Here is a 287,425-nt window from a genome sequence, read left to right on the forward strand (position 1 = left end):
GAATCCTGCTCTGACACTTTCTTCTCTGATCTTCTCTCCAGCCAAACAAGGTTTTATTTGTTTGTTTAATTTGACGTGCCAAGAGAGAAACGATCCCATTTCCTATGGATTATCAAAGTCACAAATAGCTTTACAACAGAGTAAACAAAGTAAAACTCATGTCTCAAGTCTTTGAACTAGGGGCTTTCTAATCACTTCACTTCTTAATGTGATTCCTTTCCCTCTCTCCCCTGCTGCTGTCAAGATGACTTTCTGGCCACTTCTAATAGAGGCCGCTCCCCTCAGCCCAGCCCTGTCCTCTGGATGAAATAATCATAGCCTCTTTGTTCTTCTCTTCACCAATATAACCAGCAATCCAGCTTGACAGCTTTGTACCCCTGCAAAAGGGTTTTTTCCCCTTCTGTCTAGTTTTTGGCTCTGTGGCCCAATCCCCTCCCAGCAAACTCCCATTTTCACTAAGATCAAGAACTGAAAGCACTTCCTCACTGAGGATTTTTCCATTGACTTTACTAGGAGTTTTGCCTGAACAAGGAATTGGTGTTAGGACTGAAATACACTCTAATTGCGCAGCCATCGGTGTATATTTTAATTCTGATTTGAGATGGGCTTGAGTCACAGAGTTTATAATCAGGATTCAAATTTTCACAGAAGTCAGAGGCATTTTGAATTCCTGGTTTTGGATGGGTTCAGTGCAGAGATAGTTGTCAGCCACAAAATTCAGATTGAAAACTTCTCCAAAGTTTTGCGGGTGCTTGGATCTGGAATTTTGAGCTCCCCCTACCCCTGTTCTGTTTATTACTTCTACAGTAATTGGATGGCCAGTGTGGATGAATTCAGCCTAGCAGGATGTATGAGAAAACTCGCTTTCTTCCCTGGCTGAATGAGCAAATTTAACTGAGCCTGTTACCCACTGAGTGTCTTATCGAAACTCCACTGTCCAGTTTCCTTTGAGTTCTCTCTTTCATCTGGAGTCCTCTTATGCTCCCCTGTCTTCCTCAGCACAATGTCAAACAGCTGGAGTTTCTGCAGCTTGGAGGAGGTGGGGTTTTAATCTAACTGGGGCAGCAGTGAGACCAGAAAAAGCTGGGCTTTATTCAGACTAGCTGGTAGCCTAGGACAACAAAGACACTGTGGCACGTACTGCTTATGAAACGTTGCTCGCTGGGGCTCAAGCCTCATAAACAGTTCATGTTAAGAAGTTTCCTCTGAGGGACTGGATGACTTAGGGGATGGGGCTAAAGAGGCTTTTTCAGCTTTGTTGCTGGTTCAAATCTGGTCCATGTCAACAGTAACCAAAAGTCATTGCTGTCTAATGGCTGTTCGATGGCCAGTGTGAAAGAAGTTGGTGCCAGTTGAGTGCCCAGGGGGCAGATCTCCCTGTCACAAAAAACACCACCACTGGTAGCACTCTGGCATTCTCAGGAGAGGTGCCCAGGTCTGAAGTGCCAAAGAAACTGAAACACCCTCTCAGTTTAGAGGTGGTTGCCCTGGGTTTAGGGATGAGGCATACAAGGAGGACAATGCATGTGAAAAACTTGCACTGCACTCACATGTACTCTTCCCTGCCGGGGAATAAACAAAGAACTAAAAACTCCAGAGCTGTCCTTTTGGTGCCTTGTACTAACACTAATCTCTCTTTACAAACCCTGGGCCAGATTTTTGGATAAGGTAAGTTAACTCTAAGGCACCTTTCTCTCCTCTTTCTTCCTTCCCACCCCCAATCCTAAAACTGCTCAAGGGCCAGTTCAGCTCCTGTTTAATTTAGAGCATCTTAAAACGGCTTTAAATTATGCAGGAACTAATGGTCAGACAAGTTATTTCACTTCAGTGGGAACTGCTGGGTTATCAGCACTTTTAAAAACCAGGTCATTTATTTAGGTGCCTACATGTGGATTTAGGAGCTAAACATAAGGACCCATATTTGAGCAGAAAATCTTTGGGTTGTTTTTGTTTTGGTTCATTAGACATGAAAGTTAACCTTCTGGAGAAAGAAAATCTTTGTTAAAGATTCAGTAAACCTGCCCATTCAATACACGTGTAAGATCCAGTGATACACACCCTTCAAGATCTCTAGTATATCCTCCAGTGCAGACCAGATTTGACATGCGTGGTATGTCTAAATATAAAAAAACAGCAGAAAAAACTTTTAAAAATAACTTCCAGGTTGACTTTATACATCATAAAGAAGCACACAACTCCCCACCCCAAATCATCACCCAGATGAATCAATCTGATTCCTCTTAATGGTGATGTTAACTCTGAAACCTAATGACAATGTAAATGTCAACATTAACTGCTGATCACCTCAGCAGAAATGTTCTCTTCCACTGTTGCTGTGACTGAATGTAGGGGCAGCTATTGGATCAGAGAGTCACGGGAGCAGCTGGTTTGCTGGGATGAAGAGGGAGGGAGGGCAGAGATGAATTCCTTCCTCAATATAAAAGCCTCAGTTGTCTTCTCATTAACAGAAACCTAAACTGCTTCCCACGTGTAGTTACCGAAAGCGCCAACTGCCCCTTTCTCGGATATCAGAACTTTGAGCATCCCTTCCGACAACTTCTACAGTGCAGTTATACATTGCAGTTCATAAACAGTGGCACACTACACATTTGGGAGCAAAGTAATACCAATGGAATTGAATATCAAATTATATAAATAATGCCTGGAAGGTGTACTGATTGGCTTGGATGTGGGGACAGTGAGGTGAAGAAGGCATGTGGGGGACACACATTGCTTCATAATTCGGGGGTCCATCTTGCATAACTTAGGTCTGATGTGTTGCAAAGGCCATGTACTCTTGCATAAGACCGCTTGGATGCCTAAGTTAGTGCAGAATGTGGCTGGTTGATTGTTAAACAGTGCTGCCTGTAGAAAGCACATTGTACAGACACTCTGAGCTCTGCACTGAATGATGATTTCCAGATGTAACTTAAGATGTTGGTTTTGACCTCAGTAGCTTGGGAGGAATCATCCTACCTGATAAGACTGCCCCTCTTCTCTCCCCTGAGGTAGTCATGCAGCCCTGGCCTGCAGAAGGGTTCAAGCTAACAAGCCCTGTTGCAAAACAGAGGGATATTCAAAAGTGGAACTCAAGCCTTTTATTTGGTCAAACAGAGCCCAAATCTGTTGGCCTATGGGGCACCCTGCATGGCTCGGCTCTTCTCCTGCACCTTTGCTGAGTGGGGTGGTTGAAGGACTTCACAGAGATTTTGAAGTCCACCATTAGATCATCTAGTCTGACTTCCTGCATAACGCAGGCCATAGAATTTCACCCTGTCATTCCCCTATCTCAGTGGTTCTCAAGCTTTTTACATTTGCAGACCTCTACAAATTTCAAATGGAGGTGTGGACCCCTTTGGAAATCTTAGATATAGTCTGTGGCCCCCTAGGGTCCGTGGACCACAGATTGAAAACCACTGATCTATGGTAACGACAACCTTTTGTGGACCCCTTAGACATAGTCTGTGGACCCCCAGGTGTCTGCAGACCATGGGTTGAAAACCACTGCCCTATATCAAGCCTGGAAGGAGTCTTGGGTATGCTACAGCATATATTTCAGAAATACATCCAGTCTTGATTTTAAAGACTTCAAGTGATGGAATCTATCACAGCACTAGGTGAGTCGTTCCAATGGTTTTAATTCCCACTGCGTGACTGGATGTGCGAGTTACTGTATATATACTGCTGGATTTGGGGGGTGAGTATTAATTTCTGCTTGCAGGGGCTGTTTTTGACGATTGTATTTGGCTGGGTGACTTATGATTTTGGGCTAGAGATAAACATCATTTGTCCTGAAATGTCATGCAGTTTTGATAAACGTCTGCAGTCCCCTTACCCTGCCAAGTCAGCCAGGGTGGATCTTGGTGAAGACTAGACAACAGCAATGCACCATGGTGGATCTAGTGAAGATCACAGTCCCGGGGCTATGGGGAGTCCTTCTGGTCTCCAGTGATGACAGCGTTTGATGAAGGAGATCTGTCTGCTGCCCTTCTATCATCAGGCTTTTCTGCCTGTTGAGTGTCAGGGGAAAGCTGATGATTTATATCCCAAAGCTTCTGCAGGGACAAGTTCCTCCAAATCCCTGGCCACCTGCTCGAAGAGGGGATCTGCTGGGGCAGGGGTTGCCAACCTGAGCCTGAGAAGGAGCCAGAATTTACCAATGTACATTGCCAAAGAGCCACAGTAATATGTCAGCAGCCCCCCATCAGCTCCCCCCCGCCGCTCCCAGCGCCTCCCACCCACTGGCAGCCCCGCTGATCAGCACCTCCCCCCTCCCTCCCTCCCTGCACCTCCAGATCAGCTATTTCGTGGTGTGCAGGAGGCTCAGGGGAGTGGGAGGAGCAAGGGCATGGCAGGCTCAGGGGAGGGGGTGGGAAGGGGTGGAGTGGGAAAGCCAGGGGCAGAGCCAGGGGTTGAGCTCTGAGCACCCCCCGGCACATTGGAAAGTTGGCTCCTGTCGCTCCAGCCCTGCAGTTGGTGTCTATACAAGGAGCCGCATATTAACTTCTGAAGAGCTGCATGTGACTCCGGAGCCACTGGTTGGCCACTCCTGTGCTGGGGGTAGGAAGGCTCAGAAGAAATGGAGAGGGGGGGTTGGAGGTGTAACCGCAGACCCCAAGAAAAGGGACTGAACCTGGGAATGGAGCCTTGCCAGGCCCTGCTGCTGAGGGAAAGAGGCTTGGCTAACTGGTGGCATTGCCAGCATTCCCCTGCTCCACCCTCTTGTTCCCTGGCCAGGCCATACGTTCTGTTCTCTCTGCACAGCGGTTTGCAGTCTTTTTTCTCTTGCCTTGGAATTGCTGGGGCTGCTCTTATTTTCCCTGAATCTTTCACTAGGTTTCATTTCTTTCCCTGCCACTCCTCTTTCTCATTCTTCTTTCTTTTGCTCCCCTTCACCCCATTCCCCTTTTAGTGTATGTTTTCTCCTGCCCTCTCTCCTTTGGGATACTTCACAGCATCCGAGGGTAAATCCTCTGCTCACTGCCCAGCCTCGTTAATGGTACTACATCGGTGGAAAGGGGGACCTTCACTTAGAGGAACCACTACCTGGGTAATGCTGGCTAGACAGAATGCTTCAAAGCACTTTATAGACATTAATTACCCCTGTGAGACAGACAAGTCATCTGCCTCACAGGGGTATCCTTGTTTTACAGCTGGGGAAACCGAGGCACACAGAGAGGAAGGGACTTACCCAAGATCACACAGTGAGTCATCATCAGAGCCAGGGTGCTGGATCTAATTTTCATGAGGGCCCTGAAGGACAGCAGGTAAATGTGCTAATGTTACATGTAGAAGTGTATTTAATACAAACGTTTGGTCTGGCTCTTTACTGGTGCAATTTCTAGATGGAATAGTGGGAAAGAAGTTACACTAAGATCTTGAAGCTGCAGAAAAGGGTGGGCCATGATGTTGTGGTTATATTACATATTCCCTTATGGGACAGTCCTACAGATTTTAATAGAAAATGTCAATTTTCCTCTTGAACCTTTGAACCACCCGAAGAGTTTCATAGAGATTTATGTCCCTGCTAGAGGTCCGTTAGCATGGTTAAAAAAACACCTATAGAAAAGACATCCTCTCTATTTAATTCTATAGACAAAGTAATTTCTACAGACCCCTATAAGTTTCATCCATATTAAAATCGACTGGATTTTTCCATAAAGATTCTGTTCATGTTTATTAGTAGCTCATTTTATTGTTATTTCTCTCTCTCTCCAAGGTCCAGTCATGATAATCACTGGAGTCTGGTTTTATAGGCTGAGGGATATGAAAAATAATCCCAGTAAAATGTTTTAAAAGCTCTCTAAAGTGACTTTTCTGCTAAATCTGTAGCACATGCAGAATCCATCAAGCAGTGATGTACTATCTAGGTTTTGTCAGCACTTGCTTGCGATGTCCCACGTTCTGTTCTGGCCATGTTGCTCTCAGTGAATGATGGCTCTCTCTGAGCCCAGTAGGTGCTAAGCACCCACAACTCTCTCTGAAATCAGTGGGATTTGTGGGTGCTCAGTTCCTAGGATCAGGCCATGTAGACTGCATTGCACAATGTATCACCAATCATTTGATAGTTACACATCTCTTTCACTATGATGCATATGGGGGCTGATCCTGCACCTTTCTAAGGGCATGTCTACAGTACCGACCTGATCGACAAGCAGCGATCGATCCAGCAGGGGTCCATTTATCGTGTCTAGTCTAGCATCGACTCTGGTACTGTATGTCAACGAGACATGCAAGGGGAATCGACGGGAGATGCTTTCCCGTCGACACTGTGCAGTGTTATCACCGCAGTAAGTAGTTCTAAGTAAGTCGACTTCAGCTACATTATTCACGTAGCTGAAGTTGCGTAACTTAGATCGATCTTATCGATCTGGTAGTGTAGACCAGCCCTAAGTCAATGGGAATTGTAATGTCAGTGGGGGCAGGATTGGGCCCATGGTGAAAAGAACATCCAGAGGCCTCAATGACAGCGGGAGATCTATTGTGCTATCTGTTGGCCAAACATGGGGGAGATAGGGCTCCTGCTCCAAAGAACTGACAATTTAAAGATTTAAAGCTCAAGCTTGTTAACGCTTAAGGACGTGTGTGACGGTCTACACTACCGTGGTAAATCGATCTTACTTATGCCGCTTCAGTTACATGAATAACATAACTGAAGTCGACACAGTTAGATCCCTTACCACGGTGGCGACACTGTGCTGTGTCAACAGGAAAGTGTCTCCCGTCAATTCCCCTTGTGCTTCTCGTTGAGGTGGAGTACCAGAGTCGACGCTAGAGAGATCGGCAGTTGATTTATCGTGTCTATACTAGACACGATAAATTGACCCCCGCTGGCTCGATCATGGTCCATCCATTGGTAGGTAGTGTACACAAGCCTGGAGGTGGAGTACACAAATCAATGGAAGAGTGCTCTCCCATTGATTTAGTGTGTCTTCACCAGACTCCCTAACTCAACACTCGCTGCATCGATTGCAGCAGTAAGTGTAGACAAGCCCTTTTCACCAGCAGTCCTGTGGATTTAGACGGGACTATACACATGAGTAAAGTTATGCACATGCTTAAGTGTTTGCAAGCGAGGGGCTTACAAAGGTGAGCAAAATCCAAAAGGCTGGGACAGGGGAAGACAATTAAACATCTATCCTTTAGAGCTGATATATCTTAGTTTTGTAATGACACGAATTTTCCCCAACTGCCCTTCAGCCTAGCCATCATACAGTATAGGATACAATACCATTGCATGTGCAATATGGAGCACACACACACACACTTTTTCCATCAGCAAGGCTGTTAAGTTCCAAGAGAGAGGTTCTTTCCTGCCTAAAGGTTCAGTGTTGTGTGTAAAGAAAAAATCACTTTGCTGCAGCAGCTCCAGCCTCTAACTCCCCCACCCTCCCATGATGAATAGGGGATCACTAAGGACCGCCACATACCAAATCCACAAGACAAGGGGTGGTGGAGGGACCCTCCTTCTTTTGCCAAACTTTTCAGCTCAACTTTCCCAGCTTCCGCTTCTCTGGGGACAGAGGAGGGGGGGCGGGGTGGGGAAGAGAGCACCAGGGCTGCTGCTCTGTGCGTGTGATTCTTTAAACTCACCCCAAGTGCTGGGAGATGGGACAGAGAGAATTCATCTGATGACCATTATTAGTATTTGGGGAGACTATTGTTTGCTCCCTTCCTTTGCGGAGTTATTTTCCCCCCTCTCACGTCTTGCTCCTCCTCCTTTCCCTCCTCCTACTAAGGGGGAGGGGGGAATGGGAGGCTCCAGAAGAGCCGCAGGACTGGTAGCAAAAGGGAATTGTTTGAGAGTTCAGTCATCCAAAAAACCTTCTTCCATGTGGCTGCCCTGATTCCAATGTCCCTTTCTTCCTCTTGCAACAACTTCCTTCTCCTCCTCCTCCCCTGAGCCCTGCAGAATCTCTCCGCCCCTAAAATTATCCCTAAAATCAACCACCACGAAAAGAAAGTAAGTCCAAAAATCAAAAACCCCAGACTCTTTTGCTGAGTTCCAGATCCGGCCTGGAACTTCCCAGCCCCTGGACATTAGCCTCTTTGTTGCTTCTTCTCATTTTGTGTATCTTTGTGTTTCTCCTTCCTGCTCCATCAGAGATCTCCGGTGAGTGAAACAGCTGGGGGTGGGGTGGGGAGGTTAAAAAAAGTTTGCTTTGGAGCGAGAGAGAGAGAGACGTTCTGGTGGGTTGTGGTTCCCCCCCCCCCCCCCCCCCCTTAAGCTCCTACGTGTAGGAGCCGCAAATCTTTTGGAGTTTGGGAGGGTTGTTTGCTGGATGCTTTTAGGGGAAATCTCTGTGGTTTGTGTTTTTTAATGCAATAAAAATAGCAAGAGAAGAACAGTTTCCCCAGCGATTGCCTCGCCCCCCTTCCATGGTGAGTTTTGTTTTTGACCGGGCAGGTGGGATTTGGGGGCTTGTTTATTTCACTCTGTCTGTTTCTCGGCATTAATGGAGGGCCCTGCACGCACTCTGTGGGTACTGCAGCTCCAGTGCCCAAAACTTCCCCAAAGATCAACTCGGCTCCCTTCCCCAGGCAACAAGAGACAGGAGATGGATAACGACGATTTAAGAAATAGATTTCTTTACCTCCCCCTCACCCCATCTTTCATAAAAAAAATAGTGGATTTGTTTTTTAAAATGATGGGAGTTTGCAGAAAAGACAACTAATGCAAAGGCATCTTGGCTTGTGATTATGTGGAGGGGTTCCTGTTGCACAGAGAAGCGTGGGTGGGTTTTCTGTGAGTAAAATGTTTGTTCGCTGCCTGCATTTTCTTGTGCAATTGTATATTTTAGTCCTTATGCGAAGGTGATCGGTGAAATAGATGGAGGGGGTGTTAAAGGAGAGTTGGGGGGAATCGTCTTCTGCTGTGATGATGTGGGACTTGAGAGGCTGTTATGTGTATGTATCTTGGTATTTGGACTGTAACTTTGGCAGGTCCTTGTAACATCGCCTTTAAATAGAAAATGTACTGATTATTTAGGGGAGGGAAGGGCTCAGGATTTATACCAGCATTCAAATTACTTTTTTAATTAAGAATTTTGAAGAACTTGCTAATAATATAACATAATAATAATAGACTAAGCAAGCACCTTTCTTGATAGCCCCCCAAAGGGCAAAACTGATTTAACACAAACATTTTATTTTTGACTAAAATTTTTGCCTGTAGAGGGGCCACAGTTTCCCAAGTATATTTCAGTGAAGTTGTGGAAGAGGTATTTCAGGATCTAGTCCAGTTGGTGTTTTGTTTTTTTTAACGAAACTCTATTGCTTCTACACATACTCTGTTTTATGTGAACAGGAGAGTGTGCTTCTATATATACAGACTGTGTGTGTGTCTGTGTTCACATACAATTTCTTGCATGTCTTAAATTGTCTGATGTACTTGGTGACCAATTCTCTTAATTTCTGCACAGCTACCAAGCAGCACTGTGCGATGTTGTTTTGATATATCCGTCTGCAGCCTAACTGTCAACCTCCATTTCCCATGGTTTAAAAAACTTCATCATGGAAAATTATTAAGAGTCTGAGGGTTTTTTGTGTTGGTGGTGGGTTTTTTTGTTTGCAAGTAGGGTTTTATTTTGGTTTTCCTATCCTTTTGGGAGTGCGCTTTCTCAGGCTGCCTGGATTTGGAAGAGAGAAAATTGTTGGCTTTGCAAATGCGCACGTGCACACACACACACACACACAACACCTTTATGGTGGGTTAGATATTGAGGTTTATGGCTCTGGGAAAGGTTTCAGGAGAAACACTGTGAGGGTTGCAAATGACAGGTGTTTTGTTTTTTAAAGGACCTAAATAACTGAATGTAAATAGCTCCCCTTCCTAATAGGAAGCACCCTGGAGTCTCTTGGGGAAAATATAATTTAGGGAGAATTATGATTTTCCCATAGAATGGGTGGATTTATGTGTGGCGAGAAATCAATGGAGTTTTGCTTCCCTCACAATCAAAAGGTCTAATCCTCCAGGTCTAAAGCAGGCTAAACTCTCAATGGGTGTTTTCTGTTAGGGCTGAAATCAGACCTAGTGCTACCCTCCTTGCTGAAGGAGTTCTACTTAGGAAAAATAGGGTATGTTCCCATGAGCGAAGCACAAAATGCTAATGTACAAAATTGAGGACCAAGTTCATTTCACCCTCTCAAAAATAACTCACCTTTTGAGAGAGATCTCAGTGAAAACTGTAAAGGTGGCAGCATCCACACACTGCCCTCTCTTCTGCACGAGGGGTAAAGAGGATACATTACAGGTGGCTGTGGCTGCTCCATTCTAGGATTTACATTCTCATGGTCCCTCTCTACTTCCTTAGGGATTGGAAAGCACCGCTTTTCCTCATCTGTTTGTTACTGTGTTGCACCGGGTCATCCACCTGACACAAAACAGCACGTGGGCTGTTTGGTTTCACCTCACTAAATGGGACACTTAAGTATTCACAGAGTCTTTCTAGCCCCTGGGGTGTCAGACCCTCTCAGCGTTTCCTTTCCTGGGGGTTGTTGGGCAATTATTCAGCTGTTCTTTGGCCAAACTCCCCTTCCCTCCTGAAATTCCTTGCACTCCCTCCCCACTCCCATTCAAAACCCTCCAAGCTTCACTATATTAACCATGGAGCTCAGATCCAGGGGTGCAACTCCCATTCACCTATGTTACTGAGTGTGGCAAAATTCAACCTTAAGGATCTAACTTAAGTCCTCCAAAACAAGGAAAGCTGCAGCTAAGGTTGTAAACCCATGGAATCCTCTGAGCCCACTGCAGAGACTGGTGCAAAGAAGTAAAGCTCTTTCCCAGCCTACGAGGGAGTGAGATCAGTCTGACAGCAGTCAGAAAACTCACTTTGTGGAGCTCCTTGTTTTTATCAGTGATACTGGATCAAATGTGCGTGGTTTCCAAGTCAACAGATTACTTTTCTAACTGCCAGTGCCACCTGGGTTCTTCCTGCATCTCACACCCTGAAGAGTGAGGAAGGCTGACAGTTGGATTACATGCTCACAGAAGAGATTCCTGCTCACACTGTTGTGGCTGTCTTAGGGAGGAGTAAAACTAGGGGCTGAAGGATAGTCTTCAGGTTAAAGCACAGGGCTGGGAGTCAGGAGACTTGGGTTCTATTCCTGGCTGACCGAGACTTCGGGTGTGATTTTGAGGTAAGATCCTTCCTCCCTCTTTGCCTCAATTTCCCCATTATTAAAATTGGTCTATTACTGACCTAACTCACGAATGGAAAGCACTATAGAATTGCAAATTTGATTAATAATATTGACACTTCAGGGCCAACAAATATAAACCCTTGTTTCTCTTGGTAAAGCGAGGCTAGACGTTGGATGTATATGGTGATATCCTCACCCCAGTTCTGCCCCCTATATGGTGGGTAAAAGAGCTGAAGCAGCATAAAGGGGATCTAAAAGGATTCCCTTGTCACAGGATCTGAGGAAGACAGCCGCAGAGTGCTCTTTGCGGCCCCCTGGCAAGCCTTGAGGGGCATGTGTACCCGGGGCATGTTTGGGGACGGCTATAGGCAGCAAGAATAGGGTGCTGTAACTTAGACAGGCCTGCAGGTGTGCCCAGGTTACAGTGGGGGCCATGGGATGGCAGAGGACTGGGAGGAAGCCACGTTAGCTTCCTGTCCTCCAGGGCAGTGAGTGCTGCGCTGCACCGCTAAGAGGCGTAGCGCAGAATCTCACCCCTAGGAGGAGTAGTTGTGTTGAAAAGGCTGAGCTAGTTTCCTGACTACAACCATAGTCAAGGCACATGAACCTCGAGGGTGACTTCAAGGTGACTAATAACAAAGCATTTAGTTTAACCTTGGGGGCCAAAGGAAAAAGGCAAAGCAGCTAAACCATATGTTTAAAGCCACCCTCCCGTCACTGCACACTGATGACCAGATTGTAATGCATAACTGAGCAGCTGAAGGCCGAGGAATGTCTCTGGATTTAGGCTGGTGTAACAGATAGCCCCAAGACATTGGCACTACTGCAGACCATGTGGGTTCATGGTTGGCCTTGCTCTGCTGCCATGAGAGTCAGTGGGAATTTTGACTTGAGTGAAAGAAGAGAGAGGCCAACTCTGAGTGGTTTTGAAAATACCACCTTAGACATGTTCTAGGGGAGGTTTGCGAGATAGAGCTTGTTGAGGTCATTTGTTCAGATCCATCATGTTAAATGCCTGATTTTGCTGGCTTATAAATTTGCTAGCTTATAGTTATAGCGTTATGGTCAGGGGATTGCCAATCTTTTGGCTCAGGTGATCCCCATCCTGGGTGGAGCCTGTTCAGATTTAAAGCTCCTTCAGAAACGTTAGCTGGAAATCCTGTTGCATGTGCGTGTTGCAGTAACCAGCCATTGTGCTTTGATGATTATAGTGCTGAGTCAGCCCATTGCTTGTGGAATCGCCGTTCTGAAGATGTAGCAGTTTGGCATGGTTATAAATAGGCTCGGAAAGATCAGATTTTTTTATCTGTAAATGTCGATTTTCCCATGCACACCAAAACTGCTGAAAACACATTTCCGACAACGATGATCAAAATTTACGGATAAGCAAAGTAACAAAAATGTGGCTTGAGAACTGGTTCAAATTTGATTTAAAGGATATTGACTTTGTATTTTGACATGGGGTGTTTTAACGAGTTAAAGCTTTAACTTTATGAACCTCAACGTCCACTATTGTTAAATAATTATCCGACTCTTCCCCCAGCCCAAATTCCCTCAACTGTGAACTTTTAAACAGATAAAAATAGAAAAAAAAATGCATAAAAATAAACATCAATGTCATCTGTCAAAATTGTAAAGAAGTAAAATTCAGCTTCTGCCAAGTTTAGTTTTAATGAAGCCCGACTTAAAGGCGACTGTTTCTCTTAGTCTGAACAAACCCTCAAAGAGGTTGCAGGTGTTTTAACACCTGTTTGTTTCTGTCCTAAGGAGTCTGGTTGGGACGTTCTCTTCAGTTACCCTGGTGGAGTCTCGTGGCCACAATGAGGCAGCAAACGCGGTGCTAGTATTCACCAGAGCAACAGTGCAGCACAGAGGTCAGTGAGGGTGCCTAGCAGCCTGTGACTGGCAGTGCGGGTGTGGAGTTCTGGTGGACACTAGGAAGGTGCCAAGCAGAGCTGTCCCTTGGGGAGGGCAAATCGGGGCGACCGCTCCAGGCCCCGCGCTTTGGGGGCCCCCGTGGACCGGTGTGGTCGGTCCCGGAAGAAACGAATCCGTCACTTCTGCCTTGGGCCCCACACCCCTAGGGATGGCCCTGGTGCCAAGGCTCGTTAGGATGGGGTGAAGCATTCTCCTAGTCTCTTTGCTTCTCAGCATCCCTAGGCGGGGAGATGATGGTCAGAGCCATGCTGATCACCTGCAAGTACCCCCTACATTAGTGCTCCTTGACATTGAGCAACTGTTTGATTGGGAATGGTGAGGTGGAGCTGTGTTGAGCACACAGAGCTCTTCTGTACTCACAGTGCCTATTGCCCCCTCCACAGGGGCAGAGTTTAAGGTTGGGTGGGAGTGCGGTGTGGAAGACATTAACTTACCCTTGCATTTCCTAGTTCTCAGAGATTGACAGTTAGTCGCCCCCCGGGTTCCGGAAGCAAATGAAGTGGTGGTAGGCAACCTTCATTCTGCATTCACTGTGGGGTTTTGGCAGATGGATGTAAAATGACCCAATCCCAGGTCCCAGTGAAGTTGATGGCAAGATCGCTGTTGACTTCAGTAGGCTCATATAAGGTTTGGATAAACATTCTGAAATTTCGGTGGCTATTCAGGCCTTCTGGATCTGTAACAATGGGCTGGGGGACTTTCACTGAGCTATGTATATAGCAGGATCCATGCAGCAAGTTACTGTGTGGGAATCTGGGGTGCTGTGATATTGTGTGGCAAGCCAGGGTGTGAAACTCGCCATGTAGACAAGCCCAAAGTTGAATATTTGTGTTTTAAAGGCTTTTCAGTACTTGCCTACTTTTATACATGCCGTGGGCATGCAGAGCTCTACGGATAACTAAGAAATGACACATCCCTGCTCAGAGGGTCTTAGTTACTAACTCAGCTGGAACCAGGAAGCAAAGAAGGACAAAAATGTAAAAACAAGTTTTAACAACGACAAATGTAGCCATGTTTATTTTTAAACACCACCCCTCAAAATAAAGTGAGCGTCAGATGGCGTTTTGGAGGATGGGTTGGATCACTTTTAGTTGACTTCTTAATTTTATTTTTATTCACATTATTGACCGTGCAAATTGTTGTTTTTCCCATAAAAGAGGTGGCATCCCATACGCAGTTTAAAGGCTTAGTTGTCCTTGAGAGTCACATCTGTAAGCTCTTTGGGGGAAGAACTGTCAGTCCTGCGTTTGTACCGCACCTAGCACAGTGGGGTCCTGTCTTATGTCTGGAGCTCCTAGGTGCTACCATAATAGACTATAACAGTCCTGAGTAAGAGGTGTTGCAGAACTGCTTGCCCACAGCGGGAACTAAGGGATCTTGTTTCAGGGAGTCAGATCAGTCCCTGAGCTCCTCTCAGATGTGAGGATTGTGATTGTGCCTGGTCGTTGTGTAGTGACCACAGGCTTCTTGGGCTTAATCCAAACCTCGCTGTATCCTCCTAGTGCCTGACTTCTGTGGAGTCGAGGCAATATGGGCTGCTGTGGGTATATGCAGACTGTTGTAAAAGTTCAGTCAGGGATTGAAAGTAAATCACTTTCCTCCCACTTGGTCTGTGTTCCCTCCAGAAGTTCAGCTATTTGCCTATAACAGCCAGTAAGTCTGTCACCCAAAGCTCACTGGTGGGAATTCCATTTTGGCAACCAAAGGTCCCATCCAGCAAAGGGATCCGCAGGGTCAGGGTCTTGGTGCGTGTGGATCCTTTTGCCGGGTGCTGAAATATATTTATTAGATTCAATGCCAAGGATTCTAAACTGATTTTAGGCACGGGTCTGCATGTCAGGGCAGTCCCCAGTCACTCTAATGACACAAATGTGGGGGAGTGAGACGGCTATCCCTTTAAGAACTCTAGCATTAACTTTCTAACATCAGACCAGAAGCCTTTAGGTTATTTTTATTTCTCCAAACCACTTCAAATTGCCTGAAATTAGAGGCTTTCCGCAATGGAGGGTTGGTGCCATCTGAAAGCTGGCAGGCCAAACTAGCAGGTGAGATGGAGCCCTCTGAGCCATTGCATAATGGTAATCAAGGCCCCATATACATTAAGGAAATTTACGCAGGTGTAACTCCAGCAATGTGGTCACACTGGTATGACCCCCTGACCTAGATGCATTGCACTGGCCCAAAGCGGGGCTTACCCTGGTACAGCTTAATCCAGTGAGACACTAAAATAAACTGCACCAGCATAGCCCCTGCTTTTTGTTGCTGCAGTGTGTCTAATTGCAGGTCCACACTGACGTAGCTACCTTGATGCTTATTTCCTTAATGTAGACAGGGTCTAAAGCTGATTCAAAACAACGTAGGCACTGCCCACCTGCCCTGCACTGAGGAGTGCTGAGATGAAGGGTGGCCCGGGGGAGACCCAGGATTAATCCTCTGTTCTACCAGACATCCGGTGAGACCTTGGGCAAGTCAGTTAGCCTCTCGGTGCCTCGGTTCCCCATCTGTAAGAATGCACTTGCCTACCTCACAGGGGCATGGTAAGGATAAATTCAGTACAGATTGTGAGGTGCTGTGATTCTGGAGGCCACAGATAGGAACCGCGATTGGTTTAGGATGGAAATGTAGCGTGCCTCTTCAAGCATGGCAATGTGGCGAAAGGCTTGTCCTGGGTGGATGGGATGCTTTGTGGGGGCTCTGTGCAGTGCTTTGAGATTTGGAGAACAGGCTGGCGACCTGCTATAGAAGACCTGTTAGCTGAGTGTGACCGTCAGGGAGTCTAGTGTCTGCAACAGATTTATGGCTCCAGCCAGTGGTGGTACAGAGAGACCACTGTAATCTTTTATGGTCCAGGCAGCGTGCATCTCCACAAGCAAAGTGACTCCCACCTTTTCCCTCCTCTCCCCACTTCTAGTTTTATGAAGACACGCCCCACCCCGCCCGCAATTGAAAATTTGACCTTATCTTCAAAGAAGCCCTTTGATGTCAGACTTTGAAAGAGGAGGCAAGAGAGAGACCATCCCATCCACTAGGAGCCCAGTTGCCAGCGAAAATGTCTGAGAACAGTCTGAGCTGTTCATGTTTAAAATCCAAAGCCTAGATTAAGTCCATGTAGAGGCCTTCTCCCCAGAGAGCACACTGGCAATACTCCATGTAGCAAGGGTTTTCTCTCGCACACAAGTGGACAGTTATTTGGAAGCCAGGAGCATTTTGAATGATGACTAATATTTTTACGTTCATCTGGGGCCTTTCATCCTGGAGAGCGCCAAACTATAGATAATGCATAGAGGGTTCTCTTCACTCCACCCCTTCCAATCAAAGCCTCTCAGCTCTGGGGTGGGAGGATGGCACTCAATCAGTGCTTGGCATGGCTGCATGGCTGTGGGTGGTATAGGCGCATTTTGGCCAGCTGCTATCTGAGCCTGCCATCACCAGCAAGCACTTCCTTTGGGCCCCAGGGCCCCAGGCAACTGGCACAGGAGTTTAAGGAAAGCTGTTAGGTCAACAAGCCTGAGCTGTGTCAGGCCAAGAGGGTGGGACTGAGTTCCAAAGCTGAAGCATTCTCTTGGAAATCGCTCTGGGTGGGATTTTCTGAAGCAACAAAGTGATTTAATGTAAGGCCTGTTGAAAGTCAGTGGGCCATATGCTCCTAAGTCACTAAGGTGCTTTTCAAAATCCAAATAACTCCCCTTCCTTCTAAAATCAGGGCCTTGTTTTCTTGAGTGCCCTCACTGATCCAGTGTGGTGGTGTCACCCAGGGAGCAGGGTGGTTTCTCACCCTGTTAAGGTTCAAACTGTCTAGCTCCAAACCACCACCTTAAGCCCTACCTGGAAACTACTTGGAAACGGACTACGAAGCATCAATGTGATGTGATCTCTGTGTGAGGCCTGGCTTACTACGTAGGGTGTACCAATCTGCATGATCCCATGGTGTAGTTCCAAGGAGAGAGTGTTGTATTAGTCTAAACCTGAGAGGTCAAAGGCCTGGATTTCTGTGGTGAAGACGACGATCTCTGAGAAGAACAGTTGCACCCTTCTCAACAACAAGCACAGATGAAAGAAAGCAATCTTGGCCATCTGTGTGTACATATGTGGCCCACATCACCCTAATAACTAAGTTCCTCACAAACATTGAGCTATGATGTCTTGCATTTCTAAGGATCTCTCCATCTAAGAATCACACTGTGCTTTACTAACTAATGAATTTAGCCTCACAACATCCCTTTTTCCTCTCTACCTTATCTTGTAGTACTGGGGACTACTCATGTGCATGCCAAACAGAGGCCAGAAGTCCTCTATAGACAGTATTTACACAACATACTACAGATTGTGTTGGCTCTGGCTTCCACTTAAATCAATGTCAAAACTCACAGTTATTTCATTAGGAGCAGGTACAAGCCTTAAGTATACAACAGAGAGTAGTAATGAAAACGTGCTGGCCTCACTTAAATTGGCAGTTGATGTGCATTTAAGGAAGGCAATGCTGCTTGCTGGAGGGGTGGGGGATGGCTGGAGGGTAAACAGAATGGCATTTATACACATACCATGTTTGAGATTGCAGAACTAAGCGGTAAGTCATATTTATTATGCACTTTTGGCCACCTCACCTGCACTCTGCCCACCAATCCATTTCTGCTGGGACTGCTTTCGATATCCCAATCCCCCGAGATATTTCAAAGAGCCACTGTTTAAAAACAATACTAACCTAACAAGCACACACACATTTTACCAGACCAAAAAAATGTGAGCGTAACCCGGTTTGATAGTAAAAGGGTTAAGCTAAGAGGAGGTTTGTTAATGTGACTCTCTAGGTGAGAGCCTGTGAAGAGCCTCTTGCTCCCCTTTTACTCTAAATCCTAAATTATTATTTGTATTACTGTAGCACCTAGAGGAATCAGCCAAGTTAAACTGGAAAAGATGGGGATCAATATGAAAATTGAAAGGTGCATAAGGAAATGGTTAACAGGGAGACTACAGCGGGTCCTACTGAAAGGTGAACTATCAGGCTGGAGGGAGGTTACCAGTGGAGTTCCTCAGGGATCAGTTTTGGGACCAATCTTATTTAATCATTTTATTACTGACCTCGGCACAAAAAGTGGGAGTGTGCTAATAAAGTTTGCGGATGATACAAAGCTGGGAGGTATTGCCAATTTAGAGAAGGACAGGGATATCATACAGGAAGATTTGGATGACCTTGTAAACTGGAGTAATAGTAATAGAATGAAATTTAATAGTGAGAAGTGTAGGGTTATGCATTTAGGAATTAATAACAAGAATTTTAGTTATAAGTTGGGGACGCATTAATTAGAAGTAACAGAGGAGGAGAAGGACCTTGGAGTATTGGTTGATCATAGGATGACTATGAGCCGCCAATGTGATATGGCCGTGAAAAAAGCTAATGCGGTCTTGGGATGCATCAGGCGAGGTATTTCCAGTAGAGATAAGGGGGGTTTTAGTACTGTTATACAAGGCACTGGTGAGACCTCACCTGGAATACTGTGTGCAGTTCTGGTCTCCCATGTTTAAGAAGGATGAATTCAAACTGGAACAGGTACAGAGAAGGGCTACTAGGATGATCGGAGGAATGGAAAACGTGCCTTATAAAAGCAGACTCAAGGAGCTTGGCTTGTTTAGCCTAACTAAAAGAAGGTGGAGGGGAGACATGATTGCTCTCTATAAATATATCAGAGGGATAAATACTGGAGAGGGAGAGGAATTATTTAAGCTCAGTACCAATGTGGACACAAGAACAAATGGATATAAACTGGCTACCAGGAAGTTTAGACTTGAAATTAGATGAAGGTTTCTAACCATCAGAGGAGTGAAGTTTTGGAATAACCTTCCAAGGGAAGCAGTGGCTGCAAAAGACCTATCTGGCTTTAAGATTAAACTCGATAAGTTTATGGAGGAGATGGTATGATAGGATAACATGATTTTGGCAATTAATTGATCTTTAACTATTCATGGTAAATAGGCCCAATGGCCTGTGATGGGATGTTAGATGGGGTGGGATCTGAGTTACTACAGAGAATTCTTTCCTGGGTATCTGGCTGGTGAATCTTGCCCATATGCTCAGGGTTCAGCTGATCGCCATATTTGGGGTCAGGAAGGAATCTTCCTCCAGGGCAGATTGGAAGAGGCCCTGGAGGTTTTTCGTCTTCCTCTGTAGCATGGGGCACGGGTCACTTTCTGGAGGATTCTCTGCTCCTTGAAGTCTTTAAACCACGATTTGAGGACTTCAATAGCTCAGACATATGTGAGAGGTTTTTCGCAGGAGTGAGTGGGTGAGATTCTGTGTCCTGCATTGTGCAGGAGGTCAAACTAGATGATCATAATGGTCCCTTCAGACCTTAATATCTATGAATCTACGTATCTAAGTTCTGGGCCCCATTGTTCTAGGTGCTGTACATACACATAGTGAGAGAGAATCCCGGCTTCAAAGAGCTTGCATTCTAAATGGAGAAGACAGGCAAAGGATGGGAGGGAAAACCAAGCAAAGTGACTGCCCCAAAGTTACCCAGCAGGTCAGTGCCAAAGCGCAGAGTAGAACCCACATCTCCTGACTCCCAGCCCAGTGCTCTATCCATTGGCCCACACTATCTTTCTGAGGAGGATGTCACAGCTGAACACTTGGGTTTTATTTTAACTAGAGAGGTAGAGAAGAAAAAGGGGTGTTGTGAGGCTAAATTCAGCAGATGCAGGCATACCTCACTAGTTTGGATTGAGCTAGCTCGCTAAAAATGGCAGTGTAGCCGTGGTGGGATGGGCTGATTATCGCGTATGTGCCTTTGGAGCCAGACAGGATTCTACTTGGGCAGCTAGCCCATGCCGCCATAGGTACACTGCTATTTTTAGTGAGCTAGCTTGATCGAAGCTAGCTTGGGTACGTCTACACGAGCTGCACCCGCCCCGCCCAATTGCTACGTAGACGCATCCGTAGAGTTGTCTATGGTACCTACCACTGCAGTGTCGAAGCGCCTATCAGCCTGAAGAAAGTTGAAGGGAGCTCCACTGTGATCCTGGGGAAAGGGCAGGTGAAAGGAAAAGTGCAAGGCCAGCCTAGGGGAAGGGAAAGAACCAGTTCTATATAAGGGAACAAGCTAACAGGAGAGAATTAGCTGAGGTATGGTGACTTGCAAGCTGGAGAGTAGTTGCCAGAGAGTAAGGGAACTAATGTGACTAATTAGTGTACTCCGGACAAGGCACAGTTATTATATAAATATCACACCCATTCTGTCTTGGGGTGGGGGGGCTGGGACTAGGCTCCTGATCCAAAACCACAAACCTTTACTACATGAGCTAAAGGCAAACGGCTATAGCTGCTGCTAGTCGTGGGCCCCTTAGCTGTGCTGTGGACTCAGCCAATAGAGGGCAGCATCACTTGCATGTATCCATATAGTCAGTACAGGAGTATTTGGTGTTGCAGGGAAGTGAGGGAGGGGTCAGGAAGATGGTGGTTTGAGGTGCATCATGGGAGGAATGGAGTGATAAAGGGTAACTCATCATTCTGAGCGCTCTGAGGGATAGAGTTATGAAGGGACCTCACAAAACTGGGTGAGTGGGCAACAAAATGGCAGATGAAATTCAGTATTGATAAATGTGAAGTAATGCACATTGGAAAACATAATCCCAATTGCATATAAAATGATGGAGTCTAAATTAGCTGTTACTGCTCAAGAAAGAGATCTTTGAATCATTGTGGATAGTTCCCTGAAAACATCCGCTCAGTGTGGAGTGGCAGTCAAAAAAGTGAACAGACTGCTAGGAACCATTAGGAAAGGGACAGATAATAAGACAGAAAATATTATAAAGCTGCCATATAAATCCATGATAAGCCTACACTTTGAATACTGCACGCAGTTCTGGTAGCTCTATTGCAAAAAAGATATATTAGAATTGGAAAAAGTACAGAGAAGGGCAACAAAAATGATGAGGGGTATGGAACAAGTTCCATATGAGGAGAGATTTAAAAAGACTGCAACTGATCAGCTTGGAAAAGAGACGACTAAGGGGGGATATGATGAACATCTATAAAATCATGAATGGTGTGGAGAAAGTGAATACGGAAGTGTTCTTTACCTCTTCACGTAACACAAGAACCGGGGGTCACACAATGAAATTAGGTTTCAGAGTAACAGCCGTGTTAGTCTGTATTCGCAAAAAGAAAAGGAGTACTTGTGGCACCTTAGAGACTAACCAATTTATTTGAGCATGAGCTTTCGTGAGCTACAGCTCACTTCATCAGATGCAGTAGGTTTAAAACAAGCATAAGGAAGTATTTCTTCACCCAATGCAGTCAGCCGATGGACTTGTTGTCAGAGGATGTTGTGAAGGCCAAAAATATAACTGGGATCAAAAAAGAAGTAGATACATGTGCATAGAGGATAGGCCCATCAATGGCTATTAGCGAGGAGGGTCAGGGATGCAACCCATGATCTGGTTGCACCTAATCCTCTGACTACCAGAAAGTGGGACTGGATGACAGCATGGATCACTTGATGATTACCCTGTTCTGTTCATGCCCTCTGAAGCATCTGGCAACGGCCATTGTCAGAGACCGGACAGTGGGGTAGATGGGCCATTAGTCTGACCCAGTATGGCCATTCTTACTTACCTTAGCACCATCCTTTATGCCCTTCTACTTTTCCACTTTCCAAACCCAGGTTGCATTCAGTGTACCAAACAGATTGCTGAAACACCAACCTCGCTGGACCAAAACAAAGTGGAAATGTTGACTCGGTTGCTGGGGTGGGATGTAAGGAGAGGTCATATATGGAGATGTTTAGAAAATTGGGTCCCCCTTATTCATCAAGAAAATAACTTACCTCTCTCCCAACACAGGTGTGTGTGCGTGCACACACACAGACACCCCTATCCCTCTCAGTTTACCAGCAAAACTTGACTCAGGCTCATTGATGAAAAAGATTGTGGAGGGGGGAGAACTAGATTAGAGGTGGATCACAATTAAGATGTTATACTCAAGGAGTATGTGTGCTTTCTCCCTGAGGGCTGAGGGGCTTGTGATCAGAACCAGTTGGGTTTTCTCCCTGCCAAATTTTTTTATCTGAACTCCCCACGTTAGGGCCTCATGCCATAATTACTGTCGCCAGAGCTAAGAGGGACTCGTAGTGGCTCGTTCCTTGTTCTCCTGTTAACAGTGCTGAATACTCGGAGGGAGTCAGTCAAGAACAACCCAAGAACAACGCAAGGTGTTTCCTCCCAGGACTAAACATGCTACCTCAAAAGTGCTCCCAGCCATGCTTGGCCTGGGGACAAGAGACCAATCCTGACATGCAAAGGCTGGTTCCATTGTACAGTAGGTGACAGGGGATTGCCTATATTCCCTGGAATTGAAAGCAGAGGGTAATTCTGGTGAATGGTTATTCTTAGGAGATTTTGGCCCCATCCAGACATGAAGATAAGCCCCTTCCAGATTTGATTCAAAGGTGTGTGGAGGGGGTGAGGAGGTGTCAATTTGAATCTTGGGATTTGAATCCAAGCCTTTGGTTATGGTTTTTGACCCATCACTAAAATTAAACGTAGGCAGAGAAATGACTCACCAGGAGGCAAATTCACACATGGCATAAGCAAATGCAGCTCCGCTGAAGTCCGTGCATGCACATGGTCTGGGTTTGGCCCAAGAAGTTTATCTGTCAGTCTAATCAGTTGGCTGCTACATGTCAATGCTGCCATTGCTTTAGTGAAGAAGTTGGTGTAATAGCACCAGAAGGGGCGAGGGGATCCTAGGGAACATGACAAGGACTGTATCGGTCAGAGAAGGGACTAGGGACTGTGGCTACAGCATGGCAAGTCTACTGAAACTCTTGGATCAGCCCTATAGTTTTTGGAGGCTCCTACGAAAAATAAGTGATAGTGAGAAGCAGGGAAGGGAAGATGGTGGAGTATGTGTGGAAGTCTTATGCTCTGGATGCTATAGGAAAAAAGAGACAGACTTCACCTGGGCGGAAGGTGGGGAGCGAGGGAAATTATTACGGTTTCATTATTGGATTTGTTGCAGAAATGTTGTAAGCTGTGTTTTGCACCTCTGTCATATCTTATATTTGTGTAGCTTGTCTTTTTCATTATTGGGCACTAAAGCACTTTAAAAATCATAATGTATAGGAAGAGTTCACTGCAGCTGTTTAACTACCCAGAGCAATGCCATAATGCCATTTCCTCCCATTTTAATATTGCATTGACTTACATTGTAAGCTTTTTCGGGCAGGTACTGTCATTTTGTTCTGTGCTGGTACAGTGCCTGGCATAATGGGGTCTTGGTCCATGACTGGGGCTCCTAGGTGCTATGCTAATACAAATAATGTGTAATAATTTTGTTGCAAAGTTCTCTAGCATTTTACAAACTATTAGATAGGCAAGAGCTTCTCCATAGTTAAGAGTGAGACTGGATTTACATCCCTCCCTGCTTAAAATCCTCAAAACACTCCTTTCCTTTTTGCTTCAAATTTTGCAAGGATGGTCTGTGACAAGTGGACACTGTTTGGTGTAAATTGGAGGTGATGTGATTCTAAGAGTCTTGGCCTGAAACGTGACTGGAAGGGGGTCTGAGATAGTGGCAGCCGCTAAGTAAGTGGAGTGGGGGCAAGTTTTGGGTTAGCTGGCATAGAAATAAGAGAGTAGAACTGGATGGGACTTTGCATAGATTGTTTGCATACACTGATAGTTTATTTTTCTACTGGTAATTGGGGCTACTGAATATGTGACAGGTGTCCCTCCTCAAAGAAGTTATTGACATCCTCTATAAGTATTTAAATTGTAAGCTCCTTGGAGCAGAGACTGTCTTTTATTGTATGTTGGTACAGCACCTAACACTGTGAGGCCTTGGCCCTTGTTGGGGTCTCTGTATTACTCTAGGAGGTACCTAGGAGTACCAGATGCTCTTGACTCTCCTTCATGAGCCAGATAGAGTAAGAAGAGCTCCGTGTAAGCCTGAAAGCTTGTCTCTTTCACCGACAGAAGTTGGTACAACAAAAGATACTGCCTCACCCACCTTGTACCTCAGAGAGCGTAAGGATCAGTCGGATAGGTGGGGGTTTCCCGTAGTGTTCCTCAGAGTTTCTCATATGTGAGTGAGAGAATATCTGAGAGGGATCCTATTTTCTCAGGCCTCTGCTTGGCCAGTGGTTCTGGAGATGCCATCCTGGATGGGGACGCACTTATCCATCAAGTAGGCTTGATGGTATCCTGCAGTAAGAGCTGCCCTGTGGCATCATAGGAAGGCATTCTATGTTGAGAAAAGAATGCATGATCCTAAAGGGTTCACGCTCCTTCTCTGATGTAGGAGAAGTAGAACCTCTGTGCATATTCTATGGCCAGGACGTAGGGTGTAAGAATTTCTTGTGTCAGAGGATATATGTGTGTCTTCAGACACTGGTATTTTATTCTTTCCTGCTTCACTGTTGCAGGTCATCCAAGAGCCAGTGGTCAGTGTTTGATAGTATGCCACTGAGGGCTTGTCTTCACATACAGTGCTACAGTGGTGCAATTTAAATGAAGATGCTACTAAACCAATAGGAGAGCTTCTCCTGTTGGCATAGATAATCCACCTCCTCAAGAGGCAGTAGCTATGTCGACAGGAGAAGCTCTCCCACTGACATAGCGTTATCTACACACGGGGATAAGTCAATATAAATACGTCACTCAGGGGGTGTGGATTTTTCACACCCCCGAGTAATATAGTTATACCAATATAGGTCTGTAGTAAAGAGCTGGTCTGAGTCTTCTGTTCTTTGGCCTCTTGGTTGGGGAGAGTTTTCTTTAAGGATTTCTTAGTATTTAATTGTTCAGTGACTTTCCACCCAGGCACTAGAGCTGGACACCTCTTGCATTTGTCCAAAGGGGCAAAACAATCACCTCCCTGTATCCTGAATACGAATTCCTATGGATGGATTTACAAGACAAGAGGGGCGTACTCCCTGAGAATTGTGGGCCAGCTGATGAATTTGGGGATAGGTGAGATTACTCTTATCTGAAGTAACTTGGTCATGAGTTTTGTTCCCTTTTTGGTTGATTTGTGGGGGATGGGTGAGCATGAAGGAGAGGGAAGCCCAAAGTTATTAATGATGGGCTCTTAGGGGTGGGTGAGGTAAAAGGGGGCCCCATCCTGGTAAAATGAGAAGGCCTCATGGAAGCAGGCACTGACTGTTGCTCTATGGTTTTGCAGTGCGGCCCTGTTCTCAACAGACCCTGAGGCATTACTGTAATATAAATGATAAAAAGCTAGGTAGCAACACCTTGCTGAATGGATTTCCTTCTTATCCACCACTGGGCAAAGAGCAGGCCAGATGAGCTGTGGGACCACCTTCCATATCAGACCCTGGCATGAGGCAGATGGTGTCCTTGCAGCATCGACATCTGAAACACTACATTAAAAAAAGTGGGGGTATGGTGGGTGAGGGGCACTGAGTTGTAAACCCTTTCCTGCTGCCTGGAAACTAGTCATTAAAATCTATAGGGGACCTTGTGGTGGGTGAGGGGCTTCCTAAGGGGAGAGGGGGAAGATTGTGGGATGAGGAAGGGGAGTGGTGTTTTGGAGATGGGATTGAGGGATCAGTTTTGGGGTAGGGAAGGAAGGCCCGGTTAGGCTTTGGATCAGGGAGGAAGGTGTAGTCTGTGTTGGAGAGGGAGAAGGGAAGGTCTTTGGGTGGAGACCAGGATGGCTCTGGAGCTGTCATAAGGGTTTGGGGAGAGGCAGAGCTGTTGACCACGTCTTAGGCTGCCCAAGCAGCACTGGCGCTAGATTCTCTTCCTTCCTCAGCTGGCCCCAGTCTTCTGGAAGAGAGAGAATTTGGTGCCTATACACTGGAGAGATGTGATGGGTGCCTTTATAAATACCTCAGATAGAGAGAGTGACAGAATGTGGGGTGGTCTTCCCTCTCTCCAGTTACACCAGAGTGAGGGGCATGCTGGTGTAGGAGGAGAAAAATCAAGTTCCTGTCATGGAGGGAACAAAAGAACACCATTCCCGCCCCCCGCTCAGATTTCTCTGGATTCAGCATTGACAAACATTCTTAATTAGACTGTTTTTGTTCTTTGAGAGTTTTCTGTGACTCCTCTGGGAGACAGAAGAGCCAGTCTGTACGCTGACTGCCACGTGCAGCTTCTCCACAGGCTGTGTATGTTCCTCCTGCCTCATGGTGTATCTGCACCAGGACTCTTTGCACCATTGCTTTTAGCAGTGGTGCAGTTCCTCCATTGGTAGCAATGGCAGACGCACTAGCGTAGGCAGGGCACTTGTGTTTGATCAGTATGTCATCCAACCGTGTGTAGACAAGGACTTGGAGAACAGCCATTAGTTTGGTGCCACAGCAGTGAGAGGGACTGTAGTATCCCAGGATATTGAGGTTGTGGCATCCTAGGACACTGGGATTAAATGGGGATCTGGCATCTTGGGCCACAAGGGCTAAGCCAAGGGGGAGGGGCATCATTAGGACACACACAGATGGGGGCTGCACACCCCCATATCACAGATTCCTAAAGCCTTGCAAGACGATGAGACAGACTCCAAATTGAGTGTGATAGAAAGGAATCTGGAAAATGGCTGCTCCAGCTGGCTGGCCAAGAGTTAGCCATGCCTGTGAACTGCATGCTTTGCTGGTGCATCACTGCAATGCCACAAATTGTTTTTGCTAGTGGTAGCAGAAAGGGCTAGGGGAGGGAAGCACAGGGAGAGCTGGCTTCTTAATACTCCTAACTCATCCTTGGTCTGTGGGGAAACTCAGCCATCTTATTTTCAGCCTCAGGAATGATCAGCAGAGACAGTGGTCTGTGTTCCTAGGAGTGGGGGGTCAGCCCAAAGTGGGGGTGCTGATGTGGTCATCTTCTTGCATTATAGAATCTAGAGGTATCAATTAAACAGAGAGAGAGACGGAACTCAAAGCAATAAGATGCTGCTGTTGTTGGTGGGGTGACCCAGCATGGACCTGGGAGTGAAAGCAGCTGGGTTCTTGCTGTGGGAAGAGGAGGATCGTCTGGATAATGTACAGTCTCCTGTGGCCCATTTGATCCAGGCTTCAAGATAACATGAGATACTCAGAAAATCTCCTCTCCCTACCATTTCCTCCCATGGCTAGTGGATAATCAAGACACAGTTTTAATACCCTTCTTCTCCCCTTGCCCCATACGTGCATGTATTTTTTGTGTGTATCCTCTTGGCAGGAGCTAAAAAACACAAGAGGAGTTTGGACCAAGATGAAACCAGTGGAGGAATATGTTGGGCAGCAAGAGGCTTTGTTCTGAGCCCTGAAGAGAATGGGGGAGGGTGGATGTCACTTCCCCGATAGGGACCTTGCCAAAGTTGTTCTTGCTTGGAAAGGCAATGTATGATTTTGAGGTTGTCTCGGAGTTAACACTTGGTCATCCAAAGTAAGAGTCACTTCCTTTGGGACTGGGAGACTCAAAGTCCCAAATGGCCCTCAGAGTCCTAAATGTGGCTGCCTTGTGTTTCATGCTGTATTGGTACAGATATGTGGCTTAGGTATTGGAACACGTCAGAGGCAAAGCTGGCTATTCCCCTTGGATAACAACTGTGCAATGTCTTAGAGTCTTCCTTAACCAGCAAACAATCTAGGTTGGCCTGTCAATGAAGATACAAGTATGATGGTTGCCATCAAAAAGTCAACATTTACCTAGTGGGAGTCAGGACTTCTGGGTACCATTCCCAACTCTGCCACAAACTACTTGTCTCATCAAGTCAGTTCACCTCTATGTGCCTCAGCTTCTCCATCTCTACAAATAGCAATAATGCTACTTCCCTACAGTTTTATAAAATGCCTGTAAAGAACCCTTATATACCCCCTGCCCTCCAAGCATCTCAAAATAATAATATTTTGAATAACTAGACAGAGCCACATAAAGCACTGCACAGTCCCCAGCTGATTAGGACAGCAGTTCCCATACTGTGGTCAGCAGAGCACTAGCTGGTGGCCTGGGGAGGGCTGGCTGGTCAGATGGTGCTGACAAGGACTGTCTGTTTTCAGCTGCTGCTATGAGCCCCCAGGCTCTTCATTGCAAAACAATGTCAAAACAAGGCAAAACGCTTAGGGAAGTTTGGATATATTGTTAACGGTCTCGAGTCAGATGTACCACCTGGCACATAAGTCACTGCTGTAGCTGCTACAGGGATGTTGCACAATCACAGGCTTTAGGGGGGAGTTGTCCATGAGGTGCTCTCTCTATTAAGATGTGTTCTATGCCATGAAGAGTTGGAGTATCCTGTCTGTGTTAGGAAGTCATAGGAGCTCATGCACTTCCTAATTTAAAAAGAGTGATTGAGCTCTGGTGTTGGGCTATTTGTTTATATGGGGAACCCCGTCCTTGATCTGGATGGGATTCTCCCTAGGAAAACCACCCCATCTCCCTTAGAACTCAGATCTTTGGGGGACCCATGCTGCATACATAAAATGTGTTAAAGTCCTTTTGTGTAAACTCAGGCAGAGTCTCCATTCACTGTGACAAACCTGGGGAGCCCCCTTTACAGAGACCAGCAGCTTCTCGGACTGCAGAGCCTGCCAGCTCTCAAAACTCCCACAATCCCTTTGTTCTCTTACAGGGAAAACAGCTTCCTTAATCCCCTGCACGTACATCCAGAACATAAACACAATCCCCAGCCCCAAAGAAGGTGTCACTGACCTCAAGCTGGAGACTGTAAACTCCTTCCCCTCCCCTCTGATTTCTACTGCAGCGGGTGAAATTTAACCTCTTGTGCTGAAGGAAACCTGTCGCACACAAGCCAAGGCAATGAGCTGTGACTGCTGCAGCGTGATGGACAGTGATTAATATAGGAAGGTCGCCTTGAATGCTGGCATTGACATGCACCTTGTGTTCTGAACACTTCTTTCTAATCAGCTGGAGGTAGGATTTACTAAACTTGGGTCCAGGTGGATCAAAAATGCAGCGCTCCAAAACTCATTCTTTGGGAAGGAAGGGGAAGGTAGAGGCATGATCCAGTGGGCAAGGCACTGAACTGGGAGTCAGTTCTTGTCCTGCCTCTGCCACTCACCTGCTATGTGACCTTGGGCAAATCACTTCATCTGTTAGTATCTGGTTCCTCACCTGTCCTTTGTCTGCTGCTTACTTAGATTGAAAGCTCATTGGAGCAGGGACTGTCTCTCTCTGTGTTTGTATAATTCTAATACAATGGGGCCCTGATCTCATTTGGGGCCTTTGGGCACTACTGGACTACAGCTAATTAATAGGTAACACCCATAGTTAAAGGCGGTATGTTGCAAAAGCTATTTATTGTGGAGGTGTCCCAGCAGAGCATTTCAAGCATGAAGCCTAGATCAGATTATTCATGCCACCTCCCTAGTTTTAGAGCACACTGGCTGTGGGAAATTCCCACTGCACCCGCAAGTGGACAGACACCCCCTTTCCTGTCTGAGCTGTTTATATGTTTGGTTGTAGAGATTCTATACTTGCTGAAAAGACCTTGCAGGCACAGGTTGCCACCTGGGCAGGTAGTTGTGGCTGTGTCACCCATTCCTTAGTATATAAGCACAGATGTGATACGACTGGCTGGGGGAGCTGATCACGTGACATTTGCAAATGGTACCATGTTGCCATTACAGCTCCACTGTTTGCTTCACTCTTGGCAGCTGGATGTCCCTCTGTTTGTTTGACAAACACTTTCTCTGGAGTCTGTGATTACCAGCGGTTTAGTCTGACAAACCCTTGTTAAATTGTCTCCTCCTTCGTTGTCTATAATTCTCCCCCCATTCTGTCCCTGTTAACCAAAATATTTTGAGTGCTCAGAAAAATAATTTCTCTCCATTGTAATCAGCCTGCCCCTCCTTGCTTGATTCATTCAGTGAGGCTGCAACCCCAGAATGCTGACAGTTGGGATTCTTCAGATTTACTAATCCAGAAATCCTGGGGCTTCAGGGAACCAGTAAATACAATAATGCTGAGAATCTGAGAATCTCAAAGCGCTTGACTGACGTTCAGTCTCGCAGAACTCATTAGGTTGTTCTTTATTATTATCCCCATTTTACAGAAGCGGAAGCTGAGGCAGAGGGAGGAAAAGTAATTTGCATAAAATCACACAAGAAATCTGAGAGAACCAGGAATAAAATCCAGCCATCCTGACTCCCAGTCCCCTGCTCTGATCACTAGGAAACATTTCCTCCTCTTCTTGAGAGAGAAATAAAATACCTTAGAAAGAAGGGGTGCCAGATGCAGTTTTTAAAATGCCATCTCATTAGTAATTTTAATGGCATTTTGGCATTACTGTAAACTCAATCCTGAAAACTGGGGTTGTGGAATTACTCCAATTACTCCATTCCCCAGTCATGATCCAGTGTTCATAACTATCATCCTTCCCGTGAATCATGTTAAGTGACCTCTTGTTTGCAGCCCTGCAGTATTCGGAGCAGTGCTGGGGGAGAAGAGGCCGAGAGGAAAAAGCACATGGCACATGTCATGGATATTAACTAGCAAGGAACAAAATTCTCTCCTGGGGCGGGCCCGGATAGATTCTGGCATTCTGCTCCCCCTCTACGAGGATGGTGGGAACATTTTGTACCAAGACCAAATAGAACATATCTGGCTTTGCTACCATCCCCAAACACAGCTGAGAACCTTTTGAGGTATCTTGGGGCCGAGTTATGGTTTGGGGTGGAAACCACATGGAATTTAGCCATTTCACGTGGTTTCTGCTCCAAACTAGGCAAACTACAAGGGTTTCAGTTCAGTTTCACTGCAAAATTGTTCGCGGGGAGAGGGGGAAATATGGAAGAGAGACCATGCAAATCCTTTGTGGAGCCAAAACTGATGCAAAGTGACTTGAAACTGCCACAGCTCTGCTCTCTATACATGCTCACAGTTCCTTGATGCAGATGGGCACATGTAGGGACACCAGAATATCAGAGCTGAAATCCACAGTGGGTTTAGGTTGCTACTATCTACAGTTTGGGATACAAGGAGAGAGAGGTCCTGCAGCTGTTACAAACGGGACAGTAAAAAAGTTGGGGTTGGGTGGGGACATGTCCCCAGCATCTCCCCTCCACCGGTGGTTCTCCCTACAACAGTGGGGATCTGCGAGAGGGGAATTTTGTCTTACAGCTGGGGCATGAATCACAAAGTTGAGGATTACTCTGAACTGGGAGTGCGAAGGTGAGCATAGGCTAGAGCAGGGGTTCTCAAATTTCCTTGCATCTTGACCCCCTTCTGACAAGAAAAATTACTACATGACCCCAGGAGAGGCAGGGGTGAAAGTAAGGCGGTACAGGCCGGTACGGCGTACTGGGTTACAAAGTAGCCGCCAGTACTGGCCCCTACCGCTGACTTTAAAGCGCTGCCCTTTTTGAACCCCCCCATCGGCTGCCCAGGTCCCTACCAGCACAGCCGCCAAGGGGGAGGTGTAAAAGGGGCAGCAACGTTAAAGCCCTGCAATGGCAGTGCTTTAAGCAGGGTCCTTAAAGCACTGCCGCAGCAAAGGACCCTACTTAAAGCGCTGCCATGGCAGCGCAGCAGCCAGAGCCCCGGGCCCTTTAAATCATCGCTGGAGTCACAGGTCCAGGCAGCGCAGATGGACGCTGAACCCAGCCCCGCCCCTTCCGCCCAAGGCCCCGCCCCTTCCGGGGGAAGTGGGGAGCAGAGCAGCCCCATACCAATAAGAGCTCAATTTTACTTTCACCCCTGAGAAGAGGGGACCGAAACCTAAGCCTGCCTGAACCCCTCCACCTGGATGGGGGGCCCAAGCCAAAGCCTCACCACCCCAGGCGGGGAGAGGGGGTGGGGACAAAGTCAAAGCCCAAGGGCTTCAGCCCCAGGCGGGGGGCCTGTAACCTGAGCCCCGCCACCCAGGCCTGAAGCCACGGGCTTTGGCCCCGGGTGGTGGGGCTCAGGCTTCAGCCCCAGACCCGAGCAAGGCATGGGGACCCACAGTTTGAGAACCGCTGGGCTAGGATTACCACCTTTTGAAATGCAAAAAAACCGGCAGCCAACCCCCAACCACAGAGCAACCCACTCCCCCTTCAACAGCCACTAGGGAGAGAACGCATAGAGATAACATGGATAACATCACATATCTCTTCACCCTGCGTGACTCAAACCCTCTTTCACACAGATGCCTGGTGTGCTTGCGTGTCGGTGGGCAGACAGCTGCTACATTTTCAACAGTTTTGATCTGCTATCGTTTAAACTGTGAAACTGGGAATGTTGCAGCATCTTTAGCTGGACCCAGAAACTTTTACCATTAGATGTCCCAGTGTATTGTGATGATAATGCAAATCTTTAGACCCACGTAAAAAAACCCCGGCAGATTACATTATTTTTCTGGCAACTGGCAAATCCATAAAAAAAACAGCCAGGTTGGTCAAATAGAGGGTTGCCAGGTGTCTGGCAGGTGTCTGATCGGTGGCGCAGCAGGGCTAAGGCTAGGTTCAGGCTAGGCAGTGCCTAGATTCAAGTGCGATCAGGGAAGCTCCGGCCAATGGGAGCTGCAGGGGCGGTGCCTGCGGGTGCAGGCAGCACGCACCACGGAGAGCCACCTGGCGAGCCACCCTGTGCCTAGAAGCTGAACATGACGGCCGCTTCCGGGAGCCGCGTGGAGCCAGGGCAGGCAGGGAGCCTGCCTTAGTCCCACTGCGTCGCTGACTGGGAGCTGGCTGAGGTAAGCGCTGCCTGGCTGGAGCCTGAATCCCCACCCTGGCCCCAGGTCAAAACCCCCTCCCACACCATAACTCCCTCCCAGAGCCCATACCCTAACTCCCTGCCCCAGCCCTGAGCCCCCTCCCAGAGCCCACGCCCTCTCCCGCACCCCTACCCCAGCCCTGAATCCACTCCCGGACTCCAGACCCCTCATCCCCAGCCCGGAGCCCTTCAAACACCTCATATCCCTCATCTCCATCCCAGAGCCCGCCCCCGCAGATACAACCTGCCCCCCCATTCCCCTGCCCCAGCCCAAAGCCCCCTCCCGCACCCTGAACCCCTCATTTCTGGCCCCACCCCAGAGCCTGCACTCGCAGCCGGAGCCCTCACCCCTCCCACACTCCAATCCCCTGCCCCAGCCCAGTGAAAATGAGTGAGGGTGGGGAAGAGCGAGCGATGGAGGGAGGGAGAACGGAGTGAGTGGGGGACGGGGTCTTGGGGAAGGGGCAGGGAAAGGGTGTTTGGTTTTGTGCAATTAGAAAGTTGGCAACCCCTAGTCAAATACAGCCAAGTGGTAACCCTAGCAGAGGCCCATCTCTGCTGGAGGCATAGATCTAGCCATTTGTGTCCATATGTACATGTCCCTGCATGTGCTGGGGCTCTAGCATACAGTAAAACCCTTCCAAGTCCCCCCTTCCTCACTCTTCTCCTCTCCCGCTTGCTTCATTCCTTTTGTAAAGAGCTCTGCCAAACCAGGTGTTTGTTTTCTGTGCACGTGCCGCTCTTGCCAGCTCCATTGCACTGGGGAGGGGGAAAAAAGCAGGGGCTGGTGGGGAGAGAAACTGAGAGCAGGCTGCTGCTTTCCAAACTCTTATTTGTTTAAAGCTTAAGATTGTTTGTGAGAGCTTTTGGAGCGAAGGGGAAGTGGCAGGGGAGGCAGGGAATGAAGAAAGTAAACTGGCTGTCAAGGAAAGCAAACTTTCCAGCTGGAACTGTTGCCTGATGCTTATTGTGTGAAGAGTGGGGAGAAGCAGCGCATTTACAGTCTTGCTCCTTGGGTCTGTCCAGACGGCACGCAAGTGTAAAGAGAGAAGAGGGGGAAAGCAAGGAGCCAGGGACTGAGTCATGTGGGACGTCCTGTTCCTGTCATTCTCTGTAAGCTGTCTGAGGCAGGAACTGTGTGTGTGTGCGTGCGGTTGGCCAGCCCTGGCATCCTGATGCTAGTTAGAAACCCTGGATGATACAGTAATGGTGAATATTAAAGAATAGTATTGTCCGGGGGTGCTTTTATGACCACTAATGTTTAGTAGCTGTGCTTGTTAAGACAAGGGCAAATCTCATGTTCTGGGGCCCTTGCCCAAAGTCACACAGCAAGTCAATGGCAGAAGAGGGAGTAGGTTTCCTGACTTCTATTCTGGTGTCCCAGTCCTGGCCCGGACCATCTCCCAGACGTTATGAAGGTATTTGCCATGTGGGTGCAGCACTACAGAATTGGTTAGCGTTATTTGTGGGAGGGAAGATTTAACTTCAGGTATCGTAATATTTACTTGAGGAATCAGTGACTGGCAACGAGACACTGAACTTGGTTTGAATGTATATGGCAGGAAAGGATGTTGGATTTGACTGTCTGTAAGATACTTACATGGCCCCCACACCCTTAATACCTCCCAGTTTTAATGTGTCTATCCTCACAACACCACTGTGAGGAGGACAATGTTGCTATTTCCATTTCTCAGATCAGGAACTGAGACACGGAGAGACTAAGTTACTGGGCCAAGGTCACACAGGCAGTCTGTGGCAGAGCAGGGAATTGAACCCAGGTCTCTGGAGCTCCAGGCTACCACCCTAACGACTGGATCATGCTTCTTCTCAGATGAGTGGTTGGATCTAGTATGTCAAATCCTATAGTATGTTTCTCAAAGTTACCATCCCTTCAGGCCTGTATCTGAACAGGTAAAAGTGGAAGGGCCTGTGAACTATAGCTATTTACAGATGTCCCCTTGACTGAATTGGTAAAGGCAAACTGTGTCAGGAAATAACATGTGGGTGTGGCCCACATTGGACTCCAGAACTCCATAAAGCAGCACAGGGGTCATCAATAGAAGGAAACATCATAGTTTGCGCCCGTGTGCCACCACTCGCTATCGGCCCCCATCCCTCACTGGCAACAGAAGAGGAGGTGGCTGCTTGTGGCCTGATGGCACACACAACCCCCTAGCAGCTTCAGACCCAGGTCTTGTGGAGGGATAAAGCCCAAAGTCAGGGAGCAGCCTTGCTAGTGTTTGTGAGCAGATGTGGAGACAATGGTCCCTGTGAAACTGGACAGCTGCTCTCCTAGTCAGTCTGTTGACGTGCACTTCCAATGTGACCATCACTAAGGTTCTCACCCTGCCCTTGTTTCAGCTGCTATCCTGAGTGGGTGATTGTCTTCAGGGGAGCCTGAGCTGAGCTAATAGTTCTGCGACTAAGGAAAAGGCTGCCCACATTTGAGTCAGTCCTCACCTGATCGTTGGCGAGAGGGAAATCTATCACCCCCTTCTGAGAACTCCCTGTCACCTCCAGCCCCTGGAGCTTCACCTTGGGACCATCACTCACAGTACCCTTGTGGAGCAGGCTACCATGGCAGGTCATGATTTTTAAGGCCAGAAGTGTCTATTATATCACCAGGACTGACCTGCTGCATAAGACAGACTATAGAACTTTCTCCAGTTACTCCTGTATTGAGCCTACTAGTCTATGGGTTAGCTTGGTCCTAGCCCATTCAGGGGGTTAGAGCACAGGGATAGCATTCTGCAGGTAAGCCAGAATTGGATCAGGAGCCAGCGAAGAGGCCAAAGCACTGTCTTCAGGCAATAATTTTTCTCTTCTCTGTTGGTCTCTGGCACTGACATAGAGCTACATCCCATAGGGCTCTTTCCTTTGAATGTTACTGATGTTCCATATCAGTGGGAAACTGAGCATAGTAGAGAGTCAGACGAGCTCCGTTTCTGCCCACAATTTTTTCAGGTTTTCTCAATTTAAAAAAAAAAAAAAAAGTGATTTAGTGCTGCTGAAAAGCATTTGCCTGATAGCCTTTGGAGACCGAAATCCTCTATTTATTCCCAAACAAAAACCATCACTAAAAGTGATCTGCAAAGGAAAATAAATTTTGAGGTTATGCTCTTCTTTTGCTTCTTTATGATATATACAGAAGGGTTTATTTTTCTCCCCACAGAAAGTTGTGCTTCATATTCAAAATTCTTGTCTTACTCTTACCCTGGAAGACTCAATACACGACGAGTAGGTTTATGACTAGAGCTGTGTGAATAACCAGTTTTTTTTTCAGTTTCGTGGCTGAACCAAAAGAATAAAATATTTCACTTTGGCTCAGCCCAAAATGAAAAATGTTCATTTTTTGGTGGTGGGCAAAATGAAATGGTAAAAATATTTATTTTCAATTTCAAGGGTTTCTTTTAAAATGTTTGTTTTTAAATAAAATTAGTCAAACTCGAAAACAACAAATATCTTTCTAAAACAAAAAGTCAAAATGTTTAGATCTTTCCAACTGTTTTTCTAACAGAAACAGTTCGCCAAAATAGACCTGAATTCGCAAATTGCAGATTTGTGTAAACCCAAACATTTTTTTGTGGAAAAAGGTTTTGCACAGGTCTATTTATAACATCACAAATACTAAGAAAAGGAAAACTAAGCAACTAAACAGGGACGGATTTCTGGTCAGAATGTTCATATTTTGACAATATCTGTTTAACTCAAATGCCTGATAAACCGCTGTGAGGAAAGATCTCATTGTTAAAGATTCAATATTGCTGCACCTTCCAGTAAGAGCAGAGAGAGCTCCCAGTCCACATCTCTGGTCCCCCAGGAGAAAACGGGGAAGACTAGAAATATCAGGAATGTCAAATCTCATGTTTTTAAAAAAACAATACAAACAAAACCCCACCACCATCAATCAAACTAAACCCCATGCGTGTCTCTATGAGAGCATGTACATGCATGCTTGCGCGTGCACACAGAGTTTATTTGGAACAAACCTTCCAGGCTTCCTCTAATACATCATAAAGAAGCAAAAAAGACACTTCCTCTCTCCCTCCCCCCTCCCTTTGCCCTTCACCTTAAAAACTTAACAGCAGACCACTTTTGGGACTGACCTCACTCTGCACAGGTTGAATAAAATAGCATCGGAGCTACAGGTCAATGATGGAGAGAGTGCAAACTCACTGGCAGTTTTCCCTGTACAGTATGTGATGAGAGACGCCTCCAAAGCCAGTCAGCAGGTGATTAAACTTTGTATTGATTGTACTGGCAAGTCTTTTGTCCTGTCTGCATTGTACACCCTTTTGGATTTGATGTTAACTGGGTTAAACTAGCCTCAGACTCGTTGACTGGAATTTCTGGGCCTGCTTCTACTGAAGCCAAGGCAAAGGTCACCTTGACTTCAGTGGCAGCAAGATCAAACCCTTTTTATGATCTCCTAGAAAAGTTACTGCAGGAAACCTCTGGTGGGCCATTGGATTACAAAAGTTTGGTCAATTCTCTCTAGATCAAATGACTAACTCTAGAAGGGACTCCTATGCTGACTGTGTGACATACTTGGCAAGATTGTATATTTAAAAAAAAGCTGAATATTTAAAAACATCTGTCCAAGTTTTATTTTTTGCTTTGTGGAACAACCTATTTCCTCACTGAGACAAGAAAGACACTGGTTTATCACTTGCAAATTCTTTGTTTTGCCTGTAGCTATTTCCTGCTGTGACCTTTGTTTTCATTATATTCTAGCTGCCAACTCTATGTTGTCTCAGAACTACAGTTAAAAAAATACCACCAAGACTGTCAAAAATAGGACTCTAAAGTTAGGCTCCTTAATCCATATTTTGGCATCTGAAAAAGTGGCCTGATTTTCAAAAGCGTGAAGAAGTGAGCTGTAGCTCACGAAAGCTTATGCTCAAATAAATTGGTTAGTCTCTAAGGTGCCACAAGTACTCCTTTTCTTTTTGTCATCTCTGTGTAAGCGGGGGAAAAGTCCCTCTATTGTGGGGAACTTTCCTGGCTTCTGCACTACCCCGGTGAAGTGAAAGGATCTGAGTCCTCACTCCCACTTACTTTACCCAGAGGCCTCCCTGCCCTTGAGAACTCCCTTTCTACTCTCCTGTCTGGCAGAGTCCTCCTAACCCCAACAAGACTGGGCCCAGGATTCCTAGGGGGCTCGACCCCCAACCCTGCTGTGGTCACCTAGGACGGGCTAGGGTGTCCCCACTCCGGGGTGCTCTCTCTGCACTGGGCACTTCTCTGACCCACTGATCATTACATATAATTTAAAGCAAATGCAAGTTATTTAATAAACAATTAATTTAAAAAAGAGTAAGGAAAAATGGGAAAGGTTAAAGGAAACACATCACCCCGCTCTGTGGCAGGGAACATCACAAACAGTGTCTCTGGAATGTTAGGGCAATTCACAGTCTGTTCCTTGTAAGTCCCGGGCCTTCTTCTCAGGCCCTGGCTGTGCTGCAGGGATGCTGTGAGTTGGACACTCGCTCTGGTAGTGGCCACATGCTCTCAGGCTCTAGGTGGCAGGGCCCTTCTTCCCAGTGTTGCCCCCCACCCTGTCAGGGTTACCAATCCCACTCCGAGTCTGGCCTGCAGAGTCTCCTGGCTGAGGCGTCTCCCTGTGCTGGGCCCACTGCCCAGGGTGCCCCCCGCTCTACTCAGCTGCTCACGACACTGGGCCCCGGACTGCTCCAGCTCCACTCTGCCTCAGCACGGCTGCTGCTCTGCCTCCAGCTCCCTGGGCTACTTCTCTGGCCCCTCTGGCTCTGGTTGCTGCAGCTCTGCTCCCAGGACAGGTCTGCTCTGCAGGCTGCTTCTGTGACTCTACTTCCAGCACTGACCTGCTTCGTGAGCTGCTTTTCTGGCCCCTCTGGCTCTGTTTGCTGTAGCTGTCCTCCCAGGGCAAGTCTGCTCTCTCTGGGCTGTGCTTCTGGCTTTGGGGCTGCAGCTCTGCTCCCAGGACAGGATCTGCTCTCTCTGGGCTGCTTTTCTGGCCCCTCTGGATCTGGCACAGCTCTGCTCCCCAGCTCAGCTTGAGCTCCTGCTTTCTCCTTAGCTCGGCCCCTCTCTGTCTGACTCAGACAATTCCAGCTCACACCCCCTTGGCCTCCTGACTCCCTGATTAGCCTGCCCGCCCTGTCATGCATGCTGACCTGGAGTTTTGGCCTCCTCCCCATTGTTCCTGGGGACTGTCAGTCTCAGGGTCCTGATTTCCCATCGACCCCCCTTTTAGTACTGGGAGCTAGCAACTAAAACACCCACGCTGAATGTTAGTAAGGGGGCAACAGTCCCCTTACATTTGAATCTGAGTGCACTGCACAATAAACTGTTTTGAGAACAAGCAGTTCTGTAATCAGAGTCAGAGATGGTAGTTATTGACAGCTGTCCAGTACTCCGACCTCCATGTTCGACATTTCTAAAGTATTTCCTTGTGTTTATTAACTGGCTGTATTAGTTTGTGGCAGTGGAGTCTTTGGTTTTGTGGTTAATAAGATTTATTTGCATTTGTATTTTTGTTTGTTTTTTAAAGAGAGGAAATTGTATCAGTAGCTATTGGAGTGAGTGGATACTGTGAAATTATTGTCAATGGTACTGTAATCCTGACCCATATAACATGACTGAGACGTGGAAGAAAAGATCAATCTCTTCCCAGCTTTCTGTCACATCCTTATTACGCTATGCAGTCCTCCTTGTTTGGAAGACTGTAAAGCAGTCAGCAGCCCATTCCATGACTATTGAATCCAGACCAGGTTTTAGGGAAGGCTGGTGTGGTGACACTAGGTATCTGTCAGTCTGGGACAGCTTCAAAAAAGAATCACCTTTTCAGTCAGCACAATGGGGTCCTGCCTCTTTATTGCCTCACACCCTAGTGACTGGTGTGAGGCCTTGCTGGGCAGGAGGGTTTTCTTGGGGCTCTTTTGGGGATATGCATCAGATGGGGAAGGCAATGAGAAAACAGCACTGTCTGATCATTGCTGCTTGAACCTCTCTAGCAGTTAGGGCAAAACACAACATAGTGGGACCTGCCAAACACCAACTCCAACGTCCAGTCATCTCCCTTTCCCTCCTCAAACCCCCTTCTCTGTTTTTCTCCCTTTCTGCCTCCCCAGCTCCCACCCCCTCTGACACCCTTGGTCTTTTGCCCAGCATTGTTTCCTTTGCATCTGCCTAGCCTGTCTCCTTTCAGACCTTCCTCCTGCCCAACAGGCAATTACAGCCCCAGCCCCAGACTTCAAGTGTTTTTTTTGTTGGGAAAGGATGAGAATGAAAAACAAACTCAGCGCCTGGAGTAAAGTACCCAAGCCACAGGCACATCGCTGCCGGGAGTCCCCAAGACACAGGAGTATCAGCTCTTCCTCTGCTCCTCTCTGGCTGATATTCTGTCAGTTGGTTTGGCTCAGTAAGAAAACCCCGGGGTTCAGGGCTGGGTTAAACCTAATTGGGACCGAGACTCAAACAAGCCAAAGCTCCTTCCACCCCCTCCTCCTGACCAATTGTGGAACTGTTGGCTCCCTGGCTTGCCAACACTACAGACTCTTCCCCGGTCCTCCTGATGAATTCCAACATGCTGGCAGTGCCCCGTCTGTTCAGTGGATCTTTTGGTTCAAACTGTGTGGATCCATAGGTCCCCCTTCCAGGCCAAGACCCCAATTCTGCCATATTCCACACTGCTTGTCTGGGATACAATTACTTTTGCCTTCTCTTTTAAACCAGTTGAGGGTTGTTGCTTTTTTGTGTATGATTTGATTACTTGTTCTTCTTCCTACAGTAGAAGGCTGTGATTGTGTGCTACTGCTCCAGGAGGTGCCTAGCCGTTCACCTAGCCACAGCCCAGAGGGATAGGGGACAAAGATGGCTTTAAAGTTACCTTTACGCTCTTCTGATTCTGGGCTGGTGGGGGACCAAAATGGCCACTGGCATAACTTGGATAGCCCAGGAAGCTTCTCTGAATTACAGCAGCCCTGCATAAGCTGTTTGTGGGTAGCTGTGCCACCCAGGATCTCCATTGTGCTACATGTTCTGGGCTTGCCCCGGTATGCCCCCTACCCCAGCATGCTTGAGGCTGGAGAGCGGCCTGTGCAGGCCGGCCTTGGGCTGACCATGCAATGCCTACACGGAGGAAATCCTCCTTTAGTGGGTTAGGAGGCCAGAGCAGAAGAAAAAATCCCTCCTGAAATTGTTTACCATTGTTGCAGTCTGTCACTCTCCTTTGCATTTCTTCTCACTAAGTGTGTCTGCCTCACCTGCCCATGCTCCCCCCCCCCCCCCCCCCCCCCCGTCCCTCTCTCTCTCCCTTTTCTCCCTTTGACTACCACGTCCCCCTGTGGAGATAGAGCAGCAGAACTGAATAGTGGAGAGAGAATGAGAGATGTAGAATGCAGTGAATTGAGGGTGTTTAAGTTAAACAAAAACAAAGACACATGTCACTGATTAGTTGTGGCCTGTCATCTAGGAGTAGGGTGCCACTTGTTTGCCCTGCAGGTCAAGAAATACTGCAGCGGGATTTGAAAGGAGGAGATGGGTGAGTAACTTCATGAGTCCAATAATGTAACACATCCTAAAGTGAGAATAATCCCTGTAAATTACACTATAAATGCTTTGGGGGCAGGGATCGGCTTTTACTATGTGTTTGTACAGCACCTAGCACAACCGGGCCCCGACCCTGACTGTGGCCTCTGAGTAATACTATAATGCAAATAGCAGATCAACTAGTATTCTGGGGTGGCAGAAGGTAGGATGCTGGACTAGATGGGCCAATGTTCTGATCCAATACAGTAAATCCCTTGCTTCTAAAATCAATGTGGTATTAACCCATGGTATTCTGACACTGTGTTTTTTGCATCTCCACATCATGCTGTTGTCCATGTGCAACTCTGTCCCCTGCATGTCTCACATCTCAATACTCTGTGCAGATGCAATATTTTGTTGCAGAGTCCAAAATAAGTTGAACGATGTAACTGTTCAGTGAGCTGAGTTTGCAGCATCCGTGGGACAAACCCACAAAAAACAGGCTGGGGGGAAGAGGATATCTGGTGGTCTGCCAAATAGGCAGCAAATCTCCATGAGCAGAGCAATGACATCGCTGTTGGTTTTACAGGCTGATCCTTCTCTGTTCTCTGAAAGCTTGTTTGGGATGCAGGGCAGGTTGAGTTGCAAAGCTGTGGACTGCTGCTTGGAATCTCACAGGGTGATACTATTAAGAGGTGTGAAAGGGTCATTGGCTTATTGAGATTTTCCCTTATGCAACTGCTGGAGATGTCCTGTCTCTCTGGGGACTGTCAGGTATTAAAGTGACACGAGAGTGGCTGTTAACCAAAAGGCTGGAATTTCTGCAGATAGATCAAGGAGAAAAGGGCTAGAGAAGATGGTGAGGGAAGTCATCTAAAGCCTGTTGGCAGCTTTCCCTGGTGGGAGTTGAATTTAGGGGGGTTGTTTGGTTAGGTGTTTCCACCCCTGCCTGTGTGGCTCAGAGAAGGAGCAGGAAAGGGCAGCAGTTCTGAGCTTGACGCCGGCACAGCTTCTGCTTTCTTGGAGCATTTTATTTCTGAAGAGGTTTCGTAGCTCAGTCTGCCTAGGCCTTTTCAGCAATCAGGGCTGCGCTCGGCAGACAAGGGCCGAGCCACTTGGGGAAAGATGGCTCCACCGGAAGGACCCAAAAGCCACCTCTATGCCAACTGGGGCTGGATGTTTGCCCGAAGAGCGGGCTTGGGAACATCTTGACAGCTGGCCCACTTTATGCTTATTCGTTGCTTCCTTCTCCTTCGTCTTCAACCACCTCTCTTCTCCCCCACCCCAACTCAAAACTCCAGCCCTTCTCCGAGCCCCCAGCCTCTCCAGATTAGAGCTCTCCAGGGACTTCGGCCTTTTGAAAGGAAAAAAGAAAGAAAAAAAGGAGGGGGGGAGGAAGAAAGAGGGGGAACAGAAGAATGAAAACCGACCCAAGGGGCAATAGTCCCTCGAGCCATCTCACTGCATTACAATGAATGTGGACTCTATTAAGCTCCGTTCTGCCTGTTAGTGTTTCCCAGGGCAACACAGCTCCCATATGGCAAGCATGCAGCAGATTAGGGTAGGCCTCTAGGCCTCATTGAAGGCCTGAGGCTTGACTGGCAGTTGAACCCCCTCCTCGCTTCTCCTCACACTTGACACTGCCTGTGTTTATCTAAAGCAAAAGGGTTGGGTGGGGGGGAAGGGGCATTTGGAAGGTTATTGTCCCGGGCAATGAGAGATAGGAAAGGAGAAGGGCTGAGGCAGGCAGGGATGGAGAAAGGGATGTTGGTGGGGGGTGGGAGATGAGGTGCAGTAGAAGGGGGCTAGGAAAGCGAGAGGGTGGCGGGGGGGGGGGGGAGGAGGAAGGCCTCATAAATATTCAGGAGGGGTGTTGAATGGGGAGAGGAGAAATAAAGCAGATGGAATTCGTGTTAAAGAACAGCCACAATCACCCTCCAAAAACAAGAAAAGAAAAGCGCATGGCCTTAAAGGAGCGTAGGGAGCGGCGTTTATCCAATTAGCAGGGTTGTCAAATTGAATTTATACAGAATGGAAGGGGGAGTTGGGGGGGGGAAATTAAGTGTGTGGGATGCGGGGAGGAGGGTGAGATATCGAAGAAAAGATGTGAGTTTTCTTTTTTCTTTACACTTTGACAAGGAGGTTTTATCCTTTAAAGGGCTGAAGCCATTGTCAGGGTGGGCAGAGGGTAGAGAAACTCGGACGATTAGCGTTTGGTGCAAGACTCCTTTTTGGGGAAGGGCAATAGAATAAGGAAGGTTACAGAACAAGGCACAAGTCTGGGATGTGACAGGAAAATGCAGACATCCCTTTTGCTTGCCTTGTATATTTGTAATGAATTTAGGGCTGGTTAAAGGTGTTGGGTTTTGGCAGCACGGGGAACCGAAGTCCTCTGTGCACAGGACAGATACACCACATGGCAAGCTTCCCTCACATAGTGCCCCCTATCCATCCATCCCAGCTCAGAAGGACCACTTCTCAGTTGAGCGGGAGTCCAGATTCCATAGCCAATTCAGCCCTTGCTGTGCTGCTGAAACTGCCTAGGAGGGGGCTTACTGGCATTGCTGACAGCTGCTCACTAGAAAACGATACTCATTTCACATAGGCCACCAAAGAGCTGTCAGATATGACTGATATTCTCTCACTAGTGACCTGAGCCAGACTAGCAATGGAATGCTTTCTATCCCATTCCTATCTTTGAGCCATCCAATCTCTCTATAGTGGTACCATGGGCTCTAGTAGAATAGAGTTCTGAGGAGCAATAGCCTCATATTCGAGGAAGATGAAATGGCTTATAACAGTGGTTATGTATTTGGTTTGGTTTTGTTTGTGTGAACAGTTCTGCTCCAAGTGTTTGGGTTATTTTCCATCATGGGCCTACTTAATTCTTTCTGGTGGGTACTTCTGCCTCTATACTCAAAGCCACTTTAAGCAAATTTCTGGTCTCTCCCTGCAAAGTCCTCTGATACACCCCCTCCCAAGTACGATCTACCACTTCCAAGGCAGACTTGCTGCTTTGCAAAACCGTGATGCTGTGCTCACCCCAAATTATGTTCAGGATGCTTTAACCATCTCAACACCGAGGATGAGTTTAATCTGATATTTCTGTGCTTCCACTCTTCCTCCTTGACTAAGATCACTGGGCCAGATTCTGATCTCAGGAACAGCCAGCAAGAGCCATATAGTTTTAGAGACTGAGTGTCCCTCTTTTCATTTTTTCCTTCCCGCCCTCCCTCCAAAAAAAATAATTTAAAATTTTTTAGGAGAAAGGAAAAACACAACAAAACTTGGATATTCAGTACAAAAAATGGCATTAATTGAAAGTCACAGAGTTAATCATTCCAAAGTCAGAGAATGCAATGTTAAGGTGAAAGCACAGTCTTAATTCTGTCTCTATATGCATATGCATTATGATGCAGTATTTGAGAATTAGTAAGGACTGTAATACAAATATCACACAAATATTTGTCTACTACTTTAGATACACCAGTCAGTTTTCCCCCCGACCCAGGTTCTCCCTAAATAGAGTCCTCTGAGTGTGCAACTACTGTTAAATCTTTTCTCACCGCTACAGCTATCCCACGCTTGAAACTTCTCCAGGAGAGTGAGCTGGAGAACACTGTGACTTCCCCAATAATGTCAAGCTCTAAAATTAACCCTGTTTAGACTCTCTGCTGTGGGGGCGGGTGGTAGCTTACCTCCTAATGTTACTTAATATTTCAGTTTCAAACTAGCATGGCCTAGTATAGAGTGGTTTGAGATCTACAGAAGAAAAGTACTATATAAATGCTGCATGTTTGTTTATTAAGTGTGTAATAGTAGTGACTAGTGGGGTCCCAACTGAAATCAGGGCCCCATTGTGCTAGGCACTGTACATTGTAAGAGACAATCCCTGCCGGATAGAGCTTACAGTCTAAATAGACAAAACGGACAACAGATTAGAGAGAAAATAGCCCTATTTTACAGATGGGGAATGGAGGTAGAGAGAGATTCAGTGACTTGCCCAAGGCCCCGAAGGTGTCTGTGGGAGTGCCTGGAATTGAACCAGATCTCTGGAGGTGCCCAGTTCAGTGCCTTAACCACAAAACAGTCCTTCTCTTCAAGATACAATTATTTCTCCTCTCCCCTGTATCCAACTGTCTAGCAGCCTGGAACAACCAAAAATTTAGTCCTTAGTACAGCAGCTGTGCCGCTGTCACGTTTTAAGTGTAGACAAGCCCTAAGTTTGTATCTGGATCAAGAGCCAAATGTCCCCACTGTTTGAAGCCTGGGTATTCGATAGGGATGGTCTCTCAGAAATCCAGTGTGCAGACTGATACATCTGACCTGATGCTGACAATGCAAACTGGCCTCCTGCCTCAACTTCCTTTAAATGTCACCAAATAACAGAAGAAATGGATGGTTTACTCTCTTGGACTGAGTGTGTCGTTAACTCCTCTGGCTTCTCTCAGCCAGTGGTGGCCCCTACTATGTGGGACAAGAGCACATGGCTAATTTATGTGTGCGTCCCTACTAAAGTGTGGTCTGGGGCACAGCTGTTCTGAGGTGGTAGATACGAGGATCCTGGGGCAGGAGTCCTGGTTTTCATATTCAGCTTCAGCTCTGATGTGCTGGGCGGTCAGTGCAGCTAGGATTTTTAAAGGCAGCTCAGCACAGCAGCTTGTCGCCAAGGGGAGACAGCTGGGACCTTCAACACACACACAAAATAGTTCTTTTATTTTTATTTTTTTAGATGATTCCATCTAACTACCGATCACAGTGGGACATCCATGTTTTCTTATCTGACAGCTGCCCTGAGATCCAGATTATTCTTAGAGAAGTCCCCTTAATACTCTTTCCTTGGCCTGCCCATTCCTCCCTCTGTTTTAGTATATCTGGTGCCCAGAGCACTGTAGGCCAATGGGAGATGGCTTAGCATTGTGCTAGCCCTGTGTTCAGCTCAGGTTGTGCTGGAGGATATAGGGAGAGCAGGAAATAATTTAAAAAATAACAGTAATACTTGGCACTGCTGTTGCACTTTTTCTCCTCAGAACTAAAAGCACTTTAAGAAGGTGGTGGTATCCCTATTTTACAGATGTGGAAACTGAGGCATAGACAGGCACAGTCACTTGACTAAGGTCACTGAATGAGGCAATGGCAGGGGAACAGAACCAAAGCAACTTCATTCCCAATCCTGTGCTCTAGTCACTGAGTCGCAAGGCCAGCCCATGCTAATCCAGTCCATAGTCCAAGAGATGTGGGGGAAAGAGGGTTGCCAGAGACAGGGTACACTCTCCTGGGCTTCAGCATTTTTCCTCCTGGTCTGTTCTGGCTTTTCATTTTTCCTTCCTCGCAGGCCATTCCCCCTCCCCTGGAGCTGTAAAGGGCATGTTGATGCCCAAGGGTAGAAAGGGGCTGTTTTCCATTTGGGACCCTCATAAATTACAGGCAGTGTGGTAGTAACAGGAATTGTTTGGCTGGCCCTCGTTAAGCAGGAGGGGGCCTAGGTCTGTGGGCAGCATTTCCTCAGTAAAACCTTCAGCTTCTAATCAGCAAACACTTCTGTTGCGGCCTGTGTTTAATGCAAAGTGTGCTGGCTCTTGCTCCATCTCCTCCTCACATCTCTCTTCTGTCTCCTGCTCTCTTCCCTCCCCTCCCAACCTCATTCTCTCTTGCCCGCCTGCCCCCATCCACTCCACTCCCTAGTGCAGTGTGTGTGGCAGGGAACTAGGCTGACAGCTTTTTCACCCCACACATCTGATGCAGCCCTTGTTAATCTCACTATGCTAATGGCCCAGTTCTTTGATTTACTGGGCTGTCTGAAAGGGACTTGGTACCTTCACTGCACTGACAGGAAATTGTTATTTTAACCTGACAGGAAATAATTAAAGAAAGAAAGAAAGAAAAAGGTCTTTCTTTCTTTTTCTTTTTTTCTTTTTTTTCTGTCAACCCCCCCCCCCCGACTTTAACCGTTTCTTTCCCAGAACAGTTGGTGAGTGTGAGGTTTTGATAGTGTAGGGCTCACATCTTGATGAAAGGAAAAGGGGTGCTTCTCGATGTAGCTGCCTTCAGGGGAGGAGAAGAGGAAGTTAGGGACATTTTGAATAAGGTTCCACTACACATTTGGGTAGAAAGGTGGAAATCGTTCCCATGGGACTGCAGTCCTATCAGCACCTAAGGCTAGGGGAAACATGTACTGGGCATGCAACCTCTGGGCATGCAACAGAAATCTAGCTGGGAGACGGGGACATTTCGGGGATTGAGCTGCTCCATTCTGCATCTTTCCCCTTCCCAGATACAAAGAAAGCCAGGCTGGTTTCAGGAACGTTACTGAGATAGAAGTCAATCTACTTTCTTAAAATTCTTGACTGTGTTACTGCCACCACCTTAGGACCAGAATTTTCATTTGATATGTTGGGAACTGAGCGCTTTCGACAATCTGGCTCTGATTGTGGGTACGACTGAACATATGAAAATCTGGCCCTGGATATTAACTATTCTTTCCGTTTTAATTATTTCTTTCATTTCCCCCCATTTATGCTGGCTGTTTACTTTCTACACTTGGCTCCCAGCTATGAAAGGAAAGGTTGTTATTTAGTGCCATGACTCTGACTGGGGCCTTGGGGGAGTACCACACCCTTACTGTGTTAAATGTCCTGCTCTTCTCATTCCACCAACAGCACCGTTTAATCCATCAAGTGCCAAATGAATGGATCAGTCTCAATTTTCTGCCACCTGTTGACTTCATCTTTCTGCCAATGTTGGCCATCAGTTTTGTAATTGTGTGCGCAAGGATGGCCCTAGCTGGGAAGGGTGCATTGCACATCTCTGCTTTTTGCCTCAGTGAAAAGCCTCTGGCAAGGGGGTTATGGAGGCCTGCAGGGAGGTCCTTCCCCCCAGCACATACTCCAAGAAGCACCTCTTTTTTCCTTCCAGTATTCATTCCTCTCTCTGCCAAAGCCATCCACATGGGCAGTGAAACTGAGCTAGTCCGTTTCACTCGGTGTAGGCTTCCCGCACTGCAGGGGAAAACTTAAATCCAACCCCCCAAAATTGTATTGATTGTTTTGTTTTAATTTTCTGAAAACGTTTCTGTTCTTGTTAGATCTTCTAAAACACCAACCCACATTTTAGGCCTAAGCTATCTGACAGATCTTGTCTACACTAGTATAATTAGTACCTGTACTTTAGCAACTGCCAGCAATAGCACAGCTGCATCGTTGATGACAGAGGCATAAGCACTTGTCTAGAAGGGGCTCAGGCATTTGTATTGCCATGCTCTGAGCAGGTTTGGAGATAGCACCGCCTTAGTCCTGTCTACACTAGGGGGTTGGCGTCAGTACAGCAGCAATGTTGTTTGCATTTATTGACATAAGGATATTAATGTTGCGAGTGTAGACACACCTTAAGGAAATAATTAAAGGTTTACAGTGCAGCCGTTGCATGGGTGAGTAGGTGATACTCTTGGCAGGATACACTTTCTGGGCCAGCTGTTAATCCTTGGCTGTGGGGGCATGGGAGGATAAGGAGGATGGTAAATAAAGTCAGTATCCTTTTCTAACTAGTATCCTATGGAAGCTTCCCATGTGTAATGTATTGGGTCTTCTATCCTCTGTATGATGCAGTCACTAAAGAGTGACTTTACCTCATCTCTCTGTGGTATCTGCAAAGCACCTATCACTGTGGTATCCTAGTGTACATATCAATTTATTATGCATGTCTTAATTAGATCCTTTTGGTCTCTCTCACCAATCTGAGGCTGGCTTTTGCTTTTTCCCTACCTTCTCTCATTCCTCTTCCCTCTTGCCATTTTCATCTGCCTCAATTACTTATTCTGTGTAGGTTCTTATGTGGCCCCCACTGCTGTAGTAGCTGAGCATCTCACAGTCTGTATTGCATTTATCTTGACAACGCCCCTCTGAGGTAGGGAGTACCATTACCTCCATTGTACAGATGGTGAAATGGGGCTGAGAGAAACTAAGTGACTTGCCCAAGGCCACTTAGGAAATCTGGGACAGAACAGGGAATTGAATCTGTGGGTACTAGCTACTGGATGCCCTTGCTACTGGATCATCCTTCCTTTCTCAGCTTCATTGTACGCTGATCATGGTATAGAAGTGAGATTTACATCTTGGTGTAAATATGGTCCAGCTTGTCTCTGTCTGCACTCCTCTGGGAAGGGCCTGCACAGCTGGCATGGAGAATCCATAGCTCATAGAGAATCCCCACACTGCTAGGGACTGAACCTGGCCTCTTTTGCTGCATTGTCACTGTGGAGTGCAGCTGTCTTTGAGAGCCTCAGCTATAGTGAGGTAGTCCCTGAGGCAGGCAGGCCGTAGCTCATGTATGGCTTTGTAGATTAGGACCAGGGCTTTCAATTCAACCTGGAAGTGAAGAGGGTGCCAACAGAGCGAGTGGAGCACTGAAATGATATGCTCACAATGATCGTGCTAAATGGGTTGTAGCTTCTGTGTGACGCTTATGCTCACACCCGGGTAAAGAAAGATGTAGTTGTCTTTCCTGGAGGTAACAAAGGCCTGGATCATAGAGGTATGGTCCTTGTTAGACAGAGAGGGGCACAATCTCCTGATCAGCCTGGCGTACCCTCCCCACCACTGCAATCTGCGGGTGATCACACATGTTCAATAGATCTCAGAACTGTAAGTGAGCTGTAGCTCACGAAAGCTCATGCTCAAATAAATTGGTTAGTCTCTAAGGTGCCACAAGTACTCCTTTTCTTTTTGCATATTCCTGAAGTTACAGATAATGGAGTCTTTTGATAAAATAAAAGTGAGTGGGAATTTGTGTAATAGTCGAAGGGCTTAAATCTGCCTTGAGCCACTTGAGGGCAATGTGAACACACTCACTTGGGCTGGTCCGGCAGTGTGTCCTGTGCAGAGCAGTTCTTCTTCACCTTTTTGATACCAGGGACTGGTTTGCTGCCTTTCTAAACTGTCAGAAAGATCTGAGGGAGTGGTGCCAGACCACAGACAGGTCATTGAGAAACACTGCTGTAGACAGTTTAGAGGACATTGTGGGACAGACAAAGTGAGCATGTTATTATATAGATACTGATAAATAAGGGGGCTGATTCTCATTTATGCTAAGCCCTCTTCATACAAATCTGGTAATGTAAACAAGCCTGAAAGTGGGTGTAAATTATTTTTAATATAAATGTTATTATATTTACATTTACTTTAAGGACTCTTTGTATTGCGGGAGTGACAAAAAGGAACCACAGCAAAAATGAGAATCTGGCCTGATATATTTATACACCAAATTAATTCAGAGTGATCCCATAGCATGCAACACACTATCACTTCACCCACTTCTGAAAAGCAGCCACTCTGAGGTGGAATTTGGCAGCTGTTTAACAACATACCTCAACACTGCACAATAGTTTAAGATAGGAATTGAAAAAGAATGTCCTCTACCCATGGAACTCATCCAGTTGGAAGGCATCCATATATTCCATTTGCTAGGTATTTATTTATGATATGTGAACAGGAGGGAGGAAGCCTGAATTGGCTTGTAGAGGTTGAATTCATCAATGGCAAGATCTGCAGAAAAGCCCTTTCTTTTGAATTGCCTGAAGGATACCTTCTACCTCAGCCCTTACCCACTTCCCAACCCCCTCCCACCAAGCATGGCATATACAAATACACACCCAGCATTTCTTGGCCTGTAAGCACCCTGGAGTGTGAAATCTCCAGGCCTCCCTAGGAACCCCCTTTGTTAGAGATCTGATATTGCCAGGCCTCATGCCTGAAGCATTTGTGGTATAATTTTCTTTTCTTTTCCCTTTAATTGAAATGGACATGGAAAGGTACTGTACCAGCTGTGTGTTGCTAAGCTCAGCATAGGCGGCAGGAGTGATGACTGTGGTGTAAAAGCCTAGGGAGATAGCACTGCTTTGCAGAATCCAGACACCAGGAGGATGCCAGCTGATAATGCGGCTCTTCCGATGGCCAAAAAATGTGGATTTCTTTGGTACTAATTGTCTCCTTTGTTGGCCTCCATGGTCTAGTCCGTCTTTGGCTTCTCCTCTGACATCTCAAACAAGGGGACCAGCCAGCCAGCTAGTGCCAGTAATTAACCCTTCTAAGCAGCACAGTCCAGCTGGCCATTTCCTGAGCTAAGAAATGCTACAATTAGTACTCAAACCCCTTGCATGTATCCCCACATAATACAGGAGGAATGTCTCCTTTCATTAAATCCTTTGCCTTTGGTTGCAGGTGATCCTGATTTGACATGCAAGGTTTCCCTGAGCAGAGCTGGGTGGAATGCTGTTGGCAACAAAACCTGAAGCCACCCTACACTGCTTATCAGGGGCTCATTCCAAATTCAGATTAGGTTCATCACAAGGGTGTCTGAAGTTTGTGACTCTTGCAAGCAGTGCTGCGATGTTCTGGATCCAAATTGCATGACGTTTACTGGGATGCAAACCTAGCCAGCACTCCGAGCTGTTGGGTCCAACTTTTCTCCTTTCAGCGTTGGATTCCTTCAAACCTAAAACGTGCATCAAGTGGGGAAATCTCTGTGAATTGGAGCTGGAGACATAGATCCAGGAATGACATAACGATTTCTCTACGTAGCCTGTGATAAATGCCATTTCCTAGGAGAGTGTGTGGGCCCCTTCGCTGATTTTTCCCAGCATTTAAACCAGAATGCTGTCTTATAACCACAGCCAAGGAGGGAGGCAATAGCATCTGGCAAACAAACTTCTTAAGCAGCACTTAACTGGAAATGTTTGCTTTGCTCCTGAAAGAGGTATCTTATACACTGATAGCCTAGCACATGTTGGGTGGGTGTAATTTGACCTGGGGAGTGTGTAGTGTGTAGCCGTATACAGAGAGCTGAGGATGTCCTCCCTTGGGAGATTTTGTATATACCTGAGACTCGATGCAATGGCTGACCGGCTGGGTGACTTTGGACAGGTCACTTAGGGCCAGGCTTACAGAAGTGCTGAACATGCACTTTTGCAATTGAAGTCAATGGGAGCTGCTGATCAGTATACCCCTGAAAACTATACCCTTAATCTTCCTGTGCCAGAGTTTCTCTCTCTAGGAAACAAGGGTGATAATACCCAGGACTTTTGTGAAGCTTCATTAACGGTTGTATAGCGCTTTGAGTGACTCCTCTGGTGGAAAGTGCTAGAGAAGTATGATTATTCATTGGCCCCTTATGCCACTACTGCTCCTGTAAGGAGGGTAGTTTGTTCTGGAGCAGCGCAGGGCATTGGCTTGCACCCTTCTTCCTGTAAAGAGTCCCTGTAGGGAGGCAGTGAAACCAGAGGTGCCTACAATATCCTCCACTTCCCAGGGTGGGGAGTTGGAAAAGGAGGCACCACACCTATCCCTACCTCTGTCCACCCGCTCGGGCCTTCAGTCTCAGCCATCCCTGGGCTTTGTGGGCTCTTCTGTTGAAACTGGGGAAGGCTGGTTGAGGAAAGAGCATCTGAGAATCATGTTTGATCATCTCCCTCCTGTCATCCGCAGGAAGTCACAGGCCCTGAGGCGGCTTATGGGAACCCCGCCTGGGTCCTTCTGCTCCAGGCTGCGCTGCACAGGATGACAATGACCCTGGGACGGAAGAGACCAACGGCTGCCGTCGCCTGCCTCATCCTAGCAGCTGCTGGTTGCTTTGCTAATTTGGGTGAGTTTACTCCTTACCCATTTTTCTACTCTGCCTTGAAATAACTGCAGGCCCTTAAGGTCTCGAAGGAATGGACCCTGCTTCCATCTCAAAGAGATCAGCCCCACCCTATCCTAAAGGGACATTCTCCCCACCCCACCCCCACCCCACACACAGGCTGCAGAGGGTGTTATTGACCCCACTGCTTCATTAATGCGATGAACAACGCCCACCCCTGAAGGGGATCCCCCTTCCGCTCACCTGGTCCAACAATCCATCCCCCTTTTTCGGGTGATTATAGTATCCACAGTCCAGATAGCCACTCCCACACAACCTGCTCCTTCTTGCCATTCCCTGATGGTCAGTGGCAGTGGAGAAGCATGTCATGGGGCTGGGGAGGGTCTCTAGCACTCAAGAAGTTGTGTGATAACTGAGAGCTCCAGGCTGCCTTTCCTTCTGGAAGCCTGCCCCAATGCAGGGGAGGGTTAAGAAAGGACCCTTGAGATCAGCGGGCTCCAGTTCTGCACTTGCCGAATGCACAGTGCGCAGCGGATTCCTGCTGCCTGACCACTTACTGCCAGCATAGGATCCAGCAAAAAGGAGATAAACCGTGAGGTTCAGTGTACTGCCCACAGCTCAAGCCACATCAAAATGAGAGGAGAGGGATCAGGAGTTTCATGTCTGTAGCTGAGCCAGGGTGAGTGGCTGTCCGCAAGGGACAGCATGTTTCATGAGCAGGCAAAATTTTGGTGGTTCTGGCCCCAGTGTAGTCTTTAATCTACCTTTGCTCCAATGCCTGGACAAGCCTAGCCTGCCTCCTGCATGCTTTGAACACCCAGTTCCTCTGTGTCCTTCTCCTAGAAGCTAAGCAGCTCTCTAGGAGCTCAGGCTTTTCAAGTGGTCTGTTATCCCTAAGCAGAAGAGCTTTTCCGTCTCATTTTTAGGCTGCTGCAGCAGCCTCCCAGTAGTGACTAGAGTTGAGGGTCTGAACCAGAACTGTGAATAACCCAGAGGCTTTCAGAGCAGAATTATAGCCCCAGCTTTATGATGGACCAAACCAAATCCCTGGATCCAAACACACACTTAAGCTTTGGGGTGTCCAAAATCCAGAGCTGGACTTTCCAGCTTGGACCTCTCTCTACTTGAGACTGAGTCATTGTACAGTTCCAAGAATTGCTCTGCGTGAGGAGAGTGGCATGGGGTATGTAGTGTGACAGTGGAGGAGATCTCCCTCTGCTCTTCTGTATGCTGATGCTCATCTGGAGATCTTGTCCTTGCCTCCACCATGCAGGTGAATCTCTTCAGGTCACTGTCCAACCTGCTTCCGCCGTCCAAAAGTATGGTGGCTTGGTGAGCCTGGGGTGTGTGGTACAGCCCCTGAAAGTCAACGTTACCTGGAGGCTGAATGGGAAGGAGCTGGTGGGGTCGGATGAGGCGCTGGGGATCCGCATTGAGCTGGGGAAGCTCATCATTATGGCTCTCAACAATCACACCGTGGGCCGGTACCAGTGCATCGCCCGCATGCCGGAGGGAGTTGTTGCCAGCGTCCCAGCCACAGTGACTTTAGCCAGTGAGTAGCTTTTGTCTTCTCCCACCCCACTACTCTGCATTTGATCCCTCTCAATGGTTGGGCCTCCATTTGGGGGCTTGACAGCCTCTGAGACACAGTGGGGCAGGCTGATCCCATGCTCATGGGATCCCCAGTCTGCTCATGCTGGGATCCCCAGTCTGATCCCAGGCTTCCAGAGTAGTCCTTTGGCCTGGGCTGTTTTGTAGCATATTTGACACAGAGGCCTGCCGTGTTCTACCTTAGCAATAGGCAAAGTGATCCTTGTACGTGATAGACTGCAAGCTCGTATCATGATACCTTCTAAGAGTAACTGCATAAACCAATGAATAATGTAATATTTCCCTGCACCTATGTCTGCACTTGAGATAGATTGAGTGATTTTATATTTCTCCATCTGCCTGGTTCTTGGGATTGCCTCCTTCAGATTAAAAGGAAAGTCTGCTATTCCATGCCGGAGAGAGGAAGGGCTCAGAGGGGTGCTATTGTATTGCTTAGAGAGAGGCGGTGCTTGCATATAGCCAACAGGGGTAGGGAGCCGGGCTCTTCTTTGAGCTCCTCTCATGTTGTGGGGGAAGTACGTTCATTTATTGGGGGGCATGATCATACTCGGATGCGTCTTGTATCAAGGCTTGTCTCTCTAAGGGGGGGTGCTTCGAGGTGCTCTTGTTGACATCAGAGTGTCTAATATGTTGGGGTGTGCTTTCCTTTCCAGGGGGCGTTTCTGACTCGCGTTGCAGTGTTATTTGTGTGGAGGGTCAGTCTTGTATCAGGGATGCTTGGGTTGGGGAGACCTGAGATCCCGGAGCCTCATTAATTTTGGTCCATGTGTCACGCTGTGGGACTGCACTAGTACTTCAGGGTATATCTCCTCTCCGGGGGCTACCCTCATATTTGAGTGTGTCTTGTAGGAAAAAGATTCATAGACTCCAAGGCCAGAAGGGACCGTGATCATTTAGTGATCATTTAGTCCGACTTCCTGCATAATACAGGCCAGAGAACTTCCTCCATATAATTCCCACAGCGGATCTCTTAGAAAAACTTGGAAACTTGACTTAAAAATTGGGCAGTGTTGGAAATCACCCAAAGTGAACCCTGGTAAATGTGATGGGGCCACATCTCCGACAGGGCTTCTTGTTTCAAACTGGGATCTACGCTCAGGTCAGAGAGTGTGCTGAGTTATGGGTGCATCTCAACGCGGGCAGCACACTCAATTTGGGTACGTCCTTGGCAGTGGAGGCACTCACGTTGGCATCATGAAGCTCTCTCCATAACTCCAAATCCCTCGGCCCCAGCCTGGAGTCCCCTACTGCACCCCAAACTCCTCATCCCCAGCCCAGAACCCACACCCCCAACCAGAGCCTGCACTGCCCCTGCACCCCAACCCCCTGCCTCAGCCCAGTGAAAGTGAGTGAGCATGGGGGAGAGCGAGCCACCGAGGGAGGGGGAATGTAGTGAGCGGCGGGCGGGGTCTCAGTGAAAGGGCGAGGCTAGGATGTTCAGTTTTGTGCAATTAGAAAGTTGGGAACCCTAACTGAGGTGGGGACATGGTCTTCTTGAGATGCTGATGCTGGGGAGAGGAGTGTTCAGAGGTAGCACTTGTGACAGGGCATGTCTATGAGGAGAATGCCATTAGCCGTAATCGCCAATGGACAGAGCTCCTTCGTAAACTCCCTCAGTTGGTCCTCGGAGGAGGAAGGGAGGGAGCTGGGGAAGGGGATATGTCTAAGAAATTGAAGGAGAGAAGATGTTTGTGCAAAACGAGGGCCGGCTTTGTGTTAAAGCCAAGAACTATTGGCTTGTCATCAAGACATTAATCAGAAGTGAAATGTTTAGGTCGGGCTGGGTAGGAGGAGAAGGAGAGAGAGAGTGGAGTGGAACAGCAGCTCTTGCTCTCGGAGGCTGGATGGGAGGGGGCTGTCATTGGGTTGAAGCCATCGGGGGATTTGGCCTGGGCTTTGCACTTAGATTAAGTTTCAGAGAGCGCATTCCAGAGCAGAATGGGGGCTGTGTTTTGCCGGTGGGCTGGCCCAGGAGGGGAGCAGAGAGGTGGATGGGATTACCAAGGGCATGGTTTGCATTTAGGAGGGATAAGGAGACCAGTGCACGCACGCTCCTTAGTACGGTTGTTTGCTTTCAGGCCTCTCTTAAATGTCATTGCTTGGACAAAGCCATCGTTGTTCAGTTTACCTGGGTGCTGCCCTCCCCCTCCGGCTCTGGTGACTGAGGGGAGACAGGCTGTGATCGAGCTGCTAGTGTGCAGGAAGTCCCCACCATCCTTCCTGAGACAGACTCCAGCTATAACCACATCCAGTGCTGTAGTGGGGCCCCAGAAGTTGGCCTGGTGTTGATTCAGGCCCATGTATACTCCATCCGTGCCCTCACCCTCACCAAGCCAGAGAGAACTTGGGCTGAATTGTTATGCTGGGGCTTCCAGTTAGCACGGGCCTGCCAGTGTGACTAAATATTAATAACAACATTTACAAGGCCTGACACAAGGTGTAGAGATCAGGTAGATAAATGGTCCTTGGCCTGGGCCACTGAGCTGGAATCAAGGAAGGGGGAAGATGAGACCTCCCCATCACCACAAGTGTCTTGCCACTGAGAGGAGCTAGGAGGATCAGATGGGTTGCAGAAGGAGGGTGAGGGCTTGATGGGCTTTGTTCCCACCACTAGGGGGATGGTTATTAATGCCATTGAATGGGTCTTGTGACCTGAAAGAGAAGGTGGGTTAAATAAGTGAGGGACAGTAACCCATTGTGAAGCCCTCTGTGCTACATGGCTTGTCCCCTGAGAACTCATGTCTTCTTCCTAGACCGTCAAGTTTCAGCACCTTGCAGGGTAGCTGCTGGGCCCTGCTGAATCATTCTCTGGGGCACCTGGCATTGGCCACTGTGGGAAGACAAGATACTGGGCTACATGGACCTTTGGTCTGGCCCAGTATGGCCGTTCTTATGTTCTTACCATTTTGGCACATGGCTAAGTGGGCAGCTCCCACCATGATCCTTGTTGTCTTTGGGCAGAGGGTGCCATGAGAGTGGACAGAGTGAATCCCACTGCGGGGCAGAGAGAAGCTGGGGAGCCCTGGAACAGATCCCACCTTGGGAAGAGCCCCAAAGGGAAGGGGGAGAAGATGGAACTGAGGGTGGGACATGAGCGGGACAAGCAAGGAGCAGCACTTCTCGGGGTATGTGACTGATTGGCACTCCTGAGCCGATCTGTGATCAGGCTAACTCAGAGGACTGATTGAGACTAACAGTTAATTCCAGCAGTAGAGGTAAAACTGGCTATAGTTTTATAGCCCCCAGGAAGGGAGAGATTTGTGGAGGGGATGGAGGTGGAGTTCTTAAAGCAACAGAACAAGGATCACTTCGCCAGTGTTCAGCTCAAGTCTTCAGACACGGTGCAGATGATTTCTTGGTGTATGTGGTTAGGGTGCTAGAAGGGTAACTTATTGGAGCTGGAGGGGCCTGCTGTCTCTTCCCGCTTCCCCCCCCCCCCCCCCCCAAACACCAGCCTAGTGTATAGAATAGATGGTAATGACCTTGATCACTACCAGCCTAAGATGCATTGGAGCAGGACATCTAGAGAGGTTCCATATCCAATTCCCAGTCCCTTGGACTGTTCTGGGTCCTAGCCCTTATGCGGAGAGTGATTGGAATCCAGGGAAGTCTAAATGGGGCAGTGCATGGTCACGGGGGCTGAAGGATGGAATGAGACTCTGTAAAGGCTGCCTGACTTTAAAATATATAGTACAGCGCTGGGCATATGGATATAATCTGTTGCTTCTCTTTGCCATCACTCCCAGCTCCCCTTCCAAGCCCCTTCTTCTAGTAGTCTCCTAAGAATGAAGTGCACTGTTCACTACGTGGGTGTGACTTCCATGGAATGCTTTGGGAGGGACGACAACAGTGGTAAAAGTTGCACGTTGCTGAAGTTTAGTCATCAGGACCCCTATCCAGCAAAAGCCTTTAAGCACATGTTGAACTTTAAGCGTGCAAGTAACCCTGTAGAAGCCAATGGGATTGCTTGCATGCTTTAACTGAAACCTGCTTTGCTGGATGAGAGTGAGTGGACGGAAGTGGCCAAGCAATGGAACATGCACTATTAAGCAGGTACACAAAATGAGCGTAACGTACACAAAAAGACTGATGAGGGGGATGTAGCAGGAAAAGCCACTCACACAAAGGTCAGAGACAGTACTGCTGTAAGCTAGAGCAGCTCACGGGGACTTCAACTGGAGTTGCACCTATTCATGCCGGGGCTGAATTTGATCCCACTGAATACCAAATGGAGGAGAGTGGCGATTACGTTCCCGTTGAATGCCCAATCAGAATCCTCCTTCCCCCCGTATACCACCCCCCCCCCCCGAACAAGCACTTGTGGGAGGAGAGGAATATACTAAACTGGGTTTTCTCCTTGTCAATCACCTGGTTGCAATGGAAGATGAGATAAAGGGGTGCATACATACTGGAAACACTCTCGGACCTGAGAGGGTCATTCCTTCATGCCCTTTCAGTTTCTAGAAATGAAAGTAGCAGAGCAGCCATCAGCTTTGGCTAAACCCATGGGAGCAAGCCTGGTGTTGTTGCAAAGTGCCAGTGGGCAGTGACCCCTGCTCTGGGGCATGTTTGGGGTCCCTTAGGAATTTGCAGCTGTCTTCTAAAGAAACCCATTCATTTTCCTTCTGCCTGGGCCTCTCAGCTGATGACTCCCCTGACACAATGGAGGGGGAATTTCATCTCCATCCTGAAAAAGCATTTGCTCGCTTGGCTCACCTCCGCCAAAGGCCTCTGGCTACAAGGCCAGGGGTGGTGTGGGGCGGGGGGGAATGAAAACACAGGCGGCGCTTCCTGAGTCAGTCACCAGAAGGGAGGCATGTTGGTCATGATGTGGCTTGGAATGTGCGGGGGGGAGAATGTGGGGACATGATGGGACGTTAGCATACGATGAGGGGTGCGTGCGTGAGGAGCTGTTTGAAGGGGATCTGAGCACTGCTCCTGGGAGGCTTGGGGGTGACTGTGAGAGGACCGGCATGCATGAAGGAGGTGGGGAGAATGGGATTGTGTGCATCTCACCGTGGCACTCGGAGAGGGCTGCATCTGTTACTCCTCATGGGGAGGAGACTGACAACTGGGACGCAGCTTAGTGCAGGCGGAGAGCTCTAACCCCATGGGGCTCTGGCAGCCAAAATGAGAATTAATGAGGAATAACTACCCCCTTGCTTTGTGCTGGAGGAGCCTCAGTCCTTGCCATTTCCTGTTCTCAGAGGTCCTACTTCCCACAGTGATTCTTCTCCACCCCTGGCGTGAAGGCAGTAGGGAAGGCTCAAACCCTTGGGGCCTGTACTTTTTAGTTCCACATGGTCTCCCACTTGGGTCTGATCCGAACTGATCTGTCTAGTCCATGTACTTACCTGGCCCCCTTGCTGTAGTACCCAAGGGCCTTAGTTCCTCCAAACGAGGGCTCTCCTACTAGTCCTAGGATGATTCTTTGCCCTGTCCATCGCCGTGCCAGCAGGGGCCTAAACACACAGGCACAGACAGAGGCTGCCTTTCTCTCTCTGTCCACAGCCCACCCTAAAGAGAACAAGAGCTAACCCTATTTTTGTTAAAACGGTGGCTTCAGCACAGTTGGAGCTCAGCCATCCCCAGTGCCCTCCATCTGATGGTCTCAAAGTTCTTCACAGACAGTGATGAATTGGGCTATCACAGCTCTCCAGTGAATTTAAGGTTAAGGTCCCAATGGGCAACCACAGTGAGTAGGGAAATAGAGCAGTGGTAGGGTCTAGCATGGGATTTGGGGATAGGGAAAGCAGGTAGGAGCTGGCTGGATGTGGGGAGTAGAGCCAAATACAGACGGTCAGTGAGTGTGCAGGAGAAGCTGTCACCTGCAGCTTCTGCTGGTCTCAAAATTCCCCATCTCGCCTGCCTGCAGAAAGGAGTCCTTGGGGTCCCTCCAGCTCACGTGACACCCCCACCGGGCCGGGCCAGGTAGGTGCTGGCACTATCTTTGCAGCAGCACCTCAGCCCAGATATGACCACACTTCCCCTCTGTTTGCCAGACCTGTTTGTATGTAGGTTGTGAGTGCGCATGGGCAAACACGTGCCCCAGGGGAGGCAGGTTTGAACTCCAAAGGCCTAGGTGGAAGCCACTTACAGATACAACTAAACATTATTTGTGGGGTATGGTCATTTACGGGAACGATCTGGCATTAAACTTTTGAATAACTGATAGTCAAAATAATATATTCTGTGTCCCGTGCTTTAAGTTCCTTATCTTTCCCTTCTCTTCCTCTCTTGGTGCCTCTCTCCTTTCTCTGCTTGTCATGGCTCCCCACCGCCTCCCCTATCACTGCTCTTGGCTCTCTCCACTCCCACCCATTTCCTCACCCTCAGCTCCCCCAGAGACTAGGCTGGTGGGCTGAGAGATGCAGGGAGGAAGGGGGGGTGGATACCCCTCTTCCCTGGATTGGCAGAGTAGCTGTTGTGATATCAAAGGGTCGTACTCCTGGAGGTCTGGGGGTGGAGGGCCCCACTGATGCTTGCCCATCTCACCAGCCTTTGGCTCTGCACCCTCCCGTGCGACAGGGAGATATTATCCCCACTTTACAGCTGGGGGAAAATGAAGCACAGAAAAGCAAAGCAACTCATTGAAGGCCGCACACCAAATGGGTAGCACAAGCAACCATAAACCCCAGGAGCCCCAACTCTGAGATCTATGTGTTAACCTCAAGACCATCCTATGACGGGTTCCCCCCCGGTGTGCCACCTGGAACTGGGGTACCACTGAGCCCTCTGACCCACCAGCTTGGGCTCCGTCTCTCACTGTGCTGCTGTGACAAGCTGCAGACCCGCTCCTGGTCCTACACTTCCACAGCATTCACCCAGGTAGGGACACACCCAGCTGCAGTTACATGCAGGCGCTCTAACCAGCCACTGCATGAATCAATAATAGAAGGGCTACAGCCAAGGTAACTCTCAGCTCCCCAGGCATGCACCCCCTCTGGAGTATAAAGCCAGAATTATACTGTCTGGCACTGCACAGGGATTTGTACAGTGTAAGCTCATAGAGTCGTGCATCCCCGCCCTTCTTCATTGTTGTACTAGAAAGGCTAGCTGTGGGTGTCACCCAGAGTAAGCACGATTGAAATATAGATACATAGTCAACATTCCTAACTTTAGATACAAAAATGATACATGCATACAAACAGGATAATCCTATTCAGCAACTCATAACTTTGCCAATGACACCTACATGACCTGTCTTGTACAAAATGCATCATCATTATGCCATAATCATATCATAATATCACTGAAGAATATGGGGTGCAGTGTCCTACTTGCCCATCTCACCAGCCTCTGGCTCTGCACCCTCCTGTGCGGCAGCGAGATATTATCCCCGCTTTATAGGTGAGGGCAAATGAAGCACAGAAAAGCAAAGCGACTCATTGAAGGCTGCACACCGAGTGGGTGGCACAAGCAACCATAAACCCCAGGAGTCCCAACTCTGAGATCTATGTGTTAACCTCAGGACCATCCTTCCCCTCTAGACACTCAGCTCAGTGTCTGAAACACTCTCTCTAATTGCAGAAATCTCGTTATTTTCCGTGTCCTAAAGAACTATGTTCACTGGTGAGCTGCTCTGCATCTGAGGTGTTGGTCTCTTTCTTTCTCCAAGCTCACTGGCTCTTAGGCCTCTTTGCTCTTCTGGGTCTCTCTGTGTTCATATAAACCCCTGCCAGCACTGCTGGAGCCTGGGCCTTGGCAATGAGATCGTAATTTGGCCGTGATTAATTCAGACCACCAGGGTGCACATTAATTTTCCTGATGCTCGTTTATATTTTGATGATCAGAGAAGTATGTGTGATATGGGCAGGCAGACTTCTGCTTCTCTCCTTTTCTCCGCCCCCTTCTGTTTGTGTCTCTTCCAGCTTAATCCCTTGATCAAGTGTCAGAGGAGAAAACACACAGCACCCTTCCCCTCCCCCAGGGTAACATTCATTATCAGGGGAACAGAATGTGCTGCATGTTAAGAGTTAACCTTCATCTGGCTTTAATACTCAGTGGAAACATGGCTCCCCTTCTCCGCTTGTCCTAAAGGATTAATCATGTTTCTGAAGTTCACTCTTATTCCTGTTTTTTATTATTTTTAATTGAATGATGCCAAGAAATTCTTGAAGTCTTGAGCACGTTCGCTGCAAATCATTGTTATGACATTGCTAAACCTCTCCTTCTCTTTTCAACCTTCTCCCTCCCTGCTTCTTGAATCTGGGCACTAGAACCGTCTCTAAACAACACGCCTGACAACGAATGCGTTTGGGAAGGTTTTTCAGTACATTGCCAAGGGAGCTGGTTTTTATTTAAAATTAAGAAGAATCTTGCTTTAATCAGAAAGTCTGTTTTGAGAAATTTCATGTCACTTTTCCAGGACTGTGGGTGGGAGAACCTTGGAGCCAGAGTTGTCTTTGCTGTTGGAGAGCTGGTATAAATCCCAGAGAATGAAAACACATTTTTCCACTCTCCCGGTCTGCCAAGGGAAGGTCATGTGTAGTCTGCGATCCACGAGCTCTTCTGATCCCTGCTCTCTGAGCTGCCTGAGGCTGTGCGGGCCTTGGATTTGTATTGGTTCCAAGGAAGAAAATAATTGTGTTTGTGATAATGGCACACTGCTGCGCAAAGTCGTGGTGGTGTAGGTCATACTGTGTTGCTGTTACATTATGCTTTGAAGAGGCAATGTGGTCTCGTTTCAATGCAGTGTCATGCCACTCTGAAGAAGTGTCAATGCGAGGTCATGCTATGGAAGATGCAACTTTAAGTATTGTTGCAATGTCATAGCATATTGCTGCAAGGTGCTGAAGATGCAGGGTCCTCAAAACACAGTGCCACTACCTACTTGATGTAGTGTCCCAATGCAAAGACGTAGCATCACCCCACAGCAGGTACTGCAACCAAATTCCTGAAATAAATGTTCATCTCTTTAACATTCCTGTGAGCTGGGCTTGCAGGACTCAGGAAACACTTGCAAACATTTGCTAGAAGAGCCATGTTCCAGTTTACTTGCAGTTGGTCAAAGCATGGGTTGATTTCATCCACACTGTCTGGTCAAACTGTTACCAGGAACCAGGGTAGCTAGCACTTTGTTTAAAGCACTTTCAAACAGGTTGGTTCCCAAACTTGGTTTAAGGGCTATAGTAGATGCATCTCCCTGCCCTATAAGTGAGTTGAGATGCACTGGCTCTCAATGCTACTATGCTGTAGTGCACATATAGGCTTACAGGAGCATCTGCACTAGGAATGGGTTTGGAAATAGGTCTCCTCGGTTTATTTTTGTTTTATCTTCTAGTCTTTGATGTTGTGGGTTTGGCAATCCTGCCACTACCAGTCTGGGACTGGAATTGTCTTAGACTCAGCTGCATTGCTGCTCTCAGCTTCTGAGTGGCTGGCATAGACCTGAAGCGTTACCTGACTCAGGCCATTTCACCTTGCTATCTGCTCTGAGTCTTCTGAGTAGTATTAAAAAAGAGAGAGAGAGATATTTTCCTGCTTTCCATCCCCACCCCCAATAGGAGCAACGTGTAGATGGTTCATACTGAGTTCATCTGAGTCCTAAAGTCTTGTTACAGAGACATTTCCATGGTGAGGCAATGGCCTAGCTGGTGTGTCTCTGAGGTCACTGAGCTTTTTCAGGAAGGGTCAGCTGTGCAGGGTGGTGGAGGAGCAGGTTCTGATGAGAAGGGGTCAGTCAGCTCATAAAGACTAGCAGACAGTCATTGCAATGTTTCCATTATGGCCTCTAACTCTTTGCCTCATGTGGAGCTGGTTGAGAAGTGCAGCTGGAAGAACATAGACAGCAGGGGAGAAGGAAGGTGGAGAACTGTACTGGCGGGGGGGGGGGGGGGGGGTGAATAGCTCTGTCAAAACATTCTCTCCTAATGGATTTCTCAAATGTACCAGCAGGCAGGTGTCACGTCAAATGCCTTCCCTTTTGAAACCTGATCTATTCCTCTTGGTCTGGTACTCTCATTCTCTCTTAAAGGCATCCTCTGTTGGGTTTTTTTAGCCCTCAGGAATGTGGTGTATGTTCAGGGCATGGTGTGGGTAACTGGTTCAGCAGACAAAGGAACTTGGCCAAAGTCCAGTTCTTAGCCAATCTTGAGAGCCTTTCTTCCTCTCCGGTATCTTTAAAACTGATTTTAATTTTTATGTGAATAGTTGCATGTAGAGACCAATTTCATTCTGTTTTTTCTGTGACCCCCCCATCCCCTCCAACATCTCCCCAAACAAACTGGGGATGGGGAACCTTAGGACACAATAACAATCTAGTGGTAAGCCAGCCTGTGGCTGTCAAGCATTTGACTCGAGCAAGAATTCCCTGCGCGGAGATACTTAGTATTCAGGCAATGGAAGAGTTTGAAGTGGTGGTTGTGGTCACAAAAGTGGACTCTGAAAATGACTTTTTCCTTCCTGTTCCAAATTAATTCTTCTCCATTTGCTTCCAGATCAAATCTTTCAAGTCTGCGAGTTGAAATGAGATCTTTTTTCCCCCTCTACGCCCAAAGTTTGCCTTCTAAATCTCTTGAATCTATCTATCTACTACTGTGCTCTCATCTGTCTAAACCAGTGGTTCTCAATCAGGGGTACGTAGAGATCTTCCAAGGGGGTACATCCACTCATCCAGATATTTGCCTAGTTTTACAACAGGCTACATAAAAAGTTCTAGCAAAGTCAGTATAAACTAAAATTTAATACAGACAATGACTTGTTTACACTGTTCTATATACTATACACTGAAATGTGAGTACAATATTTATATTCCAATTGATTTATAACTATATGGTAAAAATGAGAACATAAGCAATTTCTCAGTAACAGTGTGCTGTGATGCTTTTGTATTTTTATGTCTGATTTTGTAAGCAAGTAGTTTTTAAGTGAGGTGAAACTTGGGGGTACGCAAGACAAATCAGACTCCTGAAAGGGACACAGTAGTCTGGAAAGGCTGAGAGTCACTGGTCTAATCCATCTGTTTGGGATGTATAGCATGAGCATGAATATATAGCATTCATCACCATACTATCCAGGGGCTGAATAGTTAGTTTAGATCCACAAAGCATTGTCCATCGTAACCTTCACACTTGATCCTGCTCTTTGCCTTTCCCTGGCATCAGCTAAGAAAGCTCTGCCCAATCCCACCCCCGATTTGGTGCACAGCAGCTGTCCAGAGATGGCAATGTCACTGAGGACATGTGAGATGAGAGAGAACCCAGAACCCAACTTGAGTCTTTCACAGTTGTACAATTCTTCCCTCAGATGCACCCCAGCAAGTTCCTAGTGAAGTCAGTAGGAGCAGTGAATGCATAATTAGAGGTAGAACTGAATCCAGAGGAGGAAGATCTGGGCAGCAAATATTTTTACCCATTTCCAGCACCTTCCATCAGAGGATCTCAAAACACCTCACAGACATTAATGAATTAATCCTCACAGCCCCCAAATTTTCTAGTTCAAGACCATCCTCCCCACTTATGAGAAGGGGATGTCATTTTCTAATCAGGCGAAGTCAAAGGGTCATGATGTAATCCTCTCTTCTGTCTTACCTAGCCTTTGAACCCTGTCTGCACAGGCTCAGCTCACAATGTTTGTGGTAGCTTCTAGGCAGCACGGCTACAGTTATGTTTGAAATGGCACTTACCTTTCGAATCTCAATTTTCAGTTGCTCAGTAAGTTACCTTTTAGGGCTGGGATTTCTCATGTTCATACACAGCATTTTATTTGCAAAGTTTCTTGATTGAGCCCTTTTTGGAGCTAGTAGGTGATAGAAAGGAGCGGCATTCTGACACCAGCCCAGTTCCCCTCATCGCTGAGGGCACCTCTTCAGTACCATCCATTGCCAAGATGCACTGAACTGGGTCCTGACTCCAAACCTGAGGTGGTAAAGGTCAGACAACAGGAAGAGGATACTCTTCACACCACAAACAAGATCCAGAGCGTGACTAGCTTTGTGCATTCATAGAATATCAGAGTTGGAAGAGACCTCGGGAGGTCATCCAGTCCAGCCCTCTGCTCAGAGCAGCACCAATCCCCAGTTTTTGCCCCAGATCCCTAAATGGCTCCCTCAAGGATTGAGCTCACAACCCTGGGATTAGCAGGCCAATGCTCAAACCACTGAGCTATCCCTCCCAGCCAACCTAATCTGTATGGACATGGAAGACCTGCTCCATGGGGGTGTCAGGAAGCCGAATCAATATTTGTAAAGCTCTTTGAAGTCCTAAGGATAGGATAGAAGGGCCCAGTGTTAACTATATGCAGTCTTGTTCCCCATCTTTGGAATCTAGCTGAATTACAACTTTATGTACTGAATATACCTCAGGTTGTTGTTGTTTTTTGTTTGTTTGGTTGGTTTTATTTACTCCTTTCCATTAACTCCTGAATTTCCCACTCCAGTGCTAAGACTTACTGTTACTGTCCTCTTAACAGAGATCAAAGACTTCAAATTTGATGGCCAGCATGTGATTGAAGTGGATGAAGGGAACACAGCTGTGATTGCATGTGACCTGCCCGAAAGCCACCCCAAAGCCCAGGTGCGCTACAGTGTGAAACAGGAGTGGCTGGAGGCCTCCAGAGGTGAGCTGCATTCAGGGAGGGGTGGGTCCCTCTTCTCTCTTTGCTACCCAGTGCTTCTGTCCCACCGAGCTCTGTCACGTCTCCATATCCGCTGGCTCTGCCTTTACTCTTCCCTCTAGCTCTCCAGTTTTGCAGAGAATAAGCCCTCTCTGCCCACTGCCTGATGTATGTCTCCCCCACAGCTGCTCCTTTCTGAGCTGCTGCCTGGTCTCTGTGATGTCCCCAGGCAGCCGTGCCTGAGGGAGCCATGCTCAACAACAATTTGCAAAGAGAAAAAGGAGGGAGCATGAGTTGAATAAATCCTAAATTTAATTTTGTTAAAATGAATTATTCGCCCATGTGACTAGAGATGGGTTAGAACCAAAGCCCCGGCTCTGAACCCCTATGAACCCTTGGGAAGTTTTGAAATCCAGGTCTGAATGTTGCCACTTGAGCCCATCTGTACTTGTTACCATTTAACTTCACCAGAAGGTCCATTCATCTCCCTCCTCCCCAAATCAGTTCTCTCCTTATCCCGATTCTGAGACTGAATCAGCTTATTTCCAGGAGAACCCTGCCTGTGATGCTGATGTATCCAGCTCTCTTTCCCTCCTCTTTGCCCACCTTCTCTCTTTCCTTTGCCCAGGCATGTTTGGAACCTACTCCTGAGATGTTATCTGGCTGGTAGAATAGCTCCTCACAGAGAAAGGTCCTCTCTTCTTTTCCCTTACAGACAACTACCTGATCATGCCGTCTGGGAACCTTCAGATAGTCAATGCCAGCCAGGAGGATGAAGGAACGTACAAATGTGCTGCCTACAACCCCGTGACTCAGGAAGTGAAAACCTCCGTCTCCAGTGACAGACTCCGTGTGCGACGTAAGATGCCTCCCCTTAAACATTTTGGGTTCCTGCCCTCCAACCCATCCCCCTTTGCGTGTGCGACGTTATCTTTGGCACCTCTTGACTGTTGAGTGTTTACTTGTGCAGTCCCCGTGTTCTATTATTTTAGCTTTATGTACAGACTGCCAGTATTCGCTCCTGGAAAACTTCCCTTGCAGCAGATGGTGGGAGGCTGTAGTTTTCCCAGTAGAAGGTCGAACGGTCTGTTCTCTGTGCTGCACATGCATGCGCATGCGGCTGCCCTGTGGAATTGTTACACCCTCTGAAGAGCATGTAGACCTGGGAGCAAGGCTCTGAACTCCACCGCTTGACTGGGTCCTCTGCACATTGGTCCCATAAGAACTACCAAGTTTCTCAGCCTGTATGGTGTGTCCATCTGTCCTATTGTCTGGAGGAAGCAAGCATTCTTGGGGTGCCGCTGCCCCAGGTCAGTGCTCTGTACAAGGCACTGTTCCCATTTGTAGGAGCTGCAGTGTCTGATTCTTTTTCTTCTCCCACTTCACCAGGCTCCGCAGCAGAGGCGGCGCGGATAATCTATCCCCCGGAGGCTCAGACCATCATCGTCACCAAAGGTCAAAGCCTCATACTGGAATGTGTGGCTAGCGGGATCCCGCCTCCCCGGGTCACCTGGGCCAAGAACGGCTCCAGTATTTCTGGCTACAACAAGACCCGCTTCCTGCTCAGCAACCTACTGATCGACGCCACCAGCGAGGAAGACTCCGGCACCTACAGCTGCATGGCTGACAATGGGGTGGGCGAGGCTGGAGCCGTGTTCATATTCTATAACGTTCAGGTGTTTGGTGAGTACTGCTGCAGCTTTCCTCCCATCTCCCCAGACAGAGCCTGGCTCTAGCTTTCTCCTAGCACCTGTTTCAGGGAGAAATATCTGCCCCACCTCCATTATAATGTGAAGTGAACCCACACTCCTTGCTGGTGTCTTTAGCGCCAGTTTTAGCGTGAGGTGATGGATTTACCCCTGGGGACTCCATCGCCTGCCCCTTTCACCCACAGGTTCCACTGTGATTTATTTATTTAATTTAATTATTTATATTCTGTCTTAAGGTACTCTATAGCACCCATTAGCGTAGTATCTAGCGCTTCCCAGGTACATTTAAATCTGCATGGGAAGGGACCCTAGCAGACTTCAGAGTCCGTGGATAAGGAGGCTCCATCTGAGGGAAGAACGTTTAGGAAGAGAAGTCCCAGATAATTCCGCAAAGCATTTCCCCCTTCCGACAGGCATTGTTAGAGAGCTTATTCCTTCGCTCTCCCACTTCCCTGGTCCTTCTTGCATGAACAGAGAGCAACAATGTCCGAAGGTGCAAACAATTCGACGTTTATTGGGGTAAACTTCCAGCAAGCTTAAATCCAAGTTCCTTTTTCCTTATTTTCGAATCCCAACTTACTTCCTGCTTGCCCCTAATTTATATAGTAATATTCTTAGCTATACCTTAACCAATATTCTACTGAAATTTACCTAACCAATCCTAACATATTGTAACATGTTTAGCTAACCAATTATATCCCACCACCTTAATTAGTTTACACCCAGCAAAATTAATTATACAGCAGACAGAGACCATGCAAATAAACAATAGCAAAGTGGGAACTATAATGACAAAACAATACAGAAGTGAGGATTTCACAACTACATCTATAAAGACATAAGGGTTTCCCAGCTGTGTCTACTGATAAGTGAGTTCTTACCAGACAGAAAACTATCAAACTAAATTTCCTTTTACATCTTCTAGGCTCTTCCCTTTCTCTGGAGGTGATAGATCAGATCACCTTCCTAACAGCCCCATATTGACTAGTTTGGAATGTGAGGATGTGACCGTGCGCTTCCCAGCTTATGGCTGCCTCTGCTGCTTAGCCAAAGGCATTGGCCTAAGAACAGGGCCTCAGACTGTCACAGAGAGAGAAGGCCCTTACACAGGTTCTTTCTTGTATACCTCTGTTACTAGCTAAATGATAAACATATACCTAAATTCTTAAAGTATAGGCCTTTACAGACAGGCCTGAATATCTATATCCTAATAGGCATTAGCTGGGACTTGAACAGGTTTGGTTTGAGCCAGCTGTATTTCATCCAGGCACTGCTCTCCTGTAGGCATTGGGAACCCCTGTAGTGGCACTGGGGAAAAATGGGATACACAGCTGTGTGTCATTGACATACTATTGACACTGGACATGTGGCATCTCACCACCTCGCTGAGTGGTCTCCTGTGGAGACTGGAGAGGAGGGGTGACAGGGTGGATCCCTGGGGGACCCCATCAAGAAGGAGGACTTTTCTTGGTTGAGGCTTAGTTTTCCAACCCCTCTTTCTACTAGAAGCGAATGACCAGTCATGGTAGTGCTGTGCTCTCTGCTAGAGCTAAAGCAAGTTGTTGTTTCATGGTTTTTGCTTGACAGAACCTCCCGAGGTCACCATGGAGCTGTCCCAGCAGATCATCCCCTGGGGTCAGAGTGCAAAGTTCACCTGCGAGGTGCGAGGGAACCCCCAGCCCTCGGTCATGTGGCTGCGCAATGCCGTGCCTCTCTCTTCCAACCACCGGTTCCGGCTGTCCCGTAAGGCTCTGCGGGTGATGAGTGTGGGGCCTGAGGATGACGGGATATATCAGTGCGTGGCAGAGAATGAAGTTGGCAGTGCACAAGCCATGGTGCATCTGAGGACTGCCCAGCCTGGTGAGTCTTCAGTAGAGTTCACAAGTTACCTTTCCGCAGACATTGGTGCTTTAATTCAAGGGACTAACGTACAAATAAGTCACTGGAGTACGAAAGGGCTGATACCTCCTTTCTGTCCTGCTTGTGTTTCAGCTGTCCTGCTCTTCTAGCAGCTTACCTCCAAATTGCTAGGGCACTCCCAGCTGGCTCCTCACCCTAGGATCTCCATGTCTCCTGGCAGGAGCTGGCTATGTTACAACAAGTGCCACTTGTCTCCTTTGAGTTTTATCATCACAGGAAGGTGTGGGGCTCCACCGGGCCTGTCTGTGGTAAGAGGTGCTACAGAGCTATAGGAAGCTGCCCTCTCTGCAATCAGCCCCGGTGTCCATGTGCCCCATTGTTATTGTGGGAGAGATGGAGGGGTGTGTTATAGGTATATGTGATGGAGAACGTCGTTCAGACAGAGTGAAATGGATGCAGCAGCCTAATAGCTCTTGGGAAGCTTGGGTATGGTTCCTCTAAGGTTCATGGCACCAGGGCTAACAGGAGGATTGAGGTAGCTTCTTACTATCTCTGCATTTACTGGTGATATAAAATGGCATTTGTTCTGTCTGTCCCCACTCCCTCCACCCGCAATTCATATTTCAGGAACAACTATGAAGTCATGGCGAGACTCCAGGTCAGGCTCAGCTCAGTCCCCCACGCCGCCATCCAGCGACAAGGCTCTGAAGGAGAAAGCCATGCTGCAAAGGCCTAAGCCTACTGCGCTGGAAGCATCTCTCCAGTGCGTGACTAACAGAGGGCAGGTGTCTCCGGCCGAGGCTCCCATCATCCTCAGTTCTCCCAGGACGTCCAAGACGGACTGCTACGAGCTGGTGTGGAAACCGCGACACGACGGCAGGGCCCCCATCCTTTACTACACTGTGAAGCATCGGAAGGTACCACCATGCATGCTGCTTCCATGTTTCCATCACTGACGTTCTGTAGGTGAATTTGTGACTGCGCTGAGCAGTTACCTAACAGTACATTCCAAGTGCACCCACTCACCCCATGGGGACAGTCACTCACCCTTGCAATCAGATGTGCCTTATCTGCAACATTTGGTTTCTTCCTGCTTTTGTTGCTGGGATGTCCTAGGTTTCTGAAAATCCGTCTCTAGGGAAGAGCGCACATTGACTCGCTCTGTAATGTCCTGTGTCTGGGCCAAATCACCCAATGACAACCGACTGCAAAGCCAGAGAGCACTCCTCTGCCACTCCTTGGTGCTATGGTAACATAAACAATAAATAATAACTTAAAGGTACAGAATGCAGGCAACAAAATTACAGTTCCTTTTCATTTGCAAAACCCAACAATGGTAAATGCATCCACCCCACTAACTAAATGGTGCTATCCAACAAATAGCAAGGCTGGGACCTGATGTGGAGGATTGCTATGCTGACAGGTACGGTAGCTGTCCTAATAATCCTAAATCTTCAGGGAAAGTCCCAAACTACCTGTTTTTCTAGGCTTTCTCCTGAAAGCCAATACGTGACAAGTGAGCTGTTATTGCTCTGATAACTATCCTTGCCTTGTTTCAGGGATTAACCCCTTGTAACATCACAAAATGTCTTTGACCAAACAAAGCACTCCTGATGCTCCTCCTGGTGTGAATCCATTGCTGGGACTTTCAGACGGACAGGCCAGAGAAAAAATTCCACTGCTTGCAACCTGGAATGTTATTTTAACACATCAGATTATAAGTGTTAATTAATATTCAGAATGATGAACCTCAAATTTTCATCCTGAAACACAACTCCTGTTTAAAATGCAAATATACACGTTCCTTATGTTTGTGTGAGTTCAACTCTGGGCCATAGATTTCAATAGTGCCCGATAGTGGGCTAAGGTGCTTCATTTTTGGAGGGAGGTGTCAAAAACTGCAGAGCCCAAAATCCGGCAGCCACTTGGAAATGTTGGGATGCTGTCAAGATAAAAATTCTCCCCACTCCCCCCCCCTTTTTTTTAAATCAAAAAATTCTTTCCTAGTTTTAATAAGCTAGAATGTTGGGGGTGATTATTTTGTAATTTCCGGCTGCTATTCATTTACTCGTTGAATTTCCTTCATCGCAGACAGAAAACCAATATAGATTTCAGGTTCTAACACGCTCCAATTCTGATGTATTTGGAGGAATTCAGAATTTCAATTACATATATATTTAAAATGTGTCTATTTTCCCAGAAATGGTTAATTTCATGAAACCATTTCTAGTATAAGACTTTATAACCCCTGAGAACATCCTTGTGTTTTTTCCTAAACAAAGCTGAAATCTGGGGCTTGGGCTTTAACCATGTCTCTTTAAACAGCCATTTAAAATAAAGACGTGAGATGTCGACACAAGATCTAATAGAGAAAGGGGATAAAACCACTGGATCATTGAGTCTTTCCATCTGCAAGGGCACGATGCAGCCCCCAAACAGCATATCCTGGAATGAAACCAATTCTGCATGTGATCTTAGCTTGTGGGCTGCAGTTTGTTTTTTCAGTGCTTCACCTGGAAGGTCATTAGGGCAGAGAAGGCTGCCAGGGGTCACTGCAGTCTGCACTTACACATTTTCAGTGTAGTCCAAATTCTCAGTTGGAGACTCTTCCTTGTGCCTCTTAGGTCTCTACATAGGGGGTTTAGCCCCATTAACCCTTACTTTCCTGTCATTTCTGCGACTGCCAACCCAAAGGATGTTTAGAACTGGGTTTTATAACGATCCAGATTTAATTAAAACTAATATGAATAGAAATATTTGTGTGTATGTGGTGGTGGGTGGGAGGAGTTATTTCAATTTTAAAAAATTGTGTATATGAGAGAGAGAGAGAGAGAGCACAAGATCTACTATGTTGGAAATCCGTATACGTCAGAGCGGCACTAACCTAGGATCTGATTCTCAGTCATTCTGAATACTCGCAGTTCCCATTGACTTCAACTGGAATGGTGTGTGCTGAGTGCCTTTGAAATCAGGCCCCTTATGGTATGAGAGTGAAACTAACCAGTCAGCTGAAGGAAGTGCAAAAAAGTAAATAAACAGCACAAATTGTGAAAAGCAAATAAGATTGTAAAGATTCTTTCTGTTGTGCTAACTTCAACTGCTATTAATGATCTAGAGACTGTTACCAACAGTATGCGATTTATATCCACCCACGTTTACCCACTCTATAGACAGGGGAGCAACTACTCTACTGTTCTACAGCTTAAGGGAAGTCAGCTCCTACCCCATCATTTATCTCTGTTTTTTATATTCTTCTTTACTCCCCTTCTCTCCCCCCAGCTCCTGCTTTCTTGAATGTAACAGTCCTGAGGAACCTCTCCCTGGCCTCACAATCCCACAGACTTTGTAATAAAAATAAAACAGGGTAGACGTTAATCCGTCAGTGTCAAACACTCAGAGGAGATAAATCACATTGCAGAGGCTTGGCATTTCCGTTTCATCACGTTGCCTGCACTGCCGCTGCTCCTCTCTATACAGCGTCACTGAAGTGTCCCACCTGCTTGCCTGCACAATATTATCCTTGCAGTTGCAGGTTCCCCTCTTTTGGTTGGGAGAAAGGAAAAGAGAAAGGCCCCATTCTCTCTCACACCCACTCACTCATATGCGGCATCTAGACCTGGCTGTTCAATTACACTGAAAGATGAAGCTGTGCTAAAAAACCCTTTGGAGGCCATGACCATATGCTGCATATTCCATGAAGAACGCTATGTTGAACGAAATTAAGGTTGCATGGTTAAGTTCTCAAAAGTCAGGAAATACCAGAGATCAGGCCACAACCTTAACTCTGCCCCCTTGTTCCTACATGTCTCCGTTCAGTGTTAAACTAGAGGGTCACATAAACTCATGTAATGCAATATAGCTTTAAATAGCACTGACTCTCTTTGCCATGTTCTAGGCAGTGAGAGAATGTCTCTCCTTAGCCATTGGCTGCGTGTTTCCAAGAAGCCTAAGGGAGTTAGGCACCCAACTCCCATTGAATTTCATTTGACAAAGCCGAGCCTTAAAATCTCCTTGTGCAGACAGTTTTGTTTTGTATCACTGGAGCTGACCCAGCTCTCTGATGTTCTCTTCCTTGTTGGTGCATCAGAGAGGCCATCAGCTAGAGTGTATGCAGCACTGGGTGGTGGATTTAAAATCCCACTTCTCCTGCTGAGGGTATTGCACTGAATAACACCGAGTCCTTGTTAATGGGCACTCCATTCCTGCACTAGCAGGACAGGTGATTTTAAGGGTCCAGGACTGTAATTGTTACTTATGTGCTGAGCTAGCAGGGGGCACTCAGCATTTCACACACTGTGAGGGGAAATTATTGCATGGTATTCGATTTCCCCTGAATTTCTTGATGACTGAGTAACAGATGTAAAGAGCTACACCCTGATATTTGGTATCTGAAGGCTGATGGCCATGGGGTAATGGCTTGTTGACACTAAACAGAATGGATTGCGACCTGCAAACAGATAGCTATGCACTCTAGCATGCAGGGGCTGATCAGCCAAAAAGAAAATCTAGGCAACTCGCACAGCAGGAAATAGATGATTGTGGGTAAAATCCTATTTTGAAAAGTGATGTAGGCACTTAGGAGCCTAAATCTCAGAGAAAGTAAATGGGACCTAGGCTCCTAATTCACTTAGGCACTTTTGGAAATTATATCCTTTGTGTTTCAGTGGGAGCCTTCCCACAGCAAATATAAATGGCACTGGTTATGTTTGTCCAGACACACAGAGCAACTGGACCCTTTACATCAGAATGACCGTTGTTTTATCTTAAGTGAAACATCAAAAGGAGAAAGAACAAAAGTGAAGTCACCATGAGAGAGCACAGTGTGTGTGTGCGCACGCACAGGTGCGGTCTGACAGCCTGCTGAATTGAACACAAAATGGTAGACAGAAGAGTCCTTGGAGATTTAAACATGCAGTACTTGGGAGAGAAATGCATAACCATTACACAGCTAAATACCCTGCACTATCTATTAAGGTGGGGTGAGACTAGAGCAGTGGTTCCCAACCAGGGGGATGTGTACCCCGGGGCGTACACAGAGGTCTTCCAGGAGGTACATCAGCTCATCTAGATATGTGCCTGGTTTTACAACAGGCTACCTAAAAAGCACTAGTGAAGTCAGTACCAACTCAAATTTCATACAGACAAAATGAGGAAGTAAGCAATTTCTCAGTAACAGTGTTGTGATACTTTTGTATTTTTAAGCAAGTAGTTTTTGAGTGAGGTGAAACTTGGGGGTATGCAAGACAAATCAGATTCCTGAAAGGGGTACAGTAGTCTGGAAAGGTTGAGATCTGCTGGACTAGAGGGTGGATAAGCTGTAGTAGGGTCAGAAGAGCATCCCGAGACTTGGAGGCTTATCCTAGACATATCTGAACCTCTGGGCTTTGCAAAATTGGGCTGGAAAATTGCACTCCTTTGCAGGAAGCCAAACAATGGCTGGGAGAGTCAAGTGAGACAAACTTTTTCAAACTTTCCATGCTTCATTGCAAGTTTTAGCCAAAAGTTCAAGTTCATCCTAAAAGTAAACCAAAGCCAGCACCCTTCTACCCCTCCCCCCCGGCCAGGCCAGTGATCTCTGTGCTTGTTATTTGTTCTTCAGCAGATTATGAACTCTTCAGCCAACTGGACGGTCAGAGACATCCCTGCGACTCAGCACCGCCTGACCCTGACCAGGCTGGATCCTGGCAGCTTGTATGAAGTGGAGATGGCAGCTTATAACTGTGCAGGGGAGGGACAGACAGCCATGGTGACCTTCAGGACTGGTAAAGGTCAAATCTTTCCCTAGATGCTTTGGTTTAACTCCCTGCGGTCCCATCTCCCAGCCCTTGATGGCAGGCACCATTCTGGAGTTAGCCTCTCTACCTTGTACCCTGCAGGTGACTTTTAGCCATGTGCTGTGTTTTGGTTCAGTGCCTGTCAGGTGGAAAGGCAGCTGCCCCCACGTTCAGAGTCGCCGCCCCTTAGAGGAGAAAATAAGCAGGGTGGTAGACAGGGTGCTGACAGCACAGGACGGGCAGAATCAGGATTCCTGGGTTCCATTCCTGCTGCTGCCAGTCACTGGCTGGGTGACCTCAGCAAAGGTCTCTGTGGCCCAGGTAGGCATCTCTCTACCAATGGTTACCAACTTCTCAGGTTCAGCTAGTGGGGGAAATGGTGATGGATTTTTCAGGAAGAATTTAGAAATGTTTTTAAAAGGCAAAAAATGTTGCTGAACATTTGTAGAGAGTCACTTGGGCTTCACAACACCTCTGGGCTTAGAGCCTGTTCATCAATGCTTAAGGCCCTACTTCATTTGCGATATTGCGGAAATTACGGGTCCCGTAATATTAGGCTTCCACTGCAGTTTTGATTGTGATTAGCTTACTTTGCACAGTCCACAATTTTGCATACATTTTGAGGTTTGTAACGCACACACGTTTCCCCACTAGTACTGTAGAACCCCATTTATTCGAGCTGATAGCGGCTGGGGCTCAGGCTGTCAGCCCCGCACGTTAATGTCTGTAATATAGTTGCAGCAAAATGTCTGGTTATAAAAAAAAAATAAAATAAAATTAGCAGGCATAACATCATAATTGAGTGTTTATACTGTTCCAGCAAATTTATCTTCAACAAATAGGTCTTTTCTAGCTTTTCCAAGTTACCGCAATTCATGAAGGTCCATTATCACTTTTCTGCGATTTTTCCATGCCTTGCCTTGCAACTCAGCCGCAATTATTTGACAATCATCCCTCAATACAAGTAGAACCTTATCAATGCTGTGAAATCCTTAGGTTCTGTAAGTGCAAAGTGCTACTATTCCCATGCAGTGGCTGCGAATTTCCAATGGGAAATAAACACCAGTGGATAACCGTCCATCACGCCTCATCTTCTCTGACATCATTTCTCTCTTGGCTAGGCCGACGACCAAAACCCGACATTGTCGCCAGTAAAGAGCAGCAGATCCAAAGGGACGACCCAGGTGCTAGCACTCAGAGCAGCAACCCATTGGACAACAGCCGCCTCTCCCGTAAGGCCCTGCCTGAGTGGGGAGGGGGGAGTGCTATGTGTGTTGTGGGGATCTAAGGCCAGGCTGCATCGGGATCAGTCAGTCCCTGGGTAACACTAAGCTTAGTTTATGGGGTTTTTTTTGCTCATGACTAGTCGAGCACAAAGCATGTGTGTCACCCGCAGAACTGCACACTTGTTCCCTTTCCCCATCCCCAAGGAGACCATCGGACATCTACCCTGCTCTTCAGCTGAATTTCATGCTGGTGAAGGGTGCAGTATTCCCAGCCAGGGAGACTGCAAGCCACAGAACCAGTGCAACATGGTGAAGGGATCACATACATTTCCCACACTGCCCTGGAGAGACCCCTTCCAAGGACGAGCTGGGAGTACCGGCTTTGTAGCCTGTGAGGTTCTTGGCCTCTCAACTGAGCCTGCTAACAGGGGGGTGTTTAGTGCCAACTCTAGGGATGGTTTTGTGCAGGGCTGGGCCTTGGCATTTTGTTGCAGATGGGAAACATCAATATGAACCCAGCCCAGCTAGTCCTGTTCGTCATGTCCCATCCCATGTTTGACATGGGTATTGTTTATTGGGGCCGTTACCCTTCCTATGAAGTTCTCTCTTAATTGCCTGTTTTCCCCTTTGTATTCATTCTTCTTCTCGTTCCCCTTCCTTCACTCCTGTTCTCTTTCCATGTCCTGCATATCCGCCCATCTTTTCCTCCGACTGTTTTGATGGTTTTCCCTCAAACTTTTTTTTCCATCATGTATAATTTTTCCATGTTTCTCTGTTGTCTCATTTCACTCTTTCCTCCCCCCCCCCTCAGTTGCTGTATCCGTCTCTACCATCTTTCTTATCACTCAGTGCCTCTGCATACCCCATCAATCAAACTCTCTTCTCTACCTCGATCCTGACACATGCGCACACACCCTTCTCCCCAACACATAGCCCGTTTCCCTCTCCAGACACACAGGTATACAAGACCTCTGCCCCACCTGGCCTACACACATTTGCTTGAGGCTGAGATGGTCCTTCTCCTGGGTGGGAGCCATTGGCTGAAAGGTGCTCTTTTCTGACATGAAAGAGAGAAGTTCTTAGCTGCGTTGCCAGGTTGAGTGTCCTCAAAGCCAGCTGAGCCCTTATCAGCGGCTTTGTTGGAAGTGGTGGAGCGGGGACATGAGGGAATTACAAGCAGAAGGTAGAAAGAGCTCACTGAGTTTTCAGGGAGCAGCAGGGACAGTAAAGAGGAGGGGGCGGGATTGGTAGCACAAGGATGAGGAAGAGCGAGGGGGTCAATCAAACCGGTACCTCTGATCCACCCTAAATTTGCTTTAGAGAAGGAGAGGCAGAGAGAGAGAGGCGTTTCATGTTCTACCCTGCTCTTCACAGCTCCCGAGGCACCAGACCGTCCTACCATCTCCACAGCATCGGAGACTTCTGTCTACGTGACCTGGATCCCCCGCGGGAATGGAGGGTTCCCCATCCAGTCTTTCCGAGTGGAGTACAAGAAACTGAAGAAGTTAGGAGACTGGGTGCTGGCCACCAGCGACATCCCCCCCTCTCGGCTCTCAGTGGAAATTACAGGCCTGGAGAAAGGTAGGAGATGTGCTCCTTTTCCCTGTCTTTCTGTGGGACATGACAAATTGTCCTGCTCCGATACGGTGGTTCCCATCTATTATGCCATGCTCTGTGCTGTGGCGTTTGAGCACCTTCAGTGACCTGGAGAAAGTCTTCCCAGTCCTTTCTTTGGACACGTGGGGAACTCTTCAAATGTTGCCCTGAATCCTGCTGCTGGCATGCAGAGATCGAAGGGGGTCTGGGCTTCTTTGAGATGGGAGAGGGATGGTCTTCTCCCAGCTGTTTCCTGTCAGAGTGGTGGAATTTCACAACTGTGGCCTGTGGACAATCCAGACAGCCTCCTGGGGAGAAAAAGTGGCCTTCGTCTGGGACACAATTGAACTCAGGCCATTAGTTTCTTTGATGTCAAGGGCTGGGAGCCCCTTCTTTGCAACATCTCTCCGTGCTATCCAGTAGGGTGGCGTGGGGCTGAGCTGACTGGAAGAGAGAGAGACAGACACAGCTTTCCTCTTTTAGGTGCCATGCTGGCTATTGGGCTTGCAGGAGGCACCAATCCTCTCTTAATGCCGTTGTTTCCAACCCATCTCTCCCATCTAGGCACCTCCTATAAGTTCCGCGTCCGGGCACTGAACATACTTGGGGAGAGCGACCCCAGCACTGCGTCTAAGCCGTACGTTGTGTCGGGATACAGTCACCGAGTGTACGAGCGCCCCGTCGCCGGGCCTTACATCACCTTCACCGATGCCATCAACGAGACCACCATCATGCTGAAGTGGATGGTGAGGGAGGGAATCTGTGTCTGCAGGGAGGGAGGGATGGGCACTGGTTGGGTGGCTTAGAAGGTAACATCTCAGGTAGCTATCGGATCTCACCAGCTACAGCAGGCTAGGCTTCCCCAGTAGTTGGGTGGGGAAACTCCAGTCATCTAGGAAGTCCTGCTGGTGATGCATTAGAGTACTCTCCTTCCTCGGTACCGGTACTGACACAGTAACCCACGTGGTGCTAGGGGATGTGCACCTAGACATGCGGTCTTCCGGGGGGATGTGATGCTGGGGCCATGACCATTTTGCTCAACAGATTCACGGAAGTGGGGTTGGTAAGCTTGCTTCCCTAGCCTAATTCCTGTTTGATTAATTAGTGCCTCCTTAAATTTCCCTGCAGTTTCAATGGGATACACTGTTCATCTTCACTTCCCGTGCTCATCTGTTGGGTGGCATTGCTGGGCTGCTAAACAGCCTCTATGCTCTGCCCCAGAGGTGGCTTCTTCTCAATTTTGGGTGGGATCCTTCAGGCTCATGGATGCTGTCGAAAGGGCCGTTATTTATTAATCGATACACACGAATTAACAAGGGCCGAGGATGGCATCCTCCTTTCCTACCTGCACAGATCTAAGGGCTTCCACTAGCCCAGGGTGAGCCACAGAGATGCTTTCTCCACTTCCCAGCCAGCATCTTCTGGCCACAAATCCCCATGGGGCCTCTGTGGCAGTGTTTCCACTGTTGGCTGCTTTTCCTTTAAACATGGAGATCATATTTGAAGGGCGCTGGATGAGGGCAAGGAAGGTGAGGTCTCACCCGGCTCTGTGATGAAATATCTTGGGGAAAGCCAGAAGGAGCTGATGGCTAGTGGCTGTGCTGTCAGCCAGTGGGGTGAGGAGGAGAGGTTGGTCGCTCTGTCTCTCTCTCCTGTATGTGGCATGTGACCACTGGATCATTACACGATGCAGCTTGTACAGGACATCTGAGCCTTAGTAGGGTAAAAACGAAGGTCATCAGATCTCATACATGGCCAGGCGCATCACTGTTGGGACTGGGGGTGTGTGTCTAGTGTTCCTGGCAAATCCGATGGCATCCCAGCTGTTACCCGAGCCCCAACGGAAGGGCAGCAGGTTGGGATATGATAGCGGGCTCTCTTAGGCCTCCTAGAGAAGCCCCTATCTAAGGGCAGCATGGGGAGATGGGAACATCCCTGCGGCTCCTCTCCAGCGAGAGGTGGTTTGATCAGCATGGACACCTCTAAACGTTGCCTTCCCCTTCATCTCTGCAGTACATCCCAGCCAGTAACAACAACACCCCCATCCATGGCTTTTACATCTACTACCGCCCCACTGACAGCGACAATGACAGTGACTACAAGAAGGACGTGGTGGAAGGTAAGAGGCGCAGTGCAACTGGCTCCAGCTGCTGCGTGCTGGGTGGTTTCTCCATTGAGAACATCTGTTAGCAAGAAGGAGCGGCTATTGCGATGCCTAGGAGCCATGTCTGCCCAGGCACAGCCCAGCTGAGGCTCTGTCCAGCACGACAAGGCGAGGTGGCGATGGGAAGCCTGTGTCCAGCACACCCCTTGCCCTTGCTGGAGTGCAGAGACAGGATTAGTGAATCCGAATTTGCCAGTGGCCTTTGGGCAAAGCCAGTGAGGCTTCGCTTGAGTTCTGGGGCAGGGAGCTAACGGAGCCGTGTGTTCATTCCCCCACCCCTCAGGGGACCGGTACTGGCACTCCATCAGCCACCTGCAGCCAGAGACCTCCTACGACATTAAGATGCAGTGCTTCAACGAGGGCGGCGAGAGCGAGTTCAGCAACGTGATGATCTGCGAAACCAAAGGTATCCGGCTCCTCTGGGCGGGTCAGCAGCCGCCTGCTGCCCCCTCGTTCTCTTTTCGCAAAGCATGGGGGTGATTCGAGGCCTGGCCCAGAGGAGCCAACAGTCTGGATTAAAGATGAGAGATGAGGGGCGGAAGTGAGGAAGGGCAGGGTTTGCAGGTGATGCCATCATGCTGGTATTAGGTCTGTGCACAGTTCAGTGGGTTCAGCCCTATTGAGCTGGGCACTATACACACATGCCAGGAAGAGACAGTCCCCACCCCTAGTCTGGGTTAACGGCGAGATGTAAGAGGTGAATGAAACCAACAAGCAGGGGCTTAGGGGGGCTAGGAAGCAGTCAGGAGAATAACAGCACGACTTCTGGTCAGAGCAAACTAACTCGCTTGGTGTGGGCCCTGTGGAGGAAGCCTTCAGCTTTCAGGAGGATTTTCATGAGCGGAGGTAGAAGCTCAAGAGAGCAGAGTAGCGAGAGGGGGCACCATGCACAGAGAAAACTGATCAATCAGGCAGCCGGGCTGGCACACAGTGAGAGGAAAGACTGGCTAAACGGAGAGGAGTTGTGTAGGGTGTGCAACGTGAGGACAAGAGGGTTGCACTTAGGTGCAGTGGAGAAAGCAGGGCCAATGGAGAGAGTCCAAGAGGTGGCTCTTGTGTGCCGTGTGTGGGGAAGCAGAATTTAGGGGCTCGTTTTGGAGGGGTTGGGGAGGGGCAATATGGGTGCCAGGGAGAAGGCAGTAGTGATGAAGCCGGATGATGATCAAGGCCTGGAAGAGATTTTGCTGTCAGGTTAGAGGAAAGGGGCTGGCCTTTTAAATGGGTGGTGTGCAGAAAATGGCAGGATTTGAATGCAGCTTGGATTTGAGAGGGAAGGAGCCAAAGATAATGCCCCGATTGTGGAGCCGAGTGCAGAGAGGCTGGTGATGGTGAGTGACACAGAACATGGGGAATGGAGAGGGTTCAGGGGGAAAGTCCAGCTTCACTGTTGGCTATATTAGCTTTGAGGTGCTGGTGAGACATCCAAGAGGAATTGTGAGACGAGACAGGCTGAGCTGCAGGATTGGATGGAGGGAAGCAGCTCAGGAGTGGAAAGGTAGCTGTGTGACTCATCTTCACACTTAGCAGTTGAAGCCATGTAAGCAGATGAGGTTGCTGAGGGAAAGGGTGTAGTGGGAGAAGAGAAGGAGACCAAGGCCTGAGCCCTGTGAGACCTCTCCGTAGAGCAGAAGAGTGATAATTACCTCTGCCTCCCTTAAAATTCTCCTGCGGCTCTTACTGGACACAGGAGTCCCCTTCGCTTCCTGTCCTGAGCTGCTGGGGTGATGGGAAATGGCTGCCCTGTTCTATCCCAGCAGCAGCTACATTTCCATGTAATATGATTATTATAACGATCAGTAAGGAAGGGCTCTACCCACCAAGCCACGTGGACCTAGAGAGCCGGTGGTTCTGTGAACCATACACAGTGTGTGCAGCCCCCCTTTAGCTGCCTGTTGTCTTGGGTGACATGTCCGCTTCTAACTCCCTGTCTTTCTGTTGCAGCTCGCAAGTCTCTTGGGCTGCCTGGGCGCCTTCCGCCCTCAACGGTGCCCCCACAGCAGCATCCAGCACTTAGTGGTGGGCACAGCGGGCTGGGGACTGGTGCCATGGTGGCCCGCTCCAGTGATCTGCCCTACCTGATCGTAGGGGTAGTGCTGGGCTCTATTGTCCTCATCATCGTGGCCTTCATCCCCTTATGTCTGTGGAGAGCCTGGTCCAAGCAGAGTAAGTGGCTTCACTCTGAAGAGGAAGGAGGGTGCTTGTTGGGTGCTGGCGTCCCGGTTAGAATAGTTGGGTGGGAAGATCCTGGCTATATTGGGGAACAAAGTCCCCGTGAAAGCTTATGCAGGTAGAGGCCCAAGCTTTCTCCCTTGTCCAGTTTGTCAAGCCAATAAAGAGTCTTGAATTTTGGAGTCCATCAGGCAGAGTCCCCCCTCCAGTGGAGGGCTTGGATCATTGTCCCACCTGGCAGGCATGTTAGCAGGTGGTACAGCCCACTGTACTGCTGGTTGTTTGATCCTTGCAAACAACCAGCAGTATTTCGTCTTCTCTCTCAGCTGCCTTCTTCTTCTCCCTCTTCAGAACAAACCATAGACCTGGGCTTCTCTGGAACGAGGCTGCTGGTGTCCTCCTGCCAGTACACCATGGTGCCCCTGCGAGGGGTCCCCACTCCTCGAGCCAACAGGCAGCCCTATGCCAACGGTGTGCACCTGAATGGCAGCTGCCCCTCAGGCGGGACAGGCTACCCGAGCACAAAGTCCCGAGACTACAGTCCAGATGAAGTTCAGCAGGTACCTTCTCCCCCTGTGTTAATAACCAGCATGTTGGGGGCTGGATGATGGGGGTGTTTCAGTCAAGCCCGGTCTGGCCCATTGGCTACTTGGGTTAGAACTTGCTCTTAGATTTCTGTCTCCAGTCACTCCCTCTCCAGAGCTGGGGTACAGGTTGGGGGAGCAGTTTGCCAGGCACAGTGCCCAGTTAAAGGAGGCAACATGGGCAGGTTGGGAAGTCCAGTTCTAGTTAACTTTGGATGGAAACACTAGGCCCCTGTGCCACGGATCCTGAGTCATGGGCAGAAGGGGAATAGGGAGGATCTTCATAGCTCCAGTGATTAGACAGAGGGGTCCCTTGAGAGGCCGGCTGGAGAAGTTAGCAAGAGATCCAGACTTCCTATCAATAAGAGTTCCTGGCCCAAACCTTGGCAGGGCATGCTGGGATTGTACAGGGGCTAAGTCATAGGAGACTCCAGCCCACCAGTGCTCTTACAGAAATGTCATTATCATCTGATGGTTCCATGCCCAGTGTGAAATGAGTTTGTTGGTGCTCAGTCCAGTTTGCAGCAACAATTCTACCCTCTCCCTTCGGGAGGCAGGTTCATCACTGGCTGCCTCCATTGCACTGGTTCTGGAGTCCAGACCAGCCTCCACCTCTTAAATCTGGCTTGGATTCTTGCTCTAAGATGCTTTTTCCTTTTTCTCCTTCCAACCACAGGATGAGACCAACACCTTACTGCAGGGGAGGGTGCTGCAAAATGGGACTGTCCAAGGACACTATCCAACCTCCAGGTAAGCTCTGGATCATGGGACTCCGATGAGGGTTGTGCAGACAGGATACGCAGACATGGGACTTAGCAATGGAAAAGAGCTAGTTAGGTCAACTTCTCTGACATGCAGGATCGTTCCCACAGCCTATCCTCCAGGCATCTCCCCAGTCTAGTTTTAAAGTCCCACCCTTCTCCCACCACCCTTCCCTTGGGAGACTAATCCACACCCTAAAACATCTCACTGCCTAGGATTTTTTCCAATCTAAATTTTCTCTCTCTGAATTCCATCTCATCCCTCCTAGAATGTGGAGTTGGCCGGGCCGCATTTTAGAGATGGCCAAGACCCACTTCTCCCCCTTTTTTGTGTCCGCATGGGGATGGAGACTCAGACAGGTTAACAGGATTAATGCTCACATCCACAGTGTTGATGAACTCCCTCAAAAGATGCCATCGGTCCAGTTCTAGCCTCACTGTAGCAATGCAGTTCACTGCTCAGATGTCAGATTATGGTTTCTATCATCCGTGCCACTACCTGTTCCTGCCATCTCCTCTCAACGCCCTTGTTGACCAGGCTATGAGCAGAGCAGCTTCGAAGACTCCAGGTTTTACATTAAAGTTAGAACTGGTTGCGAATGATTTTTTGAGGGAAAATTGCATGTCTGCAAAAATCAAAAATTTGCCCTTGTTTCTGGAATATTTTGATTTTGCATTAGAATTCTTTTTTGTCTCAATTGGTGATGAAATTTTTTTCAAAAATTTGCATTTTTTTGTGGGAGGGAAATTCAGTTTTTCCATCCAGCTCTAATAAACCCATTCCCCCACAAACACGCCCTGAAATAGAAGGACAGGCTGCACTTAATGTATCTGAAACCAGACGTGGGGCCTCCCAGCCCTTGAGCTCACTCTATTGTTTTGTGTTGTGTCTTTAGCCAGATGTTGGTTTATCAGATAAGGGTGTGTATCTCTGCCTAGTCTTCTTGATGTTCCATGGGCATCTCAATTCCCACCCCCTAACACACACACACATTCTTCCCCCATTTGGGAGTCCTCACTTTGTTATTGCATGAGGCTGATATTGTATTGAAACGCAGCCATATGGAAGGTGACATCCAATTCAGGTCCGCTGTCCACCGAAAGGGAATCCTCTCGTAGCCCCTTCAGTTGGCTGGAATGCACCAATCACCATGTCCCTCTAACAGACTTCTGGGAAGGAGTATTTAGAGATGGGTACAGACAGTACCAACCCGTATCTGTCTTTCTATCAGGCTCTCTGATGCTAGACCAGAAGACAGTTCCTTCCTCTGTAGCCTCCCAGATGACTCCACCAACCAGCTGCTCCAGCCGCATGATGATTGCTGCCATCTTCAAGAACAACTTGTTGGCCTATATCACCCAGTGACAGGAAGCAAGATGGGAGGCCCCAGCCTGGAAGCCCTGCGAGATCCCACATTCCACAGAGGTCAGTGGGCAGGAGAGCTCAGTTCTTGCTGCTGCTATACTTGTTTAGGTTGATCTTGGAAGAAAAGTATCAGTCTGGGAAGACTTTTCCAAGGCTCTTGGAGGGCAGCGCTGGAGGCTCTTGGAGGGCAGGGCTGGAGGCAAGTTATCATTTTTAATGCTCAGCACTGTTGTGCTAGAGCAGTCTTTGAATGTCACAAAGGTCATAAAAACGTAAGAACGGCCATACTGGGTCAGGCCAATGGTGCAGCTAGCCCAGTACCATGTCTTCTGACAGTGGCCAATGCCAGGTGCTTTGGAGGGAATGAACAGAACTGGGCAATTATCGCGTCATCCATCTTGTCATCCACTCCCAGCTTCTGCCAGCCAGAATCTTAGGGACACCCATTCATGGATGTAACCTTCACAAACTTATCTAAATCTTTTTTTGAACCCATTTATGGTTTTGGCCTTCTCAACATCCCCTGGCAACAAGTTCCACAGGTTGACTGTGCGTTGTGTGAAGTACCCCCTTTTGTTTATTTTTAACCCGATGCCTATTAATTTCATTGGGTGACCTAGTTTTTTGAGATCCCTTTGTAACTCTTTGCAAGTCTACTTTGGACTTAACTATCTTGAATAATTTTGTATCATCTGCAAATTTTGCCACCTCACTGGTTACCCCTTTTTCCAGATAATTTATGAATATGTTGAACAGCACTGGTCCCAGTACAGATCCCTGTGGGGGCATCACCATTTCGAAAACTGACCATTTATTCCTACCCTTTGTTTCCTGTCTTTTAACCAGTTACTGGTCCATGAGAGCACCTTCCCTCTTATCCCATGACAACTTACTTTGCTTAAGAGTCTTTGGTGAGGGACCTTGTCAAAGGCTTTCTGAAAAATCTAAGTAAACTGGATCACCCTCGTCCACACGTTTATTGACCCTCTCAAGAATTTTAGTAGATTGGTGAGGCAAATTGGTGAGCTGTGTTGACACTTTCCCCAACAAATCGTGTTCATCTATGTGTCTGATAACTCTGTTCTTTACTATAGTTTCAACTAATTTGCCTGCTACTAAAGTTAGGATTACTGGCCTGTAATTTCCAGGATCACACAGCAACGTGAGGGGGCCAGAATAGCAGGTAGAGACCACAAAACTGGCCCAGCATACTGGAGGATGGGGCATTTATTTGGTGGAATAGGGGTTCCTAGCACCCGCTGATTCTCATTGCTCTGAGACCTTACACCCAGGGAACCAACTGGTCTGCACCATGGCAGGTACCTAACCTGGCTGGAGATGTACCTGAGACATGTACTCGGCCGCTGCGGTGCCTTAACCCTTCCAGTGCTTGCACTTTCCAGGCTGTCAGTCAAACAAGTGCATGGGAAGACACACTTAAGTTCACAGTTCATGAAAGGTTAGAGTGATCCATTCTGAAGGGGGCTGATCCACTAAACAATTCTTCCTGGTGGGGGAAACAGGTCAGTCAGTGTCAGGTGCCCTAGGACACTGTTACTTTGGTACCTGCTGCCATGTCTCTCTATGACACAGCTACCCGCATAGCAACTGTGTTGAGAACCAAGCACCACACCACTTTCTCTTTGCCAATAGGATCCGTTGTTAGAAGGTGGTTTGGAGGTAGCAGCTCTCCTGGCACGTTCATGCACTGGTCAAAGCTTTGTTTTCTTTGGTTGTAATTGGTTCTTGCTCCCCTCTCTTCTCAGGTACCCCTTGCTGCCTTGGCCTGGTGCCAGTCGAAGAAGTAGAGAGGCTAGATTGCTGCCAGCTCAGAGGAGAATGGTGTCCCCAGAACCCAACCATCACTTGTTTGGGGCAGGACCCAAGGAGGCATCTGCGCAGCAGCCCTCCAAGGCACATGCCCTTTGAGACTCCTCCTCCTACCAGTTAAGGACAAAGTTGCCTTTGCAAAAGACTGTTGTTCTAAAGAGAGAGAGACTGGGTATTTATTTTTGTATAACAGCCTTATTTATATATTTATGCACTTGTAAATAGATGTATATGTGCCTTTTATAATGCTATTGAAACAGGAGGAGACAAGAAACTGGGGCATCTGCCAGCGATGGCATCGGGCTGTTTATCAGAACACAGCCTGGGAAAGACAGCCTTCTGCTCAACACAAGCACAAGAGACATCATAGGACATTGGGCCAAGCACAGCTGCGAAGAGGAGACTGGTCTAAGATTTTTTTTTTTGCAGCAGGGACTAGGTGAAAGATGAGAGTGCAGAAAAGAGGGTCCCTTTTTCTCTCCTGGCGACATGCCCCTCAGCATGGATCAAAATCATGTACAATACATATTGGCATCAACAACCCTTCACATACTCGCCATCTGTAGTAGCATATCTGCAAAGACAAACCCCTGCTTTAACAGCTAAAATAAAGGCTTTCGTCTTCTCTGTGGTCTGCTGTATGCTAAATATTCCTATGCTGAGCCCAGTCTCCTCCCTTGGCAAGAGCAGGGGAGGGGGGATGTTTTCCATGAGTTACTGCTTTACACAGGGCCTCCAGTTGGTTCCTCTAAATCCAGGAGTCAGCAGAAGAGGCGAGGCCCAGTCCGGCTCCAGGTGAAGCCCAGACAGAATGCCCATTGGGGGAACAAGGTCGGACCTTTGAATGAGCTGGAGAGGTGGGGGTTTTATCTCCATCTTTGTGAACAGAGCTGCACAGAAAAATGTGTCTTTTGTGCAGACTCTCCCTGTTTTCTTTTTCATTTTCCTTATTTCAAAAGTCTTTAGCATCTGTGTCCATAGGTAAAGGTGCCCCTTTGAATGGTAGCTGAAGGTGCTCGGCACCATCCAGGAGAGGGCCTATAGGCCACAAGCAGACAGTACAAGAAACACTAGCTGTATTGTGATGGGTGCAACTGCACTGCACCTGCCCAATTGGGATCTTTACTGTTCTTCATTTCTGCTTGCTGACTCCAACTGCTTTACGTTATTTAGGACTGAAGCATCCCATGCTCTGTTCTGTCGTGCTGTTGCTTTGCTTCCCCTCCAACATGAGAGTTGTTTGCACGTTTGATCCTGGTTCAATTTACACAAAACACCTCACAAAGAACAACCTGGAACAACCGCAAAAGGGGCAGAGAGCCCGAGAGGGTTGGTTGGTTTAGTTTAGTTGGTTCAAAAAGGGATCTGGACCACTAACGTCTAGGACTGGGCTACACCTGCCTTAGAATGAAACCTCACCACTTGATGAGCAAGGCAGTGAGACAGCAAGAGTGCCGTAGTCCATAGTTAAAGAATGACCAGATTCCAGGAGAAGGGAAAGGAAGAAGAAAACTATGACAGAATCCAGCCTAATTCTCCTCTGACAGGTTGGACCAAGTCCATAGTTACCCCAATGTCAAACCAGCATAAGAACAGACTGAGGCCTATCGCTGCTACAAACACGCCAGGCGCACTTTTCCCTAACACTGACTTCAGTACCCCAATTCATTGCGGTGTCTTAGAGGCAAGCAGCAAAGTCTGTGATTTAGCCATGGCCTTCCCTAATTTGGTCAAAGTTTAACCCTTCAGACCCTGAAGAAGTTCATCCACAGTGTACAGCATACTTGTCTTGGGCTCCTCCAAATACCTTGTTCCTCCCTCTCATTCCCCCCTTTCACAATGTGTCCTCCCTCCGCCCCCACAGAGGGGGCAGGAGAGCATCTGTGGTATTGGGCTAGCCTACTCTTCAGCAGACAGCTGGTGGAACGTGCTTCTCTCGAAATACGTGCCCAGTTGCTCTTTGACAGGACATACTACATCACAAGATGCAACCTTAAGAAACCCATTAACTACACCTAAGTACTAAAGATAGAGCTGAGGAGTGCAATTTCCAGTGGGTAGATCTCGCACATCAAAAATTGCTCCCTCTTGAACAAGGGCTAAGAGCACATCCAGCATTCATTCAATGCAAATCACTGTAGCACATCACTAACACTGTTCAATGATTGTATCTGGAGCACTACCTAGCCTCTTCTATTGCCAAGACTATGATAAAGGTTTAAAACAAGAGGAGTGAATGTGAGTTGGGACTCCATTTTTATCCCTCTTTCTTACACATTCCTTTTCCTTTATTACCTGTATGTACTATTATTTAAAATTTGCACCCAACCAACAGTGTTCTGACTGCCCAAGATGACCGGCCTCCAGTGCATTCTTAATGTGCATTTCTTTCTTTGCAGGTTAACAAGGGTTACCCTTTGTAACTAGTCCTAGCTGTCAGGGCACCCACTATCAAACCAAAACAAAACTTTAAGGAAATCTTTTTAGCCTGGCTTTGCCAGCTATGATACTAATATAGGATACCAGAGGGCTGCTTAGTCCACCACCCTAAGGCATAACAAGATCCAATGGCTGACAACTGAAGTCAGGAAAATTCTCCATCGCTTTAACTCCAGATTGGATGGCTTTCTAAATGCTATGCGCCAGTTCAACCAGAAGTGCTTGAGTTTGATGCAAGGATCAGCGGGTGACATTTTATGGCCTGTGTTATGCAGGAGGTCAGACTAACGGTAACAATTTCAAAAGACACTTTAGTGACTTAAGCACTTAGACGCCTAAGTCACTTTTGAACATTTTATTCTACATAATCATAATGGTCCCTTTTGGCCTTAAAAAAAATCTATATCTATGCTAGCCTCAAAACACTCCAACCTGCTTACAAACTTTTATTATCTACAGTAGGATGCCAGCTTCAAACTGACTTTACATATTTAAAATCCATGTAACCCCTTCCCATTCTTTATGCATATTATCCTGTAAGGGTGTGTTGGTTAATTAATAGAGTTAAGAATTACCCATGACACTCAGCAGAAGAAGATACAAAATGGATCGTGTTTCAAGAGGCACTGAAGGGAAGATCTATCCTGCTCGCTGGAAGACAAGGAAGTGAATAGGCGACAGCCAGATACTGAGCCCTTGATTAGTCTGGAGCTGTGCACAACTGTACCCCAAGGTAGGTCTGACTGCTATGAAGAATAGCTTATAAAAGCCATGGGAGCATAGGATGAGTCCTTATTGCAGAAGTGCAGACTTTGCTTAAAGGGTCCATAAAGACTGCACCTAATCAGCAGTAAACAAAGCCATTTGCTACAGCTCACCAGATGCAGCCTGTGATGCTCTAGCTGGCTCTGAATGGAAGTTCAAAAGGGAGCATTGCATACTGGGATCTGCGGTGTTTACAGTCCCTCTGTATTAAAGATGCCCTATGGATGACTGGCAATATGGAACCCCAGGGGAGATTGCAAACAGGACAAAACCTTTGGCCCAAACTTTGACATCCTGTGTGTTATTGGGACTGGTGCTGGTTGCAGACAGGGCCTCTCAGTGACATATGCCCATCACCAGGGAAATATCTAACGAATGAGGCTAGTGACAGAGGGAACTTTAGTTTAGTATCTTGGTATCACATGGAGGCTGAGGTGGTGGGAAGATGCGTCCATCTTTTCTGCTTAAGAGAGTGATTTCCTCCTTGAGTACTTCTGCCTCCTGGGCCTGGAGTTGGACCAGTGTAATCAGCCTCTCTCTCTCCTGGATCTCAGCTTTCCGGGGGCCTTGGAATTCTGCTCCCTGTAGGAAGAATGAAACAGAGCTCTCTTTAAGCACTGGGGAAGGCATGGCTTCACTTCAGCTGGGAAAGCAAAGCCTTACCCTCACCAACCCAGGCTTACACCTTCTCCACTCACATCTGATGACCACTCGGTAAGTGACAGTTAATTCAGTGCTGGGCCTCGGAGCAGGCACCACAGATAGCACGGGGGAAAGAACACGTCATTTCACTCAGATCACTCTGGACAATGGAGTGGGGTGGACTTGCTGCGAGGGAAGTCCCATCCAGTCTCCTTCGATCAGAAATATGGTGATTGCATTGCAGTGGTAAAAGGACGCTACGGCCTTAACAAAGGGAAATCTGGGCATGGCCTGTTCCAGCAGGCATATGGATGAAAGCCACCCTGCTGCAATACAAATTGGAGTTGCTGCTCAACTTTTACCATGAGCATCATTACCCCAGATCACTAAATGCTGATGGCAGTACAAGGAATTATAAAGGTGTCCTAGTGGGAACAGACGAAGGCCTGTTACTAAACTGTCATGACCAAGGCTTAGGCAGAGCAGCAGGAAGGTTTACCAAGTCATTCTGCAGTGCGTCCAGCTTCATTTCGAGTCCCTGCTTTTCAGCACACAAGCTGTTCAGCTGCTGCAGCTTGCCGGTGTTCTCTTTCATCAGCATCATCAGCCGTTGCCGCAGCTCAAAAATCTTCTCCTGGGACAGAGGAAAGTTGAAGGAAACCCTCTTTTCTTTTTTTAAGTGGTAAAAACCATACTATTTGCAAGGAGTAGATGTTTCATAATGAACCTGCTCCTACTGAAGTCAATGGCAAAACTCCCTGGGCCAGATCCAGATCCGAGTTACACCGATGTAAAACTCAGAGAAACTCCAGCGAGGGATAATTCACTACACTTATCACATCTGAGCCCAAAATCTTGCCCCAAGACAGTTTTGCTATTGATTTCTTTAGAAGGAGGTGACAGGAAGGTACAATGTATCCAAAATACATATGTAGGCTTGGATGTTTTATTGGGCACTTCTGGGAGAAACAACAACATTCTGGTAAAATACCTTACAATTAAAAGCAGACAAGAGTGTGTCTGTTTATGTGGGAGGTTTTCCATGTCTCTTGACCTTTGCAATCACTCTTAAATTTGTTGCACATGTTCCCTCTGGTTTTCATATTTTTTAAATGACATAAATAACGCCTGGGTATTCTAACAATAACTGGAAGGCGGTTGCATTTACAAAGTAATCGCTGGGTCTCAGGCTGAATAAATGCTTAGATGTAGAGGGCAAGTTCTTAGTAGCAAGTAGGCTGAGGAGTTTATTAGCCCAGGAGATGGTTGGGGACTTATGAGGAAGTATTTTTTTAATTATTTGTATTCCTGTAGCACCCAGGAACCCGAGGCATACACCAGAACACAAAGACTGTACTTACCTAAAGCACTTATGAGCTAAATTCAATATTACAGCTGTGATTTTCAAAGGAAAATTAGGTTATTAGGTGCTGAACATCAATTGAAAGTCAATGGCAGGGACACCCAAGAAATACTTTAGGAAGACAGAAACTGAACTCAGGAAAATAGTGACTATATGTCCTGATTCTCCAGTACAAAACAGCAAGTGTAACAGCAGTTTGTGGCAGAAGCACAAAGGATTTGGGGATATGGGAGGGAAAAGGGTGTGGTGAAAAGGGGGAAAAGAAGTTGAGAGCCACCACTGAAGAGACTTTTATGCAGCTATTCAGTTTCTAGGCAAGTGACTTCCTTGTAATTGCAGCTGTATCACTGGCCTGGGGGCCTCTGTCCCTGCTCCTTACCTCCCACTTTTTGAGTTCCTGGGCTTGCATGTGCTCTTTCTCCATCATTTTTATCTTTAGCTCTTCCAGGTTTGTGTTAACAGAGAGTGTCTGCAGGGCTTCCAAGTCCACCACCCGGCCAAACTTCATCAGCATCAGCTGATTACAGTTCTCTTCCAATCCTAACAGAACAGACATCACGTTTAAGATATGTATTTGGAAACCTTTTTCATAGGTGAATAATAAGAGCTAGCATATCTGTGGGGATGCAGTTGCCTAGTGGATAGAGCCAGAGTGGACTGGAACTCAGGAGACCTGGGTTAGGTTCCCAGCTTTGCTAGTAGCTGATCTTGAGCGAGTCACATCAATGATACAGATTCCTTCCCTTTGTAAAGCGCTTTGAGATCTACTGATAAAAAGAGCTAGATATTATTATTATTATGGCTTATTTCATCTGAGGACCTCAAAGCATTTTAAATACATTAATTCATGTAAAGCCTCAAAAAAAAAAGCCACTGATGCTCTGAGAAACAGTTCTACCGCTTATTTCTGCTGTGTGGTCATTATGACATCAGCACCATCTCCACAGTAGCCCGCTGGGATATCGGTGTTGGTGCAGGGAGCAGAGGTGAGAAAGGCAGCTATTGAATTAATTCGCACCCAGCAATACGTATACATTAAGCACAGATGCATGCAAGAAGAGATGCCCATCCCTTTAAGGTGGAAAGAGACCTAGAATGCCATATACACAGCAGATAAAACCAAACTGTGCTTAGGAACTCACGCTGGATCCTTATCTCTATCTCCCTCCTGTCCCGGATGAGCTCCTTATGCTGCTGCCGGGCTTGCTTGTAGAGCTCCCTCTGTTCCAACTTCTCATGCTGCAGGACCATGATCCTTTGCTGCAGATACTCCAAGGACTGGTTGGTAAATACCAATGTCTGGGACAGGTCAGTGGGTAACTCCCCATTTACCACGTACTCCACCTGCCAGAAATAGTCACAGACTAGGCTGATGACTGCATGTTACTGGCATTGGGAACTCAAGTCAGCAGTCTGGTTGGCGGACAAGTGATTATGGCACAGCCATTGTGTGAGGACAGCATGCTGTTTTAAACACAACTGGCAGAGAATAGCCTAGGGAAAGCCCATTCCCAACAAGGTAGACCCCAGCATGATAAGAGCCTGCTTATAGCCCTGCATGGACTCCAACACAGATGCTGGCTGAGGCTTCCACCTTTGGCAATTGGAATGGAGCTGAGAAGCAATTCTTTACCCAGCTGCCTGCACGCTCCAGCAGCCTGGGGTCTGCAGAGCTATAAGGCCAGTTCTGACACATTTCTGTCCTTCAGTTCTGACCAAAGATCTATTTTAATGAAGGAAGAGAAAGCAGGCAGGGGAAGCAGGGCCTGCCCCAAAGGCACCTGGGTGAGAGCAGGCAGGACCTGACCTATTTTTTCAGTGGCCTCTGCCTAAACCTCCAAGCATGACACAAAATAAAGTAACAGCAAAAAAGCGCCCAACGCAGAGGAAAAAGTAACACTGTGTCGAGTTTGTCTCCCTGCTTTCAAATCACCTCTGCTGGGACAACATCTGTGAATTAATACATTGTGCCCAATCTGCCAGTCTTTACTTGCACGAAACTCCCATTGTCTTCAACGAGAATTTTGCACACATGAAGACTCCGAGATCAAGCCCTTAGCAGACTTCTGACCACAAACCTACACCATACTTGAGGTACATGGTCACTCAGCATGTCTGGGCTGTCTGGCCTTACTACTCAGTGTATTCCTTTAGTGGTCCAGCAGTAGAGGGGCAAACAATTCTTTTACTTTAACAACAACTAGATATTCCAAGTCAGTCCAGGGTCCCATAACGCTGAGAAGAAAAACTGCAAGCAATGAACTGTGGGCCGATGAGACTAATACTGCTACTGTCACAACCTGGCCTATTTTCCACCTGCTTGGAATCGTCTTGCTGCTGCTAAACCAAATGCAGCACGCGCACACTCTTGCGTCACCTGGTGTAGCTTCAGAGGCACTACAACATGGAGCTCATTCAGTCTCTGCTGCTTCTCCCGTTGAAAGGCCTCCAGTTCCCCTTCAGCTGTGTCCAAGCTGGCTTCCACCACTTTCACCTGCAGAGATGCAAGCCACATACTGACGTGAGGACTTCATAATTTGGACCTAAACCAGCCATCATGGCAATGGTGATCGAGGGCTGCTCTGGGACTGGCTTAGAAGTAGGGTCCCAATTCATCAGATCTGTACTGTTTGGTTCCATGTTAAAGTGAAGGCAACTTTTGTCTAGTTTAACGGTAATGTGATATGGAAGGGCCACACTATTTTGTTCTGTCTTGTTATCTGTAGTGAACTTCCCTGCCCAGTAATAGGATCATCTCCTTTCTAAAGTGAGGTTCTATGCTGACTGTATTGATGCAAAGGTGGCTTTCTTACACTGTAAATCCCCTTCATTGTGCATATCAGAGTGACAAGAAAACGGCCATACTGGATCAGACCAAAGGTCCACCTAGGCCAGTATCCTATCTTCCGACAGTAACCAATGCCAGGTGCCCTGGAGGGAATGAACAGAACAGGTAATCATCAAGTAATCCATTCCTTGTTGCCCATTCCCAGCTTCTGGCAAACAGGGGCTAGGGACACCATTGCTGCCCATCCTGGCTAATAGCCATTGATAGACCTATGTTCCATGAACTTATCTAGTTCCTTTTTGAACCCCGTTATATTCTTGGCCTTCACAACATCCTCTGGCTAGGAGTTCCACAGGTTGACTGTGTGATGTGTGAAAAATACTTCCTTTTGTTTGTTTTAAACCTGCTGCCTATAAATTTCATTGGGTGACCCCTAGTTCTTGTGTTATGAGAAGTAGCAAACAACACTTCCTTATTTACTTTCTCTACACCAGTCATGATTTTATAGACCTCAATCATATCCCCCCTTAGTCATCTCTTTTCCAAGCTGAAAAGTCCAAGTCTTATTAATCTCTCCTCATATGGCAGCCGTTCCATACCCCTAATCATTTTTGTTGACCTTTTCTGAACGTTTTCCAATTCCAATAATCTTTTTTGAGATGGGGAGACCACATCTGCATGCAGTATTCAAGATGTGGGCATACCATGGATTTATATAGAGGCAATATGATATTTTCTGTCTTATTATCTATCCTTTTCTTAATGATTCCCAACATTCTGTTCTCTTTTTTACTGCCGCTGCACACTGAGCGAATGTTTTCAGAGAACTATCCACAATGACCCCAAGATCTCTTTCTTGAGTAGTAACAGCTAATTTAGACCCCATCATTTCATATATATAGTTAGGATTATGTTTTCCAATCTGCATTACTTTGCATTTATCAACACTGAATTTCATCCGCCATTTTGTTGCCCAGTCACCCAGTTTTGAGAGATCCTTTTGTAGCTCTTCGCAGTCTGCCTGGGACTTAACTAACTTGAGTAGTTTTGTATCATCTGCAAATTTTGCCACCTCACCATTTACCCATTTATCCAGATCATTTATGAATATGTTGAATAGGACTGGTCCCAGAACAGACCCTTGGGGGACACCACTATTTACCTCTCTCCATTCTGAAAACTGACTATTTATTCCTACCCTTTGTTTCCTATCTTTTAACCAGTTAGCAATCTATGAGAGCACCTTCCCTCTTATCCTATGGCAGCTTACTTTGCATAAGAGCCTTTGGTGAGGGACCTTGTCAAAGGCTTTCTGAAAATCGAAGTATACTATATCCACTGGATCCCCTTGGTCCACATGCTTGTTGACCCCCCTCAAAGGATTCTAATAGATTGGTGAGGCATGATTTCCCTTTACTAAAATCATGTTGTCTCTTCCTCAACAAATTATGTTCATCTATATGTTTGACAATATTGTTCTTTATTATAGTTTCAACCAGTTTGCCCAGTACTGAAGTCAAACTTACCAGCCTGTAATTACCGGGATCACCTCTGGAGCCCTTTTTAAAAATTGGCGTCACATTACCTATCCTCCAGTCATTTGGTACAGAAGCTGATTTAAATGATAGGTTACAGACCTACAGTTAGTAGTTCTGCAATGTCACATTTGAGTTCTTTAGAACTCTTGGCTGAATACCATCTACACACTTTAGTGACTAAAATAATCAGCTTTTACTTCAATTAGTCTTGCAGAGTCCACAAGCTATGGGAAGGGGTGCTGGATTCTATTCTGGCTCATGCATCATCAACAGCTTTGTTCTAGTAAATTCTGCTTTGAGGATGTTGATGCAATGTGAGAAGAAAAGAAAGAACCCAGCGTGAATGTGTGGTGTTGAGATTAGAAAAATCTTTATCAAACAAACATACAAACTCAAACTGAGCACACTGGATTGGGTATCCTTGAGACACAGTAAAAATGGACCCTTACACAATGCTGTTTTTTGCAGAGTAGTTTTTCAAAACAGAATCTCACATTAAATTTAAAAAACAAACAAACATGTTTTTGAATTAATAAAAAATTAAACTCCCAGATAAAAAAAGAGCCCAAGAGCTCAGAATGAGTTAATGTTAAAAGATGAAATCAAAAAGATTGCAAATTACATTTAAATAAATTTAAGGGTGTGGGGTTTTTTTTTAAATAATATTTCAACAAAGCTGAGATTTGTTAGTTACTATTGTGATGGGTGTTCTAGAAATACCTAAGATGGGGGGAAAAAATGTTGACTCATGCAGCAAAATGATCCAGATCCTCAGCTGCTATAAATCAGTGTAGCTCTACGGACTTCAATGGAGCTATGCTGATTTTCACACTCTGAGAATCTGACCTGATATCTTTACACTGGGACCAAACACTAAGGGAAGATGCATAAATTATATAGTTTCAGATGTATCATGCAGTCAAGCTATAAAATAGAGACAGCAAATAACTGCTGCAAGAACTTTCATTTCTCAACAGTGATGCGTTTCAGCCTCTTCACCCGCCACTAAAGCAATGGAATATCACTGCTGTGTAGCACAGCAACACTGCATACCACTTTAGGACAGGATGTGAAGATCAGTGTATCAAATTGCTACTAAAAGGGGAATTTATCTGGGCAGAATGTAATTACCCTCATTGCAATTTTGCCAGGTCTTTGCCCACAAATCATGCCAAAAGTGCCAGTGGATCTTCGATGACTGAGAGGTTAGGCCCTTGGTTTTAAGTCTCAATGAAAAGATAACAACTCAAGTACCATGCCATTCCCACCCACACATAGCAAATGAGGCATGCTGGGAAATTGAGAGCCTACTGTACCTTTTTAGCCAAGGCATCATATTCCTTTTTGAGATTATCAATAACTTTCTTCTCCTCCACTAAGGCTTCCTCAATGTCTAGCCGCTTCTCCCGGAGCTGAAGTGTGTTTTCGAAGAGTGCCTCATCACAGTCTGAGAAGGAAGGTGGCTTGGAATTAAACCAGAGGGGTTGCAGCTTTGGTTTAGTTTTGACTTCACTATATTTATAGGTGGGACTGGTTGCCCCACCTAAGATTGCCTGACATTTCCCATTATAAGACCCGGTTTTCAGTTGCTATAACATTGCCAAACTTTAACTCTTTTGGGCTGAAATTTTCCATCCCAGGAGCCTGCCTCAGGCTGACTCATTTGGGAGAATTTCAGATGCAATGCTTCAGCCGTTTCCAGGAACAAGACTAGGGAAAAAATCTTGTTTTGCCATGTTAAATTCTGGAAGTCTTTTTTTTTTTTTTTCTTAAGATTATCTAGCACCCCCTTGCGTTGAGCAAGAACCTGGAATTTGATATGGGGTGACCTTTGTGTCAGGGATCTAAATTCCCCAAAGATTCCATTTGTACTGAGCATGCACCAGCCCCGGGCTAAAAGCAGGGCCTTCCCTGCAATTGCATCTAAGGACTGCTGTGAGCCATTCCAGGTCTAAGCACCAGAACTAAGAGCAAGAAACCTGTCTCTCTTGTGTTTTCAATGATCTCCTGCACCGGGCTGAGGCAGCATGAGGGAGGAAGCTGTCTGATTTGAACAGAGGGGACAAGAGCTGGATCTGCAGGGAGGGATGGGGAGTACATTGGGACAAGCAACCCGGGAGGGGGAAACTGGGACTTGCTGGGCTAAGAGATGGATCTGGGAGCCAGCAGAGAAGTGGAGGGGGGAACTGAGATTAGATGAGGAGTGGGGGGGACACTGGTAGTGGATGGGCAAGAAGACTAGAACAGAGAACCCGTGAGGTGGAGAAAGGAGGGGGGAGGGAAAAGAGATTTGACAAGGAGCCAGGGTGCATAGGGAGAACTGGGACTGGCTGGGCAAAGAGACATGGACAAGGAATTGATGGGAAGAGGGTGATCACCCAATATTGGACAGGGAACACAGGAAGGGAGATTGGGACCTGGAGTCACTGGGAATGGGGAATATGGATGGATCGGGGAGAGAGACAAATCAGAAGGGGAGCCAAGAGGTGGGGAACTGGGTGGGCAAGACGACTGGGGACAAAGAGATGAGAGTTGCGGGGAAGGGACGGGGAATGGCTAAGGAGAGTGGGACTGAGATGGGGGACTGTGGGATAAGGAGTACATACTATCAGCTCAGTGTGTCAATTAAAACACTGAGCATGTGTGAAAGACAGCAGACTTCACTCACAAGTCAGGTAAATGTACAAGACAAACCCCAATAAGAACACAAGCAATTAAAGACAAAAACGCAAATTCGATTATCTACCTTCTCCTTGCATCAATAATTTGTACTTTGCAGAAAATTTTAACTATCAGGATTCTCCTCCCACCTCACTATAGAAGGAAAGAATATGGATAACAATACCGTTATCAAACTGACAAAAAACAGTTATAAAAAATATGGCAAGGCAAATGATAATCAATTCTAATTAAATCAGAAATAAACCGGCCTGAAAAGCAGCCTTTTAAATGGTCATAAACATACACCAGGCCAAGCTCAAACATTTACTAAACTAATGGTTTTACCCACTCAACAAAATAAGTTACTTGCTGTTGCTGACTGGGTGGATATGATTTTACAAAGGTGCTGAACAGACACGTTTAAAAATAAATAAAATCTTTACTGGTAAATCCAAGAAATATGGCTGGCAATGAGAAATTATGGCCTCTGTCCACTAGATGGCAACAAAGAAGTTAATTTACACTCCAAATTAGGGACCATTCAGGATTTCCATGGGATGAAGGCAAACAATCATAGCAAAAAAAGTTTATTCTTTGTGTTTCCATGGTAAGAGAATATATTACAGGCTCCAATTCCACCCCTCAGAGAGAAAACAGTCAGGGAACGGCAAATAGTCCTTCACTCAACAATTAATTTGTTGCACTTTGTGTTATACATTTAGCTGACTTGTGCATGATGATCATCACCACACTCCTGCGCAATAAGTATTATACTACAGAGGGGGAAAGACTCTCACTGAGTGTCTACTACCTAGGGTCTCTCACTGAGTCAGTGGCAGAGATGGGAAGAGAACCTAGATCTCCTGGTACCTTGTCCCCCGTCCATAAGTATTTCAGTGGTGGCTACAGGTACATAATGTTTTGAAAAAGAAACCTACAGTATTGAGTTTTTTGTTCCTTTTTTCACAAATAAAAAGTTGGAAACAAATACTAATGCAGCTCCACTGGCTCTCACTAGATCTTGTTTAAAGTTAGTTCCCTTTTAGATTTTTAAAAATTAGATTTTTCCTCCACTTACCTTCTCCCCAGAGATGGTAATTGAGGTCCCCCAGGCTATATGTCATTGCACTGCAGTTATTATAGGTTGATGAAGCAAGGGAATACTGAAATGTTTATCTATGTTTATCTATTGCAAATGGTTGCTACTCCTCTTTACAAATAACCAATTGCTATTTAACACACAGGCCAGATTCTGTCATCCTTACTCACATTGAGTAGTACTCTTCTCCACAGTGGTCCCATCTGCATCACTGAGATTACTTAAGGACCAAGGTGCTACTCAACAAGGGAGGGGAAGAGTCTGGGCCATAATAATATTATTAAACCTAAGAAAAAAATCCTGTTCTTGAATTTAAATTCACAGTGTTACCCGTAAAGCTAAACAAGTAGAGAGCACCAAAATGGCTCACTTACTCTTTGGGCAAACAGAGTCATCGAAGACTTCATCTTCAGATCCTGAATCTTCTTCATCACTCTCCAAGCTAGACTCATCATCACTCTCTTCATCACTATCCTCCTCTTCATCTGGGAAAGGAAAGCAGTATTGTTAGCACTCAGAAAATCCTGGTTCTAATCTGTGACAGGCCTGCTGTCTGTACAGCACACCAATGGAGCCCTAATGAGCAATACCATACTACTGGCTTTTAAAAGCCAAATACATCATTTAAAGAGCACCACCGATGGAAACCGTGCTTTACCAAGTACTGAGACCATAGTCTTGCAACTGACAGCACGTGGCCAAACTGCTGCACCTGCACAAAGCCCTGTTAAAGTCACAAAGGCTCAGCAGTCCACCCAGACACTGCCAATTTCAGGATCAGGGCTTCAGATCCATTCCAGGCCCTGAAGAGTTTGTAATCTAAGAATGACACAGCAAATAAACCCTTCAAAGTAACTGGAAAGAGCTAGTTTCCCAGAAAGGTGGTGATTATATATTTTGAACAAGACAAAATGGTGACTGGCTCCTGCTCAAGGATTCTAGTTTCCCTGTTAGATACATTGGTCTCACTAGCATAAGCCCAGACTGGTACAGTATCTCTCATTTATATACAGTATATTACCTGTACAAAAAGTTGTCCTATTAAAGAAATGTATACCGAATTGAAAGCACTCAGCGGAAGTTAATTCATGCTGGCATTTACACACAGCAGGTATCAGGCAAGGGAAAAGGTGACAGTATCTTGTATTATAGAGTTACAGTAGGGACCCTAGAATTATAGATGAAGATGGATTTTCATTCTTATAAACTATTTAAGGCTGCTTAAAACCTTTTGTAAAATGACTCTTTGGACTGAATTTTCTTATACTTGTACACAACCCATGGGTGAATTTTTGGGAAACTGGTAAAATGTCATTTGGCTGGTTATTTCTGAGCTATCAGAAGACAGACAGAAAAAAGTATTCTGTTGTAAGAAATGTCAGGTTGGTTTCTTTTCACTCAGATCAGTGACTCAAATAGTTTTATTTTTAAAGTTCATACCTGGCATGGAAAGGTCACTTACAGCAATAGGTGTTCTTCTGGTATGTTATTTTTGCAGATCCCTTCTTATGAGATGGGAGAACAGTGCCCATTGAGTCTGAGTGAACACATCCCCCAACAATTCAAATGTTCTGAAAGATGTTAGCAAAGGGACATGTGGGCCCAACCACCTTCAGTCCCTTCCACTAATTCAATGAATCCACAGGACAAAGAAGTGGGGAAAGGAATTAACAGATATTGGTACATGCACAGTTAAATAAAGGTACCTTCTTTCTTTCTTTTTTGCATTCCTTAATGTATATATCCTTTTTTAAAATGTATTATCGTTATTCTGAATTGAAACCTTGGGGTTCAGTCATCGTGTGCGTTACCATTCTGCTGAGGAAATTAACTAACTAAAAAGGTGAACTGTGTGTCGTTATTGCCTACATTTGCTGCCAGTTCATACTGTACATGATCACCTCCTAGAAACCAAATGCCAAATCAAAGATAAAGAAGAAATATTTCAGATCAATAGTACTGTCTAGTATTAAACAGTTCAGAACCTATCTGCTGAGAAAAATGCAATACACTGAGGTCTTGGAATTGATCTATTAATTGACTAATGGATGATTACAGGTTGGGTCTATGATTACTAGGGTTGCCGACCCTCCAGGACTGTCCTGGAGTCTCCAGGAATTAAAAATTAATCTTTAATTAAAGACTGTCATGTGATGAAACCTCCAGGAATACATCCAACCAGAATTGGCGACCCTAATGATTACTCATTAGTCAACGGATAGATTGAAAGGGAAATTTAGTGTACACAAAAAGAAAAGGAGTACTTGTGGCACCTTAGAGACTAACCAATTTATTTGAGCATGAGCTTTCGTGAGCTACAGCTCACTTCATCAGATGTTTACCGTGGAAACTGCAGCAGACTTTATATACACACAGAGAATATGAAACAATACCTCCTCCCACCCCACTGTCCTGCTGGTAATAGCTTATCTAAAGTGATCAACAGGTGGGCCATTTCCAGCACAAATCCAGGTTTTCTCACCCTCCACCCCCCACACAAATTCACTCTCCTGCTGGTGCTAGCCCATCCAAAGTGACAACTCTTTACATAATCAAGTCGGGCTATTTCCTGCATAGATCAAGGTTTTCTCACATCCCCCCCACCCCCATACACACACAAACTCACTCTCCTGCTGGTAATAGCTCATCTAAACTGACCACTCTCCAAGTTTAAATCCAAGTTAAACCAGAACATCTGGGGGGGGGGGTAGGAAAAAACAAGAAGAAACAGGCTACCTTGCATAATGACTTAGCCACTCCCAGTCTCTATTTAAGCCTAAATTAATAGTATCCAATTTGCAAATGAATTCCAATTCAGCAGTTTCTCGCTGGAGTCTGGATTTGAAGTTTTTTTGTTTTAAGATAGCGACCTTCATGTCTGTGATTGCGTGACCAGAGAGATTGAAGTGTTCTCCGACTGGTTTATGAATGTTATGATTCTTGACATCTGATTTGTGTCCATTTATTCTTTTACGTAGAGACTGTCCAGTTTGACCAATGTACATGGCAGAGGGGCATTGCTGGCACATGATGGCATATATCACATTGGTGGATGTGCAGGTGAACGAGCCTCTGATAGTGTGGCTGATGTTATTAGGCCCTGTGATGGTGTCCCCTGAATAGATATGTGGGCACAATTGGCAACGGGCTTTGTTGCAAGGATAAGTTCCTGGGTTAGTGGTTCTGTTGTGTGGTATGTGGTTGTTGGTGAGTATTTGCTTCAGGTTGCGGGGCTGTCTGTAGACATACCACACAACAGAACCACTAACCCAGGAACTTATCCTTGCAACAAAGCCCGTTGCCAATTGTGCCCACATATCTATTCAGGGGACACCATCACAGGGCCTAATAACATCAGCCACACTATCAGAGGCTCGTTCACCTGCACATCCACCAATGTGATATATGCCATCATGTGCCAGCAATGCCCCTCTGCCATGTACATTGGTCAAACTGGACAGTCTCTACGTAAAAGAATAAATGGACACAAATCAGATGTCAAGAATCATAACATTCATAAACCAGTCGGAGAACACTTCAATCTCTCTGGTCACGCAATCACAGACATGAAGGTCGCTATCTTAAAACAAAAAAACTTCAAATCCAGACTCCAGCGAGAAACTGCTGAATTGGAATTCATTTGCAAATTGGATACTATTAATTTAGGCTTAAATAGAGACTGGGAGTGGCTAAGTCATTATGCAAGGTAGCCTGTTTCTTCTTGTTTTTTCCTACCCCCCCCCCCAGATGTTCTGGTTTAACTTGGATTTAAACTTGGAGAGTGGTCAGTTTAGATGAGCTATTACCAGCAGGAGAGTGAGTTTGTGTGTGTATGGGGGTGGGGGGGATGTGAGAAAACCTTGATCTATGCAGGAAATAGCCCGACTTGATTATGTAAAGAGTTGTCACTTTGGATGGGCTAGCACCAGCAGGAGAGTGAATTTGTGTGGGGGGTGGAGGGTGAGAAAACCTGGATTTGTGCTGGAAATGGCCCACCTGTTGATCACTTTAGATAAGCTATTACCAGCAGGACAGTGGGGTGGGAGGAGGTATTGTTTCATATTCTCTGTGTGTATATAAAGTCTGCTGCAGTTTCCACGGTAAACATCTGATGAAGTGAGCTGTAGCTCACGAAAGCTCATGCTCAAATAAATTGGTTAGTCTCTAAGGTGCCACAAGTACTCCTTTTCTTTTTGCGAATACAGACTAACACGGCTGTTCCTCTGAAACCTGTCATTAGTGTACCCAGACGCCAGACTGACAGCTGTCCACAGATCAGGTACAGCATAGGCAGCAGCTGTATAAAACTCCCTTTTTCCACTCAACACCTACATGCCTCAACACTGATTTGAAGGAACCAACTTTTAAGGTCTTTTGACATTACACATACAATTGTGCAAGGGATGTGGTTACAACACTATTATCCCTCATGATGGTTACAGAACAGTTTGGTCTTGTAGTATAGATTGGACCTAATCATATGTTTTGTTTATGACCTGGAACCAGGTTAAAGCCTCATATCTGCCCAGGGCTTCAGCCAAGTTTTGGGACACAGTTCAGTGCCATCTCTACATTACAAGGCTGAATTGTGTAAACAAATACATAACCCTAGAGAAACAATGCATCCAACCTCTGTCTCCTTCCACATCTTTCTTCTTAACACGCTTGATCTTCTTCTTCAGAACCTTAGTGAGGAAGCTGGCAAATTTGTTGTTCTCTCCAAGGGATGCTTGGAAAGTGGCATAAAGTGCCTTCTCGCGTTCCTGAAGCTTTGCAATCTCATATTTTTTATCCTCCATCTGTGAAAGGTAGTTGTCTAATTTCCACTAAAAAAACAAAAACAACCCCCCCCCCAATGTAAAACAACTCAGTACATTAGACTGATAGAGAGCTGTGAAGCATTAGCCTTTTACACTGTTATCAGCACCTGTTGGATCTTTTTAGCATATATGTAAAGGCAGCAATTCCTAGTAGTGAGAAAGGGATTGGTGGTTGGGCTCTCTGCTTTCTATTCCCAATTCTCTGCCAATCACTTGCTGTGTGATGCTGGACAAGTCACTTCCCTTCTCTGTGCTTCAGTTTCATCATCAGTAAAATGAGGATAATGATACTGACCCACTTTATAGTGAAATCTACTATATAAATGCTAATTATTATAATTTATGCATTTCAGTTGTTGAATTAAGAGCAATTTATCTGTCTAAAGAGAGAGACAGACAGACTTGTTGAAATTGGTAGGCTTGAAATTTGATTTACATTTTTTTTCTTCTTCCCTAATCTGTGCCCCAGTCCAGCAAAGCACATAAGCATCTGTTTAACTTAAAGAACATGGTTCCACTGACGTCAATTCTTCAGTTAACCAAGTTCCAAGTGCAGAGGCAAATTCTCTGTGAAGTTACACTTGTGTTACCCATTTGAAAAAGGAAAGGGTGACACAGATGTAACCCTGGGCAGAATTTGGCCTGAAGAATCTGTTACTGAAGATGCATGAGCCAGAAAGATCCCAGTTTGAATCTCAGATCTCAGGATGAGTTAGTAGGCCTTGGAGTTTGCAAAATCACCTTTATATCTGTAAAGAAAGCAAATCTGATCTGCCGTCACTGAGATGCAATAAAGGTGGAGCCCCATGATGCTATTTTTACAGTCACCTTCCAAAGGAGAACTGCATATTTTAAGGTAGGCTGTAGATTTTAATTTCACACTTCCAATGGTTTATAAAAATACAAGCATGAAGGGAAAGAAGAATCCATATTTAAGTTAAAAGGACTGCCCTTATATTATCACCAAATGTTTCTTAGAATTCAGCACTAAGAAGTTGGCTGGTGTATAAGGACAGCAGAATGACATTCCCGCCTCTTTTTGAGATGTTTATTTCCAGGCTCACCAGTTGCAGTAGTAACAAATCAGATGCGTATCCTACATACTTGCATCTCTTCCACCTCATTGGTGAGGCTGTTGACACGCTCCTGGAGAGTGTCCTCATGTTTCTCAAAGTTCTTAAGGAGAAGCAGCTCCTCAAACCACGTGATGTGACGTAGGTCAGCACACTTCATCTGCGTGTCCAGCTTCAGCTTCTGGTGCCGCAGGAGGTGGAGCTCAGCATCAAAGGTGATCACCAGTTCATTGATCTGGAATGTGGGAAGGGGCAGAAGTGGAGTGGGGAAAAAAATCACGAAGTGAATCTAAATATGCAAGGCAAGAGACAGGAGCAAAAAAGAAAAATCTCCTGCCTGTTAAACCAAGAACTTGCCAGCAACATTTATTATGAGCTACTTTGGTATTCAGGATAACAACATTAATCCCTGGGAATGTTTTTGATATCCATGGAGCAAATATAAGAATCACCAGAAATTCCACAGATGTTTCGATGCCTCCCATCATCCCCAATTAATCTCCAATTAATCACTTTTCTATGCTGGCCTACACTTTCATGTAATCTCCTGCCTGCTGCAGTGGTAGACTCATGTTACTGACCTCCACCTCATCCACCCTCTTGCAGAATATCTGCCAACTTCTTCCTTGGGCAGGTACAACAGTTTCAGCATCAGTACCTGCCAAAACTAGATTAATCACGGGTTTTCTTTCAGAGGCAAGGTAATACCCACAATGGTGTTCTAGTGCTCTCTCTGAAGTTTAACGCATCAGCTCTACAGTTTGTTCTAGTGGACTCTCCTGGACTTCCAGAAGGCAATCAATGCAAAAGCCAAAAGATGCCACAGCATCAGTGGGACAGATGTAAAGAGAGGTCTGTGAACTGGTTTTGTTTTGGGCATGGTAGGGGCAGTCCCCTGAAAACTTGAAAAGTTCCCTTTTATTCTCCTACCCTCTTGATCAAGGTCTCCTGAAGGTAAATGTTTCTGATCTTCTCCCGTTTTAAAATTTCCAGCTCCATCTCCGTTGGCTCTGACTTTTCAATCTCAAAAACCTTTGGTTGCATTGGGATGACTGAGGATCCTATTCTCATTGATCTCACACTTGAGGCTCTTGAGGAGGAGTCTATTTCTTTTAGAGAAGGTGCATGAAGGAACTTTCCCCCAAACACTGTAAATGATGCATTCTCTTCCACCTGCTCAGAGAGCCTTTTCTTGTTCTCCTCCTCTTGTTTGAACTTCAAGAGAATATTATTGTCATACTGGAATTTTTTTTCTGGAGTCTCCTCCAGGTGTAACTGAGGGATTGGGGGAATAGGAAGTTGTTCAGATGCATCCAAGGCTGATTTTATGGATTTCAGTTCTTGGACCAGGCAGATGATCTCTTCAATAACAGCCACCTTGAGGTCCCTAAGGGAGATGATCCATTTGTTCATGGTCAATTTCTTTTCATGGATCTGCAAAGAGGAGGAATTTTAGTGTGACTTGCCAAGGACACTTCTACAGCATAAAATCTTCTCTGACACAGGACACTGATCAGTGGTTTGTCTAACTTAAACAATCCTGAAGGGTTTAAATGCTTAACACAATAGATATAGAGAGGTTACTTATCAGTAACTGTTGTTCTTCAAGTGTGTCACCTCTGCATAGTCACACTTATGGGATTAGCACCTCCTGGTACTAAATTGTGGAATCTTTCTAGTGAGCAGGATCTGTTGGGGACACTCACACTCTTTCCCATGCAGAAGATTCCGTGGGCATCAAAGGAGGAGTGGGGCCCCAACCACACTTCAGTTCCTTCCAGAGGTGGCAGAAGTTCACGTTAAATGGGGGGGGGGCAAATTGTGGGGACAGCAGAACAGAAGGAAGAAATTGGGGTCTCTCTCTCACCAGCAATAACTGCTCCTGGGCCTGGTCCTATCACCCCATTTCTACATGCTTCCGCGCCTGATCCCAGGTGCCACAACAGCTGTTCCAGTTTCTCTTGGTCCTGGTCTCATCTCCGCCCCCAGCAGCTGCAGAGCCCCACCCAGCCTGAGCAGCTGCACAGTTTACGAAATGCTAATCTATGTTTCTGCAGAGGCAGAAACATAAATCAGCTCCCACAATATTTCAGTTGCAGGGGACCTAGCCCCCACCACTGTCCTGGTTCTGCTGCTCTTGGTTTCTTCCCTAATTTCAGAGTGCTTGATCTGAGAAGAGGGTTAGGTGGACAGGGAATGTAAACATGCAGAGGCACCACTCTCAAAGAACAATAGTTACAGGTAAGCAACCTCCTTTCTTCTTTGAGTGGCTTCTGTATATTCCCACTCATCAGAGATTAGAGAGATTAACAAATTAAGTTTTCCCACGGGAATCCTCACTATATGAGCACTCAGGTTCAAGTACATTTAAAACAATTTTAGGCATCTGTGCCTGAAACAAAGTTACCTGCTAAATCCACCAGAGGATGAAAACCCAAAATCTTCCTAACACTGCAGCAGAATAGGTTCCAGAACTAAAGCATAAGACTACAAGTGGCACCAAAGGGCCCAATCTGATTATAACCAAGACCTTTGGTGCCAAGGCAGGGTGATTCCAGGAGTGGCTGCCAAAATTTCTCTCTCTCTCCCTGTATTGCTTCCCTGAAGTTTGGAGGATGTTAATGTGCAGTTGAGTCAATAACAACCTTGGACATTTTCAAAGTCAGAGCATCAGCACCAGATTAGAAGTCTTAGTTATTTTCAGAGACAATAGTGGTGTAGCACTGAATGAGACTCAGTAGGTACCAGAGCTATCTCCGTCTGTGCCTGGGAAGGCGTTTCCAAGGTTTTAGAGTACAGAGAATGTCTCTGCACTCTAGGACATCTTGGTTAGGGAACCCAAAGGAAGGGGTCATTACCCAATAAAGGGAGTTTGAGGTCCTACTCAGAACCCCAGCCTGGAAACATGGACTGTTCTACTGATTTTATCTGGAGGAATTCCCACACAAAGAATGCCAGAGCCTCATCTGATTATCCTGGAGATCTGGGTATTGCTGACCCTGGGTACTAATCTACTTTGACAAGTGGCTTACCCAAGGAAATGGTGCTCGATCCTTGCCACCAAGCTATATTGGCTCAGTTGGATCCATGTATCCTAAGCCACTTGAGTTGGGTACAAAATCACTTCAACTAAGGTTGACCTTAGCGCCAGGTACATTGTACACCAAGCCACTTAAAGCAAGTGGCTCACCAGTGTCAATTGCGCTGGATCCTCAGCACTAGACCTGGTCAACCCAGAAGGATCCAGAGATCTAACACCTCTTATACTGGTGCTTGACCACTTCAGGCATGCAGTACACCAGCTAACAGTGCTTAGCACCAGCCTCAGATGACCCAAAGGGGAGAACATAAATGCCATGTACAGTGGGCACCAGACTACATCATCAAGTGGTTCACCAGGATCCATGATACTGGATCCTAAGCACTTTTTTTGGTTAACTGGAATGAATCTATTGATGTCCATGGTGTTAGAACCTTGGTGCTCAACTAGATTGATCTGAAAAGACCTGGGAACCTCAGCAACATAGTGATGATGCCAGGATGCCAGCGCTGAATTCAGTTGATCCAGAAGAATCCAGAAACTGTGGCACTACATCAATTATGTCTGAACCTCAGCAGTAAATTCAGTCAAACGAGGGGGGACCCAAGAGTCTTGATGGTGCACTGATAGTTCTGGAACCTTGGCTCCAATAGGACCCAGAGACTGCAGGATCACATTGACAGTCTGAGGACCTAAGTGCCAAATTAGCTCAGCCTGGAGGAATATAGGGTCCTCCGCATCAGGCTCACTCACTGGGAAAAGATCAGGGAGATGGATGCCACTTAAAGAGGTCACAGAGCCACTTAGGCTAGCAGACGTATAAAATTGATGCTGGACTTACTCATTACCAGACTTAGTCGACTGGGCCTGTGGAGTTTCCCCCATCAGCAGGGGTATTTGAGGAAGCCCTCCTGTCCCTGTAGGCCACACAGACAATTCCCAGGCCTGACAGCTACCGTTTTTTCTTGGTTCTTTTAACTTAAGAAGCATGTTTTGACTAACTGCCAGTCTAACTAATTAAGATGAAAAAGCCCCCAAAGGGCAGAAGAAAAGGAAAGAAACCAATGAGGAGAGCCTTGAGGACACTGCACGTGCTCCATGCTCGCTGCACCTTCAGCAGTTAAAAGGAACTGAAGGGCAGGTGGGGCCACACCCCCTTTTATACCCTCAGAATTTTCCACAAGGATGGGAGGGGTGAATAGCCCTAATGGACCATGCTTACTAGAAAGATTCCACAGCTCCATGCCAGGAGGCACTAATCCCACAAATGTCAATATGCAGATGCCACATAAAGAAGAACTGTTAATTCTGTTTTTATAATGGTGCAACATGGTGGGGGAGGGAGTTAGGTCACTGAGTTTCTGGAGAAAGTTTATTAACCTCTGCATGGTAGTGTTTTTGGAATTATGCAAAAGATTGATGTTTCTGTTAAAGGGTGGGGGAAAATTAATATATCTGCTTGGTCAATGAGGGCCATTTGAGGATTATTCTAATGGGTATGGATTGATGTAACCTTGGGCTAGATGAAATACAAAAGCTTGGCAAAATGACCACCAATGTGCAGTTAAAATTGACCACACATGGTCTGTCTTTAGTAGTCCTCCATCCTGTCACTTTCAAAACATTTTGCAATTGCTCATTTTCTAGATAACATTTTTTTCCAAAAAGGGGAATCCATTTACATACCGCCACCTCTAACGACCTAAGCTGCATCTTCTTCTTCTCTGCGTTCATACGCATGTGCTCCGGGATCTTGTAGTTTGTGGCTGTCTTCAGTTTGAAATCCCCCATGTTTTCCTGAGCCTCTTTGATGTCCTGAACATCCTTGGGGTTCTCATAGTTGTCACTGGGTTTGCTCTTGTATCTGCCAAACACCAAAACCAAGCAGAAATTCTAAGGCTGCACAAATCTCCCACTTCTGTGCTTACCTTACGCATTGATAATGCCTGCTTTGTGCAACAAGGCTTGGTAGGAGAGGTAGGTGTCAGTGGAAGACTAAGCACTACTTAGAAGGAAATATCAGTTGTTTGGAAGAGTTTATCTATGTGTTTAGCAGGAATGTCAGAAAGTGATCCATACCTGGGGACGAATGTCTCCTTCAGTTTTGAAGAGAAAAACAAACACACATAGGAAGATGTGATTTTTAAAAACTAAACAAATACATGATGTAGCTCTGCCATTAAGGACAGATTCAAATAAGACCCCTGAATGAGGCTCTGGGCTCGGAGAAGACCCTTGTATAACAGTGAGCAGCAGATAGCATTCTATAAAGCTGATTTCAGCTGACAAAACACCCAATGAAGAGGAGACGGCACCACCATCTGTAGTGCCTCCTCTGATTCAATACCTCAAGCCATGTTAAGACCCAAGGAAGGAGTTACATGACTAATTCAACTGATGTGCATAGCACATGCTGCTGACTTTCTCAGAGAGGTGGTTCGCAAAGTTCTGCTTGGCTGCAGCATAGAGTACAGGGCCTGATTGTACAGTTCTTATCCAGTCAAATTCTCATTGACTTCAAGACTTTCCAACTCATTGCACTATCTTTCTGCCTCCATTGCTGGCTCCATTCATGCCAGTAAGCTACACATTAAGTTTGAAGAGATTCCTGTTTTCCGTGCATTTTGAAAGACTCTTGTCATTTTCCATTTTAAGAGCAGAACCAGCAGGGAAAGGGAAGGGACAGTGTGACCTGTACGTACACACATGCTAACATAATGTTTATGATGTTAGTGCAAGTGGCTCACCCACACTATCGCTGCTCAAGGGGTTAATCAAGGGCTGACCCAGAAGTCTTGGTGGCCCCAAGCCAAGATGGAATTGGACACCTCCAACAAGTACTCCCTGCTTCCTTTTCCATCACCTTCCCACCTGTTTGAGCAACCTATCTGGTCACCGATTGTGTCATTTAGCCCTCCTCATTGACATTGCTTTAAAAGAGGAGCCGTGGCAGCCAGCACAAAAGATTCTAAGGTTCACTTGAGATTCAAGGGCACCTGCAGTCCATAACTGACATTTGGAGCTAATTAGTTTTTAAATTGCCCCCTTAGAATAATAGGGAATTATACAAAAATATAACAGTGGCATATAAGAGCTAAGTACAATTTTTTGACCACAGACAAAGGCAGGCCAGTGGAAAGATGCAGTTTGTGATTCAGGACTTACAGTTCATCCCACTCCTTCCTTCTTTGCATAATCTTAGCTTTGGCCCTGTCCGCTTTCTCCATAATTTTTCTAACTTGTTCAAGTCGGTTTCCACCAAAACGTCCTATAGCACCTTGCAGTTGGGGCCTTTTCTTCAGCTTGTCAGCTTCCATCTCCTCTTCAGTAACTCCACCAGCCTGACCTAAAAAGAATGAAGTGGGTGTGTAAGCATTAGGTATTTTTATGTGACCTAAAAGCAAGTCAAGGCTACTGTAAGCCACACTGGGCCAGCTCCTCAGCTGGTAAAATCAGCATTGCTGCAGTCAATGGTCCTTCGCTCATGCCATATTATCAATCAGTGAAAAAAACTGTGCAACCTTGTGTCCCCTTTGGGTTGATGGGTTTTTGCCAACTTTGACTAGAATGTGGAAAACATCTGGTTCTAAATGGCAGAGGGGAACTGTTGACTGAGAATGCAATGTGGTGACCGAAACAGAACATGAAGAGAACTCTGTTACCAGCTTCTGTTGCCAAGTTTCTTTGCTTAAAAGTGATGTGATATACTGCAGTCTCTTCCACTCAAGCTCACAAAAATAAACAAGGTGAGATGAAGGATGGAAAGCACATTATGGTAAACAGAATAGCAGCATTTAGGCCTTTGCATATGTCTTACTTGTCTCTTTCTGGCTTTCTCGCCTTTGCTCTGCTTCTTTTGCTAATTTGCTCGTTCTCCTTTTCCCTCTTTGACTTTGTTTTCTGGCTTTGTAGTACCTCTCGGAGATTGCCAGGAGCCTATATGTAGAGATTTGATGACTACTTCCTATAGCATGAACGACCACTGTGTCAAATTCCAATGTGTCCCGAAACCTAAGGAAACAAAATAGAGATAACATTCATTATTGTCTGATTTCTGCAGTAGCCGTCTATGAAGTATTTTCCTTCTAGCCCATATTGCTGCCCCCAAAAGGCTTAAACAATGTATTATACTAATTAAACGTATTATACAATCATAGTATCTGCAAACATAAAACAACAGGTATCAGTGCTATGACAGAAGTACTGTCCACTGACATCATGAAATCTAGAAATGGAGCCACTCAAGAGTGGGCAGGGAGGAAAAGCTCAGTGGTTTGAGCATTGGCCTGCTAAACTCAGGGCTGTGAGTTCAATCCTTGAGGGGGCCATTTAGGGATCTGGGACAAAAGTGGGAGATTGGCCCTGCTTTGAGCAGGGGGTTGAACTAGATGACCTCCTGAGGTCCCTTCCAACCCTGATATTCTATGATTCTATGTCAACAATACCTCATCCACCAAAATGGTGTCTAAGGCATCTGACAGATCTAGTTGAACCAACATAGATAGTTGATCTGTGTCTAACACCAGAAAAATCACCTAGCAGAGCAATCTCTATATCAAACTCAGGTCTAAAACCAGACTGGACAGGGTCAAGGAAATCTGAGGAGTCCAGGAATCAACAGAATTGCATCACTACAGCATTCTTCCCCACAAAAGGGAGATTCCCAATAGGGTTTTAATTGGTGAGATTCCTCACATCAGGAGATGGTTTATTGAGCAGTGGTCAAACAATCTGTTCTTACGTAATGCTGGTACACTGCCCTCCTAAAAGGAGACAAAGACCATCTCTTCCATAGCAAGCTCAGTTTGTCCCCAGCTGCACTTCACCACACATGAAGGACATGGGTTCACTACACAGTTTATTCCTCAAAGTTCCACCAGCACTTCTAGAACCCCAGCAAATGTCACTGGCTGAAACTCAAACAGAGCTGTTCCCCCAAAACCTGGCTCTGATGCCATGGAGGTGGATAGCACAGTCCTGATTCAGTAATAACCTGATTTGCATATCAGTGCTTGCCTAACTTGTGTATGTTTCAGACCAAATGAGAATATAGTCACAAACAGGACATAGATACACTTTAGTTCTATGAAGAAGATGTTCCCTTCTTGTTCCTCAAGGCAGACGGAACTTAGTTAATGAAAGATCTCAAGGTGGAGGAGGGTGAAAGAAAGCTAGTCCTTACCGACTCTGCAATTTCTGTAGCCCAATGCGGTGCTTCTCCTGATCCCAGGCCAACTCTTTCTGCACTAGTTGGATTCTCTGTGCTGTCTGCCTATCCATCTCCTCACGGATTCTGTGGTCCATCTCAAATTCCTGCAGATAAATGGGAAACTGTGTCATAGCATGCTGAATGCTAGGCTATGACAGTAGCAGTGGTTAGGTTTAAGACATATTTTTGTTCAGACATAGGAGTTGATGTGTATCGACCCAACTGCTCACTCCAGCAGCTGTTCACCACAGTGGAGAGAACCACGTTCTTCCAAAACTCTTCTCTAATGTCACCCAGCACTAGGCTCCTGGCATATTAAAATATATACACACACACACACCCCTTCTTCCAATCCATCTGAAATTGAAAATCAATGAACTTCAATGCTTCTCCATAGCAGGCATCAAACACAGTGTGCAAGGGCAAACCAAGGCAAATCAGTACTTCCACCCCTTGCTAGCTTTACTACTTTCACTCACTTCAGAGTGGTTCTCTATCATATTTACATTCTCTTCACTGTAGCCTTTAAAGAGTGACTGGAGTCTATCGGTCTTACAGGTACTTCTGAGGCACTAACTTCTGCAGCACACTCAGAAATGCCTGTACCATGGGGAAGCAGTTTACTTAAGGAGCTGGAGTGGGAAGAGTGGGAAGATGGGTTGGTCATATTTTGATTCTAACACACTGGACACAGCTCATTTTAAAGTGGCAGCCTAATCCAGAGATAAAGGACCTATACACCAATCTGATGTGTACCTCTCTGTGTAGCTGCATGTGCTTTGGCAGCTCCATGTTCCTTTGAAGCAGGTGATGAAACTCATGCCTAAGGATGATCAGCTCTTGTCTCTTTTTGTTTTTTTTGTCCCCTGCTGCCTTCATTATCTGGTCATATTCCTTTTTTTGCTTGGCATTCTCAATACTGGAAATGCATGAAAAAGGAAGCAGCATTATCTGGATGGTGGCGGGGAAGAGAGAGAGGAGACACAATAGTGTAGCCTTCTAGCCAGGAACAAACATGGATCATAATTCCGCCCTCATTGATACTCATGCAGCTCCCCTGGAATCAATGAGGCTAAAGAAAAGTAGAATGAAATATTAGACTGTAAGCTTTTGGGTGAAGGGATTATCATTTATTATATGTTTGTACAGTGCCTAGCACCAGGGATCCCTCTGGTTTAGTAGGCCTCTGTCAGGGTTCCTTCCCCACTCTGAACTCTAGGGTACAGATGTGGGGACCTGCATAAAAGACCCCCTAAGCTTATTCTTACCAGCTTAGGTTAAAAACTTCCCCAAGGTACAAAACTTTGCCTTGTCATTGAACAGTATGCTGCCACCACCAAGAGTTTTAAACAAAGAACAGGGAAAGAGACCACTTGGAGACGTCTTCCCCCCAAAATATCCCCCCAAGCCCTACACCCCATTTCCTGGGGAAGGCTTGAGAATAATATCCTAACCAATTTGTTACAAAGAAATCAAAGACCCAAACTTCTGGATATTGGAACAATGGAATAATCAGTCAGGTTCTTAAAAGAAGGATTTTATTTAAAAAAAAGAAAGGTAAAAATCATCTCTGTAAAATCAGGATGGCAAATACTTTACAGGGCATTCAGATTCAAAACACAGAGGATTCCCCTCTGGGCAAAATCTTAAAGTTACAGAAAACAGGAATAAACCTCCCTCTTAACACAGGGAAAATTCACATAAAACAAAAGAGAAACTAATCCACCTTGCCTGGTTTACCTATACTGGTTGCAATATTGCAGACTTGGATTACGATGGGTTGGAAAAGACGGATCTCTGTCTGGCCTCTCTCAGTCCCAAGAGAGAACAACCATGTAAACAAAGAACACAAACAAAAGCCTTCCTCCTCCCCAAGATTTGAAAGTATCTTGTCCCCTTATTGGTCCTCTGGGTCAGGTGCCAGCCAGGTTAGCTGAGCTTCTTAACCCTTTACAGGTAACAGGATGTTGCCTCTGGCCAGGAGGGATTTTATAGCACTGTATACGGAAAGGTGGTTACCCTTCCCTTTATATTTATGACAGCCCCTATGTACTATCAGAACATATTGTGACAGGGTCGGGCCAGATGGCTATAGGAAAGTAATTTTTTTTTTTGAAGCAAAAGATTTGCATAACACACTTACAAAGTAAAAACAGCAGCATATGCAATGTGTAACACAGCAACCAATCACAATTGTTTTCTCATTAGCTTCTGGGGAGGGAAGTGTTCAAGCTTGCCTGGGCCCAGAGCTGGGGGCTTCCTCAACTCTCGTGGTCTTCCACCCTTCCGAGTTACCTGGTGGCCCAGAGCGAGGGGGCTTCATCGACTCTCGTGGTCTTCCACCCCTTCGAGTTACCTGGCGCCACGCCCGAGTGTCACCAACAATTCCCTCCTCTGAAAGCACCCAACAAGAGGGGCAGGCTGTGGGGTGGACAATCCAGGGGGGAAGGGGGGAAGGCACGTGCACCCACGTGTGAAAGGACCCCTCTAAGGTGGTGGTGTCCGCAGCATCAATGGCTGGGGCTGGGGTCCCTTACTCTCTCCCCCAGTCAGAGGGTCAGACAAAGGGACCCGGACGGGGACACCGAGCAGAGAACCTTGGACAGTGCCCACCGCTCCTCAAAAGCATCAAGGGAGTCGGTGGACGCCGCCCAGAGGAACTCCGCCCGGATACGTGAACGGACCGAGGATCGGAAAACAGCCCCACAGTCAGAGGAAACTCCATCGGCCAACCTCCTCTCTCTGGTTTTATAGATGGCCGTTTTAGCCAGGGCCAGGAGGAGGTTAACTAGGAGATCCCGCAACTTTGTGAGGCCACGGAAGGGGAGTGCATAAATAAAAAGGTGAGGGGAAAAATGAAACCAAAAACATAATAGGAGATTTGTGCGGAGCTGGAACAGGGGCTGCAGCCTGGCGCACTCCAAATATACGTGCGCCAGGGTTTCCCTCACACCACAAAAGGGACAAGTATCTGGGACGAGGGTGAACCGCGCCAAGTATGTGCCCGTGCTCACAGCTCCGTGAAGGAGCCGCCAACTGATGTCCCCGACGGGCCTCGGAACCAAGGTGGAATATAGGCTGGCCCACCGGGCCTGCTCACCCTCCAAAGGTGGCAGAAGGTCTCGCCACTTTGTGTTGGGGCAGGACACTAGGGTGAGGACGTGAAGGGTGTGGAGCACGAGCATGTATAGATGTTTCCTTGGCGCGGTTTGGAAGCGTACCGGCTGCAGTTCATGCAGCCAGCTTGCAGTGAAGGGGTGAGGGGGTCGATTGGGTCTGTGGGGCAGGGGTCCAATTAAAAAGGTCCAGGGGGCCTGGGGTAGAGGGTGGGCGGGGCGTGCCCTCGAGCCGGACCCGGTCGAGGTAAGCTCGAGCAGCAGGCGGCAAAGCGGCCTTCACCTCCTGAAGTACGCGCCGGGAGGTGCGAGGTCTGGAGAGCCCCATGTGCCGGGCGAGCGTCAGGGGATCCAGCTAGTCTCCCCGGTCATACTCCAGGAGGTCTCTGACCCTTGTGACTTCTGCCAGGATCAAGCTCTGGCGCACCGAGCGGGACTCCGCCACCTGCACACGGAGCTGGGGGTTGTGTAGCAGGGGCTCCGCGAGGAGATCTACCCCCTCGGTGGCCACCACAGACCTGGTCGTTAAAAACAGTTTCCAAGTCTGGAGGGGGTCCTGGTAGAAGACCAGCAGCCCCGAGAGGTCTCGCGGAAGACCTCCCAGACGGAGATAAAAGAGCTGCCGGTCATATCGGAGCCCTTGGATGCGGCGCAGGATGGCGTGCACCAGTGTGCTCCACACCGAACTGCCTGCACAATAGAGGAGCCTCTGTAGGGCCTGGAGGTGGAAGACACGGACCCGAGTGTGTAGACACTTCAGGCCCTGTCCTCCTTCCTTCAGGGGTAGATGAACCACCTCTACAGGGGTCCAGTGCGTTCCTACCAAAAGAACCCCAGAATCGATGTCCGGAGGTTGGTCAGGAAACCCGAGGCTGGGACCAGGGGGTTGAGCCAGTACCAGAGCATGGACAGGACTAGTTGATTAAGCACCAGTGCTCTCCCTCGGAGGGAGAGACATCGGAGTAGTCCCGTCCATTTCCGGAGCCGCTCTATCACCCCGCCCTCTAAATTCACTGGATGGTCTGAAGCGCGGGTAGGAGGGAGCTCGCCTGCTGCCAGTCTCCTACCGCCAAGCCAGAGCTCTTGACCCAGTTGACCTGGACGGAGGAGGCTGCCGAATAGATGGCCTGGCAAGCCTCCACCCGTGCCAAGTCGCCGGGATCCTGGATCACGAGGAGCACTTCATCAGCGTACGCTGACAGGACCAGCTGCAGCTCTGGCTCCCGCAGCACCAACCCTGTCAACTTCCTGCGGAGGAGACAGAGGAAGGATTTGATCGCCAGAGTGTACAGTTGGCCCGAGAGGGGGCACCCCTGCTGTACTCCTCGCCCGAAGCTGACCGGTTCGGTCAGGGTCCAGTTGAGCTTAACCAGACACTCTGCAGAAGTGTACAGCACCCGGAGAAAACCCACAAACTGGGGTCCGAAGCCAAATGCCTGCAGAGTGCTCAGGAGGTACCCGTGGTCCACCCTATCGAACGCCTTCTCCTGATCTAGGGACAGGAGAGCGAACGACAGACCGTCTCTACGCCCGAGTTCCAAAAGGTCCCAAACCATAAATAGGTTATCAAAGATACTGCAGTCCGGGACAGTGTAGGTCTGGTCTGGGTGGATCACGTCCGCCAGCACAGTCCCTAGCCGCAGCGAGATTGCTTTCGCTACGATTTTGTAGTCCGTGCTGAGGAGCGAGACGGGATGCCAATTTCATAAATCGCGGTGGTCCCCCTTCTTTGGCAAGAAGGCGAGCACAGCTCGCCTGCACGAAAGAGGGAGGACCCCGCTCTGCAGAGACTTGGCCCAGACGGTGACTAGGTCTGGGCTGAGGATGTCCCAAAACACGCGGTAGAACTCCACGGTCAGCCCGTCCATGCCTGGAGACTTATTAGTGGGCATAAGACGGAGGGCTTCCGAGAACTCGGCCAGAGTGAGAGGCAATTCTAGCCAATCTCGGTTGCTCGCGCTGACCATAGGGAGCTCCTCCCAAAGCACTCTGCAAGCGCTAGGGTCGGTCGGATCCAGGGATCCGTGAGGGGGGTGCCATCTTCTGCCAGGAGGCAGGTGACGTATTTCTTAGCCCCCCTCATTTTCTCCAGGGCATAGAAGAAGCGGGAGCCACGATCCATCTCCCAAAGGAGGCAGATGCGGGATCGAACAAAGGCGCCCTGGGACCGATGGTCCTCGAGGGCCCAGAGCTCCTCCCGCTTCTCCCGGCACGCTCCGCAAGAGGAGCGGGTCTTCGGGGCTGGCGGCCAAACGCCTCTCCAGCTCTAAGACCTCCCATTCCAACTGCTCTATCGCCACATTTCTCTGTCGGCTGGTGCCCCGGGTGTAGTCGCGGCAGAAAAGCCGGGCGCGCACCTTCCCCAGGTCCCTCCATCGCCGCGCCGAGGGAAAGGCACGCCGCTGCCCTCACCAGGCCAGCCAGAATTCCCGGAAGGACGTCACGAAGCCTTCATCCTCCAACAGGCTGTTGTTAAAATGCCAATTGGCTGGTCCCGGCCTCTCCGCACAGAGGGAGGCTGTCATGGTGGCTAGATGATGGTCAGAAAATGGGGCCAGCCGAATGCTGGAGGAGTGGGCTCATGAGAGATGGAAGCGTGATAAATAAATGCGGTCCAACCGGGAGTGGCTCGACTGATGGGCTTCCACCCGGACAATGGTGAACGTGGAAGTGTCATCCGGGTGGTGGTCACGCCGGATGTCCACTAGGGAGTGATGTTCAACGGTGTCCACGGCGGCCGGGCTCTGCTCGGTCCCCGAGTGGTCTCGCTCCTCGAGGGTGGTATTAAAATCCCCTCCCAGGACCAGGCACTCGTGAGAATCTAAGGTGCCAAGGAAGGCGGACACCTGCTCATAAAATTGCAGCCGCTCCGGGCCCGATGTCGGGGCATAGACGTTAATGAGGTTAACCACGAGCCCCTCTATATGGACCCAGAGATGCAGCAGGCGACCCAGCACCGCCTCGGCAACCCCTAGCACCTCGGGCTGTAGGTCGGGGGAGAACAGGGTCGCCACTCCAGCCTGCCGAATCGTGGAATGGCTAAAGTAGACCCTCTCCCCCCACTCCAGCCACCAACTGTCTTCGGCGGTCAGATCCATATGGGTCTCCTGCAGGAAAATCACAGAGTACCCTCCCTCCCGAAGGAAGGAGAGCACCTGGGACCTGCGGAGAGCCATCCTACAACCCAGGGTGTTCAACGTTGCGATGGTGAGAGGTGTCATGGGGGGGGCCGGGGTGGGATCCTCACTGGCAGGGACACTCGCATCCCCCAGTGGGCCGCGCAACAGTCCTTGACCCATCCCGTAGGTGAGTAATTGGTCACGGAAGACGCAGACCCGCCAGTAGGCCGCGGCATCCTGCTTCCCCAACCCTTTACCTTCCCCCATGAGGGCCTTTATGGCCCGGAGGATTTGAAAAAAATCCCCCCATCGCTGGAGAGCAAGCTGTACCTTGTTGCAGGAGCCACGGACATCCTCTAAAAACTTCCACAGCTCTCCTCGCAGCTCATGGGGGGGTGGGGTTACGGTTTCCCGGTTGTTCCCCGGTGGGGCCCTTGGTGCAGCCCCGTGGTCCACTAAAACGGACAAGCAGGGTGCGGACCCCCGACAGGGTGCCTGATGGGCTGGAGCTTCTAGGCCCGCCTCAAGCTCTGGGGCGATGGGGGCGGTGGAGGGAAGATAGCAGCTCCTAATGGGTCGGGGCAGGAGAACACAAAGGCCGCTCCCTGGGGGTCATCAGTTGAGAAAGGGAAGGAGACAGCCCCGGTGGCGGCAATAACATTGCAGGAGGTAAATTTGATAGGGGTAGGGGCAGTGGCAGAGGCGAGGTTCTGGGTTTCGGGAGGCAAGCAGCTGGATAGTGGCGCCTCCCAATCAGACTCGAGGGTTAAGGGGGTGGGGAGGGAGCTCTCAGTGATACCGGGCGCGGGCTCTATGGTGGATTTAGCGGCCACAGCATCAGGAGGTGGATTATCTTCTGTTGGGTCCCCGCCCGGGAAGGAAATCGATTGCTCCGCACCAACAGGGGGTGCCCCTGGCGACGCGTGTCCCGGCCGCGTGGTGCCAGCTGTCACCTGAGCAGGCTCGGTGGTCGTCAGCGGGGTGCCATCAGCGGCCGGGTCGACGGAGGAGTCCAGGGTCTCCTCGGAGGTGGGAGCAGAAGCAGCAGTTAGGGGGAGGGAGCATGGGGAAGAGAGAGGTGGAGTGAGGTCGCCCAAATCGAGGTTTGCTGGCAAAAGGTCATCCTCCCCCTGGGCGACTGGGGTCAGATCTAGGGCCTCGATCTCCTCGAACATGGAGGAGAGGATACTTTCCGTCGCCTCGGGGTTCTCCCCACTGGCACCTGCCACGACGGTTGCCTCGGGGTTCACGGGGGCTTCGGGTAGTGTCAGGACAGAAGGGGCTTCCTCGAGGGTCTCAGAGGGGAGACACTACCTTCCGGTGCTACCACATCTTTCCCGGCTGACACCGGTGGATGGGACGCACTCGTGGGCAAAGTGGAAGGTTCGGCATCGGTGCCCCCCTTCCTGGTCTTCCAGGGGGCCTCCGCCTCGGGTAGATGAGGCGGAGCTCGAGCCTTCCACTTGCCTCGCTTCCCCTGGACTAGGGCCCAGCCCTCCATGGCATCATCTGGGGGCTGGTTAGCAGGGGTCTTGTCAGGGGGTAAAGGCAATGGCTCAGGGACTTTTGGGGGGGACGGTGGGGGAGCATAAGGGAGGGAGGATTTTCCCTGGGGCAGGCTCTCTCCCATGCCTGGTGGTATCTCTGCCACACCCTCCTCCATAGGCCCCGCCAGATTGTCAAAAGCGAGGGCGGGGCTCTCCCGCTCGTCTGGACGTTGTAGGGGAGGTGCCCCTTGGGCCTGAGCGGGAGAAGTAGTGGTCCGAAGAGGAGGGGGGGCAGGTTCGGGTATCGGACGGCGAGGGGCGTCGGCAATGACGGGGCCGATGTCCTGCCGGGTCTCGGTGATCCCAGATGCCCCTCCTTGCCGGGCTAAGGGGCAGTCCCTCCGGACATGGCCTGATGCCCGGCAGAGGTAGCACCGGGCTTCCCCCGTGGAGAAATACACCCGGTAATGGGCCCCCTGGTGAGGGACGAGGAAGGACCCCTCGAGCGCCTCTCCAACACGCGCCGCCGACGGCAGTAGAAGCTGCACTTGCCAGCGAAAGGAAAAGATGTGACGGAGGGTGGGGTCCTTGCAGCCTAACGGGAGAGGGCTGATGACAGAAACAGGTTTCCCCAGGGTGGAAAGGGTGGGTAACAGGCCAGCATTGGGGAGAAAAGGAGGGACAGAGGTCAGAACCAGGCGGACGCCCAGGTCCTCTAGCGGCTCTAGGGGGACAAACACCCCCCCCCCCACCGCCAGGCCCCTCTCCACTGCCTCCTGGGCGGCAGCCTCCGATGCTAAGAAGAAAACAACCTTCCCATACATTTTGGAGGCCATCACAAAGGCCGAGGGCCCCACCACCCTCGCCAACGCCCGTATGTAGGTCTCCACGTGGGGTGAGGTGGGCACCAGGAGGCATCGGACACCGTGCTTCCTTGTCACGGTGGGGAAGGGGCCCTGGCCGCTGTTGATGATGGCGGAGGCGGTGGGCGGGAGAGATGATGAGGCGCCGTCCTGGGAGGTGAGGGAGGGACACCCGCAGAGCTGGTGAAGGGGGCAGCAGGGAGGGACACAGTGGCGGGGCCGCAGCAGTGGGGGTGGCCCTTGCAACGGAGGGCCTGGTGGTTTTAGCGGGGCCCTTCCCCTTCTTCTTGCCCTGGCCTTTCCCGCTGGCTGGGGGGCTCCCCTAGAGTCTGGGAAGGCGGTGGGCATGGCAGCAGCAGAGGTCACCCCGGTGCCCTCCATTGCCAATGCCCCAGCGGGGGCGGTGGCAGGTGGTTAACAGGAGTTGGGGTCAGGTAAAAAAGGACAGGCTGTGGGATGGGCAGTTCGGGGGGCGGGGACACATGAACCACCATACACTTGTCCAGAGAGTCCTGTTTGGTTGGCTGGTGCTTCTGGCCCACACGGTGGAATCAGGGCAAGCAGCTAAGTCCAGAGGCAGATGTTAAACAGCCAGCAATGACGGTGGAGGAGGCAGTTGTGAAGATGGTAGTGTGGGGGTTGGGAGGACACAGATGGATCGGGGGGCAGCTCCGTGCCACACCCCCTGTGTCCCTACAAACACAGTCACGATACAGTCAAGGCCTCCCCCCACACGAGAGCACAGTTCCAAAGTTACTCAGTCTTGGGCCCCCTCCACGGCGATTTGTAAGTTTCCCGGGTGGTGTTCCTCCGGTAGACGGCTGTTTCTCTGTCTGTTCCGGGTTTTCTTTTTTGCATTCCAGAAATGCCGAAGCAAGTGATAAGATTCCTCTCAACTGGAGACGGGTCAGCAGACAAACAGCAAGCGCCTGGGTCTGGGGGCTGGGTCCTTCCACTCCCACCCTCCGGGGAAGTGGGCCAGCAGGCTCCCCCTCTCTCAGGGGGGGTTTCAGCTGGAGCAGCAGCAGCGTCCAAGGGTGGGCAGGGCGGGGGGGGGGGGGGGGGAGGGCTAACAGCCGGCCAGCACTCTAGCAACAGTGGAGAAAGAAAAAAAAACAACAAAAGGAAAAGAAAGGGGGGAAAAGCATCTGGCCTGGCTGGGGGGGGAAGCTGAAAGCACAGGCAAAAAGCCAGGAAAGCCCAGGCCAGAGGGCTGCAGCAGGAGAGCAAGCTAAGTAGGTCCCTTTTCCCTGGGTAAGGTAACAGAGAAGGTTTCAGAACAATCAGGAACCTTCTGGAGACAATTAAGACAGGCTGATTAGAACACCTGCAGCCAATCAAGAAGCTGCTAGAATCAATTAAGGCAGGCTAATCAGGGCACCTGGGTTTTAAAAAGGAGCTCACTTCAGTTTGTGGTGTGCATGTGAGGAGCTGGGAGCAAGAGGCACTAGGAGCTGAGAGTGAGAACGCGGACTGTTGGAGGTGTACAAGCATTATCAGACATCAGGAGGAAGGTCCTATGGGGAGGATAAAGGTGGGAGGAGGCCATGGGGAAGTAGCCCAGGGAGTTGTAGCTGTCACACAGCTGTTCCAGGAGGCACTCAAGACAGCTGCATTCCACAGGGCCCTGGGCTGGAACCTGGAGTAGAGGGCGGGCCCAGGTTCCCCCCAAATCCTCCCAACTCCTGGTCAGACACAGGAGTAGTCGACCTGGACTGTGGGTTCAGAAAAACGGCCAAGCTGAGGGCTGCCGTGAAGCTCTAAGGTGAGCAAATCTGCCAATAAGCGCAAGACCCACCAAGGTAGAGCAGGAACTTTGTCACAATATATGTTAAATAATGATGTCAGAACATCATGCTACAAAAACAGGTGGATGAGATGGATGTCTGCATAAAGGCTGCACAGGCATCGAAGGCTCCGTGTGTCTTGAGACAATAGCCCAACTTTGGAGTGAGCTACTGCCTTCTCTAAAAAGGCAAAACAGCTGGGCCACATGACCTGGAGGCAGAGCTACCAGCAAGCGCAGCCTTTCTCACTTTCATCAAGCATGCCTTACCTGTAGGCACTAGGATCCTCAATATCTTCTGCAGTTTTCTCCTTTTCAAGATCTCCCTGTGAAGCAAAAATATAATCTTTGTGTAAACAAAGAATGACACTCAACGGCTCATGAGGCTGTTCCACAAATTAAGGAAGAACCCCACACTGCTGCTCACAAATCAAGTGATGTTTGTAAAGCCAGATGAAACCTTAATGATGAATGACACTACAGGGTCACTAAATATCAGGTTCTAATGGTTCCTAGGCAAAAAGGGGCGACTGCAATACTTACCAATGAACATATGGGGCCAAACTGATCCATGATGTAACTCAATTAACTTCAGTGGATTTGAGTTTGGCCCACGATGAATCCCATTTATGTCTAAAGGTAGCTACAAAATTTGAAAACTCTTCCATGTGACTAAAACTAGAATAGACACTCCCTGAAGAGTTACTTTGATAAGAAATAGCACTTTTAAGATGGACATAAAGCAATGCTGTCAACCTAGACTATGGAAATGATGTTGCACCTAATTCTGTTACTAAGTGCAGCTGCTAACATCATGTCCCAGGAGCAGATCATGATTGCAAGAGCATCCCCTCGTCAGCGCTTGAGGGATAACTCAGTGGTTTGAGCATTGGCCTGCTAAACCCAGGGTTGTGAATTCAATCCTTGAGGGGGCCATTTAGGGATCTGGGGCAAAAATTGGGGAATGGTCCTGCTGCAAGCAGGGGGTTGGACTAGATGACCTCCTGAGGTCCCTTCCAACCCTAACCTTCTATGATTCTATGTTGTCAAGGTTCCTCCCCACTCTGAGCTCTAGGGTACAGATGTGGGGACCTGCATGAAAACCTCCTAAGCTTACTTTCACCAGCTTAGGTTAAAACTTCCCCAAGGTACAAATTAATTTTATCCTTTGACCCTGGATCTCCACTGCCACCACCAAACTCTAACTGGGTTTACTGGGAAACGTAGTTGGACACGTCTTCCCCCCCAAAATCCTCCCAACCCTTGCACCCCACTTCCTGGGGAAGGTTTGGTAAAAATCCTCACCAATTTGCACAGGTGACCACAGACCCAAACCTTGGATCTGAGAACAATGAAAAAGCATTCAGTTTTCTTACAAGAAGACTTTTAATAGAAGTAAAGAAATCACCTCTGTAAAATCAGGATGGTAGATACCTTACAGGGTAATTAGATTCAAAACATAGAGAATCCCTCTAGGCAAATCCTTAAGTTACAAAAAAGACACACAGACAGGAATAGTCATTCTATTCAGCACAGTTCTTTTCTCAGCCATTTAAAGAAATCATAATTAACACATACCTAGCTAGATTACTTACTAAAGTTCTAAGACTCCATTCCTGGTCTATCCCCAGCAAAAGCAGCATACAAACAGACACAAACCCTTTGTTTCTCTCCCTCCTCCCAGCTTTTGAAAGTATCTTGTCTCCTCATTGGTCATTTTGGTCAGGTGCCAGCGAGGTTACCTTTAGCTTCTTAACCCTTTACAGGTGAGAGGATTTTTCCTCTGGCCAGGAGGGATTTTAAAGGGGTTTACCCTTCCCTTTATATTTATGACAGATGTTATAAAGATCATTAGAGCCCTGCAAATCCACGGGTATCCACTTTATATCCGTGGACCATTTCTGCGGATAGCAGTGTGGATGCAGATACAAATTTTGTATCCGTGCAAGGCTCTGACGGTAAGAGCCAGGCGGGCAGCTGTGAGGAACCACGAAACGGATCCTCCACCTGCCCTGGGCGGGGGGTCCTGGGGAACAGGGACACTGGATGGGGGGCTGCTCAGGCCCCCCCACCCAGGGAAGGTGGAGGTTCCGCCATGGCTCCCCACAGCTGCCTGCCTGGCTCTTACTGTGGCTAGGCTGCAGCTCCCAGCTGCAACCCCCTCCCAGCTGGAGCCAGGTTGGGGAGAGCCGCGTTGGCAGCTGTGGGGAGCCTGGGTCTCTCCACCTGCCCTGGGCAGAGGGACTGGGGGGCAGGGACACTGGGCGGGGGGAACTGGGGAGCAGGGGCACTAAGTGGGGAGGCTGGAACATTTGGCTCGGGGGCTGGAGGGCAGGGACATGGGCCAGGGTTTGCTTGGGCTCCCCGCCCAGGGCAGGTGGAGGGTCTGCTGCAGCTCTGCACAGCTGCCCGCCCAGCTCTTATCATGGCTGGGCTGCCGCCTTGCCCAGAGCCAGGTCGGGGAGAGCTGCGCTGGCAGCTGTGGGGAGCCTGGGTCCCTCCATCTGCCCTGGGTAGGGTACTGGGACACTGGGTGGGGGGCTGCTCAGGCCCTCCCACCCAGGGCATGGTCCGCCACAGCTCCCCACAGCTGCTAACATGGCTCTCCCCAATCTGGTTCCAGCTGGGCAGGGGACAGCTCAGAGCCAGGGCATGGCCACGGTAAGAGCTGGGCGGGCAGCTGTGGGGAGCTGCGACAGATCCCCTACCTGCCCTGGGGGGGGGGCCCAAGCAGCCCCCAGGCAGCTCCACAGGCCTCCTCCCTTCCCCCAGCCAGGCCAGCGTAGAGCCCAGCCAGGGAGCTGTGGGGAGCCGCGGCGGACCCTCCACCTGCCTGCGGTTCAGGGGTATGGGGGGCTGAGAGCAGCCCCCGGTTGTGTCCCTGCCCCCCAGGCTCCTCACCCGGCCAAGGGCAGGTGGAGAGTTCACAACTCTCTTTGGGCTTCCCACAGCTGCCCATGCGGCTCTCCTGACTGGGCTCCAGCAGGGGGGATGCCTCGGAGCCTCAGCCTGGCCCCGAGTGTAGAGCCCTGCAAATCTGCAGATATCTGCGGCTATCCGCACGTGCGGATGTGGATATTCGCAGATAATTTTTGCGGATAGCGGATCGAATGCAGATACACATTTGTGTACCCGCACAGGGCTCTAGAGATCATCAGATTTTTACAAACATATTTTAAAGTTCAATCTACTCAAAAAATGATTCTGTCGAGATAGCACTTTTTTACTGAACAGACCTCCCTTTCTTTTGAAGTCAGATCTGGTTACTTCAGCGACTCATTAAGCTTTTATTAATTCCTTCTTTACTTACAAATTGAGCAACTATGGTACAGAAGCCACTAATAAAAATAAATATAGGGTCTTTATGATGCCATATTTTAAGTCTCTATTCAGAGTAGAACTGCACTTTAATAAAAAGAAGCACAGAATAGAGAGAAAATCTGTCAAGTCTTTGTTGTTCTCAACACACAAACACATGAGGTGATGATTAACTAAGGGATGCCATGTACATCAACAGAATATACAGACCTTACTTACACTTTTAGAGGGAAGAAAAAAAGCACTGAGAGGAAAAAGAGAAGGAGCATTACAGACATAAAGACTATTATTACATTAGCAGACATTTTGTGTGGGCTCAGATTCACAAATTGCTTTGAAAACCCTCAGTTTTTGTCATGAATGACCCACAATGCGAAAAGCCTGGGTGTTTTTTGCACAGAAGCAGTAACAGGCCCAGCAATACTTAGCACTAGAGGGTACTCTGGTATTCATAGATTTAGACGTGTCCTGGAGAATTAATTGTAATGCTTTTACCTATGCACCAGAACACAAGACAGAAGAATTAGGGAATGTCTTCATTCAGTCACTTACTCTTGGAGAGGGCACTTTCGCTTTTAGCTCTCTTTGAATGTCCTCTGGAGACAAGATATTGAAGGTAAAGATGTTGCTATCTGCTCCACAGGTAACCAGGAACCGGTCATCATAACTAGAGTAGATATCCTGGATTTGGCCATAATCATTGTCATGCATGTTGAAGGACCAGTATCCGTTCATCATGTCTGCTGACAGGTCTTTGTCCTGGAGAGGATAAACTCGCACTGCTCCATCCTTCATCCCACAGAACATCAACAGCTTGCTGGTGCTGTAAAGCGAACAAAAGCTAAACAATTCCAGGTACTGATCTAGAACAGTTAATGTTGCAACAGCAAAAAGCCAATGACACTTGTGAACAAAAGCTAACTTAACACAATGGGTGAAATTCATCCAAATATAAAGGGCTGGAGCAAGGTTCTTTCACCCATACCACTTATGCCCTGCACAAGAGATAAAGGCTGTTGGCAAACTAGGTGACCACACAAGAGTGTCCATGCACCTCCTGTACATCATGGATCTGGCTTCGGAATTGGGTCATGGGGTGGCAGAGAAAATCAATATGGAGTAGACAAGGTATGGACTGGGGAGGGCTTTGGATCAGGATTTGCATGGCTCCATTGGGCTCCAACATCCTCCACAACAGGTGCAGGTTGGTTATTGCCCACAGCCTGGATTAGCAGCTAAAGAGGGGTTGCACAGCTGCCACACAGCCTGGTTCGGGGTTGGGAGGTGACTTTCACCTCCCCATACTCCACCCAATAGAAGGAGAGAAGAAGACAGGTGTAAATTACAGTTTTTATAACCTAAAACGGCTTCCTTGGGGTCAGATCAGGCCTGGTCTCATGGGGTGGGGAGAGCACAAGGACACTCCACTTGTGCAGTCTACATAATGTCCAGTTCAAGCTGCTGGCCTGGTACAATGGAAGTGTGGGGACTGCTCCCTCCATACTCTCCTGGGGAGCAAAGAGCACCCTAAAGGGGGTAAGGAATGGAAGGAGGTAAGGCCATGACTCCATCCCCCTACCCACTGGCCAAGCAAGCACCGAGGTAGTGGACTGCACCCCCATAGGAAGTAGCAGCATCCCAGGGCTTCCCCTGGGCAGAACTTCCCAATGCAGGGATGTGTCTTAAAGTCACAATTGAGCTTTGAGTGCTCAAAAAAGTGGGCGTTTTCAACATGAACATTTTTTAAAAGAAACAATAATGTATTTTACACAGCTGTACTCACAAATCCTACCAATTAGGAATCCTAACGCTGGTAACCAACTAACACTAGGTACCAGGGAATAGAGCAGAACTCTTCTTGAACTCTTGCACGTGGATATTGATCCACACAAGGAAAGAAACAGTGGAATATACCATGATATCTCCAGAGTCCAGTTCATCAGTTTAGTACAAAACAGTAAGTCATAGTGCATAAGCTCTTTTACCAGAAAGAGATCCTTTGGATTGGGTTGTCATCTGTGTTTTCCATAGGAATCACCTCAAAGGGCTCATCTTGCCTGCTTTCAGGGGATATTTCATGATGAACTGGGGAGAATGCACAGTGGTAGAGGTACCCAGAGTCATAGCCACCCTAAAGAAGACAAGGGCCATGAAGAAGACATGAAGAAAGGATGCTGATGCAGGTGTTCAGGAAAATGCGGTTTCATGAATGATTGCTCTTTTCTTAAATTTCTTTTTAAAAATGAATTCATTGCAAGTGAAAGATGCCAGACTAAAAACCCCTGGAAACGCTGTTTATCCACAGAATAAGTCCACCATTATCAGTGGAGCTACAAGCATTTGCCATTCCTCTCTGTCCCACAAATGTGCCTCAGTCATGACCACAAGGGACCACCATCTACTAGTGGGGAAAGAGTTTAGTCCTTGGCCTCTCTGTGGAGGCCACAAAAAGAGTGCTATTTGTTGTGAACTGGAATGACACTGTAAAACCATTTCACAAAGACCACTGAGCACTCGCATCAAGCACTTGGTTTTCTTTGAACACTTGAATATCTTCAAGCATGGGGCACATATGAGCTTGTGTCCTAGAGGCAAAAGACTTTTATTCCAAATACTTTCTCTACGCTATCTAATCCCCAAGTCCATGAATCTTATTGTCTCTACACTTAACAATCCCTTTCTCAAATCAAAAATGAAAGAATATTTAATTTACCAAAGACAGCCAGAATTTCCCTGGTGCTGAATAAAACCCGCAGACAATGGGGCTGGGCTCCTGTGGGACATAGATGGGTGGCAGTGGCTCCTCTTTCTTAGGCTCTGCCTCTGGCTCTTCTTCTATCTCAATTCCCATCTCCTGCTGTTTCTTTATCCACTGCAACCTTGCCTTCTCCTCCTCCTGTTTCTTTTTCTCTCTGCGCTCAATCTCTTCTTCCCTCTGTTACAGAACGCAGTGAAAAATGAGTCATGAAACCAATGCACCATTGACTGAAAGGACCTCATGATAAAAATGCTAGAAATTAGGGAAGTATTCCTCGCAACTAAGCAGAGATCAGGCATGTCTACACAACCCCACAGTGCAGACTATGGGGGTGTGAAATGCAGCACACACTAAAATGTTGTGCTGCAATTGCCCATACCTGCCCTACAAACACGAACTAAAAGGCACACGTTTCTCGTTAACATAGTCCTATTTGAAATGCGACTGCATTAACACAAACTAGGTACCTTTTAGTTCAAGCTAGCGGGGACTACATGGAGTAGTTACAGCACAACACTTTGATGCACTCAGCAATTCAGACTCCCATAGTCCGCACTGCAGGGCCTGTGTAGACAAGCCCCATCATACCTCATTTGAATCCCCTCATTCCCTCCTCCTCTCATATTCTGCCTCCAAGGACTAACGAAACAGCAAGCACCCTCCACCAGAGACACGCTAAATGCAGCTTTTCCCAAGCAAATCAATCCTTGTGTTAGCCGGAGGATTTGCTTGACTGCAATGGGAGATTCTCTATCAACTCATGGACTGGACGCACTACTTCCGCAGTGCCCCCAAACTCTGTCCTTTACTTGCCCCAAAGTAAAAGCGACCATGCTGGAGACTTGAATTCAGATTCCCATGTGGCATTGCATTGTTTGTGCTCAAACATAAGTTTAAAGTGAAAACAAAATGTTTGTAATGACCTTCCTTCTGAACACTGAATTGAGGAGTACTGCCATTGCCAATTTATACAATCTTTAAAATCTTCATGTTATTAAAACTTATCTTTGCATAAATAAGTGTCAAATATCACACAATCTTTTCCCAGGGACATATTAGCTTTGTAAGGTAGCCAAAGACATCTCTTCTTCCTGAGTACTGAATTCTTACTGTGTATGCTGGGGCTTTGCCAGATCTTTAACAAAACATCGAGGTAGTAGTTATAAATCTTTGAAAATATGGTTGAGAATGGAAGTGCCATCACTCAAGAGAGGTAGCTGTGATGTGCTAGATGGAGCACTGATGCTTAGAGTCAGGTAATCAGTGTTCTAATCCTTAGCCTGCCACTGAGTGCTTTTCAGTTTCCCAAAATACCCACTGGTGAAAGAGTGTGTAACGCCAGTGCTATCTAAGGTGTTGCCCATATTTATACCAGCAGTGAATGTGGCCACACATGTCTTCAAAGGAGCGAGTCCTCATTGAGGAATACATAAATACAATTCTGACTTCTTTTTTTTTTTTATAAGAGTAGTCCATTTACAGTTATCACAGCACACAAAAAAGTATCAGAAAAATTTAACTGGTGAAAAATAACCATTTTTCATGTTTGATTAACTCAGAAGTGACCAAATGCATGTTTATGAAACTGTTTAAAAGAATTTCCTTTGTGGCTGGGATCAAGCATGAGAAATTACAGCTGTAAGGATAATTTTTCTGAAAATTAAAAGACAAAAAATATATTTTTAGAATGGAAGTGACATATTAACTTTAACTCTGCTACCACTAGTATAATCCTATAATATACATGCATTATAAGCTATGTTATTCCTCAGCTCCACTTTTTATTTCCATGAATTAGTGTTGCAACATATATTTTCCAATTGATGAAGCAAAGCCAGGAGTGGTCTGTGCCTGGTCATTCCTTATGAATGGCTCAGCTAGAACCCTGCATTCAGCACTACACAGACTAGCAACTTGAGTGGAGTAGTTTTGTACTCTAGGGATACTGGTAACTGGGTATGAGAATTTAATTCCCCACAGGACATTTCTTTACCTTGATACGGGATTTAATGCTGCAGAAATGGAAATACTGTGTGGGCAGGTCATTGATCTCATAGGTGGATACTGTGTCCTGTTCTCCAAGGATGGGTGCAGGAACCTGAAGAGCAAAGCCATTTTCACAGAGCACAAGCAGCATGCTCTCTGCCTGTAGAACAGCACATAAAACACAACCATTAGACAGACATATGGAACTGGGAGAGAGGCAGAGTAAAGCTAAAGGTCAGAAGTTGTTAAGCCACAAAGTCAAAGCACCATTCATTTTATGTGATTATGTCAATAGACGCATCACCACCAGAAATCAGAGAATATCATTTTAGACTGAGAGCAGCATGATGATGTTTAGTGTCACAAGGAGGCTTGCCCCTTTAAATGAAGCAGGTCCAGTTCCTCTGTGCAAGTACAGGTGCTCCCAATTGGCCAATTAAAAAGACAGAACAGCACCTGGTGCTCTAAAGGATCAGGGAGCATTAGAGAGGGAGGAGGCTTGTAGGGATGGCTAGAGGGGGGCTTTGCTAGCTGACCTCCCAAAGGCAGAGAGGCAGGACAGAAAGTTAAAGGCAGAAGAGCAGCAGATGGCATTGTATGCTGACTTCCAAGCCAGAAAGCTGGAGCTGAGGACCAGAAAGGGCTGAAGTTGGGAACAGTGGAAGTACCTACCTGCTTGCCTGTCTGAGATGGGAGGTTAACAGAACAGGGGAAGCAATGGATACTCCACTGCTGAGGATGAACTCCCAGCAGATGGTTTGGGGGATGTGGGTGTCATTCTGCTAGAAAGAGTGGAGATGCACTTGACCTGTAAGGGCTTGGGTGGCTGTCATGGCAGAAGGCCAGGAGAGGACAGAAGTAGAGCCCAAGGGTGGTGGAGGATGCCAGAGAATGGTATGTGCTATGTTGATGGACGAGCTGTTGTGGGGTTATAAGAACTAGATGCACTGGGGGTGATAAAGGGACTATGTTTTGGGACTTCTGTTATGGATTATTTGCTCTATGTTTTTGTAATAAGCCAGCCTCAAGGCAGGGTATTAGTGAGGCAAGAGAGACTGTGGGGGGGAAGTCTCTAGGAGCCTGAGAGAGGAAGGGGGACTGAAGACCAGGTGTTAGGGTGCCCTGCTGCAAGGAGGTGCTCAGGGAAGATGGGGAAACATTCACACCTTGTGAGTTTGGCTTCTTTGAAAGATGGTGTGACGCATGACCAGAAAGGGTTAAGCATCCTGCAGGATAAATGACTCAGATTCAGCCCTTAAAGATATATGGGGAGATAATGTTTGTGTTTTTGTGTATTTACATATATATTGGTAGTGGTCAACAATGTAATCAAACAGTTCCTGTCTATGCTGTATTCCAGGGATTGGCAATGTTTGCCATGCAGCCCGCCAGGATAAGCCCCCTGGCAGGCTGGGCGGGGTTGTTTACCTGCCGCATCCACAGGTTTGGCCGATTGCGGCTCCCACTGGCTGCACTTTGCCGCTCCAGGCCAAAGGGGGCTGCGGGAAGCAGCGCAGGCCCAGGGATGTGCTGGCTGCCGCTTTCCGCAGCCCCCATTGGCCTGGAGCAGTGAACTCCATAATCAGATGTGGCAGGTAAACAAACCAGCCCGGCCCGCCAGGGGGCTCACCCTTGCAGGCCACGTGCCAAAGGTTGCCAATCCCTGCTGTATTCTGTTAATTCAGAGATCAAAAGAACATCTTAACATTTAAATGAACTGTAAACATAGGATGTTGCTGTATTCATCTCTTTGAAATGTATAGCATATCATCTGCAAATGGTGGGAAAACAGGCAATTGCCTTATGTTAATCTGTATGAATAATTACCGGGCGATAATTAGGAAATGACGGTCTATTGTTCGCTGAGGGACTCCAGCCTGTGAAAGGAGGCCTGAATTGTATAAAAGATGTTTGGGTCCCAGTCCTTTTTATCTCAGATCTGCTTAAGCTTCACCAGGGGAAGTTTGAGTCGCAAGATTGAGATCCCAGTTCTAAGCTGGAATACCCTGAATATGATATTGGACATTGGATTAAATTCTAAAAGAACTCTTTGCAACTACCGAGCTCACCATCTCTACTACGAAACTGACCTAAGAACTTTATTCATATCTGTATGTACACAGATATTTTAACCTATACACTCTCTCTCTTCTTTTTTTTAATAAATTTTAGTTTAGTTAATAAGAATTGGCTGTAAGCGTGTATTTGGGTAAGATCTGAGTTATTCATTAACCTGGTGGGTAATGTGTCCAATCCTTTGGGATTGGTAGAATTTTTTAATATGATGAACAAGATTTTCAGTAATCCTCAGCATATCTGACTTGGCTGTCTGGGTGGAGGCCTGAGGCTGGGTTACTGTAAGGGAACTGTGTTGTTGGCTTCTGGGCAACTGGTGAGGTAATAAAGAAGCTGTTTTGTGCTGGCTTGGTAAATCTAAGTATTGGAATATCCACCAGTTTTGGGGATTGTCAGCCCCATTCTTTGCAGGTCACCCTAATTGAGTGACCTCAGCTGGCTCCCCCGGGACTCCGGTCACAGATGGGTCTGAACCAAAAGCTTGTGTCAGAGGTTTTGTTTGAATAAGCAACTGAAAGTTTAGGTGCTTTATCTGTACTATACATATCTCTTATGTCTTTAAGACTGGGATGGAAATCTTGGGGGAAAAAACCTCCAGCTATCTTGCAGGGTTTCTGGTCCCTGTTAGATCCCTGAAATGCCAGTGTCAGAGGAATAACTGAGGTAGGAGGAAGAATTATCCAAACTTTTTAAATTGCAATAAAAGTCAAGTTTGCATATAGGTGTTTTTCCCCAAAGGAGGCCTCGGGGATGGGGCGGGGGGTCTTTATTTTATCTGAAGTAATTCACCCAGCCCTAATGTGCAAAGGGAGCTAGCTGCAGTTGCTGTGGGAATCAGAACTTAGAATTACATTGCTTTTGTGCACGTAAAATCTGCAGCTAAAAGTTCCATTAATTAAATGTTCATCTTTTAATCTTCTTCACTTATATTAAAGTGAGAAAAATGAAGATACATTTGACAGTTATAACCTAGAAATTATACATGCAAATAAATACACGGTTAGAGGGTTTCTGCACCTAGCTGCAAGGTTGGGATAGATACTTGTCGCTGCTGGGCAGGAGGACAATCAGAAGAGCCTGACAAGCCAGAGGGAGAAGACATACTGGTGCTTGTTAGGTAAACAGGGAGCAGTCTGCCATCATAGAATGACTCCAAGAGGGCAGCTATGAGCTAATTCCCACGGTTATTTAGGCCAGGTCTAGTCTAGATAGGGTTTGCCAGTACAGCTATACTAGTATGTACAGCTATGTTGGCAAACCCCCTGGCAGAGACACAACTTATACCAGCAAAAAAATCCTTTTGCTAGTATAGCTTATATCAGTTCCCCCAAACAAAACAAGCTATACTGGCTAAAGGACTTTTTTGGCCAGTATAACTGAATCTACACTTATGCTAATAGAGATCAAACAAGATTTGTTTTCATCTGTCTATCTCCTGTAGTTTGCTATTACATTACTTCTACATTATGATACCCTGTAAGTAAATAACCCTAGATCAAAGGTATGTTAATTTGAGATGGTAGTCACATGTTAAAACTTCATAAAAACTAATGGAATGTTACTTGTATTGTTTTTGCTTATCTATTTCTATTATAATGTGATGGCAGGTAATTACATTATGTATAGTCTTGTAACTAAATAACCCCCTAAATGCAGATGAAGCCTTGGGGAAATGCAAACAAAGAAGAGTGCTAACTTCAAAGCAAGGGCATTGTGTTCAATGGGAAATCACAGACTCAGTCTGTATTTCTTACTCATCAAAACCCATGTGGGTGAAGACACTGTTCAGACTATTTTCTGGAGAAGCTTAAAAATGGATTTCATGGAAAGATCCTGTATTTTTGAACTGTTTGGACACCTACAGGGAAGCTTTCCAGATGCAAGGCAGAGTTCCCCAGTGTTATTCTGGGTGACCCTGAGAGGCTTTTGGAAAGCTAGCAGATTACTACATTTGGATTTAAAAACTTTGACTCACCTGTTAATGTATTTTACCTGCTTTAACCTCTAAATAACTCATTTTTTTTCTTAGCTTATAAATCTTTAGTTAGTTTACTAGAGATTTGGCTACCAGTGTGACCAGTGTAAGGTCCAGAGTTCCAATTGATTTGGGGTAAAGGACTGATCCTTTGGGATTGGGAGTAACCTAATGTGATTTTTGGTTTATATAACCTTTTATCACAAACTCCAGTTTGTCTGGATGGCAAGATGGGCTAGAGAGCTTAGGGAGACTCCCTGTGACTCCATGGTAATACTGGTATAGTGATCCAGGAGTGCACATTTGTTACTGGCTTGGTGAAATCTAATTATAGAATGTACCACCAGTTTGGGGTGTCTGCCCTGTTTTCTGACAGTCTGACCTGAGACTGGCACTCTCAGTTGTGAGCCACTCCAGACAGCATGACAATCTACGCTAGGGTTTTTTGCTGGTTTATAAAATTCATAAAGAATCACATACCCCCAACCAACAATATTACCCTGGCAGAAGTTTCTAGGGTGAACCTGGCCTTATTAAACTTTTGAAATCTTTGTTTTTAATAACAAAATTCTATCTGAATTAGTCATGGACAAACACCAAAGGCACTGGAGCTTGAGTTCAGAGAAACACCCAAGGGTTTGCTTTTGGTGCTTTGAAAGCTTTGTTTACAATTGCACATGCCTATTTGAACATGGGCAACAGGCACAGTCAATGTTCAAACCAGTGCTTTTTAAATGAAAACTAAGCCTTAAACAACAAGGAGTACTTGTGGCACCTTAGAGACTAACGCATTTATTTGGTCATAAGCTTTTGTGGGCTAAAACCCACTTTATCAGGTGCATGGAGTGGAAAATACAGTAGGAAGAGATAAATACATAGGACATGAAAAGATGGGGGTTGCCTTACCAATTCTAAGGAGACAATTCAATTAAAGTGGGCTATTATCAACAGGAGGAGAAATCACTTTTGTAGTGGTAATCAGGGTGGCCCATTTCAAACAGTTGACAAGAAGATGTGAGTAACAGTATGAGGAAAATTAGCATGGGGAAATTAGTTTTTAGTTCTTGTAGTGACCCATCTACTTCCAGTCTTTATTCAGGCCTAATTTGATGGTGTCCAGTTTGCAAATTAATTCCAGTTCTGCAGGTTCTCGTTGGAGTCTGTTTTTGAAGTTTTTTTTGCTGAAGAATTGCCACTTTAAAATCTGTTATTGAGTGTCCAGGGAGGTTGAAGTGTTCTCCGGCTGGTTTTTGAATGTTATAATTCTTGATGTCTGATTTGTGTCCATTTATTCTTTTGCCTAGAGACTGTCCGGTTTGGCCAATGTATATGGCAGAGGGGCATTGTTGGTACATGATGACATCTATCACATTGGTAGATGTGCATGTGAACGAGCCCCTGACAGTGTGGCTGATGTGGTTAGGTCCTATGATGGTGTCCTATGAATAGATACGTGGAGAGAGTTGGCAACGGGGTTTGTTGCAGGGATAGGTTCCTGGGTTAGTGTTTTTGTTTAGTGGTGTGTAGTTGCTGGTGAGTATCTGCTTCAGGTTGGGGGGGCTGTCTGTAAGCGAGGACTGGCCTGTCTCCCAAGGTCTGTGAGAGTGAGGAATCATCCTTCAGGATAGGTTGTAGATCCTTGATGATGTGCTGGAGAGGTTTTAGTTGGGGGCTGAAGGTGACGGCTAGTGGCATTCTGTTAGGCCCAACAAAGAAAGTAACAGAATGCCACTAGCCCTTTGCCAACTCTGTCCACATATCTATTCAAGGGACACCATCATAGGACCTAACCACATCAGCTACACCATCAGGGGCTCGTTCACATATACATCTACCAATGTGATAGATGTCATCATGTGCCAGCAATGCCCCTCTGCCATGTATACTGGCCAAACCGGACAGTCTCTAGGCAAAAGAATAAATAGAGACAAATCAGATGTCAAGAATTATAATATTCAAAAACCAACCAGAGAACACTTCAACCTCTCTGGACACTCAATAACAGACTTAAAAGTGGCAATTCTTCAGCAAAAAAACTTCAAAAACAGACTCCAACGAGAACCTGCAGAACTGGAATTAATTTGCAAACTGGACACCATCAAATTAGGCCTGAATAAAGACTGGAAGTAGATGGGTCACTACAAGAACTAAAAACTAATTTCCCCATGCTAATTTTCCTCATACTGTTACTCATATCTTCTTGTCAACTGTTTGAAATGGGCCACCCTAATTACCACTACAAAAGTGATTTCTCCTCCTGTTGATAATAGCCCACTTTAATTGAATTGTCTCCTTTAGAATTGGTAAGACAGCTCCCATCTTTTCATGTCCTATGTATATTTATCATCCTACTGTATTTTCCACTCCATGCATCTGATGAAGTGGGTTTTAGCCCACGAAAGCTTATTCCCAAATAAATTTGTTAGTCTCTAAGGTGCCACAAGTACTCCTCATTGTTTTTGCTGACATAGACTAACACGGCTACAACTCTTAAGCCTTAAAAGTTTCACTCGCGGATGCAAAGGCTTGTTTCTCACACAGGAGCAAGTCAAGGTGGTGGCCAAGTTTTTGATGGCTTCCAGGTGATCCTGCACTCTGTTGCTCAGGTCCAAAACACTCTTAAGTGATTGCACTGAAGGACAATTCTGTTTAGTAATAGCTCTCATCCTGAAATGGCATGAAGCTTTTGGCAGCAAAGTGTCTGTAATACAGTGCTTAGATGAGGATTCTTCATCCTTAAGATAACAATGTAGGATATAACATCAGTGTGTTGAAACAGCATCTTTTAAAAATAAGATCCAAGCACCAGGAAAAACATTCACCACTCACGTGAGAAAGTGGAGACCACTGTAATGCCTGCACAGGCCCAGGGACACAAATGTATCCAATTGGCTCATATTTGTCTTCAACAGCAAAGAAGAAGACTGTTTTGTCTTTACTCTGAGAAAGAAAAGAAGATAGATAACAAAAAGCATGCATTTCAAGGCTCTCTAATCATTTCACATACTTGCCAACTTCAAATAGGCACATACTCCTCACCTCTATGCCATGCATTCCCAATATTTGTCAGCCAATACAATTCCCTACTAACTGGATAGATAATCTACTTAGACCCACCACAGATACAGAAAATCAGTTAATTCTAGGCACTAAGTTATCCTCTCCCAAGTGCTTTGGGATCTTTTCTCCCTGAGCCTCTCCTGCTTTTGCAGGGGTCTTACCCTGTAGCCCATACAACCCTTGATCTCCATGGTCCACGTGACAGCAGATGTTATTTCCTGCAATGGCTAAGAGGAGATCACAAGAAAAGCCTCCTTGAGGCAGGTATGATTGGATAAATCAATAAATAAGCACAATCATGTCACCTTAAAATAGATTTATATTTTTGGCTTAATAAAAACAATTCAGTGAATAAGTCAGACATACCCCCGTGGCAAGTACTTCCCCATTTCGTTCATATGCCAAGGCTGTAACTGCAGCAGTGTGGGGTTTAAAAGCTTGTTTCAGACGCATCTCTGCATTCCCTACATTGGTCCGTCCTGCAACAATGGCGAGTCCCCTGGGATCATAAACTTCAATAATGCGAACAACGCCATCTTCAAAGCCAACAGCAATTAGACCTCCTTTGGGATTTACCTGTGCATAATGAAATTAAAAAACACTTGCATCTTCAGGCAGAAGAAAAAATTTGTAGACTCCAAGGCCAGGAGAGACAAGTGTGATCACCTAGTTTAACCTACATACCACAGACCATACCTTCCTCAAAATAATTCCTGTTTGAACTAACGCATATCTTTTAGAAAAACACCGAACCTTGATTTTAGCCACCACAAACCTTGGTAAGTTGTTCCAATGGTTAATTACACTCATGGTTAAAAATGTACACCTTATTTCCACTCTGAATTTGTCTAGCTTCAACCTACAGCCATTGAATCTTGTTATAGCTTTGTCTGCTAGATTGAAGAGCCCACTATCAAATATTCCCATAGCAGTTGCACCAGTGCCAAATACAGAAGTAATATAACCTCTGTACTCCTACTCAATATTCCCATTTATGTATCCAGGGACTGCGTTAGTTCTTGTTACCATATCATCACACTTTGAGCTCAGCTTCAGCTGACTATATACCATGACCCCCACATCTTTTACAGAATCACTGCTTCTCAGGATAGAGTGCCCCATCCTGTAAGTATGGCCTACATTCTTTGTTAATAGATGTATAACCTTACATTTGGCCATATTAAAACACATTGTTCGCTATCAACCAGTTTACCATTAGAACAACATAAGAATGGCCATACTGAGTCAGACCAATGATCCATCTAGCCCAGTATACCATCTTCCAACAGTGGCCAGAGGTGCTTCAGAGGTAATAAAGAGAACAGGGCAGTTATTGAGGGATCCATCTACCCCCTGTCCTCCACCCTCTGGCAGTCAGAGGTTTAGGGACATCCAAAGCATGGAGTTGCATCCCTGACCATGTTGGCTAATAGCCATGGATGGACCTATTCTCCATTAAGTTACCCAATTTTTTTTTTAACCCAGTTATGGTTTTGGCCTTCACAACATCCCATGGCAACAAGTTCCACAGGTTGGCTGTTTAGTTCCTTAAGTTAGTTTTTAACCTGACGCCTATTAATTTCATTGGGTGACCCCTAGTTCTTGTGATATGTGAAGAGGTAAATAACACCTCTTTATTCACTTTCTCCACACCATTCATGATTTTATAAACCTCTATCATATCCCCCCTCAGTCGTCTCCTTTCTAAGACGAATAATACAAATCTTTTAAATCTTTCTTCTTATGGAAGCTGTTCCATACCCTTGATAACTTTTTTTGGCCTTCTCTGTATCTTTTCCAATTCTAATATATATTTTTTGAGATGGGGCAACTAAAAGTAGACATAGTAATCCAGGTGTGGGCTCACCATGGATTTATATAGTGGCATTATGATATTTCCTGTCTTACCTGTTCCTTTCCCAATGGTTCCTAACATTGTTAGTGTTTTTGATAGTCATTGCACATTAAGCACATGTTTTCAGAGAACTATCCACAAGGACTCCAAGATTTCTTTCTTGAGTGTCAACAGCTAATTTAGACCCCCATCGTTTTATATGTAAAGCTGGGATTATGTTTTCCAGAGTGCATTACTTTGCATTTATCAACAATGAATTTCATCTGCCATTTTGTTACGCAATCACCCTGTTTTGTGAGATCCCTTCATAATTCTGCAGTCTGCTTTAGATTTAACTATTTTGAGTAATTTTATATCATCTGCTAATTTTGCAACCATTTAGTGATCCATGAGTGGACCTTTCCTCTTATGACATAACTACTTACTTTGCTTAAGAGCCTTTGGGGAGGGACCTTGTTGAAGGCTTTCTGAAAATCCAAGTACACTGTATTCACTGGATCACGTTTGTCTACGTATTTGTTGATCCCTCAAAGAATTCTAATAGATTGGTGAGGCACGATTTCCCTTTACAAAAGCTGTGTTGACTCTTCCCCAGCGTATCATGTTCATCTACATGACTGATAATTCCGTTCTTCACTATAGCTTCAACCAATTTCCTGGTATGGAAATTAGGCTTACCGGCCTGTAATTATCAGGATTGACTTTGAAGACTCTTAAAAATCAGTGTTAGATTATCTATCTTCCAGTCATCTGAACAGAGATTGACTTAAGCAACAGGTTACATATACCACAGTTGGTAGTTCTGCAATTTCATATTTGAGCTCCTTCAGAACTCTTAGGTGAATACCATCTGGTTCTGATGACTTACTATCATTTAATTTATCAATTCTTCCAAAACCTTCTCTACTGACACCTCAACCCGGGACAGCTCTTGAGATCTGCCACTCGAAAGAATGGCTCCAGTGTAGGAATCTCCCTCACATCCTCTGCAGTGAAGAACAATGCAAGAATTCATTTAGTTTTTCTGCAACAGCCTTGTCTTCCTTGAGAGTTCCTTTAGCACCTTGATCATCCAGTGGCCCATTGATTGTATGGCAGGCTTCTTGCCCTTCCTGCTTCTGACATACTTCAAAAAAAATGTTGTTATATTTTGGGTCTTTTGCTAGTTGCTCTTCAAATTCCTTTTTGGCCTGCCTAATTATACTTTTATCCTTGACTTGCCAGAGTTTATGCTCCTTTCTATCTTTCTCAGTAGGATTTGACTTCCAGTTCTACCAAGCGATCCAGATCACTTTGCATCAGTGACTTGTATTCTTCATTATTTACCACTCCCCTAATCTGTGTGTCATCTGCAAACTTTCTCGGTGATGATTTTGTTTCCTTCCAGGTCATTAATAATAATGTTAAATAGCATAGGGCAAAAACTAATCACTGTGGGGCCCCACTAGAAACACACCTGCTCAATGATGAATCCCCATATATAATTATATATGAGATCTGTCAGTCTATTATTAATCCATTTAATGTGTTCCATGTTCATTTTGTATTCTAATTTTTTAATCAAAACATTGTGCAGTACCACGTCAAATGCCTTAATGAAGTATATTATATTGAGACCATTGCCTTTATCAACCAAATATGCATTTTCATTAAAAAAATTAAGCTAGTTTGATAGGGTCAATTTTCCATAAATCTATGCTGATTGGCATTAATAAAGCATTAGAGGATAATTTAATTTAATCAAGTCCCATATCAGCTACTCCATTATTTTACCTGGGATCAACATCAGGCTGATACTGAGAAACTATATAGCACACAGCTCTAGAGTTAACATATACTCCATCTCATAAATCATTCTATATGGAGTTTCTGTTGTCCACATACATGAAGGAAAGAGTCACATGGAGAGTTTAATTTTAAAAGCTTAGTAGTCTTTAGCGATGCTACATACCACCATGGAAAATGAGCTTTGATTTTGATGTCAGGCCAGAGGGGACTCACATGCTTGTAACTCATAGGACAGTGGCGTAAGAACATAAGAACAGCCATACTAGGTCAGACCAAAGGTCCATCTAGCCAGGTATCCTGTCTTCTGACAGTGGCCAATGCCAGGTGCCCCAGAGGGAATGAACAGAACAGGGCAATCATCAAGTGATCCATCGCCTGTCGCCCATTCTCAGCTTCTGGCAAACAGAGGCTAGGGATGCTATCTGAACCAGCAGCAGCTTCTAATATTCTTTTTAGGGAGGAGATATTTAAATGATCCTAGACAAATAAATGGCTCGTAGCATATGATATAAATTGACTTACTTTCATTGACTGGCTACTTGCAGTAGGAACTTACATACCGGGCTCAGTCCTTTTATCCATCTAGCCAAGTATTCTCCCTCAGGCAGTGTTCAGATACCAATACTTCAAAGGAAACTGAATGAAAATGTTCTAGGATACACTATGGGCCAGATTTACAAAGGTATTTGGGCACTTAAAGATGCAGAGAGGCACCTAGTGGGATTTAAGCATAAGTAGGTAAGGTGCCTAATTGACTTTCAATGAGAGTTAGGTACCTAGCTGCATCTTTAAAAGTATCTGTTTACCCTTGTAAATCTGGCCATGAGTATAGTGCTGTATATTTGTAGGACCCAATCAACTTACTCCATAAGCACACAGTTGGTCACCTAAATATAGTCATAAGATTGCATAGCACAAATGCTCTTGAAAGCATAGTGCTAAAGCCACCCTACCCTTTAAAAATCAAGGTGCAGTATTTCTCTCTCTGACTTCCTGTATAAGTGAACTCTGCAGGCTTACTATAAATGTTTCCTCAAAAACATGTCAACACAAGAGTTTAACTCAAGTTAATTGATTGCCAGTTAACTCAAGTTAGCTAATATGTTTTAAAAGGTAATATAGATACTCCACAAATGTTCAGTCCTGGTCACAATCATTTGTGGAGTGTCTAAACCTGTTAGCTAACTCAAGTTAATTGGCAATTGTGATGGGGTGGACTAGGCCCTTAGGCCCCCTGTTCGAGGCCTCGCAGCTTGCCACACCCCGCCCCAGAAAAGGGCAGTGGAGAGAGTCCTCCAAGCTGCCGAGAGAGGTTGCATGGGACACAGCCAATCAGGAAAGAGGCTGCAGGGAGCAGCCAATCAGGGCCCAACAGGCTAGTATAAAAGAGCTAGAGGGCCAGAGTGAGTGCAGTTGCTGCCTGGAGCCAGAGGAGGGAACTTGGTGCTCCTGGTTTGCCAAAGGACCTCGAACAGAGCAGTTGCTGGCCGGAACCAGGGGAGCAAGAAGGGGCTCCTGGCTGGCTGCTGGGACTCAATCAGGAGAAGGCCCTGAGGTAAGGGTGAATAATGTGCTGGGACCATGGGGAGGTGGCCCAGGGAATCATAGCAGCAACACAATTTAGTTAAAGGGATGTGGCGGACGCCTGCTATCTGTAAGATCCCTGGGTTGTAACTTGGAGTCCCAGGCAGGCACAGGTCCCCACACCCATTCGCCACTGGGGAAGTAGTCTGGACTTTGATGCACCCCAAGAAGGGGATCTGAACTGTTTGGTGGGCTCAGAGAGGGCAAAGATGTTGCCTCCATGGAGGGAACTCTGGGGGCGGGGGGGTTTGATATCAGGGCCAAGACTATTTAAAGACTGCTGGACTAAATAAGGACATGAGCCCAGGGATGGCTTCCGAAAGACACTGACCAACCAAGGAGTACTGGAACAGGCCCCCGTTGGACTTGTACCATGAAAGGGGTTTATCTGTCTGTTGTTTCACATACAAACTGTGTGTGACTCAGCCAGAGGGCTGAGTTGCTGAAGACTCAGTGCAAGGCAGAGAGAAAGTGCAAGCACAAACACTCTGCCAAGGGGGCTGTGACACAGGGCCAGAAAGAATTAAGCAACCAGCAGGCTAAATGACCCAAATTCAACCTTTAGAGACTTGTTAGAAAAGTACATAAATGGTAATTAAGGTCATTTCATGTTTGATAGACTAGAGCTTTGAAATGCAAACCTGTATTGTTTCCCATTGATTCAGAGATCTAAAGGGAATATTAACATTTAGATGAAACTTGGGTGTAATAATGTCATTGTCTATATTTCTCTTTGAAGTCTGTAGTAAATTGTCTATGAACTGCTTAATGGATAATTACCTTATGCTGATGAATGCAACTAGTCACTTGTGTATACATAGGAAATAGGTAGCTTTACTACGAAGCAGCTATTCTTCACCCAAGGGATACCTGCTGTCAAGAGGCTATCATAGCCTGCCAGTGATCTATATAAAGAAATCTTGGGTGCTGATCCTTTTACCTCAGATCTGCTTAAGCTTCATCAGGGGAAGTTTGAGTCGCAACACTGAGGTATCCAGTCCCATCTGAATCACCCTGATATTGGACATTGGACTGTAACCTATGGACTAATTCTGAAAGGACGTTTTGCAGCTCTAAAGCTCATCATCTCTACTATGAAACTGACCTAAGAACTTTATTCATATCTGTATGTATAAGGATCTTTTAACCAATACTTTCTTTTTAATAAAGCTTAGTTTAGTTAATAAGAATTGGCTGTAAGTGTGTATTTGGGCAAGATCTGAGATATTCATTAACCTGGTGGGTAATGTGTCTGATCCTTTGGGACCGGTAGGATCTTTTTAGGTGATTAACAAGATTTTCAGTAATCCTCCTCATATTTGACTTGGCTGTCTGGCTGGGAACTCAAGGCTGGGTTGCTTTAAGAGAACTGTATTTCTGGCTTCTGGGTAACTAGTAAGGTATTGTGGAAGCTGTTTTGTTGCTCGCTTGGTGACTCTGAGGGCAAGTTGGCAAGTAATTTCATTAAAATCCTGCATCATGAACATGTGTGATGGCTATGAAATAGCCACATTATGAACCCTTTGTGAATCCATGTTAACACACTGCAGTAGGGTAAACTTACCACTCGGGGTGCCCAAGTCAGTGCTGTTCCTCCCTGTTTAAACTTAATCTCAGTCAACTGGCAATTACCAATGAAATCATAGATACGCACTGAGTCTGTGTAAGACAGATGGGAGGGGGGTGGAAAGGAGACAGGTTAATACAGACAATTTTTTCTTGAAAGACTACTTGTTAAGATAACATCCATGAACTGGCCAATATTCCTTCCCTGTCTAACAAGTGCTAAAGTGAAGTGCGAAAGGCTTGCTCAGGCACACTTTCATAAATTAAATAAATGTCCATAGTCTGAGCTAAACTATTAATGAGGACATGATGGCTGTTGCAATTGCCAAGAAAGGCACAAGTATTAATACTCAGAATTATTTATACAGTGCCATAAATGTATATGGTGCATTACAAAACACAGAATAAAACACTGTTATTGAGCCACTGAGTCTGGAATATGAAAGTTGTTGTTGAAACAAAATTCTCCCCTTTTCTGTTTCACAGTGAACAGCATTTATAAAGCTTCACAGTGAGACTTTCTTTAATTGAAGACCTAGTTCTTGAGATCAGACACTCCTTGCACTTTACTTGGCTTCAACCCATTAATGATCTGTTCTAATTATTTAAAAAAAAAAAACTGTCCCCAGGAATAATGACCAGCTGGTAGGTACCTTTACAAAGAAAAGACACACTTCCACTACAACTGTGAACTAAACACATTAGTTTAAAACTGAATAATTCCACAATGAGCCTGACAGCTGTAACTCTGCCCTTACAAGTTAACCGCTTAGGGAAGAGTTGTACTTACGGTCAAGTGCAGTAGTGGCCATGAGATATGTGACAGGAGAGACACCCATGGCTTCAATCTTTCCAGAGTGAAAGGTAAACAGGCACTCTGGATCATGGGTCTACAGAGAAATCAGAACAGAGGTCTGCTACATTCAGAGACTGAACACATGGCTTGCAATGCCTCATCAACATAAAATGGACACCTAAAATAAATATGCAAAAATCTACCCTACACCTATTGCTAGCAAAAATGTGGTACCCATGAATACAGTTCCCTTTTTGTACCTGCAAATGCTCATTTTGATTGTACAACAGGTGCACAAGCAAATTTGTACAGGCATATTAAGCACCTGCATTTAAAAATATGGCATCAGATGTGTAAAAATAAAGGCAAATAACATATTATATTGAGAGGCACAATGCCTGGAGATCAAATTTATAATAGAAAACTATTGCTCTGAAGGCTGAGAAAATGACCTTAAGCCAAGGGCTTTATATTTCACTGGAAGTCTTTTTCCAACCCAAGAAGGAAAAATGGGTTTCCCTATATACTCATGTATTTATTATACACTTTATACATATATTTTTGCCATACTAGTGCTGCTGCTTCATTTATCTGCTGCTACAGGGTCTGCTTGATGGAATTTTTGATCATACACTAAGTGTCTGTTTTAACTTTTCTGCTCATGTGACCCTCTCCTACAACAGTAATAGTAGCAATCAGTTTGATCAAATGTACAGAGATGTGAATGTTGTCCTCAGCATCATCTAGATGCAACACTGATGGGCACTTCAGAAATACCTATCCACACAGGTTGTACTAGCAGCCCTCACATTAACATCTCATATTAATATCCATCACTCCCTACCCTTTGAGAATCAGGCCCCTTTAAGGTAGCTCCAGTTTAGCAATCAACAATTAAGGGACCCAAAATCAATAGTTACCTTTGAAAATCTTGGCCAGTAACTGTAATCAGTGAAGATAAATCCTAAAGATGTGCCTCCTAATCATACTAAATCCTCAACTGTACAGTTGGTCAAAAGTTGGATGGCATTGTATGGCCACACAGTGTAATTAAAGGAACTTTAAAAAAAAGGGGGTGGGAATAAAACTTACGACATTTGAAAAACTCAGATCAAGCTTCCAGATGGCTCCATTGGAATCCTAGAGAAATAAATATTTAAAACCTGAATGTTCTTTCAAATTAAGTTTGAAAATAGCATCAGTCCTTGTAATGCCTTACAAATACTGTAGGTAAGAATCTCAATCATCTGGAAGAAACAGGATTTAGACTTCATAGAGTGTGATGTCAATTTCACCTCAGCAGCAGAACAGGGCAATGAAGCCTGGGAATGACACTTTCAAATTCTCCCACTCCCATGTAGCTCCCACTCTCAAAGCTGGAAGAGAGACTCAAATGTTATTCTACTCTAAAAATAATCAAGGGAAGACAGGGTACTAATTCTACAAGAAAAAGCAGATTGCTTCACAGCAGATTTCCTCTGGCAGTGCATCACCACATGCCTCATCCAATATTGCTCTACACAGCTGATAAGGATGCAAATAGGTCTTACCTGAGCATACCAAATGGGCTGTCCAAGTTCATGAATTTTCATGATTGAGCTCAAATTGACATTCTTGCCAACGAGAAGTTCATTCATATGGTCCATCTCTAGTAGACCCGTGTCATCCACAGAATCAGCTGCATCTATCGTCTCAAAGTCCCACACCTTCAAGCAGTTGGAAGTGAACAGATCAGCCTTCATTAATCCGAATGCCAACACATCTCACATTAACACATACAATGGCAATATAAAATCAATGATAAGAATCCAAGGGAATGCGTGGCTCAGGATATAGAATAGGGAGCCTGTCATGTCTACATCACTGGCTTCAATATGACCTGGAGCAGTGACAATCAGAGGCTGTTACCATCTAGCATCTGTTCAGTGGCCCATGTAAAATGTGTTTATAGGTCTCAATCCAATTCCTAAAGGACAATTGCCCATATCCCAAAAATCATTAACTACAATTGGCACTACTTAGTACCCATGTTGGCAGTGTCACAACGAGAGAGAGTAAAACTGCCTCCTAGAGGTTGTCTCTACTGAGACAGTGTGGAAGGACAGAGTGAGACAGCCTGCACCTCCTCTGTCTGCTCTGTGGATAAAGAGCAGCTTTTGCTTTCCAGATCTGCCAGTCCAGCACCCTTTCGCCAGGATGATATTTACATAAAGAATACCATCAATGTAAAAAAAAAAATCCAAACCAAAAACCTCATCTGAAACTTTTTTCCCTACAGCTGTAACCACTGCCTATAATTACTATAACTGAAAGATTAGTTGGAAAAAAGACTTTTTTCACTTTGTTTATTTTGAGCATTTAACAGTAATTTGTCTGCTGTCAGTTTCCCATTGTTTGGGTCTCTTGTGCAGTAATAGGGGAGGATACTAAAACTAAAAACAAACAAACATAAAACAGGGAAATGATTGTAAAACCCATAAACTGGCAAGTAGAATCAGAAGCAGACATAGAACTTGAGACTACTTTTAACTCATTTTTAAAAATTGGTTTGATTTTTAAGTTGAGGGTGCCACATTATTTTAATAGGGGTTTGTTGCTCAGTTGAAATGGATACGTCTTTGAGATAAAATGACAGAGGTGCTAACTAATTACACAAATGCCTTAAGCGTTCACATGATCAGAAATAATTTCAAATACCACTGTGATTTATCCTTTGAAATAGTGTGACATGTTAACAAGGCCTACAAATGACTAACATAAACCTAAGCTACACAACCCCCACCCCCAAAGTTAGAATGTGAGGGGAAATAAAACTTGTTAAAGACATCGAAATTTACTCTGATCTATTAGCGCACAGAAGGGATTTCTGTAACATTAGCAGGCACAGAAAGTTATTTAAATGTGATCTGATCCAAACATCTACATTGTAGAAAGAGATCTGCTTCTATCAAGTTCCTTCTCAAAATTCATTAGACAGTGATTACGGAGAGAAACTCCCACAATAGATTACTCCCGTTACAACATATAGGCTAACAATTACTTCCCTTTCCACCTGTTAACAAGACTCTGTATACCAAATATGCATCCACACTATTAAAGGAAAAAACACTCACCCTAATGTAGCCATCTCCTCCAACAGTGACCAGCTCTCCCTCATCCAGAACTAACTGATTAACAGGGCCATTGTGACAGGGTCTATGTCCAGTTCGACAGAGCTCTACTTTGATAAGGCCCCCTTCCCAAAGCAGCAAGTTGCCCCATTCAGATCCAGAGATAACCTTCCATGCAAGTGAAGAGGAATACATGAGTGTTGTAACATATCAATGTGCAGATATTGGAGAGAGACTGGTGAATATCTTAGCTCACTATAGCCTTTACTTTAAATTAAGAAAGCTCATTTGTCTGAGAATCACAATAATAATGGATACTTTTAAACTGTTAAATAAGCCAATTTATTGCCAATTAATGTCAATATTAGATTCACAGATGCATATTTGATTGTATATAGAAGGCCTAATCCAAAGCACTCTGAAGTGAATGGGAAGACTCCCATTGATTTCAACTGACCTTTGTTCAGTCCCTGAGAGGGAGAAAGAAAACAGTTGTACTCATTCACTCTACTTACCTTCCCATCAGGCAGCTCCACATACCCTACAATGTCAGTCACAGCTGTTTTACCAAACCTTCCCAATGCTCCCTGTAGCTTGAGCCCAGTGAATGTATGGGCCATCTTCCAGAACCTGAGTACAGAAAATATAGTCTTTGGGGTTACACCTGACATTGTATTCAGAAAGTATTGTATCTCAGGCTCTAAGGTCATCATATATGGGTATTTCCAATCTGTGGACTACTCATTTAATTATATTTAAATCAGGGTTTGTAGTTTTTAAAAATTAGCCTCATTCAGCACATATAAAGTTTTATCTATCTAGTTGGGGTTTTTTGTTACTGAGTGGAACTGAAATGCCCCAACAAGATGACTAGGTCACCAAACCCACCTTGATCCCAGTCAGGTGTTTATTATACACCACAGCCACCCTCCCCCACCAAAAAAAACCCAAACTTTCCCTTCACCTACTTCCATGAAAAACCTAGAAAAATATGGGCAGGAGAAGATAGGGAGACTAATATTTAAATAGATGCTAAATCAATTTATATATCCATCTTGCAATACTTTCCATATTTACTTGAGGAAGCCTACTTTTCTCTCTGGTTGGTCTCCAATGTAGGATGCTCACCTGTTGAAATCCTGTGGATAACTTCTCCACTGGATTCCATTTTGTGTAACACTGTGGACTTCAATGGGGTTGCATTAATCTAAATGAGCCAGAATTTGGCCCTGTATCTCCAAAGTTACTTCTAACAAAGCATGCAGAAATGTTATAGAAATACAAGAGAATGATATGAATGATAAAAGATAAATGATATAGAAATACAAGAGAATGAATCCACTGTAGACAAACTATCATTTCCTATTTCAATTAGAGATGGTCCAAGTTTGTGGTATGTGGATAAGGATCCAGATTATATTTAGACTATGTCTTGGGAACATGCTATAACTGAGGTCAAATCAGGGCTAGGGATCAAGTATAGATTGTATGGCACTGAAATATTTCAAGCTGTTTTTAAATGACATTTTAGCTCAAAATGGAAAAAAAATCTCACCAGACATGTTATTTTGTGAGATTTCAATCATCAGTAAACTCTCATCAGTTTAGACCTTGGAAATAAACCCCTTCTGGGTTTAGATCCAAATTGGAACCAAATTGCAGGTATGGGTTTGGATCTAAGGATTTTTATTTGATTCCTCTGTAAAATTCAAAGGTATTTAGATTCATCATTGTTAGTATTATTTGTAACTCAGTACCACACCTGTTATCTATTGTGCTTGGTACTGTACAAGTAGGACAAAAAGATGGTCCCTATCCCCAAAAAGCATAATGCTTTGGTCCATTTTTAATTACAATAGGTACCCAGATTTACCTATAAAACAGACTATATCTTAAAGATCTTTCACAATTTGCAAAGAATATTTTTTAGTAAGGCTCCCCTTGCTGTTCCTTTCTGGCGCTCTTGTGGGCTGTTTTGACCATGCTTTGTGATTAGTTCTTAAAACTGACCAAACAGCATGTGTCAGCTCACTTCACAAAGTCAAAAAGAGGCCAACAGGCAAGAATCCCAGAATTCAGAGAAAAGCCATGTGCTGACCCAACAACTAGAACAGAGGTTGATATATAAATATTTCTCCACATTCCCAATGCACTTTTGAAGATCAACAATGGAGCAGTTTATTGGGCATTCCATTACACCATTACCAAACAACAAAAAATTCTTAAGTGTCAGGGCAGTTAAGCACTGGAACAAATTGCCTAGGGAGGTTGTGGAATCTCCATCACTGGAGGTTTTAAAGAACAGGTTAGACAAAAACCTGTAAGGGATGGCTTAAATACTTCAGTCATGCCTCAGTGCAGAGGACTGGACTAGATGACCTGTCGAGATCCCTTCCAATCCTACATTTCTATTATCTCTTTTGGAAAGCAGAGGTTTCAACATTTGTATTGCTAAGCAGAACACTGTTCCCCATTGTTGTGCACCTGTTAACAATCATATTGTTATTAGTCAATCATTTTGTAAGTTTCATGATTTTTTTTAGTTACTTCCCATCAACTGATGTTAGTGAACCAACCTACTTGATGTGTCCTGATCCAGAAGTGGTGAGTTGCTCTTCATTTTCAGGAGAGAATGTGACTTTATAAACATCCTGTGAAAAAGCCTTTGACCTCAGCACAATCTTTTCCTGTTTCCAATCCCAGATTGTCAACATGTAGTCAGGGCTGCTCCCAACGCTGGCCAGTAACGTTCCATAATGGTTAAAATCAGCAAATGCATAGGCTTCCTCAGTCCCACCTGGAAGGAGAGATGTCCACAAAGAAAAGTTGCTTAAAAAGAGCTCAGTTCTCTTTATTTGGCTAGTGCTGAAGCAGACTCAGCCAATAGTTGGCTATTTTCCACACACCCAGGAGTGCAAGGACAACCACTTACAATCAGTTTTCTGTATTTGATTTTTCAAGTACCAAAAGATTATACATTATACATTTTTTTTTACTAATTATAACATTATTCCACTTGCTGGAGACTACAAACTCTGCTGTATCCATGTAATACCGAAATAGTCCTATTTAACCTACCTCGGAGTATTCTGTATGGCTTTAGTGAAGGAAATTCATAGATGATGATGTTTGGCTTCCATCCTTTTTCTCCTACTGAAAAATACTGTTTACTAGGATGTACCTAGAAAAAGCAAAGACTGTGTTACATACTCCGATATCCCCTTTGGCTGTCCTCAACTAAATATCAAGTTGTATACCACCACACAGGTTGTGGAACGATGCAATAATTTGTATTTATCCTGCATCTTTGATCATCTCACCTGCATTCAGCCTACCAATCCATCTCCCCCTGGACAGCATTTAGGGCACTGCTATCCTTCTACTATTGGAGAACAGGAGCAAACAGCACATTCAGGGGCTGTTCCACAGTAGTGGAATTGAGCAAATAATTGATTTCTTTTTCACTTATGTGGCCAGAACAAAAACAGGAAAAAATTGTTTTGGGTTGAACAAAATGTTTCATTTGATCCAAAAAATATTTTTATTACTTTTTGGGTGTTTTTATACTCTTTTAAAAGTTTTTTAAAAAAACAAATTTAGCTAAACTTCAAAGCAAACTGTAATTTTGCAACAAAGTCTACATATTTCATTTTAAAAATGTCAAAACTGTTTCAACTCTTTTTTTCCATTATTTTTATTCAGCCAAAATTATATGCCAAATTTGACCCATATTTGCAAATAGTCTTGCTCGATGGAAAAATGCATTTTAGATCAAATAATTAATTTGCCTGGAAAAAAACATCACCCAGCTTTGTGCAGGAGATGTGAGGACCTGACGTGATTCTCCAAGAAGTGTTGTTTACAACATAACAAAACAGCATAGGACCAGATTTTGATAGCCTTACTTTCTTGGAATAGTATCAATTATCCAACAGGACTATTTGTGGAATCAGATGGTGATAAACCAGAGTAAGTGTTTCATAATCTGGCCCACAGAGAGGAACTTCCAATAGTGAAATTGGACAACATTTCACTCCATTTACCTATGTACTTGAAATTCCAAATTTCAGAACAGATGAAACATTTAACCAATATTAACTCTAATAAGGATAGATGATGAATTGAACAAAAGCAGTTAAACTATATCCAGAGCATTTTAACAAATAAAATTTTAAAACAACAAAAAGTGAAACCCAGTTGACTCTTGTCAATTCTTGTAAGTACCTTATTAGTATGGCCTGGAACCCAGACCTATTTAAGATATTCAGCTGTTTGTTCCCTGACTATTAAACAAGTAGGTCCATGTAGTACACCTTGATGGATTGCTACTGGTCACACATCTGAGATTACTGACTTTTCCTTTCAACCCTTTAATAAATACCACTTGTTCATCCGAGGCCAAATATGCAGGCAACTGTGGAAATCTTCCATGAAACAACTGAGACACCCAGCCTGTTTCACTACTGCAAGTTTTAAACTCCAGAAAGGGATCTTCTTCCTAAAGAGGGAAATAAAAGCCATACCGTGATAATGCCAATTCCACCACCGCTGCTGCTCCGGAGATAACTCTGATATTTAGTTTTCAGGTCCAAGAGCACCAGCTGGTTGCCTGCTACATAGAGGAGTGTTTGACTATCCAGCAACAGCAGGTTTGCCCTTTTGGTGCAGTCATAACCAAAAGAGTGTCTGTGAACAGCTCACTAAGGAGGTTTATTTCTTCCAGGTAATAGCAATAAAGGTATCAATACTAAAACTAGAGCAAGCCCAGCTGGGAACACTGATTTGGGTGGCTGTTACTCTGTTGGGCTGGCTTTGGTTTGGTTTGTTTTAAGACTGGTGCCATGATGAAGCTAAAACCCATCAAGGTATCACAAATAATTGGGGAAAATATAAATGAAATATTTAAAAGATTAATGTATCATCCCTCAAACTCCACGTCAGACTCCATTTGTTATGGCCTATCCTGATCTCTGGAGCTCTCCTAAGAATTCATATTCTATTGACTTAATGTTCTCTTTTCAAATAAAATGTAAAAGAAATTGATCAGATTACAAAGTGCACTGTATGCAAGAGACAGAACCAAAGCAATGTCTCAGGGCTTTTCTACATGGAGAAGTAACGTGTATTGTGGAAGGAAGGGCGATTTCTAAAGCACACTCGTGTGTATCACATTAATTGGTCATGTAGACCCTGCTGGTGTACACCAAAAGTTCTCTTGTGCACTTTAACGTAGTGCACACCAACATGGTCTATGCTAAATGCACTAGGGAACATTTGGTGCGCACCAGCAGGGTCTACACACAACCAATTAAGGTGCAACACATTAGTGGGCTTTAGAAATCAGACTCCCAGCAGTACACATGCACCGTGCACTGTGTAGACAAGCCCTCAAGCTCACTCCCTCTGCCAGTCTGAGGCCTGGTCTGCACTATAGTTAAGTCAACGTAAGGCAGATTATGTCGACCTAACTCTGTAATTGTCTACACTAAAATGTAGCTCCCACCAATGTAACTTGCCCACTACACCGACTTAATAATTCTACCTCCTTGAGAGGTGTAGTGCTTAAATCATTGTTAGGTCAATGCAGTGTCAGCATAGACACTATTGCTTACATCGACTGTTGCTGCCTTTCAGAAACCACACCCCATGCCCCACACTGGCAGTTAAATCAGTGCAAGCACTCCTGGTGAGGACGTGCAATGCCAACACAAGGAGCATAATGTGGATGAGCAAAACCAATTCAATTACTGCAGTGGCTGTATATCAATGTAATTTAGGTTGACTTAATTTTGTAGTATAGACTTGCCCTGATGCAGAAAAGAGACAAAGAAGGGTTTCCTCATAGCAACTTCACTGAGCCCCAATGGAAAACCACCTGTGCATCTGAAAATCACACATTGTTCCCTGTTCCTCCCTTACACCTAGAGGAAATAATATACTGCAGCTTTTAGATAAGAAAACCCTAGATCTAAGTCTATACAATACTGCATGAGGAGGATACATGAGAGTGAGGAGGTTAATTGGTATCCCAGAGTCTGACGTCACAAAGGGTTGTGAGCACAAATCTTCATAGTTATAGAAGAAGGTCTCCGAGATTTTCCTTTCTAGCGTCTCAGGCTTTTTTTCTCGCTCTGGGGGTTTCTCAGTATCCTCCTCCTCCTCTTCCTCTGTATTTCAGAAATAGTGACACAAAAAAGAGCTTTAGTCAGATAGGTAGACATGTCAATACCCTAACTGCAACAGTGGATTATTCATTAATTCTTTCCTTCCTCCAAAGAAATGATATGCACTCTAGTGTCTAAAAACAAATCTATCTTTGTACTATGAAACATATCCTGTGAATAGCCTTGAATGAATAGCATGTGCTTTTCTAAGATTAGAAAAATCTGGGTTCTAAATAACCAAGGTAAGAATGTTTTGAAAATTCACTGCCTCATACACATAGCAGAAAACTTCTGTCCATATTTGTAAGATGAGTCATCTTTACTGATGTTAAACCTTGAGACTTTAAAGCTCCTGGGACAGTTTTATTTAAACATTGCTTGATGTTTAGGTCTCAATTAGATTTAGAAAACAAGCCAAATTTGAGGCTTCTTTCTTCAGTAGATATTGAATGTATATTATTATGCTGACTAATCAGTATAAACACGCAGCACTTTGCTCCTTCACATAAAGCAGGTTGCCATGTTAGCAAAGGCTTCCTACTAATGTGCTGCTCTAGATAGTTCCTCACTGGAGCTTAATGAACTGAATGGATATCGTCAGCTGGAATTGTACTCTGTTATAAACATGAGTTTCAGGTTCTATTCCTTAATCTGAGTCATTTCTGTCAATTCTTATTGTTTTACAGTCAGATTATCTTTTTCGTTAACATGTTTGTCTCTCCCTGTTATGTGACGCACCAATACAAACAACCAAGGGGGCAGAGACTGTCCATAGGAAAGTAAAATGGACTGCTTATTAAGTGCTGTAAAGTGCACAAAGTGAGCAAGCTGAAAAAGTAGAAAAAAGTAATTGTTTATCTAATCTTTGTCAGTTACAGTGGCCTTATGTTACTTCTAACAACAGTAGGCAAACAAAAGAAATTTCAGGATGCAGTGGGATTTTTAAATTGATGTCAATGACTCTTAAGGAGGGGGCAATACTCATGGGTACTGTTGCCATCTGACTCAGCACCTTCCACCGGCTTTTCTACTCTTTCTGTCTGTCCCTCTGGAATTGGCGGTACCTCTCCTTCACCTGGTGGTTTATTTGAGAGACTACTTTTGCTTTCCTCTGCAAAGGAAAATTGGGATAATTTTCACTTCTTCGGCATTCCAACAGGGTATATTTCTGTGTTTTGCTCTCAATCTCCATATTTGGATAATGGAGCATCATCCACAGTCTTGGAGCATTAAAATTCCTTCTATCCTACAATGGATTTCCTGCTCATGCAGAGTGAATTTCATTGGTTAAAACTGATTTAGGACTTAAGAGAAGGAGAGGAGCACTTCTTGGAAAGGAAAAGTGCATTAACAGAAAGCATGGTCGTAGAGCATTTTAAACTAAGGGCTGGGGGAAAGCCGACAAGTGCGGAGGAGCACATGGTTCGGACATCCCTTAGGGGAGGATCTATTAACAGAGAATCTCTGTCCTAGTGAGGACGAGAGGATGAAAAATGATCAAATACAGGCAGGGTCTGATCAGAAACAGTCAAATAAAGAGTCCCATTCAATTACATCATGTAATGGTAGACAGCTAAAAGGAGACCAGTTTTTAAAGTGTTTATATACCAATGCTAGAAGTCTAAATAATGGGTGAATAATAAAATGGGTGAACTAGAATGCCTCTTATTAAATGAGGATATTGATATAATAGGCATCACAGAAACTTGGTGGAATGAGAATAATCAACAGGATACAGTAATACCAGGGTACAAAATATATTGGAAGGACAGAACAGGTCGTGCTGGTGGAGGAGTGGCATTATATGTGAAAGAAAGCATAGAATCAAATGAAGTAAAAGTTGTAAATCAAATTAATCTAACTGTACCATAAAATCTCTATGGATAGAAATTCCAAGCTCTAATAATAAGAATATAGCGGTAGGGATATATTACCGACCACCTGACCAGGATGGTGATAGTGACTGTGAAATGCTCAGGGAGACTAGAGAGGCTATTAAAATAAAAATCTCAATAATAATAATAATAATAATGGGGGATTTCAATTTTCTCCATATTGACCGGGTATATGTCACCTCAGGACGGGATGCAGAGATAAAATTTCTTGACACCTTAAAATGATTGCTTCTTGGAGCAGCTGGTCTTGGAACCCACCAGAGGAGTAGGGTGACCAGATGTCCCAATTTTATAGGCAATACAGGCTTGTAAACCTGACTTCAGTACCGGGAAAACTGGCTGAAACTATAATAAAGAACAATATTGTCAGACATATAGATGACCATAATTTGTTGAAGAGTCAACACAGTTTTAGTAAAGGGAAATCATGCCTCACCAATCTACTAGAATTCTTTGAGGGGGTCAACAAGCATGTGGACCAAGGGGATCCAGTGGATATAGTATACTTAGATTTTCAGGAAGTCTTTGACAAGGTCCCTCACCAAAGGCTCTTACGCAAAGTAAGCTGCCACGGGACAAGAGGGAAGGTGCTCTCATGGATTGGTAACTGGTTAAAAGATAGGAAACAAAAGGTAGGTATAAATGGTGAGTTTTCACAATGGAGAGAGGTAAATAGTGGTGTCCCTCAGGGGTCTGTTCTGGGACCAGTCCTATTCAACATATTCATAAATGATCTGGAAAAAGGGGTAAACAGTGAAGTGGCAAAATGATGATACAAAACTACTCAAGATAGTTAAGTCCCAGGCAGACAGCGAAGAGCTACAAAAGGATCTCTCAAAGACTGGGCAACAAAATGGCAGATGAAATTTAATGTTGATAAATGCAAAGTAAAGCACATTGGAAAGCATAATCCCAACTATACATATAATATGATGGGGTCTAAATTAGCTGTTACCACTCAAGAAAGAGATCTTGGTGTCATTGTGGATAGTTCTCTGAAAACATCCACTCAATGTGCAGTGGCAGTCAAAAAAGCGAACAGAATGCTGGGAATAATTAAGAAAGGGATAATAGGTCAGAAAATATCATGTTGCCACTATATAAATCCATGGTATGCCCACATCTTGAATACTGTGTGCAGATGTAGTCACCCCATCTCAAAAAAGATATATTGGACTTGGAAAAGGTTCAAAAAAGGGAAACAAAAATTATTAGGAGTACGGAACGGCTTCCGTAGGAGGAGAGATTAATAAAACTGGGAATTTTCAGCTTGGAAAAGAGAGGACTAAGGGGAGATATGATTGAGGTCTATAAAATCATGACTGGTATAGAGAAGGTAGATAAGGAAGTGTTGTTTACTACTTCTCATAACACAAGAGCTAGGGGTCTCCAAATGAAATTTATAGGCAGCAGGTTTAAAACAAATAAAAGGAAGTATTTCTTCACACAACGCACAGTCAACCTGTGGAACTCCTTGCCAGAGGATGTTGTGAAGGCCAAGACCATAACAGAGTTCAAAAAAAGAACTAGATAAATTTATGGAGGATAGGGCCATCAATGGCTACTAACCAGGATGGGCAGGTCTGGTGTCCCTAGTCTCTGTTTGCCAGAAGCTGGGAATGAGTGACAGGGAATGGATCACTTGATGATTACCTGTTCTGTTCATTCCCTCTGGGGCACCTGGCACTGGCCACTGTCGGAAGACAGGACACTGGGCTAGATGGACCTTTGGTCTGACCCACTAGGGCCATTCTTATGTTCTAATGAATTGAAGGGCCAAGACACAGTGTGCCAAAGTTCTAACAAAATATCCTTCAAAGAACCACAGTAGACTCAGTGCTCTGAATGGGGCGTGCCAATATTCTGTTATAAAATACTCAAAGCACTAAAATGGAAGCTGGTCCCAAAACACCCAGAGAACAAGCCTATCAGAATGAAAGTAGCAATGTATGCTATGCCTGAAACAGGTTGAATGAGTTGACATTCTCAGGACTAAGTAATCCAGAGCAACAAGAAAGGCACCACAGACCAAAAACTAAAGGAATTTATTACAGTTCTGACTGAAGAAGCTGGTCTAACAAGTATGGATTGTCAAAGGTCAGACAGTACATAGCTTCTGCAGGAAGAACCATCACCGACCATGGTCAAGAAGGAACTAGCTGGAAAGTTTTGAGGTGATTCACATTAATCTCTAAGAGATGGGTGTCTCGCATACTGCCCACCACTACTTTGCCTAAAAAGGCCAAAAATCTTAAGAGCTTGGGGAGTTTTACCCCATCTCACACTGGGAGCATGGGGCCTAAGATTGAGTCCCATGTGTATATATTATGCCTGATTCCTCTACCTTGTGTAGTCAGACTAATGCAAAGTAGGTGTAAAATGCTACCAGATCAGAATTTTGCAATAATGTAAATTTCTAAACAAGGTGCAGAGCAATAGAAAATCAGGCCTAGTAAAGAAAAGATTACTTCCTGTCTTTTCAAGCCTGAGCAGTGAACCCAGAATACACAGAACACTCTTTGGGCCAGCTTCTCATCAACACACAAGAAGAAGCAGATGCACTCGTCCACCATGGACATCTTTGTGTGTTGTACAGCACACATCACTCAAAGGCTGACATCTTACCTTGGTTCATCATGGAATCAACCCTAGCCCCGGCATGCCCACAACAAACACTGGTGTGAACTGGAACCATAGACCCCCTACCCACCTCCTCACCCATCCCTTTACCCCCAACCCCCACCACCAAAAAAAACCCAGGGAACTGTCCAGTATGCACACGTAAGACTACCCTAGGATCATTACTGAAATCTCTGTGTAATGGCAGGTAATACTCACGGACACTACTGGTATCTGCCTCTGCACTTTCCACTGCCTTCTCTACACCTTCCTCCTGTCCCTCTGGAGTAGATGATACTTCTCCTTCACCAGGTGGTTCTTTAGGGGCACTACTTTTGACTTCCCCTGCAAAAGAAAATAGGGATAATGTTCACTTCTTCTCAATACCCACTTAAGTATATTTGAATTCCCAAACGGTGGATGTGTCTCACTGGTTTGTATGCTACATATCGGAATAATGCAACATTGAAGTTCTTCCTATCCTGCAAGGAATTTTCTACTATGCAGAATTAAATCCATTGAATAATACACTGCATTCCTTCAAAAAATAAAAGCAAAAGACACTTCCTTTCTGCAGGTAAGGTTGAATATTCGGGCTGCAGGACTTTACACACGTTTTTAGACAATAATCTCAATGACTTTCTTTTAAACATGACTTGACCTGCAAAGGAATTTGATTTGTACCCTTTTTTGCTTCTTTATGATAACTTTTTAGTTTTTGTTTAAAAAGGAAGTGGGGGGGGGGATGGTTTTGTTTGTTTTTTACCTTAGAAATATGAGGTATGTCAAACCTGATCTTCCCTTCTCTTGCTGAAGGACATTTTTGAAAGTCTCAGGAGATGTGCATTATGAGGCTTCACACATTAACTTAAGGGGTAAGGCAACAAATGAAAGTGTTCAATAGGCATTGCAGTTAAGTAGGTATAATAAAAATGAACCAAAAAACCCCAAGATTTTAAACAGCCTGACTATATATCCTTCCCCTAACTGTTCTTCAGCTTTCAATCTTTTGCTTTGCATGATGTCATAATTGCACCAGTTCTCCAGCTGCCACAGTCTTCCAGGGGAGACAAGACCTGAATTTCTAACGTAAAAAACAAGCAGCAATGTTTGTCTTTTAATTTAAAAAGCTTTTTGACCTCCAAACTACCTCACAAATAAGTAAACAAATAATTAAATAAACATAAAGCCTTTCTTCCCCTTCGTCTCCTTTGCAAGTTATCTTTACCTTAGTCTCAATCTTAACTTGCTTTATCTCTTGCTTTTTTTGATTTCACATATCTATTCCCAAACAAGACACTTTAAAATGGAGTTAAGATTGAAAGTATATAAGAGCAATTTAAAGATTAAAAACAACTTTCAAGAATATTGTAGTTTAAAAAAAAAGTATTAGAAATCCAGAAAATTCAACTTAAAAGAAACTTGAATATTTGAAAGAATGGAAATGCACAGTTAACGGCTAACTGGATCCCCTTTGTTTTCTGGAACCAGGGCTTTCAAGCCAAGAAATAAGAAGTCTCTAAGGAATAAATCCCTAGTTTCACATTGGATAAGAATCTATGCTAGGAAAGATCACTCTTGGGGTTCCAGTTTCAGGAGAGTGGAAATATCCAATGAAATGCAGAGTGCTGACAAACGTCGTATCACAGGTCCAGGATACTGGAGAATGGAGAAGTTATTATATAACTAGAATGTATGCGACCTGCAAACACTGGAAAAAATCCACCCACCTTCTCCTGACGGTTCAGGGATCTTCTCAGCATCCTGCTCTCCTGCATAATCCTTTGAAGAGTCAAACTTTTCCACATCTGCCTGATCCTCCTGATCCGAACCTTTCCTAGGTTTGCTCTCATCAGAACTCTCGTTCTCTGGGACTTCCATTTCTCCTTTATAAACAAGAGCATGTCTTACAGACAGATCAGTAATAAGAATCTGTCTACATTTATGTATTGTTTGGTTACATCCCTCATGATTAACAATTAATTAAACCTATTAGTCTGTGCACCTATACTTTTCAGATGGCCTCCTACTTACATTATAACAGCAGAGTTGCCAACTCTGGGAATTATACTGCGAGTTCTGTGATATTTGTTGTTTTTCTTAACGTGCCAGTTCCTGGAGTCATGAATCTCAGCTTTCATTTAAAATAAAACATACGTTTCTAGCCCTCCATGACTGCTGCAAAAAAGCTTGAAAACATAAATTCTGAAGGCTCAAAACCCAGAAGATGAAAAGAACCCTAAATTTTTTTTTTTTTAAACAACTCAGGATATGTAAGCCAATCTTGTGATTTTTAGATTCCTGACTCTTGATTTTGTACACTTGGGGCTGGTAATACTGGAACAGAGGTTCTACTACCAACACTACAGTTAGTCACAGATATAGGTGCAGGCAAGCTGAATGAATACAGGGTAGGGTGTCCAGAGACCGGAGTTCCTCCAATCCCAAATCTGCCACTGTCATCTTGTATAAATTTGTACCAGCCACTTAACCTCTCTCTGCCTCAATTATCCCATGTGTGAAATGAGAATAACCACACTTATCCATCTTATTAAAGTGTTTTGATATCTATGGCAAAAAGTCCTATCAAAGTTCAAATTATTGTAATTAATTAATCATTTATTATTAAAATTAGGGATGTGTCATTATAAATCTACTCAGTTTCCATTATAAATCTACTCAGCTCTGAAAAATGCTTCAGGCTGAAAGGTGAGTATGAAGATTTCAATCTGAGAGACATCAAGGGTCTACTGGCAGCATGTTGTTGCAGTGCTCAGTGTTTGTAGTACAGTGGTGGTGTTTGTGTACTATGCCACAGGGATTGAAAGTGCTGAGGAAATTCAGAGATCAGAATTTTTGTCTGATTCCCATTACCAGGCTTTCACACATTGACTAGTCCAGGAAGCATTTGTACTGGTTCACTACCTAGGTGTCTTTGCAACAATTGTTTGTCAGATGAATTTTTAACAGCATTTCCTAAACTGCTAGAATTAAGGAGTACAGATTGTTACTGTATTTGAAAACCGAGGTCTCGAGCTTTCATATGATATAGTGCAAGGAATTTCAATTTATATTAGTTCTGGACATAGTGACCACTAAAATCATGTCAGAATTCAAATGGAAAAAAGGCAAAATGTTAACCAGAATATTATTCTTAGATCAAATGTTTCACAATTTGCCAGAGCTGGAAACTAATGTTGTTCCTTTCAGTCCTACTGGTTCACAAGTTATTAGTCTATAAAACTACATCAGGCCTATACTGGTCCCTTAGCCTTGCTTTATTGGCACACATCCAGGGTTAAAACCAAGTTTTCTTTCACTTTCAGCCACCAGTGCTTTAGGCTGTGGAGCTTCAAAGGGGAGCTCCACATTCTCTCAAACTACCTTCTTCCTGGCCATGCTGCTCATAAGCCACAACCGGTCTCAAGACAGGGAGATACATGCAGTCATGCCTCTCAGTCTTATCATAAATACGTTGTTAATCGGCAATTTTGCTGACACAGAGGAGTCCCACAAGTTGTCAGTAAAGTTGTAAGAACACAGAGCTCAGAGCCCTTTGAAGATGCAAAGTGTAGTGTTATTGTGGCTTTAGGAGAAGGAATAGGGTGACCAGGTGTCAGGTTTTTGACTAGAACATCCGGTCACAAAAGGATCCTGGCAGCTCCGGTTAGCACTGCTGACTAGGCCATTGATTGTCCAGTTGGCGGAGCCGCACAGCAGGGCTGGCAGGCTCCCTGCTAACCTCCGCTCCACGCAGCTCCCCACTAGCCTCCACTCCACACGGCTCCCGGGAAGCAGCCGGCATGTCCCCCATCTAGTTCCTACGTGTAGGGCAGGGGTGGACAACCTAGGGCACATGGGCCAGATCTGGCCCCATGGTTAATTTAATCAGGCCTGCGGCACCCCCGGGAACGTCGGCTCGCCCCGTTGCTACGGGGGAAACGGAGCCACTGTGCCACTTGTCCTGCTGCGGGGGGAAGCCCCAAGCCTTTGCCCCCACCCCCAGCGGGGCTGGAGCCACAAGTGCCAGCTTTGCCCCACTGCAGAAGGAAGCCCTGAGCCTTCGTGCTCCCCAGGTCAGGTGAGTGGCCCGCGATTGATTTTTTTTTCTGTGGGTCAATGGCCCGTGACAGAAAAAAGGTTCCTCACCCCAGAGCCCACACCCCAAGCTGGAGCCCTGATCCCCCCGCCCAAACCTCTTGCCCCAGCCCTGATCCCCCTTCTGCCCTCTAAACCCTTCAGTCCCAGCCTGGAGCACCCTCCTGCACCCCAAACCCCTCATGCCTAGCCCCACTCCAGAGTCTGTACCTCCATCCAGAGCTTTTACCCCCCACACCCCAACCACCTGCCCAAGCCCAAAGCCCCCTCCCACACTCCGAATCCCTCAGTCCCAGCCCAGAGCACCCTCCTGCACCCCAAATCCCTCATCCCCAGCCCCACATCAGAGCCCGCATCCCCAGCTGGAGCCCTCCTCCCCCCACACACACCCCAACCCCCTGCCCCAGCCCTGAGCCCCTTCCCGTACCCTGAACCCCTCATTTCTGGCCCCACCACTGAAACCACACCCCCAGCCCAGAGCCCGTACCTCCTCCCACATCCCAACCCTTGCCTCAGCCTGGAGCCCCCTCCCCTACTCCTAACCCCTTGGGTTCCCCCACCCAGCCTGGAGTCCCTGGCCCACCCAAAAGCCTGCACCCCCAGGGGGAGCCCTCACTCCTTCCCACACCCTAGCCCCCTTAACCAGCCTGGTGAAACTTAGCGAGTGTGTGAGGGTGGGGAGAGCGAGCGATGGGGGGTAGGGGTGGAGTGAGCAGGGGTGGGGCCTCAGAGGAGGGGTAGGGCATGGGCAGAGCTTTGGGGGAGGGGTGGGGCAGGGCAGGGGTGGAGCAAGGGTGTTCAGTTTTGTGTGAGTAGAAAGTTGGCAACCCTAAAAATGAATAGAATCTCCAGGGAATGGGAGCTGACTGCTGGAGGAAGCAGTTTGGTTTAGGTTAGACTGATGGACTGACCTGAATTCAGATGCTCTGTATATATGTTAATTATGTATCCAATAAAGACTGTTGTTAAATTACTAGCAATGGATTATTAAGACTAGTGGATTACCTAAATATAAAACAACATACAGAGCTGCCATCAGCATCAAATGATGCCTTTATCTGAATGTGGGATAGATAAACTGTACATTCAGAAGGGTGACAATGCATAACCCAATGCAGAGCTAGCATCTTTCTTTTTTGTTTGCAATTTGTCCTCCTATCTTTCCCCTTTTCTTTATCAAAACAAAATGGTATTTCAATGCACAAGGCTACATAAATGTAGTGCTATGGTTGATATTTTAAATGTATAAACATCAGGAAATTAAATGACTAGAAAATATTTCACTGTTAAATACTGGAAACCTTGGAAAGGGGCATATCTAGTGGTTAGGGCAGGAGATTGGGAGTCAGGAGAACTGAGTTCTATTCCTGGCTTTGCCATAGACTCCCTTTGGATGATTCACTTCACCTCTTTGTGCCTTTATTTCCACATCTATACAATGAGAACAATAATACCAAGTTTTGTTCAGCACTGTGAGAGACTCAGAAAAAAAGGAACAATAACTTCAAAATGTAATTATACTGTAATAACTAGTGTTGAGCTAGAGGTGGGGTAGAGCAACAAAACTCTAAATCATGCCAAACTGGCTGATTTTATTTCCATATTCACACACAAAAATCAGCCAACTTTTGTAGGAAACTTTTGGGCCCCACAAGCCTTTCAGCAAAATTGAAACTCGTGCTATCTGTGGATAGGTGTGAAGTGTTTGAGGCTGAATTTTGTGCTTTGATAACAAAAGTTTATAACTGTGATCTGATTATATGACAACTGGATTGTTGAACACCCTCTTCCCTGTCCCTTCTCCCCATGCATGAGGCTAAATGAAAATTGCTGGTATTGTTCTGAGTTCCCCTTTGAAAATGGCAAGTCACGCCCAGCTCTAGTTATAACCTTTCAGTTCAGAACCTTCAGCACTTTTCTACAGCTTTGATTTTGAATTTAAAGCCACTTCTCTAGAAAAGTGAGTTTCACCTCACTCGTTCTTTTCTCCAAGGTCAACTGCCTTATATCCCATTCCTTTACAGTGTTTGACTTCTTTCCACCTGGGAGAATTTGCTCCTTTCCACAACTATCCTATCCTTTCTTGATTCCTTCTCCATTTCTATCTAGCACAGTAACCATGAACAGTAAGAACATAACCATATCATATTCTGCCCACCCCTGACTTTTTAGACTGTTGAGTTAATGGAGACCTTACATGATGATTGAAACATTAGACTACCATTACACTTGGATAAAGCCTCTACTCACCTGTTGCGGACACATTTGGCTTCTCTGTGTCCAGCTCTGTTTCAGGATCTTTGGAAATGTCAGACTTCTCTCCATCTGCCAAGTCTGGCTGGTTTAAGTCGTCACCAGGTATAGTCCCCTCAATACTCTCTTTCTCCGATTCTTCCTTTCCTTTATAAGCAAGAATATGCCACTGAGACAAATCTGTGTTTCTCTTAGCCTGCATCTTTTTTCATAGAACTATTGCAATACTTGCTCAAAATACTCTTGAGAGGGACAGCAGGTGCAAGCATATGCAACAACAGTTCAGAATTAAATTTTCATTTAAAAAAACGAATCTTCTTGTCATTATGATGACAAAGAAAATCTTCCAAATGTGAATCAAATATAACTCAATGCAGCACTGTTTACAGTTCTAGTACCTCTGCTGTTGCTCATAGCTTTGCCAAGCTGCAACAGGGTAAAATTAACATGCTTAGTCAATTTCATCACTGCTATTCAGAATCCTGGGGATGGCATTATTATTATTCACTATTTCTATCACAGTTTAGTTATGAAACTGTTGATTTCCTCCTCCTGCTGCTATTTGACAAAGCATAAATAATATTCAGAGGTACCGGGAGTTTTTTGTATTTTGTTCTACTGTCTCTTCCTCTTTTCTTTAGAAAAACAAAAAAAGATAATTTGTGTAACATTACATAAATGCAGTGCTGTGGCTGATATTTTAAATGTGTAAAAGTCAAGAAATTAAAAAATGACAGGAATATATTCCACTGTTACATTTGGAAACCTTGGAAAAGAGCATATCTAGTGGTTAAGGTAGGCAATTGAGTGTCAGAAGATCTGGGTTCTAGTCCTGGCCCTACCACAGACTCCTTGGGTAACACATTTGGCCTTGCTGTGCCTCAGTTTCTACATCTGTAAAATGGGAATAATACCAACTTTTTTTTAGCACCATGAGGGGCTCAGAAAAAAAGGAGCTATAAATGCAAAATGTAATGATACTGTAATGACTAGTGATTAGCTATGAAACCCTAAGCCATGTCAAACTTGGCTGATTTCACTTTATGTTCACACTCGCAATCAGCCAACATTTGTAGGAAAGTTTTGGACTCTACAAGCCTTTCAGCAAAACTGAAACTTTCACTATATCTGGATAGGTATGGAGCATTTGAGGCTGAATTTGTTGCTTTCATAACAACATACAACAACATACATTTCATACATTCACAGAATGTAAGGCCAGAAGGGACCATTCTTATCTAGATAACACAAGCCACAGGACTTCCCTGAATTAATTGCTGCTTGAATTAGAGCATATGTTTTAGAAAAACATCCAAGATGGATTTAAAAATTGCCAGTGATGGAAAATCCTCTACAAACCTGGGGAAATTGTTGCACTGGTTTACTACTCTTACTGTTAAAAATTTACACCTTTATTTCCAGTCTGAATTTGTTTAGCTTCAACCTCATGACACTGGATTTGTTATACTTTTCTCTGCTACATTGAAGAGTAAATTATCAAATATTTGTTCCCCATGTAGGTATTTATGAACTGTGATCAAGTCACCCCTTCAATTTCTCTTTGTTGAGCTAATAGGTTGAGCTCCTTGAGTCTCACTACAAGGCATGTTTTCCAACCCTTTAGTCACTCTGATGGCTCTGTTCTGAACTCTCACCAGTTTACCAACATCCTTCTAGAATTGTGGGCACCAGCACTGGACACACTATTCCAGTAGCGGTTGCACCAGTGCCAAATACAGAGGTAATATAACCTCCGTATTCCTACTTAATATTCACCTGCTTATACATCCAAGAATTGCATTGGCCCTTTTGGCCTTAGTATCACATTCAGAGCACATGTTCAGCCAATTACCCACCAGGACCCGCAAGTCTTTCTCAGAGTCTCTGCTTCCCAGGATAGTCTTCCCCCATTCTGTAATTATGGTTTGCATTCTTTGTTCCCAGATGTATAACTTTACATTTGGCTATATGAAAACAAATATTGTTTGCTTGCACCCAGTGACTCAGCTCACCGAGCAATCCAGATTTCTCTGTACCAGTGCATTAACAGTTGATCTGATTATATGACAACAAGATTGTTGAACACCCTCTCCCCTGTCCCTGATCCAATGTATGAAACAAAATGAAATATTGCTGGTTATGTTTTGAGTTCCCCTTTGGCAAGCCAGCTCTAGTTACAACCTTTCAGTTCTGAACTTCCTGCCAATTATTATACTTTTCGACAAGTTTTTTAATTTAAAGGCACTTTGCTGGAAAAATGAGTTTCACACCACTCATTCTTTTCTTCAGGGTCAGCTGCCTTATATCCTGTTTCTCTTTACAGTATTTGACTTCTTTCCACTTGGGAGAACTTATTCTTTTCCACAACTTTCCTCTCCTTCCTTGATTCCTTCTCCATTCCTGTCCAGTAGAGTAACTATGAGCAGTAAGAACATCACTACATCATATTCTGCCCACCACTGTCTTTTTAGATAATTGAGTTAATGGAGATCTTACACAACGACTGAAATATTAAACTGTCATCAGACTTGGAGAAAACCTCCACTCACCTTCTGTTGAGGACTCATTTGGCTTCTCTGTGTCCAGCTTTGTTTCAGGATCTTTGGAAATGTCAGACTTCTCTCCATCTTCTAAATCCTGTTGTCTTGACTCCTCTGGGTCTTCCTCTTCTTTGTGAACAAGAGTATGGAATTGAGACAAATCTCTGTGTTTCTGTTAGCCTGCCTCTTTTATCATAGAACTACGTGATACTAGCTCACAGCCCTCATGAGAGGGACAATAGATGCTAGCATGTGCAACAGCAATTCTGCAGAATTAAATTTTTTTAAAGTTAATCTTCTTGTACTTATGATTATTACAAAGAAAATCTTCCCAATGTGAGTTGAGCGTAACTCAAGGAGTGTTGCCTTTTGTTCTAATAGTCTTCTGTTGCTCATTGTTTTGCCCAGCTGCAGCCATGTGAAATTAACATAACTCATTAGTTTCATGGCTGTTATTCAGAACTTTAGAAGTATTAAGTATTATTATTATGTATTTATTTGAATTGCAGATTAGTTGGGAAGCTGTTCACGTCCTGCAATAGAAAATTATTAGTAACAGAGAGGGGCACTGGAGCTATTCACAGGGGAAGAGAACCCAAATTATGGACTGTAAGGGAGAGGTGTAGTAGCAGAGAACTCCTTCCTCTCTTCTCTCTCCCCAGCAACAACCAGGATTCTGAGACCCTCTTTCTTATAGTATTTATATGGTTCTGGTGGGAGAAGAGAGAGAAAACACTCTGTCTCCAGCAGATTGGGGGGAAGCTTAGTCAGAGACTGGTATTCAAAAGATAGGGCTATTAAACAGGGTCCAGGCACAGTCAGAGCTGTCCCTGGGGTAGGGCAAATTGGGGCAACCGCTCCAGACCCTGCGCTATGGGGGGCCCCCACGGTCGGTCCTGGAAGAGAAGAGTCCATCACTTCCATTCTGTGCCCAACACCCCCCTAGGGATGGCCCTGGGCACAGCACCCTCTCCCTTCCCAGCATGATTTGAGGGCTTCAGCCAGAGGTCAGGCGTCTATTACAGGAGTGGGTGGGGGGAGGTTCTGTGGCCTGCGATCTTCAGGAGGTCAGACTAGATGATCCCTTCTGGCCTTAAAGTCTATGAGAGGGACAGAACAGGTGGTCGGGATTCCCCAGGCAGGCGCTGCCCTTGAACCTTGCTGATATGTTGCGTAGATGTAATAGGGACGGACCCGGTCCTCGGCCGGCGGGATCGAACCTGGGGTCTTTGGAGCTTAGTGCATGAGCCTCCACCCCATGAGCTAAAAGCCAGCCGGCTGTTCGCTAAGGCTGCAGAGCAGACTCATTTTCTCCCTCTCCCTCTCTCTCAGTGGTGTGGGTGCCAGTCGAGGGGACAGAGCACCACCCCCAGGAGGTGCGGAGTGTGGGAGCGGGGGTTACAGACGGACCAGACATTTGCATTTTAAACCGCAATGTCACTGACTCCAGCGTCTGTCAGCTCTGGCTGACACTGTCCCGTCGCCCCCCCGCCGCCGCCGCCGCCGCCGCCGCCGCCTGGCCCGGCCCCGGGGCTCTAATCCGTTCTCGGGCAAGCGCCGTCTCCGCTGTCATCACACGCGGCTTCTCCCAGCAGCGGCTGGCGTCGGGCCCTGTGCTAAAAGAAGGCCCAGAACAGCTGCCCCTCTCCCCGGCAGGGCCGCTGCGCATTCGCTGCCCGAACAGGCGGCGATGAAACAAGGGGACTTGCCCCCGCGCTCGGTACCTGACGCGTCCCGCGGCCCCTCCGCCTCCATCGCTGGTTTACCTGGTTGCTAGGCAGCCGCTTCCGGGGCCCGGCGCCTCCTGGGAATTGTAGTTCGAACGGCCGCGGGCCGGGGCTCAGGCTACGGACCAGGCCCCGACAAGGTGACTTGAGCGCCGGGCCGCCGCGCGCGGGCGCACGCGCAGAGCAGCCCAGAAGAACGTGCCGGGGTGCGGGCTGGAGGCTTGCTGGTTCTGTAGCCGTGTCAGACACAGTCATAGTGGTTGCTGTTTTACACAGGCAAACACACACACACTGACAAACACATCGCTTCCTTGAGGATTCTCGGGGGAGGGAGGGGACTTGATTGGCCACGTTAGTGATTTTTTTTTTTTAAAACTAACAAAAAGTTTCAGAGTAACAGCCGTGTTAGTCTGTATTCGCAAAAAGAAAAGGAGTACTTGTGGCACCTTAGAGACTAACCAATTTATTTGAGCATAAGCTTTTGTGAGCTACAGCTCACTTCATCGGATGCATTCAGTCATAATGTCATACAGTAGAATCTTATAACTTTAGATATGTTGCCACATATTTTACCAGGACAATAATGATCAGCAAATTATGAGTATTGAAATGATGTCTCACAAGGCATTTGTACTTAGTACAAAATGTATCATAGTTTGTAAAAAGGGTAAACAGGAGCACACACTGACTTAACCTACATCTAAATCTACATTTTGCAGTTTGAGCCCAACTCCAGTTTAAAGGGAATAGTTAAGATTATACCACCTCTGAGCAACAAAAATTCACTGATGAAAGTGCAGTTAGACATAGCCTAAGACATGTTCCAAGTCTGGAGAGCAGTCATAAACCAGTTCCCAAAAGACAAAAGGCTAACCGGTGCCTCAGCCATCAAACAGGCCATCACCTGGTTAAGTGGTCATTCATCAGTCCAGATTGTACCCCGGGTAATGTTACACCCATCTTTGCTTTAAAGTTAAAAGGGAAGACACTCCAACTCTTTATATGCTCTCAAGTTATCACAGAGCAATGTTCACATGAAGCATTTTGTACTATCTACCCCCTACTATGGGGCATTAGTGCATTATATTCCTAGAAGTTCCCATGACTTGCAGCTCCTGAAACTGCAGGTTTGGCAACAGTACCTGAATCAGCTCTGAGCAAATCTGGCCCTGGAATGTGCAATATCCATTCCAGGCTCAAAAATCATTCCAGTGACCAGTCAGGTCACCATAATAGCTAAGGTTATAAAATAGTTTTCTATAATATCTTGCTGTTTTCGTATGGTCATAACTTTCCAGAACATTCATCTTTGGGACTGAAATTTTTCATGCCTGGTCTCCACTGGTGAATTATTTTGGAAGGTTTGAGCAAAATCTCTCCAATCACTTTTATATTATGGGTTCCTGAAAAAAAATATTATTGTGGGTTGGGTTAAACCTCTTTTAAGCTGTTGGATGTAACCACCACCCCTCATTTAAGGGAGCAGTAAGAGACATCTAAAACTTATGTGAGTCTGCCCAGGAATTAGAAGTGTGTGAGTGCAGGGCTTTGATTAGTATGGGTGTGGGGGGGAATGTTGTTTGTTTGTTGGCAAGAGGGAGAGACAGGCAACACCAGGGGAGGCACCACACAAACAGAAGGAGCAAAAAGGTCTAGACGCTGCATGGAATGATGGTGAATGGCCCTTTGAGAAGTCTTAGAGTGAGGTTTTTGGGTAGGAGTACTGGTTGAAAGAAGTAAAGAAACTATGAGTAAAGAAACTATCTCTTGCTGTTTGATTTTTACTGTGTTCAGGGAAACAGGACTTTATGTATATTCTCTGTGGATAAACAAGATTGCATAAAAAAATCACTCTATCATCAGTTTCTCTTCCTAACTGTAACAACCCACAACACTCCTAATTTAGTTAACTACTGAGGACAAACATTTTTCTCACTACAAACAAAGTATAACCACACTGTTTTGAACAGGACTATGCCAAAAATGGTTGAGCTTTGAAACTAGAAACTTGAACTGGGTTTATTCCTAACTAAAGACTAGAGAGACTTTGCTTGGCATAGATTTACCAATGGTATATGAGCATTTGAAAACTGCACACTGAATATGCACTTTAAATTCTTTCATTAAATCCACAGGTGTTCAGCTAAGTCCTGATCTTGCAGGCAGGCTGCTATGCCTGTAAAGGTACCCTTTGAAGTCAATTAATTTGGTTCCTATGCAGGGAGGGTAATGACTTTCTTTTTGTGCAAGAGACAAGTTAGGTGAGGTAATATATTTTATTGGACCAACTTCTGTTAGTGAAAAAAGACAAGCTTTTGATCTGCCACCGAGCTTTTCTTCTTATTGTTCAGCACACAGTGTATTGTGTTTGTGAGAGCAGGAATGTAAGGTAGTATATGCTAGTAGTTTGCAATTATAGAAAAAAGTTGCTGAAGTTGTAGCAAAATGACTCTGCATCTGGGAGTAAGAAGTATATGGAGGAATTTTTTTCCTGTTTGTTTGCTTTCTCTGATGCATGGAGGAAAAGAGAAGTGATTTGACTCCAGAAGGAAGGAATGCAAGCACAGGGAACTTATTTTTCATGGGGAGGGAACTGCACTAGCTCTAGGATTTGTTTGTTGTTGAGTTGGAATTGGAGAAGGCAGCTGTAACGGAAGATGAGCCAGGCAGGGGAGGAACAACTCTAAGGGTTGACTGTCAGGCATAGTTAGGGAGAGAGGAGGAAGTTTCACAGGGGAAGGAGAAACAATAGCTTTAGATTTAGTAGATGCAGTACTACTTTGCCTGTTGCCACCCTACTACTGAAATTTTGCAAGCAGGTCCTCTACAGAGGATATTTCTCTATGCCTCAGTCCTGTGAAATGGGGACAGTAATATTTCCTTACATCATAGAGTTGTTGTGAGGAGACACAATAATATTTATCAAAAAGAATGAGGAGTACTTGTGGCATCTTAGATTTATTTGAGCATAAGCTTTCGTGGGCTAAAACCCACTTCATCAGATGCATGCAGTGGAAAATACAGTAGGAAGATATATATATACACCCAGAGAACATGAAAAAATGGGTGTTGCCATACACACTATAACGAGAGTGATCAATTAAGGTGAGCTATTATCAACAGGAGAAAAAAACCTTTTGTAGTGATAATCAGGATGGCCCATTTTCAACAGCTGACAAGAAGGTGTGAGTAACAGTGGGGGGGGGGCAGGAGAGGAGGAAATAAGCATGGGGAAATAGTTTTACTTTGTGTAATGACTCATCCACTCCCAGTCTTTATTCAAGCCTAATTTAATGGTGTCCAGTTTGCAAATTAATTCCAATTCAGCAGTCTCTCGGTGGAGTCTGTTTTGGGACTTTTTTTGTTCTAATATTGTGACTTTTAGGTCTGTAATAGAGTGACCAGGGAGATTGAAGTGTACTCCGACTGGTTTTTGAATGTTATAATTCTTGACGTCTAATTTGTGTCCAGTTTTTTTCTCCTGCTGATAATAGCTCACCTTAATTGATCACTCTTGTTATAGTGTGTATGGCAACACCCATTTTTTCATATTCTCTCTCTGTGTGTTTATATATATATATATATATATATATATATATTCCTACTGTATTTTCCACTGCATGCATCTGATGAAGTGGGTTTTAGCCCACAAAAGCTTATGCTCAAAGAAATTTGTTAGTCTCTAAGGTGCCACAAGGACTCCTCCTTCTTTTTGCTGATACAGACTAACAGGGCTACCACTCTGAAACCTGAATAATATTTATGATGCACTCAGATACTATGGTGGTAGGGGACACACAAGTACAGAGATAGCTAAGATAGATGTTCAGCCCCCACCCCCGCAAAAGTGCCTGCATTTGTCTGCTGTGTGATGGTGCCTCCCTCCTTGTTGGTAGTTTTGAGAAAACATGGGAAAACAAATTCATGGTTCCAGATTCTCTCAGCTCATCTGTTTTTAAGTAAATGAAGCCAGGGGAAATGAGGTTTGTCATCTTAGAAGGGGGAAATTTGGAGGGAGCCTCTAGTTAAAAAATGAGCACATTTAAAAAAAATCCCAAGCACTATTGTGACCAGTTGTGTTTTTGTGCGGGGATTTGAGATGATTGTACTAACTTTAAGAGATGCTCGATTGTCAGTGTCAAAAGGGTGCGACATAGGAGCACATGCTAAGAGACTGGTGTTTATTTCCAGTAGCTCCTGTGCCCCTCTGTATTGTAAACTCAGCCCTGCGATGAGAATGGATTTGCCTGCTGGACTTTTTAAGGGAACTGTGAGGGGGGCTGAGGGAGGAGTCTCCCCGGCTGTCAGGCAGGGGGAGTGACTCTGGTTTGTTTGTGAGGGAAGGCAGGTGGCAATGAGCGAGGGAGAAGAGGAGGGGTTTGACCAGTGAGCGGGGAGGGATCACCACCTGTAGGGCTAGTGTATGGCAGCGGGGAGACGAAGGGACAGGAACAGGAACAGCAGGTGGAGGAGGAAGGCAGTGGGGGAAGGGCGGTCAGTCCCCGGGGGAGCTGGCAGAGAGCCGCAGAGGGCAGTGGGGCGGAGGCGGAAGGAGGCACAGGTGGGAGTGGGGCAGCGGTCTCGGGGTTGGGAGCGAGGCGGAGCGCTGGGGTGGCTGGGGCTGTCGCCGTGACCCTCCGGGGAAGGCGGCGCCATGGCCCGGAGCTGGCGGTGGCTGCAGGGGCTGGTCCTCACCTGGCTCCCCATAGGTAAGTGGGGGGAGCGGGCTGCAGCCGGGTCGGGCTCAGCGGGAGCCGCGGCCGCACAGGGGCCCGCCCCGAGTCCTCTGGGCCCTAGGGGCGGCTCGTCAGCGGAGTCCTCCCCTGCTGGGGTCTCTGATTCCCCTCCCCGCAAGTACTTGGACTCTTCCTCCTCCCTTTCCTGGAGCAGTTCTGGGGCGGGGGGTCTCCTCCCTGGGGGCCCTGCACCCCTCCGGGCTGGGGTTCATGCATCTCTGGAGAAGGGACAGCTGGGCGTCCACGGGGCGGGGAGGGGGAGATGCTGGGGCTCAGTGGCTAGCCTGGGTGCTTTGCTATCCACGTGCCCCCTGCCAGCAGGGAGCAGCCTTGTCCCTAAAGCCCCTTGTGGTGGGAGGGGGGTGAGTTCCCTGGGAGAAGGGGCGAATGGGGCTGGGCTGCTTTGCAGCCTCCCTTGTGGTTTCACAAAGGGTGACAGTGCTGTAAAGATGGCCAGACATCCAGAAAAGGAGGCTTCGGACAGACAGGGCTCCTCTCCTGAGAAATCGCTGCTCCCAGCCCTGACCCGTTTCCTGCTGGCTGGAGGTATTGACTGTAGCATTCTTACTGGGTTGCTGGACATGATTCAAAGATGGCCTCATGATTTTATTAAAGACCCTGTATTCATAGGGAGCCAGTGTACAGAACAGAATACAGAGTTGTGTGTGCTCATTGATTGTCTTGTCTGAGAGAGATACTGCTATATGATTGTGACGTTCCCCTGGTGTCATCTGGACCTGTGATCTGCTATGTCACTCCAATCCTTGACTCTGGGAGCCAGCCTTACCCTGCTCCACTGTCAGAACCCCCACTCCTGGGCTGTTCACACACAGCCTCTGGCATGTAAGCTGCTCCTTGGATTGTGCAACCAAATGACACTAGCCAACGTCTCCAGCCCCAGACACAACCCTAGGAACCTCCGTCTTGCAGTGTCCAGTTATGCCCGCTGGACACTGCAAGTTTATATGAGTTTGTCAATTTAACAAAGAAATTGATCTGTACCAGGCTTGTTATCCCAAGGGGAGTCTCTGACGTGCTTCAAACCAAATGCACTGCTTCAGGTAGAATAAACAAACAGATTTATTAAGTACAAAGATAGATTTTAAGTGATAGGCAAAAAGTCCGAGTGGTTACCAAAAGAAAAGAAAATATAAGCACACAGTCTAAACTCTCAACCCTATTAGACTGGGTAACATCTAGATTAAACAATTTTTTCTCACCACACTGGATATTGCAGTCCTTTGGCCCAGGTTTGAGGAACAAACCTGTATATTAATCTCCTCTGTTGCAGTCTTGTCTTCTCAGTGTCTTAGTTGCTTGCAGCGAAGGTGGGGGCAGGAGAAGGGCCCAGTATGTGTCCATTCTGTCTGTTTTATACCCTTAGTCCATGTGCTTGGGGAGCACAAATCCAGGCATGTCTAGGGGGCATTGCTGAGTCTCTCCAAGCAAGGTTGAGCAATTCCCCTGGTGGGGCCTCATGCAGGTGAGTTATTGCATTGTAGCTCCCTTGCTGCACAATGGCTGTTGATGGGTTGTTTGATACCCCACCAGGACATTGGTTACTTTCCTTGCTGTTGCCTCCGGGGAGCTAATATCTGGCTGATTCCCCAATTTACAGCATATTTTAGTGATCACCATACAACACAATTCTCATAACTTCATATGCATTAATGATACACATATGTGGATAGAGAAATTACTTTCAGCAGATTATAACGTTTCCCCTGATACCTTACAAGACATGCTTTATATGTAAGATCACAATTATATGAAAAAGAGGAATATGGGGGTTACAGTATGCTCCCCCAAGGTATAGAATGTCACAGTGATGTTCTAGCTAAAATTTCCATCTGATAGTCGCAGGTGAGACCCCAGTAAAATGCACTGCAGTGGTTCAGCTTGGATGTGACAAAGCATGGATTACCACAATTAAGTCTGTATCTGAGAGGAAGAGGCTATTTCCTGACCAGCCAAAGATGGGAGAAAAATTATTTCTGATGACCATTACTATGTTTTGGGTCATAGGAGTAGCAACTGTTCCCATAAGAATTCCAAGACTTTGTGCAGCAGTGGCCAACAGAGGTCAGATTTCCCTAATTAGAGGGTGTGGTTTATCTAAGGACTTCTCTCTGCCAGCATCGCCCCTACTTCATCTCTGTTAATCCTGAACCAGTTGACTTTCCTCCAAGTATTGCTTTCATTCTAATATTGAGGCACCAAAGTAATGCCATTGTCTGTCTGCTCCTGAGGAGCAAAAAACCTAGTTGTGGGTGGCACCTTAGCATCTTGCAGTCTCCTTCATGGCTTGACAAAGGTCTTGGACAGAAGAAGAGATGAGATGAGATCAGGCCTTTGGGAAGAAAGGGTGTTCATTGTGATCATCTCCAACCTATCTGAAAGGAATGAATGAAGCCTTCTTAAGGTTTGTACACACTAGCACTTACTTTGATATAACTTAAGTTGCTCAGGGGTGTGGAAAAGCCCCCTCCCCCAGCAATGTAAGTTATGCTGACTTAAGCGCCAGTGTGGACAGCGCTTTGTTGGTGGGGGAAGCTCTCTTAACAACACAGGAGCCGCTTGGGGAGGTGGAGTAATTATGCTGACGGGAGAGCTCTCTCCAGCTGGCACAGAGAATCTGCACTAGCAGCGCTACAGTGGCATGGCTACATCAGTACTGCTGTAGCAATTCTAGTGCGGACTAGCCCATCAACCCCTGGAAGTTCTTGCGGGTGAACTAGTAGTACCCTGTGGCTAACTGTTGAAATCAGCCAGTACTTCTATCAGTATCAGCATGGACATTTGGCCTGGGTATACAGCTGTAAGGAGATGGATCAGCCAGTGCAATCATTGCTGTCTCCCTGCCATATTCAGCTTTGAAGCCTGACTGGGACTGATACAGAATTTTCATAGAGGTCAGATGCTTCTGGAAGTGGTGTGGCATTAACTTCCCAGTAACTTTAGCAAGGATGAAAAGTTACAGACGGGGAGTTAGTCTGCAAGTTCATTTGTGCCCAGTAATGGCTTCTTGAGAATGACCTAAACTATCACATGTTTTACGGTGACAGTTAGTTTCCACTCTTGGAGGCAGACGCTGATGAACTTGATCAGAAGTAGGACCAAGTGTTCTTCATTTGATTTCACCAGTCTTCAAGGGCAATGCCATTTCACCAATGAATATGAGATCTGAGGCTTCAGTTACTAAAAAATCTAGCAAGTATTCAGTCTGATGTTCTCTTCCAGGCAGGGGGAGAGACAGCAACTCCTGTACCCTACTCACTGGCCTATAAAGTCGAGGGATTCTTTATCTAGCTCTGCAACTGACTGTGTAACCTTTGGTGAGACAGTTAGCTCAATGTTTCAGAAGTGCAGCGCACCTGCAAGTCCTATCTATTTCCATGGGAACTTATTGCATCTTTGAAAACCAGGATACGTACCTTTGTGCTTCAGTATCCCCTATGTAAAATGGAGATAATAACATTGACCCATCTTTGTAAATAGCTTTGAGGTCCATAGATAAAATGGACTATATGAATTCTAGGTACTATTTTATTCGGGCCTGAGAGACACTGTTAGAAATAGTTTATGGGAATGGGATGCTGTGTTGCTTTGATTTGAACCTGAAAGGGGATATGCCCCTGAGCCTCTAAGGGTCTAATCAGCTCAAGATTTGCCAGGTACAGCAGTATCTTTGCTGCCAAAAAGACTGGGGAGTTGGGTTTACAGTGAGAACACTGGCAATATGGGATTATGGAGGAGCTCTTCAAAGATGCAATGGAAGTTAGATGGCTAACTCACAATGACTTTCTGCTGGAGTAGGCAGTTAGGTATCCTTTGCCTTTGAAGATCTCTCCATAAACCCATTTCATCCCACCCTTGCCATATCCTGTCCTGTGTGTGCTACTCTCCCCTTCAGCAGTGTTTGTATTGGGTTATCTAAGGGTGCTGGTGATATCTTTGTTATTATTAATGAAAAGCACACCCTTTTGTGTTATCTTATTTACCCTTGATAAGGGAATGCTGGAGTGTGACTGAGCTAACGTACTGTTTATTGAAACCTTTAAACCTTGTGGGGGCCAGTGGGAGCCCCAATCCATTGATCGGCGGAACCTGGGGATGCGGCAGGTAAATAGCCCAGCCCGGCCCGCTGGGAGCTTTCACTGAACAAGCGCGTCCCAAGTTTGGGAAACAGTGATTTAAAGAATTGATGTTTACATGAATGTGTAGAACCACAGATGCCGTGCTTATTAGGCTAACAAGTCTAAGGCCATGCTAACTTATGTCTGCATATAGCAACCTCAGTAATTACATCGCTTGTGCATATCTACACTTTGCTCCTTGTGTCGGTGGTGCGCGTCCTCACCAGAGCACTTGCATCAATTCTACTGTCAGCGTAGGGAATTGTGGGACAGCTCCTGAAAGCCAGTAAAATGCAGCGTCTACACTGACACTGTGTTGACCTAACTACATTGACCTTGACTCTACGCGTCTCATGGAGGTGGAGTTATAAGTTGGTGTAGTGGGGCAGTTCTGTTGGCGGGAGCCAGATTTTAGTGTAGACACATACGTAGTTAGGTCGACGTAGGTTGATGCAAGGCAGCTTAATTATAGTGTAGACCAGGCCTAACAGCTCCTACTTGTACTTCAGGGCACAGTATGGAGACAGGACTAGATGCCTCTTGAGGTCCCTTCTAGTCCTACACTTCTGTGATTCTATGGTTACCATGCTCATTCAGGATGACATTTTCTTCCCATGGGATAATGATGCATAGAAATGCTTTTATAGGATGCATATTGCATTCTTTGAAGCAATCGGTCCTGGGCATTGTCTGACAGGAAACCAGACTAGATGGACTAATGTGTATGCTATGGGTCAGAGATGGGGACTGGGAATTGGAACTTCGGAGTTCTTACCCTGGCCTTGCTACTGACTCCCTGTGCGACCCAGGGCAAATTTCCTTATCTGTAAAATGGCTATGATGATACTTCATTTGGAGGGTTTTGAGCCTTCCCTTAGTGTAGCGCTTGTGAAAGGCTAGGAGTGAAAGTTGCTATAGAAGGGCAAGTTGGCGGTGCTGCTACTGCCGAATGGCAGCTCTTGTGCAACGTCCATTCCCACTGGCTGGTGCTTCTTGTGTTCTCTCCTGCAGGCTGCCTCTCCCTGCTTGTGATAGTGCAGGATATTGAGCGATACACCACCTTATTTGCTTCTGTGATCCTCAAGTGTGACTACAGCACTTCAGCACAGCTGCAGGATATAGTGGTGACATGGCGCTTCAAATCCTTCTGCAAGGACCCCATCTTTGACTACTACTCTGCCTGTGAGTGCTGTACTCCTCCCCAGAGCCTCAACAATGGGGAGGAAGGAGGAGACTCATTAGGGGGCGTTGACCCCATATTGCCCACAAACCAAACAGTATGGTAGTATTTCCCACAGGCTCTGGGCTGGGGAAACTTTGTCACTGAGGGGAGTGAAGGCTTTAAGATTCCACCTCCATAGAAGTTCTAGCCAATAGCAGCCCATCCTCCTCTTCATTGCATCATCACTGGTGTGCATGGAACCCAGAGCTCTGCCTTTGTATGGTCAGAAACAAAGGCCCTGTGAGCAGTGGCAATGGGCAGCAAACAGACTTTATAGCTGAAATCTCCTGCCTTCATGGGGTCAGGAATGAAGGCCCACATGGTCACAGCTGGCCAGTAGTGACCAGGTATTATAATTTAAGGGGATTGGAGGAAATGGAGCAAATGCCTACTTTTGGGGGGCATGAGCCGTAGCATACTAGTGCCTGTGATGGCCTCTCTTGATTAAGTATCTTGTGTGTGGTCCTTTGGACTGACTTTACAGACACGCAGAACAGCGAACCTTTAACATCTGCTCTCCTTCTCCTCCCCTTGATGTGATTACAAGGGAATACCCTTTGGGGCTTAAAGAGGGTTAAGGTTGGTGGCTGTATGTACATATGATTTACCTCCCTTCCATATGCCTCCCCAAGTCTCAGCTCACCAGACACCTGGAAATTGAGGATTATGCTGCTAGCTTGCTCTTGTGAATAAATCACATTCTCCCTCATCCTCTAATAATTCCACTGGATCCACTGTCCATCTCCGGACTCTAGATTCCATTAGTGCCTACAACGTGCTAGACTCTGTCCATGTACACAGAAAGACACAGTCCTTTCTCCATTCACGAGACAAGCAACATGCAAAAGGTGGGGAAAAGGGAAACAATCTGTACAACTCTATTCACCTCAAAACTCTATTTAAGAAACTAATTTTTTTTTAAATGGTTGAGATTTGTTCCGCTTGTCCCATAGGCTGCATATCTCTGGTCACCTCGTGGTTCCCTCTACACATTGAGAACTGGCCTCCTTTCTGCTCCTCTCTGCCATCTTCATCACTGTGGGAGCAAGAGCCTTCTCCTCTGCAGCTTCTGCGTTCTCGAAGTCTCTCTGCCTCACTGACTTTCCATCTCCATTCACTTTCTAACTCCGTAAAAGATTTTGTCCTCCCTGCTTTGCAGTATGCTTTGTATTAAAGACTCAACACACTTTACTTTGTATAATCACATATTCACTCACTCCCAGATACAAGGGATTAGTCACACAATTTGTCAGTAAGGGACTCCCTGCCCTTTCTGAGGTGATAGCATTTGGGGTTTCAGATCAGGGCTTGACTCAAATCCTTGCTGTGATCTAAGTTGTGTTTAATGGCTTATTTGTAGCCTACCAGGCTGGGTTAGCTCTTGGCCAGGACCCATCCAATGACTGTAATGACAACCAGCGAGTGGTGCGCATCGTCATTCAGAGACGTGGACAGAACGAGCCTGTGCTAGGCATAGAGTACAGACAGCGCAAGATCACCATCCAGAATCGTAAGTAACCACTGGGGAGGAGAAAAGGCATGAATCCAATAACTACCCAACGTTCTGCCTGTCATCGCTTCCCAAAATGTGAATCTGGTCAACTCTATCTGTGACTTACAGACGCTATGAGCAAGGCCTGCAGCCAGATTCCTGTTGAATGTCACCACTGGAGGATGTTTGCAGTTCCACAAGCTAAAGCTGAGATAAGGGCACTTGGATATCATGCAATCACACAAGCTGAGCACCACAGGGGTTAGGAAAGAATTCTGCACCATATGTGGCAAGTGACCAGGTGCATTATATGGAGTTCACTTTCCTCTGAGGCAAGATAGTAGCTACAGCCAGACTTGGGTTACTAGACTGATGTGATGTGATCAGGAGGTAGGATACCAGACTTAATGCATCAATGACCTGTCCTGATGTGGACAGGTGGTGTGATATTGGATTCAATCTGATATGATAAATCCTAGGGATATTTTTCTTACTGTGCAATAACATGCTCTGATGTGGCTGACTGATTTTCCTCTGGGAAATAGGATGACTCCTTGTTAGGAGGAGAGAAAGAAGTGAAAGATAGAGGGATGTGTACAGTGTAAAGGTTTCATCATATTTTGCAGAGGACAGGGTGATGTAGTGTACTATTTGTAAGTAAGGCTATCCTCCAGTGGCTGAGTCCACAAAAGGGATAAAGGACCTGCTGCTGCAGCTGCCAGAGGGAGCTCTTGGTTAGCTCGAGTGGCAGTCCTGTATAATTTGCAGATGAAAAACTAGGGTTCTAGCTCCCCAACAGAGGAAGGAGAGGTGGTGCAGCACCTGTCTGTGATCGGTAGCACAGGAATTTGTTACGCTGGGCTCCGAGAGCAGTGCCAGTCCCAAAGTGCCCTCTGCTCACTGTTTTTCTTCCCTAGGGGCAGACCTTGTGATCAGCGAGGTGATGTGGTGGGACCATGGAGTCTACTACTGTGCCGTTGAGGCTCCGGGAGACACTGCGGGCGACCCAGACAAAGAGGTCAAGCTCGTTGTTCTGCGTAAGTCCCAGCGCTCTGTTTTTCCACCCACCCGTAAATCTCTCCTGTCATTCTCTTTTCTCTCTCTCTCACCTAAGAGTCTCGGGGAGATGCTCAGTCTCTACCTGCAGCAACATACAGTCGGGGGTCTCTTAATTACTCTCCCCCTCCTCCCCAGATTGGCTCACGGTGATCTTCATCGCTCTGGGTGCTCTCCTCCTCCTCGCGCTGCTCGGGGTGTGCTGGTGCCAGTGCTGCCCCCAGCACTGCTGCTGCCGCGTCCGTTGCGCCTGTTGCCCGACCCGCTGCTGCTGCAACGAGGAAGGTGAGGCACAAACGGGGCGTCTGGATCCCGCGCGCGGCAGCGCCCGCAGATACGGAGCACGCCTCGCGTGACTCGGTGCACGGGGGGGGGGCGCTGGGCTTTTCAGCAGCCAGCTAGCCTGTGACGTTTCTCTGGCTAATGTTACCCACAGAACGACGTCTCTAAGATGAGAGGTTGGAGCCTAGAAAACGTGGCCCCCATCCCCTCTCTCCCTCTTCGTCCCAGCTACAAAGGAAGCGACCCCCACCTCCTGTCTCTCTCCTCCCCCCTTACACCATTTTCCTCACATGGCTACCTAAGTGTCATGTCTTCCCTATCCCACTGCAGGTCTTCTACCCCAGCAGCTGAGGTAGGCAGGGACTGCCTTGTCCCAGGCGTCTATGGTAGAGACCCTGCCCTTAGGCTTATTGAGAGAGCTACCATCTTTAAAGTGAGGTTCTGCTCCCAAAAGTAGCTTTGTAAAAGCTGAATGTTTGTGTGTCACTATGGCTAGCTCTAAACGGCTACAGTTTACAACGAGGGCCAGATTACCCCATCTCTGAGCCTTAGATAAACAGACACTTCTGCTTGAGTGTGGAGGGGAGGCCCTGGGGCGGGAGGGGTTGTGTGTTTGGGGAGCAAGCCCTTGTGATGTAGTGTGGGAGGTCAAACCCACCACCTGCAGCGGTGGCTCCTGTCCCACAGGGCAGGGCCTGGATCCCTGCTCCGGGCATTGCAACCTGGCACAGGGGGTTGCAGCGCCACTTAGGTTTGGCCCAGCTTGGGTGGCCCAGGGCAGAGGTCAACTTTTTTGTTTGTTCCTCCTCCTTCTTTCTCTGATTCCTTGATTGTAATTTGTGCTCTTCTCCAGTCCTCTCCATTCTTCCGTACTTTTCCCTCAACTGCATGCTGGGATTTATGCATGTAGAAACTCTCCAAGTAATTCTTCCTTTTCTGCCTCTTTTCTGAGGTCCTTTTCACTGTTGCTCTGCTCCATTGCTCCCTGACCCAATTCCTTTTGGTCTTTATTATTATTTTTGAGCATCCAGAAAGCTACTTGTCTCCTCCCAAAGCAAACAAAGAATGGGATGCTAGAGGCATCTCAAAGTAAGTTCCTGGGATAACAGGACGTTATGTGGAAAAACTGGGACTGTCCCAGTACAGCCAGAACAAAGCTCCTTAGATGCACACATTCCTACACATACAGTATCTTTGTTCGCGTAGGCCACTAGAGGGCGGCCCACACCATCTGAAGCAAGAAAAGCTGCCGCTGATGTCCAGGTAAAGGTGAAGGACCTGGATTTTGGATCTCTTATGGTATGTCTACAATACATAGCAGTGGCATGTAGGGTACCTGTAGCTACATGCCACAGTGTAAACAGGTTGCATCCACACTGTGGTGGGTAGCCACATATGTCAGTGAAAAGCTATGGCAGAGGGGAGCAGCCAGAGCTTTTCCCTGCTGACTCCTCACTGCCACAGCCTTTCCCTGTGGTGAGATAAGGCTCCTACAGCTTGACACTACACTGCTAAATGTCCCAGTGTAGACATGGGAGGTACTGCTTGGGCATGTAGAGTCATATACGGTGCATAGCCACAGGATTCAGGCCTGGCTTACTCTACTCATCTAAGCAGTACCTCATAAATTACACTGCTATTTAGACCTGTGTTAGGGGGACATGCCTCATACATACTCTACACAGCTCCATAAGGAGTGTGCAGTGCAGATGTGCCCTTACTGATGCTGGTTTTGATTTTGGTAACAAAACCAGGTGGGTTTATCTTGGTTGGGATTTGCATTACGTATAAAAACACAATGCCCAGTGGACCAAATTCATCCCTAGTGTAAACAGGTATCGGTGCAGTAGAAAGTTCTGGGATAAACTTATTGGTATAGACCAGGGGGGACCTGTGTGTTACTCTCTCCTGTCAGCAGCTTTTCCTTTTCAAGCCCCTGCCACTCCATTGGTCTGTAAGATAGGAGTTCAGAAGGTGTGCAGAAAAGTGTAATCAGCCTAAGAGAGTTTGGCTATTTTACCACTGTGACAGGTTGTCGTCCGTCCCCCCCCCCGCTTTTATGGGGTGCCACCTGATGCACTGGGGTCCACTGAGCTCCCCCGACCCACCAGCCTGGGTTCCCTTACACTGTACTGCTGTGACCGGCTCTCAAGCTCCCTTCCAGCCCACGCACAGCTGCAGGAACACACGCACACATGCTGAGATTAGCTCTGTATGGGAAAGCTCAATTTGGGAATTGCCCAACGCTCAAGTGCCCATCCCCTCTGGAATACAAACCCAAAATTTGTATTATCTTGTGCTGCACAGAAAACTGTACAGCGTAAGCTCATGAAATTCATAGAATCATAGAAGGTTAGGGTTGGAAGGGACCTCAGGAGGTCATCTAATCCAACCCCCTGCTTGAAGCAGGACCAATCCTCAGTTTTTGCCCCAGATCCTTAAATGGCCCCCTCAAGGTTTGAACTCACAACCCTGGGTTTAGCAGGCCAATGCTCAAACCACTGAGCTATCCCTCCCCACAAATGTAGAGGAAGATATGTACATCTTTTTGCCCCCTAGTTATGAATTACACAAACTGGATTTAGAATAAACAAAACAAGTTTGTTAAGTACAAGAGGTATATTCTAAGTGATAAGGGATAGCAAACAGATCAAAGCAGATTACTGAGCAAAATAAACGCGCAAACTAAGCTTAATGCACAAAAGAAATTGGTTACAAGTAGTAATTTCTCACCCTAAATGTTGTTTTAGGTAGGTTACAGAGTTTCTGCAGCTTAAAGTTCCAGATATTCCTTTTCACAGGCCAGACCCCTTTCTCTGCCTGGGTCCCAGTCCTTCTTCCCCATATCAGTCTTAGGTGTTTTCAGCAGTCCTCCTGGGTGGGGATTCCATGAAGAACCAGCAACCTTGATTAACTAGCTCCCCAGACTTAAATAGGATTTACATATGGCAGGAATCCTTTGTTTCCCAGTTTGATCCCCACCCCCTCCTAGTGGAAAAATACCAGCAGTCCAAGATGGAATCCAGTACCAGGTGACATGATCACATGACCCTTCAGTGCCAAAGCAACCCATAAGACAAGGTTTATTTGCAATGTCCACAGGAAGGAACTTCAGAAAGATGGGAGATCAGCATCTTCAAAGACCCATGGTCTTTCCTAATGGCCCATCCAGGCTCATTGCATAGGGTCTGGTGGGCATTCCCCAGGCGTAAACACAGTTGTAATTGTTACATAGTCAATATTCCTAATTTCAGATACAGAAATGATACATATATACAAATAGTATAATCATATTCAGTCAATCATAACCTTTCCAATGATACCTCACATGCCTTATCTTTCACAAAATATATCATAGTTATGCTATAATCATATTATAGCCATATTTCGATGAAGAATATGGGGCATAGTGTCACAACCAGAGGCGCCAACTTCCCCTCTTTCCTGTGGGTGCTCGACCCCTGCCCTGCCTTTTCCCACCCCACCCCGGCCCCATTCCAAACCCTTCCCCAAAGTCCCCACCGCAACTACACCCCCTCCCTGCCCCTATTCCAACTCCTTCCCCAAATCTCTGCCCCAGCCCCACCTCTTTGGGTGGGATGCCCTGGCTGGGATGATTTAGCTGGGGATTGGTCCTGCTTTTGAGCAGGGGGTTGGACTAGATGACCTCCTGAGGTCCCTTCCAACCCTGATATTCTATGGTTCTTCCCCGCCTCCTCCCCTGAGCGCACCATGTTCCCGCTCCTCCCACTCCCTCTTGGAGCATGCTAACGCTGCCAAACAGCTGTTTGGTGGCGGCCAGGTGGGAAGTGCTGGGAGGTAGGTGGAGGAGCAGGGAGGAAGAGGAGGTGGGGCGGGGAGTGAGGGGAGCTTGGCTGCCAGTGGATGCAGAGCACCCACTAATTTTTCCCCGTGGGTGCTCCAGGGTTGGAGCACCCACGGAGTTGGCGCCTATGGTCACAACCACTTGTACCATTTTCCTACCCACACACACTACCCCTTCTCATTGTTGAATTTGGCCCAATATCTGTAAAACCTTTGGAAGATGAAAAACAAATTCTTGCAATAGCCCTGTGAGATCTTTCAGGTGGAGGAACAAGGTAACCGGGCCTTGCCCAAGTCCACACAGGGTGTGAATGTGGGAGCTGGGATTGCCATGAATACTTGGCTCTTACCAAGTGCTTTTCCTCAGTAGCTCTTAAAGCGCTTCACAAAGGAGATCTGTATCATTAACCCCATTTGACAGATGAGGAAATGGAGGCACTGAGATAAATGACTTCCCTGAGTTCACCCAGCAGGTCATTAGCAGAGCAGGGAATAGAATCTAGGTCTCCTGAGTTTCCAGGCCAGTGCTCTATTAGGCTGCACTGCTCTGAAGAGAAACCAATCAGGATTAGAACTCCGTAGTTATTGACTTCCTAGCCTTCCACCAGGTGGGTGGATGGGTGAGGTGGATGGGTGAGGTGAAGGTTGTGTGTGGTTTGGGGATCCCCCAATTTACAAAGAACAAGAGCTTTCACTCTAGGTGGCTTGTTAGATTAAGGAAAACAGCAATGAGAGATCTCCATTATTATAAGATCTCCATTATTTGTTTTAGTATCAACAACATGCAGAGTGCTGCACAAAACGTGAAATGAAGAAAGTCCCTGCCCCAGAGAGCTTACTCTGCCCTAAGCTGGCGAGGACAGAGAAGACACAATTAGTTGTTGTGCGTGGACTCACTTTTTATGGGTGTCCATAGAAGAAGTGAGTCTTCAGGAGGAACTTGCATGGGGAGTGTGTGGTGGTTGGCACACCGATATGGGGCGGGAAGCATTCTACATATCAGAGGCAGTATGGAGTGGGAGAAGGTGAAAAGGATCTTGAGACTGGCATCTTTGGTGAAATACAGGAGTTGGAGTGGAAGGGGAAATACAGTGAGCGGAAAGATCAGTGGACTAGACCAGAGCCAAGTTTGTAGCACTTTCACAGTGAGAACAAGAAGTTTAAACTTGGGAGGGGAGAAATTCAAAGTTGGGGATGACATGGTCAAACTGGTGAGCAAGGAAGATAATTTTAGCTGCAATACTGTGCATCGATTGGAAGGGTACAATATTGTACAGGTGTTGGATCAGCCAGAGAGCAGGAGATTGGAGTAATCCAGACAGGAGCTGGACAGAGCATGACTGAGTGCCTTAGCTCTGAGGCCAGAGGAAGGGATGGCTTTGGAGATACATCATGGAAGATGAAACGGCAGGATTTGGACAGTGTGTATGGATGGGGCAAACGACAGCAAGGAGTCTACTGTGACTCGCCATCACTAAACCAGCTGTAATTTTAGGCAAAAAGGAGGTTGGAAGTGTTGTCGGCAATGATGGGGAATGGAGGTGTTAAAGAGGGATTACGAGGAAGAAGGAAGTAAAGTGCCTCTCTCACTGTGTGCAGATCTCCATCTTGAACTGCTTCACAGCCCTGCCCCTAGTGAAAAAACAGGTCGACCCTTTACTTTTAAAGGTGCATTACATAATGGAACCATACCTCACAAGGGAACTCTTTCTCTTTTTCTTTTCGCAAAACCTTAGATGGTTTTGCACCCCAGCAGAATTCCTCTGTTTCCATTTCTAGCAAGTGCTCTAGACCTTCTCTTCTTTCCTGGGTCATGCTCGTTATGCTGGAACCTCCCTGTCTCTGTTTCAACTTTGTCCCAAGCCAAAGAGAGCCCTTCATGTGGTTGATCTCCAGTAATTCTCTACTGCTCACACCCACATGCTGCCATATACCAAACAAAGTTTGTATCAAGAGCGATGGGCAGGCAGTGTCCCTGAGAAGAGATGCTGTAACTGTGTCTCTTCTTGCCTAGCCCTGGAACGACATCGGTTCGTGAAGCAGGCTCGGACACTCATGCCATGGATGACACACTACCCATTCTATGTGGGAGGTGACAGGAACTCCCAACTCTCTTCTTACCAGCTGAACCCATTGTTGCAAAAAGGTGAGCCTTTGGGTATCCGTGCAGGGAGAGTAAGGTTGGCACTTGAGTCTGTAACTCCTTGGAGTCTACTAACTTGGCTGTTCTTCCTCAGCCACAGTGGCGATGAGATGTTCCTACTATGACTCAGTTATATTGTACCGTAGGGTAAGAGGGGATCCAGTCTCTCTGCCCTGGAGAGGGTGCTCCAGGGGTTATGCTGTTCATAGTCAACTCCTTATAGTCAAAACTGACACACAATGAGTAGAAGGCAATTCGTTTATGCTGCTAGCAGTCTGTATAAATGACTGAGGACAAATGATCCTCAATACCTCTATTACATCTATCAAAGAAACAAGGGAGGATTCACGTTGAGCTTAATTCTTCCCTGTTATTGGTTCCTTATGTCCATTTCCCCCTACCCACCTACCCCCCTCAAAAAAGTAGTCAAAGTTGTAAATGAGTATCAATAACTTAAGGAAAAAGTTAAAAGACTGTTGTACAGAGATGAAGATTAGCAAACTAGAGTAGGATTTCTGATAGGAAAACTTTAAAAAAGCAAACACTGGAAAATAGGGAAATGCAGCATGATGTTTTCCCAAACAACTTTAACTCTACCCTTGTTTGCCATCAACCTGAAACAAGTTTTGTAATACTGTCCTGACAGTTGCACAGCATGCATCTTCAGATTTAGCTCTCGTGATTTCAGGATGTATTATAAACTGCTTATATGCTTATTGCTGGAAGACCTCCTAATCAGTGATCTCTTACAACTAACCGATATTGCCCACTATGCTTCTGTGTATGCTGTCTTTGTACAGCTAGTCAGCTAGTTCTGATAGCTGCTGACATCTTAAGCTCCATTTTCCTGGCCCAACGGTACATCTTGGCCTTGTCTACATTACAGGGGGAGATCCATCTAAGTTACGCAACTTCAGCTACGTGAATAATGTAGCTGCAGTCGACATACTTAGATCTACTTACCACGGGGTCCAAAATACACGATGTCGATGGGAGATGCTCTCCTGTCGACTCCCCTTGCCCTTCTCGTTCAGGTGGAGTACAGGAGTCGACGAGAGAGCAATCTGTGGTCTATTTAGCGGGTCTTACTAGACCTGCTAAATTGACCACCGATGCATCAATCGCTGCATGTCGATCCCCGGTAAGTGTAGACGAGGCCTTATACTCATTCTGTCTGAAAGTAAATGAGTTTGAGACTGAGCCACCAAGGCTGGCATGGTTTAAGATGTGGTACTCTGACGCTTATCTATGACACATGTCTGTTCGGACAGTTCACACTGGCAGAGGACAGGGGCAGAGTTAAGGTTGTTTGGAATACCATAAGTCTGTGTATTTTCTTCTTACTTCTCAACACTGTTGCTCTTAAGTTTTCCCTTATATTATAGTTCATTAGTTTGCTACTCTTTATGCTAATCTTCAAAGTACTTGTTTTCCTTCATAGTATTAAGGTCACAAGTATGAATCAATTCCAGCTTCACAAAATTTTGCATGTGAATTTACATTTGGCTTTTGACGAAGTAGGCAGGGGAAATGAATAGGTGTTCCGGCTATACAGAACAATTTGTTCTTTTTCAAGCAGATAAATTAGAAGAACGCCTCCTGAACTGACATTTCTGGTTTGCTGGATGACCCTGTGACCTATCACCTCTAAGTTCCCCAGAACACTCCAGCCCACTACTAGCTTGGCTTCGGTCCTTGCTGCATGTGATGTTGGGGTTGGGTGGCTTTGCAGGGACCCCTTTGCCTAGCAGGCAGAGAGGGGAGAAAGTATCTGGTAGCTTAGTTGGGCTTCTTTTTGACTCAGGGGAGCCAATTTGCTCATTAGCAGGGATGGGGATGTCTCCTTATTGCCTCGCCTTGACTGCTACTCTCTCTTGTCCCCTATCCTTAGATGTCTCTCTGCAGAGCAGCCTCCCACTGGTGCATTCACAGGGCCAGCTGCCCCCGCAAAACAATGTCCTGGACTATCTGGAGTCTGAGATCCAAAACCTCAACCTATCCCAGCCCCTGCTACCCTCCCACCACTTTGGGACCAACCAGCATCCCAGCGTGCTTTCCTCCCTGAGCTCAGAGATTGTGGAGCGCAGGGTAATCCAGCTGCCTCCCATCACTGAGCTCATCCCATCCTCACAGAGGAGCAGTAGCTTGTCACAGCTGCAGCGAGCTGGCCATGCTGCAGAATCCTGGGGCTCCACAATAGAGGATGAGAGGGAAGACCAGAGAAGATGCCAGCCCTTGAATGGAGATTCTCTCTCCAGCTTTGATCAGGAATCCTGGCACAAGGGGCGAGACCAGCCTCCTCAGAGGCAGAGGGAGGGCAGCTATGAGGGCAGGCACCGGAGTTCCAGGCGGGATGTATCGCCCACACACCGGCCAGACCACGGTAGGTATGGTGGCATCTTCTACTCTGAGGAGGCCAGGGAGCACTCAGGCCGCCGTTTCAACCCCAGGCAGCAGCCTTTGGAGAGGCAAAAATATCAAAGCTCCAACAGAAAGGGCAGCAATTCAGAGCAGCGGGGGCACCAGCATCGCAGCTATTCTCCTCCGTCATGGCGAGAGTCGTGGAGCTCGGCAGAAGAGCACAGTCGCTTCCAGGGGAACAATAGGCAACGCCATCATCGCTCCCCAGGCTGGCCAGAAGACAAGCCACCCAGTTACCGCTCATTGGAAATTATCCCAGCCAAGGACAGCAAACACAGAAGCAGTGTGGGACAGCAGTCGGTGAGTCAGAGTTCCTCACTGCTCTCTCTGATGGGAACGGTTAGTCCCTCTGTGTGTGGGAGAATGGGTGTCAAATGCGCACTAGAGCCTGATGTATGTCAAGATGGGTGGGGGTTAGGTGCAAAATGTCCCACACAGCTTGGTTGAGGGAGGTGCTGAATTCTCCCCCATCGCATGCACACACAGCATAGTTATGGTGTGTCGGAGTAGGAGGGGTATCAAATTGTTCCGCTGACTCACAGCCTTGGGAAGGGATGTCTGTCACCCCAGGGCACATGGGTGTTTTGTTTTGTTTTTTTTAAACTTTGATTAGTTCCATTTTTAAAAAAATTTCAGTTGGCTCGTTACTTCTATAAGTCTCCGCTATTTAAGAAAATTAACATTAATAATTTTGTAAGGAGCAAAATATACCTTTATAAATACCCGTATCTAATATGGCCAAAACTTTCAGACATGAGCACCTAAAGTTAGGCACTTAAGTCCGTATTTAGGTTCCTAAACTAGTGGCCTGATTTTCAGAGGTGCTGAGCAGTTAGTGCCAAGACTGCTGCAGATACCTGGACTGAGAACTGAACTCGCTTCACACTGGACAGGGATTAGCTGAGAACAATTTTTGGGAGCTATCAACCTGGGGCAGTATTTGACCTAGCAATGCAGGGGCAAAATTCCCAACCTCTGAGTTATCCAGCCCACCACCTATGTCGCCTGATTTCTTTTTTTTTTTTTTTAATACATCCCAATTTTTAGGAGGTGTGGGGAAACAAGTGACCTCCAAGTCCCTCAGATGTAGGATGTTAAAACAGAGGGCTCTTGTCAAAAGGGTCATGCCCCACAGCAATGTGGTATTCCCCTTCTCTCTCCTGTCAGAGCTACAAAGATAAATTTCTCTAAAGGAAACCCAGATCCAATTCTAACTCTGTTGCTGGTACAAAGGTCCTTGCTGCTTTGCTACGGAGTAGGGTAGGGAGACATGCTTTCTACGTTATCCCCACACTTGTGATTCTCTCTTTTTTTTCTTTTTTTTCTTTTTTTTTTTTAAATTTTCTCCTGCAGGAAAAAGGAAGTTCCCGCAGTGGAAAAAGCGTGGTCATTTAACATCATGGTGAAAGGACTGAAACTCCTAATGGTTCTGCTTTGGGGCTCCCTTTTGCCCTCCCAGTGTGTAATTTCTGACTGAACAGGAGATCTGTAACAACTGGATAAAATAAAATGTAGTGGAGACCAATGAGGAAACTATGCATAGGAGGCCAGGAGATCAGTGGCTTTTTAACCTCTAAAAACCTTCTTATTCCTTCCTTCCTTTAGAGATTTTGGTTTCAAACAGACCATGGTTATTGCAAGTGGTCCCTTTGAGAGTAGAGTTTCTGGTGGCACTGAACAAATAGCATGTCCTCCCTCTCTGACTTTGAATCTCACCAAATGTTGTGCATGTGGCCCTGAGATTCAGCACCAAACATTAGAATGTTTGCCGTGATTAACAAGTGGTTGTTTCCTTTTGCCTCAGTGAGTTTCTGTCATACAGCCCTAGATGAAACTGTCAAGCAAACAATTCGCTGTGGGCTAAAGGAAGCGTCAGAATGCTACATGCACATGTGAATCTAAGTGCACTCTCTACAAGAGCTCATGGCAACTTCTGTGCTTGGAAAAACGCCTGAATATTGCCGGTGCTTCCAGTTTATATTGACAGATACCTTAATAAGGACATGGAGAGGCTCTGCCTGGCCACTTGACCCAAACTCTAGTGTATTCATGAGTTCAAAGTACTAATCTACAAGGTTCTGTTATCATAGATTGATGCTGTTTTCGGGGGCTGAGCTATGGGTAACTGCCATCCTGGCAACAGTGGGCCTGATTTTCAAAGGTACCAAGCTCATGCTCATTTTAAGTCAATGGGAGCTTGGTGATACCCTATCACCTCCAAAAATGATGATCTCTGTGGATATTTTTTTTGAGGAATCAACCCCTTTCCCCAACATCTCACGTGCTCTGCTTTCCTTCTTGGCCTCTGTCCTCCTGAGGTGCGTGTATGGGGAAAATGGGCTCTAGGAGACGGGTCTTGTCCCCTGCTTTGCTATTGCCCTTCTAACATGCTGTTAGGGAGCTGATCTTTATCCTGAACACTGCATTTTTCCTAAACTTGTTGCTCAACAGATCTGTGGTTTGGTTACTATTGGATTAAGGTGCCTGCCTATAAATTACCCTGTAACTAAAAGCAAAGAGAGAATTTCCTTTGGAAACCAATTGCAATAGGCAGAATAGCAGGTCAGTCTGTTTTTTCTTGGCTGGAAGAGACGAGACAAAAGAATCCTTTTCTCTGGATGTTGAGATAAGAGGCTTCTGATCACCATGGTAAAGCTGCTCTCTAAAGGCACTTTGTGAACTGCTGACGCTAGGGTTCAGCTCTTTGTGTGGAGCTTTGGGAATGGCTTGTATATTATTTTGTAATTCGCAACACCTAAAGGTTGGTCAAGACCTATTCTTACTTCATCCAGTCCATTTCCCAGCTGGCACAGGATTGCTCTCTACAGGACATTTTAAAACTATCAGTGGAGTGCCTGCCACTTCCTTTGGAAAACTAGCTTCCAGGATTGATTTTGAAAATGACCCTTTCTTGCACTCTTGTGGGGAACCACCCTCTGGAATTCATATAAAGTGCTTTTTCTCCCGCCCTAGGGCTGTGTGTATGCCAGATAGATGAACTCCTGATTGGTGCAAGTATCAATGGACTAGTGTTGCCACACTAGGTGTGTTCTTTGTGCTTGTGGTTTTTCCCTTTGCTCACATTTGGGCAGTACTGCAATGTCATGGTAGCAGTGCTTTCTCTGGGTGTCCTATCCCACAGTTCCCAGCACTGCTGCCTGAAGCAGTGGCTGCGAGTGGATTCTGAAAAACTGTCTGGTAACCTAGGGCCGCTGTGAAAGAAGTCAAATTCCCACAATTCCCTGGGAACTAGTGCCATTTCTTAGTTCTTCTCTCAAACTTGGGGCCAAGGATGAACATCCAGCTCCCTCTTACTGCTCTGTAAGAGGGTTGTTTTTTTCTGGATTATCCTGAAAGGGTTGGAGACCAAGGCCAACAGCTGATGGAACATCTTACGTGATGGCCACCATCTTGGCCAGCACAGCAGGGATTGAAACAGGGACCATTAGAGCTAAAAGCTTGAGATCCAGATCCAGGCTGTAGAGCAGGAGACTAACAAACTCCCCTCTTCTGTGGATTGGGGGATGTGTAACTTGCATGGACTACTAAATCACACGTGCCCCACACCTGGAATAGCTGGCTCCATGCAGAACTTGAGGATGATGCTCCCAGCTCCAGTGTTGCTTCTAGGTCTGTTCCACGGTCACATATCTGTGTAACCAAGTTCATCTTGAGACCTGTGATGGACGCAGCAGGGACTGTCTAATTTTATGTTAGAGAAGACTTTTCTGTATTTCCATTGTGAGCTAGCCCCAACATTGCAGCAACCAGAATGTAAGGATGAGGGCTCCATTCCCCAGGGAAAAGAGAGGCAATTGCTCTGGCTACCTTGGATGGATCTGTGAAAATTTTTATTTAAAAATGAGATTTTAATGATATGGTGGTGGTAGTGGTACTTATGTAATTTGGATGGTTTTAATACATTTCTCTCTGTGTGTGGCTGGCTAATGATTTTGTATTCGTTGTGAAGAGTTGATGGACAACTGAATTGATATTAAAGAACAGCATTGTTGCCCCTTCTTCCCACATCAGTATCCCATTCTGAGGGTATGTCTACTCTTAAACCACTACAGCGGCCCACCTGGAACACTGCAGCTTTGCCACTGTCTACACTGCATCAGGAGGGGTTCTCCCGTTGGCATAGGTAATCCACCTCCCCAAGAAGTCTTCTGTCAACCTAGCACTGTCTACACTGGGGGTTAAGTCAGCACAGTTATGTCTCTCAGGGATATGGATTTTTCACACCCATGAGAGGTGTAGCTATGCCTTTGTAAGTTCCCTGTATAGACCAGTCCTGGCACTCAGCATTGCCCCTCTGCTGAGCAGAAGCAGATGTCTGGGGCTGAGCAGGTTGACTTTCCAGGGAGGAAAAATCAGTAGTATGGATTCTGGGTATATTCAGTGTAACTTGCACCCTAGTTCTGAAATGAGATGGTCAAACAGCATGCAGGATAATGCCTTCTCTTCTTCCTACTATCTCAGCCCAGACCAGTGCCCGGCTCCCAAGGAGCAACTGTGCCCCATAAACTGATTCTAATCAGAGCCCAAGGCAGATAGTAAACTCCTGCTTTTTGCACAGCTACTTCTTTCCCCGAAAGCTGCCTCTTCACAAAATCTTGTATAACTCCAGCCTAACACAGCATGTCTTCCCAAGAGACAAAACTTGTTCGCATGCTAAGGGCTGGCCTAAACTGAAAAGTTGCATCAGCATAACTACATCTCTCAGGAGTGTGAAAAATCCACACTCCTGAGAGACATAGTTAAGATGACCTAAACCTTGCTGTAGACAGCTAGGTCAACAGAATAATTTTGTTGACCTATCTACCTCTCCCAAAGGGAGTAGCTTACCTAGATTTGAGCAATGGGAGAACCCCTTCTATTGCTACAGTAAGTGTCCACACTGAAGCACTACAGTCATGCAGCTGTGTTGCTGTAGCATTTCAAGTGTAGACGTAGCCTGTGGAAAAAGAACATGAAGGTTATGTGTAACAGTGCTATTTGATGATGACTGCCAGAATGGTATGATTGTATTAATGACACAACTTGGGGCACCAGGAAGTGAGCTCTCTTCTTCCCTTTCCCCACGAGCTCTTTAGGAGAGCTGAAGAAATTATTTGTGAGTAGTTCATTAATGCTTGTTTTGACCATGTTTGGGCCCCTATTTTTCACTTTTTGATAACATTCACATGAGCTAAATTCTGCTTGTATGAATGTTTTTGGGGAAACTAATTTCAAACCTGTAGCTGAAACATTTAATTTTGTGATTAAATGGTGGACAGTAGTAGTTTAGATTATCCAGTTGGGGACTGGAAACAATACTATGTGGTTTAGATAACAAAACATGCAGCTCAAATATTAAATACTCTTACTTGCATGGAATGGAGCCAGAGAAATCCACAGACTGCTGTTTTGTGTAAACAAATCCACAGTTTGTTTACACAAAAGTTTCTGTCAGGGTTCCCTCCCCACTCTGAACTCTGGGGTACAGATGTGGGGACCCGCATGAAAGACCCCCTAAGCTTATTTCTACCAACTTAGGCTAAAAACTTCCCCAAGGCACAAATCCGTCCTTGTCCTGGGATGGTACTGCTGCCACCACCAAGTGAGTTAGACAAAGATTCAGGAAAAGGACCACTTGGAGTTCCTGTTTCCCCAAAATATCTCCCAATGCCCCTTCACCCCCTTTCCTGGGGAGGCTTGAGAATAATATACCAACTGAATAGGTAAACAAGGTGAGCACAGACCACTGGGTTTTTAGGACACTAAAAACTAATCAGGTTCTTAAAAGCAGAACTTTATTATAAAGAAAAAAGTAAAAGAAGCACCTCTGTAAAATCAGGATGGAAGGTAATTTTACAGGGTAATAAGATTTAAAACACAGAGGATTCCCCTCTAGGCAAAACTTCAAAGTTACAAAAAAACAGGAAAAAAACCTCCCTCTTAGCATAGGGAAAATTCACAAGCTAAAACAAAAGATAATCTAACACCTTTCCCGGCTTTACTTACAATTTTGTAATTTTAGATGCTTATTTCAGACAGGGTTTTAGCAGATGGTTTTTTCCTGCCCTGGCCCCTCTCTGTTCCAAGAGAGAATTAAAACAAAGAGCACAAACAAAACCTTTTCCACCCTCCCCCAGATCTGGAAGTATCTTCTTTCCCCATTGGTCCTTCTGGTCAGGTTGCAACTAGGTTAATGGAACTGATTAGCCCTTTCCAGGTAAAGGAGGGATTTTTATGACCGTTTCAAATAATTACAAAGAGCAAACAAATTCATAAGTCAATGAGCTTGTGTATAGGTGGTAAACTGGATAAATTCATTTCCAGTTGCTGATTCAGTTCTAGTCTCTGTGGATCTTGTTGAACAGTCAAAGGAATATCCCTTGCAAACAAGAAAATTTCTGTATCAATAGAGATGAAATGGGTGCAAAGTGATTATGCTATAACGAGACCCTTTCTTGGGGGTAATGAGTATGCCTGAACCTTCCATTGCAAGCTCTCCTGTTCTGCAGGGCAGGCAGATATTGATCCTGGCAACTGCTTTCCACTCATTGCTATAGAGCCATGAGTGGTATAAAATCTTCTGTTCTCACTGAACAAGAATGGACCCATGTGCCTGGCTATCTTATGCATTTGTAGAGCTCCTATTGCTGCAGTAGGTAGACCCCATTCCAAGACTGGAGGCCCAAGGGGCTGCTTTTTGTGCAATCGCTGAGTTCAAACAAAGTAAACAATCACATCTAGACTGTTGGCAATCGAGCAACCCATAACTGAGAGTGCAAAAAGGCCCAGGAACAATCTTAGAGCTTGTCTTCATGGCAGGGGTAACTTGTGCTCACTCAGCTCAAGTGAGAGTGGCCACACAGCAAAATAACTCTCAAACAGCACAGTGTGTTTGTGGAAGCACTGCAGTGTAGCTATGTCTCCGTTGCATTATTAGATCCAGCAGCACTTGAGCTTCTACCCACACCCCCGACGGGCCAGCTAATGTGAGTTTAAAGCGCCAGTTAACCTGAGCTAGAGATTTTTGCATGTGCGTGGGAGTCAAGGTAGGGGCAACATTCAAATTATCTTGAGCTAATGCTGCAGTGAAGACGAGCCCTTTTGTAGTTCTGCATCTTGTTTAATCTCTAGAATGTGCCTTGTACTATTTTTCTACAATGTCATTCCACTATGCCAGCTGTACAATGAAAAGCCAGATGGTAACTGATGTTTGTATGATTTGTTTTTTGAGTGATTGTCAAATGTATGATTAAAATAAATGAGAACTTCTAGCCATTTGTATCTGTGGTCTATCCTTACTACTTAGACCAAGAAATGTAATCAAGTGCTTAAAGCAGAAGAATGGGAATCAGAAAATCTCTGTTCTAAGAGTGACTCTTGAACTAACCTTATCATTAGAGCTGCTTCAAACATGTTATCTCTCCTTCCCCCTAGAAAATTTTGACTTTTTGTCAAAATGAGAAAAATCAGGGGGTTGGCCAGAATTTTTCAGTTTTCAAATGAAAAATAGAAATTTTTCGGGGAAAGCAGACACTTAGACCCAGATCCACAAATGCTTTTCCCATTACTCCTATTGAGGTGCCAAATTCCCGATGAAATCAATACCTTTGAGGATACGGGCCTTGGTTTTGTTGTAAATGCAATCTCCATCAAGAAATAATTTTGACGGAGAATTTTATGACCAGCCCTACTCAAATTACAGGACTTTAATCCAGTCACTTTACAAATCCCTCTGTCTCAGTTTCCCTCACTCTCTGTCAAATGAGATAATGATAATTATCCTCTGGTTGTAAACAGCTTTGAGCTCGTAAGTGACAACAGAGATAAATAGTACTATGATGTGCTTATTCATTGGGTCTTGTTTGAAAATGAACCCTCTTTGCCTTTTCCACATGCAAGAGAAGCACCTACTAAATGACTGACTTCTTGTCATTAGAAGTACAAAATACGTAGCGTAAGAAGAGGAGAATATAGCTGCTGTTTGCGTAGGTTCTTAGTGGGAATGTGGGGGTAGGGTATGAAGCAAACACTAGCTAAAGGCTCAGGATCTAGTCTCAGCTGGACTGACCCTCCATTACCAAATCCCACTCTGAGCAGGACTTGGGACTCTGTACCTCCTACCCATCCCACTCATCTGACCCTTGTTGTAAAAGAGCCCAATGTGGAGCCAAGCATGACCTCTGACCTGCTTGCTATCTCAAATTAACTTTGTGTAAGTGCTTGTGTTTCAGGCACACTTCTACCCCTGCCTCTGCCAGTGAGAGAGAGAGCAAGGTAAGAACAACATTCCATCTGTCATTTCCAGCTGTGCAAACCTTGTAGCTGATTGGTGTCTATATGGAACGTACAGGAGGGAGTAGAGCAGGGAGGCTGTTTATACCTAATTTCTCCTTTCAGACCAAGGGCTGGATTCACCCAGACTGGTAGCCCACCACTCCAAGGCAGTAATGCTCCCTGGAATGGGGGTGCACTGGCAAAAACCATCTGCAATCCCTGTTCCCACTAGGGACCTGGAGTTAGCTAGCACATTTCCAAAAGCTGGGTAGGGCCAACACAGGAAGAGGTGTGCTGATTCAGTGCTTCTCCCAAGTAGCCTCCACCAGCGGAGTTCCAGGCTTTAAAGAGGAGAGATTCCCTACCCCTTCATGACCACATGGATGCATATTATACCTTAGGTCTGTAGGGGTGAATGTGGCTCCAGGACTAACAGAGAGGAAGCTACCTAAGCAATAGCTGTCAGAGTGTTAGCTAGTAACCAGCAGCTGTCTGATTGCCATCAGCAGCAGAGCTTCTAATGTGGACTAGGAAGGTGCTGTGGAGAGAAGCAGCCTTAGGTATGCAGGCTAACGGTGAGAATCCCCTGGTAGCCACCTTGTGTTAGCTTAGCAAAACCCTTAGGCTTGGCAGCCCAGCAGCCTTCCCTGCAATGGGGAGTCCTAGCACTGAAATGATTCTATTTGACTAGACGTGTTGTAATTTACGGTAATTTAAATCAAAACATGTTAACTTTCAAGTTATCTTCCAGCATGTGCCCTTTGAAATCCTCTGTGTTTTAAAAGCTTATTTAATTTTACCCCCATGGCTTGGCCTCATATTAGCTTTTCAGTTGACCAAGCAGAAAATAATGTCCAGAGAAAGAAGCCTGGATAAGAACAAAGCAGGATTTGTGCTTAGAGTGTTAACTGCATAAACAATGGTTTTTGCTCTTAATTATCCCCAGCATGAACATGCCAAAAGAAACTCTTTTGGACTTCCAGGCAGGTCATTTCTCAGCCATAGGAATACAAACAATAGATCAGTTCAGGCCATCTGGTTCAGTATCCTATGGCCAACAGTAGCCAGTACCAGATGTTGTTTTAGAGGAAGGTGCAAGAATATAGTGTACAGTTTAAGAAGCAACCTGCTCATGAAGGAAGTCTCTTTCTGACCCCTGTGTTAGGTTAGTGATTGGCTTTACCCTGAAGCACGTGAATTTAACTCCTATATAGGATAAAGCATTTTTGCTTTAACATATCTAATGTATGCTTGGGTGTTTTTACTACTTATGCATATTCATGGTACCATATAAGTGAAATAACTTTAGCTTTTTGTATTCAATGCCCTCATCTTTTAAGGAGGTAAAGGATATAAAGCAAGAATGACCTTGATGTCTCTCTCTGAGTTGTTGCCTGTTGTTAATTCGGGGTATACTGTTTTTCTCTATTCAGTATCAAAGTGATTAATTGTGCTTCTGGCTGGTTTCTGAGGGTACTGCATTGAGCTTGTGCTACAAACCATGCTTCAGTCCAGAGCTTTGGCGATGGCTCTGATTCTGCTCCTCAGCACCAGTCTCTCTGGTAAGTCTTAAAACCCTTCAGGCTGGTGGAGATATTCCTCAGCTTTATATGCACTTAACCTGCTTTGCACAAGTCTCTCCTAGCCATGAACTAGGATTAACGCCTGGTAGTACAGGGTAGAGTGCATGAATTTTCATTGTGACTGGGAGTGTGAAGCCAGTTACTAGTGCATCCTCCCACACGCACAGCTTAGTGGGGAGTATCTTAGCACTGTGTTCTGCTGTCTAAGTCCCAGTGCATGGACAGGTATGTGAACACTGGCTGTGCTGTTCAGTTTCGGCTACATTTAGAGACTGAAGATTTGTAGCCTAGAACCGTGGATCCTACACGTGGACACAGGCCTTTGAATCCCGGGGAGACTCTAAATCCTACTACAGTCTTCCAGCTGGTCTCTTTCCACTGCAGCTCTTGGGAGAGCTCAGTGCAAGCATGGAAAATGATCGTTAACGATGGTTAATATTCTCTTCCGCCTCCCCAGAAGTGAGTGCTAAGGCAATCTCAAAAAGACACGTCCGTCGTGACTGGCTGATCATACCTGATTCAATGGCATTTTACGTGTACGAATCTGTGAACAAAGTGTCCCCGAAAGCTGGTCAGTTCTTGGCGGAAGCTGTTCAGACTCCAGTAATCCTTGAGAGCAGCTATGAAATGGTTTCCTCTATTCCTGGGGTGGCTTATGAGGGAATGGGGAGGATTAACTACATTTCCATACGGAGATATCTTTGGGACAACAATAAGAACTACACATAATGGAGTAAACATTATGAAACCCATATACCAAAGCATATTTCTCCTCGTCTCTCCTCCCCGCTCCGCCCACGTTGCATACATACATTTGTTGATTGATCAGCTTCATTGGATATGTCTGGATTCAGATGACCTGATACTGTCTGTTTAAGAGGGTCTGAGAACTGGTTCTGGAAGGAAATCCCAGAGTGTAAATCAGGCTAGAGATTTTTGCATGTGCATGGGAGTCAAGTTAGGGGCAACATTCAAATTATCTTGAGCTAATGCTGCAGTGAAGACGAGCCCTTTTGTAGTTCTGCATCTTATAACTGATGTTTGTATGTTTGTTTTTTTGGAGTGATGTCAAATGTATAATTAAAATAAATGAGAACTTCTAGCCATTTGTATCTGTGGTCTGTCATTACTATTTAGATGAAGAAATGTAATCAAGTGCTCAAAGCAGAAGAATGGGAATCAGAAAATCTCTGATCCATTAGTGATCTTCCAGAAAACACCACTCTGGCCATCTATGGATGTAGAAGCCCGCTACACCAACATTCCACACAAAGATGGACTACAAGCCATCAGGAACAGTATCCCTGATTAATGTCACGGCAAACCTGGTGGCTGAACTTTGTGACTTTGTCCTCACCCACAACTATTTAACTTTTGGGGACAATGTATACCTTCACGTCAGCGACACTGCTATAGGTATCTGCATGGCCCCACAGTCTGCCAACATTTTTATGGCTGACTTAGAACAACGCTTCCTTAGCTCTCGTCTCCTAATGCCCCTACTCTACTTGCGCTACATTGATGACATCTTCATCATCTGGACCCATGGAAAAGAAGCCCTTGGGGAATTCCATCCTGATTTCAACAATTTCCATTCCACCATCAACCTCAGCCTGGACCAGTCCACACAAGAGATCCACTTCCTGGACACCACAGTGCTAATAAGCGATGGTCATATAAACACCACCCTATACCGGAAACCTACTGACCGCTATACTTACCTACATGCCTCCAGCTTTCATCCAAACCACATCACACAGTCCATTGTCTACAGCCAAGCCCTAAGATACAACTGCATTTGCTCCAATCCCTCAGACAGAGACAAACACCTACAGGATCTCTATCAAGCATTCGTAAAACTACAATACCCACCTACTGAAGTGAAGAAACAGATTGACAGAGCCAGAAGAGTACCCAGAAGTCACCTACTACAGGACAGGCCCAACAAAGAAAATAAGAGAACACCACTAGCCGTCACCTTCAGCCCCCAACTAAAACTTCTCCAGCGCATCATTAAGGATCTACAACCTATCCTGAAGGATAATCCCTCACTCTCTCAGATCTTGGGAGTCAGGCCAGTCCTCGCTTACAGACAGCCCTTCAACCTGAAGCAAATACGCACCAGCAACCACACAACAAAAACACTAACCCAGGAACCTATCCTTGCAACAAAGCCCGTTGCCAACTCTGTCCACATATCTATTCAAGGGACACCATCATAGGACCTAATCACATCAGTCACACCATTAAGGGCTCGTTCACCTGCATATCTACCAGTGTGATATATGCCATCATGTGTCAGCAATGCCCCTCTGCCATGTACATTGGCCAAACTGGACAGTCTCTACATAGAAGAATAAATGGACACAAATCAGACGTCAAGAATTATAACACTCAAAAACTAGTTGGAGAACACTTCCACCTCCACGGTCACTCAATTACAGACCTAAAAGTCGCAATTCTTTAAAAAAAAAAAAAAAAAAAACGAGAAACTGCAGAACTGGAATTAATTTGCAAACTGGACACCATTAAATTAGGCTTGAATAAAGACTGGGAGTGGATGAGTCATTACACAAACTAAAAACTTTTTTCCCCTACTGTTACTCACACTTTCTTGTCAGCTGTTGGAAATGGGCCATCCTGATTATCACTACAAATTTTTTTTTCTCCTGTTGGTAATAGCTCACCTTAATTGATCACTCTCGTTATAGTGTGTATGGCAACACCCATTTTTTTTCAAGTTCTCTGTGTGTGTGTATGAATATGTGTGTGTATATATATATATATATATATATACACATATATATATATATATATATATGTAATATCTTCCTACTGTATTTTCCACTGCATGCATCCGATGAATTGGGTTGTAGCCCACGAAAGCTTATGCCCAAATAAATGTTAGTCTCTAAGCCCTGGTCTACACTAGGACTTTAGGTCGAATTTAGCAGCATTAAATCGATGTAAACCTGCACCCGTCCACACGATGAAGCCCTTTATTTTGACTTAAAGGGCTCTTAAAATCGATTTCCTTACTCCACCCCTGACAAGTGGATTAGCGCTTAAATCGGCCTTGCCGGCTCGAATTTGGGGTACTGTGGACACAATTCGACGGTATTGGCCTCCGGGAGCTATCCCAGAGTGCTCCATTGTGACCGCTCTGGACAGCACTCTCAACTCAGATGCACTGGCCAGGTAGACAGGAAAAGAACTGCGAACTTTTGAATTTCATTTCCTGTTTGGCCAGCGTGGCAAGCTGCAGGTGACCATGCAGAGCTCATCAGCAGAGGTGACCATGATGGAGTCCCAGAATCGCAAAAGAGCTCCAGCATGGACCGAATGGGAGGTACGGGATCTGATCGCTGTTTGGGGAGAGGAATCCGTGCTATCAGAACTCCGTTCCAGTTTTCGAAATGCCAAAACCTTTGTTAAAATCTCCCAGGGCATGAAGGACAGAGGCCATAACAGGGACCTGAAGCAGTGCCGCGTGAAACTGAAGGAGCTGAGGCAAGCCTACCAGAAAACCAGAGAGGCGAACGGCCGCTCCGGGTCAGAGCCCCAAACATGCCGCTTCTATGATGAGCTGCATGCCATTTTAGGGGGTTCAGCCACCACTACCCCAGCCGTGTTGTTTGACTCCTTCAATGGAGATGGAGGCAATACGGAAGCAGGTTTTGGGGACGAAGAAGATGATGATGAGGTTGTAGATAGCTCACAGCAAGCAAGCGGAGAAACCGGTTTTCCCAACAGCCAGGAACTGTTTCTCACCCTGGACCTGGAGCCAGTACCCCCCGAACCCACCCAAGGCTGCCTCCTGTACCCAGCAGGCGGAGAAGGGACCTCTGGTGAGTGTACCTTTTAAAATACTATACATGGTTTAAAAGCAAGCATGTGAAAGGATTACTTTGCCCTGGCATTCGCGGTTCTCCTGGATGTACTCCCAAAGCCTTTGCAAAAGGTTTCTGGGGAGGGCAGCCTTATTGCGTCCTTCATGGTAGGACACTTTACCACTCCAGGCCAGTAACACGTACTCGGGAATCATTGTACAACAAAGCATTGCAGTGTATGTTTGCTGGCATTCAAACAACATCCGTTCTTTATCTCTCTGTGTTATCCTCAGGAGAGTGAGATATAATTCATGGTCACCTGGTTGAAATGGAGTGCTTTTCTTCAGAGGACACTCAGAGGAGCCCATTCCTGCTGGGCTGTTTGCCTGTGGCTAAACAGAAATGTTCCCTACTGTTAGCCACAGGGAGGGGGGAAGGTTGAGGGGGTAGCCACGCGGAGGGGGGGGAGGCAAAATGCGACCTTGTAACGAAAGCACATGTGCTATGTATGTAATGTTAACAGCAAGGTTTACCCTGAAAGAGTGTAGCCACTGTTTTATAAAATGTCTTTTTAAATACCGCTGTCCCTTTTTTTTTCTCCACTAGCTGCATGTGTTTCAATGATCACAGGATCTTCTCCTTCCCAGAGGCTAGTGAAGCTTAGAAAGAAAAAAAAACACACTCGCGATGAAATGTTCTCCGAGTTCATGCTGTCCTCTCACACTGACAGAGCTCAGACGAATGCGTGGAGGCAAATAATGTCAGAGTGCAGGAAAGCACAAAATGACTGGGAGGAGAGGTGGCGGGCTGAAGAGAGTAAGTGGCAGGCTGAAGGCAGGGCTGAAGCTCAAATGTGGCGGCAGCGTGATGAAAGGAGGCAGGATTCAATGCTGAGGCTGCTGGAGGACCAAACCAGTATGCTCCAGTGTATGGTTGAGCTGCAGCAAAGGCAGCTGGAGCACAGACTGCCACTACAGCCCCTGTGTAACCAACCATCCTCCTCCCCAAGTTCCATAGCCTCCACACCCAGACACCCAAAAACGCGGTGGGGGGGCCTCCGGCCAACCAGCCACTCCACCACAGAGGATTGCCCAAAAAAAAGAAGGTTGTCATTCAATAAATTTTAAAGTTGTAAACTTTTAAAGTGCTGTGTGGCATTTTCCTTCCCTCCTCCACCACCCCTCCTGGGCTACCTTGGTAGTCATTCCCCTATTTGTGTGATGACTGAATAAAGAATGCATGAATGTGAAGCAACAATGACTTTATTGCCTCTGCAAGCGGTGATTGAAGGGAGGAGGGGCGAGTGGTTAGCTTACAGGGAAGTAGAGTGAACCAAGGGGTGGGGGGTTTCATCAAGGAGAAACAAACAGAACTTTCACACCGTAGCCTGGCCAGTCATGAAACTGGTTTTCAAAGTTTCTCTGATGCGTACCACGCCCTCCTGTGCTCTTCTAACCTCCCTGGTGTCTGGCTGCGCGTAACCAGCAGCCAGGCGATTTGCCTCAACCTCCCACCCCGCCATAAACGTCTCCCCCTTACTCTCACAGATATTGTGGAGCACACAGCAAGCAGTAATAACAGTGGGAATATTGGTTTCGCTGAGGTCTAAGCGAGTCAGTAAACTGCGCCAGCGCGCTTTTAAACGTCCAAATGCACATTCTACCACCATTCTGCACTTGCTCAGCCTGTAGTTGAACAGCTCCTGACTACTGTCCAGGCTGCCTGTGTATGGCTTCATGAGCCATGGCATTAAGGGGTAGGCTGGGTCCCCAAGGATAACTATAGGCATTTCAACATCCCCAACAGTTATTTTCTGGTCTGGGAATAAAGTCCCTTCCTGCAGCTTTTGAAACAGACCAGAGTTCCTGAAGATGCGAGCGTCATGTACCTTTCCCGGCCATCCCACGTTGATGTTGCTGAAACGTCCCTTGTGATCCACCAGAGCTTGCAGCACTATTGAAAAGTACCCCTTGCAGTTTATGTACTTGCCGGCTTGGTGCTCCGGTGCCAAGATAGGGGTATGGGTTCCGTCTGTGGCCCCACCACAGTTAGGGAATCCCATTGCAGCAAAGCCATCCACTATGACCTGCACATTTCCCAGGGTCACTACCCTTGATATCAGCAGATCTTTGATTGTGTGGGCTACTTGCATCACAGCAGCCCCAGCAGTAGATTTGCCCACTCCAAATTGATTCCCAACTGACCGGTAGCTGTCTGGCATTGCAAGCTTCCACAGGGCTATCGCCACTCGCTTCTCAACTGTGAGGGCTGCTTTCATCTTGGTATTCATGCGCCTCAGGGCAGGGGAAAGCAAGTCACAAAGTTCCATGAAAGTGCCCTTACGCATGCGAAAGTTTCGCAGCCACTGGGAATCGTCCCAGACCTGCAACACTATGCAGTCCCACCAGTCTGTGCTTGTTTCCCGAGCCCAGAATCGGCGTTCCACAGCATGAACCTGCCCCATTAGCACCATGATGCATGCATTGGCAGGACCCACGCTTTCAGAGAAATCTGTGTCCATGTCCTGATCACTCACGTGACCGCGCTGACGTCGCCTCCTCGCCTGGTATCGCTTTGCCAGGTTCCAGTGCTGCATATACTGCTGGATTGCGTGTGGTGTTTAATGTGCTCCTAATTGCCAAAGTGAGCTGAGCGGCCTCCATGCTTGCCTTGGTATGGCGTCCGCACGGAAAAAAGGCGCGGAATGATTGTCTGCCGTTGCTCTGACGGAGGGAGGGGTGACTGATGACACGGCTTACAGGGTTGGCTTCAGGGAGCTAAAATCAACAAAGGGGGTGTCTTTACATCAAGGAGTATTTCAGGCAGGACTTCACGGAGGGTTCCAATAAGAAATGGTGCACCTAAGTTATTGTTCTTATTGGAACAAGGAGGTTAGCCTGGCCTCTGATTGATACATGGCTAGATTTACCTCGCTGCACCTTCTCTGTGAGTGACTGCAGTGTGACCTAGAAGAATGAGTCCCCTAGATGGGGGAGGGGAGGAAGCAAATGAATACAGAACAAATCTGGTCTATTTCTTGTTTTGATCCACTCCATCTATCTTTTACATCTTTGGCTGGCAGCAGATGGTGCAGAAGGACTGCATGCCATCCACATCTCATGGCTGCTCGGCCGAAGATGGTACAGTACGACTGCTAGCCATCCTCATCTCTTGCCTGCCCGGCAGAAGATGGTACAGTACGACTGCTAGCAATCTGTATCGCCTGCCTGCTCACCATAAGACGGTTCAATAGGACTGACTGCAGGACTAAAGAGAATGATCTGGTCAAATCACTCCAAATTTAGTCCCTGCGCCCATGTCTGTCCAGGCGCTCCCAGCTGACGTGGCCAGGAGCACCTCGGACATGACGATGACGGCTACCAGTCATACTGTACCGTCTGCTGCCACAAGGCAAGGGGTTGCTGCTACTGTGTAGCAATGCTGTACCACGTCTGCCAGCACCCAGGAGACATAGGGTGACGGTTACCTGAACGGGCTCCATGCTTGCCGTGGTATGGCGTCTGCACAGGTAACTCAGGAAAAAAGGCACGAAACGATTGTCTGCCCTTGCTTTCACGGAGGGAGAGAGGGAACGGAAGCCTGACGATATGTACCCAGAACCACCGCGACAATGTTTTAGCCCCATCAGGCATTGGGATCTCAACCCAGAATTCCAATGGGCAGCGGAGACTGTGGGAACTGTGGGATAGCTATCCACAGTGCAATGCTCCGGAAGTCCACTCTAGCCTCGGTACTGTGGAAGCACTCCGCCGAGTTAATGCACTTAATGCACTTAGAGCATTTTCTGTGGGGACACACACACTCGAATATATAAAACCGATTTCTAAAAAAACTACTTCTATAAATTGGACCTTATTCCGTAGTGTAGACATACCCTAAGATGCCATAAGTACTCCTCGTCCTTTCTGTTCTAAGAGTGACTCTAGAACTAACCTTATCATTAGAGCTGCTTGGAACATGTTATCTCTCCTTCCTCCTGGAAAATTTTGACTTTTTGTCAAAATGAGAAAAATCGGGGGGTTGGTCAGAATTTTTCAGTTTTCAAATGAAAAATTGAAATTTTTCAAGGAAAACAAGGGTGGTTCAGATAGTAAATATCTATTCCCGAGGTAACGGATGATGGCAGACAGAAACAAGAAGTGTGCACACCTGGGGGATACACAGTTCCATATTGCTACTCACAGCCCCACACCTATCTTGCCTCCTGAGTTGAATCCCTACAGGGCAGTTCAAGAGTCCCACAGCCATATTAATGGACTAATTTGTGAGGACTAATTTGTCCCACAGGTAAATATGAGAGAGTGGCAGTCTTATGAAAATAGAAACAGAGGGTACCCCATCCAGAGATGTACCTTACTGATATGTTACTGTCGCCTACAGGAATTTCCTGATGAAGGAGACCTCTAAAATCAGTGTGCTGGCAGAACAGCTGATGGAAAAATTAACAGGTCTGTGGAAGAAGAAAGAGGAAGCCCCAGCCCAGCAGTAGAATTGAGACAAGTCACAAGGCCACTTGACATGAGTAATTAGAATGCGCAGCATCCCCTCTCCTCATGGACTGAGATCAGCTACTACCATAGAATTGATGTCCCTGATGATGTCACTAGAAGGGGCAAGAATACCACCTTCAAAGAGCGGAGAACCTGTCTCCCTGTGGGGGAAAAATGCATTATCAAAGAAGCTGCTGGATGTGGGAAAGGAAATAGAAGGAAGACAGATTCTGTAGTTGAATCTTGAAAGCCAATTTCTCCTTCAACAATTTGGCGACTTGACCTTCCACCTCAACCCAATAAAGTTTTGGATGTGTTTATAGTTCCATTGTTTCCTTCTTTGCATTAAATGTTTAAGTGGATGGTGGTTTTATAACCTCTTGTTCTGCTGCTGTGAGAGCTGATATGATGTAAGGGAAGTGATAAGGCTCAACTGTTATCAGTGATACTAAGCATCATCCAGACAAGTGTAACCAAAATCAGACACTTCTCCTCACCACCTTACTGCTAAATGATGAACTAGCACTCCCGGGAGCCCTCAAGGGTTAACACATTGTTGTTAATGTAGCCTTACATTTTACAAGGCAGCACAAATGGAGGGAGGGGAGACAGCATGGCGGACAAAGACACACACCGTGTGTGAGTGAGATAGAGAAAGATGTGCATTGCCCCTTTAAGTATGCTGATCCCACTCTAAGTACATTGCCTTTTAAAGTAGATCAGTAAGTTGAGACAGCCGCTGCTGCCAGCAAGCTTCTTCCATCCTGAGCCCTGTGTGTCCCCCCTCCCCCACCGCTCTGTGGAGATGGAGTAAAGGAGTGGGAGACAGGAGCGGGGGAGAGGGGACACCCTGACAGCACCCCTCTTGTCCCATCCTCGCACAGCAAGTAGGGGGCTCCTGGCAGCAGCTCCAAGGCAGAGGGTAGGAGCAGCACAGGGCAGTGGGGGGAGGGACACCTGAACTGCCTGGCAATTGATAGCCTACTGGGCAGCTGCCACCCAGGGAACTTAGGGGAGCTGATGGGGGGGCTGTCGGCCCACCATGGTTCCAAGCCCCCACCAGCTAGCTGCAAAGGGCTGCTCTTCCTGCAAGCAGTGGACAAAGCTGGCGGCTGCCAAACAACATTATAAGGAAGCATTGCGTAACTTTAAATGAGCATGTTCTCTAATTGATCAGCAATGAAACAATGTTAACCAGGATGATTTTAAGTGAGGAGTTACTCTATGTAGTCCTAAAACTTGTAGCCTGGCCCATAGACAATAATTAATAATGGTATTTGGCCCTCTCAACAGAATGAGTTTGACACCCTTGATCTATGGTATCTCTATCACCTTGGAAGCATTAAAGAAAAAAGTGTCCTGCTCTGACAGAATGGTACTAACTCTTGATATTCCTCTATGTATCAGGGAGCCTGAAAGAGTCTGTGACCCTTTTCTCCTCTTTCTTCTTCTTCTTCCCTTTCTCAATGTTGTGTTTAAGCACCACAGGCCAGAGGGGCTTGCCTGAAACAGTGTCTGATACTTCCAACCCTCCCTCAGTGTCCTCTCACAAAGTCTCTGCCCCTGAGAACAGGCTCCCTCCAGTGGCTTGGTTCTCACAGAGCAACTTGGAGGGTTGTAGAGGGTATGGTGGGTGCTCTCTGGGGAAATAACACCCCCAGTCCATTCAGAACTGTAATTTTTGAAGTACCAAAAGGACAATCTACCAAAACTAGCCCCTTATTCAGCAGATCATTTGTCTGAGGTAATAAAACTCACCCCACCTGCCCCAGATTCCAGCAGGCTGACTAAGGCTGTGGACAGCAGCTTGGAACGACTTTCGCAGATCTCTAAACTACCTCTGGATCCATTCCCTCTACGGCAAAGCCAGAAACTGTGGTGTGCACTTCACTGTTTTAGTTCTGATTGCACTACTGCTCTTTTGAGGACCTGTTTTGTGAATTTCTTTGTTGCTGTCATTTAGATTGAGGCTTGCTTGGTCAAGTAGGAGTGTGCGCAAACATGTACGTATGTGAAAATAAGCTGGTTACATACGGGAAGATGTAACAGGGTTCAGTTTATCTTGGCGCTTACCACATGAAAAAGTCAGAAACTTCAGCTACTTTCATTATGAAAACACCCTATATATGGGTGTGATATCTCATCCTGTTTTTTCTCCTTCCCTCTTGCTCCACTTTCACTAGTTTTTATTCAGTAGTCTAAAACCATTCCTTGTCTATTGGGTCCTAAACAACCAGGAGATTTTTCTCTGGGTTGTGCTTACCTATTGTCCTGCATAAAAGAGGAAGTCGCTCTTTCTTCTAGGGCTAGGAATCCAGGGTCTGCAGGAAAGAGCCTGAATCTACCAACAGAGCTTGGTGTCCAGCAATGCTGGCTGAACTATGTTTCAAATATGTATCTTGTTTTGTTTAGCAAATTGTTCAGGAATGAATCCTGATTTCTTCTGAATATATTTGTACATATTTGCCAAATGGGTAGACAAACAGTTTTTGGACTAAAAGTTATTCATGACCTCTCCATTTCAGCTATTAGTTGTGTCATGAGATTTAAGATACCTACGCAAGATAGTGTTGTTTTTCCTCTCTTTCACTGAATAAGAACATAAGAACGGCTATACTGGGTCAGACCAATGGTCCATCTAGCCCAGTATCCTGTCTTCCAACAGTGGCCAATGCCATGTGCCCCAGAGGGAATGAGCAGAACAGGTAATCATCAAGTGATCCATCCCGTTGCCCATTCCCAGCTTCTGGCAAACAGGGGCTAGGGACACCATCCCTGCCCATCCTGCCTAATAGCCATTGATGGACCTGTCCTCCATGAACTTATCTAGTTCTTTTTTGAACCCTGTTATCGTCTTGGCCTTCACAACATCCTCTGGCAAAGAGTTCCACAGGTTGACTGTGTGTTGTGTGAAGAAATGCTGGATGACTGAAGCAGGCAAATCACATGCTTCCAGTATGAATTTTCAGGTGAATAATCTGTGCTAAAATTGTGAAGTTTTTGATGTTCACAAACATCCTTAGTGGCAGCCCACCAATTCCTCTCAAGTAATAGGTCACCCCAGCCCACGCACACACATATATATCTTACGGCTAGGCCATGTCTACGCTAGAGACCTTACAGCAGCACAGCTGTACCACTGCAGCTGCGCTGCTATAAGGTCTCTGGTGTAGCGATTCTATTAAACCACCCACAACAACCAGTAGAAGCTATGTTGGCTGGAGAGCATCTCTCACAGACATAGCACCAGAGTAGACAGCGCTTAAGTCACTGTAACTTGTGTCGCTCAGGGGGGTGGCTTTTTCACACCCCTGAATGACATAAGTTATATTCACAAAAATAAAAGGAGGACTTGTGGCACCTTAGAGACTAACCAATTTATTTGAGCATAAGCTTTCGTGAGCTACAGCTCACTTCATCGGATGCATTGATGTATCCGATGAAGTGAGCTGTAGCTCACGAAAACTTATGCTCAAATAAATTGGTTAGTCTCTAAGGTGCCACAAGTCCTCCTTTTATTTTTGCGAATACAGACTAACACGGCTGCTACTCTGAAATAAGCTATATTGACATAAGTGATAGTATTGACCTGCCCACAGTGAGTAAATTTTCATCAGTTATTTCTGCTATTTAACTGATTCTAGTATATAGGTAAATCTGAATAAACCCAAAGGTGTGTGTGTGTGTGTGTGTGTGTGTGTGTAAAAAGCAATGGTTTGCAGCTCCATTAGCCTGCTAATCTTGAATAGTCTGCAAGAAGCAAAGATGTGGATGCCTCTTGCCTCCATGCTTCTGGCCAGCCCCACTTGCTCAGATCATCTGTTGATATAGTTAAAAAGCTGGAGAGATGGCTAAGAGAGCAGTCAGTCAGGGACAGGGGAAGGAGAAAAATCTGCTCCCAAGTTGAAACAGTAACTCATTGTCTATTAGTAAAAACACCGAACTGGGATCCTATGTTTTATTTTCACAGACTCAACACACACGACTCTGAGCAAATCATTTGATGTCTTTGTGACTCAATTTCTGTCTGTAAAATGGAGATGAAAACACTTTCCTGACTCAACTACTAATTTCTATTAAAGTTCATGAAGTTCTTTGAGATCCTTCGATAGAAAGTGCTGTAAAAACAAAGCATTATTACCTCTCATTTACCGGCTTTGGGAAAGTTTGGGATAGAGCTGGTTCAATAGTATTCATGAAACTGAAATTTCAACAAATTTGCATGGGGAAAGGGAGTGGTGGGTTGGATGGATGAATTGTTCCTGATTTCTGCAAACACCCCTTTTATTTCAAAATATCCACCCAAAATAATGATTAATTTTCAGAATAATTTGTAAACTTTTTTCATGAGCTGTTGAATTTGGATTATTGATAGCATATGCTCGTTCACAGGGTATACTTCTTGGGCTCTGATTGTATGACTGAAATCTTGGGGAGGATGAAGATTGACTGAGTAATAATGAATACGTTTCCAGTCTGCATGAGTTGGGGTTGCTGAGTGTTTTTGTGACTAACGGTAGCTATACATGTTCACAGACAATGACTGACATACCGTGAATAGCAGCGAAGTGAAAGTCATTTATTTGCAAAAAAAGAGATGTCCAAAGAATGAAAAAATACTGTTGTGAAAAATCGTAACGTTTTGAAGTTATTTTTCGTTCATTGTGTTTGACTGAGTTTTTGGTGACCTTTTTAATTGAAAATATTGTCAACATTTGTCTTAAAATCATTATCAAAAGTTTTCACTTACTGAAAACCCAGGTTTTGGTAAATGAAAATTGTCTGTAACGATTTGGAGACCATTTTTAATTAAAAACGTGTACCAAAATAATCACAGGAAAAGTAAAAATGTTTTTGAACAAAAAGGCCACTTGTAAGCAAAGCTTTCCATATGAAAAATGTCAGGCAGATCTCTTTAGAGCCACGGCATGCCTCTGTTTTTATTATTCAGCTAGCTGCAGCTGTTGGTGCCCTGCAGACTCATTTCTAGGAAAAAGAAAAGGAGTACTAGTGGCACCTTAGAGACTAACCAATTTATTTGAGCATGAGCTTTTGTGAGCTACAGCTCACTTCATCGGATGTGTAGCTGTAGCTCATGAAAGCTCATGCTCAAATAAATTGGTTAGTCTCTATGGTGCCACAAGTCCTCCTTTTCTTTTTGTGAATACAGACTAACACGGCTGCTACTCTGAAACCTGTCATTTCTAGGAGACATCTGCGCCCCGCTTTTGGCCCCAGCTCGCGGGGTGGGGGGGGTAGTAAAAAGTTTGGGGTGGGGTCGGGACCTCCAGCTTTCAGCACCTCCACCGTACAAAATGTTTCAGCCTCGCTGTCCTATCAGCTGCACTGAGCAGCCTGCCTGGAGCTCTCACTGGATTCCTGCAGCACCTTCTGCTGCCCCCTCAAACAAACACCGACCCAGCGGGAGTTGTGGACTCTCAGTACCTCACTCACAGGGCTGGTTGTTTAGAAGGGAAATGCTGCAGCTGTTTAGATTTACTTCAGAGATAGAGATCAAATACCAGTGCTCACTCCCACTCGATCTGATCCTTGTCTTGAAGCTTTTAACTTCTCCCTCCTCCACCCCCCCCCCCCCGTTGCTTTTCCGTTTTTTTTTTATCTCTCTGCCTCCCCCACCCCCCGCCGTGTGCATTGCTTTCTTTTTTCTTTTTTTTCCCTCCCCCTCGCACGCTTTCCCTTCATCTCTCGCGATCTCTCTGCCGCGGTTAGCTGTCTTCCATATCTGCATTTCTCTCTCTTTGCCTTGCTGCTCTCACTTCCCAGCTGCTCTGCTGGAGCCTAGCTGGACGGGTAGGAATCTGCACTGAAACGGACAGAGAGTCTCCTTGGTTTCTTCCTTGAGCACAAAACCTTTGCGTGCAAAGGCTCGGGGAGAGAGATCAGTCAGCACCTGTCCCTTTCGGCTCAGATTTCGCCGATTCTCTCTCAGTGGGTGAGAATTGACTCAGACCAAGCACGACAGGCCTTAGGGTTCTTCAAAGATTGCACGCGATGCTACCTCACCGAGCAGCGGGCCAGGGGGGAAACCCATAAATCTTTCCTTCTTTGTGTTCTAAGCACGCAATTTCTCCCCCCCCCCCTCGTTAATCTCTGCATAACCATAGGCTATTTCATTGTAATCATTAAGCACTGCAGGAGGTGGCCGTGCTGTACCTTCACCCTTCAGGTAGGATTTGAGACAAGCCAGAGTTTTTGCAATGGTGGGCTCAGGGGTTGGTTGGTGTTCACAAGTGCCTTTCCTTGATTGCTTCTCGTAGGGCAGTTGCGTTTTACAGGTGCAGATGCGGATTGTAACATTTTGAGAAACAACCTCCAGTTCAAGTCCTCTGTTAGTCTCTCCGGTTCGCGATGTGCTGGGGAAGCACACCACCCTCTATGATTTTGGTTGCTATTTTCAATTCATCCATTTCATTCCCAGCTTTTACCTGTGGGGCTGAAATTCTCCAGGTCTGGCCTCTGCTGTGTTCTGGAAAGTTTGAACAAAGGGAGGCGGGAGAGACAGGCGTAGCAACGTTTCCTTGTTGTATTTTTTTTTTTTTAAAAAGAGGGCTGTGAATTTTTATTTTCATAGCTCCAGCGGGCCAAAACAGCTGTAGGTAGTACCAGAGTGGAAGGGTCTTTCTACTGAACCCACTCTGCCAGCAGATACTGAAATTCTGCTTGGAGGCCTAGTGGGTCCCAGTTTACTCAAGTGTGGCTTGTTAATTCCAACCTGGTTATAAGGAACATAGAAAGGAAAAGCAGAAGTGGCTCTTGGGTAGAGGAATTTAAGATCTGGCGCAGAGAAGGATCATAAGTATTTCTCTGCACCTAAAGTTACTCCAAAAAATAATTCCATGTGTGGACACTTATATTCTGAAATAGGAGTATCTTGTTCCCGTTTAGCTTAATCCACTTTGTAGCTGGATTAAACTAAATAGGGACAAGGCACTCCTTACAGAATAAGAAGCATCTTCACATGGAGTTATTCAGGAATAGTTATCCATTAAATTCACACCCTACTTCAATCCAAACACTTGCACCAGCCACTCCAGCAAAGAAGAATGGGGCAGGAGTTAGATATGTTCTTATTAGTTTGTTAATAAAGGCAAACCCTAGGAAAGGAATACAATTGACCCCATAGAGCATGCACAGAATTTCTTTGGAGCAGAATAGGTAAATTACAGTTGAAATAGTCTACTCCAGAGAGATGTCCCTTTCCAGGCTCTGGGGGAAATTGCTTTGGATTTGACTAAGTTATAATGGTTTGAAAATCAGACCCAGTGCAGTAAAGTCCTTGGGATTGAAGTTCATTGGCAGTATAAGCAAGAAAAGGTTGCCTTGCACATATGTAGGTGTCTAACCTAGCTGCATAGTTGCTAAGGTATGGCTTGAATGAGGCAGTGTATCCTATAATTTAGGTGCATAGTTAATATGATGGTGCTCTACAGAACTGAGTGAAGATGCACATTGCAATGAACAGGGCATTCCAGGGATGTCAAGCTGAGTGGCCCCAGGTGATGGAATTCTTTTCTCCCTTCTTTTGTGGGGAGGGAAGACCCCTATGAAATTCCATTAGAAAAAATTACCTCAATAGGATATTAAGCTTTCACCATTGTAAGCTTCCAAAAGTGAGGGAACGCTGAAGTTTTAAGGTTGCATGTGCAAATTTAAACCCATCACCATGAAAGTATGCGGTATACAATTTTTAATTATGTGATCACATACTATTTCCCAGATGACCTAGTATGCAATGTTTTCTCTGACATTAGTTATATATGCATAGCGTCTTGTAGTAGAAAGCAATAATCTGGGCATCCCAGGCAAAGATTGTCCATGAAAATCGTTTATACCAAAAGTACCCAGCAAACTGTATTTACATCACCTACTATAGATTTTAACAATGCAAAGGAGCAGTGCAAGTGTGCTGACATATATAGGCCACCTAAAAAGGCAGATAAATTATCTGCATAGCTGCTTCACTCCTGAATTGTAATGGGGAGAGAGAGAGTGTGTGTATAGATGGATTACAGCAGTTCTCAAACTGTGGTTTGGGACCCCAAAGTGGGTCGCGACCCTGTTTTAAAGGGGTCGCCAGGGCTGGCTTTGACTTGCTGGGGCCTGAGGCCAAAGCTCGAGCTGCGGGGCCCAGGTTACAGGCCCCCTGCCTGGGACTGAAGCCCTTGGGGATGGCGGGGCTTCGGCAGGCTCAGGCTTCGGTCCCCCCTCCTGGGGTCGTGTAGTAATTTTTGTTGTCAGAAGGGGGTCACAGTGCAATGAAGTTTGGGAAACCCTAAATTAGATTAATAGTTAACGGCTTCATTCACAGAGTTGCACATAAAGAGAGCTGTTGGTTGAAAAGAAAATGTGTAAGACATGGACGTTAAGAAAACTTTTGAAATAACTGCCTGGAGAAGAGAAAAAAGAAATTATCATATTTAAAACAAAACAAAACTAAACAAAAAAATTCAAGGCTAGATCATCCCTGGCACTTGTGCAATGTGACAATTAATCAATTTCCTACTAATGGTGACATACGTTTCCTATTTTAGTATTGCAAGCGTTCAAAATTTTGAGGGGTGTTCCTTCTCTTTTGAAGTTTAAGGCCTTCTGACGACACCAAGTGCTATGTCATACTTAACATAAAACATAAGAACAGTTATCTATCTGATCCACCTAGAGCCAAGAATAATCTGTTTTGCATTCAGCATAACTCTGAAGAGGGCTGGCGCTGGGGTTAGCAAGCAGGGCAATTGCCAGGGAGCCCCACAAAGCTAAGTTACATCATATCTACAGAGTCCCTGTGGTAAATGTAATGCGAGTATTATAGTAATTTGATCTCTAAAAGTGGAAATAAATCACACTAAAGCAGAGGTTTTCAAATGGTGGGTGCACCCCCCTCCTCCCCCCAGGGGGTCTGGAGGAACATTTGGAGGAGTAAGCGGCGACAGCAGGCAGCTCAGGCTTCAGCCTCGGGCGGCGGGGTGGGGGCCCACTCCTTAATTTCTGCCGTGGGCCCCAGTGAGTCTAATGCCAGCCCTGACTCTGAAGTATATTCTTAAAAAACAAAAATTCTGTTAATAATACTGAATCAAATCCTGAAGTTCTTTCTCAATTTTACTCATTCTTTTGTCAGGCAAACTGCCACTGGAGTCACTGAGTACATTATCTTTCTTAGGCCAGGTCTACACTACAGACTTCTGCTGGCGCAACTATGTCAGTCATGGGTGTGAAGAGGTGCAATCTCTGACAGACATAGCTGTGCCAGCAGAAGCCTCTAGTATAGAAGCAACCATATGGGCAAAGCTGTTTTGTTGGGGGTTTTTTTACCAGTATAAATTGTTCTCCTTTATGGGGTTTTGTTTTACTCTATCAGTACAAAGTGTAGCTTTGCCAGCATAGCTCTGTGTCCACGCTAAAAGTGCTCTGCTGGTACCATATACCCGTATTCCTATACTGGTAGAGTACTCCTTGTGTGGACATGGCCTTAGGGGTAAGTACTGCCGGCTATCACCATAGCATCTGAGCATCTTTTACATAAATCAGTAGAAATAGTGAAGTCCTTAGTGGACTTCATGGAGCCTCCGACATTTCTCCTTTTGGGGGTCAAAACTCTGTTTGGAGGCAGGGATTTTGGTTTTGATTTTTTTTTTCTTTCTTAAAGATTTTATTAATTACCTTTGTTGTAATTGTAGGTAGGGGCCTAGGGTTAGAAGGGGTTTTCAGAGTTGTGCTAATAAGTAAGGATATTGGTCCAATAAAAGGCAAAATCTAATTTTACAAGATACATTATCAGATCTCCTTGAATGCTGAGATCAATCATTCTATCGTCAGGTTATTCTTTTTCAAACTGAAAAATTTTTTAGGATTCCATAAAAAGCCAGCACCCTATCTAATCTATCTATCTAATCTAATATAGCATCAAATGCATTTTGCATGAAGCGTTGTTTCTAAAATATATGGTACAGTGCCTTCAAACAATCACAAATAGCTTGACTCTTCAACAGTGATTATAAATCTAATGGGATTTCAGAATATACTCCTACTTTGCTATTAGCTACTGTGCCAGATTTTCTGCTAGGAAAAAGCCAGTGTTGTAAAGAGAACATAAAAGGTCAGCTTCTAACTGTGGGAAGGGATCTGGGTCACAGTGGATTACAAGCTAAATAGGAGTCAACAGTGTAACACTGTTGCAAAAAAAAAAAAAGTAATCATCATTCTGGACTCTATTAGCAGGAGTGTTGTAAGCTAGACACAAGAAGTAATTCTTCTGCTGTACTCCGAGCTGATTAGCTCTCAACTGGAGTATTGTGTCTGGTTCTGGGCACCACACTTCAGGAAAGATGTGGACAAATTGGAGAAAGTCCAGAGAAGAACAACAAAAATGATTAAAAGACTAGAAAACATGACCTATGAGGGAAGACTGAAAAAACTGGGTTTGTTTAGTTTGGAGAAGAGAAGCCTAAGGGGGGACATAACAGTTTTCAAGTACATAAAAGTTGTTACGAGGAGGGAGAAAAAAATGTTCTCTTTAACCTCTAAGGATAGAGCAAGAAGCAATGGACTTAAACTGCAGCAAAGGCGGTTTAGCTGGACATTAGGAAAAACTTCCTAACTGTCAGGGTGGTTGAGCACTGGAATAAATTGCCTAGGGAGGTTGTGAAATCTCCATCATTGGGGATTTTTAAGAGCTGGTTAGACAAACACCTGTCAGGGCTGGTCTAGATAATACTTAGTCCTGCCTTGAGTGCAGGGGACTGGAGTAGAAGACCTCTTGAGGTCCCTTCCAGTCCTACGAGTCTGTGATTCTTTTTCCTGCTTAAATTCTATGTTTTTCTTTTCATGATTTATGGTAAGTGGACAGATTTAAAATCTCTGCTTCAGCCCTCAACTGCTTTTAGCGCTTCCAGTTAATTATTTATTATTGCTTAAGAGTAAGTTTAGAATAGAGGGGGCTTTTCTCCTGTTTTAACTTGTTTATTGATATTGGTATTTACTAATACAAGTTAATTGGCCATCGGTTAACCCAACTTAGCTAACACTCCACAACACTTATTACAGGACACACACATTTGTAGTTTGCTGGTTGTGTGTCCTGGCTCTAGCCCAGCTTTTAGAAACCTCAGCTAATTTGAGTTAGTTGACCATGTGTTGCCAATTATCATGATTTTTATTGTTGTTCTCCCAGTATTTGGTGTTTTCCTTAAAGCCCAACTCCTGGAGGCAAGTGATTGTATGAGAATCTCATTTTACTTTTTTTTTTTTTTATTAACTTTTCTAGCCTTCATGGTTGCAGAGCAAAGCTTAAAAATGTGACCCAATCATAACTTAATGGCTCAAAGGCCAGAAAGCAAATTAAAAGACCTCCCCACCTGTTTTTGTAATCTCATGATTATTTTGGGGCCTGCACTGTTTTTGAATAATTGGCCCGACAATCTGTGCATTAAACAGGAACAAATACTCTAGTCTTGATGTAATAAGATGTAAAGGAAAAACATAAATGTCATCATTTGTCTCCTTTTACGTTGGATAAGGTTCTGTCAATACTGGTGACCTCTAGTACTTTTAGCGCCAAGCTGCGCACCCTACCACCATCGTGTTTTCCAGATGCATTCAGTGAAGTGCAACACCCTCTTATTTTTCTCCTCCACCCTTTCTGCATTTCACACAGTAACTGATACTATATTAACCTTGTGAGAGAATCCTTGTTGTAGTGCTCTTAACCATCGCAGCATGGCCACTTCCTGCTATGCTTGAGTCCAGCTCACAACAAATGACATCCGCTTTTAGTTTAGCAATAAGACGGAAAGCATCCACTCTAGTGTGCGCTCTGTAGCGGAGATCCTGTTTCCATTCTAATCTCTCCTTTTCAGTGCCTCAGAACTTAAGCCGAGAACTTGATTTGGGTCTGAGATTTTAAGGCTGGATCTCAGCCCAAAGGTGTTTTTTTTGTTTGTTTTTTGAAAGTCTGAGCAAAATGTGTGTCTTTCAGCTATGTCAACAGGAACAAATAGGCTGTCCCCACTGACAGTTTCTGCCTGATTGTTCTGTGAGGCAGAGGAAGGGAGGGTTGATAACCTGCTGCCCCCATATTTGGTAGGGGCTCCGACCTTCCAAACCTGTGGAATTCCTGTGATTCACAAGGCTGTTTTGCCATGAAGAAGGCCCTGTGTTTTGAGCATATCCGCCTCAAGGAGACTACTGTGGTATCATGGGCTGCCTTACTGACCAATTCCCCTATTTTTTTTTAAAACTGGAGAGGGGGAATATTAATAGACCCATTAAATCTGCCCTTTCCCCTGATTGAGCATGCTCTCCTCAAGAGGAAAAGCTATAGTGCAGCAGGGCATGCCACGCCAGAGGTGGTTGCATTTCAGTAATGGGGGAAGAGATCCAGATTCTGTCTATAATGCATTTTGGGGATCTTTTTGAATTAAGGGCAATACCCAAATGTTAGAGTAAGGTTGTTGCTATATTTCCCCTCCTGCTGCAGTCTGCAGCAAGAATCTCTGCTGGAATTTTCAGCCTAATGCTGAGTGTCCTGGCTCATGTATCCCTCAGACCCTGAAAGTTGGTTTCTCATAGATGTTTTTTGATACTTTGAGTACAGTATCTGTGGTGTGGTGTTTGAATGTGTTGGTGAGTCATTCCTTTACCACAGCAATATCTTAGTAGAGAGAAAAGAGACTATGAACCAGGCAACCACAAGTCACCAAAGAGAGAACAAATCAGGGACCCAATTCAGCACTTGTCAGGAGAGGCCAAAGCTCTCTGAGAGCTCCTCAGAGAGGATGAAAGGGACTTCCAAAGTAGGCAGGTACCAAGAGAGAACATCAGTAACCTTTAGTCATTACACGGGGTGTTGTGTGTGTTGCCCATGTCCCTCTTTTATGTGAGGGCAGCATTCAGCTAGCTAACAGCCAAGTAAACCATGGGAGCCAAATCCTCAGGTCTGGATTGTAGGCTGGGATCCACATATTAAGGGGGCCCTCCTAATGTGGATTTCCCCTTGTAGGTGCTGAAGGCACCCTATGACACTATCTCACCTTCCTAGTAACCATCAGAAGGCACCTTTCCCCCTTCTCATGAGTGCTCCATGCCGGAAGGGCTCTGCAACAGACTGGAGACTGAGAGAGGAGCTGTCACGCTCCATTCCCACTAATCCCATGGATGTGGGAGTCAGTGCTCACTGAGCAGTGTGAACTCCCCCTGACTCTGGCCAGCAAGGATCCTGACACAGTGGAGCCAGGAGCACTCAGCAGTCCATGTGAAGGGCTCCTCTCTTTACAGATAAAGGGGGGCGGGAGGCATGCAGGTGTGCAAATTTCACAAGGCCCCAATTCCCTCCTCATTAAGAGGAATGGTTAGTAGGAAACTCTGCATGGGGACTCCATGGACTTTTCCATCTCTTCATGCCTGGCCTATAGGTTTCTCTGCCAGAGGGTGAATGATCTGGGGCTTAGATTTTCAGTCCTTATTTCAGCCCAACTGCCATTGATCCTGTTAAAATTAATTGTATAAAACTCCCATTGATTTCAATGGGACCAGGATTTTGCCTGTTGACTTCAATTGGTGTTTGCCGAAGCAAAAACGGGGGTAAGGAGCTGAGAGTGTAATTTGTAATTCTTACCCTAATTATACGAGTATAGCAGCATGAGCAGCACAGTGGCTTTCTACAGCTCCTTTTGTATGCATCCAGGTATGCTAGAGGAGTCACGCAGGAACAAAATGGATATGGACTGCATAGTGACTCAGCAAATGAGGCAGCCACCCTGAGTTTGGCAATTACTCTCACAGAACCTTGGGCATTAGAAGCTATTTGATGGTGAGAGAAAGGTTTGTCTAGGACACTCCTCATCCCTCACTGGTGTCAGAAAGAGCCAGGCTAAGCCTGTCCATCTCTCTTCTCAGTGGCTATGCCCTGTTACATTTCACACACACACCCCCCAGTGCCAGTTGAATTCACTGTTAGATGTTTTATGTTGATATTCTGAGTCTGTCTTTTGAAACCTGTTTCACTGTCTGTATAGAAAAGCTGCATCTCCAGAACTCCCTCCTTGTTTTGTTCGCTTGTTTACGTATTGAACATTTTTGCTTCTCAGTTCTTTGCTGTCATGATGTTCCCTAGGGATACCAAATTATTTAGCTCTTAAATTCTAGAGGTAGTGAGAAGCAGTGTTGGGCAGTGGACTGGAAGTCCAGGAAATTTGGGGTTTGTTCTTGACTCTGCCACTGATTCACTATGTGACCTTGGGCAAATCATTTCACCTCTCTGTGCCTTTGTTTCTCCTCTCTCCCTTTGTCTGTCTTTCTGTGAACTCTTTGGGACAGGAACTGTATCTTACGCTGCGTGTGTACAGTACTTAGCATAATGAAGCAATGCTCTAAGATGAACAATATTACGCCCAAACAACTATGTTAACCCTTATTCAGGTTTCAAAATCAAGCACTCAATCTAGGAGGTGCCTGTCACATGTAGGAGCTGTGATGTGATGGAGGCTTTGGAGCAGGCTCAAGGAGGATGGAATCTTCAGACATTTTGGCTGCTAAATGCTAGCAACTCTCTATTGTTATGTGCAAAATGTGATTTTCTTCTCAAAGAATTAGAGCTGGTCAAATTTGGGTGGATTTTTACAGGGATGGCAAAAGGCACATCACTGACACAAAGGCCAACCCCTGGCCATATTTGAAGTCCCTGCCCCAAAGCTTGGGGGTGCTAGAGAATATCAAAGGAAAGGTCCTCAGAATTTTTGAATATGGGCAAAACAATATCTTTTTCCTTAGGCTCAATCTCAGAAATGGCTGCACCATTTTGGCTGAAATTTTCTTTTAAAAAAATATCAGACTGAGGCAGACACCTTGTAGGGAAAATTTCAGCCCAAAAGCTCAACATTTTGCAAAGTTCTAAGCAATTGAAAACAGGGTCTGATAATGGGAAGTGTCAAGCATGCTTAATGTGTCACCCTTAAGTGAGGTCTGTCCTTAATATCCCATTTTCTATAATGGTTAGAATTATGAAGAAAGGTTAGACAAATATGTTCATGCTAGGACTCTCAGTCCTCTGTGCTCTCTTCTCCAACCCTTTTTTTTCACACACACGTTATTTTTGTCCTTACTTCTACCTGTTAAAGTTGTCAAACCATATTGCCCAGAGTACACATATATATTTGCCCCATGATCTGAGTTTTTTTCTGTGTGTGTAAGGGTGTGGGTAGCTGTTTGTGTGGTTCTGTCAGGGAGGGGTGGTGTGGGTGACAGGAAGTGGGTATTGATGGCTGAGCCTGTGGTTGTTGTGCAGCTGTTTAGTCAGTGCCGGAGGGGGAGGGAGATGTGTGTGAGAGGGTCAAGCAGGTGTGTACACTACTATATGGGGCAAATTGTGCATTGTGTGTATTTGTAGACAGTGTCCTCATTAGAAATATTGCTCTTGCTTTTCAAGATCTACTTTCCAGATCAAATTACCTATTTTGGGGGCAAACTTACGGTTTGAATTGAGTTTGAAACCACTGACCAAGTTTCATTCTCTAACTCACCAATGTGCCACATGGGTTCACAGTTCGGTTTTCCTCTGCCTCAGATAGTGGGTAAAAGAAAGGCCATGCCTCATGTAATCTCAGATCTTATATTGTTAATATGAACGAACTACCTCCCAGGTTTCAAAGATTCAGCAAATTCATTTGGGCAACAGCCATCTTACATTTTCAAATGTGGTGGTTGCTCTGCACTTTCTTAAAATCAGTCCTCTCTAAGGCATCACAAGTTGGGCACTCAGAAATTGAGGCATACAAAATCAATAGTCGTTTTTGAAAATCTTAGCTTAGGACCCCACATAAAAAAGCAGCAATTCCAGTTTTAAATGAGAAAAACGTTTTCCACTGGTCGTTGGCTTGGCTGTTACACAATCCCCAATGCTTTAGGACAGGGATCGGCAACCTTTGGCATGCAGCCCGCCAGGGTAAGCCCCCTGGCGGGCTGGGCCTGTTTGTTTACCTTTCACGTCCTCAGGTTCGGCCGATCGCAGCTCCCACTGGCCGCGGTTCACCACTCCAGGCCAATGGGGGCTGCGGGAAGTGGCAGTCAGCCTGTCCTGTTGAGGTGCCCACATTCGAAAATTGGACAGTTAGTTGCTGTTGAACCTTAAGTGGCAATTATGGTGCAGTAACTGGAGACTTGTATGGTAATAATTATATTATTACTGGGGATAATAAAGGATAGATTCTGTTTTTTTTCAAGTTAGATTCCAGGTAACATGGTAATTACTTTTGGATCCACTAAGAGAAATATCAAGAGTTGGCTGAGTTTTTAATTGTGTTTAATATGCATTGTGAATTTAGCCCTTTTTTCTGTTCACAAACCAATCCGTTTCTTTGAATGGCCGTGTTACTCCTAAGTATTCAGTAAATAGTTTATGCGAATGAATTTCACATTGTAGGCAAACTGTTCATTTGGACTATTTGTTGTGCGATATTTGAATGTCACATGGAGTTGTTCCCTGCTGAGTGATGGAAACATTTTACATAGGAGAGTAACAAACTCATCTTCCTGTAGGAATTTTTTGGATGTTTAATAAATTGTGCTTAAATTCCTGATTAACTTTCAAGATTTGCAAACGCTTTAATGGATATCTGCTGGGCTTCTGAATACTCATGAATAACATGATCCTACAAATTAGTATTTATTATTTGTATTATGATAGAGTGTACTGGTATGTGTACATTGCAATAAAAAAACTCATGGCTGCACAGACACACTGAGTGGCTTGCTGCCCAGTGAGTTTGTTACAGAGCTGGGACTACAAGCATGGGGTGAGATTCTGACCCTATTAAAGCCAACAGAAGTTTTGCCATTGACTTCAGTGGAGTCAGTATTTCACCTCCAGTCTCACGAGTGCCAGCCAGTACCTTAACCACCAGATGGTCCTTCCTTTCTCAAATAGTAGCAAACTAACCTCCCCACTTCTACTTCTGAAAACAATCTTCAGTCACCATTTGTATTTTTCAACCAGTGCTATAATCGGCTGGAAACTTAATTACTATTCAGCTGGTGCATATTTTCCAAAATTAAGTTGCCCTAAAATGAAACGGCCATCACACAAGATCTTTGGCCCTGTAACTGAAAATACTTCCCATTTGTTTGGTTTAAGTTTAATTAAAAAGAAGAAAAAGTTAGGTTTTAAAAAATGTCCCAGTCTTACCAGGCCCGCTTGCACGGTTTCCTGTTTCTTTATTTCAAAATTATACAAATGAAAACCAAACAATTAAAATTACTTTAAAAAGTTGTGGCTGGGGCTCACATCGCAATTGCATCATTTCCAAACCACCCTGTAATCACTTCTCTCTCATAACAAAGATCAAATATATTACGCATCATAGCTGGCTAAATTACATTTGAAATCACTTATCACTTACACATCACTAAAAGAAAAGGAGTACTTGTGGCACCTTAGAGACTAACCAATTTATTTGAGCATGAGCTTTCGTGAGCTACAGCTCACTTCATCAGATGCATACCGTGGAAACTGCAGCAGACTTTATATATACACAGAGAATATGAAACAATACCTCCTCCCACCCCACTGTCCTGCTGGTAATAGGGGTTGGGATGGCTGGGATGGAGGGGTTCGGATGGCGGGAGGGGGATCAGGGCTGGGGTAGGTGGTTGGGGTGAGGGAGGGGGTCAGGGGTGCAGGCTCTGGGCGGCGCTTACTTCAAGCAGCTCTCAAAAGCAGTGGCATGTTGTCCTCTGGCTCCTATGTGGAGGCGCAACCAGGCGGCTCTGCACACTGCCCTGTCCAGAGGTGCCACCCCTGCAGCTCCTATTGGCTGCAGTTCCCAGCCAATGGGAGCTGCGTACAGAGCCCCCTGGCTGCCCCAATGTGTAGGAGCCAGAGAGGGGACATGTCACTGCTTCCGGGAGCCACGTGGAGCAGGGCAAATCCCTGATCCCACTCCCCAGCTGGAGCAATGGAGCAGGGAAAGCCCTGAACCCCATTCCCTGGTGGGAGCTCAAGGGCCAGATTAAAACATCCGGATGCAGCCCCCAGGCCATAGTTTGCCCTCCCCTGCTATAGGTTTACATGGCGCTATGAAAACGAATAAAAACCTAATCGCTCCCTACCTATAGGTCCTTACACTCATGATTAGAAATAAGCAGAAATAATGCACAAGCAAAATTGCCATTGTCAGGACTTAAGGTAAATATTGTTTAAGTGGAAAAAACATATAATCAACTTCACACACTGTCTGAGTGAAATAAGCATGCTCAAAATGTATTGTTATAACATGATGGCTTGTGACCAATCAAAATATAAGTGTAAAGTGTTTTGTTTTGTTGGACTAGTGTTTTTTCCCTTTTATATCCCTCTAAACTAAGCTTTCACTGTGGCTTTTATGAAAGACCCTGCTCAACTTTTGTAATGTTTTGTGACCTCATTCAGTTGTATTAGAGACAGATGCTACATTGACTGGGGAGGCAGCCATGGTAAGATTTTGTAGGCAGAGTGGATTCAACTCTCCTATTTTTTTTAAAGCTCTCAAGAGGAAAAAAAATAGTAACCTAAAGTTTAAAATTATTAGAGTTGTTCTTAGTCTAATTTTATTCCAGAGAGATTGCTATGCTTCATGTGGGTAAAGAGGCGAAGGGAAATAATTGGTATTGTAGGGATCTGAGATAAAGAATTACCTGTATTGATTTTTTTTTAAGGCAATCCTCCTTTAAAACATCACCCACACTTCTTGTGGAATATAAACAATGAATAAACTTCCTGGTCTAGAGATTTCAGACTTTTTTTTTAATAACAAATTACATCATTTAATGAGTTGATAAAAGCAGGAGTATTGTTGAGAAATCTGGTCTGGTCTACTGTTTTCATGCTTCTTCATTTGTTCCTTGTCTTGGGAGAGTCCTGCAGTGAGGTTGAAGGCTTGTTTAGATAAGAGATGTGGTGCTCTCAAGGAATTTCTGATGTGATGGGATTAGAATCTGAAGGGAAGCTTTGCCTGTTTTCAACCGTTGTAGGTTTGAAAATAGAGAATACTAGGGTTCATTCTCGGTCTGTGTGGGTCTGAAAAAGGGAGCAAGGGGGAAAAAAATCAAATGCAAAGAATAGGGTGCAAAATGAAGTAATTGTGGGGAGGGGAAGCACATAGAGAAAGGGAGAATGTGTGTGGTAGGGAGGTCAGAAAGAGGGGAAGAATAGACAGGCAGATTCTAACAGAAAAAGAAGTTGATTCAGTTGTTGTTTTTCAAAGCTGTCTAGGGGATTTAGTCACACATCTTCTATTAAAATTAATAGAAGATCTATGGCTTAAGCCCCCAGGCAACTAGAGCACACTTTTGTACTGGCTTAATTTTTGGCATGCTTTTCCATCCCAGTACCTAGAATTTCCCTTTTAGGGAGGAGAAAACTATTTTTAAAAACCCAAAACAAATAATTTAAGGACCGCTACCCCATTAATTACAAGCACTTGCAGCATAGCAGAGGATTGGAATAGAAATGGTTGTTGTTTTTAAATACATGTCATGTGCAGGATGATTTCCTCCGATAGCAGAGCTACATCTCTTCACTTTAAATAGTTACAAATATCTGTAAGATCTCTTTACTTATATTGAAAATCATGAATTGCAACATGTTCATTTTATCACATGGTGATGATTATCAAATGATTTCTGCCCTCTAAACCCTACTGTGGGTTTTGCAATAACTAGTTTTGGATCTAGAAAGGCTAAATGCAAAAGGGGGAAAAAAAGGAATAAAGAAAGGTAAAATTGTAAAAACTCAGGAAATTCAAAAGTGAAGTTTCTTATCTTTCAAATGGCTATCTCTAAATATTGCAAATCCTGGATGCTTTATGGTATAGATTTATTATTTTTATTACAAGCGATAGTAGATTAAGCTACATATTTAACAAGTAAAGCAGGAGTATGGGACATGTTGCAACAAAATGAGTTAACATTTCTAGTACAACCTTAGTTCTCAGCGTTTTAACTGTATAAACCTAACATTGGGCTACCTTTTAGGGGTGAGTATTTACATGACTGTGATTTTAAAATTGTAAAAGGGGGAGAAAATGAAAAAACATGAAATTAGTTGGCTTTACAGAATTTATAGTCCCAATCTGTGGAATTTACATGCTCCTCCAGTTTTGCCCATAGTGATAAAAACCATCCCATTTGCCATCAGAGCTGGCACTATCTGGACAATTGGTATGTTTGCTACAGCATATCAAATGTACAGTTTGATGGCATAGGCATTTCTAAAAGATCACTGGTGGTTTAACCACCAGCAAAAATAAGAACCCTGCAATTGCTGCAAACCTGTCTTCTGTGAATATTCACTCACCTTTTTAACAAACTAACTTTTGTGTTCCCTTCTATGAACATTCATGTGACTGAATCTTGCTAGCATGAATGTTTACAGAAAACAAATTCCAAACTCAAGCATTCAAATACTTGTGGGACAGACATTTTAATTTTGCTTTCCATGAACATCTGCACCTGAAACCTGACTGCAGCAGCTGCACTCCTCCGATCTAGGAACTGTAACAATACCAGGTGGCCGAAATGATTAACTGCAGTAAGCAACACGAGCTGAATTTTGGATTTCGAACAACACAGCATTGCCAACTCAATCATTCAAAAATCATGAGTCAAGCCCCAAAATATCATGGTTGTTTTAACAACAAATATTTTATGAAAGTAATAAATGTTGGCTTCTTTTTATTTGCCATTTAGCTTTGAGCCTCCAAGTTACACTTGGGTCACATTTTCCAGCTTTTCTCTGCAACTGTGAGGGCTAGAAACTTATTTTAAATAAAATTTAGGATTCTCTCATAATTCCATGCTTCCAGAAGCTGGGGCTTTAAGACAAACATGAAATATTGTGAGACTCATGATAAAACTGTGAGAGCTGGCAACACTGGAATGAATAAACAAAATTCTCAAAATCAAAAAACCTCAACAAATTTTGAATAACAAATACATGTTGAGAAAATCATGACTACTTGATAGATTTTCCACAAACAAAAAAGAAGGTAAGCTCAATAAACACATTATTCTTTCTGAATTATTTGCTTCACTCTAATGAGAACCTATGCATTTGCACTCACAGACTTCCTCAGTGTGACAAGTTAGTTCTGAATCTGGTGAGTTGCTCTATAGTTTGTAGTTATTTGTGCAGAGCATTGGGATTTTGATTTTAAGCATTTGTGTGTATTTCTCTGTAGGCTAGTTTTAGATCTGCTCAATGTAATTACACAGTAATCTGCAGAACCCTGTAGTTATCCTATAGTTACAGTGTTATATTCCAGTTATAACTATATAATAAAAGGAAATTAACATGATATTTTCTTCTGTAACTAGAAGTACAACCATATTATACTTTCTCACTCATTCTCTCTACCCCTTTCACACTCACACTCTTTTTTTTTTTTTGCCTTCATGCTTTTTCTGTGGACCTTTCTTCCCCCATTACCTCTTCATTGGAAGAAATGTCTCCTTCCAAAGTACCCGCTCCTCTCAGAGTGACAGAGAGCGCCTCCGTTTCCTAATGGTATCCTCCCCATGAATAAAAGTGGACATGGAATGGCTGATGCGAGTGTTCAAGCTGTCAGAACTGCTCCCAGTGCTATGGCCCTTCACCCATGGACACAGGCACCGCAAGATGTTCCTGTGGATATAGCCATCAAAGCAGTAGTAGATGAAAGGGTTGGCACAACTGTTGGCAAATGCAAAGGGGCTGCTCACTTCCATGCCCGCCTGGGCAAGGACATAAGGAAGGCAGAAAGGTGGCTTCAGGTCCTGGAGCCCAGAGATGATAGCCAGAAGCTTGAAAATGTTGTACGGAATCCAGGAGAAAACAAAGGCAGCCACTACAATGAAGACAATCTTGATAGATTTCCTCAGCTTTTTGTCATGTTTCCCAGATTTCTGGTAATGCATGCAGAGCTTCTTGGTGATGGAGCAGTAAAAGGTCAAGATGCTCAGCAAGGGGAAAAAGAAGGCCAGAATTAACGTTACCAGTGACACAATCCGTTTAGCGGGTGTGAGGTCCACATCTATGCAGTAAGCCTGGCCATTATATTGCCTCAGTTCTCTGGACAGAAGTGTGGGAAGCCCTAGGAGGCAGGAGAGGATCCAGACACAGATGCAAAGTCCATTAGTGTAGAATCTTGTTCTGACTTTCCTGGCTACAGAGGGGTGCATGATGGCCAGGTACCGGTCAGCACTCATGCAAGTGAGGAGGAAGATACTGCAATACATGTTGACTGAGATGATGTACGAACTGCCCTTGCAGAGAAAGGAGCCTGACCTCCAGACCCCCAGCCAGATCTCCTTGTGCACCCAGAGTGGCAATGTGAGGAGGAAAACAAAGTCAGAGGCAGCTAAGTTGAGGATAAAGATGTCGATCAGCCTGCGGACTCGAAATTTGAAGACCAGGGCTCCCATCAGGATGGCATTGCCAACGATTCCCACCAGGAACACAGTGGCATACAGAATAGGAAGGAAAATGCCCATATATGGTATGTACAGAGCTTGGCAGTACTCTTCAGGACTCTCCGTGGAAAAAGAATATTCATAGCTATCGTTATAGCTTAAAGTTGTCTCAGACATCTTAAAGAAAAATCTGACCAATCTGGATGAGCTGTCACCACCCTTACTCTTATTATCAGAGACAGCAGAGTGCTGATCTTTCTTCTTTTTTTCCTAAAGATCTTAAGAAACCTCTTAAAACAAAAAACCACCACCCCCACCCCACCCTTTGATATTCACAATTCTGCATCCCTCTCAGCCAATCATATAAAGACAAGCAAAGGGAGAGTCTGATTAGTCAAACCCACACAAGTCAGATGTTTTGTAGGAGTCAATTGGGTTGAGTTGGGTTTTTTTGGCTAACTGATTTTTCTCTTCATTTTGCATTTGACCATGATGCCTTTTAAGGTTTGTTTTTTGTGGGTTTTTTTGTTCTTTTAAGGTTCTGAACTGTTTGGGTAAGGTTTTTTCCTTTCTTTCTCTTTAAGCGGGATATTATAATAGGTGAGAAAGTTTGAGGTGATGGAGAGAAACCAGGAAGTGGTTAATTCAGCATTATGTTCTTTATTTTCTCTAGCGGATAAATTGTTGTTAGTCTGTTTATATATTTTTCTGAGACTTGGAGGTTTATACCTTGGATTATTTTGTCAACTGATTTTCTGGTTAGAGTGACTATCACCTATATAAATGCGACTAGGGAAAAGCTGTTTAAAACCATGCCTTCTCCATTCTAACCTGTAGCAGCAAATCCTGCTATTGCAGTCCTTGGATCTGCACACAGAGTCTTGCCAATGCATATCAGTCTTGACCTTCAGCACTACCTGCTATTCCATTTCTGGATTCATCTCTGTGTGGCTCAGAGTCAGAAAGAGTCCTTGTTTCCATTTTCTGCTGCAGTTTCAAGTCTAAAATTGCTCTTCCTTCCCCATCGCCAGCTCTGCCTAAGTACCTCACTCCTGACCTCCAAAATGCCTGTTTATTCCAGTCCTGCCTCCCCCTGGCACTGCAAATTCCATGCAGTTCTGGTGCGTAGCTCCTATGATATTCCCTCTTGCTGTCATACTGAAAGCTTTGCTAATTCATTTAATTTCTTATCTGCAACATCTGCTGCTATTCCAATTCTGAGCTACCCCACATACAGGCCTGTCAGCATTGCTTAGTCTGGATTTTAAATCTCTGTTTTAAAGTCCTTGATTCCAATACAGCTTTTCCAATGCCAATATTCCTAAACAGCAACACATCTGATTATTCTTTTATTGGTCTTCACCCTGTCCAGCCAATAAACCTTAGTTCTGATTTCCAGCCACTCTCCCCCGTCTTCTTCCAACATTCTCCTCCACTCACCCCTGCAGCTTTAGATCTGCAAACTCCCCAGCTTTTCCAGCCCTGCGCCACCACATAACTCTGCCAATGCACCTCAGTCTTGATGACCAGCACCCTCAAACCTGCAGCAGCCACATGGATTCTGAAATGGTCTTTCAAGAGAAATGAGCTAGTCTTCAGAGCTTAGAACATTTAAAATTACAGTGCACAAACTCCACAAAGTATAGTTACAGTCTAGTACCTGTCCTTCCCAGGCACAAGGATAGACTAGATTTATGAATCATCAGTGATCCAGGGAACTTTCCCATTGGTCCACTGAATGAAAGATGTTGAGAGCCAACTGGTTTGGGATTTGGTGTTTTTTGGATATGAGTTTTATGGTCTGTGAAAAGATCTCTGTTATGAAGTGATCATAAAATAGAAAGGTTAGAGACCCCTTGGACCAAACAAGATAAAAGATCTTTCCCATTTCTTATTTCTGTGATTCTGTGGCACAGTGACTAGAGATGGCTGAAAAATAGGAATAATTTTCGCAAAACTTGGTCCCCATATTTCTTTTAAAAATGTTAAATTCAGAAGTTTTCAGCCAGCTCTAATAGTGAGTTGAGAACTGGGCCAGTTTCGTTTCATTTCTATTCAAAGGGACTTTTTCTTTCAAAAATCACTTGCAAAATTGTATACCTAGATGAGATGGGCATTCCTTTCCCTTCAGTCACTGTGTCAGGAAATATTCTAAATTAAAATTAGCTCCACAATAATTCCAGCATGCTAGCAAATACATATGGTATGTTCCTCTATAGTGTATTTAGAACTAGATTCAGGGGAAGCTCATTAATGTGTGCAGCATCTCTCAACATTAATGATTTAATAGCAGTTTCTCCTTAAGATTAACTTTTTCCACAATTCTCACAAGAAGTGAATCAGTCATAAATATTTAAAAAGACCTTAACTGAGTCATCAAGATATGCATGTGCCCAAACTGAAAAACTACATAGTTGTACCTTTGTAGTTTCACAGTCCATCCCTTCCCTACAGCTTGTTAAACTTATTTGTTTAATTAAAAATTAGAGTGTAGCTGTTTGCAACAGGGATCATTTCTATTTGTTCTATAGAGTATCTAGCATGCTTTCTGGGTTCTGTAGTGAATTACCATATTACTAACAATTATTTTTCAAATAATTCAGAACATTTATAAGTCCAATATGAAGCATTATCATAAATAATTAATAAGTGATCTATAATTGTCAAAAAAAGCAGCAAAAAAGTATCTTGAATGTATTAGCCTTGCTTTTGTATTGTGTTGATTCAGTAAGGACTCTGAATCATGTAGGGCCAGATTTTCTGGCATCCACAACTACAGCCAGGTTTTCAGTAGAACTTAGCTCCCATTTATGCACCTAAATTAGGACCAGATTTTTCAAATGTGCTTAGTACTTCTCAGCCATCATTGTGACCAGATCTGTGGCCAGATTTTCAAAAGGCTCAGCTAAGATTGTTTGAAAATGCAGCCACATGGGAGCTAAAGTCTTCTGAAATCTGGCCCTAAATTCAGTCATTTCTAACACTAGTTTGAATTAGCACCATTCTCCTTTAATGGTTATATTTTTGCAATGTTCAAAAAGGCATCTTGGGACAACCTTACATACATTTGTCATGCTTAATATGTACTCTAATTGCCTTTGATATAGAACTAATATTACCTCAATATGTGCAGTATTCCTAGTCTTCCCTGTGGGAAAAAACAAGGTAATTTAAGGCAGAATTAGGACGCTCTTAAGCATCATGGCTGTAAGTTGAAGTGCAATTGTGTTTCCCCTAAAGCTACAGCAGCTTTGCAGAAACTAGCGATCATACAGATGATTTCCTTGTTCTCAGTGCTGAAAGGCTTATAGTACATTTGTGATACTAGCCTTCTGATTCTGTGACAAACTCAGAAATGAGATCCATGGCCACACTATCAGCATAGGAAGTCTAAGGCAATATTAATTTTAATATCTTGAATGCAAATAAAGTTAGATTCACGATTCAGCATTTCCAACATCAAAATTTTTAATCGGCTGATAGTCTCTCTGTTTATATATACTTATTAAATGTGTTTTTCTTGTAAGTTTTACATGTGCCGCAAGCTTTTTGCCTGGGGTGTTTATATAAAATGAAATAATAAATACATCAAATAAAAAGTGACAGTAATAAACAGTGAGATAATATAATAACAGTGAGGGGGAACAGAGGTAAATTTGGATATAAAACAGAATGCAATAACTCATAACTGGATACAGTTCAGAAGCCTGCACTAGGGAAAAGAAGCAGGATCTGCCCACCCATTAAAGAGGAAAAAATTTATAGTCTTGCCAACACTGACTATGGTAAGTTTGCAGGCACCCAGCTAATACAGATTCCAGCCTGGGGTCTCTCTAACACTTGTCATTGTAATAGCAAGAGGCATGCCAGCTGAGAGGGGTTATTTTCTCTATCTGGTACCAGTTTAGGATACCTGAAATGCTCTGTATGCCAGATGTAGGACATGTTGTCCTCTGTAGGGTCTTGTAGCAATGGGGAAGCTGTAACACTAGTTAGGGTAAGAACTGCAGGCACTGAGTCAATAGATAGGCAAGGGGGTAATTTTGTAGATGGAAGGTGGATGGAGGTGATAACCTGGGCTATTCTTCAGGAAGGTTATGGCAGATGTAGGGCACATTCTCCCCCTTTGGGTTTCTCTCCTAGTGGAAATTACCGTTGGCAACTTAGGTTTGGAAAAACAGAATCGATCTGTTGGTTGGCTGGGCCTTGGGCCATTGGTAAAAAAATAAATAAAGAGGACAGAAGAAGCCAACAGTGAGCAGGAAAAACCATCTGAAGAATTCTAATGGAGTCTACTGATGTTTCTACTGTGGTTTAGGGGCATTAGAAATGCTGATCATTAGAGTGGGTTGCAATTTTTTAACCAAAAATTTTAATTACAAATGCTCTTTGTACATAGATATTTGTTAAAAAAATCTATTTTTGCTATTTTTTATAAAACTGTTGAATTAGCCTTCATTATCTTTCCATTCAAGTATTAACAAATCTTGTTCAGAACCAGTATTTTATCTTTAAAAGATGAATTTTTGCAAAACTTTTAATCAATATTTATTATAAAAATCATTTTTGCCTATTTTAAAAATAGCAAATTTTCCAAAACAAATTTTTATTTTTAGATACATTTTAAAAAATCCTGCTATGTGGCTAAAATGACCAGGCAAATATTATACAGAGGGGAAAGGGGAAAATAAGAGAAAATGAAAAACAGAGGAAAAAAAATTTTTTTTTGTGGCCATCTGTGTAATTTTTATGTCATCTTAATCACATGGTGGGATTTTAAAAAATGTTTTAAAATTTAAATTAAATCCTTTTTTAAAATTTCCATTTCAAAAATGAACAATGCTAAACGAAAAATGTTTGAAAATAAATGGTAAAATATTGAAACAAATGTGTGTGAAAACTTTCTAAAACAAAATTATTCTAGTTCAAATATTATTTTGAAATATCTCTCTCTCCTTCCCTCTTTCCCCCCCCCCCCCCCCAATAGCTTTCTGGGTCATGTGGACTGTGGAAGGCTTTCCAGATGGTCAAGAGGTGGAGTTGTATGGGATTGTCCTATGGAAAGAGATGCAGAGAACCAGGATGAAGGGCAGGAAGGACATGCACTGTTGATTTGGGAGGCAGGGGGGAAGAATTTAAAGAGTCTGGTGATATTCAGCAGCATTCAGGGTAGGACATATAAACTCTGGCAGAAATCCTGGGGGCATCTGACTTCATGTGCTGCCCCTCCCACATGGCACCTCTGATGGAGGGTTCTGTTTTAGTTTTGCACAATTTTGTAAAACCAAAGCTGGGAGTGGTTAGACTCTAGGTTTCTAATCAAAACACACTTAACATATGGATTCCTCTGCCCCTTTGAGGCCCCTCATTTAACCTGTGCAGGATGTGTAGGAGGGGTGGGGATTTTATTAAATGGGTTGAGGAGGTAATTGTTGTCAACACTTGTGAATGTATTGCTGGTCTCACCCACTTTGTTGTTTCCCTTAAAGCCCCAGCTCATGCAGCCAGGGCATTGTGTGAGAATCTCATTTGAATGGGGCAGGGAACATCTGGGAGACATGATGTCATCTAAGGAAGCTTTTAAATAATTTTTTAACTATGATTATTACCATGTAGGCCTCTGACTGGTGAGTTGCAGGCGCCCAGCCACACTTGGGGATTGCACCCCACCTGGCAGAAGAGTTGCCCTCTTTCCTCAGGGCTGAGGAGAAGAGCCAACCAGATCCATGTGAGGAGGCCCTAGCTCTGCTTTGCCCAGGCACAAATGAAAAGGAGGACTTGTGGCACCTCAGAGACTAACCAATTTATTTGAGCATAAGCTTTCCTGAGCTACAGCTCACTTCATATGCATCCGATGAAGTGAGCTGTAGCTCACGAAAGCTCATGCTCAAATAAATTGGTTAGTCTCTAAGGTGCCACAAGTCCTCCTTTTCTTTTTGCGAATACAGACTAACACGGCTGTTCCTCTGAAACCAGGCACAAATGTAGCTGTTGTGACCCTCGCCCCAGACAGCCGAGGCAGTGACAAACTACAACTCCCAGGGTGCCGAGCGCCGTGCAGACGACAACTCCCAGGGTGCGCTGCGAACAACCCTCCATGTGAACGACAAGTCCCAGGATGCCCCGCGCCGGGCCCGCCGCGAGGGCCGAGGGGCCAGCGGGGCACTACAAGTCCCAGGATGCCCGGCGCCTGGGGGGGGGCGGATGAGTGTCTCCGTGCGGCTCCCGCTGCCGGCGCGGTGCGGGGGTGGGAGGCGGAAACGCCGCCGCGGAGTCGGAACGGGGGTATGAGGAAGGGGATGGTGAGTGCGGGGCGGGGTACGGGCAGTTGGGGGCACGTGGGGGGGAGGTAACAGGGGGAGAGCACTGAGGGGGTACCTGGGGCGGGGGGGGGGCAGTCCACGGCGGGGGAGGCTGGGGGGCAGGGCACGGGGGGGGGGTTCCCCTCTTCTGCTGATTTTGTGCTTTATCGATTTTTATTCCCTTTAAAAAATTTTTTTTCACTCTCTTGAGTCACACCCCTTCTCAAATCCCCACAGTCGTCTTGTCTCAGAGGCTGTGCCTGTCACGTTTCTCCTTCCTCCGCCCCCCCCCCCCCCCCCCCCCGGCCAATTAAATATAATGAAATACCCCTCAACACCGCCATCGCCCGTGCTAAGGGCGTGTGTGAGATAAAGGACCCTGTCAGGTTAAAAGTCGTATTCTCTCCTTTCGTTAATTTTCATAAAATTCCTTACTAGCATCACTGATTATCTGAGAAATCATCACAAAGGGCAGAATTTGAGGAACTTAACTATTCACCTGCTTGTTTATGGTTCAGGTATCTTGGTCAGTGAAACTGGACTGGCTACTTTCACCTCCTGCTTCCTGGGTGTGAGCATGGTGGTGCTATGTTAGGACTACACACAGGAATTTTTGCATTCAAACAAATGTTTTTATTGACTTTTTTTAATTAACAGTTTTGTAAGGTTAGTTATTTAACATAAAAGTTAAATGGTAGGCTTAAACTACCTCATTTATGTCCCTCTAAATAGATCATCATTTTAGTATAAGAGAAAGCTGAATCAATGGAGCCATTAGGACAGATGGGAAATTTCCACTTCATTTTTCTGCAAAAAGAAAAGGAGTACTTGTGGCACCTTAGAGACTAACCAATTTATTTGAGCATGAGCTTTCCTGAGCTACAGCTCACTTCATCGGATGCATACTGTGGAAACTGCAGAAGACATTATATACACAGAGACCATGAAACAATACCTCCTCCCACCCCACTCTCCTGCTGGTAATAGCTTATCTAAAGTGATCATCAAGTTGGGCCATTTCCAGCACAAATCCAGGTTTTCTCACCCTCTGCCGCCCCCCCCCCCCCACACACACACACACAAACTCACTCTCCTGCTGGTAATAGCCCATCCAAAGTGACCACTCTCTTTAAAATGTGTATGACAATCAAGGTGGGCCATTTCCAGCACAAATCCAGGTTTTCTCACCCCCCCCACCCCCCTCCAAAAACCACACACACAAACTCACTCTCCTGCTGGTAATAGCTTATCCAAAGTGACCACTCTCCTCACAATGTGTATGAAAATCAAGGTGGGCCATTTCCAGCACAAATACAGGTTTTCTCACCCCCCACCCCCTTTTTTCAAAAAAACACACACACAAAAACTCACTCTCCTCCTGGTAATAGCCTATCCAAAGCGACCACTCTCCCTACAATGTGCATGATAATCAAGGTGGACCATTTCCAGCACAAATCCAGGTTTTCTCACCCCCCCACCCCCATACACACACAAACTCACTCTCCTGCTGGAAATGGCCCACCTTGATTATCATACACATTTTAAAGAGAGTGGTCACTTTGGATGGGCTATTACCAGCAGGAGAGTGAGTTTGTGTGTGGGGGGGGGCAGAGGGTGAGAAAACCTGGATTTGTGCTGGAAATGGCCCAACTTGATCACTTTAGATAAGCTGTTACCAGAAGGAGAGTGGGGTGGGAGGAGGTATTGTTTCATGGTCTCTGTGTATATAATGTCTTCTGCAGTTTCCACAGTATGCATCCGATGAAGTGAGCTGTAGCTCACGAAAGCTCATGCTCAAATAAATTGGTTAGTCTCTAATGTGCCACAAGTACTCCTTTTCTTTTTGTGAATACAGACTAACATGGCTGTTACTCTGAAACCTTTCATTTTTCTGCTTGCTCCAAAAAACAAAATGCTCTGTATCTTCAATAAATAAGTTGCTTTGCAGTGAACTCAGCTGCAATGATCCCAGGGCAGTTCAGGGGCAGAATTTTAAGTTAGTTTTCAATAACCTTCCTTCCTCTCTGAACAGTGCCCTGTTTTCATCCTTATACAGAGGGAGGATCACCACATTGTAAGACTTCTGAGGAAAGTAAAAAAGAGTGAATAAGATATTCTGGGATTCTTCTCCCTCACTTCCAAAAAGAAGCACATTTGGTGTAAATTGGATGCTGCAATGTGAAAGAGGCATGCTGATTTTAGTGCAATAGAGGAAACAGGAGAAAGTTAATAATTGGAGGCTGGGGGAGAGGGTTGATATTAATTTGAGTTCTTTCATTATCTGCCTTGAGTTAAATTCTCTGAGTGCTATTTTCCTGGATTTTGATCCCATGAGATTCAGTGCAGTCTGTCACGGACTCACAGGTCGTGCCCACTCTTGGCCGGTACGGTCCCTGGAGGGAACCCCCTTCAGTGTGACACCCTTTCTCCAGGGGTCCACTCTCTCGGGATTAGACCCCTCAGGCTCCTGGAACCGCACCTCTCTGAGCCTTAGAATGCCTGTCTCTCGCTGTGGGCCCCCTCAGAGAGTCCGCTTGCTCTGGACCCCCAGGGCCTCCACTCCCAGAGGGAATAATGCAACCCTGTTCCCTAGACTGGAGTGATTCTCAGCCAGCCTAAAACACAATGATTTATTAAGCACCTGAACACAGCACAGGAAACTCTCAGGGCCCTCAGGCCTGGCCACCCTCAGCACAGCACATCTAAGGGCTTGTCTACACTTATATTTTATAGCGTTCTAACTTGCTGGCTCAGGTGGGTGAAAAATCACCCCCCTGAGCGCAGCAAGTCTGAGCACTTTAAAGCGCTAGTGTAGATAGGCTCTGAGCGCTGGGAGTTGTGGAGGTGGATTACCAGGAGCGCTGGAAGACCTCTCTCCCAGCGCTCGCGCGCAACCACACTTGCACTTCAAAGCGCTGCCGTGGGAGCATTCCCGTGGCAGCGCTTTGAAATTTCAAGTGTAGACACACCCTGAGTCTCTCCTGCATCCAGGTGGATGCTGCCTGCTCTCCCTCTCCAGTCCCGAGCCCCTGTGCTTTTCAGCTGGGCATCTGGTATCACCTCCCCCAAATCCCCACCTCTGTCCATTGTCTTCTATCCAGGTAAACAGGGTTGCCTGGACCTCCTCTCCTCTCAGCCATCCTTTGCAACCCTCTGGCTGGAACCAGCTGGTCAGGTCACCGGGGTCCTCGCTTTGCAGCCGATTGTCCTCCCACTGGCCAGAACCGGCTGTGACTCCTGAGCTGGGCCACCCGGTCACCAGTTGCTGGGGTATCCATTCTTCAGGCCATTGGCTGGGGTCACAAGTTCCATCGCCGGCGTCCTCTGTAACAACAAACTCCCTCTCCCATCGCCTCGTTAAACCAGTAACACCCAGGGAAACTGAGTCCCACCCCTTCCGCATGCAAACCATTAAAAAAACCAAGAGAACCCCCCACTTCGTCACACAGTCACTCTCTGACTGTGTGTTTTGTTAACAGGTCTAAAACTAAGGCCCTGATCAATTCCCAAGATATTTTTCCCTAGTGTCCTGAGCAAATTTCAGTTAGGGCATTTACATTCTCCTTATTTCAGTTGGATACGTTATTTACTCCTGGGGGAATTCTGCACCAAAAAATTAAAAATTCACACAATATTTTAAAATTCTGCATATTTTTTTTTAAAATGACACAATATAATCATGCCAGTTTCAATTATTTTGGTAATTTATTTCAAAATATCTGTCAGCAAGTATGTCTAACAATACAGACAACAAAAAATATTCAGAAATGTTTTTTGACAAATAGATTCTTTAACAGGAATATTAATACAGAACTTTGAGTAATAATTCATTTAAACTACAATACAGAATTTATTTCCCGCAGCCCTCAGAAGCAGTGCAAAGGCATGGGAAAGTCAGGAGTAATGGAGGAGCTGATGGAGAGGGAAGTAATTGCTGGGAAGGAGCCTGGGAGTGAATCTGGAGAGTTGTTGGGTGTGGGTGGGAGAAGTATGGAACAGTTTTTCGGAGGGGGGAGGGATTTTTAGGGAGTTGGGAAGCCTCCCCCATGCAAACCCCAGGTAACCCCTAGCCTCTCCCATTCAGTCAGGCATATCTGCACATGTTCCCGTGTGTCCCTGCACCCCCATTCAGCCACTCTCCCATCCCCATGTGTCCCTGCACTCCATCCCCCGTCCCCATCTGTCCCTGAACCCCCAATCTCTCGCCTCCCTTTGCCCATGTGCCCCTGCATCTCCACTCCCATTAGATCCTGGCTCAATGCTGTGTCTCTACTCGTTCCTGTGCCCCCGCCTGTCTCCCTGCCTCCAGCCCTTCTGAACTCAGTCTGTGTGACCCCCACAGAAGCCCTGTTTGACCTGCATTGTCTGCTCCCCCTATCCAGCCCTCCATCCCGTGCCTCCTCACCTGGTCCCACAGGCAGGGTGCTGTGAGGAAAGCAGCCTCCTCCTCCTCCCGCTCTGTGACTGGCTGCTCCAGCCTGGAGCTTGCTGCCGTCTCGGCTGGCACCACAGCAGCTCCTGGTGGGCAACAGGTGTAATTACAGCACCTTCCCAACAGAATGTATTTTCTGCGGGGGGTGGGAGGGAGATCTGCAGGAGACATGAATTCTGCATAGCAGTGCAGAATTCCCCCAGGAGTAATTTCACTTAGAACCCTTCTAGGCTGTGAGGCTGGTTTCACCTCCTCTTTGGCCTTGCATGCTCCCATCTTTTCTATCCTCCAGTCCTACTAAAATGTTTTTGTAAAATTCTCTTCCTTTCTTGTTACTCTGACTGTGACTTGCCCCTTTTTTCAACTCTCTATGATGACTTTCCCTTTTCTTCTGTATGAAATGTAAGCTGCTTCTTGCTGAAAGCTTTCACTCCATTCTTTACTTTATCACCTCATCCCCAATTTCATCACTTGCTGCTGTGAAAATAGCTTTTTTCTTGTGTGCGCTATCTCCTTCACCTACTCCATGCTTTAGGCATTCTCTCACTTCTTATTGTTGCAATCAGTGTACATCAGTCTCCCTCCCTTTTCTACTTTTAATAAAAACCCATAAAAACAAAAATATTTGACAGAGCGTTCATACTTCAGGGTCCGTATGCTGCTGTGTTGTAGCGCTTTGTGCCCATCATCCTTTTTTAGACTCTAAACTCACTTATTACTTGTTTGCCACTACCCAAATTGTATAAAACCAAGAACACTGACAGACTCACTGCTACTAAATATACCTTCTATAAAGCAATTTTAGATCCTTGTGGACAAAAGAGAAAAGTCTGAGACATTACTATGAAGCTTTATAAATCTTAATAATTCCCTCCACTCTCCCAGTCACTGAGGGTATGTCTACACTGCAGTTAGATACACACAGCTGGCCCATGCCAGCTCATTCGGGCTCACAGGGCTCAGGCTAAGGGGCTGTTCGATTGTGGTGTAGACATTCAGGCTTGCGCTGCAGCCCAAGCTCTGGGACCCTCCCAACTCACAGGGTCCTAGAACCTAGACTCCAGTCCAAGCCTGAACACCACCACAATTAAACAGCTCCTTAGCCCAAGTCAGTTGGCATGGGCCAGCGGTGGGTGTCTAATTGCAGGGTAGACATATTCTTAATCCCTTCCCATCTTTAAATCTCAATTTAAAGGACTTCATATATGCTTTGGTACATAATTGACACTTTGTAAAGGATTTTATGGTATGACATAAATATTTAAAAATGTGCATTGTACTATGTGTTCCTCGTGTTCTCTCCCAAGCAGTTACTATCTCTGCTTCCTACTCCTACTGAGTCTTGCCTGGGGCGAGAAGCATGACTGTTTCTTTTATGTAAATGAATACACCTGTGGTAATTGAGCATGAGTGGATATCTGTTGCAAATGAAGTTGCATTGGGTGTGGACGCTGTAAAAGCCGAACAGACAAGTGAAGTAGGATTACTGTGGTAGACGGGACCTTGGTTAATATTTCATCTTAAATGTTCACTGAACACTTGAGCTATTTATAATTAGGGGAGGGTTCAGGATTTGGAAGGAAACATTGCTCCTTCATTGTCGCATGTTGAACGTGAAAAGGAAGCGATGTTGTTATGCATTCAGGGAGGGATTGGTCGTGGGATTAAGGGACTAGTTTATCCCAGCAGGGTCAATCTTGTGCTTGGTCTCGGGGGGGTTACTATTATTATTAATTGAACCTCTGTGTTTCTCACCTTTCTATTCCCCCCACAGCAGTTGGGACACCATGATGGATAACCGCTTTGCTACAGCTCTAGTAATTGCCTGCGTGCTCTGCCTCATTTCCACCATTTATATGGCAGCCTCAATCGGTACAGATTTCTGGTATGAGTACCATAGCTCAGCTGGAAATGCCAGCGAACTTGGCAGGAGTATTTTGGAGGAATTCACCAGTATGGAAGCAGATGAGAAGACTTATACAGATGCACTGTTCCGGTGCAATGGCACAGTTGGATTGTGGCGGAGATGTATCACTGTTCCCAAAAACTCTCACTGGTACAGCCCACCAGGTGAATTAGTGCATCCTCCAAATAGCGTTTTCCTCCACCTTCCCTGTTCCTTCCTGCCTTGAGCTGCAATTTAAGGGTTGGATATCAAACAGTATTTCCTCAAAATGGATCTGTGTCACCTCACTTTTCCAGAAAGCTTCTCTGGTTATTAAACAATTAGGGCAAATATAAGTTTTAAAGATGCAAAAGGAAAGCCTTATGCAGCTGCTAGTGAGTGTTTAGAGAACCAGGATTTGATATGTTAAGGTCTTGTCTACACTTGCAGCGCTACAGTGGCTCAGCTGCACTGATGCTTCCTATGCTGACAGGAGAGCTGCTCCCATCAGTGTAGGTATTCCACCTCCCTGAGTGGCGGTAGCTATGTCAACAGGAGAAGACCTCCTATCAACATAGCGCTGTCTACACTGGGGTGTGTGGATTTTCCTCACCCATGAGTGACGTAGTTATACCAACGTAAGTGGTAGTGTAGACCAATCCTCAGTTTCATCTTAAAGTGAGTCCAGTGTAATTTGTTTTTTTCTGCACTTTGTTTTCCAACTGAAAGAAATGTCATTGTTACTTTTTCTCACTTAGAGTTTAAAAAGTGAGAGTAAATATTATTGTTTCTGACAGTTTTTAAGTAACTTTTTTTTATTTGTTTCCACACTTTTTTAGAGGAAACGGTGTGGTTGAAAAGTTGGGCATTTTCTCACAATTTCTAAATGAAAAATTTTGAATACACTTAAAAATTGTGTGTTCCTGAAATTTTTCATTTAGAGACTGTTTTTTTTTGAAAAATGAGAAATTGTCTCAACATTTTCCCATGGAATCATTTTCAGTGAAACCCCATTTCTAATTAAGGATCTTTTTGATGAAAATTTCAACTAGCTCAACTCAAAAGCATCTTTTAGAACTTCAGAGTGGCGATGGACAGATTTTCAATGGGAACAAACACCATGAAATGTCTAAAAATTTGTTTCAGAAATAACAGAAATAGAAGTATTTAAAAAGTGTACTTGCTGTTCCATGAAATGTTTAACAAGGCGTTGAGCTCTTCACATTGAGCTAAACACCGCTGCTTTGTTTGGATGTCTAATTTAAAGACTGAAGAGCACTGACCACACAGTATTTGAAATACGTGTGGTGCAAGATACCCAATCTGTTGTATCAATAAGTACTGGTGCAGACCTCTCTAGATTGCCTGGAGGTGCTGCCTATTTTAAGTTTATGTCACATGTTGAAATAAATGCACAATACATTTATTTTAATGGAATATCAGTATAAAGAAAACGTTATGGTCTCGTAGTTAAGCACTCACTTTAATAATTTGGTCAGCACTAGCATATTACATACTTTATTTTCAACTACCCCGACAACCTTCCTGAGGGGTCATGCAAGGGATGACACAGTTGGCTATGAAGCTAGCTTTACACAAAACTTGAGTGACCTGTATATGCCAGCACAGTTTTTCAATATTCCTCTCTGATGTAATACTTAATCTATAGGTTTCAGAGTAACAACCCTGTTAGTCTGTATTCGCAAAAAGAAAAGGAGTACTTGTGGCACCTTAGAGACTAACCAATTTATCTGAGTGTAAGCTTTCGTGAGTTACATCCGATGAAGTGAGCTGTAGCTCATGAAAGCTTATGCTCAAATAAATTGGTTAGTCTCTAAGGTGCCACAAGTACTTCTTTTCTTTTTACTTAATCTATAGTAAACGCAGTTTACTATTGTAACTCCTAATAATGAGACTCATTAAAATGAGTCAGAGTATGAGAGAGTTGTTTATCCTTCTGACAAGGGGACATAGTGCTCTTAAATCAAGAAAAAAATGAGAGTGGTGAACTGTGAAGGAATTATTTATTGCTTTGGCTGTAAATGTGTGATGTGAATTGATCCAGGGAAGCAGTGGAATAAGGGGGAGTGGCTAGTCTTTATAAAGATTACTTCTGAGAACGGTTCTCACCCTAAAAATAGCTAAAGGGATTTCTCATGTAAAAAGAACAGCAGATGCTGGATGGGAGCAGGATTGTCAAATGAAAATAAGGAATAAAACTAATGGTGGTTATTGCATTTTTCCCCCCTCCAGAAACTGATATGGTCAGAAGCTGCATCAGTTTTTCCCTCTCTGATCAATTTGCAGAGAAGTACATGGAGCCTGGGAACCACAATAGTGGTAGTGACCTGAATCGGACCTGTAAGTGCTTTTCACCTCTGGTAGGTAGATGTGGGGGATAAAGGAGGCTGGGAAAGAAAAGAAGAGGACATTTTCATTTCCAGATTCAATCATTAGTGAGAGAATAAGGAGAGAAGTAACTATTTTGATCTGCCCACCTCAGCTAATGCTTCATATAATAACCCTGGGTATTAGTCATGACTTGAAGGCAAGGGTACGTGATTTGTTTGTTTGCTTTAGGAAAGGATTAATTCAGAGAACAGTGTTGTGGGAAAACTCAGTAAGTGAACACACATTCAAGTTCCTCCCTCTCTTTTCACAGGAGGCAGTGGTCCTTCCTAGCTCAGGTTGGAGGTCCCTGATGGAGTAGTGTATGGGAATGAACATAGATGGGCAGGGAGAATGTCAGACACTGACATGTCTTTAACATATCTGTGGATGTCTCTCTCTCTTATACACAGATCTTTGGCGTTTGCAGTTTCTCCTGCCCTTCGTCAGCCTAGGGCTGATGTGCTTTGGGGCTTTGATTGGTCTTTGTGCTTGTGCCTGTCGCAGCCTCTACCCTGCGATTGCCATAGGAGTCCTACATTTCCTTGCAGGTGGGTCCTGTTATGTGCTCCAGCCCTCTTCCTCTCCTTGCAGTGTGACTTCCCTGACCATGTCAGCCAGGGCATCTGTACTGTAAGCTGATTGTCCTGTACTGTTTATTCCCCAGGTCTGTGTACGCTGGGCTCAGTCAGCTGCTACGTAGCTGGAATTGAGCTGCTCCACAAGAAGCTGCACCCACCTGATGATGTGCAGGGTGAATTTGGCTGGTCCTTCTGCCTGGCTTGTGTCTCTGCTCCTTTACAGTTTATGGCAGCTGCTCTCTTCATCTGGGCAGCCCGCACCAACAGGAAGGAATTCATGCTCTTGAAAGCATACCGTGTAGCATAAATAGGACACTTCATTCATGGCCAGTTGCTGCTTCACAGTATTTTGTTTCAATATCATAGGCCTTTTCCCAGTCGTACCCCATCTTTCTTTTGGACAGGTATCTGCTCCATGCACTGCGTGCTTCTTGCCAGTTGAGTTTCAGTTGTCTGCAGGCTTTGAAGACAAAGGCCTCTGGGCCAAATTACCAAACTTGAACAGCTTTCTCTTGCCAGAAGTCTGCAGAATTTTAACAGACTTTTACTGTATAATTTTTTAAAAAAACTTTTATTTGTTTGTGGAAGTAGTCTTAAGAGTTCATCCCCTTTTTTTAATTATACTACCCTAACTGGACACTCACATCTAAATCTGCTTTGAAAAAACAGGAGAGGCATTGTGGGGCAGAGGATGAATAGGGGAAGAGAAGAGGGAGATGCAGGAGAAGACTGAGAGAACTGCAGAGTGTGAATAATAGAGAATTGGGCACTACATGTTATGAGATCCCAGCAGGTGATGCACTCTCAGAGCACCAAGCAGAGATGGATGTGCAGAATTGTGTGTAGAAATGTTATAGCTACATCTGTGTTGTAATCTGGTTTGTTTCTTTCTCTCTCTTACTCTCATTAGTTTCTCCTCTCAGCCTTTTATGACCAGACTGATGTGATTGGGGCAGTCAGCTGTAGCTTTTGTGCCTGCTGTAAAATCGGGCCCTTCCTTTACTGTGTTGAAGGGGCAGGCCTCATGCAAGGTTTGGATTTAATTTGGTTAACGTGTGTATGTATATGTATGTGTATATATATAAATAAATCTAACTTTTTGTAAAGCTTATTTATTTGCCCCATGTAGCACACAGCAGGTTTTTTTAAAATGTGCTGCGTGTTTCCCACCTTGCCCCACACCTGTTTAAAACACACAAATAAACCAGAGAAAAGGCTCAGAAATTTTATCAGAGTTGTTGTGAATTTGATTGAAAAAGAGAATGCCCTGAGACAGATTAATATAATATTGTCTGGTCACTGTTGTTCATAGTGCTCAAGTATGAGAGAGGGATGACCAGTTTCTATACAAAACCTTTTCCCCTTTGCCTTAGGGACTCTTTAATGAGAGAGTGGGGTGGGTTTGTTTTTTAAAATCACTTCATTTTAAGGGTGCCTGTTCATCATCACATCTTTTGAGTGAGATGTGGAAAAACCTTAGTTCCCAGTTAGCTCACCCTGTATACAAATCTGCCCTTCAGCTGCTCAGAGTCCATCCAGCTTTTCGTTGTACGTCTTGGAGGAAAACAAGCCCAACATTCAGAGAGTAAAAAAATTCTGTTCCCAGTTGGTTAACAAGTTTTAAACCCCTTCCTTTCTTGCTGCTGGTTTGATAAAAGAAACATCTCATTGAGAGTGAATTGAGTTGTAACAACTTTCTGAACAAGAGTACCCATCAGGGTTGCATTTGCTGACTCAGCGAACCACACAGAACCTGATTCTCCTGTCTCTCTCACCTGTGTAAATCTACAATAATTCCATTTCAGTAGAGTTGCTCTGGATTTACACTGGTGTATCTGATAGCAGCAGAATTTAGCTCCTGTACCTTTGCTGGGCAGACAGAATCTTGCTATTACTCTTTTTGCAGCTGTCAAAGTATGAAGAGATGAAGTTATTTTCTGTTCATTAGAAGAAAGCACTTCAGCAGAAGAAAGTATAGTATTTAAACATGTTTACACTGATGCATCCTGCTGCTTAAAACTGGCATGTGCTGAGTAGCAGTGTGTCAGCTTCCACCCTTTTGGAATTAATCACAGTTGTGTCTACTCAAACCAAATTACTGTGTAATGGGATAAATTAAAAATAAAAATGACAGTTGGAAGGACATACTGATCATGTGCAATATCTTATTATACTGTGATACACCAATATCAAACCAAGTGCTAAGGAGTGCCTGTATATAACTGTGTACACTTCAGCATCCATACTTCTATCCAAAGGTACCATACAGCCAGCATGAGTGTTCACCATGGAGTTGAGAAATGGACAGAGCAGGCTTTGGAATTCTGCCAGCCTTCACTAAGGATAATATCAATTTCCAAAGCCTCTTGCAGCAATAATGTTAACACCTAGTACTCACAGTGCTTCATGGGTGCTAATAGAACAGCCATTATGGGATATTGAACTAAAAATCTGTGATATAGTCGCTAAGTTAGTGCTGTGTTGTAAATTTGGTGCTCTGATCCTTGCACCTGTGGGGGTAGTGATTTATTATCAGTGCAGGGAGCTGTACAAAATGAAAGAAGGCAGATATGGCTGTGATACCAGAAAGTGACAATCAGCCTAAAGCCAACAGCTGAAATGTCAGCTGCTGCATAAAAGGGAAATTAGCACCCTGTTGTTTGGTAGTTCCTTTCCCTCTGTTCTGAAAAGGTCTAGAATGGTGATGCCTCCTTCCTTCCCCAAAATGTCCCAACAGAGCCAATATCTACTCCAAGAGAGCGATGAATTCTTCTGTGCAGAGCTAAGAGTAACCAGGGAGCTTCTAGTTGCTAGTTTGTGACCTGATCTGTGTTTTTCAGACACGTTAGTTTCCTGGGTGGGGTGATCTTTTTCCTGGTTGTTTCCTTCCCCTTTCCTCTTAAAAGCTAAGGCATTTGAACCCTCACCTGGACATTTGTCTGCTTGGGTCAAAAGGAAAGAAGATGCTGCTATTCTCCCCCACTGAAAAGGCAGAGGAGCTGCTATTGCCTGGAAGTCTCTACCAAGTCCTCTCTGTGCTCTTACTTAATAAATGGTTGGTACTGTAGCTCTCAGCTTTCCTGTATCAGGTCTGGGGCAGTGCAGTTTACAGGCAAGCTAGCTTTTTTTGTTTCAATCAGATGATTGTCAAGGTTCTGGATCCTTGATCCTCTTTTAGCCTAAACCGTGGGACCCTTCTCTCTTTTTGGAGCCACTTTTTTTTTTCCTCCTGAAGTGTAAATCTGTAGTTGTTTCTCAAATGCTGAAGCACTCTGTCTTTTTTGACACTTTGTTGGGGGTGTCCGCCCACACAAGGCCTGAATGGGTAAATTAGGCCAATTAACCTATAAGCTGCACCTAGAGGAAAGCCAAGGAGTGCTAAGGCCTAGTTGGCTGAGGAAGTCCAGCTGGGGGAGGAGTTGGGCCAGATTTATAAAGCCAGGAAGCTGGCAACAGAAAAGGGCTGCAGGGAAGTAGTCTGCAGTCACTCCCTGGGAGAAGGGAAGTGTGGTTGGGGCTACAGACGCAGATAGCCTACAGTTACTCTCTGGGAGGTGGGAGCTTGGGCTGGCAAACCCAGAGCAGTGGGGAGAGCCAGAAGGTATAGAAGCAGCTCAGGGAAGGGCAGCAAGGTTCAGGAGGGATCAGATGACGGTTGACTAGTGTCCCTGAGCTGGAACCCTGAGTAGAGGGCAGGCCTGGGTTCTGCTACCAGCCACTCAGGGAGTGGCACCTGTGGCAGTGAATGGGAGGGTTGCCTAAGACTGCTGGCGAGAAGAGACTTTGACTCACCCCCGGAAAGGGAAACAACATAGTGACCTGGCCGGAGGCCTGAGTCACAAAGAGGAGGCTGCAGTTCCTGGAACTAGAGTGGAGAAGCGATGGAGTGCTGGATGCTGTTGGCCTGGCAGAGCTTATCCCCAGAACCACAACAAGGCAGTACCATCTAGTGAGTAGAGCCCTTTGTCACACACTCATTACTGGGGCCCTACCAAATTCATGGTCCATTTTGCTCAATTTTACGGTCATAGGATTTTAAAAATCGTAAATTTCATTATTTCAGCTATTTAAATCTGAACTTTCAGTGTTGTAATTTTAGGGGTTCTGACCCAAAAAGATGTTATGGGGAGGGCCACATCAGAGTTCCAGAACTGTATGGAGGGCCGGATAGGGAAGGCTGTGCCTCCCCAAACAGCCTACCCCCTGACTGCCCCCCTCAGAACTCCTGACCTATCCAACCCCCCTGCCCCCTGACAGGACCCCAGGACTCCCACACCTATCCAACCGCTCTCTGTCCCCTGACCGCCCCCCAGCACCTCCACCCCATCCAACCGCCCTCTGGCCCCTGATTGCTTCCCGGGACCCCCTGCCCCTTATCCAACCTCCCTGCCCCTTTACCATGTGGCTCACAGCACCAGGACTGGCAGCTGTAAGTAGTACACCATAAATAGCCCATTCCTACAGGGAGCAATTTAATACCCTACACAGGTGGTTCTCACAGTTGTGCTGCCCAGCAGGAGCTCGCAGCCCCGCTGCCCAGGGCACTGGTGGCACAGCGAGATGAGGCTGTGGGGGGAGGGTCCGGGAGCTCAAGGGCAGGGCAGGATGGTCCTGCGGGCCAGATGTGGCCCGCGGGCTGTAGTTTGCCCACCTCTGACTTAAATCCTACTTTTCATACTTAAACAAAAGTGATTTTATTAATTAATAAACCCAGAGTGAGTAATACCTGCGGGAGCAAACAGCTGTGCATACCTGTCTATCAGTGTTATAGAGGGCGGACAATTTATGTGTTTACCATGTATAAGCTTTACACCAAGTAAAACGGATTTATTTGGGGTTGGGATCCCATAGGGAGCGGGATGCTGGAGACAGATGACCTGCTGAGCAGTTTTTGGTTAAAGTCTGCAGCTTTGGAGGCGTGGACCCGACCTGGGTCTGTGTTGAGTCCGACGTGCTAGCCTGCTGCAACAAGGCAGGGTTCTGGAGTCCCAAGCTGGCAGGGCTGTGGCCGAGCAGGGTTGGGAAGAGGTGGGGCGGGGCAGGGTGGAGGGGGCGGGAGCAGCTTTCCTGGGCCCTGCTGTGAGCAGCCCACGAGGGGCTGGCTCAGCTGCCTGCAGGATCGGGCTGGCCGCTGGAGCAGCACGCACCTGCATAGGGCACCAAGAAATTTGGGGCAATTTGGTGCCCCAAATTTCCTGGTGCCCTACACAGCTGCATAGTTTCCATATGGGTAGGAACGGCCCTGTCCATACCCCCAATGTTTTTCTGTTACAAAATATCTTCTTCTCAGTTGCTAACTCTTTGAACTCTGGGCTTCTATGCCTGTCAGCACAGAGAAACCACTAGGAATACAGAATTGCAAGGGGTTAGCAGAGACCTGCACAGAGCAGGGAAGTGGTTAAAATAGACCGCAGCATTTAAAAGCAATGTTTCCCCTTCAGTGAAATAAACATAAAGAGGGGCACTCAGTGCTGCAGGTGAGAATTAATCTTTATTAATGCAGTCATGCAGAAATTCCCAATCAGTGTTATAGGAGAGAGTGCCAAAAACAACCAAAGCAGAAGAATCTGTAGATTGCAGATAGCTCACAAAAATCTAGAGACCAAGAACGTAAAAATCTTGAGAACAAACTCTGTCCCGGTCTTTGATTCTTCTCTACCATGACTTCATTATTTATCTATGGCAATAATGGAGAGAAACCAAAATGTATTTAAGATTCAGTAAAGAATAGTGAAGTTATTCTTTGGGGAAATCTATGGGAATTACCAGCTGCCTGTCATCTTCTAAGCACACACTTACAGGTCCTTTTGTCAGTGTAAATAAATCATTCTTAACAGGGAAGCTCATCTTCTAATCTACAACAGAATGTGTCAATCATCGGAGACAAATTGGAAAGAATAAGGCACTGCACCTTAATTGGTAATATGGGATAAACCAGTGGAGATCATTCATACCCTTTTAAGAAATTAGTATTTGAATATGGAGGAGATCTCTGGATCATCAGGTCCATCTCTCTGCCAAGGTTTCCCACAGGTCATTTTCTTGTGTTTTGTACCATCTAAGTGTAGATGTCCTAGAGGCATTCACCTTTAGCTTTCCAGTTCTGAATTTCATCCTATTCTCTTTAAAGTTTAAAGACCGTACAATCTCAGTGTGAGACCAGCAATGGCCATTCCCCTCCTCATCAGTTTTTATATACTATATTTGTCTGGCACATCTAGCACCACGTTATACGTCGACTCTCAATCTGGTTTACCATACTGCGGGCAGATACACGAGAAGCTCTGCATTGGCACACTAGCACTGCGGTGGCGCATCTGGTGAAGATGCTCTATGCCGACGGAAGAGCGTCTCCCGCTGACATAGCACCCGTGTGGACAGCGCTTAGGTCGCTGTCACTTGCATCGCTCAGGGGTGTCTCTTTCACACCCCTGAGGGACGTAAATTAGATTGAATTAAGTGGTAGTGTAGACCTGCCCTTGGTCAATTCTATGATTTAGAACAATGAGCGTTGAAATGAGCGTCCTTTAGTATTATGTGAACACATCTGACACCTGTTATTTATCGTGACAATCTGAAATGAACATCCATGACTTACTGTCTTTACATTTCAGATTCTCTGTCTCCTTATATGTGTGTGTTCCCTGCTAGTGTGATTTGTATATTTCAGCAGATAATGTTCCCTTTCTTTAATCTACTCATTCTTTTCTCTGTTGAAATAACTGCAACTTGGAGTAACATTTGCTCTTATTATTATTATTTCAATTACTGTGGAACCTAGGAGCCCTAGTCATGGACCAGGACTCTATTGTGCTAGGTGCTGTACAAACAGAACAAAAAGGTGGTCCCTTCCCCAAGAAGCTTACAATAAAACAAGAGCTCTTGAGTTTTTACAGTAAGGCTCCCAATAGCGGGTGGGGGAAACTAGGATCAGAAGTTGTTCTTAGGTATTGTCAAAAAACCCTCTAACTGCAAAATTGTTACTTCTTCCTCTATTTTTAAACTGGAGCTTTCAAAACCCCTAACGTACATTTCTGCATCAGTACTAGCCTTGGCGGGAAATAACCTCTGTAATTATATAGCTGCACAGACACCACATGTGTGGCAATGAGAGCCACATAAGTACAATTTATTCCATGGCTCTGCAGTTTATCAGGAAAATTTTTTTACCAACTTTCTTTCTTTCTTTTCTACCTGTTTTAAATGTTGTGTTATATTAAATGGATGTAGAATATTGCCCCGTGTATCTTACTGTTTGCAAAAAAGATACAAAATACAGTGAGAGTTTATCATTTTATTTACAAAGGAAAAAAACCCTTAATATATTTTCTAACAAACCAATCTTTACAAATCTATGACTAAACAGTAAACCTATTTTAAAAGTATTTGAAATAGTCACCTAAAGAACAAGATTGATTGTAGTGTATTCTTTTGGAATCCTTTAGCGGCTGGGGTTTGCCACAGCATATGTGGTGTTGGGTATTGTGCACATCTTGCTGCTGTACAGCCCATTGGAACCAGACACAATAACCCTGAGCTCTGGCAAGCACCTAAAGCACTGAGTGACACTGAAAATCACAACTGTCAAGGAGCCTTTCTGTGCCTCTTATCTCCCACAGCTGTCTGTATCCTTAACATTAACCTTCTTCACTGTTAGCAGTATCCTATATATTTGAAATAGAACTGCTTGTGTGATGGGCAGAAAATTTATGATCTATTAACATGAATCCCAGTCTGAGACCATTCACCAGTTATGATTTTACCTTTTACTATGTCTGGGCTTAAAGGGTTAAACCATAGAGTTGCTAAACCCTCCCATTCTGAGAATCAGAAAGCCCTAGGTTAGGGAAAGAGAGAGTGGATGTCATGCTGGAGGGAGCTTCCTGTGCCTGCCCAGCTGCCTGTACCGGGGGGACGGATAGCTCAGTGGGTTGAGCATTGGCCTGCTAAACCCAGGGTTTTGAGTTTAATCCTTGAGGGGGCCATTCTGTGTGACAGTTGCCTGTCCCCTGGAACCTGGTGTCTGAACCTTATGTCTACACTGTAGCTGGAGCAGGTGTGATTTACCATGAGTGCTGGTGGCAGCTGGTGTCCACCAGGGGATGGATCCCTGTCTCTGATGGAAACAGCCTGCTGTGCACAGACCACAAGGAAATCGCTGCACCCGCTCCCGGTGTGCGGACAGTAGGAGCGGTGAGTCTGGGCGAGGGAGCAAAAGGAGAAGGGAAACTAGCCAGCAGCCTAGGAGGGGAGGGAAGGTCTGTCAGCTTCAGCCACATCGGGGGTAGCACAGGGGGAGGAGTGAAGTGTTTCTGCTGCAGCCCAGCAGGGACCGCAGCCCTCCAAAACAGCACATGGAGGGGTCTGTGTAGCTACAGGCCACTACCAGCCAGCCAGCACAGAGACAGCTTGTGGCGAGGTGGGAGTAATCCAGGGCTTGAAAAGCAGAGGAAGCTGTGGGTCTGGGCTGAGATGCCATGACAGAGCTGTGAGGGGAACCAGGCCAGCTTGTCTAGCCTCCAACCCAAGAAGCGGGGTGTTCCCTTCCAGACCTAATGCTCTCCTTGCTGTAATGATCACCAAAAAATAAAATAAGACAGTCAAGCAGGGAGACAGTGTAGGCTTGGTCTATGCTACAGAATTTCCTCCCATTTGAAGGCAGTTGTGAACAATCACAATAGCTGACCAGTCAATGTAGACCAGGATCAATCATACTGAGCATTACATCAACTAACCGTAATTAAGGCCAGACCAGATTGTGTTCTTCATCTTGCAGCTGACCATGATTGAACTCCAGGTCTAAGCCCAGTTAGCCTATGTCGTGCTGGACACAGTTTTTCTTGGTCCACACAGATCACATAGTCATGTTCAGACTTGTGCTAGCTAACTTGATTTTTCCCATGCAAGTTCAACCACAGTAACATTTTGTAGTGAAGTCAAGCCCTGGGAGGGCATTTTCTACCTTGACTGGGTACGGGCAGCTAACATTACAGGCTTGGAGGAATGTGTAGGTAAGTTGCCGTGGGACCTTTCTGTATTGACTGGGTTTCTTGGTTAATCCTCCAAGAGTCACCTCTTGCTCCTAGAAGTTTACCTGCCCAATTAAAAATGCAAGGGCAGTGGCTAATAAATTTACACTGACCTTGATTTAGTCATTGATTAAATCTACAATTTAATCATTGAGAAGACTTGACTTGGCTGGATGATACTGGGGGGAGGGGGGGCTGGCTGGTAGGAGTGTGGGCAGTGGGGCAGTAGTTGCTCACCAGTGCTCAGCTGGTGCTGCATATCGGCTGTTTGCTGTTTAGTTTCAGGGAGGCATCATTTCAAGACGCTACAGAACCATTTCCTCAGCCCCTTGAAATGGTGTTTTTTACCTTCTGGAGCTGAGCACTGTACGGATGGGGGGATGTACAGAGGACTCCCTTAAACCTACGATTCCCTGGTTAATGGACTTCTTGTCTGGCCTGCTTTTGGAGTCACTGTCATTTATTACCCTGAGTAATTTTAATGGTGTGGACAATGACTCTACAAGTGAGATGGTTTGGGCTGTTTCCATCAGTATCTGGGTAAAATTCAGCTCCATTTTCCCTTCCCTCAGAACTGGAGGGCAAAGTTTCTGCTTTCCACATATCTCTCCGGAGTTGTTGCACTATGCTGCTTTTTGCAGGCAATGAGCTTAATTATATTTTGATGTGTTATTTTCTTTAAAATCTGTATTTATGTGCACCAAGGGGTTGTGATAGATGCACTGAAAAATAAATTCATCCAATAAATAAACCTCTGGTTTGTGTAAAGGTTTTCAGTCTTTGGAGTGTCACTCACAGGTCCATAAATGATCAAGGCATCCTAGATGGTATCAGCTGCAGGATGTGACTGGAAGTGTTGACCCAACTATGGGACACTAAGGTATAAATCCAGAGGTTGGGATCTGCACCACTTCACTGTTGACCCCTTTTTCCAGATTATTTATTAATATATTGAATAGCAAAGTTTGCAGAAGATACAAAATTATTCAAGATAGTTAAGTCCAAAGCAGACTGCAAAGAGTTACAAAGAGAGCTTACAAAACTGGGTGACTGGGCAACACAATGGCAGATGAAATTTAGTGTTGCAAAGTAATGCACATTGGAAAACATAATCCCAACTATACATATAACATGAAGGGGTCTAAATTAGCTGTTACCACTCCAGAAAGATCTTGGAGTCACTGTGGAGATTTCTTTGAAAACATCTGCTCAAGGTGCTGTGACAGTCAAAAAAGCCAATAGAATGTTAGGAACCATTAAGAAAGGGATAGATAATAAGACAAGAAATATCATAATGCCACTATAAAAATCCATGGTACGCCCACACCTTGAATACTATGTGCAGTTCTGCTTGCCTTATCTCAAAAAAGATAAATTTAGAATTGGAAAAGGAACAGAGCAGGACAACAAAAATGATTAGTGGTATGGAACAGATTCCATTTAAGAAAAGATTAAAAGGATTGAGACTCTTCAGCTTGGAGAAGAGATGACTAAGGGGGGATATGTTGGAGGTCCATAAAATCATAAATGGTGTGGAGCAGGTGAATAAGGACATGTTGTTTACCCCTTCACATAATAGAAGAACTAGGGGTCACCTCATGAAATTAATAGGCAGCAGGTTTAAACAAACAAAATGAAATTCTTCTTCACATAATGCACAGTCATTGTGGAACTCATTGCCAGGGGATGTTGTGCAGGCCAAAAGTACAACTGGGATCAAAACAGAATTAAATAAGTTCATGGAGGATAGGTACACCAGTGACTATTAGCCAAGATGGTCAGGCATGCATCCCCATGCTCTGGGTGTCCCTAAGCTTCTGACTGCCAGAAGTTGGGACTGGACGACAGGGGATGGATCACTTGATAATTGCCCTGTTCTGTTCATTCCCTCTAAAGCATCTGGCACTGGCTGCTATCAGAAGACAGAATACTGGGCTAGATGGACCATTGGTCAGACCCAGTATGGCCATATTATTCTTATGTTCTTATTCTCCACCTGGTATATGACTGAGGTATGGAGAGGTGTTGACGAGAACACAGACCGAAGCTCGAATAAGGCAATCTCCCAGAAAATTATAGTGGCCACAAAGCATAAGCTGAGCTTCCAGCCACAGGCTCTTCCAGAGCCGATGGGACAACTTCAAATAAATGTGGAGGAGCAAGGTGAGGTAGGCCCTGGCCCAAGAGAGGAATGGAAGTGAAAAGGAAAAGCACCCCCTGCGCTCCATTCTGAGACACTCGGGGAATTACTGAGATGACTGGCACCACAGCATGACGAGAACGAGCAGCAGCAGGGGGAAATAGCACAACATCAGTGGCAGGCCCGAAGGAGCCCTCCTCAAGCTGTACCAGCACTGGCATCCCCACCTGTCTGGGAAAAACTGAAGCTGTTTACGAAAACAACAGAGAGTGATAGTCAGGCTCATCTCACTTCCTTCAGATGAGTGGCTGAAGCCTGCCACTGGCCTAGAGGACAGTCCCACTTGTCCCATAACTAAATGGAAAAGCCCAACAGGCCTATAGCAGCTGGGATGCCAGAGAGGCAGATTAGTGTAGTAAGGGGAAGGAAGCTAATCCTCCAGTGGTACGACATCAGCACCATAGGCAATTCTGCTATCAGGAGGCCAAAGGACCCACAGAGGTTTACAGCCGATTCCAGGAACTTTCCCATCAGTGGCTGAAGGCAAAGATCCACACGAAGGAGCTCCTGGCAATCCTGCCTGAGCAAATGCAGATCTGAGTCCAGGAACAATTTCCAGGGAACAGCAGCAAGGCGGCAGCCCTAGTGGAAGATTTTCAGCTAGTCTGTCAAGCATCCAAGAGACAGAGGCAACAGGTAAAAAAACCATTAACCCTGATCGCTCAAATGAGGATGACGAGGAGGGTGTGTGAGACAGGGTCCAACTCTGTGGGAATTGTGGGGAGATGAGGGTATAGTGCCCATTTTTGTGTTGTTTTATTCGTTAGCAAATACTTTATAAACTGATAGGCTGCCATCTTCTGGCCAATTGAACTGTTGCTCCCCATTGCCATCAGGCAAGGTGCCCTTCCCTTTCTCTGCCTCTCCATTTCCTTTACTCAGATGCTTTTCTCTGTCCTCTCCCTCACCTTCTATGCCCTAAAACCTCTCTTCTTTCTGTTCTCCTGCCCTTTTTCTTTCCCTCTCATCCTTAGCTTCCACCTGTAAAACCAACTCACAAGTATCTGGAAACCTTTGGAGCATTAGGAATACTATTCAAGTGGCCCAGATGCTGCTGTCTCTGGTAGCTGGGCATTTCTCAGAGGAAAAGGGGGCTCATTTGGATGAGCGGCCCTGGGACCTCTATGGTGACATGATGCAAGAGAATTTTGAGATTCTGGTCTCCCTAGGTAAAGATGATTCATTTTTTCCTCATTTTTTAGCAGCCGTTGATGGTCTCTAAAATATCTGAGCGTATTCAGTTCAGCGTCCTTCCATTGTCTCCAATAATTCTTAGAAGATCAGCCAGTAGAATTCCCAGAACCTGCATGGGAGACCGTCACCCCCATACATCCTCCTACTTGAAAGGAGATTTTCAGCAGAGAGATGGTGGGTGGGGTTTTCAAAAGAGCCTAGAGGAGTTAGGCACCCAACCCAAATCCCACTGAAATTGGGTACTAATTGTCCCAAGCCAATGCCCAAGTCTATTTCACATAGGGAGAATGGTTGTGTTTAGGGGTCCATGCTTACATGCATGCAGACATAGAATCATTTTCTTCCCACTTTCCCCACCCTTGGCCCAGGGTCATTGTCCCTGGCAGTGGCTCTGGTCTCTCTGCATTTTAGAAAGCGGCGAGTGACCTGAACCAAACAGTTTTCATCCCCATAGAGTTTTAATGAACCTTTCCCCATCCATTTGGATTACACCTCCTCCAGCAAAAAGAAAGACATGAAGTTAAAAATACTCTTTACAGCAAATTTTCTATGAATTACTAAACCCATGATATCCCCTACTCTCTTTCCTGTGAGCAGGATTTCTAACTCCTAAAACTAATGTGATCTCCTGGGTAGAGCAAGGGAAAGAACCACATGTTGCTGACCCCCAGAGCCCCAAGGAAAGGAAGATACTAAGAGGTACCTACAGTGGTGAGGATTAAGTTGAACCAATCGAGATACCAACCCTGTGGATTTAAGATTTCCAACAAAGCTTAATGTTCTCCCTCAATTGACTACGGAGAAAGGCTAGCCTCTTCACAGCAAAGGGTGTAGTTAGCTTTACGTTAGAAGCCTGATTATCTCCCTCAAATCTTCACCAGAAGAAAACCCATCAGTGCAAAGATTCACACAATTCATCTCATGATGGGGTAGAATTTGTCAGGAAAGCCTACAGCAAATCAGACAATGTGCTTATGAGATACAAGTGTTTAAAAAAAAAAAAGGGGGGGGGGGGTTGGGGAGACCTCAACTTGTGTAAGTCACAGTAGCTCCATTGATGTCAATGAAGCTACAACAGTTTACACCAGCCAAGTATTTGGCCCAATGTGTGTTTTATTTATATAGACTTTCCTAATATTTTTGGTTTATCATCTCTCAACAATTTGAGGTGTTTTGTTGTGTTGGCATCAGTGAGGCCTGGCAACCTTGACTACCTTTGAAATGGGAGTGTTCTTGGTTAGTTTCCTGGGCCCAGATTCTCAAAGGTATTTATTTAGGCTCTGCTGAACTCAAATGGGAGTTAGGTGCCTAAGTACCTTTGAGGACCTGGGCCTTAGCACTTGCTCCCGCTCCTACTGAAGTGAATGGCAAAACGTTCATTGACTTCAACGAGTGTGGAACTAGGCCTTTCATTGTTAAAAATTGTCTGTGGGGGAACACGAGGGGACAGTGTCATGTGGAGAAATGGAGTTGGCAGCCAGGACAAGAACCCCCAGAGTTATCCCTATGAAATGTAAAAATCCCTGCACAGTTTGCAGACTCCAAACAGACTCCTGTCGCTGATCAATTCATAACATTTTTTACAAATGGAAGGAAACTCCCAATGTACTTTAAAGTGGAGTTAAGGTTGAAGATAAGTAATAGTAATTTAAGGGGAAAATATTTTATAGGAACAGTAGTAGCAAATTCACATAGCTATGATGTATCCCGGGTTGCATGTAGAATGGACCTTTATCTTGAACAGTCCCTTGCAAGTCTTCTTTCTTCAGCAAGAGTCAGTGTGAGAGAATTTGGGCTTTTAAATTCCTCAATATTACATCTTCCAACCTCTTTCATGATCAGCCTGGTGCCCTACTTCCGTTAACCTCAGTGCTGTAAACCTTCTGTAAAAGCATGCCTTCTCCTGTATGTTGGACATGACCCCACCACTGCAGCTGTCTTGTTCTCAACTGGTGCAAGATTGCAAGTTGCTGGGATCGTCTAAGTATCTCCTTGTTGGTGACAAAATCAAACTGACAAGCATTAAGAATACACCATAACTTCTGACACTGAGTACTGTCCAGTTTCTTCTCCTCGGCTCTTTTTTTTTAACAACCATGTTTGTGATCCATACAACAGGGTTGTCATCAATACCACACTGAATACTCATATCTCAGTTATCACATACACACATCTTGCCACCCAAACAGGTCTTTGAAGATGCTGAAATGTCATTGATGCAGGACTGAGCTGATGTGTGACTTCTTTGGTTATAGAACCTCCTGCTGCAACTGACTGCCCAGATAGATAAACCCTACACCTGTCTGGAGTGTGGGAAAAGCTTCAGCATGAGCTCCAAGCTCATCAGGCATCAAGGAATCCACCCAGGAGAGAAACCCTACCTGTGTCCTAACTGTGGGAAAAGCTTCAGCCAGAGCTCGTACCTTGTTCAGCATCAGAGGGCTCACTTGGGCCAGAAAGCCTACAAGTGTCATGACTGTGAGAAAAGCTTCAGGGACAGCTCAACGCTCATTAGGCATCAGAGAAGCCACACAGGAGAGAAACCGTACAAATGTCCAGAATGTGGGAAGAGCTTTAGTCAGAGCTCAGACCTTATTAAACATCAGAAGATCCACAGGGAAGAAAAGCCCTATATCTGTTTGGAATGTGGGAAAAGTTTTAGCCAGAGCTCCCCCATTAGTAGACACCAGAGAACCCACCTGAAAAAGAAACCCTAACACATAGAATGTGGGGAGAGGGGGGTGTGGGTGGCTCAATCCCAGGGATATGTCAGTATATACCAACATCAGGGAAACCTATAATTGCAGGAAATGCAGGGGAAAGCTATGGGAGATTGAACACAGCCTTAAGGAAAAAAACCCTCTCTAAGGCCCTGATTCAACTCCTGTTGTGGAATCCTTGTCATTGGAGGTTTTTAAGAACAGGTTGTACAAACACCTGTCAGTGGTGGTCTAGGTTTTCTTGGTCCTGCCTCAGACCAGAGGGCTGGATTTTATGACTTCTCAAGGTCTCCTCTAGCCCTACATTTCTAGCATTCAATAATAGTAACAGTCCAGGAGCTAGGGCACTGGGATGGTAGTCAGGAGAACTTGGTTTTATTCCTAGCTTTGCCACTCACCTTGTGTTGGAGCTTGGGCAAGTCATGTCCTCTCTCAGCATCTCTTTCCTCATGTATGAAGTGGGGATATTTACCTTCCTTTGAAAAGAACTTTGAGCTCCACAGTCAAAGCTGCTAGATAAGAGGCAACTATTATAACAAAATAACTTGGTATTAGCACCACTGCACACCACTAAGGATAAAAGGAATCTGCAACTGCACCTGTGGGAACAGGAATAATGGGAAAGGGAAGTTCTGTGAGGCACAATCTGGCCATAAAATACTCGAATCCCTAGACATCATGCAATCCCATAGCCTATCCCTTAGCTGGGGTGAATATACAGACTATATTTCAGAGTAGCAGCCGTGTTAGTCTGTATCCGCAAAAAGAAAAGGAGGACTTGTGGCACCTTAGAAGTGAGCTGTAGCTCACGAAAGCTTATGCTCAAATAAAGTTGTTAGTTTCTAAGGAGCCACAAGTCCTCCTTTTCTTTATACAGACTATAAGAGCAGTGAGGATATTTCCTCTCCAGCCTTCAGGAAGGATCTGGCAAAGCAGATCAATGTCCCCTGTAATTTTTTCTATCCAGGTGTGGAATAAATTTTGTTATGTGCACTGAGGTATATGCAGATGTGTGCCGCCAGTAGAAACAATAAACCTAGATATAATACATATTTTTTTAAAGCTACCATAGGCATAGGCACCGACGCCATGGGTGCTCTGGGGCTGGAGCACCCAGAGGGAGCCCTCCCGGCAGCCCCCCAATCAGCTCCTACCCACCCAACCCCAGCGCCTGCTGATGGGCCCCGTGGATCAGCGCCTCCCGCCTGCCGTGAACAGCTGTTTCGCGGTGTTCAGGAGGCTGTGAGGGGAGAGGGGAAGGAGCAAGGATGTGGTGTGCTTGGGGGAGGGGCGGACCTGGATGGGAAGAGGTGGGGTGGGGCCCTGGGGGAAGGAGTAGAGTGGGGGGTGGGCCCTGGGGCGGAGCAGGGGGGTCAAAAAAAATTGGCACCTGTGACCATAGGGATAATTACTACAGCCAGGACAGATTAGGCATTTTAGAACCCACTACTCAAAGAATTAAATTTAAGTGTAAGAGAAATAAAAATGATGAAATGCATAGACCAGTCAAAACTCTAAAATAATACACTTTGAAAGAACAAAATTACAAAGAATATACGTGTATTGCAGGAAGTACCAAGAAGTAACAACAACAATAATACAAGTATGTGTTGGGAGGTGAGTGTGAAAGAGACAGAGTGTGTGTGTGTGAGAGAGACAGAGACACTGTGTGTGCTGGCTGCTGGGGAAGTTTCTTTGAGACACTCACTGAAAGCTCTCCTGTTCTGTCCTGAGCCCTGTCTCCCCTGCCCTCGCTCTGTGGAGATAGGGTACGTGGGCAGGGGGAGAGACAGAGAGAGAGAGTGTGTGTGTGTGAGAGAGAGAGAGAGAGACTGTATGAGCTGGCTGCTGGGGAAGTCTCAGAGACAGTGCCCTGTCTTTTTAAGAAAGGCACTCACTCCCTGCCCGGAGGCTGGAGTCTTCAGACCTCAGACCGCAGCAGCTCCAAGTTGTGAGCCAGGCTGCCCCCTCTGCCCTGCTCTGTGGAGATGGGGTACAGGGGCAGGGAGTGGGGGACACTCTGACATCAGCCTACTCCCACATCAGCAGTGGGCTCTGCACAGCCAGCAGGAGGGTCCTGGGAGTAGCTGCAGGAGCAACGTGGCTGCAAAGCAGCCTGGGGAGGGGCACCCGAACACACGCTGCTGGATGTGTGCGCTCTGCTAATCAGCTGCCCAGCACTTGAATCTCTCCTGGGTGGCCGCCCAGCCATGCAGCTTACAGGGAACACAGAAGCAGATCTCTGATGGGGTTGAGTACATCCGGAGGCCCCCTGCTGGAGGCCTTGTGGCCCTGATTCACCCCACCCGAAAAAGAGCAGAGGAGAGGTCCTCCAGGAAGCTCAGAGTGGCTGCTGGGGAAGCAGCCAATCAGAGGGGCTGCTGGAGTGGCCAGTTAGGGGCCAGGAGGGCCATATAAAAAGGAGCAACAGGAACAGAGCAGTCTGTTGTTGCCTAGGGCTGAAAGAGAGAATACCAGGTTTGGGGAGCAGCAGCAGGACCATGAACAGCTCAGTGTGGGCAAGACTAAATCCAGGAAGGCTGTTGAAGACTGGGGGAGCAAAGAAGGAGCTCCTGGCTGGCTATGAGGATTGAGCAAGGACTGAACCCAGAGCCTAGTCAGACCAAACAAAAGTCTTGTAATGGGCCCTGCTGATCTGGTTAAAGACTGAACCCAGGGAGGGCTGCCAAAAGGAATGTGCCAACTGAGGGTGCCATGATGGACCCCTGTGGGACTGTTATAGAAGGCAGTGTTTCCAGGGAGGAAGTCTTGGCAGTACAGCCCCATGCCAGGGCTGTGGGAAAGAAAAGACTGTATACCCAAGAAGGGGCTTTGTTTGTTCCATCTACAGACAGTGTGTGTGTGACTTGGCCAGAGGACTGAGTCACTGAAGACCAGTTGAAGAAACCATCTGCTAGGGGTGCGCTCATGAGAGGTGAGTACCACCCCATTCCAAGGCAGAGAGATTGTAGACACATCAGTGGCCAAAGGGGGGCTGCTCATGAGAGGCAAGTGCCCACCCCATTACAAGATCTTAGAGAAAACATCATTTGTAGGAGGAAGAAAATATTATTCCTTAAAGGGAACATCATCATATGGTAGAGCATTAAACAAGTTGCTAGCCAGGAGTTCACTCATCTAGAGAAAAATATCATCAAAGGTGGAAAAAAGAGTAGTAAAATCTGTTGCCTTCTAAAATATTAGTTAAAACATAAAATTTATTAAATGACAGAATAAAATATTTTAGATATTTAAAACCAAATGTGATTGCTCTGTGCTGCAGAGAGCAACATTCCTCAAAGACTCAGCGGCGAACATCTCGGCTCATCCGCACTTCCGAGGTCACTTGTCATTGACAAAGCGTGTTAGCGTTGGTGCAGCTGAACCCATGTTAAGCATGGTCAGGATAGATTAGGACAATGCGTTCAGCCCCATTTTAGTCATTGTGGTTTAAGGGCACACATCACATAGGCCTCATTTACATTAGAGTACTCAATCAATGGTGCGTCATTTGGGTGCATTGTGTAATCAGTAGCACTGCTGATTGAGTGCATCCAAGCTACTCACTTTAAGTCGGTGCAAGGCTTACACGTGTGTCCACATAAGGCTACCTTATATTGATTGAGTGATCTCATCTTCAGACTCGCTACACATTGCTTAAAGCCTAATTTCTTGTCAGTGCCCAGTGTTTTAGGGATCCAAACCAAACTGCAGTGGCTCAGTGCTACCAGAAACCACAGCAGCTCTAATCCACACAACCAGCTGGGTTGGATTTGTAGGGTTAAACATTGACTAGCAACTGCTAAAAGTAGGGTAAGAAATTTTTTAAAATTTTAAGATGGAATTGCTGGGAAAGAAGTTAGGGTTCTGCTGACAGACAGACTGCATTTGAGAACAGATGGAGCTTAAACTACAGAAAAGGACTGTTCAGCCAAGTTTTGATTCTGCATAAGGGACATGTGCCCCACTGATTACTGCTTTGGAATGATGTTCCCCAGTGGTTACTGCTTTACATAAGAACAGCCAAGCTGGGTCACACCAATGGTCCCTCTAGCCCAGTATCCTGTCTTCTGACAGTGGCCAATACTAGCTGATTCAGAGGGAATGAACAGAACAGGGCAATCATGAAGTGATCCATCACCTGTAGTCCAGTCCCAGCTTCTGACAGTGAGAGGCTAGGGACACCTACAGCATGGGGTTGCATCCCTGACCATGAGCCATTGTTTCAGAGAGCACGAGAGAGTGTATTTACAGCATCGTGATTACACACACACACACACACACACAATCTCCCCAGAGTGTAGAATTTCAGCTGCCATTAATAAAATCCATTTTAATCAACTCTCTGTGCTGATTGCCCCCATATCAATAAAAAAGCCTGTTGCTTACAATTCCACGCAGACCTATGCGGCAAAAAATATTTATGCTTCAAAGCAACCTGTTCTCGGTTAAAGGCAGCACTCTGATGGCTTAGTGACCTTTGCTTTGACTCAGAATATTTGCTTGCTAACTGTAAACAATCCAACAGGGTGGTACTGGTTTACCTAAGACACTTTTCTTAGGGTGCTGCTGAAATCTGCCTGCATTATGAAACTAAGGATGATTCTAGCTGACCCATGCAGGAGCATGCAAGGAGCCTTCTGATACTCCCTGCCCCTTCAAATATTTGCACTCCACACGGGCCAGCCACAATTGTAGTGCCTGCACTTCATAGCTGGGACCACCACCTGAAAAGTAGGTGATGAGCGGACCACAACAGGGAGAGGTTTACTATACCCCTAGTGTCCTTGCAAAAGGTGCATCTAGCTATGTGAGACCCACTTGGGATAATCCTCATGGTCACCAGGTGGACAAGAGATCCTGAGCCAGCATGCTGAAAATGCCCTTCCTGAGGATACTGAAGTCCCCCAAGGCTATGGATGCATGATATCTGCTTGCCCATGTTCTGACAATTGGGCCTCTAACTTTTTGCACACGTGAGAATTAACCATGAAAGGTAGGTCAAGATATCTTCAGTCAGGAATACTATAAACAGGTGCAGGCAAACCAGACGGAGAGAGTGAACTAGCCCAAACGAAAAGGCCTAGTGATATAACTCAAGGACTGGGTTAAGATCTTGGTCAACAAGATGATGTGGATCTGGAACTTCATGGTGGATATGAGGCTTAATTGGTGGACAAAATAATGGAGTGAATTATGCCCCATCTTATGCCCTGCTTTTTGGGGTTCTTAAGAAAGGACTTTGAAACATCGTCATGGCTTCATTTCCCAGCTCGACTCATCTCGACCTGGCTTAGCTCAATTTTTCCCAACCCCAAGACAGTAGGCGCAGACTAGATGGAGGGACTTTCTTCCTGAGAAACTATGGCTTGTTCTTGTGGATGAAGGGTGAATATGGATAGCACTGAAGAAATGAGCTAGCTAGTTAGATCAGTTTAGAACAAATGGGCTGGGTATATATTTTGCTGTGGCATGGCCCAGAATAAACTCAGTTGGTTTATATCTAGACATTTGCCTTTAATGATATTTCAGTCAGATTTTATAGTTTTATAATTTTTTTTACATGAAAAAATGTTCAGTGTTAAACAAAAAGGAATTATCTGAAAGGAAAAGCCCCCCCACACTGTGCTACATCACAGCTATCAAAATCTGAAAGTCCAGGACACAGTATCCAGGACTCTGACTTCCCCTGTGAAGCAGCTAGGAGGTTAACTGGGGTCTGCAGGCAAACGGCTTAGAGAAGGAGCACAAGCTTAGAGACTTGTCTGTAAGAGACTGTGCCAGTCTAATTCCCTTCCAGCAGCCCCTCCCTACAGGAATGATATGCAAATAGAGGCACAGAGCCCTGCTGGCAGCAGGCTCAGCGCACAGGGCACTTGGGATTTCAGAGGAGAGTGTCTTACTTTTGTGTGTGTGTGTACATAAAACTTTGGAGCAGATATGGGAGCAGCGACCTAGGAAGAGTGTTATACACACCCACGCCTTGGTTTACCTGGTATACCAGCTGAGAGCAGCTCTGCAGGGAGACCCCAGCCGCTCAGGCTGAGTGTACAAGAGACTGTTAGAAAGAGAGAGGCGTACTGGGCACTTAAACCCTCTAACTTCCCAATGGGGCTCTGGCTGCTGGTGCTGCTGGTGCTTCAGGCAGGTGAGTACAAATTCTGTATAGCTGCAGTTGTTGGATCCCTGGGAGCATCTCTATCTCTGCCACCCTCCTGCTTCTCCCACTCTGTGTGAGGGCAACTTCCCCCTTCACTTTGGCAGCCCATGTACTGTATTAGCTTTGCCTAGTTCTACTTGCCCAAAGCAAATCATTGGCATTTGGACCGGTGAGTTAACTATCGTTCATTTTCTCATTATCACGGTAAAGGAAGTCTGAGTATATTTTGTGCCTGGGCTGATTCATTTCCATGGTAATTCTGTAAGACTGTAACTGTAGGAACATGTTTTATTTTCTCTTCTAATTTAGAAAGTTTCCAGTTTTATTCTGAAAAACCTCACGTGTTGACTTTTCTTCTCTGAAATATTGTTTTCAGTTTCACCCCTTTTCTTTATACCGGTGACTCTTGAGCAAATTGTTTCCAATTCATCTAACGTTCAAGGAAAAAAAAGGAATTGAAAAAGCAAATCCCCTTTATAAAAACACAGTTGTATTCTATACCCCTAAACACTGAGGTAGCACTAAGGTTTGTGATCATTAGTGCAGTACAATTTGATTAAGTGTAGAATCCTGTATTAAGGCAGCATAAAGGCTGACAATTTAAACACTGGAAATAACAGGAAAGTTTAAGCTGTCAGATCCATCTTAATTCAGCCTGATTTCATATACAAGATAGATGAAAGTGAACAGTTAGTAGTTATTGAAAGTACTCCAGCTGTGTCATTTGGCTAAATTCAGTTTGCTGTGGGGTTTCTCCTACTTTTCCAAGGATCTTACAGCAGTGTTAACTCTTTATGTGTCACTGAGTCATTTCAATTACTATTTAGGTTGCTAACTGTTCAACTGAATGTATAGTGCACTTGCAAGGCAAGCAAGTTAAAGCTGACTTCAGAACCTTAAAGGGATACTAATGTCAAATTGAAATATAATCAGTTTAAAACAAAAAAAGTAACATCAGATACTACACTGGCCCCTGCTTTGTTTTCAAACTCAGGGGGAGCGTAGATTCTAAAGCAGCTCATTCAGGCTTGGTTCACTGGGGTTCTTTTTGTCCCCCAGGAATAACTGTGATGTTGCTATAGTTAATAGTTTCTCAGGGATGTTCCTCTGGGACTGGATGCATATTTCTGAGAAAGAAACAGCCTCCCTCCCATACATGCTGGATATGATCTGGATATAGGTTATCTGGGTGCAAAGCCAGAGGGATGTCGCTAATTCCAGTGGAATTACTCTGGATATACCCCAAGGTAACTGAGAGAAGAATCTGTCTTTTACCCCCATTCACTTGGCACTTATAGCAGGGAAATAGGCTCTTCTCTATGGTTTCTAATAACGGAGCTGCTGTTTGCTTTTACCAGTTAAAAAAAATTAATACTCAAGGTAGTGTTTAGCAAAGGGAAGTTGTTACTTTTCCAGGAATGTGTTTTTAATCCATGAGGGAATAGCATGAGAAGCCTATGTAAAACACTGTGACATCAGTGCATGGAATTAGCTCCTGAAAGAGGCTGCTACATTTCACCTAAAATGCTGGAAAAGATTCAGTGTGTTGTCTTTTCCTTGTTTGTGCTTATGCTGCTGTTGCACTTTTTTCGCAGGGTTCTCGATCATTTTAATGCTTAATATTCTGTTACTTTATGAGGTCGTTTTTTCCTCTGAAGAAACGAACCTCTGACTTTTCATGGCTGGGGAAAGATTCTCATTGACTTCAATGGGCTTTTGAATCAAGCCCTTAGAGAAAACTATGGCATATGATACACGCAGGGAAGAGGGATTAGAACTACAGGTTTTAAAAGGAAAGCAATGGTCTTAATAATAGCATCTAGTCCCTACCTCACATGGATGGTTTAGGGGATTAGTCAATGTTTGCACAGCACTTTGAAGATGTCAAGTGTATTCAAACAGCAGGGAACAAGTGGCCAAGCAGCTTCAGTCTGGGGTTCTTGGTTCTGAAATATGATCCAACTCTTGAGTCAAGAATGCTGAAAAGTCCATCAATTTATTTTAGCTTTTACGTTAGGGGTGGGTTGAGTGGTTATGAATGGATGGGGAGAGAGAGAGGTGAAAGCTGAAGAACAGAGGGGCTGGGTGGAAAGTATGGGGAGGGGCTAATGCTAACTGTTCGTATGATGCACTCATACCGATGGATAGGTGCACGGATGCATCACAATAAGTGAAAATAGTACTAATTGCTGCTATTATTATCATCATGTTAGGCACCAAAATCCATATTTAATCATCTAAATCAGAGGCTTGATTTTCAGAGGTGAGTCCTCTCCCCTCCCACAGCAGTCTATGAGAAACACAACTTTGAATAGGAGGGATACAAGATACAAATAAGCGTTTCAAATCAGGGTATCATATTAAAGGCCTGCAACTGAAAAATGGTTTAAGAAAGTTGCTTCAAACTATGCAGGCACATTCTCCTTTGCCTTTAGAATAAATCTGAAATTTTTAAGGCCAAAATTAATGGGGTGGCCCTATATTAAGGCTTTATAATGGAAGGTGGATATAACCTTTAATATTACCTTAATAAAGCTGCCACCCATTCAAACTAGGCAATGGAATGTTATTGTATGTACTCAGTGACTGTTAAATGACGCAGGCCTTCCCTTGCTGATAAAGGTGTACCTTTACGGTCCGTGTGGCTTGTAGATATTACTCTGATACAACAATAATAAGGAAAGTGGCAGTGTTTGTGCACTGGGCCCAAATGCCCAATAAGGCCTAAAATCTGCAGTGGGAATTTGAAAGAAATCAGCAGTGAAAATCCTTAAAGGTGTTGTGCAAACCCTGTATGAAACAACATTCTCTCTTTGCAGTTTGGAAAGGCGCACTGGGGAAAACCCATTCTTTGCATACAAGAGGACTCATTGAATTAGCAGGAGCCATATCCTGTGGTACAGGACGCAATGCTTTGGCATATCTAGGTTATGGATGCTACTGTGGTCTGGGAGGACGAGGTTGGCCTAAAGATAAAGTAGACTGGTAAGAACATCACTTATATGCCCATGTATAGTTCTGGTCTCTCCACTAAATTCTTCCCTCAGTTACATCCTTGTATAGGGTTGCCAGATGTCCAGTTTTCAACTGGAACACCTGCTCGAAAAGGGACCCCAGCGGCTCCAATCAGCACTGCTATCTGGTCCGTTAAAAGTCTGGTTGGCAGCACAGCGGGGCTGGCAGGCTCCCTACCTGGCTCCGCGCAGCTCCCCAGAAGTGGTGACATGTCCCTCAGCTCCTAGGTGGACAGCCGTGGGCTCTCCTTGCATTGACCCTGCCCCAACCTGAGTGCCACCTCCATAGCTCCCATTGGCCAGGAACCATGGCCAATGGGAACTGCAGGGGCAGCGCCTGTGCATGGAGGCAGTGTACAGAGCCACCTGGCTGCACCTCCGCCTAGGGACATGTTGCTGCTTGTGGGGAGCCGCCTGAGGTGAGCGCCGCCCGGAGCCCATACCCCAAAACCCCTCCCACACCTCACCTCCTGCCCCAGCCCTGAGCCCCCTCCCAAACTGCTTCCCAGAGCCCACACCCAAACCCCCTCCTGCACTCCAATCTCCTGCCTCTAGCCCCTCCCACACCCAATCTCCCTCCCAGAGCCTGCATCCTGAGCCCCCTCCTGTGCCTCAACCCCCTGCTCCAGCTCAAAACCCCCTCCTGTACTCCAAACCCCTCAGCCCCAGTTTGGAACCCCCTCCTGCACCCTAAACCCTGCACCTCTACCCCATTCCCCAGCCTAGATCCCCCTCCTGCACCCTGAACCTCTCATTTCTGGCCCCACCCTGGAGCCCATATCCCCAGCTCAGAGCCTGTACCCCCTCCCACACTCCAAACCCCTCAGCCCCAGCCTGGAGCCCCCTCCTGCACCCCAAACCCCTCATCCCCAACCAATGCCCTCACCCCCTGCCACACACCAACCCCTTCCCCCAGCCTAGTGAAAATGAGCGAGTGAGGGAGGGTGGGAGAGAGCGAGCGACAGAGGGAGGCGGAATGGAGTAAGCAGGATTGGCGCCTCGGAGAAGGGGTGGGGCCTTGGGGAAGGGGTGGGGCAAGGGTGTTCGGTTTTGTGCAATTAGAAAGTTGGCAACCCTGTAAAACCCCATTCACCCCTTTGCCAAGTGCAAACCAAAAGAAAATTAGGCCTGGTTTGAGACCAGGAACTTAATTAAAAATGTAAATTAAATGTAAAATGGTGTACAGACAGCACTTGTAAGTGTGTGTCACATGGACATCCACAGCGGCATTGCCCAGCATATTCATGAGGACTTTTAACCTCTTGTGAATAGTGGCAAAGTTCCCTGGAGACAGGGACTCCACTAGGGGGTCCAGGTTGTGGCCACCCAAAACTGCTGCAACCTCACTTACTGGGGGTAACCAGTATAGTGTGTGGCGCTGACTGAAAAGGGGTCACACCCAAGGTGAGTGGATGCTTGGCAACACAGGAAAGGGCAGTAGTGGAAACACTGCTTTTCCTCTCCTATGGGAGAATCCCATATTGGTGCAGGAGCGACTCAAGCTCCTTGCAGTCACCCCACGTCTGTTTACTACATTAAACCAACAGATGATGTTGGCAGAACAGCATATTGTAACGGAGTAATAGTCCCTCCCTTCTCTGGCTTTTGTATTTGTTGAGAAGATGTTGAGCTGTTTATTTTCAGAGCAGGAGGCAATGCTCCTGTTCCACTGCAATACTTTTACTTCTCTTACACACCCTGAGTGGTGAATATTTAATTATTTTGTCTGGTAGGCTTTGATCTGCCTGAGTGACTGTGAGCTCTGATCCTTTTGCTATAGAAAATTTTTGCCACCGGCACAGTCTATCTCTGCACCTTCAAGTTAGCCACACAATTCCATCTGCTTATCTAAAATCTATAAGCAGGGTGGCTCTTACACTTACCTTTTCCTTTCTTCAGGAAAGAAGGCAGGTGATATCAGCCCATTTAGTAAATACCTCACTGTGCTTTTCCAACATATTCAGCTGTTGCAGGCACTTGCAATTTTTCTAGAAAGCCTGGCCACATGAAAATCAATGGGAGTTTTGAAATTGACTTCAGTGGGGCCAGCATTTCGCCCTAAGTGGCTAAAATCAGGAACCCAACACGTGGAGGCACCCAAAATTAGTGGCCACTTTTGCAGATTTAAGCTTAACCCTTTAACTACAGCTATTAATGCCCCTTGACTGCTTTGCTTGGTTACAGACAATTATTTTTTAGGCAGTCAGAAATTCTGGGTCTGATCCTCAGCTGGTATAAACCAGCTCCATAGCTCCACTGGATCTGGCCCTAAACATTTTCCTTCTCATATTTCTTGGAGGAATCTTCTGGGTTCCTCTCCCTGATGACGCTGTTACAAAAATCAACACGTCATGCTGTGTAAGTGATGATGAACACAGCTTTTGCAGTATTTCCCATTGTAAGTACGAGTACTGTGGTAAAGCCAACTTCCTTGAGCAGTAAATGTTTAAAATGACTCATCGTTTAAACATTTCTGCTTTGCTACTGACAGCATTATAAAAGGTGTGATTTTATTTTCCTTAAATCAGTCTTCTCTGTCTAGATAGTTCAATATTAAAGTAGGTCTAAATATAGACTTTTTTTATTCTACAAAAAGGCATACTTCTGGGCAACTCGTTTAAAAATGTTGGTTTCAAACACTGGCTTTGTTGTGGTATTCTAGTAGTTACATTTTCCCCCATCTCCTTCCATCCTCTCTGTCATTACAATGAAATGAACAAGTAGTGCTCATCTCATTCCTTCCCCTATCACACTCTGCTGGATGTTTTGTGAATTTCCCAGAACTTCAGCTAGATATCGCTGTTTGAGCTCAATGAGCATGCAGAGGACTCGAGTCACAGTCACCTGATTCTGTGAGATGCTGATTGAAATCAATGGAAGTTAGGAGAGCCTAAACCCCTTTGAGGATCTGGGCCTATGGGAATGAGCCAGCTAGCCTTCTGCAAGACACAAAGAGAATGAGATTTTCCATTCTCAGTGAATTAAACAAAAAGAACAGAACAGACGACGGTGTCTGTTCCTCTAAAATTGCAAACAGAACCTATTGCCACAGTGACATTTGCTCATTGCACTTTTCTCCTCATCTCTGGTTGTCCTGGGCAGGGATTTAGCCAGTCAGAGCTGCTTATATCCTTAAGTGCAGGTTTTCTAGCACATACTTTATGAATAAGCAATTTCCAACTAGTAGAGGTTTGTATTAATCTTTCATTCCTGTTGCCCAGCCAGCCTGTAATCTCGCTGGCTAAGACTGATTGCATTTGGTACCATTAAGCAATAACCGGTGGGAAGGAAGGGCATTTCTTGACAATGAGTGACCAGCTGAAGTTGTTGAGGGGTATTTATTCTCTTCTCTCCAAGGTGCTACTTCGGGGGCATCTGGAGGCAATTTTGCAAACTCTGAGCCTGTCTCCTCTCACTTTACACTGGCATAAATCAGGAGTAAGTCACTCCACGGAAGCTAATGGGGTTATATCAGTGTAAGACTGGTGTCACTGAGAGCAGAATAAGGCCCTCCTAGAGCGATGCAATCCTTCCATTTTTTACAAAGCCAATTTAGGAGCAGCCACTCCCCACAGCCAGCTGGTTCTTCTCATTAGCCCTTTCTTTGCTGTCCAGCTCCGCCTACTCTCCTCTTGCCTTTGCTCTGCTCCTTCCTCTCCCTCTGTGCCGCTGTTCTAGCTCCTTCCTTTTCTCTGGTTCCCCACTACTACTCCTTTTCTCTTGTCCTCTGGCTCCTTACTCCCCCTCCTCCTCCCTTTGCCTGCTTCTCTCCTGTCACTCAGGTCAGGCCCTCCACCAATGGGCTGCTCCTCCTATCCTCACTGCTCCTGAATTACCACTCCCCCTTTCACCTCCACCCACATGGCCAGCACCTCTCACCCACCTCCCAGATTGCTAATTCTTCCCTCCCTCTGATCTTGGCCTCTGAACTTTCAGAAAGAAAACCAGGAACAAGATGATCTGAAAGTAGGGAATAATTAACCCATGACTCATCATCACTATTATAAACCCAATAGAAACTTCCTTCTCTGTGTGTTGCATCTTGGGCAGCATAAGTTGTTTTGCTTAGCCATTAGCAAGTGCTACAGTATCCAATGGGAAAATAGGACCTCAGTCTGAATGGTTAGGTTTATAATCTAACAGGTGACGAGTCACATTCTAATGTCCTTTAGGTGTTGGGTTGCTGCTTTTAAATTACGTTTCTAGAATTCTGAATGTAGCAAATAATCTTGTGGTCATCATTGCTGATGTCATATAGGCAAGCTCAGAATAAACCTGGCATTTATCTGGCAGACAAATCTGTGGGACGAAATTGCTGCTTTACTAAATTGGGAGTACAGATGGAAGGAAAGCACTATGGGCTAAATTCAGCCCCTGTATAGTCACAGGAGGTAAAAGAAGGCTGAGTTTGACCCAATGGGCCTAATTCTCTTCTTGCTTTCACAAGATTTACCCAAGTCTAGCTCCATTGACTTCACTGACATTATTCCAGAGTTACCCCGGTGTGGGATCCAAATCAAACAAGTTATCTTTGCTTCTGATTACTTATGAACATAGGTGTGATGTGTGGCTAGGCTAGAGGGGGCTCAGCCACCCCTAATCTATCTCAGCCTGCCCAGCTCAGCAGGCAAAGGCCTGCAGCTGGTGGCCCCAGCACCAGGAAGGGGATGGGACATTGTAGAGGAGGGCCCTATCTGTGCGGGGACACATGTGTGATGTGGTGAGCACCTATGAATTCTGCAAGTGGCAAGAGCCAACAGACGGGCCTGGGGACCCAGGCCCAGCCCCTCAGGACAGGAGCTGCTGCTGCAGGGTGAGTGCGGAGTGAGCTTGCTCTCCAACCCCACCCTCCAGTCCTCCCTTCTACACCAGGCTAGGGTAGAGACAGTGACCCACATACACACCAGAGAGCAGGACTTGACACACACACACATCCCACCCCCAGAGATAACAGTAGTTATTAAGTTTTGCTCATCCCTCCAAATAATATTTTTACCAGCTGTCTATGCTTATGGACTATCCCCATTTCAAGAAACCCAGCCTTTTGGGCTATCTCTTGTCAAATGACATGTTAGTACTCAAGGCCATAAAGCAGTTTCCTCTATCTAAAATATGATCAGTTGTTTGCTTGGTAGATACAGAACTAGTTTTAAGAACCAAATAATCAAAGGGGGAGATTTTTTTTTCTATCTTCAGAATATGGCTAGGTGTAAGGTTAGAACATGCATAACTTCTGTGAATACTTACTGGATCTCGTCCTGTAATTCTGGGCAGGAACTGAACTTCCCATCCCATCGCTCTGAGTCTGGATCACAGCAATTTTGAAATCCACCAGAGAAGCCATATGAGCGACAAAAAGGGTACATTAGATCTAGTCTAGAAGTTCTTATGCCACACTCATTACTGTAGTGTCTGAGCACCTTCCAGTACTGCAGTATGCAAAATGTGACTAACGTCTGTCATGTGTTGTTGTTTTGGCATCCTCTTGCTAGAAGGAAAATTGTGCACTGTGGGGTGTTTTGATTTTTTTTAAACGAGAGAGGGAGAGAGATGTTGCTCTGTATTTATGTTAGAGAGGGCAGAGTCAAAGAAATGCACCTGGCAGTTAGAGCAGAAGGTGGTGAGGTTTGTGATGGCCCTTAGTTGCTGGGTGAGTTCATTCCACTGTCTCGGACTGGCCCCTGAGAAAGTTCTGTCTCCCGCACAGGCTGTACTCTTACTATACAAGTTCCATTGTGCCAGAGGAGCGAAGCTATAAATCATGGTCTTCATCTCAGAGCAATAATTGATCTTTTAGATGCCCTGGGCCCTGGTCATTGAGGGCCTTGAAGATAAAGGCCAAGACTTGAACTTGATTCAGTGTTCTACGGGAAGCCAGTGTACAGAACAGAGGATAGGTCTGATGTGCTTGCAGTAACCCATGTTGCTGAGTAGATACACTGGAGCATTCTGTATTAGCTGGCATTTCCTGCGTGCTGAAGTCTTCATGCCCTGGTATATTGCATTGCTGTAATTTAGCCAAGAAGTGACAAAGGCGTGAAGAAGTAGAAAATTTCTACCAAATGTGAAGTGAGTGAGACAAGAGGATCCTGACCTGTTACACACTGAAATAGAGAGGTTCATCACAGAGATGGCTTCTAATTTTTTTTACCATTTTGTTGGGGGGGGGAACAACACCCCAGAGATAAAATCAGCATTAATGGACTCCCCTCGAAGCTGATATCTGTCCACTGGATGACTCCCCAGTCAACTACAAAGGAAGAAGGCAACAACTCTAGCTGAGGAAAGGGGAAGAAGGAGACATGAGCCTCTGTCAGATAAATAATACATAATTTCACACATTTTGTGTGAAATCTCTCTTCTGAAAAGTCCAGATCTAAATGTAATTACATGACAGAGTGAAAAATGGCAGATGCACTTGAAATGCCATATAGGGATCTATACTGTTGGTTGGTGAGTACTTACTGTGACAGGTTGGGTCACAGAAGCCCCCTTAGGACTGCCACCTGATGTGCTGAGAGTACCTCTGAGCCCATTTTCCCTGGAGCTTGGGACTTCAGTACCTGTCTTGTTGAGCCAGACACACTAGCCTGTTACAAACACAGACTCAGGTCTGAACCACGTCCCCCAAAAGCTGCAGACTTAACTGAAAGCAGCTTAAGAAGTGCTCCTGTCCCTAGCACCCAGATACCCAGTTCCCAATGGGGTCCAAACCCCAAATAAATCCATTTTACTCTGTATAAAGCTTATACAGGTAAACTCATAAATTGCTCGCCCTCTATAACACTGATGGAGAGATATGCACAGCTGTTTGCTCCAGGGATTAATTACTTGCTCTTGGTTAATTAATAAGCAAAAAGTGATTTTATTAAGTATAAGAAGTAGGATTTAAGTGGTTCCAAGTAATAGACAGACAGAACGAAGTAAGTTACCAAGCAAAATAAAATAAAATACGCAAGTCTAAGCCTAATAGAGTAGGAAACTAAATGCAGGTAAATCTCACCCTCAGAGATGTTCCAATAAGCTTCTCTGACAGACTAGACTCCTTCCTAGTCTGGGTCCAGCAATCACTCACACCCCCGTAGTTACTGTCCTTTATTCAAATTTATTTCAGGCATCTCTTTGGGGTGGACAGGCTATCTTTTAAGCCAGCTGACAGTAACAAAGGGGTTTCCAGGGCCGTATATAGTCTTTCTCTGGTGGGTGGAAACCCCTTTGTTCTCCTGTGTAAAATCCCCTCAACAAGATGGAGTTTGAAGTCACCTGGGCAAGTCACATGTCTATGAATGATTCAGCTTTTTGCAGGCCTATGCCATTGTTTACATCTTAGTTTGAGTTTTCCCAGGAAAGCTCAGATGTGGATTGGTATCTCCCAAAGTCCATTGTCAGTTAAGTGTTTCTTGATTTGGCACTTACTGAGAATAGTCCTTTATCAAGAAGCTGACCAAATGCTTCATGGAGGCTACTTAGAATCAAACAAATACATAGCCAATATTCATAACTTCAAATAAAAAAATGATACACACATACAAGACAGCATAATCATAACCAGCAAACTACAACTTCCCATAGACACCCTATCTGGCCTCCTCTGTATAAGAACTGGTGCAGCCATAGGACCCTGGTTGCAACAATGATCTGTACGGTCACAGTTTATGTCAATAATGTCACACTTACAGTTGGGTTCTTCTCAGAGTCCTGATCTAGTTCCACATTCTGAACAGCATTTGACAAAATGAGTAGAGGGAATCCATACCCCTTCTTGGGGGGGAGGGGAATAAATCTTCCTTATTAGCAAAGGCTAGATCTGAGAGACCATGCATAATTTATTTTGATGTTGTATACACTCACTGCATATTTGTAAGGACCTGTCAGGTTCTGATACAGCTTTTGGTGCATTAACTTGCCTCTTTCCAATCTGGGTATGACATGACTGGTCATTAACATCATTAATTCTTCATGTGCCACCTCTCAGGATTCATGTAGAGCAGGGGATGGCTTGTGAAGGATCACCTGGGCTTCAAGGTATCGTCTGCTTACCTTTGAGCAGTTCCAAGGTATTAGGGCCATGCTAGGTCATTCAGGACAAACGTTACTCTGTCCCTAAATAATGACACAGGCTGCCTTGGTTTGTTCCTACTGAGCATCCCCTAAGAGCACAGCAAAAGGGAGGTCACCCTCTAAACTCACTGCTCTTAGCCCTGCCTCTCCTTCCTAGCTCAGTAATACCTGACCCTGCACTTGTAGGTGCAGGAAATCCCCTTAGGGGAGGGGCAGCATTTATTCTGGCTGGGTCCAGCTCCTGTGCTCCATGGATCTCTCAACACCCAGGGCTTTCCCCTGTGAATTTGCTGCAGTGACCCTTGGCTGGCCCCTTTGCTCTCTGAGTTGAGCAATTCTATGGTAAATAGCCCGTTGGCTGGCCCACCCAGCACCTTTCCCCCTTTATCCCTGTTTTACCCTTACTGGGGTGACCTGGAGCTGGGCTGGGCTGTGGACTCACTAGGTCATCACTGTGTCTGGGCCTGTCCCTCTGACCCTGTATTCTCCCTCCTTCTTTCGTGCCAGCACCTCAGGGTCTCGTGGACACATTCCTCTCTGCTCGTGCGGCAGCCTCTTGGAGGGATTCACACAGAAGCCTTCACAACACCCCTCAGGAGATGCTTTAAGGGTTGTGTGTCCCTCATTTCCCAATGATGTCAGCCTGCACTAGCTTCACTCATTGATTAAAACAATTGCTCCTTTGTGCCCTTAGCTTCACCAGCCCCTTCTGGGGGCAGCCATTGGTCTGGCCAGTGCCATTTCATCTCTGACAGTTTAATGATGAGCCTGTGAACAAAGATCACACAACTAATCCACATCTGGGCTCAGATGATTTGTAGTTATTGTCTCAGACCATTGGTCCATTTGGGCTTGTGTCCTGCCTCCAGTTGCAACTAGGATCGGATGCTTCAGGGGAAGGAGAAAAAAAACCCAGATAGTCCATTCAGCCAGTTGTGAATTGGGGTGGAAAATCCTTCCTTACCACAGCAGAAAATCAGCTGAAGCTCTGAAGTATGAAACTGGATTCCCCTAATTATCTTACCAACGTGGATACAAGTGTGAACGTTGTGTGGAGAAAACTAAGATGTGGACATGGGAGATAGAGGAAGGAGAGGGATGGAGGAAGAGTGTATTGTCTCTGGGAAATGTTTGTGAGTTTGTTCTATTTACTCTGCGAGTCCCTCAGGTCAGGGAAGCAGGTTATCCATGTTCTGTGAATGGCAGTGCTGGTAAAAATACTGTCCCTAGCTCTGTACATGTGCCTTGTATTTTAGAAAACCCAGATAAATCAAGTCCCTGTCACAAAGAACTTACACGACCAAATAGCACAAGATAAACACTCTGACTTCCTGCTTCTCTGTGAGCTGTGGAGGCCTGGCTGGTTTTTCAAACTGCTCCGAGAGGCTTTGGGACCTTTGCTAACGGGCTCAGGTCTTTTGCTGCAGCGCTCTGCCTTCCCTCCCATTCTGCCTCTCTGTAGGCTGGAGATGCTTGCGCATTGTGAGACCCGTGGAGAGACGTTTCATTATTACTGGAGCTCTGCTGTGTTTCCTATGATCGTGCAGCTACAGCCTTGACTGTAGAATGTGGTTGTGATGCACTACCCCTGGGTGCCACCTGGAACTGGGGTACCACTGAGCCCTCTGACCCGCCTGCCTGGGCTCCTTCTCACACTGTGCTGCTGTGACAAGCTGCAAAGCTCTCCAAGCCTGCTCTTTCGCCAGCATTCACACAGGTAGGGACACACCCAGTTCCAGTCACATGCTGGCTCTCTAACCTCCAGCCCCCAGCCTAGGACCCCAGAGCAGTACCATCCTGCCCTGGTCAAATCTGGCCAGTATATGGGTTTAATACCTGGTCCACCTCTCCCTCACTGTGAAGAGGACCATGCGCACTTGTGGTAACCAAGCTGAGATTTTCCCCAGACACCTTAGTCAAACACACACTGGTTTGGATTAAAACATAAAATAAGTTTATTAACTACAAAAGGATAAATTTTAAGTGATTATAAGTGATAGCAAAGAGATCAAAGCAGATTACCTAGTAAATAAACAAAACCACAAACTGAATTTAACATACTAGATAGGCAGGATATGAATTGGCAGATTCTCACTCTGAGTGATAAACAGGCTGGCAGATTCTTAAGGCACAAGCTGCCTTGGCTTTGCAGCTTGGGTTTCCCACGTTTTCATACACAGGCTAGTAATCCCTTTAGCCTGAGACCATCACTTCCCCCAGTTCAGTCTTTATTCCTCAGGTGTTTCCAGGTGTGTTGTTGTAGGGAGAGTGAGGTACCATCATGATGTCATTCCCCCTTTTATATCTTCTTCCTCCTTGCTGGAAAGCTCTTCTGCTATGACCTGGGTCAAACAGTTCCCACTGTGTAGTGCTCTCTATGAGAGGTTTCTATTGTACATAGTTCCTGGGGTAATCCTTGTGCCTGTGTGCATTTCCTCAACGAGCCATTAACATTGTTTGGCCTTTTTACTGTTGTACCTGAAAGGCTGCTTGTGGGTATTTTCAACCTCACAATGTGTTTCAGTAACACATTCATAGCCAAACTTCATAGGCGAAAGCACATACGATACAACGAGCTATTAATGTCTAGCAGATCAAGACTTTTAGAATGATACCTCACAAGGCATAGTTTGTACAAAACATACCCTAATTACATGACAGTGGTGAATATTGGGATGCCAAGGTGTCACAGTGACATTTGGCCTAAATTGCACCAAGTTCAGTGGTGCTGCTGTGTAGGGCCCATGGCACCTCTGTACAGTAGCCAGGGGTCCAACGTTGCATTTTCTGCCTGTGCCTTGTAGCTGGCCACTGCTCTCCAGCTTTCCCCACAAGGGGAGTTAGTGGGATTATGGTGCTTACTCCCTGCACTGTTCCAGGGAGCTAGGCAGCAGGAGGTAGGGGAGACACAGAGGGAGTCCACCTTGCAGCCAGGGAATGAGGAGAGCCTGGGGTGTAGGCTGTGGGAGAAGAATGCCTGGACAACAAGCAAAGAGACCAGAGAGATGAGTTGCAGAATCCCTCTCCCTTTCTGAGCCAGGCCACTTGGAAACTATAGCAACAGCCGGATCCAGGACAAGTGGAATAATGCCCCTGGAGAACATGGCAGGAGACAGATGCAGGGATGGGGCTGGGCCCCTGGAGGTCATGGGGATCCTGTTCATTACTGAAGATATTCATGAATGAAGTTTACACCTAGGGGTATTTTTGACCCTGGCCCATCATGGAAAATACTCATGGACCAAAAGCCCCTCAGTGAATATTTCTTGCAGTGATTATTTCTGACACTGGATTTCTTTGCTCTGTTCTCCCAGCCGCCAAGCTCCTCTCCCTGACTTCACAGGCCTTGTCTGGTCCCTCCCTTGCTGGTTTATTACAATTGCTCTCAGTATTAGTACATTTCCCCCATGTCTCAGCTAAGTGTTTGTCTCCTTAACTTCAAGACATTGCTTCTGATTCTGCCACCATGCAAGGCTGTGAGAAATCCCCATTCTCACTTATACTGTTCCCTGGCAGACACTTACAAACAACATCCTATCCCCTCACACCCTGGGCCTTTTCTCGCCTAAGTTACATAGATTTAGCACCCTTAGGACCCAATCCAAAATGCACTGGAGTCAACAGAAACAATTCCTTTGACTTCAGTGAGCTTTGGATCAGACCCTTAGTTCCCAAATCATGTCTCTTATTTTCTCTCAAGCAGCATCAATTCAGCAAATTCCTGGATCCAAAGACCTCCAAGTTCTGGGGAGAGTTGGAATATGAACCAGGGTCTGGCTTGGAATATCAGAGCTCTTCCTCCTCTCAACCATCCCCTGTAATGGATCAAACCCAAACCTGAGATCCAGACACTGGGGCCTTTGAACTCTGGATCTGAATTTAGCACCTCAGCCCTGTCTCTATCACGCAAACAGGCAGAGGGAGTGAGCACTGAGCAGTTGGGAATGGGCAGCCATCCCCATTAACCCATGCTAAGTACCGTCCTGAGACTCATTGCACTTACCTATTGGAAGATCAGGTGCTTTGCTGACAGCTCGCACCGCCTTGCTCTGTTGTTATCACTGTATCAATTAGACATGGGCCTGAACCAAAACCTTGGAACCCAGCACCCCCATTCTTTGGGGTCAAAATCCTGGTTGGGATCCAAATCTTTTTGCTCAGGCCCATCTCTATCAGTGACAGAACATGGCTGGAACGCCCTGGTGCAATTGGGAGAACTGACACTGAGGGGCAAGGACTGGCTCTGACAGAACGTAGTGGAGAGATGAGGTCATCAGCACTGTGACTCCCAGAATGATTTCACCCACTGTGATCTGCTGCTGACCAGTGAGATCACTGTGTTTCAATTGATCTCACAATCAGGATGTAGAGTAGGAGGAGGGAATGAAGTAGTTCCCTTCCCTTCTCCTCCTCTCCCTCTCCTGTGCTTGGGAGGCCCAGCTCCTCCCCATTGCCGCCTAG

The 287,425-nt window shown here is 45.6% G+C and overlaps 7 protein-coding genes across 16 annotated transcripts; 5 read left to right on the top strand and 2 right to left on the bottom strand.

Moving 5' to 3' along the window:
* Positions 1–7,751: 7,751 nt before the first annotated feature.
* Positions 7,752–88,704, top strand: BOC (BOC cell adhesion associated, oncogene regulated). 8 transcript variants are annotated; one of them, XM_048817783.2, is made up of 20 exons: positions 7,752–8,113; positions 12,913–13,019; positions 52,719–52,875; positions 54,146–54,424; positions 66,895–67,041; positions 67,754–67,897; positions 68,428–68,721; positions 70,335–70,607; positions 71,235–71,524; positions 76,207–76,375; positions 77,503–77,613; positions 78,982–79,188; positions 79,768–79,949; positions 81,217–81,322; positions 81,651–81,773; positions 83,309–83,530; positions 83,888–84,096; positions 84,797–84,870; positions 86,114–86,307; positions 88,014–88,704. In XM_048817783.2, the coding sequence occupies exons 3-20, from the start codon at positions 52,791–52,793 to the stop codon at positions 88,196–88,198; spliced, it is 3,294 nt and encodes a 1,097-aa protein (XP_048673740.2). In that variant the 5' UTR covers positions 7,752–8,113; positions 12,913–13,019; positions 52,719–52,790; the 3' UTR covers positions 88,199–88,704. The 8 variants fall into 8 exon arrangements, with proteins under 8 accessions (XP_048673740.2, XP_048673733.2, XP_048673749.2 ...); XM_048817776.2 differs by lacking the exon at positions 12,913–13,019; XM_048817792.2 differs by lacking the exon at positions 12,913–13,019 and having other exon boundaries at positions 7,752–7,963.
* Positions 88,705–91,671: 2,967 nt separating this feature from the next.
* Positions 91,672–173,198, bottom strand: CFAP44 (cilia and flagella associated protein 44). 2 transcript variants are annotated; one of them, XM_048817715.2, is made up of 37 exons: positions 173,051–173,198; positions 171,336–171,455; positions 168,784–168,933; positions 164,166–164,321; positions 162,655–162,780; positions 157,759–157,924; positions 156,281–156,443; positions 154,836–154,938; positions 154,338–154,554; positions 152,273–152,387; positions 151,761–151,925; positions 150,198–150,353; positions 149,740–149,787; positions 148,642–148,741; positions 147,850–147,944; positions 141,425–141,634; positions 140,828–140,938; positions 133,955–134,107; positions 131,917–132,138; positions 131,189–131,334; positions 129,756–130,026; positions 126,156–126,211; positions 116,271–116,433; positions 115,488–115,618; positions 114,123–114,316; positions 113,471–113,651; positions 111,992–112,169; positions 108,196–108,699; positions 107,297–107,500; positions 106,003–106,198; positions 101,747–101,857; positions 98,929–99,059; positions 95,664–95,780; positions 94,429–94,630; positions 93,666–93,826; positions 92,423–92,557; positions 91,672–91,863 (listed from the first exon to the last, which is right to left on the bottom strand). In XM_048817715.2, the coding sequence occupies exons 1-37, from the start codon at positions 173,079–173,081 to the stop codon at positions 91,681–91,683; spliced, it is 5,871 nt and encodes a 1,956-aa protein (XP_048673672.2). In that variant the 5' UTR covers positions 173,082–173,198; the 3' UTR covers positions 91,672–91,680. The 2 variants fall into 2 exon arrangements, with proteins under 2 accessions (XP_048673672.2, XP_048673682.2); XM_048817725.2 differs by lacking the exon at positions 131,917–132,138.
* A 4,236-nt stretch (positions 173,199–177,434) lies between these two features.
* ILDR1 (immunoglobulin like domain containing receptor 1) lies at positions 177,435–201,641 on the top strand. Its single transcript, XM_048817806.2, has 8 exons — positions 177,435–177,762; positions 182,937–183,107; positions 184,508–184,657; positions 185,557–185,676; positions 185,834–185,980; positions 191,817–191,948; positions 193,837–194,666; positions 195,720–201,641. Exons 1-8 carry the CDS (start codon positions 177,708–177,710, stop codon positions 195,759–195,761), a joined length of 1,647 nt encoding a protein of 548 aa, XP_048673763.1. The 5' UTR covers positions 177,435–177,707; the 3' UTR covers positions 195,762–201,641.
* A 1,103-nt stretch (positions 201,642–202,744) lies between these two features.
* Positions 202,745–212,886, top strand: LOC125621206 (apovitellenin-1-like). The gene is made up of 4 exons (XM_048817820.2): positions 202,745–204,202; positions 204,681–204,839; positions 205,177–205,180; positions 212,455–212,886. The coding sequence occupies exons 1-4, from the start codon at positions 204,142–204,144 to the stop codon at positions 212,561–212,563; spliced, it is 333 nt and encodes a 110-aa protein (XP_048673777.2). The 5' UTR covers positions 202,745–204,141; the 3' UTR covers positions 212,564–212,886.
* On the top strand, positions 207,135–209,197 carry LOC142068819 (uncharacterized). Its single transcript, XM_075118787.1, has 2 exons — positions 207,135–208,071; positions 208,660–209,197. Exons 1-2 carry the CDS (start codon positions 207,495–207,497, stop codon positions 209,178–209,180), a joined length of 1,098 nt encoding a protein of 365 aa, XP_074974888.1. The 5' UTR covers positions 207,135–207,494; the 3' UTR covers positions 209,181–209,197.
* An 18,487-nt stretch (positions 212,887–231,373) lies between the features above and the next one.
* On the bottom strand, positions 231,374–235,246 carry GPR15 (G protein-coupled receptor 15). Its single transcript, XM_048835776.2, has 2 exons — positions 234,037–235,246; positions 231,374–231,627 (listed from the first exon to the last, which is right to left on the bottom strand). Exon 1 carries the CDS (start codon positions 235,173–235,175, stop codon positions 234,081–234,083), a length of 1,095 nt encoding a protein of 364 aa, XP_048691733.2. The 5' UTR covers positions 235,176–235,246; the 3' UTR covers positions 231,374–231,627; positions 234,037–234,080.
* A 5,940-nt stretch (positions 235,247–241,186) lies between these two features.
* Positions 241,187–251,815, top strand: CLDND1 (claudin domain containing 1). Of its 2 annotated transcripts, none has more exons than XM_048817836.2 (5): positions 241,187–241,300; positions 247,507–247,802; positions 249,871–249,978; positions 250,419–250,556; positions 250,673–251,815. In XM_048817836.2, exons 2-5 carry the CDS (start codon positions 247,520–247,522, stop codon positions 250,891–250,893), a joined length of 750 nt encoding a protein of 249 aa, XP_048673793.1. In that variant the 5' UTR covers positions 241,187–241,300; positions 247,507–247,519; the 3' UTR covers positions 250,894–251,815. The 2 variants fall into 2 exon arrangements, with proteins under 2 accessions (XP_048673793.1, XP_048673803.1); XM_048817846.2 differs by having other exon boundaries at positions 241,212–241,300; positions 247,510–247,802.
* Positions 251,816–287,425: the final 35,610 nt, after the last annotated feature.

Source organism: Caretta caretta, chromosome 1, assembly GCF_965140235.1.
Source record: "Caretta caretta isolate rCarCar2 chromosome 1, rCarCar1.hap1, whole genome shotgun sequence".
Taxonomy (NCBI): Eukaryota; Metazoa; Chordata; order Testudines; family Cheloniidae; genus Caretta; species Caretta caretta.

Excerpts from the sequence above, each read along its gene's own strand:
- ILDR1 (XM_048817806.2), top strand. The coding sequence starts at position 177,708 with ATGGCCCGGAGCTGGCGGTGGCTGCAGGGGCTGGTCCTCACCTGGCTC. Across the intron at positions 184,658-185,556 it reads CAAGATCACCATCCAGAATC|GGGCAGACCTTGTGATCAGC; the intron begins GTAAGTAACCAC and ends TTTCTTCCCTAG. Across the intron at positions 194,667-195,719 it reads GCAGTGTGGGACAGCAGTCG|GAAAAAGGAAGTTCCCGCAG; the intron begins GTGAGTCAGAGT and ends TTTCTCCTGCAG.
- CLDND1 (XM_048817836.2), top strand. The coding sequence starts at position 247,520 with ATGATGGATAACCGCTTTGCTACAGCTCTAGTAATTGCCTGCGTGCTC. Across the intron at positions 249,979-250,418 it reads TAGTGACCTGAATCGGACCT|ATCTTTGGCGTTTGCAGTTT; the intron begins GTAAGTGCTTTT and ends TCTTATACACAG. Across the intron at positions 250,557-250,672 it reads AGTCCTACATTTCCTTGCAG|GTCTGTGTACGCTGGGCTCA; the intron begins GTGGGTCCTGTT and ends TTTATTCCCCAG.
- LOC142068819 (XM_075118787.1), top strand. The coding sequence starts at position 207,495 with ATGCAGAGCTCATCAGCAGAGGTGACCATGATGGAGTCCCAGAATCGC. Across the intron at positions 208,072-208,659 it reads AGGCGGAGAAGGGACCTCTG|CTGCATGTGTTTCAATGATC; the intron begins GTGAGTGTACCT and ends TTTCTCCACTAG.
- GPR15 (XM_048835776.2), bottom strand. The coding sequence starts at position 235,175 with ATGTCTGAGACAACTTTAAGCTATAACGATAGCTATGAATATTCTTTT.
- CFAP44 (XM_048817715.2), bottom strand. The coding sequence starts at position 173,081 with ATGGAGGCGGAGGGGCCGCGGGACGCGTCAG. Across the intron at positions 131,335-131,916 it reads GGAAATTCTGGCTGTCTTTG|GGTGGCTATGACTCTGGGTA; the intron begins GTAAATTAAATA and ends TGTCTTCTTTAG. Across the intron at positions 116,434-126,155 it reads GAGGATCCTAGTGCCTACAG|TATTGAGAATGCCAAGCAAA; the intron begins GTAAGGCATGCT and ends ATGCATTTCCAG.
- LOC125621206 (XM_048817820.2), top strand. The coding sequence starts at position 204,142 with ATGCTTCAGTCCAGAGCTTTGGCGATGGCTCTGATTCTGCTCCTCAGC. Across the intron at positions 204,203-204,680 it reads CCTCAGCACCAGTCTCTCTG|AAGTGAGTGCTAAGGCAATC; the intron begins GTAAGTCTTAAA and ends CCGCCTCCCCAG.
- BOC (XM_048817739.2), top strand. Across the intron at positions 52,876-54,145 it reads TGGTTGCTTTGCTAATTTGG|GTGAATCTCTTCAGGTCACT; the intron begins GTGAGTTTACTC and ends TCCACCATGCAG. Across the intron at positions 70,608-71,234 it reads TCTGAGGACTGCCCAGCCTG|GAACAACTATGAAGTCATGG; the intron begins GTGAGTCTTCAG and ends TTCATATTTCAG.